This window comes from Pseudophryne corroboree, chromosome 4 (assembly GCF_028390025.1).
Source record: "Pseudophryne corroboree isolate aPseCor3 chromosome 4, aPseCor3.hap2, whole genome shotgun sequence".
NCBI classification, from domain to species: domain Eukaryota; kingdom Metazoa; phylum Chordata; class Amphibia; order Anura; family Myobatrachidae; genus Pseudophryne; species Pseudophryne corroboree.
In genome coordinates this window covers 847,178,257-847,466,614 of record NC_086447.1, presented here as the reverse complement: position 1 = coordinate 847,466,614, position 288,358 = coordinate 847,178,257, and the positions used below count along the sequence as shown (strand labels likewise).

Sequence of the window (288,358 nt, the reverse complement as noted above, 5' to 3'; positions counted from 1 at the left end):
GCACCCCATTCACCAGCACATTCCCTTTTGTCATACTACATCTACCCACAAACAAACCAACCATTCCACCACAACTTCACCATCTACTATTCTACTCCTTCACTTTTCTGTCCAGTTTACCGGGGCGTAGCCCCTTACGACGGTGTGCAGAGCGCCCGTAGGGCGCGATGAATCACCTAGTACAGAATAAACAGCGAGTCAGACTTTCTGACTCCCGCCGTTCTGGAAACATAAATTTTCAAAACCCGGACTACGTCCAGCAACTTGGAATCCTCCAAGTCCCTAGTAGCCGCAGGCACCACAATAGGCTGGTTCAAATGAAACGATGATACCACCCTAGGAAGAAATTGGGGACGAGTCCTCAATTCTGCCCTGTCCATATGGAAGATCAGATAAGGGTTTTTACATGACAAAACCGCCAATTCTGACACACGCCTAGCCGAAGCTAAGGCCAATAGCATGACCACTTTCCACGTGAGATATTTTAGCTCCACGGTCTTAAGTGGCTCAAACCAGTGGGATTTCTGGAAATCCAACACAACGTTAAGATCCCAAGGTGCCACCGGTGGCACAAAAGGAGGCTGAATATGCAGCACCACCGGAACAACGTCTGAACTTCAGGCAGTGAAGCCAGTTCTTTTTGAGAGAAAATGTATAGGGCCGAAATCTTGACCTTTTATGGATCCTAATTTTAGGCCCATAGTCACTCCTGACTGTAGGAAGTGCAGGAATCGACCCCGCTGGAATTCCTCTGTAGGGCCTTCCCGGCCTCACACCAAGCAACCTATTTTCGCCATATACAGTGAAAAAGTCTTGCTGTCACGTCTTTCCTAGCCTTTACCAGCGTAGGAATAACTGCATCCGGAATGCCCTTTCCCGCTAGGATCCGGCGTTCAACCGCCATGCCGTCAAATGCAGCCGCGGTAAGTCTTGGAACAGACAGGGCCCCTGTTGCAACATGTCCTGTCTGAGAGGCAGAAGCCATGGGTCCTCTGAGAGCATTTCTTGCAGCTCCGGGTACCGAGTCCTTCTTGGCCAATTCGGAGCAAAGAATATTGTTCTCACTCCTCCTTTTATTACAATTCTCAGCCCTTGGGTATGAGAGGAAGAGGAGGGAATACATAGACCGACTGGAACACCCACTGTGTTACTAGTGCGACCACAGCTATCACCTGAGGGTCCCTTGACCCGGCGTAAAACCTTTTTTAGCTTTTTATTGAGGTGGGACGCCATCTAGTCCACCTGAGGCAGTTCCCATCAATTTGCAAACTGCGTGAAGACTTCCTGATGAAGTCCCCACTTTCCCGAGTGGAGGTCGTGCCTGCTGAGGAAGTCTGCTTCCCATATGTCCACTCCCGGAATGAACACTGCTGACAGTGCGCTTATTTGATTCTCCGCCCAGCGAAGAATTCTGGTGGCTTCTACCCTCGCCACCCTGCTCCTTGTGCCGCCTTGGCGGTTTACATGAACCTCTGCAGTCTGACTGGATCAGAACCGGTTGGTCGCGAAGCAGGATCTCCGTTTGACTTAGGGCGTTGTATATGGCCCTTAGTTCCAGGATATTGATGTGAAGGCAAGTCTGTTGACTTGACCACAGACCTTGGAAATTTCTTCCCTGTGTAACTGCCCCCCACCCTCGGAGGCTTGCATCCGTGGTCACCAGGATCCAGTCTTGAATGCCGAATCTGCGGCCCTCGAGAAGGTGAGCACTCTGCAGCCACCACAGGAGAGACACCCTGGCCCTGGGGGATAGGGTGATTAACCGATGCATCTGAAGAGGTGATCCGGACCACTTGTCCAGTAAGTCCCATTGGAAGGTCCACGCATGGAACCTGCCTAATGGGATGGCCTCGTATGATGCCACCATCCTTCCCAGGACTCGAGTGCAGTGATGCACTGACACCTGTTTTGGTTTTAATAGATTCCTGACCAGTGTCATGAGCTCCTGAGCTCCCTCTATCGGGAGATAAACCCTTTTCTGGTCTGTGTCTAGGATCGTGCCTAGGAGAGGCAGATGAGCTGTAGGAACCAACTGCGACTTTGGAATATATAGAATCCAGCCGTGTTGCCGTTACACTTCCAGAGAAAGTGATACGCTGTTCAGCAACTGCTCTCTTGATCTCGCTTTTATGAGGAGATCGTCCAAGTACGTGATAATAGTGACACCTTGCTTCCGCAGGAGCACAATCATATCCGCCATTACCTTGGTGAATTTTCTCGGGGCTGTGGAGAGACCAAACGGCAACATCTGAAATTGGTAATGACAATCCCGTACCGCAATTCTGAGGTACGCCTAATGAGGTGGATAAATGGGGACATGAAGGTATGCATCCCTTATGTCCCGATTTACGATAAAGTCTCCCCCTTTTTAGGCTTGCACTGACCGCTCTTAGCGATTCCATCTTGAACTTGAACCTTCTCAGGTATATGTTCAGGGATTTTTAATTCAATATGGGTCTGACCGAACCGTCTGGTTTCGGGATTACAACATGGTCGAATAATAACACCCTCTTGTTGAAGGAGGGGACCCTTGACCACCACCTGTTAAAGATACAATTTGTGCATTGCAGTTAACACTGGCTCCCTCTCTTGGGGGGAAGCCCGCAGGGCCGTCGGTGAGGGGGCATCTTCTCACAGTCCAGCTTGTATCCCTGAGACACAATATCTATTGCCCAGGGATCTAACAGGGAGTGAACCCACTTGTGGCTGAACTTACGAAGGCGTGTCCCCACCGGGCCTAGCTCCGCCTGTGGAGCCCCAGCGACATTGGTGGATTTTTGTAGGGGCCGGGGAGGACTTCTGTTCCTGGGAACTAGCTGCCCGGCTCTGACAAGAAAGGACGCACCTCAGACTTTCTTGTTTCTTTATTCGAAAGGCTGCATTTAATTATGTCGTGCTTTCTTAGGCTGTGCAGGAATACAAGGCAAACTAGCAGAATTACCAGCTATAGCTGTGGAGACCAGGCCCGAGAACCCTTCTCCACACAATCCTCAGCCTTCCATATGCCTCTTAAGTCGGCATCATCTGTCCAATGCATATTCTACAGGACACGTCAAGCAGAGATCGACATAGCTTTGACTCTAGGACCCAGTATACTCATGTCTCTTTTGGCATGCTTTATAACTATGGCCCTCATTCCGAGTTGTTCGCTCGTTCTTTTTCATCGCATCGCAGTGAAAATCCGCTTAGTACGCATGCGCAAAGTTCGCACTGCGACTGCGCCAAGTAACTTTACTATGCAGAAAGTATTTTTACTCACGGCTTTTTCTTCGCTCCGGCGATCGTAATGTGATTGACAGGAAATGGGTGTTACTGGGCGGAAACACGGCGTTTCAGGGGCGTGTGGCTGAAAACGCTACCGTTTCCGGAAAAAACGCAGGAGTGGCCGGAGAAACGGTGGGAGTGCCTGGGCGAACGCTGGGTGTGTTTGTGACGTCAACCAGGAACGACAAGCACTGAACTGATCGCACAGGCAGAGTAAGTCTGGAGCTACTCTGAAACTGCTAAGTAGTTAGTAATCGCAATATTGCGAATACATCGGTCGCAATTTTAAGAAGCTAAGATTCACTCCCAGTAGGCGGCGGCTTAGCGTGTGTAACTCTGCTAAAATCGCCTTGCGACCGATCAACTCGGAATGAGGGCCTATATATCTATCACTTAAGACAGCATCTTTAATATATATTTATATCTATATGCATACTAGGGTCTCAATCTCTGCTGATAAGGTACCTGTCCACGCTGCCACAGCGCTATAAACCCATGCCGACACAATCACCGGTCTGGGTAGTATACTAGAATGTGCACGCTATCTGCCGGATCCCTGAGAATAGCAAGTGCTACCGTCTGTGCAAACAGGACACCCCAGGGGAAGATTCTCAACATATCCTGGCCCAAGTGGGGAATGGATACAGCCTGAGAATTCTCTTGTGGGAAGCTGCCGTCTCTTGTCTGGAGATTCCCGCTCTTATTCCTCATGAGAGGAGGGAAATTTACCTCAGCATTCTTCCCCTTAAACATGTGTACTCTCGTGTCAGGGACAGATGAGTCATCAGTGATATGCAAATCATCTATTATTTCAATAATCATATATTGAATACCTTCTAGCCATCTTGGCTGTAACTTTGCATTATCGTAGTCGACAGTGGAGTTAAACTCCATGTCGATACCAGTGTTTGTTATTTTGGATAGTGAGCATTGAGAGACTCTGAAAGTCTCTGTGACATAGGGACAGACATGGGTAGATTTCCTGTCTGTTCCCTAACCTTTTGTGCAATAAATTCACCTTAGCACTTACACATATCCAAATAGGTGTCGGCGTTGTCGACGGAGACACCCTCTCACACACATATCCGCTCTATCACCTCCTTAGAGGAGCCTTTTACCTCAGACATGTCGACACACGCGTACCGACACGCCACACACACAGGGGATGCTCTATTTGAGGATAGTTCCCCCACAAGGCCCTTTGGAGAGACAGAGAGAGAGTATGCCAGCACACACCCCAGCGCTATATAACCCAGGGATTACACTACAACTCAGTGTTTACCCCGTAGCTGCTGTATATACAAATTGTGCGCCTAAATTTATGTGCCCCCCCCTCTCTTTTCACCCTTTGTGTACCAGAATACTGCAGGGGAGAGCCTGGGGAGCTTCCTTCCAGCGGAGCTGTGAAGAGAAAATGGCGCTGGTGTGCTGAGGAAGAAGGCCCCGCCCCCTCAGCGGCGGGCTTCTGTCCTGTTTCTGACTAAAAATGGCGGGGGTTTTACACATATACAGTCACAGACTGTATTATGTGTATTTTTATGCCAAAGGTATTTTTATTGCTGCCCAGGGCGCCCCCCCCCCCCCCCAGCGCCCTGCACCCTACAGTGACCGGAGTGTGTGGTGTGCTGTGGGAGCAATGGCGCACAGCTGCGGTGCTGTGCGCTACCTTAATGAAGACAGGAGTCTTCTGCCGCCGATTTCATCGCTTCTCTTCTGTCTTCTGGCTCTGCAAGGGGGACGGCGGCGCGGCTCCGGGAACGGACGATCGAGGTCAGGCCCTGTGTTCGAACTTTCTGGAGCTAATGGTGTCCAGTAGCCTAAGAAGCACAAGCTAGCTGCAAGCAGGTAGGTTTGCTTCTCTCCCCTCAGTCCCACGTAGCAGTGAGTCTGTTGCCAGCAGATCTCACTGAAAATAAAAAACCTAACAAATACTTTCTTTCTAGCAAGCTCAGGAGAGCCCACTAGGAGCACCCAGCTCTGGCCGGGCACAGATTCTAACTTAGGTCTGGAGGAGGGGCATAGAGGGAGGAGCCAGTGCACACCAGATATTACCTAATCTTTCTTTTAGAGTGCCCAGTCTCCTGCGGAGCCCGTCTATTCCTCATGGTCCTTACGGAGTTCCCAGCATCCACTAGGACGTCAGAGAAAGATGTTTTGCATATCATTGATGATCCCTCTGTCCCTGACACGAGGGTGCGCATGTATAAGGAAAAGAGACCTGAGGTAACCTTTCCCCCATCTCATGAACTAAACAAAGTATTTGAAAAAGCTTGGGAAACTCCAGTCAAAAAACTGCAGATTCCCAAGAGGATTCTTATGGCGTATCCTTTCCCTGTACAGGACAGGGTACGGTGGGAATCCTCGCCCAGGGTGGACAAAGCTTTAACGCGTCTGTCCAAGAAGGTGACGCTACCGTCTCCAGACACGGCAGCCCTCAAGGATCCTGCTGATCGCAAACAGGAAACTACCTTAAAATCTATTTATACGCATACGGGTGCTTTTCTCAGGCTGGCGATAGCATCGGCTTTGGTTTGTAGCTCAGTTGCAGCGTGGACTGATACCTTATCAGTTGACTTTGATACCCTAGACAGGGATACCATTTTACTGACTTTAGGTCACATAAAAGATGCAGTCTTATATATGAGAGACGCTCAAAGAGACGTTGGGCTGCTTGGTTCCAGAGCCAACGCTATGGCTATTTCTGCGAGGCGAACTCTGTGGACCCGCCAATGGACGGGTGATGCAGACTCAAAGAAGCATATGGAAGTTTTACCTTACAAAGGTGAAGTTTTGTTTGGGGAGGGTCTCGCGGACCTGGTTTCCACAGCTACCGCGGATAAATCTACTTTTTTACCTTTTGTTCCCCAACAGCAAAAGAAAACTCCACAGTATCAGATGCAGTCCTTTCGGTCGCATAAGGCCAGAAGAGGTCGGGGCTCCTCTTTCCTCACCAGAGGTAAGGGTAGAGGAAAAAAACACCTGCTTCGGCTAGTTCCCAGGAGCAGAAGTCCTCCCCGGCTTCTGCTAAATCCACCGCATGACGCTGGGGCTCCACTGAGGTAGTCCGCGCCGGTGGGGGCACGTCTTCGACTCTTCAGCCAGGTCTGGGTTCTGTCAGACGTGGATCCTTGGGCGATGGAGATTGTATCCCAAGGCTACAAACTGGAATTCGAAGAGGTGACCCCTCGCCGATTTTTCAAGTCGGCCTTGCCAGCTTCTTCCCCGATGAGGGAAGTAGTATTGGCTGCAATTCAAAAGCTGTGTCAACAGCAAGTGATTATCAAGGTACCCCTGGTCCAACAGGGGAAAGGGTACTATTCAACCCTGTTCGTGGTCCCGAAGCCGGATGGTTCGGTCAGACCGATTTTAAATCTAAAATCCCTAAACCTGTACTTGAAAAAGTTCAAATTCAAGATGGAATCGCTCCGGGCAGTGATCTCCAGCCTGGAAGGGGGGGATTTTATGGTATCACTGGACGTGAAGGATGCCTACCTTCACGTCCCCATATATCCTCCTCATCAGGAATACCTGAGATTCGCTGTACAGGACTGTCATTACCAGTTTCAGACGCTGCCGTTTGGGATTTCCACGGCACCGAGGATTTTCACCAAGGTGATGGCGGAGATGATGGTGCTCCTGCGCAGGCAAGGGGTCACAATTATCCTGTACTTGGACGATCTCCTGATAAAAGCGAGATCGAGAGATCAATTGCTGAAGAGCATGTCGCTCTCCCTGAGAGTGCTACAACAGCACGGTTGTATTCTCAATCTGCCAAAGTCACAATTGGTTCCAACGACTCGACTATCATTCCTAGGCATGATTCTGGACACGGAACAGAAGAGGAATTTTCTCCCAATGGAAAAAGCCCGGGACCTCCAGAACATGGTCAGAGACCTGCTAAAACCAAAAAGAGTGTCTGTTCATCAATGCACTCGAGTTCTGGGGAAAATGGTGGCAGCCTACGAGGCCATCCCCTTCGGCAGGTTCCATGCGAGGACTTTTCAGTGGGACCTTCTGGACAAGTGGTCAGGGTCCCATCTACAAATACATCAGAAGATAAGCCTGTCCCCCAGGGCCAGGGTGTCTCTCCTGTGGTGGCTGCAGAGTGCTCACCTTCTAGAGGGTCGCAGGTTCAGCATTCAGGACTGGATTCTGTTAACCACGGACGCGAGCCTCCGAGGATGGGGAGCAGTCACACAAGGAAGAAATTTTCTGGGACTATGGTCAAGCCAGGAGGCTTGTCTACACATCAACGTGCTGGAATTGAAGGCCATATACAACGGCCTACGTCAGGCGGAGAATCTTCTTCGCGACCTACCAGTGCTGATTCAATCAGACAACGTCACAGTCGTGGCTCATGTAAACCGCCAAGGCGGGACAAGGAGCAGAGTGGCGATGGCGGAAGCCACCAGGATTCTTCGCTGGGCGGAAAATCACGTAAGCGTTCTGTCAGCGGCCTTCATACCGGGAGTGGACAACTGGGAAGCAGACTTCCTCAGCAGACACGATCTCCATCCAGGAGAGTGGGGACTTCATCAAGAAGTCTTTGCAAAGATAACAAGTCGTTGGGGACTTCCTCAAATAGACATGATGGCGTCACGCCTCAACAAAAAGCTTCGGAGGTATTGTGCCAGGTCAGGGGACCCTCAGGCAGTAGCGGTAGACGTCCTAGTGACACCATGGGTGTTTCAATCGGTCTATGTGTTCCCTCTGCCTCTCATATCAAAAATATTGAGAATTATAAGACGAAAAAGAGTACAGACAATACTCGTTGTTCCAGATTGGCCTCGAAGGGCCTGGTATTCAGATCTTCAGGAAATGATCACAGAAGATCCGTGGCCTCTTCCTCTCAGGGAGGACCTGTTGCAGCAGGGGCCCTGCGTATTCCAAGACTTACCGCGGCTACGTTTGACGGCATGGCGGTTGAACACCGAATCCTAGCTGGGAGAGGTATTCCGGAGGAAGTCATCCCTACTCTGATAAAGGCAAGGAAGGAGGTGACGGCGAAACATTATCACCGTATCTGGAGGAAGTATGTATCTTGGTGGGAAGCCAAGAATGCTCCTACGGAAGATTTCCATCTGGGCCGTTTTCTCCACTTTCTACAGACAGGAGTGGATATGGGCCTGAAGTTAGGCTCCATTAAGGTACAGATTTCGGCCCTATCTATATTCTTTCAGAAGGAATTGGCTTCTCTCCCAGAAGTCCAGACTTTTGTGAAGGGAGTGCTGCGCATCCAGCCTCCTTTTGGGCCCCCTGTGGCGCCTTGGGACCTTAACGTGGTGTTAAGTTTCCTAAAATCTCACTGGTTTGAGCCTCTTCAAACGGTGGAATTAAAATTTCTCACTTGGAAGGTGGTCATGTTATTGGCCTTGTCATCTGCAAGGCAGGTGTCGGAATTGGCGGCCTTGTCTCACAAGAGCCCCTATTTAATTTTCCATGTGGATAGAGCAGAGTTGAGAACTCGTCCTCAATTTTTGCCTAAGGTGGTTTCTTCATTTCATATGAACCAACCTATTATGGTGCCCGTGGCTACGGATGACTTGGAGGACTCCAAGTCCCTGGATGTAGTCAGGGCCTTAAAAATTTATGTAGCCAGGATGGCTAGGGTTAGGAAAACAGAGGCTCTGTTTGTCCTGTATGCAGCCAACAAGGTTGGCGCTCCTGCTTCTAAGCAGACCATTGCTCGCTGGATCTGTAACACGATTCAGCAGGCTCATTCTACGGCTGGATTGCCGTTACCAAATTCGGTGAAGGCCCATTCCACTAGGAAGATGGGCTCTTCTTGGGCGGCTGCCCGAGGCATTACAGCTTTGCCGAGCAGTTTCTCGGTCGGGTTCAAATACTTTTGCAAAATTCTACAAGTTTGATACCCTGGCTGATGAGGACCTCGTGTTTGCTCAATCGGTGCTGCAGAGTCATCCGCACTCTCCCGCCCGGTTTGGAGCTTTGGTATAAACCCCATGGTCCTTACGGAGTCCCCAGCATCCTCTAGGATGTAAGAGAAAATAAGATTTTAAACCTACCGGTAAATCTTTTTCTCCTAGTCCGTAGAGGATGCTGGGCGCCCGTCCCAGTGCGGACTAAATCTGCAAGACTTGTATATAGTTGTTGCTTACATAAGGGTTATGTTACAGTTGGGATCGGTCTTTGACTGATACTGTGTTTTGTTCATACTGTTAACTGGTTGCGTATATTCCAGGTTATACGGTGTGATTGGTGTGGGCTGGTATGAATCTTGCCCTTAGTTTAACAAAATCCTTTCCTCATATTGTCCATCTCCTCTGGGCACAGTTTCTCTAACTGAGGTCTGGAGGAGGGGCATAGAGGGAGGAGCCAGTGCACACCATACTAAAAGTTCTTTATAGTGCCCATGTCTCCTGCGGAGCCCGTCTATACCCCATGGTCCTTACGGAGTCCCCAGCATCCTCTACGGACTAGGAGAAAAAGATTTACCGGTAGGTTTAAAATCTTATTTTTACACATTACGGCAGACAGCGTCCCTTTTTTACACATTACGGCAGACAGCGTCCCCCTTTTTACACATTACGGCAGACAGCGTCCCCTTTTTACACATTACAGCAGACAGCGTCCCCTTTTTACACATTACAGCAGACAGCGTCCCCCTTTTTACACATTACGGCAGACAGCGTCCCCTTTTTTACACATTACGGCAGACAGCGTCCCCTTTTTTACACATTACGGCAGATAGAATAGATAAAGAGAGAGAGATACTTACCATCTCTCCCCGCTGGCAGTCAGGCTCCTCGTGCTGGCAGATCCCTCGGTGCAGGCAGGGGGGGAGGAGGAGAAGGGAGGGGGACTGGAGCCGCAGCAGCGCTATGTAATTGGTAGTAGCGCCGCTGCAGCAGCCCCCTCTCCTTTCGTATTGGCTGCCCGCCGCCGCTGTAAATGCTGGGATGAAAGATTGCTGCTGCGGCTCCAGTCCCCCTCCCTCCTCCTCCTTCTCCGCTTCCTTCTGCGCTGCTGCTCTCCTCCCCAGCGCGGCACACACAGCAGAGGCGGCATCTAATGAGTCAATTTGACTCTTTACAAGCCGCTGGCCGTTGCGCCCTCAGGGAAACTGCGCTGTGTGCCAGGCACACCTGCCACAAACGTAGTTACGGCATCGGATAACAGCCCATGTCCTCCCATTCTTTACAGTGTTTAGTTGCAAAATTGGTGGGGGTGGTGTGGTGGGTGTTTGGTAGGCTAAAGCACTGGGGCTCGTTACATATACTGGAGTCTATTTACTAAGCCTTGGAGAGAGATAAAGTGGACGGGGATAAGTACCAGCCAATCAGCTGCTAACTGTCATATTATAGGTGATGGCGCTGCCTCATCAGCTCCGTCTGGTCACTAAAGAAATAATTCTCCAAGTATCAAGTCACCTCTTTGAAGCAGGGGCCAACGCGTTGGGAGAACACTTAAATGAAACAACCACACAGGATATGTCTCACAAGTATTCTGAATTTATTTTGGTCTGTTAGCATTTTTATACACACATTTCACATTCAGCCATAGTTGGCCAGCCCACATCTCTTCCCCAAAAGGAGGGGTTACAGTCTAAACATTGCTTCAGCGTAAGCTACGTCCCTTCCATTTTGTAACATTCAATACATATTTTCCCGTAAATGTATAGCATAATAACGTCATACATTCCTAGCTCCACTACGCCCTGGCAACATCCTTTCACATCCGCCTATCTATTGTTCTCAATTTCCTCTGAGAACTACATTTAGATGCATTTCTGTTTCTCATGAGAGAACAGGACGCTAGCTACTTCCCTTTCAAACAATGGTGTGCGTGACTAACTTATAGTTCCAATATTCTATATATCAGTCTGAAAATATGTCCAAACCTTGCCTAAACACAGCTTTTCATATATTAAAGCATTTGATTATTATAACCCAATATAGTGGCTAATTATTAACGCTATCATTTTCCCTCCTTTTTTATAATAAACAAATATTACAACCTTATCTGGCATTTTCCTACCAAGTCTATGCAATAACAGTCTACTCTAATGATACAGTGGCTACCCATCTCCTATAGGTAGGAAGCTACACCCTATCTGCAACAGGATTGATGTCTTTTTCTTGGTCTTGGTTGGTAGACCGTTGACTCATATCCATTAGGGCAGACTGTTGTTGGACTTTTTTTGCCAGACTCTTCTGCAATGTCTTATATCTGGAAGACTCAAAGGCTTTCCTTATTCGTTTCTGACAGACTGAAAAACAACAAAGCAGTATCTTCAAACACATATATAATATAATTGCAATTCCAATAGCTTTTAGTAGGAACATTAGTATTCCTACAATCCATCCTTTAATTCCACTAAACCTTGAAACTGGATTTAGCCACGATAACCAACCCCATTCACCCTCTAGAGTGTCAGGGATGTTATGTTTGTTGGCATATGTCAGTTTTGCATCTTCTATCTCTTGTACATGTTTTTCCACTATTTCTTGAGCATTGTCTGTTTCATTGGTAATAAAAGTACAACACAACTTTCCTGTCTGTGTGTACAATGTCATGCAATAACCTCCTGTCTGAGCTGTTAAGTAATCCAACAAAAGCCTGTGTTGTAACTGTTCCTTCTTTATTTCTTGAATTTCTTTCCCTACATATCTGAAGGTACTATCATAGATTTCAGTAATATCATCTAAGAGTCCTGCAAGAGATTCAACTCTGTAATATGCATTTGACCCAAAGAGATCCAGAAATCCCATTCTCTCATGCCAGGGTGCATAGATTAGTTTCTTTGCATTTCTCCCTGCTTGCTTTACCTCTCTCCTACCTCTGTGCATAGGGCTATACTTTTTCACTTGACCTTTTTGCTTTCTAATCATTTCTTTTAGCTCCTCATGATCTATTGCTCTTGCTGATGGTACTATGCGTCCTAGGGTGCAATTTCCATAGTCACCATAGTTGAGCCACTTATAGGCATATTTTCCACATAGAAAATACAGATCTCTTGGAAGCCATGGGGGTACATAGTCCCACATTCTTTTTAGGTTCTCTAGTCCTACTCTGGCATCTCCATGTACCATTAACTGAGCAGGGGTGCTTCCTGTCTCATTCATCCAGTTAGGGAAATCTGGTCCTGGCCATACTCCAATGTTGATCATTGATCTCCCTTCAAGTGGTGTCCCTCTATAGGTTGTAAGGGTTATGGGGTATGGAGCTTCTCCTGGCTTTGTCTCCCCCTTTACACCACCTACTCTGAATGAGGCTATAGTACAAGGATAAAATGTCCCTAAGTAGATATTTGATGGATAATGTTGACCCTGTCTGTGGTCAACCGCACCTTCCCTTTCCCTTTTTTCAAATTCAATGCAAAAGAATACCTCTGGGGTGACTAGATGTGCCAGCAACTTAGGTGGTTTCTGGTTAAAATATCTATCTGATCTTGCTTTAAATAATACTTCATCAGTGTAGTCTTCTTGAAATTCCTCCCATTCCTCAAATGTGATGGGAAGGAATGTCCACTCTCCCCCTCCTGCTGAAGTGGGACCATGAGAGCAGACCCAACAATTTGTTGTATCAAGGGCATTCCCTACTAACTGATGCAACTGTAGCAACATGTTTTGGTCTGATCCACTAGGGGCCGTACACCATTCTGTACATGACTTCTCTGGTGGATGTCCACAGTGCTCACAAATACATTTTGGGGTGAGTGACAGATTTCTGCATTCATGCATAGGGTTCTCTACTTCCCTTTCCTGGCGTGTGACATTCACTTCACTGTCTCCTCCTTTCTTCAAAATGTCATGTAACTCTCTTTTGTGTCGCCCTATTTCATCACTTATGTTTTTCTTGCATGTGTGGTTTTGACATGTCAGTTTCTTATTACACATACAATCTTTTCCCCCAATTACGACATATATGGCAAGAATAGTGCCTACTGTTACTAGTGGGGCACCCAATATTATTCCCCAAAGTGCTTTATCTGGCTTGGGGCCTAGTAACCTGTACATTCTTGTTTCTTATCCAAACTTAACTTTCAAAAGTTTGCAATGTGATGCATGCACCCAAGCCTCTCTGTCTTTCAACTTCACAGACGTCGGGGTAGTCAGTAACACCTGGAATGGACCATCATATCTGGGCTCCAGGGACTTCCTCACGTGTCTTTTCAGGTACACCCAATCTCCTGGCTGGAGATGATGTGGATTCTGATCTGCTGTAGAGTCTGGAAGAGAAGTGTGTGCTACAACATGAAGATGGGTTAGTCTCTCAACCAGACCTTTTACATAAGCAGTTAGATCACCATGTTTATGCTGTAATTCTTGCGGATAATAACATCCTATCTTAGGTATACTACCAAACAAGATTTCATATGGTGAATATCCTGACTTTTTGTTAGGTGTAGTTCTAAGACTAAACAGTGCCAAAGGCAAACAGTCAACCCATCCCTTCCCAGTGTCTTGCATTGCCTTCATGATCTTTGCCTTGATGCTATAATTCGTTCTCTCCACTAGTCCACTAGCCTCTGGTCGGTAGGCGGTGTGGAAGGCCTGCTGTATGCCCAAGTCTTCCATGATATGGGTCATGACTGCTCCTGTGAAGTGACTTCCTCTATCTGATTCAATCACTTCTGGTACTCCGTACCTGCATACTATCTCAGCCAGTATTTTCTTTGCTGTATTCCTTGCTGTGGCTTTGGCTACTGGAAATGCTTCTACCCATTTGGAGAAGGTATCGACACAAACCAGTACATACTGAAAATGCCCATGAGTTGGCATCTGAATATAGTCTATCTGTAGTCTCTGAAATGGCATATTGGCTTTTGGAATGGCTCCTGCTGGAGTCTTGGTTCTACTTCCTGGATTTGAAATTCCACATATCCAACATGCTTGTGTATGCTTCTCTGCTGCCCCTTGGAATCCTGGGGCTATCCATCTTTGATTGACTTGTTTTGTCATTTGGTCTTTTCCTGCATGGGTGATTCCATGGCTTACTTGACACATAGCTGGATATAGTACTCTTGGCAAACATGTCTTATCTTCTGTCTTCCAGAGTCCTGTATCATGTTCTTGTATGGCTCCCTTCCTTTGCCATGTGGCTTTTTCTAAGGGACCTGCTTGATTCTGGAAGAGGATGAGTTGCTGTAGATCAGCCATGTGTGCTGGATCCTGGGCCTCACTCTCAGCCAGCATTACTTGTACTACTGATTTTTCAGGGCTCTTGGCTGCCCTCTTTGCTTCGGCATCTGCCAAATTATTTCCTCTTGTCTCTTTAGTTTGATTCTTAGTGTGTGCTTGGATCTTTATTATGGCTACTTCGATTGGCTTGTCCAGAGCTTCAAATAGTTTCTTTATCAGATCTGCATGTTGTATCTGTTTTCCTGTAACTGTTTTGAAGTCTCTGCTCTTCCAAATCTGACCATAATCTTGCGTAATTCCCCAGGCATATCTGGAGTCTGTGTATATGTTAGCTGTTGTGTTCTCTGCATACTCCAGAGCTTTGGTGAGAGCTATTAGCTCTGCAGCTTGTGCTGATAGCTGTGCTGGTAAACTTCCTGATTCAATGATATCAGTCTCTGTTGTAACAGCATACCCTGTATATGGGGTTCCATTATCATAGTATCTTGATCCATCCACATAGAGGTTGTGCTGGGCATCAGGAAGGGCTGTGTCTGTGACATGAGGTAGTGGTTGAGTCTCTTGTTCCATCAGAGCCATGCAGTCATGGGAAAAAATTTTATTGTGAATATTTTCATCACTTTCTGCATTCCTATAGTTCACGTGGTCCTCATCATCTTGGTTACTCTGGGTACCATTGCTAGAGATATATGTTCCTCTTCTCCCTCCTTTTGAATCTAGGGATTCACACTCTGCTCCTTCTTCCTGCAATAGGGCTGGTAGTAGAGTTGCTGGGTTGAGGGTGGTACATCTCTTGATGGTGACATTTGTAGCACTTAGTAGAGCTACTTCATACTTGGTGAGTCTTGCAGCTGATAAGTGCTTGGTTCTGGCTTGCTGTAGTATTTCAGTCACCGCATGTGGCACCTGAATGATCAGTTCATGATTAAGCACAATGTCTATGCATTTCTGTTTGAGGACTGCTGTTGCTGCAACTGCTCTGATGCAGGTGGGTGCTCCTTGGATAATGTTGTCCAGTTTGCTTGAAAGATAAGCCACTGGGCGCTGCTTGCTTCCATGCGTCTGTGTAATGACTCCAAGTGCATGACCTCTTTCCTCATGGCAATAAAGAGTAAATGGCTTGGTGTAGTCTGGCAGACCCAAAGCCGGTGGAGATGCTATGGCAGCCTTGAGTTTCATAACTGCTTCTTCAACTTGCTCTGTGGTGCAGATTGGTACATCTTTCTTCGTACCATCATACAGAACTTGCATGTAGATAGAAGCATGAGGTATCCACTCTCTGCAGTAGCCGACAAGACCTAAGAATGATCTGGTCTGTTTGATGGTCTTTGGTACTTTGGTTTGTAGAATGAGCCGTTTTCTTTCTTCAGTGAGGTGTCTGGTTCCTTGTGAGATACAGTGACCAAGGAAGATAACCCTCTGCTGGCACAGTTGAAGCTTTTCCTTAGAAGCTCTGCAATTTTGCTCTTCCAGAAATCTTAACAGTGATACAGTCTCTTGTTTACATTGGTCTTCTGTACTTGTAGCTAGCAGTAGATCATCCACATACTGTATGAGCTGGGTGTTTTCTGGAAACACTGGTCTCCACGCTTGTAAGATGAGTGACATTGCTTCAGTGTAGTCTGACGGACTAGTTGCTCCTCCTTGTGGAAGTCTGGTCCAACAGTACTGTCTTCCATCATGGGTGAAGGCTAGCATTGTCTGTGATTCTTCAGTGATCGGTATGGAAAAATAGGCGTTGGCCAAATCAATTACCGTGAACCAGGCCCCTGAAGGTGGGATCTGGTTCAGCAAGGTATGAGGATTTGGCACAATAGGAGAATTGATCACCAGTCTCTTGTTGACTTCTCTTAGATCATGAACAAGTCTATATTGTACTTCTTGTGCTTTATCTTGACCTTGACCTTGCCTTTGACCTTGACTTTGACCTTGACCTTGACTTTGACCACCTTTCTTTTTTACAGGAAACAATGGAGTATTCCATGGGGATCTACACTGGACAATGATCCCATTTTCTTGAAAGGCTTGGATTTGCTTTGTAATAGCTTCAGTTTGTGCAGTGGTAAGGGGGTACTGCCTGATTGAGACAGGTATGGTTCCGGGCTTGAGCTGCAGGTGGACAGGTTGAACTCGTAGTAGTCCAGTATCCATCTTTCCTTTTGACCATAGTCTGTCCGGGACTTGAGAAGTAACCCATTCTGGAAGGGTTAATTCTGAGCTGGGCTTGGCAGTTTCTTGTAGCAGAAAAACTTCAATTGCAGCTTCAATGTTGGGCTTCATAATAGCTGGAATGTTGCTGGTATACTTGATTCCTTGTGGGGTATACTGGATAGTAGCTTGCATGATGTTAAGGATATCAGCTCCCAGCAGATTCACTGGGCATGTGGGTGAAGTCAAAAATTCAATGGGTACAGGTGTAAGTTCATCATTTATACGGAGAGAAGTTGGCTTACTTCTCTGAAGAGGGAGGGGCTGTCCTCCCAGCCCTGTCCCTTCAACATAGTGGCTGGTTAAGAGTTCTTCTGGGACGTCAGTTTTCTTAAGTACAGTGACTGCTGCTCCAGTGTCCAAAAGGCATTCTAAGGTGTTTCCTGTAGGTAGAGTAAGCATAACAGTACCTTTAAGGGGGTCAGTGTAGGTGTCACTTGAGTAGGTGGACCCCGGAGCAGGATTCAGTCATTCCTGTTGTACCGTGAAGGCTGGGACAGAGTCCTTAGATTTCAGCCATGCCTGGTATTTTCTGCAATCTTTCTTCTGATGACCTGAAATCTTGCACCAAAAACATTTACCAGTCATGTCTTCACCCTGCACATTTCTTGTGGTGTAGGGTGAAGGGTTAGCTCTTCTGTCTTTGTAAATATTACTTTTTATATGATCAATTTCCTTATAATAAGTATAGTGTAAAAGTGAATATTTCTACCTCCCTAATGAAGGGTTAAAACATGCTATATGAACTGTTATGTGTTTGCATAGATACGTATTACCCTGTGCCAGGATACCTTTATCTCCTCATACAATACCAGGCTTGTATGTGTCTGTTTCTCAAGGACAGTTCTATACCAGATGAAACCTGTTACAGACTTTGTTAAATGTTTTGAGAAACTTGTAGAAAACCCATATATGAACATCCGCCTTTTTCTATTCTGCCTGGTGGCTGCTGGCGAGCCAATGGGAGTGTAACGACATGTCAGTTACACCCATATGCATTGTCTTATATACTTTTGTTAACCTCATAATAAACAGTGTGAATCTTTACTGCTTGTGTTGTGCATGTACCTTGTGGCTAAAAGTTCACACTCCAGACGTCTAAGAGGCCATCACATCGAGGGTTAAAGAATATAAGGGCAAATCCTTTCAGCTGGGGGCTATGTCCGGGATTCAGTGATCGTCCCTGAATGGTAAAGATAGAGAATTTATTGTCTGTCTTTGCCATACAGGATTGCGGTCATACACTGAAGCTGAATCCGTGTCAGTGTTCCGGGAACACGTGACAAGGTAATATTTAAGTCCGGGACTTAATATTACGAAGTTTTATGTAAAAGCATAAAACAGGTATCAGGGATACCATAGAATCTTTAATGTCTGGGACTTAAAGATACGTCTGAGAAAGGACCAGGGGTCCAAGCGCAATTCTCCAAAGACGTCAGTATCTGGGATACTTAAAAAATAGACCTGAGGTCTATACGTAACGTAGATTATACCTCGATTTGATCGTCTATACTTGTATGTTTGTAGTGAGATAAGTTCTTATATTTGGTCCAGACGGCTGGTAAGTTTTCGTCTGCCAGATATCTTTACTCAAACACTTTTCTTGCTTCCTGTTTAAAACGCTGTATTTTTCTGACATCTTGTACGAATGGTAAGTATCGTACTCGTCAAAAGATTTCATGTTCTCACTATACAGATAATATTGTGATATTGTCAATGACTAATTAACTGGTTAAGCTGATGCATGCATAGAAAGTTATTGTAAATTGCATTGTTATTGTAAAATTGCATAGAACGTTGGTGTAAATTGCATTTTTTACTATGGGAGGGGGTCAGAGTAAGACAGTCATTTACCCCCCACCTTTACCAGGGGAAACATGTAAGGAGTATGTTGCCCGTAACTCCACCTCAGAGTATTACTTAGTTAACCCATGGGTGGATAATTTAGCGGGATGGACAGAGAAAGCAGGACAGGACCCATTCCTACGGGAAGGCAGTAATTACCTTTTCTATATGGAGATTTAAGAAAAAATGTCAGTTTCCAACAGCACAGAAGCGACGCTGCAGAGAAACTATAAATCTTTGAAATCCCTCTCCCTCCCCCTTGCATTCCAATGTATCCTGCGCTCAGAGACACAAATCTCTTGGCAGCAGTAACCCTTTCACACTAGATGGGATCGCCTCCAACTTCACTGCTGGAGGGTGCGTCCACTAGCTCTATCCCTAACGCACCAATAACCCAGAGTTTAGATAATAGTAAAACACTGTCCCAAGCCCACTATTACCCTCGATGGCTGTATATCTTATTTGCGCCAAGCTTGCAAAGGACTGCTGGACAGATGACGCTGGCTTACCTTTGCTTAACTCAGAAAGCTTACTCATTTCCCCACCCACTCATAACTATCAGAACTCCAGACGCTTTGACAGACAGAACCAAACCCGCAGTCAGGGAAGATTCCAAAGACCCCGCGCACTGACGGGGCCCGGAGGAGGGTATCCCAGCCTTTATTCAACTCACCCGTCATAGTAAAGATTCACCTCTGCTGCCACTTATTATAAATGGAAGTAAAATTCCCTTTTTAGTGGACAGCGGTGCAACAACCAGTGTTTTGTGTTCTGACTTATGCAGTATCCCCTCTCACCAGAAAAGATAGAAGGTCTCCGCCCCATGATACAGCAATTCTTACAACAGGGTATTCTCAGACATATTGTATCACCATACTGTACTCCTGTGAACCCTGTTGCCAAAGCTGATGGCAGTATAAGATTTGTACAGAATCTCAGAGCGATCAATCAGCTAATTGTCCCAATTGCACCAATTGTTCCAGATGTAAACTCACTCATTTCTGCAATCCCTGCAGATGCTGCGTTCTTCTCTGTAATTGATTTGAAGAATGCCTTTTTTCAGCATACCTGTAGATTCACAGACACAATTACTTTTTGCCTTTTCTTTTGAGGGTAAACAACTTACCTGGTGCAGATTATTGACGCACCTGTTGTCTCCAGGCCACATTGAGGCCCTGGCAACCTCACCATGGTTCAGTCCTGCTACAGTATGCAGATGATCTGCTGCTCTGTAGTCAAACTGAGGAGGCCTGCCGAGAGGATGGTGTTTCATTACTAAACTGGCTTTGTGAATGTGGACACAAGGTGTCCAAAATAAAAATGCAATGGTGTAAAAAGCATGTTGATTACTTAGGTTTTGTGCTCACTCAGGGAGAGAGGAAAGTCAGTCCACAACGCATACAGTCTGTATTGGGCCTGGTCACCCCAACTACCCAGAGGGAACTACTGTCCTTCCTGGGTATGGTAAATTACTGCAGACAGTGGATTTCTGATTGCTCTTATTATGATAACATTTTGAGACAAGCCACACTGAAGGACAAACCTAAAACTGTACAATGGTCACAAGAAATGTTAACTGCATATGAAAGTTTAAAATGTATGTTGATGAAAAGTCCGGCACTTGGCCTCCCCAATTATGTACTACCTTTCCATCTATATGCAAGGGACAATTGTAAAACCATGGCGGGGGTGCTCACACAGTTTCATGGAGGGAAGTTGCGCCCCGTGGCATTTTTTTCCCAAAGTCATGCCAGTGTCTGTGCAAGGTATGCCTGCCTGCCTCAGGGCTTTGGCAGCCTGTGCAATGGTTGCAGAAATGGCCACTACCCTCACTTTAGGCCACATCACAGTACTCCACACCACACATGATGTCCTGGCAATACTTAAAAGCTTACACACACAGCACATGTCAGCACAACGCCTTAGTGGATATGAAGTACTCCTTTTGAGTAACCCTACCCTTACCATTAAGTACACTGCTAGTTCTTCTGGCCCTGCACCCATTCTCAATGCCCTTTTAGGCTTGAAAGGTCCCGAGGATGAACCACCCGACCTACATGACTGTGCTGCTTCCATTGAAGCTGAAACTTCTCCCAGACTTGACATGTCTCCCGTTCCCATATCAGGCGCAGACATAGTTTTTGTTGACGGCTCCTGTAGTGGGCCCAATGACAATACATACCAGGCTGGCTATGCCATTGTCACCCTCCCTGACACTGTGTTGGAAACCCTACCAATACCTTATCAGTCCGCGCAAGCTGCAGAACTCATTGCACTCACTAGAGCATGTCCCTCCCTTGACAACGTCCATCTGCTCACTCAACTTCAAGCTGCTGCGACTAATACTGATCTCTCCGACTGGACTTACCCAATTCTGCAGAAAAAATCCTAAATCAGGATTAATCTGCAAAGAGGGGAAACCCTGTATACCCCAGTCCAGTGCCCCTTTGCTCGTTGCCCAGTGCCGTGGTGTTGGTCACCGTGGTGAAGCCACAACACTCCTCCTACTAACCAATGATTTTTATGTTACCAATGCCAAATCACTTGTGGACCAGTATGTTAGCAGATGCATCACTTGCCTCAGGAACAACCCTAATAAAGCTAAACACCAGCATCTTGAATACCCCACAGAAAACTCTAGGATACTCACCCTTTGAAATACTAATGGGTAGACCCTTTTCCTACACCCTGGGCTAAGAAACCACTAGTAATACAGGAAGGAGATCTAGAACTCATCAGAGAAGAGTATGTCAGGTCCCTGATAACAAAACTGAATGAAATTGAACATGAGGTTGTTTGTAAAAACCCTTTTGAATCCACAGGAACCTACACACCCCTTTAAAGTCAGAGACAGAGTCGTGGTGAAGGTGCTCCCCAGGAACAAGAGCCCAGGAGACTTCACCTATGGTCCAGAGACAGAGGTCGTAGCAGTTACCCGAACAGCAGTCCTGACAGAGGAAAGTCCTACCTGGATCCATGCATCCCGAGTAAAAAAGGTTCCTAGACCAGACCTAGAGAGGGAAGCAAGTGATTCCAGTGAGGTACGAACCGGGGCAGACAGCCCTGACCTCCCACCTAGCGAAGAAAGAAGAACAGAAGAAGATGAGGAACCTGTCCCCTATCTTTATCCTGGGGACTACCTTGATAGCCCTACTGGCCCTCACTCACCACACAATATGTGAGGTTGATATTACACACACTAATGGGATCCCCACCTTGTGGTATAATTCCTCTAACACACACGTAGCCACATATATCCTTGACTATTTTATGTTATATACAACAAAGAAGGAAATCAGGAATGTCTGAGACAGTATATATTTGTGTTACTGACGAATGGTACTATGACATTAGATATTATGGATCTAATTGTAATTCCTGGGAAGCTGTGGGGTGGAATACAGGAACAGATTGGGGATATCGCCCATCAGCTGCCAGAAACAGATATGGTCAACATCTGAACTTACTTCAAAGATTGTCTATTAATTTTTGGTTGGAATGGATGAAGTATAGTGCTAACAAACACAATAAAAGCAACTGTTATGTCTGTGGCAAATCTAGGCCCCACCTAGGTACAGTGCCCCTTAATATACCCCTAGAACAGGAAAATTGTTTTTTTTCAGCCTTTTTAATGACACCAAAACAAATGACAGTCAGTGCGAAATGTGGAAAAGGGAATATCCCATATTGTCAAAAAATCCCAACCCAGGAAGCACCATAACCATATATCCTGGAAACTATACCTGTTATACATCTAACACCACCACAGGGAGAAATTTAAAAACCTTCCCACCAGGGTATTGTGCAAATAAGCATATTCATACTTGTAACTTTAATTCTTGTAGGCATTATAGTTTATTGTGTAATTCCCTGTGGAAAGAAACTTACCTCCAAAGGCATTGATAAGGCCCTGATGTACTATGATATAACCACCAGTCCTGTCACCTCCTCTGATAGTAAGGGACCCGACGATTATGTCCAATATCTCAAGAACTGGAGGAACAAGAAAGGAGCCTCACTCAAGAATCATGTCATATAATAATCATGATTCTAAGAGGGGATTGAAGGGTTAGCTCTTCTGTCTTTGTAAATATTACTTTTTATATGATCAATTTCCTTATAATAAGTATAGTGTAAAAGTGAATATTTCTACCTCCCTAATGAAGGGTTAAAACATGCTATATGAACTGTTATGTGTTTGCATAGATACGTATTACCCTGTGCCAGGATACCTTTATCTCCTCATACAATACCAGGCTTGTATGTGTCCGTTTCTCAAGGACAGTTCTATACCAGATGAAACCTGTTACAGACTTTGTTAAATGTTTTGAGAAACTTGTAGAAAACCCATATATGAACATCCGCCTTTTTCTATTCTGCCTGGTGGCTGCTGGCGAGCCAATGGGAGTGTAACGACATGTCAGTTACACCCATATGCATTGTCTTATATACTTTTGTTAACCTCATAATAAACAGTGTGAATCTTTACTGCTTGTGTTGTGCATGTACCTTGTGGCTAAAAGTTCACACTCCAGACGTCTAAGAGGCCATCACATCGAGGGTTAAAGAATATAAGGGCAAATCCTTTCATAGGGCCTGGAGTTATTAACACCTTTACCTTGATTTTGGACCTTAATTGTCTTGGTGTTAGACTGGGCAGCCTGCACTACATGTATAGTAACAGCTGGTGCTTTGGAAGTTCTCTTATCCCTTCTTTCCTTCTCATTATCTTGAATCCCTTCTAGGACTTCTACTAGTGAGGTAATGTTCATCAAATTTGCTTCTTATCGGACAGCATACAGCTGCTGCCTGTATTCAGGTCTAAGTCCATTAAGGAACCTGGTCTTGAACAGTCTGGCATTGTTAACCTCTGCAATGGGAAATCCTTAATTCTCTTGTTTAACTGACAACTTGTCATAGTATTCCCTTATGCTGAGGTTTCTTTGTACCAGATCAGGTTCAGCTGGGGCAGTGTCTCTGATCTGCGCACACCTGACTTGTACTCTATATAACAGTTGCAAGCCTGAAGCTAGAGTATAACGGTTAGCTTCAGGGGGAGCTGCCTTAATTTCCCCTCTATCACCATCTGCAGCTTGGGTGGTTATAGCTAAAACTTTATTATATTCACCTATTCCTATGGAGGTTTTAAGAACCTGTTCTAAGTCAACCCAACATGGTCTATACACAACAGTAGCTTGTTTAATTTTCTTTTCAAATTCAGCAGGACTTTTTCTGATATCTGGTAAGTCATTTATAGTACGCATAACCTCTGAAGGGAGCCAGGGTATGTATTGTTCCTGCTCCACATATTCTGCAATATATCCATCAGCCCCAGGTAACCTGTCAGTTGTATGTCTGGGATTAGGGTGGCTATGAACTCTGATAGGCAGTACGTGGTATCTATCACCAGGTACTGCTTTTGGACTTTTATCAGGACTATTATTGAAATCCCACAATCTCTTTAACATCCACGGAACTTGTGGTTTTACATTTCCCCCATCATTAACATTTTGTGATTCACATGGTCCTGAGTTTGGGTCTACCCAGTTACCACAAAATGGACATTTTTCACTGCCCTCCGGGACACATCTCTCACAAACAGGACACTTTCTTTCAGGGTACTGGTTTACATCTCTAAGGACCAGTGTACCTTCTGGGTTCTCTACCAAACTTAAAGCATTTAAATAACGTTTTTCAGGTGTATTTTGTTCTGCATGCATTGGTATTAGTGAGGGATATAAGGCTCCTGTAACAGCAGGTGTCTTTTGTTCTGCTTGTACTGGTGCTAGTGAGGGATATAAGGCTCCTGTAACAGCAGGTGTCTTTTGTTCTGCTTGTACTGGCACTACTGAGGGAGCTGACCCCCCTGCTACACCTTCAGTGGGTATACCACTGTTAATGGTATTATGTATTATTGGAGCATAGGGTGGTGGCATTACATCAGACAAATCATCTTCCCTTCTCTGTGTTTTTTCATCTTCAATTTCCTGTGAAACAGTTTGCCATATATTTACAGTGTCCAGATAACCCTTTCTCTGTAACCAGTGACCGTCTGTGACTTGAAATCTTTTCCAAGCCTGTGGATCCAATATTCCGTTTTTTGGAAAATTGGCCCTTTTAAGAATGGCATCAATGTGTTTGATGCTTTTCCTCCCTTCTTTCATCACAACAATCTCTATAGGTGAACGCGTTTCCATTCTACTCCCTGTCCCTCCCATTGGGGTAATTAAGCCCTTTGGGTGTGGCCGTATCCACTTGCGGCAACGAGGGATATGTCTAGTTGTGTGAGAAGTTAACTATGTATCACTGGCTTAGGTTTTGTCTGGACACACACTTTTATCTCCTTTTTCCTGTTTCTTCTGAAGATTAATTTACTTGTCTGACTGTAATATATCACATTTACAATACATGCAATCTAAACACCATATTCAGTCTTCTAACATTACTGAAAACTTGTTGGACACACTGCTGGTATTTTTTTTACAATGATCAGTAGGTTAATCAGCTAAGCATAAAGGATATGGTTCATTTCTATGCACTGATAACATTTGAGCATTTAAATGACATTCCAAAATAATCACAATTCTGTAAAAACACCTTTCTCATGCTGAGATGCTTATCTATATTGCAAAAAATTCACTGGTTAGTTTTGCATAAAGTTTCAACCAAGGTATTCCTTTGTTCCCTAACACAGCACTGGTTGCTCTGCGATCGCATGCGCTAATAAAGCATTTGACAAACAAATTTGAAACAAACTTTCAACCACAATATACTTATATAACATATAACACTGAGTAGATCAATTGTAAAGGCTAGGTTTGGTTTTTTTCTTTTCTTTTTTTTATTTTTTTATTTTTTTTATCTCATAAATCACCCAGGGGCTACCATTGACAGAAGACAGGACAAGCCTTTGATAGCAAATGCCAAGGGTCATCTTTGATGATCTTATGGACTAACCACCTTTATACACTTTACACACTTATTTTTTATACTTAAAACAGACAGTTTAACAGACAGATACGTGACACAGACAAGACAGTAAGCTGTTCATTGAGGCGGCAACCGTTGGCCGGCGATACCCCAAATTCCAGCTAAAACATACAGTTCCCGTAAAGGCCGAACCAACATTCATACACATATACAACACATAAACATATAAACAACAACAAGCAATATGCCTTATCTGTTTTTTAAGCTGCAACAAGCAATACGCCTTATCTGCTTTAAGCTGCAACAAGCAATACACCTTATCTGCTTTAAGCTGCAACAAGCAATACACCTTATCTGCTTTAAGCTGCAACAAGCAATACACCTTATCTGCTTTAAGCTGCAACAAGCAATACACCTTATCTGCTTTAAGCTGCAACAAGCAATACACCTTATCTGCTTTAAGCTGCAACAAGCAATACACCTTATCTGCTTTAAGCTGCAACAAGCAATACACCTTATCTGCTTTAAGAAATACAATATAATTCAGTTAGTCTAGGGGATGTGTGACAAGATAATCGGGTTCTATGATGACGGTCAAAAAGGACATAAATGATTTCTATAATGTACTTAGAACGACACTCAGAGAATCTGATTTTGAGTAACAATTATCACTCACCCCGGGTATTTATCAGAGTCTGTGAGAGCCGGTCAATTCCAAAACAGAAATTATTCATTAGATGTCTCTTCTTGAATCAGTCATCCCGGACGAGCCCCCATGTAATGATGGCGCTGCCTCATCAGCTCCGTCTGGTCACTAAAGAAATAATTCTCCAAGTATCAAGTCACCTCTTTGAAGCAGGGGCCAACGCGTTGGGAGAACACTTAAATGAAACAACCACACAGGATATGTCTCACAAGTATTCTGAATTTATTTTGGTCTGTTAGCATTTTTATACACACATTTCACATTCAGCCATAGTTGGCCAGCCCACATCTCTTCCCCAAAAGGAGGGGTTACAGTCTAAACATTGGTTCAGCGTAAGCTACGTCCCTTCCATTTTGTAACATTCAATACATATTTTCCCGTAAATGTATAGCATAATAACGTCATACATTCCTAGCTCCACTACGCCCTGGCAACATCCTTTCACATCCGCCTATCTACTGTTCTCAATTTCCTCTGAGAACTACATTTAGATGCATTTCTGTTTCTCATGAGAGAACAGGACGCTAGCTACTTCCCTTTCAAACAATGGTGTGCGTGACTAACTTATAGTTCCAATATTCTATATATCAGTCTGAAAATATGTCCAAACCTTGCCTAAACACAGCTTTTCATATATTAAAGCATTTGATTATTATAACCCAATATAGTGGCTAATTATTAACGCTATCATAGGCTGGGTTTGAAAAATGACAGGAGCTGATTGGCTGGTACTTTATCTCCATCGACTTTATCTCTCTCCAAGGCTTAGTACATAGACCCCATTGTATGCAGTGGATGTGGGGGTGATGAAATGGTTAAAAAATAGATACTTTTTTGCTGGTGAGCTACAGGGCCCAGATATCACACACTTACCAAGTTCCTGGCTGCCAGTTGGGAGGGGTATGGCGCAACCATGTGGGCAGTGCAGGGGCATGACAGCAGAATCGCATCATCAAGGCACAGTACTGTATATAAAGCCAAAATGACATCATTGTAAAGCGGGGGAAGGGGCCATGATGATGGGATTCAGCAGGAATAGCATCATCAGCTCGCCTGGACTGGTCACTTCACACGGGAAGTGGGCATCAGCATGTGGAACTGAGGCATTACTGAAGATATGCCTACACCTTGGTGCCTGCTATCCTGGAGTCTCCAAGACATTGCGGGAGAATAGGCAAGTACCATATGCTCTATCATGCGTTGGGATCGTGTAACCGGCGGTTGGGATCCCAGCGGGCAGCATCCTAAGCCGGGATCCTGGCTGCCAGATTGCCGGTGGAGGTACGAGTGCAACAGAGCCCCATGCGGGCTCGCCAAGGGCGTAGCTACCATAGGTGCAGGGAATGCAGCTGCTATGGGGCCCAGAGCTGAGAGGGCCACCTTACCTGTCACAGTTACATGTGTTATATACAGGGTGTAGCTACCATAGGTGCAGGGAGTGCAGATACTATGGGACCCAGAGCTGAGAGAGGTCACCTTCCCTGTCACAGTTACTCTACATGTGTTATATACAGGGTGTAGCTACCATAGGTGCAGGGTGTGCAACTGCTATGGGGCCCTGAGCTGAGAGGGGCCACCTTCCCTGTCACAGTTACATGTCTTATATACAAGGGTGTAGCTACCATAGGTGCGAGGAGTGCAGATGCTATGGGGCCCAGTGCTGAGAGGGGCCACTTTCCCTGTCACCGTTACATGTGTTATATACAAGGATGTAGCTACCATAAGTACAGGGAGTGCAGCTGCTATGCAGAGCTGAGAGGGGCAACCTTCCCTGTCACAATTACATGTGTTATATGCAGGGTGTAGCTACCATAGGTGCAGCTGCTTTGGGACCCACAGCTGAGAGGGGCCACCTTCCCTGTCACAGTTACATATTTATATACAAGGGCGTAGCTACCATAGGTGCTACCAGGGGCGATTGGCCCACCAGGGCACCATGTCAGATTTTCGATGGGCTTGTCCCATATCCCACTCAGCCAGGCCGATTCACACTCAGGCTGGGCTGGCTCACACTGCTTCCAGTACTTGTGGTTCATTGGAATACAATCTGGAAGTTAGGCTAGCGGGCACTTCCAGGTGCCGCTAGCCGTGAAAAGTGGTGATGCTGTTCTACCAATGGGGGACCTTGAGAAAGTTAACAAGTCCAGCAGCATCCTCTCACTGGCCTCGGCCAAAGGTCTCTTCAACGAGCCTGGCCCAGGAGCAGCAGCATAGCGATGGTCGAAGCCGGGTTCACTACACCTGCCCCCACCCCAACTCCCGCACTCTCACTGAACTGGCCAGAGCGGCGACTGAGCACCGAAGGGGACCCGGCACAGAGGTTATTTTTAATTACATTATTTGCATTATCATGTTAGTGTAAGGGTTAGGGCGTCCCCGGTCACAGTGTATGGTTTGGGGACTGCCACAGGGTATAAGTTCCAAGTCCCAGCACTGGCAAACTGTCAGTGCTTTGTTGGCTCTCAGCATGTAGTGAGCTCCTGCAACTCCAGTTGTATTAGTTCTTTATCCATCCAGCACCACCTGACTCCCTGGCTGATATTAAAGGGCCATACCGCTATTTCCATCACAGCATGTCCAGGTGCATTGGTGTGACTGTTCTGCATTTCATCCAGCACTCCAGAAAACCTGCATTGCTGACTCCATTTAGCATTCACAGAAAACCTGCTGTTCTGGTTCCGTCCAGCACTCCAGAAAACCTACATCGCTGACTCCATTCAGCATTCACATTAAACCTGCTGTGCTGGTTCCGTCTAGTACTCCAGAAAACCTGTATTGATGTCCTCATCCAGCATTCTAAGTAAATCTGCATTGCTGGTTCCGCCCAGCATCCCAACTACTAGTCTACATTAAGACTTTCCGTTCCCGGTGACATTCCAGCTACCCTTTGCACTGGTGGTCCACTACACCAGTGTATCAGAACCCGTATAGCTGGTCTCCTCCAGTCCTACGTTCCTCAGCCAACTGCCACGTCTGCATGAGGAGATCGTACTTAAACACTGCACAATTCTGTCCACAGCTCCCAAGCCCAGACCCAGTAATCCGATCTAGGGGGTAACTCAGATCTGATCGCTGCTGTGCATTTTCACACAGCAGGCGATCAGGTACTAAATGCGCATGCGTATGCACCACAATGCGCACGCGCATCGTACAACAACAAAGGGCATCGCTGGTCAGCGGTGGGATGGTGCAAAAAATCCATTTGCACGGGCGTTCGCAAGGTGATTGGCAGGAATAGGCCGTTCATGGGTGGTAACTGACCGTTTACTGGGAGTGTTTGGAAAAACGCAGTCGTTCCCAAGCGTTTTCATGGAGTGTGCGTCTGACGTCAGCTCCGGCCCGATCAGCCTGATTCTATCACACTGGAGAAGTAAGTCCTGGGCTGCGCAGAGACTGCACACACTGAATTTTAGCAGCTCGGCGTACACATAGCATCGCACACTTGTACGCTGAAAATACACTCCCCCTGTAGGTGGCGACTATCTGAACGCAGGACAACAAAAAACGCAGCCCAGTGATCAGATCTCAATTACCCCCCCTAGTCCGTTTTCACAAAACCCACAGCCGTGACAGGTACTTTTGAAAAAAGTAGGGAGAATATGAAAGTGAAACGCATGGCCAACCACTGATGGGGGGGGGGGGGGCTATCCTGCACCGCTGAAGTTGTGTGTCTAGCTCTGCTCATGACAGGGGTGTATTAACACCCAAGGGGGCTCATGTGTAGTGGGACCCTTCTTCTGAGCTGCGGGACCCTATCCCAGCTATACAGCTTACCTTGTGTGCAGACAAGCTGTCCCTCCTCCGCAGCACCACCTTTCCAGTGATGTTCGTGAAGATGGTGCATGTGTACAAGAGAACAAAGGCTCAGTGTTTGCTGGAAGTAATGCAATAATGGAGAAGAAAATGAAATGTGTACCATCCCCAGCTGAACGGCAGCCTGCAGCCAGGATCTCTGCTTTCCTGCTCCCCATGGCCATTGGGTACCTTAAGGTAAAATACATATAATGTAAGCTCTAGTGGCACTAACAGTTCCAGCAATGTCATAGGAAAACATAAGTATCAGCTGTGACACATGTACTGCCATACATGATGTATATACTCATGGCAGACCCTCCATGGTATTACTTTGCTTAACACCATTCACTTTAGGCACCATTGGAGTAATCCAGGTATGGGACTCCAGGTGGACACCGAATGGGTCGACACCACTTAGGTCAACACCAATTGGTCGACACGCCAAAGGTCGACACCTGAAATAGGTCGACATGGACAACAGGTTGACATGAACCAGGTCGACATGGAAAAAGGTCGACATTCGTTTTTTATGTTTTTTGGGTGTTTTTTTTGCGCTCGGCACTTGTAGTCCACATGGATCGCAAAGTATGGAAAAAGTTCAAAAAATGAAAAATAAAAGGTGAAAAACTCATGTCGACCTTTTTTCCACGTCGACCATTTGTCCATGTCGACCTATTGCAGGTGTCGACATAATGTGTGTCGACCTTTTTGGTGTCGACCTTGAGTCCGGATACCGAGTAATCCACCTCTTATTATACACTTAAGGGTTAGTGTACCACTTCCCCATTTCCCTTGGTTCATGAGATTATGTATATGTCGTCACTCAGTGCTCCTAGCGTCCCGTTTCTCTGTATTACCGACCCACAGACCAGTCACCAGTGTACGCCATTCTAAATGTAACCACAATTCATAGTACAAACTGTTAAATGACCTTGTGGATCAATAAAATAACAAGATGCTCATATGGCTATTGTAGCTGTAGGATGTTTATAGGACTATTTATCAGGATGGCCCTAAAGTGCAGAAGCCCTAAATTTGTGTTGCATTACTAAGCCTCGCCCCACACTGCATTATTCATGGCCATTACGCAGCAAGGGTGGGGCTTAGTGACACAAATCACATTAATACCCCCCCCAAATGTCACACTTAGATGTCTCCTCAGGGGGAGACATACAATGTGACAGGTTTTTTTAGGACATGCAAGATGGGCAAGATTATAATTCTGTTAAGCTTCAGTATGGCTGGAGGCAGTGGCGTGCGGTGAGGTCAGTGGCTGGTGAGGCACTACAGCCATAATGTCCGCCGAATCTGCCGATGACCCCTACCACCGCCGAGCCAATGCCCGCTACTGTCCCTGAGTCGATGCCCGCTGCCACCGGCTTACAAACTGGCCCACCATAAACTGACCCAGCCCTCCGCCACTAATTTGCATCTCACTCCGATGCCGCCAATGCCCACTGCCTGCCTGCTCATCATACTTGTTATATATTGTAAATTTTTATAGAAAAAAAAAACGAGTGTTTGGGACTGGGAAGGGAGTGGGAGGAGGACATGAATGCAATTCTGTTGTCCAGGGCTTCCATTAACTTAATGGAGAAGGGTCTGAATGGGTAAAAAAAAAAAATTGCGTGAGGTCCCCCCTCCTTAGTATAACCAGCCTCGGGCTCTTTGAGACGGTCCTGGTTGTTTAAATACTGGGGATACATTGGACAGGGGTTCCACGTATTTAGTAGGGATGAGCGGGTTCGGTTCCTCGGAATCCGAACCCGCCCGAACTTCATGTTTTTTTACACGGGGCCGAGCGACTCGGATCTTCCCGCCTTGCTCGGTTAACCCGAGCGCGCCCGAACGTCATCATCCCGCTGTCGGATTCTCGCGAGGCTCGGATTCTATCGCGAGACTCGGATTCTATATAAGGAGCCGCGCGTCGCCGCCATTTTCACACGTGCATTGAGATTCATAGGGAGAGGACGTGGCTGGCGTCCTCTCCGTTTATAGAGAAAAGAGTGAGACAGTAGAGAGAGACACAGTAGTAATTTTGGGGAGCATTAGGAGGAGTACTAGTAACTTGCTGAAGTGATAGATAGTGTGACTGTATATTGTCTGACTTGTGGGGGAGACACTGACAGTGGGGAGCAGTTAGAGTCTGAGAGCAGGACTCAGGAGTACATATAACGTACAGTGCACACTTTTGCTGCCAGAGTGCCACACTGCCATTGTGACCACACTGACCACCAGTATAATATATATTGTGATTGTCTGCTTAGGAGTACTACTTGAAAGTTGCTGATAGTGTGACCAGTGACCTGACCACCAGTCACCACCAGTTTAATATATATATATATATATATATATATATAATTGTATATAATATATATATATAATATTGTATACCACCTACCCGTGGTTTTTTTTTTTCTTTCTTCTTTATACATACTACTATAGTAGCTTACTGTAGCAGTCTGCGGTGCTGCTGAGCTGACTGTGTCCAGCAGGTCCGTCATCAGTTATTACATAATAAATATATATACCTGTCCGGCTGCAGTACTAGTGATATTATATATATATATATTGATTTCATCTCATTATCATCCAGTCTATATTAGCAGCAGACACAGTACGGTAGTCCACGGCTGTAGCTACCTCTGTGTCGGCAGTCGCTCGTCCATCCATAATTGTATACCACCTACCCGTGTTTTTTTTTTTCTTTCTTCTTTATACATACTACTATAGTAGCTTACTGTAGCAGTCTGCAGTGCTGCTGAGCTGACAGTGTCCAGCAGGTCCGTCATCAGTCATTACATAATAAATATATATACCTGTCCGGCTGCAGTACTAGTGATATTATATATATATATATATATATATATATATATTGATTTCATCTCCTTATCATCCAGTCTATATTAGCAGCAGACACAGTACGGTAGTCCACGGCTGTAGCTACCTCTGTGTCGGCAGTCGCTCGTCCATCCATAATTGTATACCACCTACCCGTGGTTTTTTTTTTTCTTTCTTCTTTATACATACTACTATAGTAGCTTACTGTAGCAGTCTGCGGTGCTGCTGAGCTGACAGTGTCCAGCAGGTCCGTCATCAGTCATTACATAATAAATATATATACCTGTCCGGCTGCAGTACTAGTGATATTATATATATATATATATATATATTGATTTCATCTCCTTATCATCCAGTCTATATTAGCAGCAGACACAGTACGGTAGTCCACGGCTGTAGCTACCTCTGTGTCGGCAGTCGCTCGTCCATCCATAATTGTATACCACCTACCCGTGGTTTTTTTTTTTTCTTTCTTCTTTATACATACTACTATAGTAGCTTACTGTAGCAGTCTGCGGTGCTGCTGAGCTGACAGTGTCCAGCAGGTCCGTCATCAGTCATTACATAATAAATATATATACCTGTCCGGCTGCAGTACTAGTGATATTATATATATATATATATTGATTTCATCTCCTTATCATCCAGTCTATATTAGCAGCAGACACAGTACGGTAGTCCACGGCTGTAGCTACCTCTGTGTCGGCAGTCGCTCGTCCATCCATAATTGTATACCACCTACCCGTGTTTTTTTTTTTTTCTTTCTTCTTTATACATACTACTATAGTAGCTTACTGTAGCAGTCTGCGGTGCTGCTGAGCTGACAGTGTCCAGCAGGTCCGTCATCAGTCATTACATAATAAATATATATACCTGTCCGGCTGCAGTACTAGTGATATTATATATATATATATATATATATATATTGATTTCATCTCCTTATCATCCAGTCTATATTAGCAGCAGACACAGTACGGTAGTCCACGGCTGTAGCTACCTCTGTGTCGGCAGTCGCTCGTCCATCCATAATTGTATACCACCTACCCGTGGTTTTTTTTCTTTTCTTTCTTCTTTATACATACTACTATAGTAGCTTACTGTAGCAGTCTGCGGTGCTGCTGAGCTGACAGTGTCCAGCAGGTCCGTCATCAGTCATTACATAATAAATATATCTACCTGTCCGGCTGCAGTACTAGTGATATTATATATATATATATATTGATTTCATCTCCTTATCATCCAGTCTATATTAGCAGCAGACACAGTACGGTAGTCCACGGCTGTAGCTACCTCTGTGTCGGCAGTCGCTCGTCCATCCATAATTGTATACCACCTACCCGTGGTTTTTTTTTTTTCCTTTCTTCTTTATACATACTACTATAGTAGCTTACTGTAGCAGTCTGCGGTGCTGCTGAGCTGACAGTGTCCAGCAGGTCCGTCATCAGTCATTACATAATAAATATATATACCTGTCCGGCTGCAGTACTAGTGATATTATATATATATATATTGATTTCATCTCATTATCATCCAGTCTATATTAGCAGCAGACACAGTACGGTAGTCGACGGCTGTAGCTACCTCTGTGTCGGCAGTCGCTCGTCCATCCATAAGTATACTAGTATCCATCCATCTACATTGTTTACCTGAGGTGCCTTTTAGTTGTGCCTATTAAAATATGGAGAACAAAAATGTTGAGGTTCCAAAATTAGGGAAAGATCAAGATCCACTTCCACCTCGTGCTGAAGCTGCTGCCACTAGTCATGGCCGAGACGATGAAATGCCAGCAACGTCGTCTGCCAAGGCCGATGCCCAATGTCATAGTACAGAGCATGTAAAATCCAAAACACCAAATATCAGTAAAAAAAGGACTCCAAAATCTAAAATAAAATTGTCGGAGGAGAAGCGTAAACTTGCCAATATGCCATTTACCACACGGAGTGGCAAGGAACGGCTGAGGCCCTGGCCTATGTTCATGGCTAGTGGTTCAGCTTCACATGAGGATGGAAGCACTCAGCCTCTCGCTAGAAAACTGAAAAGACTCAAGCTGGCAAAAGCACCGCAAAGAACTGTGCGTTCTTCGAAATCCCAAATCCACAAGGAGTGTCCAATTGTGTCGGTTGCGATGCCTGACCTTCCCAACACTGGACGTGAAGAGCATGTGCCTTCCACCATTTGCACGCCCCCTGCAAGTGCTGGAAGGAGCACCCGCAGTCCAGTTCCTGATAGTCAGATTGAAGATGTCAGTGTTGAAGTACACCAGGATGAGGAGGATATGGGTGTTGCTGGGGAGGAAATTGACAAGGAGGATTCTGATGGTGAGGTGGTTTGTTTAAGTCAGGCACCCGGGGAGACACCTGTTGTCCGTGGGAGGAATAGGGCCGTTGACATGCCTGGTGAAAATACCAAAAAAATCAGCTCTTCGGTGTGGAAGTATTTCACCAGAAATGCGGACAACATTTGTCAAGCCGTGTGTTGCCTTTGTCAAGCTGTAATAAGTAGGGGTAAGGACGTTAACCACCTCGGAACATCCTCCCTTATACGTCACCTGCAGCGCATTCATAATAAGTCAGTGACAAGTTCAAAAACTTTGGGCGACAGCGGAAGCAGTCCACTGACCAGTAAATCCCTTCCTCTTGTAACCAAGCTCACGCAAACCACCCCACCAACTCCCTCAGTGTCAATTTCCTCCTTCCCCAGGAATGCCAATAGTCCTGCATGCCATGTCACTGGCAATTCTGACGAGTCCTCTCCTGCCTGGCATTCCTCCGATGCATCCTTGCGTGTAACGCCTACTGCTGCTGGCGCTGCTGTTGTTGCTGCTGGGAGTCGATGGTCATCCCAGAGGGGAAGTCGTAAGCCCACTTTTACTACTTCCACCAAGCAATTGACTGTCCAACAGTCCTTTGCGAGGAAGATGAAATATCACAGCAGTCATCCTGTTGCAAAGCGGATAACTGAGGCCTTGACAACTATGTTGGTGTTAGACGTGCGTCCGGTATCCGCCGTTAGTTCACAGGGAACTAGACAATTTATTGAGGCAGTGTGCCCCCGTTACCAAATACCATCTAGGTTCCACTTCTCTAGGCAGGCGATACCGAGAATGTACACGGACGTCAGAAAAAGACTCACCAGTGTCCTAAAAAATGCAGTTGTACCCAATGTCCACTTAACCACGGACATGTGGACAAGTGGAGCAGGGCAGGGTCAGGACTATATGACTGTGACAGCCCACTGGGTAGATGTATGGACTCCCGCCGCAAGAACAGCAGCGGCGGCACCAGTAGCAGCATCTCGCAAACGCCAACTCTTTCCTAGGCAGGCTACGCTTTGTATCACCGGTTTCCAGAATACGCACACAGCTGAAAACCTCTTACGGCAACTGAGGAAGATCATCGCGGAATGGCTTACCCCAATTGGACTCTCCTGTGGATTTGTGGCATCGGACAACGCCAGCAATATTGTGTGTGCATTAAATATGGGCAAATTCCAGCACGTCCCATGTTTTGCACATACCTTGAATTTGGTGGTGCAGAATTATTTAAAAAACGACAGGGGCGTGCAAGAGATGCTGTCGGTGGCCAGAAGAATTGCGGGACACTTTCGGCGTACAGGCACCACGTACAGAAGACTGGAGCACCACCAAAAACGCCTGAACCTGCCCTGCCATCATCTGAAGCAAGAAGTGGTAACGAGGTGGAATTCAACCCTCTATATGCTTCAGAGGTTGGAGGAGCAGCAAAAGGCCATTCAAGCCTATACAATTGAGCACGATATAGGAGGTGGAATGTACCTGTCTCAAGCGCAGTGGAGAATGATTTCAACGTTGTGCAAGGTTCTGCAACCTTTTGAACTTGCCACACGTGAAGTCAGTTCAGACACTGCCAGCCTGAGTCAGGTCATTCCCCTCATCAGGCTTTTGCAGAAGAAGCTGGAGGCATTGAAGGAGGAGCTAAAAGGGAGCGATTCCGCTAGGCATGTGGGACTTGTGGATGGAGCCCTTAATTCGCTTAACAAGGATTCACGGGTGGTCAATCTGTTGAAATCAGAGCACTACATTTTGGCCACCGTGCTCGATCCTAGATTTAAAACCTACCTTGGATCTCTCTTTCCGGCAGACACAAGTCTGCTGGGGTTCAAAGACCTGCTGGTGACAAAATTGTCAAGTCAAGCGGAACGCGACCTGTCAACATCTCCTCCTTCACATTCTCCCGCAACTGGGGGTGCGAGGAAAAGGATCAGAATTCCGAGCCCACCCGCTGGCGGTGATGCAGGGCAGTCTGGAGCGACTGCTGATGCTGACATCTGGTCCGGACTGAAGGACCTGACAACGATTACGGACATGTCGTCTACTGTCACTGCATATGATTCTCTCACCATTGAAAGAATGGTGGAGGATTATATGAGTGACCGCATCCAAGTAGGCACGTCAGACAGTCCGTACTTATACTGGCAGGAAAAAGAGGCAATTTGGAGGCCCTTGCACAAACTGGCTTTATTCTACCTAAGTTGCCCTCCCACAAGTGTGTACTCCGAAAGAGTGTTTAGTGCCGCCGCTCACCTTGTCAGCAATCTGCGTACGAGGTTACTTCCAGAAAATGTGGAGAAGATGATGTTCATTAAAATGAATTATAATCAATTCCTCCGTGGAGACATTGACCAGCAGCAATTGCCTCCACAAAGTACACAGGGAGCTGAGATGGTGGATTCCAGTGGGGATGAATTGATAATCTGTGAGGAGCGGGATGTACACGGTGATATATCGGAGGATGATGATGAGGTGGACATCTTGCCTCTGTAGAGCCAGTTTGTGCAAGGAGAGATTAATTGCTTCTTTTTCGGTGGGGGTCCAAACCAACCCGTCATTTCAGTCATAGTCGTGTGGCAGACCCTGTCACTGAAATGATGGGTTGGTTAAAGTGTGCATGTCCTGTTTATACAACATAAGGGTGGGTGGGAGGGCCCAAGGACAATTCCATCTTGCACCTCTTTTTTCTTTCATTTTTATTTGCGTCATGTGCTGTTTGGGGAGTGTTTTTTGGAAGGGCCATCCTGCGTGACACTGCAGTGCCACTCCTAGATGGGCCAGGTGTTTGTGTCGGCCACTAGGGTCGCTTAGCTTACTCACACAGCTACCTCATTGCGCCTCTTTTTTTCTTCTTTGCGTCATGTGCTGTTTGGGGAGTGTTTTTTGGAAGGGCCATCCTGCGTGACACTGCAGTGCCACTCCTAGATGGGCCAGGTGTTTGTGTCGGCCACTAGGGTCGCTTAGCTTACTCACACAGCTACCTCATTGCGCCTCTTTTTTTCTTCTTTGCGTCATGTGCTGTTTGGGGAGTGTTTTTTGGAAGGGCCATCCTGCGTGACACTGCAGTGCCACTCCTAGATGGGCCAGGTGTTTGTGTCGGCCACTAGGGTCGCTTATCTTACTCACACAGCTACCTCATTGCGCCTCTTTTTTTCTTCTTTGCGTCATGTGCTGTTTGGGGAGTGTTTTTTGGAAGGGCCATCCTGCGTGACACTGCAGTGCCACTCCTAGATGGGCCAGGTGTTTGTGTCGGCCACTAGGGTCGCTTAGCTTACTCACACAGCTACCTCATTGCGCCTCTTTTTTTCTTCTTTGCGTCATGTGCTGTTTGGGGAGTGTTTTTTGGAAGGGCCATCCTGCCTGACACTGCAGTGCCACTCCTAGATGGGCCAGGTGTTTGTGTCGGCCACTAGGGTCGCTTAGCTTAGTCATCCAGCGACCTCGGTGCAAATTTTAGGACTAAAAATAATATTGTGAGGTGTGAGGTATTCAGTATAGACTGAAAATGAGTGGAAATTATGGTTTTTGAGGTTAATAATACTTTGGGATCAAAATGACCCCCAAATTCTATGATTTAAGCTGTTTTTTAGGGTTTTTTGAAAAAAACACCCGAATCCAAAACACACCCGAATCCGACAAAAAAAATTCGGTGAGGTTTTGCCAAAACGCGGTCGAACCCAAAACACGGCCGCGGAACCGAACCCAAAACCAAAACACAAAACCTGAAAAATTTCAAGTGCACATCCCTAGTATATAGACAACCAGCAATGAGCTCTTAGTCCGGTCCTGGTTCCAAAAATACGGGGGACAAAAGATGTAGGGGTCCCCCATATTTTTAAAACCAGCAACGGGCTCCACTAGCCAGGTACATAATGCCACAGTCGGGGTACACATTTACGTAGGTCCCTGCGGCCGTGGCATTACCCCCCAACTAGTCACCCCTGGCCGGGGTTCCCTGGAGGAGTGGGGACCCCTTAAATCAAGGGGTCCCCCCCCCTCCAGGCACCCAAGGGCCAGGGGTGAAGCCCGAGGCTGTTCCCAGCACGGTGGGTGCTGTTCCCTGGGCGGTGGGTGCCAGGCTGATAGTCATGAGTGTTAAAAAAAGAATATTGTTTTTTTGTTGTGGAACTACAAGGCCCAGAAAGCCTCCCCCGCTTGCTGGTACTTGGAGAACCTCAAGTACCAGCAAGCGGGGAAATAACGGGCTCACTGGTACTTGTAGTTCTACAACAACAGAATACCCAAATAAAAACACAACACACACACCGTGAAAGTAAAATTTTATTGTAACCCACTTACACACTCACACATACTTACCTACATCCCACGCCGAGAATCACGTCCACTTGTCCAGTAGTATCCAATAGGGGTACCTGTAAAAATGAGAGAGAGAAAACTTACCTACATCCCAAGCCGGTCACGTCTACTAGAATCCAATAGGGGCACCTGTAAAAGTGAATGAAAATAAGCAGTTACAGAGGATGGGGAGGGGGCGGGGGGGGGGGGGGGGGGGGGGGGGAGAGAGAGAGAGAGAGACGCTCACTTGTCGCTCTGGCCCGTTGCTTAGTAACGGGACGCCTGGCAACAACAAGCAGTCTGAGCGGAGGCTGTAGAGACGGGATCTGGAGGCGGACGGCTGCAGAGACGGATGGGATCTGGAGGCGGGCGGCCCAGTGTAGAGGTGAGCACTGCGGGTACATTTTAGACAAAACAAATAGAAAACTAACTCATCCCTCACTCCTGCTTCAGCCCCGACACTCCAACGCCGGTCACAGCCGCCGGGTCCCGCCGCATCTTCCGCCTCCAGCGTGGGTGATTGAACAGCGGATCCAGCACTGGATCCTCTGCCCAATCACAGTGCCTCGCTGATATGGGGGTGGTGTCCCTGTCAGCGAGGCACTTCTTTCCCTATCTATTTGAATGGGCTTATAAAGCCCAGTGCTTGGCCCCGCCCCCCGCTCTGCCCCCGTTCCCATTATCTATGGGAGGCACCGCCATCAGTGCCTCCCAAATGCATTTAAATTTATCAAATTATTACAATTAAATAAAGAAGATACTTAAGACACAGACTATGTGTCATAAGTATCTTCTTTGTATGATTGTAACAATTAATCACAGGGGAGGCCCTGACTGCACGTCCCTGGCTGGAGGGCACACGCATACAGTGGCTGATGGAAGGAGCTGGAATGAGTGAGGGTGGTCCCCGCAAAGTACAGAGCTGCTGGTAGTTTTATGGAGCATATCAAACAATGGGGGTAATTCAGATCTGATCGCTGAGCAGCGATTTTTGCAGCCCTGCAATCAGAGAGTCGCCGCCTACAGGGGAGGATATCTGAGCTGTGCAAGTGTGCGGACGCATGTGTAGCAGAGATGTACAAACAGATCTTGTGCAGTCTCTGCGCAGCCCAGGACTTACTCAGCCACTGCGATCACATCAGGCTGTTCGGGACCGGATTTGACGTCAGACACCCGCCCAGCAAACGCTTGGACACGCCTGCGTTTTTCCAGACACTCCCTGAAAACGGTCAGTTGACACCCACAAACGCCTTCTTCCTGTCAATCTCCTTGCGAACGCCCGTGCGAATGGATCCTTCGCACAATCCCATCACTGACCGGCTATCTCCTTTGCAGCCGTCCGTCGCGCCTGCGCATTGCAGTGCATACGCATGCGCAGTCCGGATCTGATTGCCCGATGTGCGAAAATGCACAGCAGTGATCAGATCTGAGTGACCCCCATTGTGGGGCTGGTTCTGTGAGCCATGCAAAGAAAGAGCAGGTAACTGGGCACCTTGGTAAATCCATGCTGAGCTGCAGGTGGGGCAGGTGTAACAAGTGCAGAGAGGTTTACACTGAAGAGGGGCGTGTCCAAACGGACATCTAAATTACAGAGTAACAATAATGCTAATCTAAAGCTATTGGTGCCCACACACAGGGGGTCATTCCGAGTTAATAGCTCGCTAGCAGTTTTTAGCAGCCGTGCAAACGCATAGTCGCCGCCCACGGGGGAGTGTATTTTCGCTTTGCAGGAGTGCGAACGCCTGTGCAGCAGAGAGCCTGCAAACACATTTTGTGCAAAACAAGACCAGCCCTGTAGTTACTTATCCTGTGCGATGATTGCGGCGACGAGTGACACGGTAATGACGTCAGATACTGGCCCAGCAAACGCCCGGCCACGCCAGCGTTTTTCCAAACACTCCCAGAAAACGGTCAGTTGACAACCAGAAACTCCCACTTCCTGTCAATCTCCTTGTGTTTGGCTGTGCGACTGGAATCGTCGCTAGAACCAGTGCAAAACCACAAAGGACTTCGTACCCGTACGACGCACGTGCGCATTGCGGTGCATACGCATGCGCAGATTAGCCGTTTTTTTCACTGATCGCTACGCAGCGAACAACGGCAGCTAGCGACCAACTGGGAATGACTCCCACAGAGTGATTCTCACATGTTATTTGATCTTTTTAGTTCAAATAGCATCGCATCTAGTTCAAATCGAATCGTGTGTATTGTCCCTTGCGATGCGCGCTCCCGTCTGGTCCATATCTCAAGGCAAAATAGTATATGCAGGTAGGTATTTTTGTACTACATCGCATACATTACATATTGTAGTATAGTTCAAATAGCACCATGTGTACACTCCAAATCGCATAGCACACATTGTATAAGCTCAAATCACACCCAGCATAAATAGCACCGTGTGTGCTTTATCCCTGGAAGCCCAACATCAATTAAAATCGATTTAAAATAGATCTAACATCGAACAAAAACCCCCAAAACAAACAAAATCGACCTTTAGTAAATATACCCCCTGGAGTTTATACAGAAAAGGAAGATATAACAGCACTTCCAAACTGGATATGAATACCAAATGTAATTTATTCCAAAAATTAAATAAACAATCTATAAAATAACACATAAAATTCTATTAAAAGAGGGCGAGCACAACATTATATTTGGTGTATTACCACTGCCACATAGGAAGCCTGGGCAAAGTCCACTGTATGGAATCCAAGGAAATAGTGCCACAGTTCTAGGTGCAGTTTTCAATGCAAGTAGATGTCAGTCCACATAAATGGTGAAGGCAAACCTTTAATTAGGCTTAATTCTGAACAGAAACATAGTCCTGTTTAAAGCTGGTTCTCTTCTACCTCTGTGGTCATCTGCCAAATCCCCATATAGCTTGTAAATGGATTTCTAGGCGTTTTTCCAAGATGGATATGTGGAATCTGTGGTGCCCGGCTCCTGTAAACCTGGTTTACAGGAGTCGGGCACCACAGATTCCACATATCCATTTATATTTTTGCTGGTGGGTGCTCGGCAGGAGGCGGCAGCGGGAATGAACGAGCAGCTGCTGCAGTGACTAATGCCCATTACACGTTATGCAACACACCGTAATGCCCATTACACAATATGCCATACACCGTAATGCCCATTACACAATATGCCACACACCGTAATGCCCATTACACATTATGCAACACACCGTAATGCCCATTACGCAATATGCCACACACCGTAATGTCTATTACACAATATGTCACACACCGTAATGTCTGTTACACAATATGCCACACACCGTAATGTCTATTACACAATATGCCACAAACCGTAATGTCTATTACACATTATGCTACACACCGTAATACCCATTACACAATATGCCATACACTGTAACGCCAATTACATATTATGATACACAGTTATGGCCCTGACACTATTTTATGCCCACACACAATAATGCCACTTACATTGCTAGGGGTCTCTTGTGCGTTGCCAGGGGTTTCATGCGTGTTGCTAGGGATCTCCTACACATTGCTAGGTATCTCCTGGCCGCTGCCCCAGTAAAGCTAGGGAGGGTGGGTGCCGGCATCAGTGGTTACTGCTAGCCCCCGCAGTAGATTGAGACGCACTGGGGGCTGTGGAAGCGCTTCTGTACCATAGCAGTGTAAAAGAACACCCTCTTAAAATGCCCGCCTCCTCGGCGACGGCCATTTTTGATTGTTTTTTTACATTGCTATGGTACAGAAGCGCTTCCGCAGCCCCCAGCACGTCTCAATCTACTGCGGGGCAGCGGCTGGTTCCGTGGATGCTCCTCGCGGTCTGTGGGTAGTCGGGCCCGGGAATACCCACGGAATCGGCGCCTATGGGTGTGAGGCCTGTAGCTCCTGCAGTCTGTGCAACAGCGGTAGCTCCGCAGGGATCAGATGACACTATGCCCCTTATTTCTGATAAAATAGTTAAGAAGTACACGTTTATTGTATTAATATGACTTTCTATACGATTATACATTATTTTCTATGGGATGGGCAGTTCCCACTCTGAAAGCCCATACTGTAGGCTACTACAGTGTAACGTCATCTGGAGGTGGCTTTATCCTATCAGGGCCCAGTTTCCGGAAACCTATGGGGCCTGTTGGAAATGGAGGAATCACAGCAGATTTGACGATACCTGCTGTGATCCCTCCATAGTACATTGGGGGGATACTAAATATTTGTGGGAAACCTGCAAATGTTTGATGATAAATAGCACCTAAGTCAGGCGATACACTGAGTGGCAAGACACAATTGTTACAACAAATACTAGCATTACATCTACTATGCAGGGCTACTTCTTATTCAAAGTATATAATGACCCCTGTATGTGTGGGTAACCGCTTCCCGTACTTCTGTTTGTTTTCATTGTAATAAAACTGCAAGTTTACAAAAAAGTTCCCCCCAAAAACTAAAAGTCATACAATAGTAACTGCACAATTAGAAATCTGATGTGATCAGGAGTTTCACGAAACGCCTTATATAAGTGCTGAATTTTTTAAAAGGGCAATGTAAGGACAGAAGTATATTGTGTGGCCCCTTTCTGATAAGTACATCGGGTACTTCCCTGTGTTACCTCTATGCCCTGTGATTGAACACTATGGGGGTAATTCCAAGTTGATCGCAGCAGGAATTTTTTTAGCAGTTGGGCAAAACCATGTGCACTGCAGGGCGGGCAGATATAACATGTGCAGAGAGAGTTAGATTTGGGTGTGGTGTGTTCAATCTGCAATCTAAGTTGCAGTGTAAAAATAAAGCAGCCAGTATTTACCCTGCACAGAAACAAAATAACCCACCCAAATCCAGTGCCGTAACTAGGCATTTTAGCGCTGTGTGCAAGAAACGACAGTGGCGCCCCCCCCCCCCATGTAAGATAGGGGCAGTGCGCGGCGTAGGCGCGCGAAAAATATATAGGGCGTGGCTTCATGGGGAAGGGGCGTGGCCACAGTAGCGCCACTACACCAGGTAGAGCCCCTTTTATACATTACAGCAGACAGTGTCCCCCTTTTTACTAGTGATGAGCGGGTTCGGTTCCTCGGAATCCGAACCCCCTCGAACTTCAGCCTTTTTACACGGATCCGAGGCAGACTCGGATCTTCCCGCCTTGCTCGGCTAACCCGAGCGCGCCCGAACGTCATCATCCCGCTGTCGGATTCTCGCGAGGCTCGGATTCTATCGCGAGACTCGGATTCTATATAAGGAGCCGCGCGTCGCCGCCATTTTCACACGTGCATTGAGATTCATAGGGAGAGGACGTGGCTGGCGTCCTCTCCATTTAGATTAGAAGAGAGAGAGTGAGAGTGAGACACTTGATTTACTGGAGCTTAGGAGTACTCAGAGAGTGCAGAGTTTACTAGTGACTGACCAGTGACCACCAGTGCAGTTTTATTATATTATTATTTAATATAATCCGTTCTCTGCCTGAAAAAAACCGATACACAGTGACACAGTAACAGTATACCATATCTGTGCTCAGCCTCAGTGTGCTGCATCATCTATGTATATCTGACTGTGCTGAGTGCTCAGTGCTCACACAGCTTAATTGTGGGGGAGCCTGGGGAGCAGTAGCAGGAGTACATATTATTTAACAGTGCACACTTTTGCTGCCAGAGTGCCACTGCCAGTGTGACTGACCAGTGACCACTGTCTGACCACCAGTATATTGTGATTGTCTGCCTGAAAAAGTTAAACACTCGTCGTGTGGTGTTTTTATTCTATAAACGCATTCTGCTGACAGTGTCCAGCAGGTCCGTCATTAATTATATAATATATACCTGTCCGGCTGCAGTAGTGATATATATATATATATTTTTTATATCATTATCATCCAGTCTATATTAGCAGCAGACGCAGTACGGTAGTCCACGGCTGTAGCTACCTCTGTGTCGGCAGTCGCTCGTCCATCCATAATTGTATACCACCTACCTGTGGTGTTTTTTTTTTTTTTCTATCTTCTTGATACTAGTAGCTTACTTTAGGAGTCTGCAGTGCTGACAGTGTCCAGCAGGTCCGTCATTATAATATATACCTGTCCGGCTGCAGTAGTGATATATATATATTTTTTATATCATTATCATCCAGTCTATATTAGCAGCAGACGCAGTACGGTAGTCCACGGCTGTAGCTACCTCTGTGTCGGCAGTCGCTCGTCCATCCATAATTGTATACCACCTACCTGTGGTGTTTTTTTTTCTTTCTATCTTCTTGATACTACTATTAGCTTACTTTAGGAGTCTGCAGTGCTGCTGACAGTGTCCAGCAGGTCCGTCATTATATAATATATACCTGTCCGGCTGCAGTAGTGATATATATATATTTTTTATATCATTATCATCCAGTCTATATTAGCAGCAGACGCAGTACGGTAGTCCACGGCTGTAGCTACCTCTGTGTCGGCAGTCGCTCGTCCATCCATAATTGTATACCACCTACCTGTGGTGTTTTTTTTTTTCTATCTTCTTGATACTACTAGTAGCTTACTTTAGGAGTCTGCAGTGCTGCTGACAGTGTCCAGCAGGTCCGTCATTATATAATATATACCTGTCCGGCTGCAGTAGTGATATATATATATATATTTTATATCATTATCATCCAGTCTATATTAGCAGCAGACGCAGTACGGTAGTCCACGGCTGTAGCTACCTCTGTGTCGGCAGTCGCTCGTCCATCCATAATTGTATACCACCTACCTGTGGTGTTTTTTTTTTTCTATCTTCTTGATACTACTAGTAGCTTACTTTAGGAGTCTGCAGTGCTGCTGACAGTGTCCAGCAGGTCCGTCATTATATAATATATACCTGTCCGGCTGCAGTAGTGATATATATATTTTTTTTAAATTATTGTCATCCAGTCTATATTAGCAGCAGACGCAGTACGGTAGTCCACGGCTGTAGCTACCTCTGTGTCGGCAGTCGCTCGTCCATCCATAATTGTATACCACCTACCTGTGGTGTTTTTTTTTTCTATCTTCTTGATACTACTAGTAGCTTACTTTAGGAGTCTGCAGTGCTGCTGACAGTGTCCAGCAGGTCCGTCATTATATAATATATACCTGTCCGGCTGCAGTAGTGATATATATATATTTTTTATATCATTATCATCCAGTCTATATTAGCAGCAGACGCAGTACGGTAGTCCACGGCTGTAGCTACCTCTGTGTCGGCAGTCGCTCGTCCATCTATAATTGTATACCACCTACCTGTGGTGTTTTTTTTTCTATCTTCTTGATACTACTAGTAGCTTACTTTAGGAGTCTGCAGTGCTGCTGACAGTGTCCAGCAGGTCCGTCATTATATAATATATACCTGTCTGGCTGCAGTAGTGATATATATATATTTTTTATATCATTATCATCCAGTCTATATTAGCAGCAGACGCAGTACGGTAGTCCACGGCTGTAGCTACCTCTGTGTCGGCAGTCGCTCGTCCATCCATAAGTATACTAGTATCCATCCATCTCCATTGTTTACCTGAGGTGCCTTTTAGTTGTGCCTATTAAAATATGGAGAACAAAAATGTTGAGGTTCCAAAAATAGGGAAAGATCAAGATCGACTTCCACCTCGTGCTGAAGCTGCTGCCACTAGTCATGGCCGAGACGATGACATGCCAGCAACGTCGTCTGCCAAGGCCGATGCCCAATGTCATAGTACAGAGCATGTAAAATCCAAAACACCAAATATCAGTAAAAAAAGGACTCAAAAATCTAAAATAAAATTGTCAGAGGAGAAGCGTAAACTTGCCAATATGCCATTTACCACACGGAGTGGCAAGGAACGGCTGAGGCCCTGGCCTATGTTCATGGCTAGTGGTTCAGCTTCACATGAGGATGGAAGCACTCAGCCTCTCGCTAGAAAAATGAAAAGACTCAAGCTGGCAAAAGCACAGCAAAGAACTGTGCGTTCTTCGAAATCACAAATCCACAAGGAGAGTCCAATTGTGTCGTTTGCGATGCCTGACCTTCCCAACACTGGACGTGAAGAGCATGCGCCTTCCACCATTTGCACGCCCCCTGCAAGTGCTGGAAGGAGCACCCGCAGTCCAGTTCCTGATAGTCAGATTGAAGATGTCAGTGTTGAAGTACACCAGGATGAGGAGGATATGGGTGTTGCTGGCGCTGGGGAGGAAATTGACCAGGAGGATTCTGATGGTGAGGTGGTTTGTTTAAGTCAGGCACCCGGGGAGACACCTGTTGTCCGTGGAGGAATAAGGCCATTGACATGCCTGGTGAAAATACCAAAAAAATCAGCTCTTCGGTGTGGAAGTATTTCACCAGAAATGCGGACAACATTTGTCAAGCCGTGTGTTGCCTTTGTCAAGCTGTAATAAGTAGGGGTAAGGACGTTAACCACCTCGGAACATCCTCCCTTATACGTCACCTGCAGCGCATTCATCATAAGTCAGTGACAAGTTCAAAAACTTTGGGCGACAGCGGAAGCAGTCCACTGACCAGTAAATCCCTTCCTCTTGTAACCAAGCTCACGCAAACCACCCCACCAACTCCCTCAGTGTCAATTTCCTCCTTCCCCAGGAATGCCAATAGTCCTGCAGGCCATGTCACTGGCAATTCTGACGAGTCCTCTCCTGCCTGGGATTCCTCCGATGCATCCTTGCGTGTAACGCCTACTGCTGCTGGCGCTGCTGTTGTTGCTGCTTGGAGTCGATGGTCATCCCAGAGGGGAAGTCGTACTCGTAAGACCACTTTTACTACTTCCACCAACCAATTGACTGTCCAACAGTCCTTTGCGAGGAAGATGAAATATCACAGCAGTCATCCTGCTGCAAAGCGGATAACTGAGGCATTGGCATCCTGGGCTGTGAGAAACGTGGTTCCGGTATCCATCATTACTGCAGAGCCAACTAGAGACTTGTTGGAGGTACTGTGTCCCCGGTACCAAATACCATCTAGGTTCCATTTCTCTAGGCAGGCGATACCGAAAATGTACACAGACCTCAGAAAAAGACTCACCAGTGTCCTAAAAAATGCAGTTGTACCCAATGTCCACTTAACCACGGACATGTGGACAAGTGGAGCAGGGCAGGCTCAGGACTATATGACTGTGACAGCCCACTGGGTAGATGTATGGACTCCCGCCGCAAGAACAGCAGCGGCGGCACCAGTAGCAGCATCTCGCAAACGCCAACTCTTTCCTAGGCAGGCTACGCTTTGTATCACCGCTTTCCAGAATACGCACACAGCTAAAAACCTCTTACGGCAACTGAGGAAGATCATCGCAGAATGGCTTACCCCAATTGGACTCTCCTGTGGATTTGTGGCATCGGACAACGCCAGCAATATTGTGTGTGCATTAAATCTGGGCAAATTCCAGCACGTCCCATGTTTTGCACATACCTTGAATTTGGTGGTGCAGAATTATTTAAAAAACGAGAGGGGCGTGCAAGAGATGCTGTCGGTGGCCAGAAGAATTGCGGGACACTTTCGGCGTACAGGCACCACATACAGAAGACTGGAGCACCACCAAAAACGCCTGAACCTGCCCTGCCATCATCTGAAGCAAGAAGTGGTAACGAGGTGGAATTCAACCTTCTATATGCTTCAGAGGTTGGAGGAGCAGCAAAAGGCCATTCAAGCCTATACAACTGAGCACGATATAGGAGGTGGAATGCACCTGTCTCAAGCGCAGTGGAGAATGATTTCAACGTTGTGCAAGGTTCTGCAACCTTTTGAACTTGCCACACGTGAAGTCAGTTCAGACACTGCCAGCCTGAGTCAGGTCATTCCCCTCATCAGGCTTTTGCAGAAGAAGCTGGAGACATTGAAGGAGGAGCTAACACAGAGCGATTCCGCTAGGCATGTGGGACTTGTGGATGGAGCCCTTAATTTGCTTAACAAGGATTCACGGGTGGTCAATCTGTTGAAATCAGAGCACTACATTTTGGCCACCGTGCTCGATCCTAGATTTAAAACCTACCTTGGATCTCTCTTTCCGGCAGACACAAGTCTGCTGGGGTTCAAAGAACTGCTGGTGACAAAATTGTCAAGTCAAGCGGAACGCGACCTGTTAACATCTCCTCCTTCACATTCTCCCGCAACTGGGGGTGCGAGGAAAAGGCTCAGAATTCCGAGCCCACCCGCTGGCGGTGATGCAGGGCAGTCTGGAGCGACTGCTGATGCTGACATCTGGTCCGGACTGAAGGACCTGACAACGATTACGGACATGTCGTCTACTGTCACTGCATATGATTCTCTCCCCATTGAAAGAATGGTGGAGGATTATATGAGTGACCGCATCCAAGTAGGCACGTCAGACAGTCCGTACTTATACTGGCAGGAAAAAGAGGCAATTTGGAGGCCCTTGCACAAACTGGCTTTATTCTACCTAAGTTGCCCTCCCACAAGTGTGTACTCCGAAAGAGTGTTTAGTGCCGCCGCTCACCTTGTCCGCAATCGGCGTACGAGGTTACATCCAGAAAATGTGGAGAAGATGATGTTCATTAAAATGAATTATAATCAATTCCTCCGTGGAGACATTGACCAGCAGCAATTGCCTCCACAAAGTACACAGGGAGCTGAGATGGTGGATTCCAGTGGGGACGAATTGATAATCTGTGAGGAGGGGGATGTACACGGTGATATATCGGAGGATGATGATGAGGTGGACATCTTGCCTCTGTAGAGCCAGTTTGTGCAAGGAGAGATTAATTGCTTCTTTTTTGGTGGGGGTCCAAACCAACCCGTCATTTCAGTCACAGTCGTGTGGCAGACCCTGTCACTGAAATGATGGGTTGGTTAAAGTGTGCATGTCCTGTTTATACAACATAAGGGTGGGTGGGAGGGCCCAAGGACAATTCCATCTTGCACCTCTTTTTTCTTTCATTTTTCTTTGCGTCATGTGCTGTTTGGGGGGTGTTTTTTGGAAGGGCCATCCTGCGTGACACTGCAGTGCCACTCCTAGATGGGCCAGGTGTTTGTGTCGGCCACTAGGGTCGCTTATCTTAGTCACACAGCTACCTCATTGCGCCTCTTTTTTTTCTTCTTTGCGTCATGTGCTGCTGTTTGGGGAGTGTTTTTTGGAAGGGCCATCCTGCGTGACACTGCAGTGCCACTCCTAGATGGGCCAGGTGTTTGTGTCGGCCACTAGGGTCGCTTAGCTTACTCACACAGCTACCTCATTGCGCCTCTTTTTTTCTTTGCGTCATGTGCTGTTTGGGGAGTGTTTTTTGGAAGGGCCATCCTGCGTGACACTGCAGTGCCACTCCTAGATGGGCCAGGTGTTTGTGTCGGCCACTAGGGTCGCTTAGCTTACTCACACAGCTACCTCATTGCGCCTCTTTTTTTCTTTGCGTCATGTGCTGTTTGGGGAGTGTTTTTTGGAAGGGCCATCCTGCGTGACACTGCAGTGCCACTCCTAGATGGGCCAGGTGTTTGTGTCGGCCACTAGGGTCGCTTAGCTTACTCACACAGCTACCTCATTGCGCCTCTTTTTTTCTTTGCATCATGTGCTGTTTGGGGAGTGTTTTTTGGAAGGGCCATCCTGCGTGACACTGCAGTGCCACTCCTAGATGGGCCAGGTGTTTGTGTCGGCCACTAGCGTCGCTTAGCTTACTCACACAGCTACCTCATTGCGCCTCTTTTTTTCTTTGCGTCATGTGCTGTTTGGGGAGTGTTTTTTGGAAGGGCCATCCTGCGTGACACTGCAGTGCCACTCCTAGATGGGCCAGGTGTTTGTGTCGGCCACTTGGGTCACTTAGCTAAGCCATCCAGCGACCTCTGTGCAAATTTTAGGACTAAAAATAATATTGTGAGGTGTGAGGTGTTCAGAATAGACTGAAAATGAGTGGAAATTATGGTTATTGAGGTTAATAACACTTTGGGATCAAAATGACCCCCAAATTCTATGATTTAAGCTGTTTTTTACGTTTTTTTGAAAAAAACACCCGAATCCAAAACACACCCAAATCCGACAAAAAAAATTCGGTGAGGTTTTGCCAAAACGCGTTCGAACCCAAAACACGGCCGCGGAACCGAACCCAAAACCCGAAAAATTTCCGGTGCTCATCACTACTTTTTACACATTACAGCAGACAGTCTCCCTTTTAACACATTGCGGCAGCCAGTCCCCCTTTTTACACATTGCGGCAGACAGACAGCGTCCCCTTTTTTACACATTACAGCAGACAGCGTCCCCTTTTTTAACACTACAGCAGACAGCGTCCCCTTTTTACACATTACAGCAGACAGCGTCCCAGTTTTTACACATTACGGCAGACGGTGTCCCCCTTTATACACATTGCGGCAGCCAGTCCCCCTTTTTACACATTACGGCAGCCAGTCCCCCTTTTTACACATTGCGGCAGCCAGTCCCCCTTTTTACACATTACGGCAGCCAGTCCCCCTTTTTACACATTGCGGCAGCCAGTCCCCCTTTTTACACATTACGGCAGCCAGTCCCCATTTTAACACATTGCGGCAGCCAGTCCACATTTTTACACATTGCGGCAGCCAGTCCCCCTTTTTACACATTGCGGCAGCCAGGCCCCCTTTTTACACATTGCGGCAGCCAGTCCCCCTTTTTACACATTGCGGCAGCCAGGCCCCCTTTTTACACATTACGGGAGCCAGTCCCCCTTTTTACACATTGCGGCAGACGGTGTCCCCCTTTTTACACATTGCGGCAGTCAGTCCCCCTTTTTACATATTGCGGCAGTCAGTCCCCCTTTTTACACATTGCGGCAGCCAGTCCCCATTTTAACACATTGCGGCAGCCAGTCCCCATTTTTACACAATGCGGCAGCCAGTCCCCATTTTTACACATTGCGGCAGCCAGTCCCCCTTTTTACACATTGCGGCAGCCAGGCCCCCTTTTTACACATTGCGGCAGCCAGTCCCCCTTTTTACACATTGCGGCAGCCAGGCCCCCTTTTTACACATTACGGGAGCCAGTCCCCCTTTTTACACATTGCGGCAGCCAGGCCCCCTTTTTACACATTATGGCAGCCAGGCCCCCTTTTTACACATTATGGCAGACGGTGTCCCCCTGAGAGAGAGAGAGAGAGAGAGAGAGAGAGAGAAATACATACTTACCATCTCCCCGCTGACAGGCTCCTCGTGCAGCTCCCTCGGTGCAGGCAGGTGAGAAGGAGGAGGAGGGAGGGGGACTGGAGCCGCAGCAGCGCTATTTCATTGGTAGTAAGCGCCGCTGCAGCATCCCCCTCTCCTTCCGTATTGGCTGCCCGGCGCTGCTGTGGATGCTGGGATGGAGTAACCGCATCCCAGCATCCACAGCAGCGCCGGGCAGCCAATACGTAAGGAGAGGGCATGCTGCAGCGGCGCTTACTACCAATGAAATAGCGCTGCTGCGGCTCCAGTCCCCCTCCCTCCTCCTCCTTCTCACCTGCCCGGCGCTGTAGCTCTCCTCCACAGCGCGGCGGCGGCGCACGGCGCAGACTTCAGAGGCGCATGTAATGAGTCAATTTGACTCATAACATGCCGCTGGCCTTGCGCCCTCAGGGCAACTGCGCTGTGTGCCAAGCCCACTTGGCACACACGTACTTACGGCCCTGCCCAAATCTAACTCTCTCTGCACATGTTATATCTGCCCCCCCCTGCAGTGCACATGGTTTTGCCCAACTGCTAACAAAGTTCCTGCTGCGATCAACTCAGAATTACCCCCATGGTTTTAGATTTTTCTGATTGTACCATTATGATATTATTGCAACAATAAAAAGTACAGGTTGAGTATCCCATATCCAAATATTCCGAAATACGGACTTTTTTGAGTGAGAGTGGGATAGTGAAACCTTTGTTTTCTGATGGCTCAATGTACACAAACTTTGTTTAATACACACAGTTATTAAAAATATTGTATTAAATGACCTTCAGACTGTGTATATAAGGTGTATATGAAACATAAATGAATTGTGTGAATGTACACACACTTTGTTTAATGCACAAAGTTATAAAAAATATTGGCTAAAATGACCTTCAGGCTGTGTATATAAGGTGTATATGTAACATAAATGCATTCTGTGCTTAGATTTAGGTCCCATCGCCATGATATCTCATTATGGTATGCAATTATTCCAAAATACGGAAAAATCCCATATCCAAAATACCTCTGGTCCCAAGCATTGTGGATAAGGGAGACTCAACCTGTATTTAATTTAGTGATAACTGATGATTTTATTTTTTGCATCTCTGACTTAAAGAGATATAAAGGGAAACGCTAAAGGCCAGTACTCATGGACCGATGCAGGAGAGATGTGTGCTGAGCGAACCGCTCAGCACACATCTCTCCTGACGCTCAGCACAGCGCAATCTGTGCTGAGCATGCGGGGGGGGGGCGCTCACTTCACTCAGCGGGTTAAGTGAGCGACCCGCTAGATTGGCCTGCATGCAGGCCAATCTAGCACCAGCGATAGCGATGCGCGGGCTGCGCATCGCTATCGCTGTTAGGGCTACACATGGAGCGATCTTGCTGAAAATCTAAGCAATCTAGTCAGATTGCTTAGATTATCGCTCCGTGTGTACTCCCCTTAACTGCCTAAGAGTTCTGCCTTACTGATATTCCAGTACGGTGTTGCATTATATGGTCTTGATTCAGATGTGGACACAGTGTTTACATTGTTGAGCATTTTTTTTGCAATGTGCACGCACAAAGATCCCTAAAAACTCGTACAGCGCATACGTTACACAGCGTGTACGAACAAAGATGCTGCTGCGATCGAGAAGTCACGTATCAGAAAAGTGGAAAAATTCAGGGCGTTCATGGGCGGTGACTTAACAGACGCACGTAGATGGCCAATGTTATTGGCGTGGGCGTGGCGTTCCTTTGTTTACATTGGAGCCTATACTCAGGGGGACATGTACTAAGCAGTGATAAAAGTGGAGAAGTGAGCCAGTGGGGAAGTGCCCATGGCAACCAATCAGCTGCTCTGTATACTCTTATAGTATGCAAATTATAAATGTTACGTCAATGCTGATTGGTTGCCATGGGCAACTTCTCCACTTTTATCACTGCTTAGTACATGTCCTCCTCAATCTGCACTTGTCACAGGGCTGGTAAAAGTTTTGATGGTGCAACCAATGATGCACCAGGCGATATTACTGCATCTGCAGACACTAACAGACTCATGTCACCTATTCCATAGTGAGCAGCTATCACATCACTTTTTGCATATATTACACTATCATATTGCTATTTTCGCTCCAGCACTGTGCTGAGGGACGACCCTATATTTTCTCAACATCATATTGACAGAGGTTCGGGACTGCACAGGAGAAAATAACTAAGAACGCTGCGTTTTCGGTGATTTTAAGGCATTTTTTGCCAATGCCTTTTCACAACAAAAAAGGTGAAAAGATATTGGCAAAAATGTCCCTAAAAAAATGGGTGAAAACGACCTCACCTGAATAGGCAGGGGGGCGAAATCAATAGCCCCGAGATTAAAAACCTGGCGAGATCATTTAGTGCTCAATTAATAACTCTAATCTTACCTAGTAAAGTCAGAGGATATTGAAATACTAGGTGATTAATTGCGCCCTACGGGCGCTCTTCACACCATCGTAAGGGGCTACGCCCCCTTAACCCTTGCACGACCTTGTGGCGCGCAATTTTTGTTTTTCCTCCAATCATAATTGTGTGAGTGGTTAAATATTGCACGAACAAAGGGCGTGCGATGGTTAAGGGGTCGTAGCCCCTTGCAATGGCGTGAACAGTGCACGTAGGGCCTGTTGAATCATCTAGAAGGTGCTGTGGTTGGGGGAGTGGCGGGTGTGGGGGAGACGTGGATGGGGGAGGGGCTCCGGGGGTGCTGCAGGTGAGGGAGGGGCTGGTGCGGTGGTGCCGCGGGTGTGGGAGGGGCAGGTGTGTGGGTGCGGCGGGTGGGGGTCCGGAGCCACCACGGGTGGGGGACGGGCGCTCTTCACACCGTCGTAAGGGGCTACGCCCCTTAACCCTTGCACAACCTTGTGGCATGCAATATTTTTATTATATGGAGTATTACCTCCAATCATAATTGTGAGTGGTTAAATATTGCATGGACAAAGGGCGTGCGATTGTTAAGGGGATATAGCCCCTTGCAACGGCGTGAACAGTGCACGCAAGGGCCTGATGAATCACCTAATAGGTGCTGTTGTTGGGGGAGTGGCGGGTGCTGGGGAGATGCGGATGGAGGAATGGGTCCAGGGGAGACGTGGATGGGGGAGGGGCAGTTGCGGGGGTGACGCGGGTAGGGAAGGGGTGGGTGCAGCGAGTGGGGGACGGGCGCTCTTCACACCGTCGTAAGGGGCTAAGCCCCCTTAACCCATGCACGCCCTTGTGGCGTGCAATATTTTTATTATATGGAGTATTACCTCCAATCACAATTGTGTGAGTGGTTAAATATTGCATGGACAAAGGGCGTGCGATGGTTAAGGGGTCGTAGCCCCTTGCAACGGCGTGAACAGCGCACGCAGGGCCTGATGAATCACCAAGTAGGTGCTCTGGTTGGGGGAGTGGCAGGTGCGGGGGAGACGTGGATGGGGGAAGGGGTCCAGGTGAGACGCGGGTGGGGGAGGGGCAGTTGCGAGGGTGATGCGGGTGGGGGATGGGCTGGTGCCGTGGTGCCGTGGGTGGGAGAGGGGGTCCAGAGCCACTGTGGGTGGGTGCGGTGGTGCTGCAGGTGGGGGTGGGGCGAGTGCGGTGGTGCCACGGGTGGGGAAGCGGTGGGGGTTTGGAGCCAGTATGGATGGTGGAGGGGGGTGTGGGGGTGCCACGGATGGGGGCACCCCCAGGTACTGCAAGTGGGGGAGGGGCGGGAAATGCTTCTCCTAAGCTGCTGTCTTCTCTTTGATAGTGGCTCTCCCGGAGACTAGCACAGCAGCCAAGCAGCTGGTCACTATTGTTAGCGCCTGTGTCCCAACGCGCCGCATTACACTCAATAAACTACAGCTCCCAGCAGGCCTTAGCGCCGGAATGCTTCAGCGCTAAGGGCTGCTGGGAGCTGTAGTTTATTTAGTGCGTATACTTCCCTGTAATGCGGTGCGTTGGGACACCGGCGATAACAATAGTGACTGGCTGGCAGAACTGACTGACTCACTGAATCAATGTAAAAGGTGAGAGTGCTGTGCAGTGTCAGCATCCATACATTACCCTCTGCAATATCACCCATTCTATCCGTTACATTAGCCATCTCGGGGCTTCCAGGCCGGCTGGCCAGGTGCTGTGTTGCGGAGCCAGGGCCTCAGGGGATCTGTGCGCGACTGTGGCAGGGAGGCACTTCTGTGACATCACACGCAGAGGAGGTTCCGGGGCTCAGAGAGTATGCGGCGCAGGGAGGGCTATGAAAGCCTTCCGCTGCTCCGCTTTCATACACATCTATGCCGGTGGCCGCAGCAGCTTTTGTTCCACCTCCGCCGCGGCTAGGGAGTGGGGATTGTTGATGGCGGAGGGGGCAGGCGGACTGGCAGCAGGACATAGGACGCTGCAGGAAAAGGATTTTTTTCCCCTATCTACAGTGCAGAGACTTGCTGCAGATGCAGTGGCATACCCTCCAACTGTACCTTTTTGGCAGGTACAGTACCTTTTTTTTATGGTCTGTACCGTTCTTTGGCTCTCCAAACTTCCATTGAAAGTTTAGGAAAAGGTGCGTAGCCAAGCCACTTGACCCGTGGCCACGCCCCCTTTTCGAATTTATCCTGATTTTTATTTGTAAATTGTTGGAGGGTATTTTGCTGCAGATGCAGTGGGCCTATTTTGGGGTGTGGACCTAGAGCTGCAGCTCCATCAGCCTCATTATTAATCCCGCTCAGGGAAAGCACAGCAGCCAAAGGGCAGAGCCTCCCATCGGTTGAACTTGTAACCTGTGTGGGAGGGCGTTTCTCGCCCAATCAGCTGTGGACTGGGTGTGATAGACCTGCTGCTAACCCAATGAGAGCTCCTGGCCACTCCCAGCGTTATACACACAGGCACAGAGTCACAGATCTGGGCTATTATATAGGAGATATGTCAGATGCTCTTATTCGCCCACTGTATTAGTGTTAAAACTGGACAAATGACAGTATTGTCACAGATGTACCATACAGTAGTTGCTTTTACTTCTCCCCAATGTTATCCCACATTGATATGCTGTTATTTTTTTTCACTTAAACGGTGACAGCACAGATATAACACATAAACCTGTATTTAAACATGGTATTAACGTTCCTTTACCAATACAGCCTACGACTTGACTGATCTCTCTTCAGTTAAGTATTTCTATACTTTATGGAGCAAAAAAACCAACAGCTACCAATCAGAAACAAACTATTATTGGTCTGACTGCATTAGACTGCTAGTTATACAGGTTGAGTATCCCTTATCCACAATGCTTGGGACCAGAAGTATTTTGGATATCGGATTTTTCCGTATTTTGGAATAATTGCATACCATAATGAGATATCATGGTGATGGGACCTAAATCTAAGCACAGAATGCATTTATGTTTCATATACACCTTATAGACACAGCCTGAAGGTCACTTTAGACAATATTTTTAATACCTTTGTGTATTAAACAAAGTTTGTGTACATTGAGCCATCAAAAAACAAAGGTTTCACTGTCTCACTCTCACTCCAAAAAATCTGTATTTCGGAATATTTGGATATGGGATACTCAACCTGTATTTGATGTCAGCCCAGTGTCTCCAGTCCCCCCTCTCTGTCGTGCTTCGCTCCCTTTCTCTGTACCACCGGTCCCCACTCAGTCCCCCAGCCCCCCCCCCTCCCTCGCCTCCCTGTAACACCTGCCCCCCTCCCCCCCCCACACTTACAACTTTCCTCCTGGCTTGTTCTTTCCCCCCCCCCCTGGTTCCTGCTAGGCTAAGGTCTGTGGGAGCCATCTGGGGCACGCGCATGTTGCAGATGGAACAGACTTTATATAGGTATTATGCATACTTACCTGCTCTCCCGGATTCTGCAGGAGACACCCGGTTTTCGGGTAGTCCCCAGCAGCCCCAGAAGAGTGGGCACCCCTCTCGTATTCTGCCCACTTCCTAGTGAAGTGTGACAAAACCTAATATATATCCTATATTAAACACGCTAAAAGGTTAAGAGACTCAGTACGCTATTGGCGTATAGAATACCGTAAGGGTACGCACGTAGCGTAACAAACGCTTAGCCGTGGACGAGACGCACGAGCGGCACGTTCGCTCACGGCTTAAAACGTAAAGGCAAGCACGCTATAGGCTGCCGACTAACGTAATGACGCTCGAGACCACGAGGAGATCACGAGCGGCGCTGACGCTTACAGAGTTAAACCTTTGTAACAATATCATAAACAATGTACTTATATTGTAAACCTTTGTGCAGTGATAAGGTGTAAATGCAACACAGTGTAACCTTGTTAGTTAAAAAGCTGTATGAGCGATTCTTACGCTCTGAGAACCATTTAGCAATACAATAAACACTCAAATACCGGTCTAAGGGTCTAACACCTTTTAAGGGAGAGAATGAACGTTCAATCGCAAAAGAATACACAATACAAGTTATACACTACCAAACTAACATAAAATACCTAACCGAGTTACTACACGTTAAAATACAACAAAGACACAATTACATTTAAGGGGGAAGGAGAGAGAGAATGGCTTACAACAAAATAGGAGATAAATATGGTTGCAGAGAACTTACGCACAAGGGGAACAATCGCAAGCGCCTTTCTGGATATCCAGCTCCCGATTATCAGTGATGAGAACCGTTGTGAAGAGTAGAGAGAGCTGGACCAGATCGGCTTGTCTTTTTATACACTACACACAATACAGTACAATGGTCCCTACATTCTTATTGTTCATTGGACACAGGAATTCGTCTCCGCATTATAACAAAAGGTCATAGGTTGGTTCATACAGGTGGGCTGTGACTATTCCAAACTGCTCAGGTGGGAGGGAAACTGGGTTTCCCGCCGCATGGGTAATAAAGTGCAAATATAGTAAATGTCCATAAACTTCTTATGTCCATAACTATACTGACGAGCGAGTAATCCGCTTCAAACCAACACCGGAATATTGCTAATTATATTCTCTTCCGATGGATACTAAACACCACTGTGTAACCCCTGTCTGACCCTTCGTATCAAACAAAGAGGAATCTCTTTGTCCCCGAACATGCTACATTAACTAAACTTTCAGATTCTATCAAAGGGACCATAATCTACAAAATACATTATATGACTAAAATATGTAACGATCGAGTCGCCCGCTAGACGCACACAAACTCTACCGTAAATGCGCATACTGTGCGCCTGCGAGTGCACGCGACCGCGAGTATACGCACGCACTGGAGGGCTCATGCACGTGCAGCGGGCACACGCATGAGGTGCATATATGGCAATGTGCAGCGTGATATTTTTCTGACTTTGACAGTCCACCCTTTGGCAGTCACCAATAACTGCCACTTCCTAAAACAGTTCAAAAGAGAAAAATATATGTCATGTATAATACATTTCTATGATTGGGTAGGGTAGAAGAGAAGAAGGTGGGAAAACGGTATGATCTAGTGAGATAGCAGAAGTATGTGTGTATGAATCCATGTTTGGGGGTCATGTATCATCGTGCCGTACGTGTTTTAAATCAAGCTTCGAGGTATTGCGAAGTATACATTTGAATTCCTTCTTATCCCGTATTACGGGCCTGTGGATGGGCTGTCAAACTTTACCGAGCTCTTTTCGGCTTTTGGTTGCAACAAAATGGGGGAGCACATTTTAGTTGATGATACATGACTGAAGGTTGTAGAGATGAAGATAAGAAGCAAGTATGGTAAATGCAGTCGTAAACTATGTGAGTTTAATGTACATTTGCCGATTGAGGTCTTGTCTGATGTCTTCTCTTGATGTACATGTTGACTGTAGTCTCTGTGGGCTTTTGCCAAAATGCAAGCAAAAGCTTTCTCAATGTCCATAGGCTTACAAAAGTGTTGGGCTATCGTAAAATTTTAAAATTGCTAGGGATATTGGGGGTCTATGGCATTGTCCATCAATTGTCTGTGTGAAAAGGTTGTCAAATTCTTCTTCCAAGCGGATGTCTTTGTACCTTGGAGAAAAACAAAGGAGAAACGGGTGAAAGAAACGGACCGTGGAATCACATTTTCATCACAACATTGTCTTAATGGTTGGGTCGTAAATCAAATCACTCGTTGTTATTACAGTATCTTCACTTCTTAAACTCATCACTCGGGCGCTACGTTTACACTTTGTTAAAACCCGAACGCATCTAAATATCAGACCGACCAATATGATGACACCCAGAATACACAAAAGAAATTTCCCTACATCCATGATAATACCTTGGGTCCATTCTCCTAAACCAGAGAACCAATTTCGTGGGTTCAACCATGACACCCAACCGGTCAGCTCATTACCCACAGCGGCAAGGGTGAGATTGTGTTTCCTTCGGAACTCCCATTTTAATTGCAAAATGTCATCCATCTTTTGGTCTATGACCTCGGCCGGGTCCTCGGTGCTGTTTGTAATATACGTGCAGCACTTTACGCCGTACTGCGTTGCCAGTGTGACACAATATCCACCTGTCACTGCCGTGAGATAATTAAGAACCATCCTATGCTGAACCAGTTCTGTTTTATAAGCTTGGAGCTCCCTTCCGGTATACCTGAATGTGTCATCATACATTTCAGTGATATTGTCTAATAAATTTGCAAGCGCAGATATATATTTATAATTTATCACTCCTCTGGCGGTACGAGTGATATCTAACGCGATTAGGATTTGAATCCCGGTGGATTCATGGATCAGGTCAGAGGCCGGATGCTCTGTTCTTTCTATCAGGTGCCGTTTAACGAGGTGCTCGTAATGAGTGTGAGTATAAGGAGCTTGGGCACTGCGGTGAATATCCTTCATTTTAGTGTGGGATACGGTCATTACCTCAGGCAGTACTTTTCCAATATAACATAACCCTTCTGAGTTTGGGGCAAGCCACTTATACGCCTTCCTCCCGCATATGAAATATGCATCATCGGGGAGAACATATGGGACGGAGTAGGACATAACCATATTACACATTTTCCATATGAAATCTCCTATCCCTAATTCTCCCATCTGTCTAGTACACGTATCCGGTTATATGATATGTGCACAGTATCCTGGTGATACTTCTCCAACTCTCATGGTCCTACTTCCTAGGGTATACCTATATCGGAAATATTTTCCACTATCGGCTATGTGGCGTATGAGCTCTGTATCTGTAGGCATTCTATCGGCTCTATGTGAAAAGGTCATGGTTTTGTTATTCCATGAAACTTCCCAATTTCCCGGCTTTCGGGGATTGGAAATGTTAAAACACACTAAGGATCTATCCACATGATATTGGTGGAGCTTCAAACTAGGAGGACTAGAGATATTAAACCTCTTGTCCACCGGCCTCCCACCACTTAACTCAAGTACCTCCCCTATCGTTAAAGGAAATGGTACTAGTCCTGGCTTGCTGTGACCTTGAGGTACTTGAGAGCATACCCAACAGTCTGTTTGGTTTACCACCTTACCCACTAATGAGTGATAGTCACCCAATGGATGTCGGTCCATGTTAATGTTAAAACTGGACTGACATTTCTTGATGCACCCATCCTCAACTAAGTTATCACAATGCCTACAGATGCAATTTTCTTCAGCTAACAATCCTTCACAATTCCTTCTATGGTCAATGCTACCAGATCGTTTTCTGATACTCGCCTTTGCTTGGTGATTATGTTGTTCTTGGAAATCTACGCCTCCATCTCTGTCATCAGAACCTTTCTGGATCCTTTCTCGACCTCACTGGTACTCTCACCGAAACAGACTGCTCTGGTCAACATCAGGGTCGACATGAAAACACGGATCACAGTCTCTTGAGGCGAGTCCATCTTACAGGAGGAGAAAGGAGAAATTTGTAATGGGGGTACAGGAAAACAGTTTGAGGGGGAGAGAAACTTGTTACGATAATTAGTTCTCTAGTCTTGTTGTTCTTCTTGTTCTGCTGTCATCTCAAAGGTGCTGTCTCTCAGTCTTCTAAACATTCTGGTGATACAATATTTCTTCTAGCTCAGCGCTCTTTCTGTAAGGAGAATAAATCTTGCATTACCATTCATCCAACTGATGTGTGACATACCATCTATAACGTTATGAGAACATGAGAAAGAAGAGAGAGAGAAAAAAAACAACAAGGGAGAGAGAACCGTTCATATATATATGCGTCACATAAATCAACAATAAACAACAACAGAAAAAAACATTTTTCAAACATTTTTCCAAGATAGAAAAAAAAAACATTGTCAGTTCTTCCGTTCATCATCAGGCTGTCACACCTGCATGTCCAATGGTATCTTTGCGCAGTCCCTCCCACCAGCATTTCCAAACTCCACCCTTTGTATCTGGCCAGGATACATTGATGCGGGTAGGTCATGCTGGGGTTTGGTAGACTTCTGCAAAGACCAAGTAGCTATGTAATGTTTGAGTCCTGCCGATGACCGTTAGAGATGGGGAGAAAAAAAACATTTTACAGATACTTTACAAATTTTACCCCGGTCATTCCTGTGTCTTTAGGGAATGACCTCCCAATTTATTAACCGTTACCTCAGGCTTATCATCAGTCCTAATGATCACCTTTCCTGACTACATATCATGGGTGTGGCCCAAAATTCTTCCTATGTGATCCCTGATTATAATTTGGTGTGTCATAACTTTGCTCATATTCATGTCTAGGGGGTCTGACTTTATGTGGGCTGTTACAGTTGCTGGCATAATGCCCTTCTCTTTTACAAAGATAACAAACCCTTGGCTTCCTCCATGTGCCAGTGGCCTGGGGTTTCGGTCGATTTGATGCCTCCTCTAATGCTTGGATGCTCATCACCATCAACCGCTCTCCCTGTGCTTCCCTGGTTCTTTGGATATTACGGTCATGCTCGATAGCGGACTCTCTTAATGCAGCCACCGAGATACCTCTCCAGTGAGGTAGAGAGGTTTGTACCCTGATTCTTAGTGTGTCTTTTAAGCCGTCCATTAATACGGACACAGCTACTTCTCTGTGGTGTACATTAGTTTTAATGTCATCTATACCAGTGTACCTAGCCATATCCTGCAGAGCCCGGTGAAAATACTCTGGTGTGGATTCACCTTCTTTTTGTTTTATTGTAAAGATTTTATTCCACTTTACCACTGCAGGGAAATATACTCCTAACTGTAAGTTGATTCTCTTTACATTATCCTGATTATACTCGTCTGTTAGTGGTATTTCTTCATCTAGTTTACAGTCAGCGATAAATTTCACTGAGTCGACATCGGGGGGTAAACATGCCCTCAAAACTGTCCTCCAATCTTTGTTATTTGGCTCTGCAGAATTTCCTAGCTCTCTAATATACTTTTGACATGCAACTAAGTCTTTCCTAGGGTCAGGAAATTCAGACAAAATTGTTCTTAATTCTGTTCGGGAAAAGGGGCAGTGCATGGCGATGTTCCTGACAGGAGTGACTCCTGAAGTGTCAGTTTTCCCATTTGGTACTGCAATTACCCTGACAGGATTAAGTCCAATAACATCATTCTGAGTTGGTTCTACAATATGAGGTACATTTGTTTGTGCGTGATGTATAACACCATACGTACCTGTGGACACGACCTCACCTGACCCTCCGTTAGGGGGTTTGATTACTGCCTTTACCGAATTGGTCGCGTCCACCTGGATGTCTTGTGTGATGGCTGCTGGAAAAGGTGCCGACATCGTGCTGGGCCTACTTTCTTGCTGGTGATCCTGAGGGAAGTTTAACATGGGGTGCAACTTGCATGGGTTAATAGTTGTACATTTAACAGTATTACGATTATTCTTGTTACATTTATTACAATTGTTACTTTCAGTCTTAATACAGTTACTAAGTGCATTTTTATCGTACACCATCGTGCCATTCTCTGCAGCCATAATCCTCTCCATTGCCATGTCTCTCCTCCCAAGATGAGAGTCAGATATGTAAGTTAAATTTCTTTGCATTTCACTTTCCTGTTGCAATAACTGTAAACAATCATAATGTCTAACTCGTTGTTTCCCGGACTTTATGAGACAGATCCTTCGCCTTAAATTATGCAATACCTCTGAGTCAAAACTACCTATCCCAGGAAATGGTGCTTTATCCCCCACAGTCATTCGTGTCCATTCGTCACAAAAGGTCTCAGTGTGGGGACCATACCTCCCCCACATTACTAACCGAGCAGACCCTCGGGGTCTGCAAGCCTCTTCAGTCTGAACCCTGACTGCTAAACGTCCCTGTGTTGTGCACTTGGCTGCCATTGTGGACCTTTTTAACACAGAAAAACTTCGTAAAATGCACCAAACACAGAAGTCTACGGTGGAAGTTTTCCAAGCTCTACCACCAGCTTCTTCTGCTCCGAGTACAACGAATCCGCCCCTTTTAGCAGACCCACGTAATCGTTGCAGGCCCTACCAGCGAAAATTCCTTATTTTTACACAAATCACACTTGCATGTGCTCCCTACAACACGCATGGGGGCAATTTAATATATGACCTCATATCACGTTGCGTTATTGGTCACACATACAACCGTGCGGTCCAATCGTACCACTTATAGACACTTGTTGCCTATAAATTGTAGGATCATTGGAGTCTCCCTACTGTGCTCCAAAACAGCCAGAGCGTAATACAACGAAAACTTTATCACACTCCGTCGCACGTTTTCACCTAGACCGTGCTCATCACGTATTCACCTTGACCGTGATTCACCAAGACTTACTTCACCAAGATTTACTTCACCAAGATTTCACCAAGACTTCACCAAGAGGAGTTCAATACACTCATACCGTTTTCAACCCACTATCATTCTATAGTTTTCTGATCAGAAAAATCATTTCCCGTAATCTGATAGCTCTCCCCAGAGGCATTACAGTAAAGTAAGGTATTTAAACTAAGTTTTGGAAACTGAAATCAATTTGTGCTATTATCACGTGGCTATACTATACCGCCCCCACTAAAACAATGCTATTGTGCGATTTGAGTTTCAGTGGGCGTACCCAGACACTCCGTTGCGTAATATACGCTCCGTGCGTCGACCCTTGCGTCGCGTACGCTAGTCTCACCCTTTTGTTAGAGACACGTGTGCGCTGGCCAGATATGTTCACAGAAATACAATTAGCACGTTTATCAATGTAGATGATCTTTAACTGTAATCATCTACCGAGCACCACACAGGTCTCTCCTTGTATTTTAGGCAAAGCTGTGTGTGTGTTTTACAAATTACCCCTTAATGTATTATTTTTACTCTTTAACTACCAATAGCAACAAATCTTTCTCAGCACGTTATCAATTATGAAATGGCAACCAGGAGAATGAGATATGGACAAATACTACTAAGCAAGAAATACAGGTGTGTGTGCTTATGCGTACGTACGCAAAACAGAAACTAAACAGGTTTTAAAAGACAATAACGTACTGTTCCTACCTTCCGGTTCCGGATTCCTTCAGCACTCCTTACTAAGCGAAGCAGACGCTTATCTGGTCAGCACTACGAGGAATATTACCTCCCGCCCTTTGCTGACCGATAATGTCTGCTGAAATTACCTAGTGCAGATATGTGAAGAGCGGGCGAGTCCCCAATTGACAAAACCTAATATATATCCTATATTAAACACGCTAAAAGGTTAAGAGACTCAGTACGCTATTGGCGTATGGAATACCGTAAGGGTACGCACGTAGCGTAACAAACGCTTAGCCGTGGACGAGACGCACGAGCGGCACGTTCGCTCACGGCTTAAAACGTAAAGGCAAGCACGCTATAGGCTGCCGACTAACGTAATGATACGCTATCAGCGTAGCGGACGCTCGAGACCACGAGGAGATCACGAGCGGCGCTGACGCTTACAGAGTTAAACCTTTGTAACAATATCATAAACAATGTACTTATATTGTAAACCTTTGTGCAGTGATAAGGTGTAAATGCAACACAGTGTAACCTTGTTAGTTAAAAAGCTGTATGAGCGATTCTTACGCTCTGAGAACCGTTTAGCAATACAATAAACACTCAAATACCGGTCTAAGGGTCTAACACCTTTTAAGGGAGAGAATGAACGTTCAATCGCAAAAGAATACACAATACAAGTTATACACTACCAAACTAACATAAAATACCTAACCGAGTTACCACACGTTAAAATACAACAAAGACACAATTACATTTAAGGGGGAAGGAGAGAGAGAATGGCTTACAACAAAATAGGAGATAAATATGGTTGCAGAGAACTTACGCACAAGGGGAACAATCGCAAGTGCCTTTCTGGATATCCAGCTCCCAATTATCAGTGATGAGAACCGTTGTGAAGAGTAGAGAGAGCTGGCCCAGATCGGCTTGTCTTTTTATACACTACACACAATACAGTACAATGGTCCCTACATTCTTATTGTTCATTGGACACAGGAATCCGTCTCCGCATTATAACAAAAGGTCATAGGTTGGTTCATACAGGTTGGCTGTGACTATTCCAAACTGCTCAGGTGGGAGGGAAACTGGGTTTCCCGCCGCATGGGTAATAAAGTGCAAATATAGTAAATGTCCATAAACTTCTTATGTCCATAACTATACGCACGAGCGAGTAATCCGCTTCAAACCAACACCGGAATATTGCTAATTATATTCTCTTACGATGGATACTAAACACCACTGTGTAACCCCTGTCTGACCCTTCGTATCAAACAAAGAGGAATCTCTTTGTCCCCGAACATGCTACATTAACTAAACTTTCAGATTCTATCAAAGGGACCATAATCTACAAAATACATTATATGACTAAAATATGTAACGATCGAGTCGCCCGCTAGACGCACACAAACTCTACCGTAAATGCGCATACTGTGCGCCTGCGAGTGCACGCGACCGCGAGTATACGCACGCACGGGAGGGCTCATGCACGTGCAGCGGGCACACGCATGAGGTGCATATATGGCAATGTGCAGCGTGATATTTTTCTGACTTTGACAAGTGGACAGAATAGGGAGAATAGCACTGCAAAATCACGGACCCGGCGGAGGGGCGGAGCCTAATGACGCTATTATATGCTAATCGCATAATTTTAGCCACACCCCTACGCAAATTTTGCCCAATCACAGACTTTTCCCGGTGGGTGGGGCCTACTGATGCAATCAGCTCGGCCCCTACCTCATCACTGCCCACCTGCTTCTGCTCTCCGGGCATCTCCCAGAGAGGAGATTTTAAATATCGGCAAGTATGGTATTATGTAGCATTGTTGGTGTGGCTTACTGCACACCATAGCTCTTTAGCTTACAATTCATCAAGCAATACAGCTGCAATTTGAGCTACCAGCTCGGTCATGGGATTTGCGATGACCTATTCAGATTATTTATTCTGTATTAACTCTGATGTGTTTTTATTTACACTGTTTCTTTTCTTATCTTGGGTACTTTTGGAGCTTATTATTATCATTATGTCCTGTATTAGATTCTAGGAGTCCAATCCGTCTAGCAGTATGTAGCTGAGGAACCTCTGCTGCTATATGTATTACATCCATACTTGCCTACTCTCCCGGAATGGCCGGGAGGCTCCCGAAAATCGTGTGACCCTCCCGGCCCCCCGGAAGAGCAGGCAAGTCTCCCGATTTGCGGGGTCCCCCCTGCCCGTCCGCCCACTTAGTGTGTAAAGTGGGCGGTTCGGGCAGTCGATGACGTGATTCTTGCTGAATCGCGTCATCATAGCCACGCCCCCTGCAGTGTAATGCCGGTGATCGCGGCATTACAGAGCGGGGGCGTGGCTTAAAGGAAGTGTCACTGTGACCCCACCCTTGCTCCGCCCCATCCCACACTTGCTCCGCCTCCGCCCCGCCTCCGGCCACCCCCTCCTTTACATCACAGCCTCCCCTGCCCGCCCGCTGAGCCGACCTGGCTGCTCTCTCCCGCAGAGAGCAGCCAGAATGTCGGTAAGTATGATTACATCACTCATTTAGAAAATGTTCTAGGATCAAAGCATGACAGTCACATAAAAAAATAAAATCCTAGGCGGGACAATCATACATTACATTGTTAATATTACACCCATCCCCCTGCGCTAATTCCCAGGACTCTACAACTATCCCCATTATTAATATTTAAAAACTTTGTAGCTGTCTATATAATAAAATAAGCAATGGTCTACTGACATAACAGACTGGCTAAACTGATGATCAGGGCTCCGGAACTGTCTCAGGTACCAAATCTATAGCTGTGGCATAGCACATAACATAGCATTTCTGAAACTGGTGCACTGGAATAAGGTGCTATTACTAATGTAGCCCATACACTTGTAGGATTTCAGGTAGAATCCTTCGATTTCGACCGCATCTGTGAGATAAATCGAAGGATTGTATGCACATTTTAGGTACTATGCGACGCGATGCGCGGGCACGCCGGTCTATATCTAAAGATATTATGTGCTGCACTTAATATTTATCGAATTGCGGTGCGATCGCATGTTTTTTTTACCACTTTCGATTGATCACATTGCGATGTGTGATCTGTGAAGATAGGAGCCGACTTCCTGGCCACTCCTCTTCCCCTCACTGCGCACATGACTAGAGAGGAAGCTGGAAGCACGCTGCTGAGCTCCCAAACAGCACACAAGATAGGCAGGCTATACCACTGGCCACCAATGATTATTATGATGTTTTACCACCACTGTCCACCATGCTGCTCTACCCTTGATTATAGTGGCCCCTTGCCCAAAATGCTGCATCACTGCAAGCCCAATTGCCAATATAGGGACAGTCTTTGTAAAAGAGAACAGCAAAGTGGAGGAGTCCTAGAGGTCAGGGGCCGGTGCAGACAAGGTGTGTGTGCTGCAGCTGTGGTACTACAAAGAACTAAACTTCCTCCTGGAGAAATGGTCAGCTAAGGAGTCCCTAGTGGTGATGGCAGAGTCCGAGGAGGGAAGTCCTGATGTGGAGGAGGCCGAAGGGGTAAGTTGCTTTTAAATTGTTTTTACCTAATATATTCCTCCTGTCATGCCACAGCTCCATCCCCATTGAAAAAGGCATTGTATTTTTCCCAGACCTCTTTTGCCCTTGCAGTGCCTCGTAAGGTTACTGCAGGTGGTCCCACCAGGGAAACCGGCACTTTCACCACTGGCTGGTTGGGGTCTTCCGGTCCTGCTGGGAACAAAGGCATTTGCTTTGTGGCCTTGAGTCGGAGCATGTTGTGCAGTATACAGCATGCTGTTACTACACAGTCAGTTTTGTCCAGCCTCATGTTGATGGGTCGGTGGAAGATCCTGAACCGGTTGCTGAGAATGCCAAATGCATTCTCAACAACCCGACGGCCCTAGAAAGGCGGTAGTTGAAAATGCACCTATCGTGGTTCAGGACTCTTTGCAGGTAGGGCTTCATTATGTGTTCGTACAGTGCGAAGGCCTCATCTGCCACGAACACAAATCCCAGGCCATTCTTTATTTGCTCAACAGGCGGCAGATGAATGGAGTTGGTGGTGAGCCTATCATAGAAGCGCATATTTTTCAAGGATCCACCATCTGACCAACGACCATTTTTCCCAACATCCAGGAAAATAAATTCATAGTTTGAATTGACCACCGCCATGAGAACAATGCTAAAGTAGCCTTTATAATTGAAGTAGTCCGTCCCGCTGTTGGTGGGTTTGGTGATGCGCACGTTTCCCATCTATCGCATCACCACAGTTTGGGAAATTCCAGCGCCTGTGAAAGTCCTCTGCAATAGCTTGACATTCTTCAATGCTTGTAGGGAACTGTAAAAGAAAAAAAAAGTTTGAATATTTACTAAATATGTTTTTTTTTTACCCTACAGACACCTGAAGACCTCAGCCGTACCCCTGACCTCAACAACACATCACCAGAGGAACCGAAATCTTCAAAGCTACAGGGTTCCAGGAGGAAGCCACGTAAAACAAAATTTGCGGTAGACCCGCTACTATTGGAAGCCCGTTCACAGCTGCTCCGGAAACTGATGAATTTGATGACTTATGACGTCATATGTTAGCAAAACCATGCGTTAAGTTTCCGAGCAGCAGCAAGTAGAGTGCCAGCGCCTGGTGTCACAGGTTTTGTACAAAACACTCACAGGACAACTGACACCAAAGTGGAACGTTCATGGGCCAGAACCTCAAGCACCTGCTCATCTCCCATTGACCTTCAGTTTACCACCCACCTACTCTTCCTTCAGAACCCATCCTCCTCCGCATCCCAGCTACCATTCCGGTTATCCGCAACCGCAGACCCCATCCACCTACCCTTCCTCGACTTTCCATCCTCCTCAAACCCCTCCTCCTCAAACCAGCCACCCTTCCCGTTATCGTCAACCCCCACCCCCATCCACCCACCTTTCCCCCACTATCCAATCTCCTCCTCAACCCAGCTACCTTCCCAAGCCAGCCACTTATCCACCGTTCCCTCCTCGCAATTTTGACCTCCTTGATGTCACAGGGGGAACAAGATGAGGTGGAGAAGACAAGTCTCTTTCAAATGTAGGGTGATTCTCATTTACTGCTGCCCTTGTTATACATACCAACAGATGTGGTGCATTCTGATACTACGGTGAGTGTGAACGCTTTCAGGCGGACAATGCACACATGCTGCAAGGGACAGGTTGATGGTACCGGGGACCCATCTTCCTTCCCCTAGCTGCATGTATGCATTGCGCCCCTGGCACCGGTGACACTCAACACTGTAGTATCAGAATGCACCACATCTGTTGGTATATATAAAATTCCTGCTGCCCTGGTATATATTGCAATAGATTTGGTGCACTATGATATACAGCGTTTTAGTGGCGCTGCTTTCAGGTGGACAATGCACACATGCAGCTTGGGTCAGGTTGCTGGGGAGCCTGAAGCTGGGCCTACCTGCATGTGTGCATTGTGCCCCTGAAAGCGCTGCCACTCAAAAAACACTGTATATCATACTGCACCAGATTTATATGCAAAATTAAGATTAGAAGAAACATTAATATAAAGTTCTAGTGTTTGAAAAAGTTCAGCCATGTTGGCCGCATATTACTAAAATACTTATGTTTATATATATACAATTATTTTTTTGGTTCACAAGTGTATTCATGCACTTATATATTGCAGCAGACGTGGTGCATTCTGATACTACGGCGTTGAGTAGCACCGCTACCAGGGGCACAATGCACACATGCAACTTGGTGCAGGTTAATGGAACCGGGGACCCATCTACCTACCCCAAGCTAAATGTGTGCATTGTGCCCCTGGCTGCGGTGCCACTCAACGCCGTAGTATCAGAATGCACCATGTCTGCTGTAAAATATGGCAATTTATTTTCATTTCATAAATGTAATGATTCACGTGTGCTGCATCATGAAAACCATGGTTAAGAGTAGCACCGCTTTCAGGCGCACAATACAAACAGGCTGCTGTTGGTGCCGGGGAACTTAAATTTTTCCAGACCCAGGCCACAGTGTCCGCTAAGAAGGTGGGCTTTGACTACTCCACCAGGCGGTTATAGGCGGTCTCTCTCTTCTGTCTGTTCAGTCACCAACAGGCACTCTTCCTCACGGTATAGTCTGAAATCATGTGCCACCAGGGCCGTAACTACGTGTGTGCCAAGTGGGCTTGGCACACAGCGCAGTTGCCCTGAGGGCGCACGGCCAGCGGCATGTAATGAGTCAAATTTACTCATTACATGCCGCCTCTGCTGTGTACGCCGCGCTGTGTGGAGGGAGAAGTCTGCAGCGCCGGGCAGCGGAGAAGGATGGAGGGGGAGCAGGTAGCCGCAGCAGCGCTATTTCATTGGTAGTAAGCGCCGCTGCAGCATCCCCCTCTCCTTCCGTATTGGCTGCCCGGCGCTGCTGTGGATGCAGTTCCTCCATCCCAGCATCCACAGCAGCGCCGGGCAGCCAATATGGATGGAGAGGGGGATGCTGCAGCGGCGCTTACTACCAATGACATATCGCTGCTGCGGCTCCCTGCTCCCCCTCCTTCTCACCTGCCTGCACCGAGGGAGCTGCACGAGGAGCCTGACTGCCAGCGGGGAGATGGTAAGTATATCTCTCTTTCTCTTTCTCTCTCTCTCAGGGGGACACCGTCTGCCGCAATGTGTAAAAAGGGGGACTGGCTGCCGCAATGTGTAAAAAGGGGGACTGGCTGCCGCAATGTGTAAAAAGGGGGACTGGCTGCCGCAATGTGTAAAAAGGGGGCCTGGCTGCCGCAATGTGTAAAAAGGGGGCCTGGCTGCCGCAATGTGTAAAAAGGGGGACTGGCTGCCGCAATGTGTAAAAAGGGGGACTGGCTGCCGCAATGTGTAAAAAAGGGGCCTGGCTGCCGCAATGTGTAAAAAGGGGGACTGGCTGCCGCAATGTGTAAACAGGGGGCCTGGCTGCCGCAATGTGTAAAAAGTGGGACTGGCTGCCGCAATGTGTAAAAAGGGGGACTGGCTGCCGCAATGTGTAAAAAGGGGGCCTGGCTGCCGCAATGTGTAAAAAGTGGGACTGGCTGCCGCAATGTGTAAAAAGGCGGACTGGCTGCCGCAATATGTAAAAAGTGGGACTGGCTGCCGCAATGTGTAAAAAGGGGGACTGGCTGCCGCAATGTGTAAAAAGGGGGACTGGCTGCCGCAATGTGTAAAAAGGGGGACTGGCTGCGCAATGTGTAAAAAGGGGGCCTGGCTGCCGCAATGTGTTAAAAGGGAAACTGTCTGCTGTAATGTGTAAAAAGGGGGACGCTGTCTGCTGTAATGTATAAAAGGGGCTCTACCTGGTGTAGTGGCGCTACTGTGCAGCGTAATTTGAATAATGTAGACTTCTGTGCACCGTACTATGAATTGCTATTATTTTGTGACCACGCCCCTTCCCCGTGAAGCCACACCACTATAAATTTTTCACGCGCCTACGGCGCGCACTGCCCCTATCTTACATGGGGGGGGAGGGCGCCACTGTCGTTTCTTGCACACAGCGCTAAAATGCCTAGTTACGGCACTGTGTGCCACTACCACCATATCTCATACTGCACCAGATGCAACTATAAAGATACTGTTTGAAAAAGTTCAGCCATGTTGGCTGCATATTTACAAAAATAGTTATATTTTGATATACTGTATATTTGGCATTTTTGTTTATGTTTCACAAATGTAATGCTGCCCTTGCTAAATATAGCAACAGATGTGGTGCATTCTGATACTACGGCAACTTGGTGCTGGTTGATGGTACCGGGGACCCATCTTCCTACCCCAAGTTGCATGTGTGCATTGTGCCCCTGGCTACGGTGCCAGTCAACTCCGTAGTTTCAGAATGCACCACATTTGTTGCTATATATAGCTTCTTTTTTCCCCCATTTCATTAATGTAATGATGCAGATGTGCTGCAGTATGAAAATGTATACTATTTGCTAAAGTTTAGCCACGTTGGCCACATATTTAATAAAATTATGTCTTGAAATAAAAAGCACATTTTTTCTGCCAAATTCAGTTTGCAAAATAAAACCTTTTGTTACACGACAAGCAATGTATGGTGTAATTTTCTTACCTTGCAGTACTTATACTGAAGCACTTTGATAATAGCCTTGCAGGTTTCAGGTATGATGTGTCCCAAAGCCTGCGCAGAGATACGGATCCCATACTTCAGGTCCTCAAACGACTGTCCAGTAGCAAGGAACCGCAGGGTAGCCACGAGCCCCTCCTCAGCAGTGATAGGAACCCGCCATTTGGTATCCCGCTTCTGTATGAGGGAGGTCACCAGACGCAGCAACTCCTGGAAGGTGTCATCATTCATGCGCAGGAAGTTGCGGTAGTCATCCGGTTTGTTCTCCCTGATCTTATCCAGGAGAGGCATGTAGGAACAAGTAGGTCGCTTAAGCAGCCACTCCTTGGTCCAGCAAGATCTCTCCCTCCGCCTTTGCTGGGCCCTCTCCCTGTGTCCCCTCATCTTCAGCAAAGAGTAGCTCATGAGAGCCTGATAGAAAGTAGAATCCATCTGTACACACACAGCAGTATAGAAACAGCGGGTATAAACCAAACTTCTCTAGTCAGAAGTGCACAGAGTTAAAATGGCTGCCTGTTTATATATCCCCCAGATAGCGGATAAATCTGGTGTGCTTTGGTCAGCATGCGATGCTCTCGCATTCGATCATACGATGTCACCCGATTTCCGGTCGTAAGGGGCATGCGATAAATCGCAGGATTGTATGCACATCAAATGCACAAAAAAATGCACTTTTGATGAGATTTATCTCAAGGTGAGCTTCAAGGCAAATCTGGCCTGATATCGCGTCGAATGCAATCGCACAAGTGTATGGGCACCATTATAATAGCCAATTCAATGTTTGCTTTCATTTTCTAAATCGAATCAGAAAAATGTCAGATCCTGATAGGTTGCTATGGGTCACAGCATCAGTGTTTATAAATATTATTGTTATCCTCTAAATGGGCACACCAAATCACTATTTATTTTACCTGCATAGTCACCTTACCTTAAACACAGACTTTACATTTTAACATTTGCAATAAAAAAGGCAAATACTTTTAAGAAAGACCTATAGGTACATGCACATACTAAAGATATTTTAATGTTGAAAAAAATAATGACAAATTGCTTCCAACGTTTTAATCTACAGTATTTTATTTGCAAATTGGTGCTAGTGCTCCCTCTGCTGTTCTGTACCAGGAATTACATAAACACGTGATCCATGATTTTTGCATCCTCATCCTTGGATGAAATCTCCACAACTCCATCTTGTGATATGACGATAGACATGATCTTCTCAGACATGGTCCTGTAGTTGTTATTGGAGCATTCCTCAGCAATTTCTACCCATCCTTCTGGTGTGCAGACCACATCATTAAGGATCACCTGCTCCAAAGCTGATATGGATCAAAATAAACATATTAGAAATGGAATCTTCATATAGAACAGTGATGCCTAAAGCACACGCGTGTTCTATATAGTATGAGAGTTTGATAGGGCCCTACAGCCTGACTGATATATAGGGGGAATTTAATTGTAGGTGAATTGATTTGGCTGGCTGAAGTCAGCGGGATCTTGCTCAAAAGTATTTACTACCCCATAGGGTAGCAAACACTTTTGAGTGAAAGGGGTGCAAGGGTGCAAATCAGGCTGACATTCCCAGCGTTTAAGTGCTGCGGCAATGACAATTTGCCTCCTTCGCCCACAATTGTATTCCCGTCATAGGGCCTAATTCAGACCTGATCGCAACAGAAAAATTGTTCTCTAATGGGCAAAACCATGTGCACTGCCAATTGCAGTGTAAAAATAAAGCAGCCAGTATTTACCCTGCACAGAAACAATATAACCCACCTAAAGCTCTCTGCACATGTTATATTTGCCCCACCTGCAGTGCACATGGGGGGTAATTCCAAGTTGATCGCAGCAGGAAATTTTTCAGCAGTTGGGCAAAACCATGTGCACTGCAGGGGGGGCAGATATAACATGTGCAGAGAGAGTTAGATTTGGGTGGGTTATATTGTTTCTATGCAGGGTAAATACTGGCTGCTTTATTTTTACACTGCAATTTTGATTGCAGATTGAACACACCACACCCAAATCTAACTCTCTCTGCACATGTTACATGTGCCCCCCCTGCAGTGCACATGGTTTTGCCCAACTGCTAACAAAGATCCTGCTGCGATCAACTCAGAATTACCCCCATGGTTTTGCCCATTAGAGAACAATTTTGCTGCTGCGATCAGGTCTGAATTAGGCCCTCAGTCCAAATGCAGTGGCATAAACACAGTGATCCTGATCCAGATCATGAAAGGAGATATCTAAATAAGACAAGTAAAGTTGCCCATAGCTTCTAGTTATCATTTATCTAGTACAGCCTATAAAATGATAGGTAGAAGGTGATTGGTTACTATGGGCAACTTAATCCACCTGCCCTCATTAGAAGGTTTGATACACCTCCCCCTAATTTAGAAATTAACAAACCTTCTTAAAAGGTCAGGTAGAGGTGTTGCCCACAGCAGCCAATTAGCTTGTCGTTATAGTTTTAAAGCATGTACGCATGTAAATGATAGCTGGAAGCTAGTTGGTTGATTTGGACAACTTCTCCACCTAACACGAAGCTCAGTGAGCCGCTGACATAACACAGCAGAGTATGAATGGCCGCTTTAAACAGCCGGTAAACCCGCATTTGTGTGTCTGAAGAACAGGAAATTAACGTTAATCTGGGGAGGCAGAGTAAAGTCAGCACAAATGATCTGAAGAGAGACTGAGTTGCGTGGGCAGTATCACTATAATGTAAATGTATATATGCTTAGGCGCACAGAATTCTAGTAATTAATAAATATATATCAAATGTGGACACAAAGCTGCTCTCTATGGGCGTTCCGGCCTCTTCAAATTTCCAAAGTACAAAATAAATGAAAAGAACGCTAGCTCTCTCATATCGACCGGTAAAAACATTCAAAAAGGAGAATTATGGTAGACTTACCACAGTTAAATCTCTTTCTGCGAGGTACACTGGATTCCACAGGGAATAACATCGGGGCGTAGAGTTGGATCTTGAGCCGAGGCACCAACAGGCTAAAGCTTTGACTGTTCCCAGGATGCATTGCACCGCCTCCTCTATAACCCCGCCTCCAGGCACTGGAGCTCAGTTTCATTAACCAGTCCAATGCAGTAGCAGGCAAAGAGACGGTAGATGTTAGTCACATAGAACCACATTCTCACGACAGGAGAAGGGACTAGCAGCTAATGCCATACATACCCAAAAAAGCTAAGTGCGTCAGGGTGGGCACCCTGTGGAATCCAGTATACCTCGCAGAAAGAGATTTAACTATGGTAAGTCTACCATAAATCTTCTTTTCTGCAGCGGGGCACACTAATATTCCACAGGGAATAACATTGGGGATGTCCTAAAGCAGTTCCTCATGGGAGGGGACGCACTGCAGTGGGTACAAGAACCCGGCGTCCAAAGGAAGCATCCTAGGAGGCGGAAGTATCAAAGGGCATAGAAACTGATGAACGTGTTCACTGAGGACCACGTAGCCGCCTTGCACAAGTGTTCAGCGGACGCGCCAAGAAGGTCCAACAGACCGAGTAGAATGGGCTTTGATAGCAGCAGGAGCTGGGAGACCAGCCTGCGCATAGGCTTGTGCAATCACCATTCTAATCCATCTGGCCAAGGTCTGCTTATTTGCAGGCCAGCCACGTGTGTGAAAAACAAAAAGTACAAAAAGGGTATCTGACCTCCTGAGGGAGGCAGTCCTCTCTACATAAATACGGAGAGCCCGTACCACATCCAAAGACCGCTCTCTGGAGAACAAACCAGAAGAGATAAAGGCTGCTCTTGGTTAAGATGAAAAGATAATACCACCTTAGGTAGATAACCAGGGCGAGTTCGAAGAACTGCCCGGTCATGGTGAAAAATCAGAAAGGGTGAACGACAGGACAAAGCGCCTAAGTCATACACCCTCCTAGCAGAGGCAATAGCCAGCAGAAACACGACCTTAAGCGTAAGATATTTAAGGTCCACAGACTCAAGAGGTTCAAATGGAGACTATTGTAGGTCATTCAAAACAACAGATAGATCCCATGGAGCCACTAAAGGGACATAGGGAGGCTGAATCAGTAAAACACCCTGAGTGAAAGTATGAACGTCAGGGAGAGATGCAATTTTCCTCTGAAACCACACCAACAAGGCAGAAATATGAACCTTGAGGGAGGCCAGACGAAGGCCTAAGTCCAGGCCCTGTTGCAGAAAAGCCAAAAGTCTGGAAATTTTAAAAGTATATGCATCATAAATCTTATCAGCACACCAGGTGAAGTAAGAATTCCAGACCCTATGATAAATCCATGCAGAGGCCGGTTTACGGGCTTTCAACATAGTTTGAATAACCGCCTCAGAGAATCCCTTGGCCCTCAGGAGTGAAGCTTCAAGAGCCACGACGTCAAAGCCAGTCTGGCCAGGTCCGGGTAGACACAAGGGCCCTGAACGAGGAGGTCTGGGCATTGAGGATGTAGAAGAGGACAATCTATCGAGAGACCCTGTAGGTCTCAGAACCAATGCCATCTGGGCCACACTGGAGCAACTTGAAGTAGTATTCCTCTTTTTTGCTTGAACTTCCGTAGTACCCTGGGCAGGAGTGAAACTGGAGGGAACACGTATGGCAGCCGAAAGCTCCATGGAATTGCCAGTGTGTCCACGAACGCTGCTTGAGGATCCCTTGTCTTTGATCCAAAGACCGGAACCTTGTGATTGTGTCGAGACGCAGGTCTACATCTGGTAGGTCCCACTTGTCCACCAGGAGTTGAAAGACTTCCGGATGAAGACTTCACTCTCCGGCGCGTGAACGTCCTGACGACTGAGGAAATCCGCTTCCCAGTTGAGGACTCCTGGAATGAACACTGACGATATTGCTGGGAGATGGCGTTCCGCCCAACGTAGGATCTTTGATACTTCCAACATTGCCATGCGGCTTCGAGTGCCGCCTTGATGATTTATGTACGCCCCTGTGGTGGCGTTGTTGGTTTGTACTTGAACAGGTCTCTTCTGTACTAGAGACAGGGCCAGTGTCAACGCACTGAACACTGCCCGCAATTCCAGAATGTTTATCAGGAGGAGAGACTCCTCCCTGGTCCACCGAACCTGGAGAGAGTGTTGCTCCAACACCGCGCCCCAACCCCGCAGACTGGCATCTGTTGTCAGGAGGACCCAGTTGGAGATCCAGAAGGGATGGCCCCTGCTCAACTGTTGGTCCTGTAGCCACCAGCTCAGTGACAGACGAACCTCCAGAGTCAAGGAAATAATTTGAGACCTGATCCAATGAGGCAGACCGTCCCACTTGGAAAGGACTAACCTCTGCAGAGGGCGGGAATGAAATTGAGCATACTCTACCATATCGAAAAGCCGACACCATGAGGCCTAGTGCTTGCATTGCTGAGTGTATCAACACTCTTGGGCGAGAGAGGAAATATCTGAACTTGTTTTGAAGTTTCAGGACTTTCTCTGGAGACAAAAACAAGCGTTAGTTGTGTGTGTCCAGTAGTGCCCCCAGGTGCACCATGCTCCGAGCAGGGACCAGCGAGGACTTTTTCCAGTTGATGAGCCACCCGTGGGCTTGTAGAAATTGGACTGCCAGTTCCAGATGACTGAGGAGAACCTATTGGGAGTTCGCAGGATCAGCAAGTCGTCCAGATACGGCAGGATCCTGATTCCCTGACGGCGGAGAAGAGCCATCATCATGGCCATGACCTTGGTGAAAATCCGAGGGGCCGTGGCCAATCCAAAAGGCAGTGCTTGGAATTGATAATGTAGGTTGCCAATAGCAAACCGCAGATATTGCTGATGTGACACGGCAATAGGTATGTGCAGGTAAGCATCCTGTATGTCCAGGGATACCATATAGTCTTCAGGTTCCATGGCCAGTACAATAGAGCGCAGAGTTTCCATATACGGAATTTGCACATTCACACAAATTTGAGTATAGTCTGGAAGGACCCATTCGGCTTTGGAACTAGAAACAGGGTCGAATAGAGGAGGCGGTGCAATGCATCCTGAGACAGAGGTACCGGCACTACCACTCCTGTATCCACGAGGGATTGTACAACCAAGTGGAAAGCTTGCGCTTTTAACGGATCCGCAGGGATAACATTTGTGCAAAACTGGCGAGGGGGACGTCTCTTGAAAGAGATCGCGTACCCATGAGAGACAACTTCCCGCACCCAGGCATCCAAAGTTGTCTCTAACCATGCGTGGGCGAACTGCAGAAGTCGGCCTCCCCCCCTGGGGTCCCCCAGGGGGAGGCCTGCCACGTCATGCAGCAGGCTTGTCTTGTTTGGAAGCAGGCTGACTGGCGGCCCAGGATTGTTTAGATTTAGGCCTGGTGGTTTTGGAAGCACGAGCCTGTCGCGGATACACCTGACCCTTTGCTTTTCCTGGAGGTCGAAAGGAACGAAAGGTGGTACTCTTAGCCTTCGGAACAGAAGGATTAGTATTTCGGAGACACGCAGTCTTAGCAGTAGCCAACTCCGTTACGATCTTGTTCAGATCCTCCCCAAATAGGATGTCTCCATTAAAAGGGAGCCCTTCCAAGGTCTTTTTCGAGTCCAGGTCCACCTTCCAGGACCTCAACCACATAATTTGACAAGCTAGGATGGACGTAGTAGATGCCTTGGCCGCCATTACATCTGCATCAGAGGCCGCCTCCTGAATATAATGGGAGGCTGTGGTAATATAAGACAGATATTGTCTGGCAGTGTCAGAAAAATCCTGAGGCAGCTCATCCTCAATTGCCTGAACCCATGCTTCAATACCTTTCGCAGCCCAGGAGGCTGCCATAGTGGGTCTATGTACAGCGCCAGTGAGGAAGTGAATAGATGTCAAGCATCCCTCCACACGTTTATCTGTCGGTTCCTTCAGTGAGGTGACAGTGGTGACAGGCAGAGTAGTTGACATCACAAGATGGGCGACATGAGAGTCGACCGGTGGTGGAGTTTCCCACTTGCTACTCAACTCCGCAGCGATAGGATAACGAGCTAGCATCTTTTTAGACAGGGAAAATTTATTTCCTGGCGACGACCAGGATTCCTGACGTATGTCAATTAAGTGGTCAGAATGTGGTAAGACTACTTTAGCAACCTTCTGATGTTTGAACTTGTCAGGTTTCTTAGACACAGTAGTAGGCTCAATGTCATCATCTATTTGAAGAATTAACTTAATAGCCTCCACCAGGTCAGGAACATCAACCTAGGTTGTAGATTCCTCATCAGAAGCAACTGTATCAGTGTCTGACGGATCAGTATATTCCCCATCGTCAACAGAAAAATTATCCAAAATATTAGTGGATTCTGAGGAAGAAATGGCCCTTTTAGATGACCCCTTGGCCCCAGAGGGGCGGGGGGTAGACTTTTGTCTAACCAAGGTCTGATTTAATTGTTGTAACTGGGTAGACAGAGTATATATATATATGGAACCCTGATGCACCTAGCCCCTCAGGGTACAGAATATAGTGATATCAATATGTGATATAGGAGAATGGAATACCACACAACAGCTACAGGCACACTCAGTCACAGGTGCAATGCAGAAGTTATTACATATAAACAATAATAAAACTGCACTGGACTAGTAAACTACATATAACTATGTATGAGTATAGATATAACAATGCACAGTAGATACTGAATGTATATCACAGAATACTTGTCCTAAATATTCAGATAGCAGTACACTTGTTCTTTACTAACACTGTCTAAAATGACATGTAGAATACTAAAGTGTCTGTAAAAGCACAGCGCTGATGAGACAGGCGGCTTTACAGAGGAGACTTATCCCAGCTGTCCCAGAGATCAGCCCAGCTAGTAGTGAAGATGGCGCCAAAATCTCTGTCAGGAAGTGAGGGAGAGAGAGAGATTCAGCTCCAGGGCGGGAACACCAGCAGTAGATGGCGCCCGCAGCTGGGGGAGGGGCTATAGGTCGGAGCCTTATCCCCTCTGTTGGACTTCACCACCGGGTACTATGAAGCCTATTGTAAACGGATTTTAGTAAATCTGACCTGTGCTCCCTGCCAGGGCCGTAACTACGTGTGTGCCAAGTGGGCCTGGCACACAGCGCAGTTGCCCTGAGGGCGCACGGCCAGCGGCATGTAATGAGTCAAATTGACTCATTACATGCCTCTGAAGTCTGCGCCGTCGCCGCGCTGTGGAGGAGAGCTACAGCGCCGGGCAGGTGAGAAGGAGGAGGAGGGAGGGGGACTGGAGCCGCAGCAGCGCTATTTCATTGGTAGTAAGCGCCGCTGCAGCAGCCCACTCTCCGTCCGTATTGGCTGCCCGGCGCTGCTGTGGATGCTGGGATGTGGTTCCTCCATCCCAGCATCCACAGCAGCGCCTGGCAGCCAATACGGAAGAAGAGGGGATGCTGCAGCGGCTCTTACTACCAATGAAATAGCGCTGCTGCGGCTCCAGTCCCCCTCCCTCCTCCTCCTTCTCACCTGCCTGCACCGAGGAAGCTGCACGAGGAGTCTGTCAGCGGGGAGATGGTATCTCTCTCTCTCTCTCTCTCTCTCTCAGGGGGACACCGTCTGCCATAATGTGTAAAAAGGGGGCCTGGCTGCCGCAATGTGTAAAAAGGGGGCCTGGTTGCCGCAATGTGTAAAAAGGGGGACTGGCTGCCGCAATGTGTAAAAAGGGGGCCTGGCTGCCGCAATGTGTAAAAAGGGGGACTGGCTGCCGCAATGTGTAAAAAGGGGGCCTGGCTGCCGCAATGTGTAAAAAGGGGGCCTGGCTGCCGCAATGTGTAAAAAGGGGGCCTGGCTGCCGCAATGTGTAAAAAGGGGGACTGGCTGCCGCAATGTGTAAAAAGGGGGACTGGCTGCCGCAATGTGTAAAAAGGGGGACTGGCTGCCGCAATGTGTAAAAAGGGGGACTGGCTGCCGCAATGTGTAAAAAGGGGGCCTGGCTGCCGCAATGTGTAAAAAGGGGGACTGGCTGCCGCAATGTGTAAAAAGGGGGCCTGGCTGCCGCAATGTGTAAAAAGGGGGACTGGCTGCCGCAATGTGTAAAAATGGGGACTGGCTGTCGCAATGTGTAAAAAGGGGGACTGGCTGCTGCAATGTGTATAAAGGGGACACCGTCTGCCGTAATGTGTAAAAACGGGGACGCTGTCTGCTGTAATGTGTAAAAAGGGGACGCTGTCTGCCGTAATGTTAAAAAAGGGGACGCTGTCTGCTGTAATGTGTAAAAAAGGGGACGCTGTCTGCCGCAATGTGTAAAAAGGGGGACTGGCTGCCGCAATGTGTTAAAAGGGAGACTGTCTGCTGTAATGTGTAAAAAGGGGGACGCTGTCTGCTGTAATGTATAAAAGGGGCTCTACCTGGTGTAGTGGCGCTACTGTGCAGCGTAATTTGAATAATGTAGACTACTGTGCACCGTAGTATGAATTGCTATTATATTGTGGCCACGCCCCTTCCCCATGAAGCCACGCCCCTATATATTTTTTGCACGTATGCCTAGTTACGGCACTGCTCCCTGCCCTGGTGGATATAGTGGGGTCCCTGTGCAGTATAGTGTCCACGCCAGCTGCGCGGTCCGTCTCCTGGGACCGCAACCGGATCACGATTTACCGGCGGGTCCCACCTGAGAGACACAGAGAGAAAGGGGGTAGGTTGAAAGGCACAGAGTGAAGAGGGGTGCAGGCTGAGAGGCACAAAGTGAAGGGGGGCAGGCTGAGAGACACAGTGTAAAGCATTGTCAAAATAAATCTGGCCAGTATCTGCAAGGTGTAGCTAGGCATCTTAATTAGCAAGGGAACTTCACAATAGATGGAGAGGCCATACAACTCTAGCCTTGGAATTGGGTTGGAATATTGGGGCTTTGGTTGCCACCTTCTGACTGGGACTCTCTGAGCATATCACGGATGAATTGGCATCTCGCAGCCTCCTGACAATCCGTTATAAGTTGATCAGCTGATGTAACAAGGAAGATCTTCATTTCAGGAAGCAGGAGAAGCGGAGAGTCACCAGTATGCTGTGATTATAATGTCTGGCTACTACTTTACAGGAGTCCACCTATGATTCTGCCAGTTGTAAGGGCTGTTCAGGTGTAGAGATAGGGGGACTGAATTGGGCAGATGGAGAACAACAAATGTATCAAAGCTTGGAGAGAGATAAAGTACCGACCAAACAGCTCTTAACTGCCATCTTACAGGCTATGGCCCAGATTTATAAAGCCTTGGAGAGTGATAAATATCACGGTGATTAAAATAAGATTTTACTTACCGATAAATCTATTTCTCGTAGTCCGTAGTGGATGCTGGGACTCCGTAAGGACCATGGGGATATAGCGGCTCCGCAGGAGACAGGGCACAATAATAAAAGCTTTAGGATCAGGTGGTGTGCACTGGCTCCTCCCCCTATGACCCTCCTCCAAGCCTCAGTTAGGATACTGTGCCCGGACGAGCGTGCATAATAAGGAAGGATATTGAATCCCGGGTAAGACTCATACCAGCCACACCAATCACACCGTACAACCTGTGATCTGAACCCAGTTAACAGTATGATAACAACGAAGGAGCCTCTGAAAAGACGGCTCACAACAAGAATAACCCGATTTTTGTAACAATAACTATGTACAAGTATTGCAGACAATCCGCACTTGGGATGGGCGCCCAGCATCCACTACGGACTACGAGAAATAGATTTATCGGTAAGTAAAATCTTATTTTCTCTGACGTCTTAGTGGATGCTGGGACTCCGTAAGGACCATGGGGATTATACCAAAGCTCCCAAACGGGCGGGAGAGTGCGGATGACCCTGCAGCACCGAATGAGAGAACTCCATGTCCTCCTCAGCCAGGGTATCAAATTTGTAGAATTTAGCAAACGTGTTTGCCCCTGACCAAGTAACTGCTCGGCAAAGTTGTAAAGCCGAGACCCCTCGGGCAGTCGCCCAAGATGAGCCCCCTTCCTTTTGGAATGGGCTTTTACAGATTTTGGCTGTGGCAGGCCTGCCACAGAATGTGTAAACTGAATTGTATTACAAATCCAGCGAGCAATCGTCTGCTTAGAAGCAGGAGCACCCATCTTGATGGGTGCATACAGGCTAAACAGCGAGTCAGATTTTCTGACTCCAGCCGTCCTGGAAACATATTTTTCAGGGCCCTGACAACGTCAAGTAACTTGGAGTCCTCCAAGTCCCTAGTACCCGCAGGTACCACAATAGGTTGGTTCATGTGAAAAACAGAAAACACCTTAAGGAGAAATTGAGGACGAGTCCTCAATTCTGCCCTGTCAGAATGAAAAATTAAGTAAGGGCTTTATATATGATAAAGCCGCCAATTCTGACACACGCCTGGCTGAAGCCAGGGCTAATAGCATCGTCACCTTCCATGTGAGATATTTTAAGTCCACAGTGGTGAGTGGTTCAAACCAATGTGACTTTAGGAAACTCAAAACAACATTGAGATCCCAAGGTGCCACTGGGCACAAAAGGAGGCTGTATATGCAGTACCCCTTTTACCAACATCTGAACGTCAGGCACTAAAGCCAGTTCTTTCTGGAAGAAATTCGACAGGGCCGAAATTTGAACCTTAATGGACCCTAATTTTAGGCCCATAGACAGTCCTGTTTTCAGGAAATGTAGGAAAACGACCCAGTTGGAATTCCTCTGTAGGGGCCTTCTTGGCCTCACACCACGCAACATATCTTCACCAAATGCGGTGAAAATGTTTTGCGGTTACATCCTTCCTGTCTTCGACCAGGGTAGGGATGACTTCATCTGGAATGCCCTTTCAGGATCCGGCGTTCAACCGCCATGCCGTCAAACGCGGCCGCGGTAAGTCTTGGAATAGACAAGGCCCCTGCTGGAGCAGGTCCTTTCTTAAAGGTAGAGGCCACGGGTCTTCCGTGAACATCTCTTGAAGTTTCGGGTACCAAGTCCTTCTTGGCCAATCCGGAACCACGAGTATCGTTCTTACTCATCTCCCTCTTATGATTCTCAGTACTTTTGGTATGAGAGGCATAGGAGGGAACACATACTCTGACTGGTACACCCACAGTGTTACCAGAGCGTCCACCGCTATTGCCTGAGGGTCCCTTGACCTGGCGCAATATCTGTCTAGTTTTTTGTTCAGGCGGGACGCCATCATGTCCACCTTTGGTTTTTCCCAACGGTTTACAATCATGTGGAAGACTTCCCGATGAAGTCCCCACTCTCCCGGGTGGAGGTCATGCCTGCTGAGGAAGTCTGCTTCCCAGTTTTCCACTCCCGGAATGAACACTGCTGAGAGTGTTATCACATGATTTTTCGCCCAGCGAAGAATCCTTGTAGTTTCTGCCATTTCCCTCCTGCTTCTTGTGCCGCCCTGTCTGTTTACGTGGGCGACTGCCGTGATGTTGTCCCACTGGATCAATACCGGCTGACCTTGAAGCAGAGGTCTTGCTAAGCTTAGAGCATTGTAAATTGCCCTTAGCTCCAGTATATTTATGTGGAGAGAAGTCTCCAGACTTGATCACACTCTCTGGAAATTTTTTCCTTGTGTGACTGCTCCCCAGCCACTCAGGCTGGCATCCGTGGTCACCAGGACCCAGTCCTGAATGCCGAATCTGCGGCCCTTTCATAGATGAGCACTCTGCAGCCACCGCAGAAGAAACACCCTTGTCCTTGGAGACAGGGTTATCCGCTGATGCATCTGAAGATGCGATCCGGACCATTTTTCCAGCAGATCCCACGGAAAGGTTCTTGCGTGAAATCTACCGAATGGGATCGCTTTGTAAGAAACCACCATTTTTCACAGGATCCTTGTGCAATGATGCACTGATACTTTTCCTGGTTTTAGGAGGTTCCTGACTAGCTCGGATAACTCCCTGGCTTTCTTCTCCGGGAGAAAACATCCTTTTCTGGACTGTGTCCAGAATCATCCCTAGGAACAGTAGACGTGTCGTCGGAAAAAACTGCGATTTTGGAATATTTAGAATCCACTCGTGCTGTCGTAGAACTACTTAAGATAGTGCTACTCCGACCTCCAACTGTTCTCTGGACCTTGCCCTTATCAGGAAAGCGTCCATATTTCTTTTAAGAAGAATCATCATTTCGGCCATTACCTTGGTAAAGACCCGGGGTGCCGTGGACAATCCAAACGGCAGCGTCTGAACTGATAGTGACAGTTCTGTACCACGAACCTGAGGTACCCTTGGTGAGAAGGCAAATTTGGACATGTAGGTAAGCGTCCCTGATATCCAGTGACACCATATCGTCCCCTTCTTCCTGGTTCGCTATCACTACTCTGAGTGACTCCATCTTGATTTGAACGCTTGTATGTAAGTGTTCAAATATTTCAGATCTCACCGAGCCGTCTGGCTTCAGTACCACAATATAGTGTGGAATAATACCCCTTCCCTTGTTGTAGAAGGGGTACTTTGATTATCACCTGCTGGGAATACAGCCTGTGAATTGTTCCCAATACTGCCTCCCTGTCGGAGGGAGACGTTGGTAAAGCAGACTTCAGGAACTTGTGAGGGGGAGACGTCTCGAATTTCCAATGTACACCTGGGATACTACGGATCCAGGAGTCCACTTGTGAGTGAGCCTCCTGCGTGCTGAAACTCTTGAGATGACCCCCTACCGCACCTGAGTCCGCTTGTACGGCCCCAGCGTCATGCTGCGGACTTGGCAGAAGCTGTGGAGGGCTTCTGTTCCTGGGAATGGGCTGCCTGCTGCAGTCTTCTTCCCTTTCCTCTACCCCTGGGCAGATATGACTGGCCCTTTTGCCCGCCTGCCCTTATGGGGACGAAAGGACTGAGACTGAAAAGACTGTGTCCTTTTCTGCTGAGATGTGACTTGGGGTAACAAAAGGTGGATTTTTCAGCTGTTGCCATGGCCACCAGGTCCGATGGACCGCCCCTTTATACGGCAATACTTCCATGTGCCGTCTGGAATCTGCATCACCTGACCACTGTCGTGTCTTCGTCTGGCAGATATGGACATCACATTTACTCTTGATGCCAGAATGCAAATATCCCTCTGCGCATCTCGCATATATAGAAATGCATCTATAGTCAATAAAATCTTGTCCCTGTCAAGGGTATCAATATTTTCAGTCAGGAAATCCGACCAAGCCCCCTCAGCGCTGCACATCCAGGCTGAGGCGATTGCTGGTCGTAGTATAACACCAGTATGTGTGTATATACTTTTAGGATATTTTTCAGCTTCCTATCAGCTGGCTCCTTGAGGGCTGCCGTATCTGGAGACGGTAACGCCCCTTGTTTTTATAAGCGTGTGAGCGCCTTATCCACCCTAAGGTGTGTTTCCCAACTCGCCCTAACTTCTGGCGGGAAAGGGTATACCGCCAATAATTTTCTATCGGAGGAAACCCACGTATCATCACACACTTCATTTAATTTATCTGATTCAGGAAAAACTACAAGTAGTTTATTCACACCCTACATAATACCCTTATTTGTGGTACTTGTAGTATCAGAAATATGTAACACCTCCTTCATTGCCCTTAACATGAAACGTGTGGCCCTAAAGGAAAATACGTTTGTTTCTTCACCGTCGACACTGGAGTCAGTGTCCGTGTCTGTGTCTGTGTCGACCGACTGAGGTAAATGGGCGTTTTTACAAGCCCCTGACGGTGTCTGAGACGCCTGGACAGGTACTAATTTGTTTGCCGGCCGTCTCATGTCGTCAACCGACCTTGCAGCGTGTTGACATTATCACGTAATTCCTAAATAAGCCATCCATTCCAGTGTCGACTCCCTAGAGAGTGACATCACCAATACAGGCAATTTGCTCCGCCTCCTCACCAACATCGTCCTCCTACATGTCGACACACACGTACCGACACACATCACACACACAGGGAATGCTCTGATAGAGGACAGGACCCCACTAGCCCTTTGGGGAGACAGAGGGAGAGTTTGCCAGCACACACCAAAAACGCTATAATTATACAGGGACAACCCCTTATACAAGTGTTTTCCCTTATAGCATTTTTATATATGTAATCATATCGCCAAATAAGTGCCCCCCCTCTCTGTTTTAACCCTGTTTCTGTAGTGCAGTGCAGGGGAGAGCCTGGGAGCCTTCCTCACAGCAGAGCTGAGCAGGAAAATGGCGCCGTGTGCTGAGGAGAATAGGCCCCACCCCCTTTTCGGCGGGCTCTTCTCCCGGAGTTTGTGAGATCTGGCAGGGGTTAAATACATCCATATAGCCTCAAGGGCTATATGTGATGTATTTTAGCCATAAAAAGGTATTATACATTGCTGCCCAGGGCGCCCCCCCCAGCGCCCTGCACCCTCAGTGACAGTTGGTGACTGTTGGTGAAGTGTGCTGACAACAATGGCGCACAGCTGCAGTGCTGTGCGCTACCTTATGAAGACTGAAAGTCTTCTGCCGCCTGTTTCTGGACCACTGGACCTCTTCAACTTCGGCATCTGCAAGGGGGGTCGGCGGCACGGCTCCGGGACCGGACTCCATGGCTGGGCCTGTGTTCGATCCCTCTGGAGCTAATGGTGTCCAGTAGCCTAAGAAGCAAATCCATCCTGCACGCAGGTGAGTTTACTTCTCTCCCCTAAGTCCCTCGTAGCAGTGAGCCTGTTGCCAGCAGGACTCACTGAAAATAAAAAACCTAACTTAAACTTTTATTCTAAGCAGCTCAGGAGAGCCACCTAGATTGCACCCTTCTCGTCGGGCACAAAAATCTAACTGAGGCTTGGAGGAGGGTCATAGGGGGAGGAGCCAGTGCACACCACCTGATCCTAAAGCTTTTATTATTGTGCCCTGTCTCCTGCGGAGCCGCTATATCCCCATGGTCCTTACGGAGTCCCAGCATCCACTAGGACGTCAGAGAAATACCAATCAATGAGCTCCTAACTGTCATTTTTCAAACACAGCCTGTAACTTGTCAGATAGGAGCTGATTGGTTGGTACTTTATCTCTCTCCACTTTATCTCTCCAAGATTTGATACATCTCCCCCTAAATCATGTTCTGACAGAGGTGGAATATTTTTATTATTATTAGTTTTGTTTATATAGAACCAACATATTATGCAGTGGTTTACAGAGACACACGGGTGTCGTACGGTATGCCGGCGCTCGGGCTCCCGACGCCCAGCATACCGGCGCCGGGAGCCCGACCGCCGGCATACCGACAGCGTGGAGAGCGCAAAGGAGACACTATTTTATTCTCCCTCCAGGGGGGTCGTGGACCCCCACGAGGGAGAATAGTTGTCGGTATGCCGGGTATCGGGATTCCGGCGCCGGTATACTGTGCGCCGGGATCCCGACATTCGGCATACAGAAGACCACCCAGACACACAAACACCCACTAGGTCCAACTTTGGGCCTGATTCATTTAAGTAAACAAAAAAAAAAAAAAGCAAGTAACGTTGTGTTTGGAACAAACCATGTTGCCATGCAAGAGGAGCAAATACATTTACATTTTTCTGTGCAGGGTAAATATCAGTAGCTTTTGCATGTAGCCTACAGATGTGAGACAGATTTATTTTTACACTGCAATTTAGATTTCAGTTTGAACCCACCCCACCCAAATCTACTGTAACTCTCTCTGCACGTGTTACATTTGCCCCACCTGCAGTGCAACATGGTTTTGCTCAGTTACTTGCTTTTTTGCTTTGCTTACAAACATGAACCAGGCCCATATTCAGAAGCCAATTAACCCACCAGTATGTTTTTGAACTGTGGGAAGAAACCCCCTGTGAAAGATTTCCATTGCCAAAAAGAAGGACAGGTCAAGCGGAATTGGACAAATAAGCCATATTCATATTATGTGTAGCTTCTAAGGGTTATATTATAATGTAGAAAATGAATAAGTTACACACCCCTGGAACATATAAACTGGTTTGTAACAATGAATATAAGAGAAATTAAATGACTTATGTTGATGGGATGTCCTGAAACCTTGTTGGTTATTTTCCATGTACTAAAATCTATCTACTGAGAGGAGATCGGAGTGCTAATTCATTTTCCTCCCTTATCAACTCATTTTCTTCCCATATTAATTCATTTTCCTCCCTTATTCTCAGAAACCCCAAATTACCAAACAAGAAAACGAATTGCAAAACCTTCATTACAGATCAATTGTTTCCACCCATTATCGTGTTCCCATAAATATACTCGATGTTGGGTCACGGGGATAGTAATGGTGACCATCAAATCAATCCTTGATGTGGAATTACTATATGACTTGGAAAAAATAAGAATTTACTTACCGATAATTCTATTTCTCATAGTCCGTAGTGGATGCTGGGACTCCGTCAGGACCATGGGGAATAGCGGGCTCCGCAGGAGACCGGGCACATCTAAAAAAGCTTTTAGGTCACATGGTGCGTACTGGCTCCTCCCCCTATGACCCTCCTCCAAGCCTCAGTTAGGTACTGTGCCCGGACGAGCGTACACAATAAGGAAGGATCTTGAATCCCGGGTAAGACTCATACCAGCCACACCAATCACACCGTACAACTTGTGATCTGAACCCAGTTAACAGTATGATAACACAAACGAAGTAGCCTCTGAACAGATGGCTCACAACAACAGTAATAACCCGATTTTTGTAACAATAACTATGTACAAGCATTGCAGACAATCCGCACTTGGGATGGGCGCCCAGCATCCACTACGGACTATGAGAAATAGAATTATCGGTAAGTAAATTCTTATTTTCTCTAACGTCCTAGTGGATGCTGGGACTCCGTCAGGACCATGGGGATTATACCAAAGCTCCCAAACGGGCGGGAGAGTGCGGATGACTCTGCAGCATCGAATGAGAGAACTCCAGGTCCTCTTTAGCCAGAGTATCAAATTTGTAAAATTTTACAAACGTGTTCTCCCCTGACCACGTAGCTGCTCGGCAAAGTTGTAATGCCGAGACTCCTCGGGCAGCCGCCCAGGATGAGCCCACTTTCCTTGTGGAATGGGCCTTTACAGATTTAGGCTGTGGCAGGCCTGCCACAGAATGTGCAAGTTGGATTGTACTACATATCCAACGTGCAATCGTCTGTTTAGACGCAGGAGCACCCAACTTGTTGGGTGCATACAATGTAAACAACGAGTCAGATTTTCTGACTCCAGCTGTCCTTGAAATATATATTTTTAATGCTCTGACAACGTCCAGTAACTTGGAGTCCTCCAAGTCGCTAGTAGCCGCAGGCACCACAATAGGCTGGTTCAAGTGAAATGCCGAAACCACCTTAGGGAGAAATTGAGGACGTGTCCTCAATTCTGCCCTGTCCGAATGGAATATCAGATATGGGCTTTTGTATGACAAAGCTGCCAACTCCGAAACTCTCCTGGCTGAAGCCAGGGCCAACAGCATGGTTACCTTCCATGTAAGGTATTTTAAATCTACCGATTTTAAAGGCTCAAACCAATGAGATTTGAGAAAATTTAGAACCACGTTCAAATCCCACGGTGCCACTGGAGGCACTATTGGGGGTTGTATATGTAGTACACCTTTGACAAAAGTTTGTACTTCAGGCACTGACGCCAATTCCTTCTGGAAGAAAATTGATAAGGCCGAAATTTGAACTTTAATGGACCCCAATTTGAGGCCCATAGACAATCCTGCTTGCAGGAAATGTAAGAATCGACCCAATTGAAATTCTTCCGTTGGAGCCTTCTTGGCCTCACACCACGCAACATATTTTCTCCAAATGCGGTGATAATGTTGTGCGGTCACTTCTTTCCTGGCTTTAATTAAAGTAGGAATAACTTCCTCAGGAATGCCCTTCTCTTTTAGAATCCGGCGTTCAACCGCCATGCCGTCAAACGCAACCGCGGTAAGTCTTGGAACATACAAGGTCCCTGCTGAAGCAGATCCCTTCTTAGAGGTAGAGGCCACGGATCCTCCGTGAGCATCTCTTGAAGTTCCGGATACCAAGTTCTTCTTGGCCAGTCCGGAGCTACCAGTATTGTTCTTACTCCTCTTTTCCGTATAATTCTCAGTACCTTTGGTATGAGAGGCAGAGGAGGGAACACATACACTGACTGGTACACCCACGGTGTTACCAGAGCGTCCACAGCTATTGCCTGAGGGTCTCTTGACCTGGCGCAATACCTGTCCAATTTTTTGTTGAGGCGAGACGCCATCATGTCCACCTTTGGTTTTTCCCAACGGTTCACAATCATGTGGAAAACTTCTGGATGAAGTCCCCACTCTCCCGGGTGAAGGTCGTGTCTGCTGAGGAAATCTGCTTCCCAGTTGTCCACTCCCGGGATGAACACTGCTGACAGTGCTACGACATGATTCTCCGCCCAGCGCAGAATCCTTGCAGCTTCTGCCATTGCACTCCTGCTTCTCGTGCCGCCTTGTCGGTTTACGTGGGCGACTGCCGTGATGTTGTCGGACTGGATCAACACCGGCTGACCCTGAAGCAGCGATTTTGCCAGGCTTAGAGCATTGTAGATCGCTCTTAGCTCCAGTATATTTATGTGAAGAGACGTCTCCAGGTTTGACCACACGCCCTGGAAGTTTCTTCCCTTTGTGACTGCTCCCCAACCTCGTAGGCTGGCATCCGTAGTCACCAGGACCCAGTCCTGTATGCCGAATCTGCGGCCCACTAACAGATGGGCAGTCTGCAACCACCACAGGAGAGACAACCTTGTTCTCGGTGACAGTGTTATCCGCTGATGCATGTGCAGATGCGATCCGGACCATTTGTCCAGCAGATCCCACTGAAATGTTCGTGCATGGAATCTGCCGAATGGAATCGCTTCGTACGAAGCCACCATCTTTCCCAGGACTCTTGTGCATTGATGTACTGACACAGTTCCTGGTTTTAGGAGGTTCTTGACAAGTTCGGATAACTCCCTTGCTTTCTCTTCCGGGAGAAATATCTTTTTCTGAACCGTGTCCAGAATCATGCCCAGGAACAGCAGATGTGTTGTCGGGGTCAATTGAGATTTTGGAAGATTTAGAATCCACCCGTGTTGCTGAAGCACTACTTGTGTTAGCGCTACACCGACTTCCAGCTGTTCTCTGGACTTTGCCCTTATCAGGAGATCGTCCAAGTAAGGGATAATTAATACGCCTTTTCTTCGTAGAAGAACCATCATTTCGGTCATTACCTTGGTAAAGACCCGAGGGGCCGTGGACAACCCAAACGGCAGCGTTTGAAACTGATAATGACAGTCTTGTATCACGAACCTGAGATACCCTTGGTGTGAGGGGTAAATCGGGACATGTAGATAAGCATCTTTTATGTCCAAGGACACCATGAAGTCTCCTTCTTCCAGATTCGCTATCACTGCTCTGAGTGACTCCATCTTGAACTTGAATTTCTTTATGTACAGGTTCAAGGATTTCAGATTTAGAATAGGCCTTACCGAACCGTCCGGTTTCGGTACCACAAATAGTGTGGAATAATACCCCTTTCCCTGTTGTAGGAGGGGTACCTTGACTATCACCTGCTGAGAATACAGCTTGTGAATGGCTTCCAAAACCGACGTCCTTTCTGAGGGAGACGTTGGTAAAGCAGACTTTAGGAACCGGCGAGGGGGAGACCTTTCGAACTCCAGCATGTAACCCTGAGATACTATCTGCAGGACCCACGGGTCCACTTGTGAGTGAACCCATTGATTGCTGAAAATCTTGAGTCGACCCCCCACCGTTCCTGAGTCCGCTTGTAAAGCCCCAGCGTCATGCTGATGGCTTTGTAGAAGCCGGGGCGGGCTTCTGTTCCTGGGCAGGGGCTGCTTGCTGCCCTTTCTTACCCTTTCCTCTGCCTCGCGGCAGATAAGACTGTCCTTTTGGTCGCTTTTTATAGGAGCGAAAGGACTGCGGCTGAAAAGACGGTGTCTTTTTCTGTTGGGAGGGGGTCTGAGGTAAAAAAGTGGATTTGCCGGCAGTTGCCGTGGCCACCAGGTCCGAAAGACCGACCCCAAACAATTCCTCTCCTTTATATGGCAATACTTCCATATGCCTCTTGGAATCCGCATCACCTGACCACTGTCGCGTCCATAAACTTCTTCTGCGCTTACTCTTGATGCTAGAGTACAAACATCCCTCTGAGCATCTCGCATATAAAGGAAAGCATCCTTTAATTGCTCTAGAGTCAATAAAATACTGTCCCTATCCAGGGTATCAATATTTTCAGTCAGAGAATCCAACCACACTACCCCAGCACTGCACATCCAGGCTGAGGCTATTGCCGGTCGCAGTATAACACCAGTATGTGTGTATATACTCTTCAGTGTAGTTTCCAGCCTCCTATCTGCTGGATCCTTGAGGGCGGCCGTATCAGGAGACGGCAACGCCACTTGCTTTGATAAACGTGTGAGCGCCTTATCCACCCTAGGGGGTGTTTCCCAGCGCGCCCTAACCTCTGGTGGGAAAGGGTATAATGCCAATAACTTCTTGGAAATTAGCAGTTTTCTATCGGGGTTAACCCACGCTTCATCACACACATCATTCAATTCCTCTGATTCTGGAAAAAATACAGGTAGTTTTTTCACCCCCCACATAATACCCCTTTTTGAGGTACCAGCAGTATCAGAGATCTGCAAAGCCTCCTTCATTGCCGTGATCATATAACGTGTGGCCCTATTGGAAAATACGTTTGTTTCTTCACCGTCGACACTAGATTCATCTGTGTCGGTACCCGTGTCGACTGACTGAGGTAAAGGACGTTTTACAGCCCCTGACGGTGTCTGAGACGCCTGAACCGGTACTAACTGGTTTGCCGGGCGTCTTATTTCGTCAACTGACTTTTGTAATGTGCTGACATTATCACGTAATTCCATAACTAAAGCCATCCATTCCGGTGTCGACTCCCTAGGGGGTGACATTACCATCATCGGCAATTGCTCTGCCTCCACACCAACATCGTCCTCATACATGTCGACACACACGTACCGACACACAGCAGCCACACAGGGAATGCTCTAATCGAAGACAGGACCCCCTAGCCCTTTGGGGAGACAGAGGGAGAGTTTGCCAGCACACACCAAAAGCGCTATAAATGTATATAAACAACCCTAGAAGGTGTTGTTTACTATATATGCGCTCTTAATATATAAATATCGCCAATTTATGCCCCCCTTCTCTTTGTTACCCTGTTTCTGTAGTGCAGTGCAGGGGAGAGACCTGGGAGCCTTCCTCACCAGCGGAGCTGAGCAGGAAAATGGCGCTGAGTGCTGAGGAGAATAAGCTCCGCCCCTTTTTCGGCGGGCTTTTCCCCAGTTTTTAAGAAACTGGCCTGGGTTAAAATACATACATATAGCCTTAATGGCTATATGTGATGTATTTATTTTGCCACTAAAGGTAATTATATTGCTGCCCAGGGCGCCCCCAGCAGCGCCCTGCACCCTCCGTGACTGAGTCAGTGAGCCGTGTGACAACAATGGCGCACAGCTGCCGTGCTGTGCGCTACCTTCAAGAAGACTGAGGAGTCTTCTGCCGCCTGCTTTCCGGACCTCCGTTCTGCCGTCTCTTCAGCGTCTGTAAGGGGGATCGGCGGCGCGGCTCCGGGACGAACCCCAGGCTGACCTGTGTTCCGACTCCCTCTGGAGCTAAGTGTCCAGTAGCCTAAGACTCCAATCCATTCTGCACGCAGGTGAGTTGGAAATCTCTCCCCTAAGTCCCTCGATGCAGTGATCCTGTTGCCAGCAGGAATCACTGAGATTGAAACCTAAAAAAAAACTTTTCTAAACAGCTCTTTAGGAGAGCCACCTAGATTGCACCCTCTCGGACGGGCACAAAAACCTAACTGAGGCTTGGAGGAGGGTCATAGGGGGAGGAGCCAGTACGCACCATGTGACCTAAAAGCTTTTTTAGATGTGCCCTGTCTCCTGCGGAGCCCGCTATTCCCCATGGTCCTGACGGAGTCCCAGCATCCACTAGGACGTTAGAGAAATAACAATATATAAATAACCTTATGTTTTGTTAGTAATTCGGACTTTCTGTAAAGTGTTTGCAGTATTATTGCTGCTTGTACCACAAGCTATGTACAGTGTACAACACTCCACATGACTGGGATTACTTCACTATATCAGTTATAGGAAAACCAATGGCTGGGCATGTCTTAGCAGCTTGTCAGAACTCTGTGGATGGGGGTGCAGCTCATGTCGCAAAGTTCTGATGTTCGGGACCCTGCGTATGCGCCAGACACATACTGCGCTTGTACAGAATGGGTCTTTGACGGCATATGTAGATTGTCAGCAGACTGTCAGTGACTCCTTACCCCCCAGGTTTAGGGCAGGACAGGGTGCTGAGCGGGGAGTGTCAGTGCGCTTGGAAAGGAGGCATGGCTGGCCGAGGAGATGGCGTGGCCCTGCCGGCATCACTACTGGGGGTGGTCTGGCCCCCTCAACGTCACTAATAGAGGCATGCTAAAGGGGCAGGGTGCATTTTGCCCTTTAAAAAATGAGCAGGGTACGGCGCTCTGTTAAAACAGCCTGGCGACCAGCTTGTACGACCCCATGGGTCATGCAGCCGGCTGATGTTATTGCAGATGGATCACTAATGCTTGCAAGAGGAATCGACTTATATCAGACGACTGTAAGAGGCAGTGATAGCAACTCCAACCACATCTGCATCAGACTATGTTCTGTGCAGGTATTATTTTAAATATACACACTGTATGAGGCTCAGAGACTGATTTAAAGTAGAATGTAAAATTATGTTTGCGTGTACAGAAAAATCAGCACACTTCATAGCGCATAAAATACTTTATTAACACTGCTTCAGTACCTGCAGACGTGTACCAGATAATTATATTCAAGCAACGGGCTGGATCTAATGCCATCCGAGTTGGCCGGAGGTGCGGGATACCGGCTGAACTCTTAGTTTGTTTGTTTTTAAAGCGCCAATCATTTACAAGGCATGGTTTTGCCTTGTAAATGAATGACGCTTTTAAAAAAAAAGTCTGAGTTCGGACGGCAACCCGCACCTCCGGCCAACTTGGACGACATTACATCCTGCCCAACGTCTCATTATCTGGTACACATCTTCAGGCACTAAAGGGCATTGGGGGTAATTCCAAGTTGATCGCAGCAGGAATTTGGGGGGTCATTCCGAGTTGTTCGCTCGCAAGCTGATTTTAGCAGATTTGCTCACGCTAAGCCGCCGCCTACTGGGAGTGAATCTTAGCATCTTAAATTTGCGAACGAAAGATTCTCAAAATTGCGATTACACACCTCGTAGCAGTTTCTGAGTAGCTCCAGACTTACTCGGCATCTGCGATCATTTCAGTGCTTGACGTTCCTGGTTTGACGTCACAAACACACCCAGCGTTCGCCCAGACACTCCCCCGTTTCTCCGGCCACTCCTGCGTTTTTTCCGGAAACGGTAGCGTTTTTTCCCACACGCCCATAAAACGGCCTGTTTCCGCCCAGTAACACCCATTTCCTGTCAATCACATTACGATCGCCAGAACGATGAAAAAGCCGTGAGTAAAATTCCTAACTGCATAGCAAATTTACTTGGCGCAGTCGCAGTGCGAACATTGCGCATGCGCACTAAGCGGAAAATCGCTGCGATGCGAAGATTTTTACCGAGCGAACAACTCGGAATGACCCCCTTGGTTAGCAGTTGGGCAAAACCATGTGCACTGCAGGGGAGGCAGATATAACATGTGCAGAGAGAGTTAGATTTGGGTGTGGTGTGTTCAATCTGCAATCTAAATTGCAGTGTAAAAATAAAGCAGCCAGTATTTACCCTGCACAGAAACAAAATAACCCAAATCTAACTCTCTCTGCACATGTTATATCTGCCTCCCCTGCAGTGCACATGGTTTTGCCCAACTGCTAAAAAATGTCCTGCTGCGATCAACTTGGAATTACCCTCATTGTTAGTAAAGTCTTTTTGCGCTACAGAGCACCTTCTTTTCTTATTTCTACAGATTTCTAGCCAGCACAGATCAAATAATATAAATGGGAGCTCAGCAGGTTTCAGTGCTTAATGGATGCATTACGGCGAATAGAATAATTGGTTCTTATTCAGGTTTGTTAGCAAACCAAAAAAAGCACAATAATGTGCAAAACCATGTGCAGTGCAGGTGGGGCAGATGTAACGTGCAGAGAGATTTGGTCATTTCATTTATTTTTATTGCAAATATATGTACAGATGTTCTATGAATAAGTGCTGTATCTTTGTGTTTTTTGCTTTATATCTTCAAATATGAACAATTTTAAATCTAGCATAGATAAGGCAAGTGCGAAAACAAGGCTCTAGTCATCATTATCAACTCGAAAATGTGTGCACAAGTATATGCTCCTTAAATGGTGAATCTTAAAGAGATATTAGTAAAAATCTGTTGTGTGGTTAAGGGGCGTGCTTGACTTACATCTCCATGTCGCAGTGTACTGGACTTACAGTATACGTGAATGCTCCTCACCCATCTCTCCAGACACACGTGGTGGCAAATATACGCTCAACTGAAAACATGTGCGTGAGTTGTGAGCATCCACAGTGCAACTAATATCACACACATCACACATATAAAGTAGAAGTATTCTGGACTTGTCATTAACCAGGTTGCTAGCTATTGTGCTGATGTTAATGCCTCTCTAATCTTTGTCCACCTTTCCCCCCTCCCCTTGTCTGTCTGTCTTGTTTCTATCACCCCTCCCCCATCTAACTAGATCTTTCATCTCTGCCCCCTCTGTCAGCTTCATTTCTGTCACACCCCTACCATATCTCTTTCATTTCTGCCCTCTCTCTGTCTCTCTTATCTCTGTCTCCCCCTCCTGAGTATCTCTCTGATCTGTCACCCCCAATCTCTCTCTCTCCTGCCCCCTCTCTGTCTGTCTCATCGCCCCTCCACTGTTTCTTTCTCTCATCTGACACCCCTCCGTATCTCTCATCTCTGCCACTCCTCCCCATCTCTCTCTGGGCGGGATGTATTAACATACATCGCAGTCCCTCGCCGGTTACCGCAGCGATGTTGATCGCGTATGTACTAACATATGCGATCAACATCACGATGCGGTGACAGAGGCCCCCCGCGATACCTGTTAGGTGGTCTGCGGGGGGTCTCCGTCACCTCCATGGGGTCCCCACACTGCATTGATGCCGGGTAGCAGCAGCAGGCTGCCCCCGGCGCCTCCTCCTCCCCCCTGCAGCCGGAAGGACGTCCGGCTGCGTTGCTAGGGGGAGGAGGAGATTACCTTCCGGGTCCGGGGCATCATGGAGGAAGGTAAGCTGGGGGGGAGGCGTCTGCGGCGGTGTCGACAGTGTCGGCGGGTTGCCGCGGTCGGCGAAAAGAAGCCCATAGGCTTCTATAGGGGATCGCCATCCAGAGATGGCGATACCCTGGATGCCGAAAACGCGGCGGTAGGGTGTTCGTAAATATTAAAATGCGGTAAAACCCCCGTTTTCGGGGGTTTTACCGCATTTTTGCTTTAGTACATCCCGCCCTCTATCTCTCTCATCTGTGACAGCCATCATCTCTCTCATTTTTGCCACACCTCCACCATAGGTCTTTCATTTCAGCCCGCTCTCTTATGTCTTTTCCCACTCCCCTCCTGAGTATCTCCCTGATTTGTCACCCCACAAACTCCTCTATCTCTCTTTCTCTCCTGTCCCTCTCTGTCTCTCTTACTGTATCTCTGTCCCCTTTCTATTTCTTTCTTTTTATCTGACACTGCTCCGTCTCTCTCATCTCTGTCACCCCTTCCCTGTCTCTATCTAATCTCTGCCTCCCTCCGTCTTTCTCATTTCTGCCACAACTCCATCTCTCTCTATCTTTCCTTTCCGTCCCCGTCCCCCCCTCGTCTCTCATCACTATCTCCCCTCCTGAGTATTGCTCTGATCTGTCACCCCCCATTTCTCTCATCTGTCACCCCTCCATCTCTCTCAGTTTTGCCACACCTCTACCATCTCTCACTTTCATTTCTGCAACCACCCCCCCATCTCTCTCATCTGTCCCCCCCTCTTTAATCTTATACTCAGATTAAAGTATCTCTTTAATCTGTTACCCCCATCTCTCTCTGTCTTTCCTGTCCTCTCTCTGTCTGTCTGTCTCATCTCTGTCCCCTTCCCTGTTTTATTCTCTCTCATCTGACACCCTCCCCTGTCTCTCATCTCTGTTCCCCTGTCTCTCATCTCTGCCCCCCCTCCCCAATCTGTCTCTCATCTCTGTACTCCCTTCCCCGCTTTATGTCATCTCTGTCCCTTCGCCCGCAGCTCTCTCTCATCTTAGTCCCCGTCCCCATCACATATTCCTGTCACCTCTCCCCAGACTCCCTTTCTTAGCTCTGCCCTCCTCCGTCTCTCTCTCTCTCTCTCTCTCTCATCTATCTCACACTCCCCTTGGGGATTTTCGCTGGTTGAGAAGTGTTCTGTGTTCTGCAAATAAAGAGGGTTTCATCTGTGCATGCGCAAATAAACGATATGGAGAGAAAAAAAATGAAAGATTGTTTTCCCTTTGTGATTATCGTTGTATTTCAATATACAAGTAACAATGTCATAACGATCCAAAGGATAGTTATTGATCCTCCAGTTGTCCATGCCTACTATAGCGTCTCTTGTGACATGATCAAAGTCTCATCTCATGTGGCTAAGTTGCATTGCCTGGGGCCAACGTCATTCCTACCAAAGAACAGGAATGTAGAATGACAATAATTCAAACACTGGCCTAGGACCAGAGCACTGTGCTATAAGCGAGGGGCAGGGCCCACCCAACATGCAATGTCACAGTGCCTTCTACGTGACAGCTCACACCTCCCCGTGTGGCACACGCAGCACTGCACACGCCGCTATCTCCAGTAGGACTAAAACAATGCTGAGGGGAATGAGTAACTCCTTTCCTGTGGTAAATTCTATGTATTTTACAATTTTAAGTGAGTTAGGGGGTCTATTCATGAAGCAGTGAAAAGTGTGGAGAAGTGAGCCTGTGGAGAAGTTGCAATCAGCTGCTCCGTAAAATTTTATAGAAGGCACTTTATAAATGTTACGTAAGCACTGATTGGTTGCCATGGGCAACTTCTCCACTGGCTCACTTCTCCACACTTTTCACTGCTTCATGAATAGACCCCTTAACATTTTATTGCGGACTCTTAAAAACAGTATATTTTCCCAATATGGCCTCACACTAAAAAAGGTTGTGTACCCCTTAGCTGCTAACCAATCTTCACACAATGCAGTAAGAACCACACACATAATTCCAGCATTCATAATGAGACTTGTACATGTACATTATAGGGAGCACTGTGACACTTACTCTCCCCACACTTGTATATGTTCTCCAGCATTTGGAATCCATACTCCTTATGATCAGTACAGAGCAGAGACAACATGGCCTGCCCAACAGACAGTGCCGCCGGCTTATCATTCCACTCTTTGGTCAGACCATTGATGAGCTCAGCAGTAGGACACTCCTTCAGCAAGAACAAGTAGTCATCTGTATAGAACATAGAAATGAATGAACATAAATCTCATAACTGTCTTATTAATACAACTAAGACGTAACAGAGATAAATTATATATACACCATGGATGATTTGTCCAATATTACCTATGATTAACACATACACAACCTCTGTATGAATATGTTGATCACTGAGCCTATACATTGATAGGACCAGCTTTGGTTATTACAGTGATATTACGGTGATTATTAGGCATTACAGTCTGATATTGGCCCAATTGCCTGATATGGGCTGTAGTATCGCAGTGGGGATAGTGAGCAAAATTAGTCATTTGTAATTACAAATCACAATAGAATTCTAATCTGGTCAATGATGAGCAACACAGGGGGAGATTCAAATGTTTGAAAAGTCAGCTGGGAGTCTGTTTTATCCTATCTAATAGACAGGAAAAAACAGACACCCAACCGACTTTTCAAACATTTGAATCTCCCCCTTAAAGAGCAGTTAGAACACTGGATAATAATGTATAAAATAAAATTGCTATGCTTATAATAGCAATTAGATGCCAGTTATAATGAGGGTATAACTGGCATCTATTCTATCACCGTTCTCTTTGTCAAGGTATCAAAGTGCCTAATTAAAATGTCACTCCTCCCGTCTTCTATTTGTGATGCACACGGAACAGACTGTTGTAGCATATGGCCAGGATTACTTAATGTTGCCTTATAGACATCTAAGTGCAAGTTTTCATACTGTGGGGGAGATGTATCAAACCTTTCAGCGAGATAAGGTGGAGAAGTTATCTAAATCAACCAATCAGGTTCTGTCATTTTATAAACTGTTCTAGATAAATGACAGAACGTGATTGGTTACTATGACCCGACAGGGTCCTGGCTTGGTGTAAAAGGGTCAACGTGGGTTGTGTTATTCGACCAGGCAGTGACCAGAGTAAAACCCGGCGCTGACCCAGTTGGCTTTCGTTGTGAACGGTGCGATCCTGGTTATCTGACCCGGGTCACTCTAAAATCAATAGTTCCACTCTTCCGAAACACAAGATTGGGACTGAGAGACAGTATCAGGGCTGCAGCAAAGACTAGGGAGTCCCACACGCACTCACCGGGGACCCAGTTCATTCAAGTTACAAATAACTAATTCCTGGACTTTATACATATACTGTATACTGTACACACATAGTGTTATTATTGCTCTTTTATATAAGAATGCTTGGATTATCATTATACCAGTTGATGTTTTAGGAGAGTATTCAATTAGTGTCGGATCCTCTCCAACAGTGAGGATTCGACACTTCAGTATTCATTATGTTTCCTCTGTCATTCCGACCATTCATTTTCTCCCTCTCTTATAGGCGAAAATAAATGGTCGAAAACGGACCCATTTTCGACCGCGGCGCGGTTGAAAACACATGGATGAGAAGAGATCTGCTCATTCATGTGTTTTTCGACATGTCAGAATTTTCGACAGGGCGGAAAAACGGCACTTATTTATTTTTATTATTTATTAACAGTTTCTTATATAGCGCAGCAAATTCCGTTGCACTTTACAATTGGAAATAACAATGATATAACAAAACAATGATATAACAAAACTGGGTAAAAACAAACAGTCATAGAGGTAGGAAGGCCCTGCTCGCAAGCTTACAATCTATAGGGAAATAGGCATGGATACACAAGTACGGATGGTGTAATGATTAGTCTACGGACTAGGAGAAAATCTTTTTCTCCTAGTCCGTAGAGGATGCTGGGGACTCCGGAAGGACCATGGGGTATAGACGGGCTCCGCAGGAGACATGGGCACTCTAAAGACTTTAGAATGGGTGTGCACTGGCTCCTCCCTCTATGCCCCTCCTCCAGACCTCAGTTAGAGAAACTGTGCCCAAAGGAGACGGACAGTACAAGGAAAGGATTTTTGTTAATCTAAGGGCAAGATTCATACCAGCCCACACCATCCACACTGTATAACCTGGAATATACGCAACCAGTTAACAGCATGAACAAAACAGCATCAGCCAAAGACTGATCTTCACTGTAACATAACCCTTATGTAAGCAATAACTATATACAAGTCTTGCAGAAATATGTCCGCACTGGGACGGGCGCTCAGCATCCTCTACGGACTAGGAGAAAAAGATTTACCGGTAGGTTTATAAATCTTATTTTCTCTTACGTCCTAGAGGATGCTGGGGACTCCGTAAGGACCATGGGGATTATATCAAAGCTCCAAACCGGGCGGGAGAGTGCGGATGACTCTGCAGCACCGACTGAGCAAACATGAGGTCCTCAGCAGCCAGGGTATCAAACGTGTAGAATTTTGCAAAGGTGTTTGAACCCGACCAAGTAGCTGCTCGGCAACGCTGTAAAGCAGAGACGCCACGGGCAGCCGCCCAAGAAGAGCCCACCTTCCTAGTGGAATGGGCCTTTACTGAATTTGGTAACGGCAATCCAGCCGACGAATGAGCCTGCTGAATCGTGTTACAGATCCAGCGAGCAATAGCCTGCTTAGAAGCAGGAGCGCCAACCTTGTTGGCTGCATACAGGACAAACAGTGCCTCTGTTTTCCTAACCCGAGCCGTCCTGGCTACGTAAATTTTTAAGGCCCTGACTACATCAAGGGACTTAGAATCCTCCAAGTCACCCGTAGCCACCGGCACCACCATAGGTTGGTTCATATGAAACGATGAAATCACCTTAGGCAAAAATTGAGGACGAGTCCTCAACTCTGCTCTACCCACATGGAAAATCAGATAGGGGCTTTTGTGAGACAAAGCCGCCAATTCGGACACCCGCCGTGCAGATGCCAAGGCCAATAACATGACCACCTTCCAAATGAGACATTTTAATTCAACTGTTTGAAGAGGCTCAAACCAGTGAGATTTTAGGAACTGTAACACCAAGTTAAGGTCCCAAGGTGCCACTGGGGGGCACAAAAGGAGGCTGGATGTGCAGCACTCCCTTTACAAAAGTCTGGACTTCTGGGAGAGAAGCCAATTCCTTCTGAAAGAATATAGATAGGGCGAAATCTGTACCTTAATGGAGCCTAACTTCAGGCCCATATCTACTCCTGTCTGTAGAGAGTGGAGAAAACGGCCCAAGTGGAAATCTTCCGTAGGAGCACGCTTGGCTACACACAAAGATACATACTTCCTCCAGATACGGTGATAATGTTTCGCCGTCACCTCCTTCCTAGCCTTTATCAGAGTAGGGATGACTTCCTCCGGAATACCTTTCCCAGCTAGGATTCGGCGTTCAACCGCCATGCCGTCAAATGTAACCGCGGTAAGTCTTGGAACACGCAGGGCCCCTGCTGCAACAGGTCCTCCCTGAGAGGAAGAGGCCATGGATCTTCTGTGAGCATCTCCTGAAGATCTGAATACCAGGCCCTTCGAGGCCAATCCGGAACAATGAGTATTGTCTGCACTCTTTTTCATCTTATGATTCTCAATATTTTTGAGATGAGAGGAAGAGGAGGGAACACATAGACCGACTGAAAACACCCATGGTGTCACCAGGGCGTCTACCGCTACTGCCTGAGGGTCCCTTGACCTGGCCTCATACCTCCGAAGCTTCTTGTTGAGGCGTGACGCCATCATGTCTATTTGAGGAGGTCCCCAAAGAATTGTTATCTCTGCAAAAACTTCTTGATGAAGTCCCCACTCTCCTGGATGTAGACCGTGTCTGCAGAGGAAGTCTGCTTCCCAGTTGTCCACTCCCGGAATGAAGACTGCTGACAGAGCGCTTACGTGATTTTCCGCCCAGGGAAGAATCCTGGTGGCTTCCGCCATTGCCACTCTGCTCCTTGTCCCCGCCTAGTTGGTTTACATGAGCCACGGCTGTGACGTTGTCTGATTGAATCAGAACCGGTAGGTTGCGAAGAAGATTCCCTGCTTGTCGTAGGCCGTTGTATATGTCCCTTAATTCTAGAATGTTGATGTGTAGACAATCCTCCTGGCTTGACCATAGTCCCTGGAAATTTCTTCCTTGTGCGACTGCTCCCCATCCTCGGAGGCTCGTGTCCGTGGTCACCAGAACCCAGTCTTGAATGCCAAACCTGCGACCCTCTAGAAGGTGAGCACTCTGCAGCCACCACAGGAGAGACACCCTGGCCCTGGGGGACAGGCTTATCTTCTGATGAATTTGAAGATGGGACCCGGACAACCTGTCCAGAAAGGCCCCACTGAAATGTCCTCGCATGAGACCTGCCGAAGGGGATGGCCTCGTAGGTCGCCACCATTTTTCCCAGTACTCGAGTGCATTGATGGACTGACACTCTTTTAGGCTTTAACAGGCCTTTGATCATGTTCTGGAGTTCCTGGGCTCTTTACTACCGGGAGAAAAACCCCTCTGTTTTTGCGTATCCAGAATCATGCCCAAAAAAAATACAACCGAGTTGTCGGAACCCACTGCGACTTTGGCAGATTTAGAATCCAGCTGTGCTGTTGTAGTACTCTCAGGGAGAGAGACACTGTTTTTAATAACTGCTCCCCTGAACTCGCTTTTATCAGGAGATCGTCCAAGTATGCAATACTTGTGACCCCTTATTTGCGCAGGAGAACCATTATTTCCGCCATTACCTTGGTGAAAGTCTCGGGCCGTAGAAAGCCCAAACGGCAACGTGTAAAACTGGTAATGACAATCCTGTAACGCGGACCTTAGATACGCCCGATGAGGAGGATATATGGGGACATGAAGGTATGCATCCTTTATGTCTAGTGACACCCTAAAATCTCCCCCTTTCCAGGCTGGATATCCTTGCCTTGAGAGATTCCATCTTGAATCTGAACCACTTTAAATGTAGGTTTAGGAATTTTAGATTCAGAATCGGTCTGACCGAGCCATCCGGCTCTGGGACCACAAATAGGGCTGAATAAAACCCTTTTCCCTGTTGCTCTAGGGGAACTCCGGGCAAGTAGCTGGCAAGGCCGATTTGAAAATCGGTGTGGAAGCACCTCTTTGATGGATGTGGTAGAGGCCGGGGAGGACACTTTTCCTGTGAACTGGCCGTAGCCGGTGATCTTTTCCCTCTACCTCTAGCGAGGAAATAAAGCCACGCCCCTTTCTGAACTTACGCGACCGCAAGGACTGCATCTGTTATTAGGGTGTTTCCTTTTGCTGCGGGGGAACATAAGGCAAAAAAGATGACTTACCCGCGGTAGCTGTCAAAACCAGGTCCGCGAGGCCCTCCCCAAATAAAACTTCACCCTTTCAAGGTGAAGCTTCCATATGACTCTCCGAGTCAGCATCACCTGTCCGTTGACGGGTCCGCAGGGACCTACTAGCAGAACCTGCTATGGCCTTAGCCCTTGAACCCAAACACCCAATATCTCTCGCAGCCTCTCTCATATATAGTGCTGCGTCCTTGATGTGACCTAAGGCCAACACCATACTATCTTTTCCTAGCGTGTCAATGTTAGACGACAAGTTATCAGCCCAAGCTGTAATTGCGCTACCTACCCATGCCGACGCTACTGCAGGTCTAAATAGGGCTCTGGCAGTCGCATAAAATTTACTTTAAGGTAGATTCCTGCCTACTATCTGCAGGATCCTATAGGGCCGCCGTATCAGGGGACGGTAATGCTACCTTCTTGGACCAGGGCGTTAAGGCCTTGTCCAGTGTGGGTGAGGATTCCCACCGTAACCTGTCCTTTGAGGGGAAAGGATACGCCATAATAATACTCTTGGGAACTTACAGTCTAATGTCAGGAGTCTCCCAAGCTTTTTTAAATAAAACGGTCAACTCATGAGATGAGTTAGGTTATTTTTCTTTAAATATGCAGACCCTCGTGTCAGGGACAATGGAGTCCTTTGAGATATACAAAACAACGTTTATTACAATACACTATATTGAATACTGTCGCGACTCATGGGTGCAACCTTGCATCATCCTAGTCGACACTGGAGTCGGAATCCGTGTTGGTATCAGTGTCTGCTAACTGGTAAAGGGACATTTATGGGACCCTGAAGGGTCTTGGGACACGGTAAAAGCCATGGGTTAATTCCCTGCTTGTCTTTGGACCCTGCTTTGTCCAATCTGTAATAAAGCCACATTATCATTCAAACATTCCACATGTCCACCGAATCAGGTGTCGGCTGTGCCGACGGAGACACCACCACCATCTGCTCTGCTACCTCCCAAGACGAGCCTTCCGCTTCAGACATGTCGACACACACGTACTGACACCCCCCACACACACTGGGATAAATAAATATGGGGACTGACCCACAATAAGGCACTTTGGAGAGACAGAGAGAGAGAATGCCTGCACATTCCCAGCGCCACAATATGCTGAAACCACGGTCCCAGCCTAAATAGCGCTTTATATATAAAATAAGATTTTACTCACCGGTAAATCTATTTCTCGTAGTCCGTAGTGGATGCTGGGAACTCCGTAAGGACCATGGGGGATAGCGGCTCCGCAGGAGACTGGGCACAACTAAAGAAAGCTTTAGGTCACCTGGTGTGCACTGGCTCCTCCCACTATGACCCTCCTCCAAGCCTCAGTTAGGACACTGTGCCCGGACGAGCTGACATAATAAGGAAGGATTTTGAATCCCGGGTAAGACTCATACCAGCCACACCAATCACACCGTATAACTCGTGATACTATACCCAGTTAACAGTATGAATATAACTGAGCCTCTCAACAGATGGCTCAACAATAACCCTTTAGTTAGGCAATAACTATATACAAGTATTGCAGACAATCCGCACTTGGGATGGGCGCCCAGCATCCACTACGGACTACGAGAAATAGATTTACCGGTGAGTAAAATCTTATTTTCTCTGACGTCCTAGTGGATGCTGGGAACTCCGTAAGGACCATGGGGATTATACCAAAGCTCCCAAACGGGCGGGAGAGTGCGGATGACTCTGCAGCACCGAATGAGAGAACTCCAGGTCCTCCTCAGCCAGGGTATCAATTTTGTAGAATTTAGCAAACGTGTTTGCCCCTGACCAAGTTGCAGGTCGGCAAAGTTGGAAAGCCGAGACCCCTCGGGCAGCTGCCCAAGATGAGCCCACCTTCCTTGTGGAATGGGCTTTTACAGATTTTGGCTGCCGTAGTCCAGCCGCAGAATGCGCCAGCTGAATTGTGCTACAAATCCAGCGAGCAATAGTCTGCTTAGAAGCAGGAGCACCCAGTTTGCTGGGTGCATACAGGATAAACAGCGAGTCAGTTCTCCTGACTCTAGCCGTCCTGGAAACATAATTTTTCAAGGCCCTGACTACGTCCAGTAACTTGGAATCCTCCAAGTCCCTAGTAGCCGCAGGCATTACAATAGTTGGTTCAAGTGAAAAGCTGATATCACCTTAGGGAGAAACTGGGGACGAGTCCTCAATTCTGCCCTATCCATATGGAAAATCAGATAAGGACTTTTATATGACAAAGCCGCCAATTCTGATACACGCCTGGCCGAAGCCAAGGCCAATAACATGACCACTTTCCGCATGAGATATTTTAGATCCACGGTTTTTAGTGGCTCACACCAATGTGATTTTAAGAAAACTCAACACCACGTTGAGAACCCAAGGTGCCACTGGAGGCACAACCGGGGGCTGAATATGCAGCACTCCTTTTACAATGTCTGAACTTCAGGTACTGAAGCTAGTTCTTTTTGGAAGAAAATCGACAGAGCCGAGATCTGTACCTTAATGGAGCCTAATTTTAGGCCCATAGACACTCCTGCTTGTAGGAAATGCAGAAATCGACCTAGTTGAAATTCCTCTGTTGGGGCCTTTTTGGCCTCACACCAAGCAACATATTTTCGCCATATGCGGTGATAATGTTTTGCAGTTACATCTTTCCTGGCTTGAATCAGCGTAGGAATGACTTCCTCCGGAATGCCCTTTTCCTTTAGGATCCGGCGTTCAACCGCCATGCCGTCAAACGCAGCCGCGGTAAGTCTTGGAACAGACAGGGCCCCTGCTGTAGCAGGTCCTGTCTGAGCGGCAGAGGCCATGGGTCCTCTGATATAATTTCTTGAAGTTCTGGGTACCAAGCTCTTCTTGGCCAATCCGGAACCACGAGTATCATTCTTACTCCTCGCCTTCCTATTATTCTCAGTACCTTTTGTATGAGAGGCAGAGGGAGGAACACATAAACCGACTGGTACACCCACGGTGTTACCAGAGCGTCCACAGCTATCGCCTGAGGGTCCTTTGACCTGGCGCAATATCTTTTATAGCTTTTTGTTGAGGCGGGACGCCATCATGTCCACCTGTGGCCTTTCCCAATGGTGTACAATCCTTTGGAAGACTTCTGGATGAAATCCCCACTCTCCCGGGTGGAGGTCGTGTCCGCTGAGAAGATCTGCTTCCCAGTCGTCCACTCCGGGAATGAACACTGCTGACAGTGTTAACACATGATTTTCCGCCCATCGGAGAATCCTTGTGGCTTCTGCCATCGCCATCCTGCTTCTTGTGCCGCCCCGTTGGTTTACATGGGCGACTGCCGTGATGTTGTCTGATTGGATCAGTACCGGCTGGTTTTGAAGCAGAGGCCTTGCCTGACTCAGGGCATTGTAAATGGCCCTCAGTTCCAGAATATTTATGTGTAGGGAAGTCACTTGACTTGACCAAAGTCCCTGGAAGTTTTTTCCCTGTGTGACTGCCCCCCAGCCTCAAAGGCTGGCATCCATGGTCACTAGGACCTAGTCCTGTATGCCGAACCTGCGGCCCTCTTGCATGGAACCTGCCGAATGGGATTGCTTCGTAGGAAGCTACCATTTTTTCCCAGGACTCGCGTGCAATGATGCACCGATACCTGTTTTTGCTTCAGGAGGTCTCTGACTAGAGATGACAGTTCCTTGGCTTTCTCCTCCGGGAGAAACACTTATTTCTGTTCTGTGTCCAGAACCATCCCCAGGAACAGTAGACGTGTCGTAGGAACCAGCTGTGACTTTGGACTGTTTAGAATCCAACCGTGCTGTTTTAGCACTTTCCAAAATAGTGCTACCCCGACTAGCAACTGCTCCTTGGACCTTGCCCTTATAAGGATATTGTCCAAGTACGGGATAATTAAAACTCCCTTTTTTCGAAGGAGTATCATCATTTTGGCCATTACCTTGGTAAACACCCTCGGTGCCATGTACAGTCCAAACGGCAGTGTCTGGACTTGGTAATGGTAATCCTGTACCACAAATCTGAGGTACTCCTGGCGAGGATGGTAAATGGGGACATGCAGGTAAGCATCCTTGATGTCCCGGGATCCCATGTAATCCCCCTCGTCCAGGCTTGCAATAACCGCCCTGAGCGATTCCATCTTGAACTTGAATTTTTTATGTATGTGTTCAAGGATTTTAAATATAAAATGGGTCACACCGAACCATGCGGTTTCGGTACTCCAAACCGTGTGGAATAGTAACCCCGTCCTTGTTGAAGTAGGGGCACCTTGAGTATTACCTGCTGGGAATACAGCTTATTAATTGCCTCTAGCGCAGCCTCCCTGCCTGAGGGAGTTGTCGGCAAGGCATATTTGAGGAAACGGCGGGGGGGAGACATCTCGAATTCCAGCTTGTACCCCTGAAATACTACTTGAATGAAACAGGGATCCACCTGTGAGCGAGCCCACTGATCGCTGAAATTTTTTTTGAGACGGCCCCCCACCGTACCTGGCTACACCTGTGGAGCCCCCGCGTCATGCTGTGGACTCAGAGGAAGCGAGAGAAGAATTTTGATTCTGGGAACAGGCTGACTGGTGCAGCTTTTTCCCTCTCCCCATGTCTCTGTACAGAAAGGAAGCGCCTTTGACCCGCTTGCTTTTCTGAAGCCGAAAGGACTGTACCTGATAATGCAGTGCTTTCTTAGTCTGTGAGGAAACCTGAGGTAATGGATACGAGGTCCCAGAGACCATCCCCAAATAATTCCTCACCCTTATAAGGCAGAGTCTCTATGCGCCTTTTAAAGTCAGCATCACCTGTCCAGTGACAGGTCTCTAATACCCTCCTGACAGAATGGTCATTACATTCATTTTGGATGCCAGCCGGCAAAATATCCCTCTGTGCATCCCTCATATATAAGACGACGTCTTTAATATGTTCTCATGTGTGACAGGGTCACCGACCACGCTGCAGCAGCACGATCTGCAGGTCTCAGTCTAGTACCTGAGTGTGTAAATACAGACTTCAGGATAGCCTCCTGCTTTTTATCAACAGGTACCTTCAAAGTGGCCGTTCCTAAAACAGCAGTGCCACCTTTTTTGACAACCGTGTGAGCGCCTTATCCACCCTAGGGGATATCTCCCAGCGTAACTTATCCTCTGGCGGGAAAGGGTACGCCATCAGTAACTTTTTAGAAATTACCAGTTTCTTATCGGGGGGAAACCACGCTTTTCACACACTTCATTCATTCATCTGATGGGGGAACAAAACACTGCCTGCTTTTTCTCCACAAACATAAAACCCTTTTTTAGTGGTACTTGGGTTAATGTCAGAAATGTGTAACACATTTTTTATTGCCGGGATCAAGTCACGGATGTTCCTAGTGGATTGTGTATATGTCTCAACCTTGTCGACACTGGAGTCAGACTCCGTGTCGACATCTGTGTCTGCCATCTGAGTGAGCGGGCGTTTTTTATTTTTTTTTGAGCCCCTGATGGCCTTTGAGACGCCTGGGCAGGCGCGGATTGAGAAGCCGGCTGTCCCACAGCTGTTACGTCATCCACCCTTTTATGTAAGGAGTTGACCCTGTCGGTTAATACCTTTCACCTAACCATCCACTCTGGTGTCGGCCCCACAGGGGGCGACATCACATTTATCGGCATCTGCTCCGTCGCCATATAAGCCTCCTCATTAAACATGTCGACAAAGCTGTACCGACACACCGCACACACACAGGGAATGCTCTGACTGAGGACAGGACCCCACAAAGCCCTTTGGGGAGACAGAGAGAGAGTATGCCAGCACACACCAGAGCGCTATATAATGTGGGGATTAACACTATAACTGAGTGAAATTTCCCCAATAGCTGCTTGTATATATAATATTGCGCCTAAATTTAGTGCCCCCCCTCTCTTTTTAACCCTTTGAGCCTGAAAACTACAGGGGAGAGCCTGGGGAGCTTTCTTCCAGCTGCACTGTGAAGAGAAAATGGCGCCAGTGTGTCTGAGGGAGATAGCTCCGCCCCTTTTTCGCGGACTTTTCTCCCGCTTTTTTCTGGATTCTGGCAGGGGTATTTACCACATATATAGCCTCTGGGGCTATATATTGTGGTATTTTTGCCAGCCAAGGTGTTAATATTGCTGCTCAGGGCGCCCCCCCCCCCCAGCGCCCTGCACCCTCAGTGACCGGAGTGTGAGGTGTACATGAGGAGCAATGGCGCACAGCTGCAGTGCTGTGCGCTACCTTGGTGAAGACTGATGTCTTCTGCCGCCGATTTTCCGGACCTCTTCTTGCTTCTGGCTCTGTAAGGGGGACGGCGGCGCGGCTCCGGGACCGAACACCAAGGACTGGGCCTGCGGTCGATCCCTCTGGAGCTAATGGTGTCCAGTAGCCTAAGAAGCCCAATCCGGCTGCAAGCAGGCGAGTTCGCTTCTTCTCCCCTTAGTCCCTCGCTGCAGTGAGCCTGTTGCCAGCAGGTCTCACTGAAAATAAAAAAACTAAATCTATACTTTCTTTCTAAGGGCTCAGGAGAGCCCCTAGTGTGCATCCAACCTCGGCCGGGCACAAAATCTAACTGAGGCTTGGAGGAGGGTCATAGTGGGAGGAGCCAGTGCACACCAGGTGACCTAAAGCTTTCTTTAGTTGTGCCCAGTCTCCTGCGGAGCCGCTATCCCCCATGGTCCTTACGGAGTTCCCAGCATCCACTAGGACGTCAGAGAAATATATGTACAAACTGCACCAAATAAACGTGCCCCCCCCCCTCGATTTTGTCCCCTGTTATTGTTCAGCAGAGGAGAGTCTGGGAGCACTTCTCTGCAGCATGCTGTGGAGAAAAATGGCGCTGGTTAGTGCTGGAGGATCAAGCCCCGCCCCCTCGACGGCGGGCTTCGGTCCCGCTCAATTTCTTTATACTGTTGGGGGTTTTATATTATATTGCCAGTGCTGTTTATGAGGTAAAAATTGCTGCCCAGGGCGCCCCCCCTGCGCCCTGCACCCGTACAGTGCCTTGTGTGTGTGTGTGTGTGTGTGTGTGTGTGTGTGTGTGTGTGTGTGTGTGTGTGTGTGTGTGTGTGTGTGTGTGTGTGTGTTGGGAGCAATGGCTGCGCGGTACCTCAGTGAAGATCTGAAGTATTCTGCCGCCTTTGAAGTCTTCTTTCTTTTCATACTCACCCGGCTTCTATCTTCTGGCTCTGTGAGGAGGACGGCGGCGGCGCGGCTCCGGGACGAACGACGAGGATGAGACCTGTGTTCCGACCCTCTGGAGCTAATGGTGTCCAGTAGCCTAAGAAGCAGAGCCTATCATTTAAGTAGGTCTGCTTCTCTCCCCTCAGTCCCACGATGCAGGGAGCCTGTTGCCAGCAGTGCTCCCTGAAAATAAAAAACCTAACAAAAAGTATTTTTCAGAGAAACTCAGGAGAGCTCCCCTGCAATGCACCCAGTCTCCTCTGGGCACAGGATCTAACTGAGGTCTGGAGGAGGGCCATAGAGGGAGGAGCCAGTGCACACCCATTATAAAGTCTTTAGAGTGCCCATGTCTCCTGCGGAGCCTGTCTATACCCCATGGTCCTTACGGAGTCCCCAGCATCCTCTAGGACGTAAGAGAAAGTATAGGTGCTATCTATTGCATAGTTGTCCACCAGATTGCAAAGGTTCTTGGTGGGCTATATGATATGGTCACACAGTAATGATGAACCGGGGTCGAGAGGAAGGATGAGAAGACATGTGAGGATATGTGTGGACTGTGCAGAGTGGATGCAATTGAATACTGAAGTGTTAAAAAGTGCCGATTATCGGCGGAAGGTGTTGTCTTTCCTGACACTAATTGAATTCTCCACTAAGGGGTATATTCAATAAGAGTCGGGTCCATTCCGACATGCAGTTGGACCCGACAACTCCTATTCAAAGAGCGGCCAAATCCGACTGTCGGATTTGGCCGTTCCCTGTGTCCTGTCCTGTCCTGACAGCAGCGGCGGGGGGAGCAGTGTGCGGTGGCCGGCGGGGGAGCAGTGTGCGGCGGCCGGCAGGGGAGCAGAGTGAGGTGGCCGGCGGGGGAGCTTCCAGCGGCGGCCGGAGCTGCCAGCGGGAGTGATCTGTGCGGCGGAGGAGGCACTGCAGGTACTATCGTCCCCGTAGCCCGCCTCACCGCTCCCCGTCTCCTCACCCAATCCGACTTGTTTTCAAGTCGGATTGAGTTTGTCGGAAAGGGGACCAAAACCTATCGGATTTGGCCCCGTTTCCGACAGCATTCCGACAAGTCGGGTTTCCCGACTTGTCGGAAAAAATAAGAATTTACTTACCGATAATTCTATTTCTCGGAGTCCGTAGTGGATGCTGGGGTTCCTGAAAGGACCATGGGGAATAGCGGCTCCGCAGGAGACAGGGCACAAAAAGTAAAGCTTTAGGATCAGGTGGTGTGCACTGGCTCCTCCCCCTATGACCCTCCTCCAAGCCTCAGTTAGGATACTGTGCCCGGACGAGCGTACACAATAAGGAAGGATTTTGAATCCCGGGTAAGACTCATACCAGCCACACCAATCACACTGTACAACCTGTGATCTGAACCCAGTTAACAGTATGATAACAGCGGAGCCTCTGAAAAGATGGCTCACAACAATAATAACCCGATTTTTGTAACTATGTACAAGTATTGCAGATAATCCGCACTAGGGATGGGCGCCCAGCATCCACTACGGACTCCGAGAAATAGAATTATCGGTAAGTAAATTCTTATTTTCTCTATCGTCCTAGTGGATGCTGGGGTTCCTGAAAGGACCATGGGGATAATACCAAAGCTCCCAAACGGGCGGGAGAGTGCGGATGACTCTGCAGCACCGAATGAGAGAACTCCAGGTCCTCCTTAGCCAGGGTATCAAATTTGTAGGATTTTACCAACGTGTTTGCCCCTGACTAAATAGCTGCTCGGCAAAGTTGTAAAGCCGAGACCCCTCGGGCAGCCGCCCAAGATAAGCCCACCTTCCTTGTGGAATGGGCATTTACATATTTTGGCTGTGGCAGGCCTGCCACAGAATGTGCAAGCTGAATTGTATTACACATCCAACTAGCAATAGTCTGCTTAGAAGCAAGAGCACCCAGTTTGTTGGGTGCATACAGGATAACAGCAAGTCAGTTTTCCTGACTCCAGCCGTCCTGGAACCTATATTTACAGGGCCCTGACAACATCTAGCAACCTGGAGTCCTCCAAGTCCCTAGTAGGCGCAAGGCACCAAAATAAGCTGGTTCAGGTGAAACACTGACACCACCTTAGGGAGAGAACTGGGGACGAGTCCGCACCTCTGCCCTGTCCAAATGGACAACCAGATATGGGCTTTTTTGAGAAAAAAACCACCAATTTGACACTCGCCTGGTCCAGGCCAGGGCCAAGAGCATGGTCACTTTTCATGTGAGATGCTTCAAATCCACAGATTTGACTGGTTTTAAACCAATGTGATTTGAGGAATCCCAGAACTACGTTGAGATCCCACAGTGCCACTGGAGGCACAAAAGGGGGTTGTATATGCAATACTCCCTTGACAAACTTCTGGACTTCAGGAACTGAAGCCACTTCTTTCTGGAAGAAAATCGACAGGGCCGAAATTTGAACCTTAATGGACCCCAATTTGAGGCCCATAGACACTCCTGTTTGCAGGAAATGCAGGAATCGACCGAGTTGAAATTTCTTTGTGGGGCCTTTCTGGCCTCACACCACGCAACATATTTTTGCCACATGTGGTGATAATGTTGTGCGGTCACCTCCTTTCTGGCTTTGACCAGGGTAGGAATGACCTCTTCCGGAATGCCTTTTTCCCTTAGGATCCGGCGTTCCACCGCCATGCCGTCAAACGCAGCTGCGGTAAGTCTTGGAACAGACATGGTACTTGCTGAAACAAGTCCCTTCTTAGCGGCAGAGGCCATAAGTCCTCTGTGAGCATCTCTTGAAGTTCCGGGTACCAAGTCCTTCTTGGCCAATCCGGAGCCATGAGTATAGTTCTTACTCCTCTACGTCTTATAAGTCTCAGTACCTTAGGTATGAGAAGCAGAGGATGGAACACATACACCGACTGGTACATCCATGGTGTTACCAGAACGTCCACAGCTATTGCCTGAGGGTCTCTTAACCTGGCGCAATACCTGTCCCGTTTTTTGTTCAGACAAGACGCCATCATGTCCACCTTTGGTATTTCCCAACGGTTTACAATCATGTGGAAAACTTCCCGATGAAGTTTCCATTCTGCCGGGTGGAGGTCGTGCCTGCTGAGGAAGTCTGCTTCCCAGTTTCCATTCCCGGAATGAAACACTGCTGACAGTGCTATCACATGATTTTCCGCCCAGCGAAAAGTCCTTGCAGTTTTTGCCATTGCCCTCCTGCTTCTTGTGCCGCCCTGTCTATTTACGTGGGCGACTGCCGTGATGTTTTTCCCACTGGATCAATACCGGCTGACCTTGAAGCAGAGGTCTTGCTAAGCTTAGAGTATTATAAATTTACCCTTAGCTCCAGTATATTTATGTGGAGAAAAGTCTCCAGACTTGATCACACTCCCTGGAAATTTTTTCCTTGTGTGACTGCTCCCCAGCCTCTCGGGCTGGCCTCCGTGGTCACCAGCATCCAATCCTGAATGCCGAATCTGCGGCCCTCTAGAAGATGAGCACTCTGTAACCACCACAGGAGAGACACCCTTGTCCTTGGATATAGGGTTATCCGCTGATGCATCTGAAGATGCGATCCGGACCATTTGTCCAGCAGATCCCACTGAAAAATTCTTGCGTGAAATCTGCCGAATGGAATTGCTTCGTAGGAAGTCACCATCTTTACCAGGACCCTTGTGCAATGATGCACTGATTTTAGGAGGTTCCTGACTTGCTCGGATAACTCCCTGGCTTTCTCTTCCGGGAGAAACACCTTTTTCTGGACTGTGTCCAGAATCATCCCTAGGCACAGCAGACTTGTCGTCGGGATCAGCTGCGATTTTGGAATATTTAGAATCCACCCGTGCTGTTGTAGCAGTATCCGAGATAGTGCTACTCCGACCTCCAACTGTTCCCTGGACTTTGCCCTTATCAGGAGATCGTCCAAGTAAGGGATAATTAAGACGCCTTTTCTTCGAAGAAGAATCATCATTTCGGCCATTACCTTGGTAAAGACCCGGGGTGCCGTGGACAATCCAAACGGCAGCGTCTGAAACTGATAGTGACAGTTCTGTACCACGAACCTGAGGTACCCTTAGTGAGAAGGGCAAATTTTGGACATGGAGGTAAGCATCCCTGATGTCTCGGGACACTATATAGTCCCCTTCTTCCTGGTTCGTTATCACTGCTCTGAGTGACTCCATCTTGATTTGAACCTTTGTAAGTGTTCAAATTTTTTAAGATTTAGAATAGGTCTCACCTAGCCTTCTGGCTTCAGTACCACAATATAATGTGGAATAATACCCCTTTTCTTGTTGTAGGAGGGGTAATTTGATTATCACCTGCTGGGAATACAGCTTGTGAATTGTTTCCCATACTGCCTCCTTGTCGGAGGGAGACCTTGGTAAACCAGACTTCAGGAGCCTGCGAAGGGGAAACGTCTCGACATTCCAATCTGTACCCCTGGGATACTACATGTAGGATCCAGGGGTCCTGTACGGTCCCAGCGTCATGCTGAGAGCTTGGCAGAAGCGGTGGAACGCTTCTGTTCCTGGAAATGGGCTGCCTGCTGCAGTCTTCTTCCCTTTCCTCTATCCCTGGGCAGATATGACTCTTATAGGGACGAAAGGACTGAGGCTGAAAAGACGGTGTCTTTTTCTGCAGAGATGTGACTTAGGGTAAAAACGGTGGATTTTCCAGCAGTTGCCGTGGCCACCAGGTCCGATGGACCGACCCCAAATAACTCCTCTTCCTTTATACGGCAATACACCTTTGTGCCGTTTGGAATCTGCATCACCTGACCACTGTCGTGTCCATAAACCTCTTCTGGCAGATATGGACATCGCACTTACTCTTGATGCCAGAGTGCAAATATCCCTCTGTGCATCTCGCATATATAGAAAATGCATCCTTTAAATGCTCTATAGTCAATAAAATACTGTCCCTGTCAAGGGTATCAATATTTTTAGTCAGGGAATCCGACCAAGCCACCCCAGCTCTGCACATCCAGGCTGAGGCGATCGCTGGTCGCAGTATTACACCAGTATGTGTGTATATACTTTTTATGATATTTTCCAGCCTCCTGTCAGCTGGCTCCTTGAGGACGGCCCTATCTATAGACGGTACCGCCACTTGTTTTGATAAGCGTGTGAGCGCCTTATCCACCCTAAGGGGTGTTTCCCAACGCGCCCTAACTTCTGGCGGGAAAGGGTATACCGCCCATAATTTTCTATCGGGGGGAACCCACGCATCATCACACACTTCATTTAATTTATCTGATTCAGGAAAAACTACGGTAGTTTTTTCACATCCCACATAATACCCTCTTTTGTGGTACTTGTAGTATCAGAAATATGTAACACCTCCTTCATTGCCCTTAACGTGTGGCCCTAATAAGGAATACGTTTGTTTATTCACCGTCGACACTGGATTCAGTGTCCGTGTCTGTGTCTGTGTCGACCGACTAAAGTAAACGGGCGTTTTAAAACCCCTGACGGTGTTTCTGAGACGTCTGGACCGGTACTAATTGTTTGTCGGCCGTCTCATGTCGTCAACCGACCTTGCAGCGTGTTGACATTATCACGTAATTCCCTAAATAAGCCATCCATTCCGGTGTCGACTCCCTAGAGAGTGACATCACCATTACAGGCAATTGCTCCGCCTCCTCACCAACATCGTCCTCATACACGTCGACACACACGTACCGACACACACAGCACACACACAGGGAATGCTCTGATAGAGGACAGGACCCACTAGCCCTTTGGAGAGACAGAGGGAGAGTTTGCCAGCACACACCAAAAACGCTATAATTATATAGGGACAACCTTATATAAGTGTTTTCCCTTATAGCATCTTTTATATATTTCTAACGCCAAATTAGTGCCCCCCCTCTCTGTTTTAACCCTGTTTCTGTAGTGCAGTGCAGGGGAGAGCCTGGGAGCCTTCCCTCCAGTCTTTCTGTGAGGGAAAATGGCGCTGTGTGCTGAGGAGATAGGCCCCGCCCCTTTTTCGGCGGGCTCGTCTCCCGCTCTTTAATGGATTCTGGCAGGGGTTAAATATCTCCATATAGCCCCCGGAGGCTATATGTGAGGTATTTTTAGCCAAAAAAGGTTTTCATTTGCCTCCCAGGGCGCCCCCCTCCCAGCGCCCTGCACCCTCAGTGACTGCCGTGTGAAGTGTGCTGAGAGGAAATGGCGCACAGCTGCAGTGCTGTGCGCTACCTTAAGAAGACTGAGGAGTCGTCTGCCGCCGATTCTGGACCTCTTCTCGTTTCAGCATCTGCAAGGGGGCCGGCGGCGAGGCTCCGGTGACCATCCAGGCTGTACCTGTGATCGTCCCTCTGGAGCTAATGTCCAGTAGCCAAAGAAGCCAATCCATCCTGCACGCAGGTGAGTTCACTTCTTCTCCCCTAAGTCCCTCGTTGCAGTGATCCTGTTGCCAGCAGGACTCACTGTAAAATAAAAAACCTAAGCTAAACTTTTCTAAGCAGCTCTTTAGGAGAGCCACCTAGATTGCACCCTTCTCGGCCGGGCACAAAAATCTAACTGAGGCTTGGAGGAGGGTCATAGGGGGAGGAGCCAGTGCACACCACCTGATCCTAAAGCTTTACTTTTTGTGCCCTGTCTCCTGCGGAGCCGCTATTCCCCATGGTCCTTTCAGGAACCCCAGCATCCACTAGGACGATAGAGAAAATGTGCCCCTATTGAATAGGTCGGACAAGACGGCAGTTTCCGACACTTATTGAATATAGCCCTTAGTGAGTACTATTTATATATATACACAGTAATATATCAGTGACTTTAAATAACAATGGGGGTCATTCCGAGTTGTTCGCTCGCAAGCTGCTTTTAGCAGCTTTGCACACGCTAAGCCGCCGCCTACTGGGAGTGAATCTTAGCTTATCAAAATTGCGAACGAAAGATTAGCAGAATTGCGAATAGACACTTCTTAGCAGTTTCTGAGTAGCTCCAGACTTACTCGGCATCTGCGATCAGTTCAGTCAGTTTCGTTCCTGGTTTGACGTCACAAACACACCCAGCGTTCGCCCAGACACTCCTCCGTTTCTCCAGCCACTCCCGCGTTTTTCCCAGAAACGGTAGCGTTTTTTCGCACACACCCATAAAACGGCCAGTTTCCGCCCAGAAACACCCACTTCCTGTCAATCACATTACGATCACCAGAACGAAGAAAAAACCTCGTAATGCCGTGAGTAAAATTCCTAACTGCATAGCAAATTTACTTGGCGCAGTCGCACTGCGGACATTGCGCATGCGCATTAGCGACTAATCGCTCCGTTGCGAGAAAAAAATAACGAGCGAACAACTCGGAATGACCCCCAATGTGTCTTACGTTTCAAAAGACATACAGCATCTCTAACTGTGACTGACAGATTACAGGGGTCAGTTATTCAGAAAACAATAATTTACCCAATAAAAAGCGTTTGCTCTGGTAAGTGTAGCCAATGGCCCCTTGGATTTGGCCTTGTAGGCACATACAGAGAGCAGCCTTCCTGAGGCTAGAACATTTCCTGTAGATCAGCTGGCCCAGGGCTAGGCATGTGGCCTTGTGGTGTGGCTCCTTCTCTCCGTAATCCCGAATGACATCCCCAAGAGCCTCGGAAAATGTTATTCTACAACAATAAGAACAAGGCCAGAGCGTGAAATGTCTGAACATGAGATAAAGATTTCAGAAGATTTAATGTAGAATTTAAAATACCTATCTTTGGGGAGGTTTATTAAAAAAAATAGGACTGACTGCTGTACTATTCTACCCTCGCCCATGATGTGATTTAACATAACTAAGACGGTCTCTGGTGTAACTGGCATAATTATCTCCCTTCTGCTATACCTCCCACTGCTCCACTGTACACTGATCTGGCTCTGGGCAGTTGGTGGATACAGGTACTGTGCTAGGTCCCGACTCTGGGCAGTTGGTGGATACAGGTACTGTGCTAGGTCCTGGCTCTGGGCAGTTGGTGGATACAGGTACTGTGCTAGGCCCTGGCTCTGGGCAGTTGGTTACAGGTACTATGCTAGGTCCTGGCTTTGGGCAGTTGGTGGATACAGGTACTGTGCTAGGTCCTGGCTCTGGGCAGTTGGTTACAGGTACTGTGCTAGGTCCTGGCTCTAGGCAGCTGGTGGATACAGGTACTGTGCTAGGTCCTGGCTTTGGGCAGTTGGTGGTTACAGGTACTGTGCTAGGCCCTGGCTCTGGGCAGTTGGTTACAGGTACTATGCTAGGTCCTGGCTTTGGGCAGTTGGTGGATACAGGTACTGTGCTAGGTCCTGGCTCTGGGAAGTTGGTTACAGGTACTGTGCTAGGTCCTGGCTCTAGGCAGCTGGTGGATACAGGTACTGTGCTAGGTCCTGGCTCTGGGCAGTTGGTTACAGGTACTGTGCTAGGTCCTGGCTCTAGGCAGCTGGTGGATACAGGTACTGTGCTAGGTCCTGGCTTTGGGCAGTTGGTGGTTACAGGTACTGTGCTAGGTCCTGGCTTTGGGCAGTTGGTGGATACAGGTACTGTGCTAGGTCCTGGCTCTGGGCAGTTGGTGGATACAGGTACTGTGCTAGGTCCTGGCTTTGGGCAGTTGGTGGATACAGGTACTGTGCTAGGTCCTGGCTCTGGGCAGTTGGTTACAGGTACTGTGCTAGGTCCTGGCTCTAGGCAGCTGGTGGACACAGGTACTGTGCTAGGTCCTGGCTTTGGGCAGTTGGTGGATACAGGTACTGTGCTAGGTCCTGACTCTGGGCAGTTGGTGGATACAGGTACTGTGCTAGGTCCTGGCTTTGGGCAGTTGGTGGATACAGGTACTGTACTAGGTCCTGGATTTGGGCAGTTGGTGGAAACAGGTACTGTTCTAATGGGGTATACACGCGGAGCAATTTTTGCCTATTTTCCAAGCAATCTGTCTAGAACGTTTAGAAAGTATGCATGGATCGCTCCATGTGTACACCCCATAGCGATGGTGATGCGCGGTCCCGTGCATTGCCATTACCCACTCAGATCTTTAGCACATGCAGGCAAGATCTAGTTAGTTCGCCTAGCATGAGCATAAAAAAATAAGAATTTACTTACCGATAATTCTATTTCTCGTAGTCCGTACTGGATGCTGGGAACTCCGTAAGGACCATGGGGAATAGTGGCTCCGCAGGAGACTGGGCACAAAAGTAAAAGCTTTAGGACTACCTGGTGTGCACTGGCTCCTCCCCCTATGACCCTCCTCCAAGCCTCAGTTAGGATACTGTGCCCGGACGAGCGTACACAATAAGGAAGGATTTTGAATCCCGGGTAAGACTCATACCAGCCACACCAATCACACCGTACAACCTGTGATCTGAACCCAGTTAACAGCATGATAACAGAGGAGCCTCTGAAAAGATGGCTCACAACAATAATAACCCGATTTTTGTAACAATAACTATGTACAAGTATTGCAGACAATCCGCACTTGGGATGGGCACCCAGCATCCACTACGGACTACGAGAAATAGAATTATCGGTAAGTAAATTCTTATTTTCTCTGACGTCCTAGTGGATGCTGGGAACTCCGTAAGGACCATGGGGATTATACCAAAGCTCCCAAACGGGCGGGAGAGTGCGGATGACTCTGCAGCACCGAATGAGAGAACTCAAGGTCCTCCTCAGCCAGGGTATCAAATTTGTAGAATTTAGCAAACGTGTTTGCCCCTGACCAAGTAGCTGCTCGGCAAAGTTGTAAAGCAGAGACCCCTCGGGCAGCCGCCCAAGATGAGCCCACCTTCCTTGTGGAATGGGCTTTTACAGATTTTGGCTGTGGCAGGCCTGCCACAGAATGTGCAAGCTGAATTGTACTACAAATCCAACGAGCAATAGTTTGCTCAGAAGCAGGAGCACCCAGCTTGTTGGGTGCATACAGGATAAACAGCGAGTCAGATTTCCTGACTCCAGCCGTCCTGGAAACATATATTTTCAGGGCTCTGACTACGTCCAGCAACTTGGAGTCCTCCAAGTCCCTAGTAGCCGCAGGTACCACAATAGGCTGGTTCAAGTGAAACGCTGAAACTACCTTAGGGAGAAATTGAGGACGAGTCCTCAATTCTGCCCTGTCCGTATGAAAAATTAGGTAAGGGCTTTTATAGGATAAAGCCGCCAATTCTGAGACACGCCTGGCTGAAGCCAGGGCTAACAGCATTACCACTTTCCAAGTGAGATATTTTAAGTCTACAGTGGAGAGTGGTTCAAACCAATGTGATTTTAGGAACCCCAAAACTACATTGAGATCCCAAGGTGCCACTGGAGGCACAAAAGGAGGCTGTATATGCAGTACCCCCTTGACAAACGTCTGAACTTCAGGAACTGAAGCCAGTTCTTTCTGGAAGAAAATCGACAGGGCCGAAATTTGAACCTTAATGGACCCTAATTTTAGGCCCATAGACAGTCCTGTTTGCAGGAAATGCAGGAAACGACCCAGTTGAAATTCCTCTGTAGGGGCCTTCCTGGCCTCGCACCACGCAACATATTTACGCCAAATACGGTGATAATGCTGTACGGTTACATCCTTCCTGGCTTTGATCAGGGTAGGGATGACTTCATCCGGAATGCCTTTTTCCTTTAGGATCCGGCGTTCAACCGCCATGCCGTCAAACGCAGCCGCGGTAAGTCTTGGAACAGACAGGGTCCCTGCTGGAGCAGGTCCTTTCTTAGAGGTAGAGGCCACGGGTCCTCTGTGAGCATCTCTTGAAGTTCCGGGTACCAAGTCCTTCTTGGCCAATCCGGAGCCACGAGTATAGTCCTTACTCCTCTCCTTCTTATGATTCTCAGTACCTTGGGTATGAGAGGCAGAGGAGGGAACACATACACTGACTGGTACACCCACGGTGTTACCAGAGCGTCCACAGCTATTGCCTGAGGGTCCCTTGACCTGGCGCAATACCTGTCTAGTTTTTTGTTGAGGCGGGACGCCATCATGTCCACCTTTGGTTTTTCCCAACGGTTCACAATCATGTGGAAGACTTCTGGGTGAAGTCCCCACTCCCCCGGGTGGAGGTCGTGTCTGCTGAGGAAGTCTGCTTCCCAGTTGTCCACTCCCGGAATGAACACTGCTGACAGTGCTATCACATGATTTTCCGCCCAGCGGAGAATCCTTGCAACTTCTGTCATTGCCCTCCTGCTTCTCGTGCCGCCCTGTCTGTTTACGTGGGCGACTGCCGTGATGTTGTCTGACTGGATCAGCACCGGCTGACCTTGAAGCAGAGGTCTTGCTAGGCTTAGAGCATTGTAGATGGCCCTTAGCTCCAGGATATTTATGTGAAGTAATGTCTCCAGGCTTGACCACAAGCCCTGGAAATTTCTTCCCTGTGTGACTGCTCCCCAGCCTCTCAGGCTGGCATCCGTGGTCACCAGGACCCAGTCCTGAATGCCGAATCTGCGGCCCTCTAGAAGATGAGCACTCTGCAACCACCACAGGAGAGACACCCTTGTCCTTGGTGACAAGATTATCCGCTGATGCATCTGAAGATGCGACCCGGACCATTTGTCTAGCAGATCCCACTGGAAGGTTCTTGCGTGGAATCTGCCAAATGGGATTGCTTCGTAAGAAGCCACCATCTTTCCCAGGACCCTTGTGCATTGATGCACTGAGACTTGGCCTGGTTTTAGGAGATTTCTGACTAGTTCGGATAACTCCCTGGCTTTCTCCTCCGGGAGAAACACCTTTTTCTGGACTGTGTCCAGGATCATCCCTAGGAATAGAAGTCGTGTCGTCGGGATCAGCTGCGATTTTGGAATATTGAGAATCCAACCGTGCTGGCGCAGCACTATCTGAGATAGTGCTACCCCGACTTCCAACTGTTCCCTGGATCTTGCCCTTATCAGGAGATCGTCCAAGTAAGGGATAACTAAAACTCCCTTCCTTCGAAGGAGTATCATCATTTCGGCCATTACCTTGGTAAAGACCCGGGGTGCCGTGGACAATCCAAACGGCAGCGTCTGAAACTGATAGTGACAGTTCTGTACCACAAACCTGAGGTACCCTTGGTGAGAAGGGTAAATTGGGACATGTAGGTAAGCATCTTTGATGTCCAGAGACACCATATAGTCCCCTTCTTCCAGGTTTGCAATCACTGCTCTGAGTGACTCCATCTTGAATTTGAACCTTTGTATGTAAGTGTTCAAGGATTTTAGGTTTAAAATTGGTCTCACCGAGCCGTCCGGCTTCGGTACCACAAATAGTGTGGAATAGTACCCCTTTCCCTGTTGTAGGAGGGGTACCTTGATTATAAACTGCTGGGAATACAGCTTGTGAATGGCTTCCAATACTGCCTCCCTGTCTGAGGGAGACGTCGGTAAAGCAGACTTTAGAAAACGGCGAGGGGGAGACGTCTCGAATTCCAATTTGTACCCCTGAGATACCACTTGAAGGATCCAGGGGTCCACTTGCGAGTGGGCCCACTGCGCACTGAACTTCTTGAGACGGGCCCCCACCGTGCCTGAGTCCGCTTGTTAAGCCCCAGCGTCATGCTGAGGACTTTGCGGAGGCGGGAGAGGGCTTTTGTTCCTGGGAACTGGCTGTTTGTTGCAGCCTTTTCCCTCTCCCTCTGCCACGGGGCAGAAATGAGGCGCCTTTTGCCCGCTTGCCCTTATGGGGCCGAAAGGACTGCGCCTGATAATACGGCGTCTTCTTAGGTTGAGAAGCTACCTGGGGTAAAAATGTGGATTTTCCAGCAGTTGCCGTGGCTACCAGGTCTGATAGACCTACCCCAAATAACTCCTCCCCCTTATAAGGCAATACTTCCATGTGCCTTTTAGAATCCGCATCGCCTGACCACTGCCGCGTCCATAAACCTCTTCTTGCAGAAATGGACAGCGCGCTAACTCTTGATGCCAGTCGGCAAATATCCCTCTGTGCATCACGCATATATAGAAATGCATCCTTCAAATGCTCTATAGTCAGTAATATACTGTCCCTATCTAGGGTATCAATATTTTCAGTCAGGGAATTTTTAGTGGTACTTGTATTATCAGAGATATGCAATACGTTTTTCATTGCTTCAATCATGTAACGTGTGGCCCTAGTGGAAGTCACGTATGTCTCCTCATCATCGACACTGGAGTCAGTATCCGTGTCTGTGTCTGCCATTTGAGGTAACGGGCGTTTTAAAGCCCCTGATGGCGTTTGAGACCCCTGGACAGGCACAAGCTGATTAGCCGGCTGTCTCATGTCGTCAACTGTCTGTCGTAAAGAGCTGACACTATCACGCAATTCCTTCCATAAGCTCATCCACTCAGGTGTCGACTCCCTAGGGGGTGACAACTGTATAATAGGCAATTGCTCCGCCTCCATCTAATTTTCCTCCTCAAACATGTCGACACAATCGTACCGACACACCGCACACACACAGGGAATGCTCTGAAAGAGGACAGGACCCCACTAGCCCGTTGGGGAGACAGAGGGAGAGTATGCCAGCACACACCAGAGCGCTATATATAGACAGGAATACCACTATAAAATAAGAATTTACTTACCGATAATTCTATTTCTCGTAGTCCGTAGTGGATGCTGGGGAATCCGTCAGGACCATGGGGAATAGCGGCTCCGCAGGAGACAGGGCACAAAAGTAAAAGCTTTAGGATCAGGTGGTGTGCACTGGCTCCTCCCCCTATGACCCTCCTCCAAGCCTCAGTTAGGTTACTGTGCCCGGACGAGCGTACACAATAAGGAAGGATTTTGAATCCCGGGTAAGACTCATACCAGCCACACCAATCACACTGTACAACCTGTGATCTGAACCCAGTTAACAGCATGATAACAGCGGAGCCTCTGAAAAGATGGCTCACAACAATAATAACCCGATTTTTGTAACAATAACTATGTACAAGTATTGCAGACAATCCGCACTTGGGATGGGCGCCCAGCATCCACTACGGACTACGAGAAATAGAATTATCGGTAAGTAAATTCTTATTTTCTCTGACGTCCTAAGTGGATGCTGGGGACTCCGTCAGGACCATGGGGATTATACCAAAGCTCCCAAACGGGCGGGAGAGTGCGGATGACTCTGCAGCACCGAGTGAGAGAACTCCAGGTCCTCCTCAGCCCGGGTGTGCCCCTGACCAAGTAGCAGCTCGGCAAAGTTGTAAAGCCGAGACCCCTCGGGCAGCCGCCCAAGATGAGCCCACCTTCCTTGTGGAATGGGCATTTACATATTTTGGCTGTGGCAGGCCTGCCACAGAATGTGCAAGCTGAATTGTACTACACATCCAACTAGCAATCGTCTGCTTAGAAGCAAGAGCACCCAGTTTGTTGGGTGCATACAGGATAACAGCAAGTCAGTTTTCCTGACTCCAGCCGTCCTGGAAACCTATATTTTCAGGGCCCTGACAACATCTAGCAACTTGGAGTCCTCCAAGTCCCTAGTATCCGCAGGTACCACAATAAGCTGGTTCAGGTGAAACGCTGACACCACCTTAGGGAGAAACTGGGGACTAGTCCGCAGCTCTGCCCTGTCCGAATGGACAATCAGATATGGGCTTTTGTGAGACAAAGCCGCCAATTCTGACACTCGCCTGGCCGAGGCCAGGGCCAACAGCATGGTCACTTTCCATGTGAGATATTTCAAATCCACAGATTTGAGCGGTTTAAACCAATGTGATTTGAGGAATCCCAGAACTACGTTGAGATCCCACAGTGCCACTGGAGGCACAAAAGGGGGTTGTATATGCAGTACTCCCTTGACAAACTTCTGGACTTCAGGAACTGAAGCCAATTCTTTCTGGAAGAAATTCGACAGGGACGAAATTTGAACCTTAATGGACCCCAATTTGAGGCACATAGACACTCCTGTTTGCAGGAAATGTAGGAATCGACCGAGTTGAAATTCCTCCGTGGGGGCCTTCCTGGCCTCACACCATGCAACATATTTTCGCCAAATGCGGTGATAATGTTGTGTGGTCACCTCCTTCCTGGCTCTGACCAGGGTAGGGATGACCTCTTCCGGAATGCCTTTTTCCCTTAGGATCCGGCGTTCAACCGCCATGCCGTCAAACGCAGCCGCGGTAAGTCTTGGAACAGACATGATCCTTGCTGAAGCAAGTCCCTTCTTAGTATCTCTTGAAGTTCCGGGTACCAAGTCCTTCTTGGCCAATCCGGAGCCACGAGTATAGTTCTTACTCCTCTCCTTCTTATAATTCTCAGTACCTTGGGTATGAGAGGCAGAGGAGGGAACACATACACCGACTGGTACACCCACGGTGTTACCAGAGCGTCCCAGCTATTGCCTGAGGGTCTCTTGACCTGGCGCAATACCTGTCCAGTTTTTTGTTCAGACGGGACGCCATCATGTCCACCTTTGGTCTTTCCCAATGGTTGACAATCATGTGGAAGACTTCCAGATGAAGTCTCCACTCTCCCGGGTGGAGGTCGTGCCTGCTGAGGAAGTCTGCTTCCCAGTTGTCCACTCCCGGAATGAACACCGCTAACAGTGTTATCACATGATTTTTCGCCCAGCGAAGAATCCTTGCTGCCATTGCCCTCCTGCTTCTTGTGCCGCCCTGTCTGTTTACGTGGGCGACTGCCGTGATGTTGTCCGACTGGATCAGCACCGGTTGACTTTGAAGCAGAGGTCTTCCTAGGCTCAGAGCATTGTAAATTGCCCTTAGCTCCAGTATATTTATGTGGAGAGAAGTCTCCAGACTTGACCACACTCCTTGGAAATTTCTTCCCTGTGTGACTGCTCCCCAGCCTCTCAGGCTGGCATCCGTGGTCACCAGGACCCAGTCCTGAATGCCAAATCTGCTGCCCTCTAGTAGATGAGCACTCTGCAGCCACCACAGAAGAGACACCCTTGTCCTTGGAGACAGGATTATCCGCTGATGCATCTGAAGATGCGATCCGGACCATTCGTCCAGCAGATCCCACTGAAAAATTCTTTCGTGAAATCTGCCGAATGGAATCGCTTCGTAAGAAGCCACCATTTTTCCCAGGACTCTTGTGCATTGATGCACTGACACTTGGCCTGGTTCTAGGAGGTTCCTAACTAGCTCGGATAACTCCCAGGCTTTCTCCTCCGGGAGAAACACCTTTTTCTGGACTGTGTCCAGAATCATCCCTAGTAACAGCAGACGTGTCGTCGGAATCAGCTGCGATTTTGGAATATTTAGAATCCACCCGTGCTGTCGTAGAACTACTTGAGATAGTGCTACTCCGACCTCCAACTGTTCTCTGGACCTTGCCCTTATCAGGAGATCGTCCAAGTAAGGGATAATTAAGACGCCTTTTCTTTGAAGAAGAATCATCATTTCGGCCATTACCTTGGTAAAGACCCGGGGTGCCGTGGACAATCCAAACGGCAGCGTCTGAAACTGATAGTGACAGTTCTGTACCACGAACCTGAGGTACCCTTGGTGAGAAGGGCAATTTGGGACATGGAGGTAAGCATCCTTGATGTCCAGGGACACCATATAGTCCCCTTCTTCCTGGTTCGCTATCACTGCTCTGAGTGACTCCATCTTGATTTGAACCTTTGTATGTAAGTGTTCAAAGATTTCAGATTTAGAATAGATCTCACCGAGCCGTCTGGCTTCAGTACCACAAATAGTGTGGAATAATACCCTTTTCCTTGTTGTAGGAGGGGTACTTTGATTATCACCTGCTGGGAATACAGCTTGTGAATTGTTTCCAATAATGCCTCCCTGTCGGAGGGAGACGTTGGTAAAGCAGATTTCAGGAACCTGCGAGGGGGAGACGTCTCGAATTTCCAATCTGTACCCCTGGGATACTACTTGTAGGATCCAGGGGTCCACTTGCGAGTGAGCCCACTGCGCGCTGAAACTCTTGAGACGACCCCCCCACCGCACCTGAGTCCGCTTGTACGGCCCCAGCGTCATGCTGAGGACTTGGCAGAAGCGGTGGAGGGCTTCTGTTCCTGGGAAGGGGCTGCCTGCTGCAGTCTTCTTCCGTTCCTCTACCCCTGGGCAGATATGACTGGACTTTTGCCCGCTTGCCCTTATGGGGACGAAAGGACTGAGGCTGAAAGACGGTGTCTTTTTCTGCTGAGATGTGACTTGGGGTAAAAAGGTGGATTTTCCAGCTGTTGCCGTGGCCACCAGGTCCGATGGACCGACCCCAAATAACTCCTCCCCTTTATACGGCAATACTTCCATGTGCCGTTTGGAATCTGCATCACCTGACCACTGTCGTGTCCATAAACATCTTCTGGCAGACATGGACATCGCACTTACTCATGATGCCAGAGTGCAAATATCCCTCTGTGCATCTCGTATATATAGAAATGCTCTATAGTCAATAAAATACTGTCCCTGTCAAGGGTATCAATATTTTCAGTCAGGGAATCCGACCAAGCCACCCCAGCGCTGCACATCCAGGCTGAGGCGATCGCTGGTCGCAGTATAACACCAGTATGTGTGTATATACATTTTAGGATATTTTCCAGCCTCCTATTAGCTGGCTCCTTGAGGGCGGCCGTATCTGGAGACGGTAACGCCACTTGTTTTGATAAGCGTGTGAGCGCCTTTAATTTTCTATTGGGGGAAACCCACGCATCATCACACACTTCAATTAATTTATCTGATTCAGGAAAAACTACAGGCAGTTTTTTCACACCCCACATAATACCCTTTTTTGTGGTACTTGTAGTATCAGAAATATGTAACACCTCCTTCATTGCCCTTAACATGTAACGTGTGGCCCTAATGGAAAATACGTTTGTTTCTTCACCGTCGACACTGGAGTCAGTGTCCGTGTCTGTGTCTGTGTCGACCGACTGAGGTAATGGGCGTTTTAAAGCCCCTGACGGTGTTTGAGACGCCTGGACAGGTACTAATTGGTTTGCCGGCCGTCTCATGTCGTCAACCGACCTTGCAGCTTGTTGACATTATCACGTAATTCCCTAAATAAGCCATCCATTCCGGTGTCGACTCCCTAGAGAGTGACATCACCATTACAGGCAATTTGCTCCGTCTCCTCACCAACATCGTCCTCATACATGTCGACACACACGTACCGACACACAGCACACACACAGGGAATGCTCTGATAGAGGACAGGACCCCACTAGCCCTTTGGGGAGACAGAGGGAGAGTTTGCCAGCACACACCAAAACGCTATAATTTTACAGGGACAACCTTATATAAGTGTTTTCCCTTATAGCATCTTAATATGTAATAATATCGCCACAAAAATGCCCCCCCTCTCTGTTTTAACCCTGTTTCTGTAGTGCAGTGCAGGGGAGAGCCTGGGAGCCTTCCCACCAGCAGTTCTGTGAGGGAAAATGGCGGTGTGCTGAGGAGAATAGGCCCCGCCCCCTTTTCGGCGGGCTTCTTCTCCCGTTTTTCTGACAACCTGGCAGGGGTAAAATACATCCATATAGCCCCAGGGGCTATATGTGATGTATTTTTAGCCAGAATAGGTACTTTCATTGCTGCCCAGGGCGCCCCCCCAAGCGCCCTGCACCCTCAGTGACCGTTGGTGTGAAGTGTGCTGAGAGCAATGGCGCACAGCTGCAGTGCTGTGCGCTACCTTAAGAAGACTGGGAAGTCTTCAGCCGCCGATTTCTGGACCTCTTCTCTCTTCAGCATCTGCAAGGGGGTCGGCGGCGCGGCTCCGGTGACCCATCCAGGCTGTACCTGTGATCGTCCCTCTGGAGCTAGTGTCCAGTAGCCTAAGAAGCCAATCCATCCTGCACGCAGGTGAGTTCACTCCTTCTCCCCTAAGTCCCTCGATGCAGTGAGCCTGTTGCCAGCAGGACTCACTGAAAATAAAAAACCTAACAAAACTTTTACTCTAAGCAGCTCTTTAGGAGAGCCACCTAGATTGCACCCTTCTCGGCCGGGCACAAAGATCTAACTGAGGCTTGGAGGAGGGTCATAGGGGGAGGAGCCAGTGCACACCACCTGATCCTAAAGCTTTTACTTTTGTGCCCTGTCTCCTGCGGAGCCGCTATTCCCCATGGTCCTGACGGAGTCCCCAGCATCCACTTAGGACGTCAGAGAAAATGTGCTTTTCCCTTTATAGCTGCTGTTAGTATCAAAACTGCGCCAAATTAGTGCCCCCCTCTCTTTTTTACCCTTTTCTGTAGTGCAGGACTGCAGGGGAGAGTCAGGGAGACGTCCTTCCAGCGGAGCTGTGATGGAAAATGGCGCCCGTGTGCTGAGGAGATAGGCTCCGCCCCCTTCTCGGCGGCCTTTTCTCCCGCTTTTTAGGTGAGTTCTGGCAGGGGTTAAAATACATCCATATAGCCCTGGGGGTTATATGTGGTGTATTTATGCCAGCCAAGGTGTTTTACATTGCTGCTCAGGGCGCCCCCCCCTAGCGCCCTGCACCCTCAGTGACCGGAGTGTGAAGTGTGCCTGAGTAACAATGGCGCACAGCTGCAGTGCTGTGCGCTACCTTGTTGAAGACTGATGTCTTCTGCCGCCGATTTTTCCGGACCTCTTCATGCTTCTGGCTCTGTAAGGGGGCCGGCGGCGCGGCTCTGGGACCGAGCTCCGAGGCTGGGCCTGTGTTCGGTCCCTCTGGAGCTAATGGTGTCCAGTAGCCTAAGAAGCCCAATCCACTCTGCACTTCAGGTGAGTTCGCTTCTTCTCCCCTTAGTCCCTCGATGCAGTGAGCCTATTGCCAGCAGGTCTCACAGAAAATAAAAAACCTAAACTTAAACTTTCACTAAGAAACTCAGGAGAGCCCCTAGTGTGCACCCTTCTCGGCCGGGCACAAAAATCTAACTGAGGCTTGGAGGAGGGTCATAGGGGGAGGAGCCAGTGCACACCAGGTAGTCCTAAAGCTTTTACTTTTGTGCCCAGTCTCCTGCGGAGCCGCTATTCCCCATGGTCCTTACGGAGTTCCCAGCATCCACTAGGACGTCAGAGAAACACTGGTTAGCACAGATCGCTCAGCACAAGTCGCTCCGTCTATATGATGCATAAGTCCTGACTCTGGGCAGTTGGTGGATACAGGTTCTGTTCTAAGTCCTGGGTCTGGACAGATACAGGATCTGTTCTAAGTCCTGGGACTGGGCAGCTGGTGGATACAGATACTGTTCTAAGGCGGTAATTCAAATCTGATCGCTGCTGTGCGTACACATGCGATCGCACACTTGCACAGCGAGTTTACACTCCCCCTGGAGGCGGCAACAATCTGATCGCAGGGCAGCAAAATTAGCAGCCCAGCGATCAGACTTGAATTGCCCCCTAAGAGGTGACTGAGCAGTTGGTGGATACAGGTTCTGTTCTAAGTCCTGACTCTGGGCAGTTGGTCATTTGAAGCAGTTGGTACTAGCATGTATACAGTAGCGGATCTTGCTACGGGCATGCAGGATTTTTGCCTGGGGCGCCACCTTCTGGAGGGCGCCGCCACTGTAGCATGATCCGCTACTGGTGCCCCCTGGTCCTCGGTAGATGCGGTGCAGTGCGGTGAAGTTATCGCACACTGTACGGCATTGTGGAATCGGCACATAAACACTAGAGGTCATGACTGACCTCTTGTGTCTATGCGGTGCTATAGGAGAGACGTCTCTCCCATAGATCAGAGGAGCAGCGCCGGCGGCCGGAGACGGAGGACAGCAGCGGTCGGGAATCAGGAGCGGGGATGGTATTAATTAATTTTTTTATTTTTGTAAGCGTCACAACTCTACTGGGGGCACAAACAGGGGCACAACTCTACTGGGGGCACAAACGGGGGCACAACTAATACGTCCCTTTATGAAGCCACGCCCATATTTCCGCCCGGGGCGCCACAAGGGCTAGAACCAGCCCTGCATGTACAGTACTTGTTCCCGGCTCTGGCCATTGGCAGTCAACCACTTGGTGATTACAGGCACAACATTAATTGTGTATCCGTGCAGTTAGTGATTACAGGCACAGCATTAGTTGTGTATCCGTGCAGTTAGTGATTACAGGCACAGCATTAGTTGTGTATCCGTGCAGTTAGTGATTACAGGCACAGCATTAGTTGTGTATCCGTGCAGTTAGTGATTACAGGCACAGCATTAGTTGTGTATCCGTGCAGTTAGTGATTACAGGCACAGCATTAGTTGTGTATCCATGCAGTTAGTGATTACAGCACAGCATTAGTTGTGTATCCGTGCAGTTGGTGATTACAGGCACAGCATTAGTTGTGTATCCATGCAGTTAGTGATTACAGGCACAGCATTAGTTGTGTATCCGTGCAGTCGGTGATTACAGGCACAGCATTAGTTGTGTATCCGTGCAGTTGGTGATTACAGGCACAGCATTAGTTGTGTATCCATGCAGTTAGTGATTACAGGCACAGCATTAGTTGTGTATCCGTGCAGTTAGTGATTACAGGCACAGCATTAGTTGTGTATCCATGCAGTTAGTGATTACAGGCACAGCATTAGTTGTGTATCCATGCAGTTGGTGATTACAGGCACAGCATTAGTTGTGTACCCATGCAGTTAGTGATTACAGGCACAGCATTAGTTGTGTATCCGTGCAGTTAGTGATTACAGGCACAGCATTAGTTGTGTATCCGTGCAGTTAGTGATTACAGGCACAGCATTAGTTGTGTATCTTTGCAGTTAGTGATTACAGGCACAGCATTAGTTGTGTATCCATGCAGTTAGTGATTACAGGCACAGCATTAGTTGTGTATCCGTGCAGTTAGTGATTACAGGCACAGCATTAGTTGTGTATCCGTGCAGTCAGTGATTACAGGCACAGCATTAGTTGTGTATCCGTGCAGTTAGTGATTACAGGCACAGCATTAGTTGTGTACCCGTGCAGTCAGTGATTACAGGCCCAGCATTAGTTGTGTATCTGTGCAGTTAGTGATTACAGGCACAGCATTAGTTGTGTATCCGTGCAGTTAGTGATTACAGGCACGGCATTAGATGTGTATCTGTGCAGTCAGTGATTACAGGCACAGCATTAGTTGTGTATCCGTGCAGTTAGTGATTACAGGCACAGCATTAGTTGTGTACCTGTGTAGTTAGTAATAACAGGCACAGCATTAGTTGTGTATCCGTGCAGCCGGTGATTACAGGCACAGCATTAGTTGTGTATCTGTGCAGTCGGTGATTACAGGCACAGCATTAGTTGTGTATCCGTGCAGCTAATGATTACAGGCACAGCATTAGTTGTGTATCCATGCAGTTGGTGATTACAGGCACAGCATTAGTTGTGTATCCATGCAGTTAGTGATTACAGGCACAGCATTAGTTGTGTATCCATGCAGTTGGTGATTACAGGCACAGCATTAGTTGTGTATCCGTGCAGTTGGTGATTACAGGCACAGCATTAGTTGTGTATCCGTGCAGTTAGTGATTACAGGCACAGCATTAGTTGTGTATCCGTGCAGTTAGTGATTACAGGCACAGCATTAGTTGTGTATCCGTGCAGTTAGTGATTACCGGCACAGCATTAGTTGTGTACCCGTGCAGTTAGTGATTACAGGCACAGCATTAGTTGTGTATCCGTGCAGTTGGTGATTACAAGCACAGCATTATTTGTGTATCCGTGCAGTTAGTGATTACAGGCACAGCATTAGTTGTGTACCTGTGTAGTTAGTAATAACAGGCACAGCATTAGTTGTGTATCCGTGCAGTCGGTGATTACAGGCACAGCATTAGTTGTGTATCTGTGCAGTCGGTGATTACAGGCACAGCATTAGTTGTGTATCCGTGCAGCTAGTGATTATAGGCACAGCATTAGTTGTGTATCTGTGCAGTCGGTGATTACAGGCACAGCATTAGTTGTGTATCCGTGCAGCTAGTGATTACAGGCACAGCATTAGTTGTGTACCCGTGCAGTTGGTGATTACAGGCACAGCATTAGTTGTGTATCCGTGCAGCTAGTGATTACAGGCACAGCATTAGTTGTGTATCCGTGCAGTTAGTGATTACAGGCACAGCATTAGTTGTGTATCCGTGCAATTAGGGATTACCGGCACAGCATTAGTTGTGTACCCGTGCAGTTAGTTATTACAGGCACAGCATTAGTTGTGTATCCGTGCAGTTGGTGATTACAGGCACAGCATTATTTGTGTATCCGTGCAGTTAGTGATTACAGGTACAGAATTTGCATAACATACAAGAATCCTAGGGAGAATGTTGATCTATAAAACTTATATTCTGCCTAACCAGGTAAATTACGGCTTATCCCAATTTCACACTGTATTGTTGTAAACTGGGATTGAAACTTCAGGGAACAGATACATTAGCGTCCTTTAAAACAAAAACAAAGAAGACGGCGTTGTCTGGCAATGGGAATATTTCTTACCTTTGCTGAGTTACCCAGTGAACAACAAGCTCTATGTGATCATAAGACAGAGCGCACTTAGCTCCTTCCAGTGTGAGCGCTGCATTCACAGGGTGTTTGGCAGCAGTACTGGTCTCCATAAGAGCCTCAAAGAACCACAGCAGAGGATGGATCTCATCGTTAGTGACTACAACAGCTGCAAAAAGACAGAAAATCTACTTACTGCCATCACATGGAGGGGCTCAGAGAATACACATATTTTTAGCAGTGGCGGCCAACAAAATGTATGTGAGAGGCATCACACCTGGCATGCCATGATAGTTGGTGTTAGGTGGATGTGTACACACATAGGGGCTGACGCAGAGTGGAATTCAAGTCAGTTCTGTGGACGGATCTTGCCTGTATACGCACTGCACATGCTTCAGAGCTGAGTGTACGTTAATATGAGTCATTCAGAGTATTAATAAACTCAGGGGGAGATGTATCAAGCAATTCAAAGAGTGAAGTTGAAAGAAGTTACCCAAAGTAACCAATCAGCTTTGAGGTAGCAATTATCAAGTGCATTTTATAAAATGATAGGTTGCTGATTGATTGCTCTGGGCAACATCTTTCCTTTTCCACTGTTTCCACTGCTTGATTCATCTCCCCCTAAGGTACAATGGGGGTCATTCCGAGTTGTTCGCTCGCTGCCGTTTTTAGCAGAATTGCGATCAGGCTTAAAGGGGCACAGCTATTGGGGGCAAAGCTACAGGGGGGCACAGCGACTGGGGGCACAACTACAGGGGTCACAACTACTCGGGGCACTGCTACTGGGGGAACAGCTACAGGGGTCACAACTATTCGGGGCACTGCTACAAGGGGCACAGCTAGGGGGCACAATTACAGGGGGCACAACGACTGGGGTCACAACTATTCGGGTTACTGCTACAAGGGGCACAGCTAGGGGGCACAATTACAGGGGTCACAACTACAGGGGTCACAACTTCTCGGGACACTGCTACTGGGGGCACAGCTACAGGGGGCACAGCGACTGGGGTCACAACTATTCGGGTTACTGCTACAAGGGGCACAGCTAGGGGGCACAATTACAGGGGTCACAACTACTGGGGGCACAGCTACTGGGGGCACAGCTACTCGGGGCACTGCTATGGGGCACAGCTATGGGGGGCCCCATAGCTGTGACTCGGGGCATGGACTTGGGGCACTGCTACAAGGGGCACAGCTAGGGGACACAGCTATTGGGGGCCCCATAGCTGTGACTCGAGGCATGGACTTGGGGCACTGCTACAAGGGGCACAGCTATTGGGGTCAAAGCTACAGGGGGCGCAGCAACTGGGGGCACAATTACAGGGGTCACAACTACTGGGGGCACAGCCACAAGGGGCACAGCCACAAGGGGGCACAACTACAGAGGTCACAACTATTCGGGGCACTGCTACTGGGGTCACAGCTACAGGGGGCACAGCGACTGGGGTCACAACTATTCGGGGCACTGCTACAAGTGGCACAGCTAGGGGGCACAATTACAGGGGTCACAACTACTGGGGGCACAGCCACAAGGGGCACAGCTACTGGGGGCAAAGCTACAGGGGGCACAGCGACTGGGGGCACAACTACAGGGGTCACAACTACTGGGGGCACAGCTACAGGGGGCACAACTACAAGGGGCACAGCTATGGGGCACAGCTATTGGGGGCCCCATAGCTGTGACTCGGGGCATGGACTTGGGGCACTGCTACAAGGGGCACAGCTAGGGGACACAGCTATTGGGGGCCCCATAGCTGTGACTCGAAGCATGGACTCGGGGCACTGCTACAAGGGGCACAGCTATTGGGGACAAAGCTACAGGTGGCACAACTACAGGGGGCGCAGCAACTGGGGGCACAATTACAGGGGTCACAACTACTGGGGGCACAGCCACAAGGGGCACTGCTACTGGGGGCAAAGCTACAGAGGTCACAGCGACTGGGGTCACAACTACTCGGGGCACTGCTACTGGGGGCAAAGCTACTGCGGTCACAACTACTGGGGTCACAACTACTGGGCTCACAACTATTGGGGGCGCCTGCTCCATCCTCCCAGCCAGCAGCAGCACTCTCCCCTGTCTGTGCTAACGTCTTCCCGCGTCAGCGAGTGCATAATATTCATTCATTTCTCTCTCTCTCTCTCTCTCTCTCTCTCCTCCTGTGGATTGAAGTTTATAAGTATAATTTTAATTTTTACAGGTACCCCTATTGGATTCTACATGGACAAGTGGACGTGATCGGTGTGGGATGTAGGTAAGTATGTGTGAGTGTGTAAGTGTGTTTTGTTTTTTTGTTTTTTCAATAATATTTATTGAGTTTTCAGAAATAAGTAACATTCAGATGCAATAACAGCATACAGACTTGCATAGTCAAATGTGTTAGTAGCAATGGCAATACAGGTTGAGTATCCCATATCCAAATATTCCGAAATACGGACTTTTTTGAGTGAGAGTGAGATAGTGAAACCTTTGTTTTCTGATGGCTAAATGTACACAAACTTTGTTTAATACACACAGTTATTAAAAATATTGTATTAAATGACCTTCAGGCTGTGTGTATAAGGTGTATATGAAACCTAAATGAATTGTGTGAATGTACACACTTTGTTTAATACCCAAAGTTATTAAAAATATTGGCTAAAATGACCTTCAGGCTGTGTGTATAAGGTGTATATGTGACATAAATGCATTCTGTGCTTAGATTTATGTCCCATCACCATGATATCTCATTGTGGTATGCAATTATTCCAAAATACGGAAAAATCCCATATCCAAAATACCTCTGGTCCCAAGCATTTTGGATAAGGGAGACTCAACCTGTATAGGCAACAGGGAACCAAGGAGATTAACAAACATGCCATATTGTGTCCAAGTATATGGATGGGGTGTCACAAGTCTATAAACCGTATATAAGTAACAATTTTTAACAATGTTTAACAGAGTTGGAAAGAGAGAAGAAATGGGAGATAGAGGGGAGTAGGGGAGGACGGGGGAAGGGTGATCTATGCCTAACTATACAAGCACCTGATATATATTGAACTGAAAGTTTTCAGAACCAACAGTCGATGGGGAATATTACCAAACATGGAGAACACACATTGATAAACCCAAATGGAGATGGTGGGAGTTTTGTACAATGGAATCTTGTAAAGTGGGGTGTAAGTTTAAGGCTTAGAAAGTTATTGGTGGGTTACGCTGCAAGTATCATTATCCTATGTAAGAACCAGTCCGTGGTATCAAATCGAGCAAAAATCTGGGTCTGAGATATCTGTGGGAGAGTGCTTATATAAGGGTTCCATTTTTTGTAGAATTTTGCTACACCACTTTCCGAATCTGCCATGGTAGAAAAGCGGTCTATATACATAGTCTTAAGAAGTGAGGCATGAACTGCTGATAGAGTTGGGGCCTGTTTAGATATCCATTTCTGGAGAAAGGTTTTCTTAGCTATAGTAACTATCAACGTCAGGGTAGAGGTGTGATTGAGTAATGCCCAAATTCCAAACCGAAAAGTCTGCTAATAGTAACGCTTGTGGGTGCAGTGACACTTTAACCCCAAGGCTATTAGTGATGTATTGTACTAATTTGTTCCAGAACCGTTTGATGGTTCCACACTCCCAAAAGTTATGGAAGAACGTTGCCGAAGAGTGGAAGCACTTCAAGCAGCATCCAGTCTCCTCAACCACAAAATGTTTCCTCTGTGCTTGTGATATATAGGCCCTATACACGGTCTTCACATGTACCTCCTGTAATGATAACGCTTTCAACGTCCGCAATGTTCTGTCATAGTGGTGGAATATGGAATCTGAGTTTGTAAGACTCGGAATGAATTTGTTCCATGATTGAACAACCCGATTATGAAGTCTATCACAGGAGACACCAAGCAAGTCATTGTACAAATACCTAGTTTTATATGGACGGGAGCAAGATAGATTCATTAACGAAAAAAGAGGGTCATTTAAATTGGAATCTGCCATCATCGGCCGCAATGAGTCTATGTAATGTCTGATTTGGAAATATGCATAGAGGTGGGAACGTATATAGTCAGAGATCATGGAGTTGGGTGTATGTAGAAGAGCACTAGGAGAGAAAGGGGTAAACAGAGCACAGTCTAGTTCATACCAGGTAAACCTGCTGCGTTCATAGAGCCAGTCTAGAACGTATCTGAATAGGACTGACTGGGAGAAATGTAATATATCAGGGAATCCTATACCCCCCTTATCTCTAGGCATCTTTATAGATCTACTAGAGATCCGTGGTTTAACACCTTTCCAAAGGAATTTACTGAATGTAATTTCAATCTTTTGAATGTCTGACTTTGACAGTCGTAAAGGGAGCATTTGTATCATGTAGGATAATTGGGGGAAAACCACCGACTTAATTAATGCATTTCTGCCCAATACAGACAGAGGCGAAGTCATCCAAGTGTCGAGTTTTTTAGTGATAGATTTAATAATTGGGGTAAAGTTTAGATTATAAACGTCTCGAAGAATCATCGGTATCTGAACCCCTAAATATTTTATAGCTGTAGTAACAACTCTAATATGGCTATACGCACCTTGTGTGTCCAAATAAACGGGTGGGCCGTTCACTGGTAACAATTCAGACTTGTGTACTTTTATAGAGTATCCAGAAAATGAGCCAAGGGCATTAATTAGGTCAAAGGCAGCTGGCAATGTTACATCAGGCCGTGACATAAGTAGCAGCATATCGTCAGCAAATAGTGAGAGACGGAGGTCAAGCTCACCTATACGAATGCCATGATACAAGGGGGATTCCCTAATTGATATGGCCAATGGTTCCAGAGCCACTGCAAACAGAAGTGGGGAGAGGGGACATCCCTGACGGGTGCCCCTTTGGATAATGATAGGTTGCGACAGGAAACCATTGCAGAGGATTCTCGAATCAGGATTGCTATACAATATTCTTATGTAATCCACAAAACGGGGGGGAAAGCCAAATCTAGACATTGTGTCAAAGAGATGATCCCAGAGCACCATATCAAATGCTTTCTCTGCATCCAAGGATAGTATAGCAGTAGGAATGGTAGACTTGGCACTCTGGGATGTAAGGTGTAAGTGTGTTTTAATACATTTTTACTTTCACGGTGTGTGTTGTGTTTTTATTTGGGTATTTTTTTGTTGTAGAACTACAGGTACCAGCGGGCCCCTTATTTCCCCCATGCTGGTACTTGAGGTTCTCCAAGTACCAGCAAGCAGGGGAGGCTTGCTGGGCCTTGTAGTTCCACAACAAAAAACAATATTTTTTTTTTTACACACTTATGGCTATCAGCCCGGCACCCACCGCCCAGGGGTGCTGGGGACAGCCTCAGGCTTCACCCCTGGCCCTTGGGTGCCTGGAGGGGGGGACCCCTTGATTTAAGGGGTCCCCTCTCCTCCAGGGAACCCCGGCCAAGGGTGACTAGTTGGGGGGGGGTAATGCCACGGCTGCAGGGACCTACATAAATGTGTCCCCCGGCTGTGGCATTATGTCCCTGGCTAGTGGAGCCCAGTGCTGGTTTGAAAAATACGGGGGACCCCTACAATATTTTGTCCCCCATATTTTCGGAACCAGGACCGGACTAAGAGCCCGGTGCTGGTTGTCTAAATCCGGAGAATACCTGTCCAATTTTTTCCCAGTATTTAAACAATCAGGACCGGCTCAAAGAGCCCGAGGCTGGTTATACTTAGGAGGGGGGACCTCACGCATTTTTTTTTATTTTACATTTTTTAACCCATTCAGATCCTTCTCCATTAAGTTAATGGAAGCCCTGGACAACAAAATTGCATTCATGTCCTCCTCCCACTCCCTTCCCAGTCCCATATACAAATTTTTATTTTTATTTTCTATAAAAATGTACAATATATCACAAGTATAATGAGCAGGCAGGCAGCGGGCATTGGCGGCATCGGATTGAGATGCAAATTAGTGGCGGAGGGCTGGGTCAGTTGATGGTGGGCAAGTTTGTAAGCCACTGGCGGTGGCATCGGTCATCGGCTCAGAGGCAGTAGCGTGCATTGGCTTGGCGACGGTAGGGGTCATCGTCAGGATCCGGTGGACATTATGGCTGTAGTGCCTCACCAGCCACTGACCTCACCGCACGCCACTGATATTGGGGTGTTTTATGAGTGGGACAAGCAGGGGCGTTTTAAGAGAGGAGGAGGCCCGTGTTCAGCCTCCTCCGTTCGGGCCCCCTCCTCTCTGCCCGGAGCGCTGTAGAGTCCGAGCACTAGAGGGCTCAGATTCTACTGCGCATGCGCAGATCTCCGTAAAAATGGTGCGGCGGCTATTTTCCCTGAGATTTCTCTACTGCGCATGCACAGAACTCTGCGCTGAGTCATGTTCTAACAGCTCTGCGGATGCTGGTGCTGGACTTTCGGAGGGGTGAGTATTTTAAAAATGGGTGCAGTGTGTGCGGTGGGGGCCCCCTTTGGACTCAGGGGCCCATGTGCACCGCACACACTGCACCCATTATAGAAACGCCAGTGGGGACAAGTGTTTTTAGGGTTGCAGATGGGAATAGTTGGGGTTCTGTTACCTTTTTTTTAAGAGTGCCTATAAATAATCCAAATATATACTTATACCCATTTCTATGTACCCCTAAGTTGATGAGAGCACTTATTTTGCTGAAAAAATTAGCTATCATTTTTTAACATTTACGAAAAATGCATATAACAGCCATTTCAGTCATTTGGCCCAATTTAAGTAAACCAAATACCGTATATACTCGAGTATAAGCCGACTTTTTCAGCACTTTTTTTTGTGCTGAAAAAGCCCCCTCGGCTTATACTCGAGTCAGTGGAAAGGAGGGACACGGAGGGCACAGCGCGCGCCTCTTCTGTATCCCTCCTGCGTCTCCGGCGGGTCTATTAAATTAAGTACCCGTTCGTGAGCTCTGATTGGCTCACGAACCGGCACTTCATTTAACAGACCCGCCGCGGTCGCCGGAGACGCAGGAGGGACACAGGAGAGGCACTGGGGGAGCATATTTGGCACTTGGGGGGGGGGGGGGGCATATGTGGCACTGAGGGGGCATATCTGACAGCATGAGGGCATATCTGGCACTGTGGGGGCATATCTAGCACTGTGAGGGCATATCTGGCACTGTGGGGGGGCATATCTGGCAGTGTGAGGGCATATCTGGCACTGTGGGGCATATCTGGCAGTATGAGGGCATATCTGGCACTGTGGGGGCATATATGGCACTATGAGGGCATATCTGGCACTGTCGGGGCATATCTGGCAGTGTGAGGGCATATCTGGCAGTATGAGGGCATATCTGGCACTGTGGGGGCATATCTGGCAGTATGAGGGCATATCTGGCACTATGAGGGCATATCTGGCAGTGTGAGGGCATATCTGGCACTATGAGGGCATATCTGGCATTGTGGGGGCATATCTGGCACTATGAGGGCATATCTGGCACTGTTGGGGAATATCTGGCAGTATGAGGGCATATCTGGCACTGTGGGGGCATATCTGGCACTATGAGTGCATATCTGGCACTGTGGGGGAATATCTGGCAGTATGAGTGCATATCTGGCACTGTGGGGGCATATCTGGCAGTGTGAGGGCATATCTGGCACTGTGGGGGCATATCTGGCAGTGTGAGGGCATATCTGGCAGTATGAGGGCATATCTGGCACTATGAGGGGGCATATCTGGCACTGAGGGGGCATATCTGGCACTATGAGGGCATATCTGGCACTGAGGGGGCATATCTGGCACTGAGGGGGCATATCTGGCACTGTGAGGGCATATCTGGCACTGTGGGGGCATATCTGGCAGTGTGAGGGCATATCTGGCACTGTGGGGGGCATATCTGGCAGTGTGAGGGCATATCTGGCACTGTGGGGGCATATCTGGCAGTGTGAGGGCTGTGTACGGCTAGAGCTGCATTTCCCACCCTAGGCTTATACTCGAGTCAATAAGTTTTCCCAGGTTTCCGTGGTAAAATTAGGTGCCTCGGCTTATATTCGGGTCGACTTATACTCGAGTATATAGGTAGTTTTGTTATGGCCACTAATAGACTTCTATAATGTTTTTCTATATTAGTTTAGCTTTTTTGGGTACAGGCAGATTTCTCCAATTTCTCCTACACTTATGTCTGGTTTTGCCGGCTAGAATTATTGTGCAAATCCTGTTTCTGCGATTTTGCAATAGGATAGGTGCGATAGCTGTTATAAGGGCCTAATTCAGACCTGGTCGCACGCAGGCTATTTTTTGCACTTCTGCGACCAGGTAATCGCCGCCTACAGGGGAGGGGGTAATCGCTGTGTAGGGGTGTGATCGGATGTGCAGAAAGCTGCACAAACAAAAGCCCTAGACTTACTCAGCTGCTGTGATGATCCGGACAGGTAGTGACGTCCGTAATCCTCCTCCAGAACGCCTGGGCATGCCTGCGTTATTCCGGACACTCCCAGAAAACGGTGAGTTGCCGCCCACGAACGCCTTCTGCCTGTCATCGCTTTCTTCGTTAGATTCGGCACTGCCCGGCGATCCCCGTTGCCGCCGGCTGACGCGTCTGCGCATTGCTGACCGCACGCATACGCCGTTCAGACCCGATCGCGCGGCTGCGAAAAAAGGTAGCGTGTGATCGGGTCTGAATGACCACCTAAGTTCAACCGGGGCGAATTACTGATTGGATATCGGTCTAAGCTTGCGCACTGATAATGATGATGGCACATGGATTGGGACAGTGGCATAAATGTGTACGACTCTGCATAGCTGCATTTATCTCCATGCACTAATAAATATGCCGACTTGTGTTCAGCGTTACATCGGCCCGATAGAGACACACATCCATACACAAACATTCATGAATTCATTCACACAGATTCATATGTACACCCACATGCTCATCACAAAGCCTTGCCTCTGTATGGGTGCTGGGCATGAGTGGAAGAAGAGGGCAGGCGATGTAATCCATACAAGGGGGGTTATTCAGTAAGGATTGCGGATTCTGCTTTTTAGCAGAATCTGCAATCCTTTCTATGGCAGGGCAAGGCCGCCCAGCATACTAAATGGCCTGCCCAGCAGCTGCGACCGCAATTTAATTGCAGTTGCAGTAACTGTGGACAACCCCATGCAGCCGCAGCTAGGCTGCATATGCAGGTGATCCGCCGGCATTTTCTTGTTCGGAGAGGCTGCGTGTGACGCAGCTGGCCCGCCCCCATTTTTGACACGCTTCTCCCACAACACTCCGTCACCGCCCCGCGAACGCCTCTGCCTGTCAATCAACAGCAGAGGTGAACGGGTTCTGCGCATGCACAGTTCCCCGATTATCGGATACTGCACTGAGATCGCAGGAACGATCTAAACTGGATAACCCCCATTGGGCCTAATTCTGAGTTGATCGCAGCAGAAAACTTGTTAGCAGTTGGGCAAAACCATGTGCACTGCAGGGGGGGCAGATATAACATGTACAGAGAGAGTTAGATTTGGGTGGGGAGTGTATAAACTGAAATCTAAATTGCAGTGTAAAAATAAAGCAGCCAGTATTTACCCTGCACAGAAACAAAATAACCCATCCACATTTAACTCTCTCTGCAAATGTTATATCTGGCCCCCTGCAGTGCACATGGTTTTGCCCAACTGCTAACAAATCTGCTGCTGCGATCAACTCTGAATTACCCCCATAGGTGGTCATTCCGAGTTGATCGCTCGCTAGCAGTTTTTAGCAGTCGTGCAAACGCTAAGCCGCCGCCCTCTGGGAGTGTATTTTAGCTTAGCAGAAGTGCGAACGAAAGGATCACAGAGCGGCTACAAAAAAAAATAGTGCAGTTTTAGAGTAGCTAAACCTCTTCAGACCATTCAGTTCCGGATTTGACGTCACAACGCCTTGCGTTCGGCCAGCCACGCCTGCGTTTTTCTAGGCACGCCTGCGTTTTTTCGAGCACTCCCTGAAAACGGTCAGTTGACACCCAGAAACACCCACTTCATGTCAATCACTCTGCGGCGACTATTGCGACTGAAAAGCTTCGCTAGACCATGTGTAAAAATACATCGGCCGTTGTGAAATTACATTGTGCATGCGCTCTGCGCCGCATACGCAGAAGTGCCGTTTTTTTACTTAATCGCAGCGCACATTTTCAGCTAGCGATCAACTCGGAATGACCCCCATAGTCTCTAGATCAGTGATAGGCTGCAGGATGTTAGGGCTGTTTACAGCCCTCTGTGTCGTTATCTGCAGCCCAATTTCCTTCCTGCTCTATTCTCAGATGTATTACAGGGGCGAAGGGGGCAGCAATGGCGCCGCAGCGGGATAAGGAGGAGGGGTGCCAGGCAGCCCGAAGGGGCGCACGCCGGGGGAGGGGGGGTGAATTACTAAAAGGTGCGGCCCAGAGGCAGGGGGGGGGGGGGAGGAGGGGGAGGCAGATGAAAGCAGCAGCCGGGGGGGAGGGAGTTAATAGCTCCATTTTCCTGGGACAGTCGTCAATTCCCTTTATTGCGGCGGCGCCCTGGCCACCGGCCTGACGTAAGATTTGTAACTGTTTGACTTCCACCCCCCTTTCCCCTTTATCTCTTCGGCTGAGTATCCCTGGCTGGCGGCGGATGTCGCCGCGCCGATCCTAAATGAGTGGGTTCCGAACTTCCTCGGGTTCCAGCCTAACTCCTCGATGCACTTTTTAAATATGGCTGTGAACTGGAACCTGGTAAGTGCCGCCTGATCCACATGAATGAGGAAATTCTCGCCCCCTTTTGGCCTGACCTCCAAAAAATTTTGTACCGCCTCGATTGGACAGACTGTTGTGTCCGGGTGCCTGTCCAACTGGACCCATCTTCCCTTACCTATCTGGTCTATTTTTGACTTGCGAATTTTGCACAAGACCGCGCCCTGCGAGGCCACTACGTTTTTTACCAACAGGCCTGTTCCGGCGGCCATTTTTGACTGCGCTACTAGCTCCCCGACCCTAAATGCTCCGCTAAACGCCATGATAAATGCTGCTTTAAACAGTTTTTCCTCGTACTCTCCGTTACATATTTTCGCCACTATGTGAATAATGCTCTTAAGCCTCTCTATGGTTACTGGCTCCCGGGAGTCCGGTCTCCGTATCTCCGCTCTGGCCCATCCCTTCATCACTGTGCGCACTACGAATGCCTTAGTTAGGTCCTCTTTCCCTAGCAACTTTGAAAAGAAAGATACCCCTGCCAGCCTGGTGTTTGCCACTGCCCTTGATGCTCCCTCCTCCTTACTCTTGCCTAAGAATTCCAACAATTGCTGCAGGGGCGTCTGGCCCTCTGAGCTTACATTCCCCTGGAACTGCTGCCATTTCTCCCATGCTGCCACGTACGCTTTCCAGGTCTTTGGCGCCAGGGACCTTTCCACCAGCTCGTTCAAACAGGCTCGGCTATCTGCCAAAGATGAGAAGGGCATGTTAAACCTTGGCCCTGCGCGAACGGCGCTGCTGCCCTAAACACCTCCCATTTCTGACGTGACAGCGCGTCCGCGATAACGTTCTCGACTCCTGGTACATGCTTTGCCCTGAATGTGATGTTGTGCCTCAAGCATGCCGCTACCAACCACCTCAGCAACCTAATCACTGGTGCGGACGAGGCAGATTGGCTGTTTATGGCCTGTACCACGCCCATATTGTCGCACCAAAACTGTATGAACTTCTCTAGCCTGCGGCCCCAAACCTCTACGGCTACCACTATAGGAAACAACTCCAAAGCTGCCAAGTTCTTAGTCAAACCGCTGTACCTGTTTCTGTCCGGCGGCTGCTGCACTTCCAGAGATCCAGGCATGGCATCCACGGTGACCGGAGGCAGGTCACCCTCACAGCAGGGAGCAAAGGTCGGGCAGCGCTCGGCTGAGTGGCCGGAGAGGAGAAGGGCGCTTCCAGCGCGATACAGGGGCCGGGAGGACAGCATTTCCGGCCAGCAGCTGCAGGGCATATCCGTCCGTCCCTCTCCAGAGAAGCAGTACAGGAGCAATGAAAATGGTGCTGGGGCGCCATCTGGTGGCCGGAGGCCACATAAGAAGAAGCAAACAGGAGAAAAAAGAAAAAAGGCAGGAAAGGCACCTGCTAGATCCGGAAGGCAGCAGCGATCAGCAGCCCTGCAAAAGGAGCAAGGGCAAGAGGGGGGTGAGTACCAGCCGGGGCAAGAAGGCATAGGAGCAAGGGGGAATGGGGCAGCTCTTTTAGGCCCAAGGGGGGAGGGGCAGATCGGCTATGGCCCTCTACAGTCCAGGGGAATCCCTATTAATGTTGCAGCACAGCGGTTGCAGAATACCCCAACACAAGCTAGGAGCGCAGGGGCAGCATGCCAGGAAGGGGGAGTTACTCTCGCCGACACAGCCAGCGGGCCAGGGTCACCCGAGGTGAGGGGGAGATGGGTTTTCCTGGAAGAGGCACAGCAATATAATAGCCCTGCTAGGCAGCCAGAGGGCATTCCTAGGCAAGGGGGTAACTGGGGACAGGGCGCAGGGAGCACGCAGGACAGGGGCATTACACAGGGGTTGCGAAACCAGCTTGCCTGCTCCCCTGCGTTTACATCCCCACCCAGGAGAATGTACCAGCAGACACCAACGACATTTACAGGACAGAGCAGGGGCCGCGAAATGCCGCAAGCAAGCAACCGGGATCAAGGAGCCACATAGCAAAATTTCACATCACAATCGCAAGATTTCACATCACAGTCGCAAGATTTCACATCACAACCACAAGCGAGAATCCAAGACAATTACAACAGTTACAGAGACAGTGCGGTCCTCGCCATGCCCAGTGGCCCGTCAGTGCAGCATCTTGCCGCAGCAAGAGCGGTGGAGAAGAATACAGAGGAGGCCGGTGCCGTGACCAGCCCGGCCAGAGAAGACGTCTCCACAGCATCACTCAGGAACGGTGAGATGAACCATGTGTTTAATATGCAGAATGTGAATGTTATGCCGTTGTATAATAGCAATACACAAAGTGTGAGGGGTGGTACTGAAAAGGGTCAGAACCAGGGGTTGCACCAAAACAGCGTGAGCAGCGCAAATGGCGGGGGCACCTTAAACGAGGTAGCGAACACACAATGGGAGGGTAACAGCGCCGCAGATAATCAGGCGGGCAAGCGGGGCAATAGCTGCGCGTCCGAGTCAGACGACGACGAGTCATGCAAGGTATTGAAAGAGCAACTGCGGTTGGCCAGGGCCAATCACAAGAAGAAAAAGTTGGCAGCCCTAGGGGCAGATACAGCGTGGAGTAAGCTAGGTCAGACCGGAGCAGCTAAGCCAGTTTTCTTACAGCAGGGAGGCGCATTGGATCACGAGCTAGGCGCATTGGCAGGGCATTTGCCTAAAGAAATTAGGAAGGAAATTGTGAAGGGGGATTTCATCGACATATGCTCCCTTACAGAGGAAGGTCTCAGGGACAAGGAGAGGGGCAGCGAGAAGGGAGTAGGGCGTGGGGAATCCTACAAGACAATTGACAATTGGATGACCGGGATGTTGGCATACTCTGGTTGCTACGTAGAAGCTTACCCAAATATGGCAATGAACATGATGAAATACATCAATCTTGTTTATTCAGTGTACAAGGATTATGGGGGAACTGCGTGGCGCAGATACGACGAGTCCTTCAGGTTAAGAGCGCAAGGGCAGCAACCCATCAAGTTTGGGACAAAGGATATCGAGCTGTGGCTCAAGGCGCAGGCAAGAGGGGCTAGCGATAAAGAAGCGACAGCGCAAAGGCAGGGGACAGGGAGGCCTAGCACGCATAGACAGGATATGCTCAAATGCTACGCCTTCAATGACACCCGGTGCACACGGGCTTTCTGCAAATTCAAGCACGCATGCACGCACTGCAGCGGAAGTCATCCGGCAAAAGACTGCTTTAGAAAAAAAGGCCGACAGGGAGAGAGAGGGGAAAAGGTATCCGGAACGCTTGTGCCTGTCAAAGGCAAGTAGCCCAGTGAGGCTGGAGGGTATGCAGGCATGGCTAGCCAGGTACCCCAAGCGTTTAGAAGCCCAGCGGTTGCAGGAGGGTTTTAGAGTAGGGTTCAAGATCCCAAAAAGACGGGACGTCCTTCCGGGCGACCGCAATAGGAACCTTCATTCCATCAGGGAGCAGCCGCAGGTGGCGCGACAGAAAATTGGAAAAGAATTAGAGATGGGCAGGATGGCCGGGCCATTCGCGGCCCCCCCAATAGAAAATTTGGTAGTGTCACCACTGGGGTTAGTTCCCAAGAAAGTTCTTTCCCGGAGGGGGCATCGGTTAATGATGCCCTGGACGTGGAACAGTGCTCGGTGCAATATCAGTCGTTTGACCATGCGATAAAAATGGTTAGGAGGCAAGGGAAAGGGGCCTTGTTGGCGAAGCTGGACATCGAGTCAGCGTTCAGGCTACTCCCCCTGCATCCGGACAGTTTTTACCATATGGGTTTCCAGTTTGAGGGCCAATATTTCGTAGACAAATGTTTGCCTATGGGATGCGCAATATCTTGCGCGTTATTCGAAATTTTCAGCTCCTTCTTGCACTGGTGCTTGGAAGCACGGACAGGCTGTAGGGCAGTAGCGCACTACCTGGACGATTTCTTGCTGGCAGGTCCAGCTCAGTCTGGGCAGTGCGCGCAGTTGCTGCAAGAGCTTACAAATATGCTGAACGAGTTCGGAGTCCCCATCGCGGGGGAGAAAACTGAGGGCCCAAAACAGGTCATCTCTTACCTAGGTATAGAGATCGACACAGAGAAGATGGAGTGCCGGTTGCCAACAGAAAAAAATCGAAAAGTTGGAGCGAGAGATCAGCGCATGCGCCCAAGCGAAGTCAGTTACCTTGGGCCAGTTGCAGTCATTGCTAGGGTCGCTGAATTTTGCTTGTCGCGTAATCCCTATGGGGTGGATTTTCAAGCGACGTATGGAAAGGGCAACAGCGGGAGTGAGGAAGAAACATCACTTCATCCGCATCAGCGGGGAATTGAAGAAAGATTTGTTAGTATGGCAGGATTTCTTGAAACAGTTTAACGGGGTGCGCATGTGGCCGAGCAAGATATCGCCAAACCATGCACTGCAGCTGTTCACAGACGCAGCAGGAGCCATAGGCTTCGGAGCGTACTTGCAGGGAGAGTGGTGCGCAGAAGAATGGCCGCAAAGGTGGAAGGACAGCGGTTTGACTAAGAACTTGGCAGCTTTGGAGTTGTTTCCTATAGTGGTAGCCGTAGAGGTTTGGGGCCGCAGGCTAGAGAAGTTCATACAGTTTTGGTGCGACAATATGGGTGTGGTACAGGCCATAAACAGCCAATCTGCCTCGTCCGCACCAGTGATTAGGTTGCTGAGGTGGTTGGTAGCGGCATGCTTGAGGCACAACATCACATTCAGGGCAAAGCATGTACCAGGAGTCGAGAACGTTATCGCGGACGCGCTGTCACGTCAGAAATGGGAGGTGTTTAGGGCGGCAGCGCCGTTCGCGCGGGGCCAAGGTTTAACATGCCCTTCTCATCTTTGGCAGATAGCCGAGCCTGTTTGAACGAGCTGGTGGAAAGGTCCCTGGCGCCAAAGACCTGGAAAGCGTACGTGGCAGCATGGGAGAAATGGCAGCAGTTCCAAGGGAATGTAAGCTCAGAGGGCCAGACGCCCCTGCAGCAATTGTTGGAATTCTTAGGCAAGAGTAAGGAGGAGGGAGCATCAAGGGCAGTGGCAAACACCAGGCTGGCAGGGGTATCTTTCTTTTCAAAGTTGCTAGGGAAAGAGGACCTAACTAAGGCATTCGTAGTGCGCACAGTGATGAAGGGATGGGCTAGAGCGGAGATACGGAGACCGGACTCCCGGGAGCCAGTAACCAAAGAGAGGCTTAAGAGCATTATTCACATAGTGGCGAAAGTATGTAACGGAGAGTACGAGGAAAAACTGTTTAAAGCAGCGTTTATCATGGCGTTTAGCGGAGCATTTAGGGTCGGGGAGCTAGTAGCGCAGTCAAAAATGGCCGCCGGAACAGGCCTGTTGGTAAAAAACGTAGTGGCCTCACAGGGCGCGGTCTTGTGCAAAATTCGCAAGTCAAAAACAGACCAGATAGGTAAGGGAAGATGGGTCAGGTTGGGCAGGCACCCGGCACAACAGTCTGTCCAATCGAGGCGGTACAAAATTTTTTGGAGGTCAGGCCAAAAGGGGGCAAGAATTTCCTCATTCATGTGGATCAGGCGGCACTTACCAGGTTCCAGTTCACAGCCATAGTTAAAATATGCATCAAGGAGTTAGGCTGGAACCCGAGGAAGTTCGGAACCCACTCAATTTTGCTATGTGGCTCCTTGATCCCGGTTGCTTGCTTGCGGCATTTCGCGGCCCCTGCTCTGTCCTGTAAATGTCGTTGGTGTCTGCTGGTACATTCTCCTGGGTGGGGATGTAAACGCAGGGGAGCAGGCAAGCTGGTTTCGCAACCCCTGTGTAATGCCCCTGTCCTGCGTGCTCCCTGCGCCCTGTCCCCAGTTACCCCCTTGCCTAGGAATGCCCTCTGGCTGCCTAGCAGGGCTATTATATTGCTGTGCCTCTTCCAGGAAAACCCATCTCCCCCTCACCTCGGGTGACCCTGGCCCGCTGGCTGTGTCGGCGAGAGTAACTCCCCCTTCCTGGCATGCTGCCCCTGCGCTCCTAGCTTGTGTTGGGGTATTCTGCAACCGCTGTGCTGCAACATTAATAGGGGTTCCCCTGGACTGTAGAGGGCCATAGCCGATCTGCCCCTCCCCCCTTGGGCCTAAAAGAGCTGCCCCATTCCCCCTTGCTCCTATGCCTTCTTGCCCCGGCTGGTACTCACCCCCCTCTTGCCCTTGCTCCTTTTGCAGGGCTGCTGATCGCTGCTGCCTTCCGGATCTAGCAGGTGCCTTTCCTGCCTTTTTTCTTTTTTCTCCTGTTTGCTTCTTCTTATGTGGCCTCCGGCCACCAGATGGCGCCCCAGCACCATTTTCATTGCTCCTGTACTGCTTCTCTGGAGAGGGACGGACGGATATGCCCTGCAGCTGCTGGCCGGAAATGCTGTCCTCCCGGCCCCTGTATCGCGCTGGAAGCGCCCTTCTCCTCTCCGGCCACTCAGCCGAGCGCTGCCCGACCTTTGCTCCCTGCTGTGAGGGTGACCTGCCTCCGGTCACCGTGGATGCCATGCCTGGATCTCTGGAAGTGCAGCAGCCGCCGGACAGAAACAGGTACAGCGGTTTGACTAAGAACTTGGCAGCTTTGGAGTTGTTTCCTATAGTGGTAGCCGTAGAGGTTTGGGGCCGCAGGCTAGAGAAGTTCATACAGTTTTGGTGCGACAATATGGGCGTGGTACAGGCCATAAACAGCCAATCTGCCTCGTCCGCACCAGTGATTAGGTTGCTGAGGTGGTTGGTAGCGGCATGCTTGAGGCACAACATCACATTCAGGGCAAAGCATGTACCAGGAGTCGAGAACGTTATCGCGGACGCGCTGTCACGTCAGAAATGGGAGGTGTTTAGGGCAGCAGCGCCGTTCGCGCAGGGCCAAGGTTTAACATGCCCTTCTCATCTTTGGCAGATAGCCGAGCCTGTTTGAACGAGCTGGTGGAAAGGTCCCTGGGGCCAAAGACCTGGAAAGCGTACGTGGCAGCATGGGAGAAATGGCAGCAGTTCCAGGGGAATGTAAGCTCAGAGGGCCAGACGCCCCTGCAGCAATTGTTGGAATTCTTAGGCAAGAGTAAGGAGGAGGGAGCATCAAGGGCAGTGGCAAACACCAGGCTGGCAGGGGTATCTTTCTTTTCAAAGTTGCTAGGGAAAGAGGACCTAACTAAGGCATTCGTAGTGCGCACAGTGATGAAGGGATGGGCCAGAGCGGAGATACGGAGACCGAACTCCCGGGAGCCAGTAACCATAGAGAGGCTTAAGAGCATTATTCACATAGTGGCGAAAATATGTAACGGAGAGTACGAGGAAAAACTGTTTAAAGCAGCATTTATCATGGCGTTTAGCGGAGCATTTAGGGTCGGGGAGCTAGTAGCGCAGTCAAAAATGGCCGCCGGAACAGGCCTGTTGGTAAAAAACGTAGTGGCCTCGCAGGGCGCGGTCTTGTGCAAAATTCGCAAGTCAAAAATAGACCAGATAGGTAAGGGAAGATGGGTCCAGTTGGACAGGCACCCGGACACAACAGTCTGTCCAATCGAGGCGGTACAAAATTTTTTGGAGGTCAGGCCAAAAGGGGGCGAGAATTTCCTCATTCATGTGGATCAGGCGGCACTTACCAGGTTCCAGTTCACAGCCATATTTAAAAAGTGCATCGAGGAGTTAGGCTGGAACCCGAGGAAGTTCGGAACCCACTCATTTAGGATCGGCGCGGCGACATCCGCCGCCAGCCAGGGATGCTCAGCCGAAGAGATAAAGGGGAAAGGGGGGTGGAAGTCAAACAGTTACAAATCTTACGTCAGGCCGGTGGCCAGGGCGCCGCCGCAATAAAGGGAATTGACGACTGTCCTAACACCCCCCCCCCCCCCCGCTTCCTCTATTCTTCGCAGGGATCGCCGGGAAGCGGTGTTGGATCTTCGGCCATTCATACATATTCTGGACAGCGGCACGGGCCGCAAAAAGACCATATGGGCGCCAGCTGGGGATGAGGCGAGAAGAGGCAGCAGTTTTTTGGCTGGGCAACAGGGGCATGGTATGGGAGCAGGCCAGGGGGGCCTGGCTCAAGGCCGAGCGGGCATTGGGAAAGCCCAACGTGTTGGTGTTGCACCTTGGGGGAAACGATATCGGGAAAACAAAGTCGCTAGACCTGATCAGGCAGGCCAGGGAGGACATCGCCTGGATAAAAGGGCGGTGGAGCAACGTGCGCATAGTCTGGTCAAAAATCATCATGGAGGGGGGCTAGGTCAGGGCACGGAATAGACAGAGCTAGGAAGAAAGTCAATGCGGCCATCGGTAAAGTGGTCACAGCCAACGGGGGAAGCGTTATACACCACAATGACCTTGCAGGGAGATGTGAGGGTTTTTACAGGCACGATGGGGTGCACCTGTCGGACATAGGCCTTGATATCTTCAACAATGCGTTGCAGGATGCGTTGGAGGGTTTGCGGTGGTAGCGCAGGGTGGGGCTTCGGTCCGCAGGTCGCTGGGACCTCGTGTGGCGGGGAAGGAGCGGTGCACAAGGCATGGTAAGGGGGGATTGTCAGAATGCCTCGCATAAGTCACCAATTAGTAGGCCGTACGCCTGGTTCCAGCTAAATGCGGCAGGGGCCATACGGGTTGCGCGCCGTGGTAGGGTGTTATGCGCATGGTAGCTGGTCCCCCAGCGCAGGGGGCGTGGTCCGTCGGCCCGCAAGGGCGGGCCGGGTACGCCTCAGGCGGGGAGGGGGCGTGGCCGTCGGCGGTAAGGCGGCATAAGGCACGCCCCAGTCGTTTCTCTAAACAGCGGGAGAGCCGTGCACCGCTTCCTCTCCTTTTTACCCTGCAATGGTGTGTTTTTTGGTATTAGGTGGAAATAAAGCTGTGACCATGTATTCTTTGCACAAAATTACCAGTCTCGTCTCCAGTTATTTGATTAGAGCAAGCCGGCGGGGCGCCGGAAGGTCACCCTCTCCCATCCTTATAGAATTGTGCCTGCTGATATGTTATTACAGATAGGTGCCTTTTTCTTTGATTAAATGTATTGTTTTAATTTATTACTGGGAGTGCAGTGAGCGGTCCATTTGAAGCTTAGACCCCTGAAGTTTATCAGCATGCCTATCACTCCCCTGGGTACATAGGGGGTCATTCCGAGTTGATCGCTCGCTAGCAACTTTTTGCAGCGCATTGTACGGATACAAAGAGGATCGGTGCTGGACAATGGATTTAACGAAGAATCCATTCGCAGAGAAAGGGCGTTTGTGGGTGTCAACTGACCATTTTCAGGGAGTGGTTGGAAAAACGCAGGCGTGTCCAGGTGTTTGCAGGGCGGGTGTCTGATGTCAATTCCGGGACCAAAAAGACTGAAGTGATCGCAGCGACTGTGTAAGTCCAGAGCTACTCAGAAACTACAAAAAAAAATTTTGTGACGTCGGCTGCAAAAGCGTTCGCACACTTGCAAAGCGAAAATACACTCCCCCATAGGCGGCGACTATCTGATCGCAGCGCAGCAAAAAGTTGATAGCGAGCGATCAACTCGGAATGACCCCCATAAACTGTACCACTACACAATACATAACGTTTTTCCTACACCATCTCCCTGTATCTCGCACAGTTACGGTATGAGGACCAGCATTTCTTTACCTTTAAACCTTTCCATGGTTTCCGTGTTTCTGAGGATCCCTCTGGGGCTGTGCGCTGCGGAGACTGCGGCCGCCTTATACTGACCACTTACAAACAGCTCATTAAATCTGTGAGAGGAGACAGCACAAAGTATGAATGTCCAGCAGCTTAGAGAGTAATACTGTGTTCAGTTGCATTTGTTGATTATCTGCCACAAGGGTATAACATTAATAATAGAGATGAGCGCCGGAAATTTTTCGGGTTTTGTGTTTTGGTTTTGGGTTCGGTTCCGCGGCCGTGTTTTGGGTTCGACCGCGTTTTGGCAAAACCTCACCGAATTTTTTTTGTCGGATTCGGGTGTGTTTTGGATTCGGGTGTTTTTTTCAAAAAACCCTAAAAAACAGCTTAAATCATAGAATTTGGGGGTCATTTTGATCCCAAAGTATTATTAACCTCAAAAACCATAATTTCCACTCATTTTCAGTCTATTCTGAATACCTCACACCTCACAATATTATTTTTAGTCCTAAAATTTGCACCGAGGTCGCTGTGTGAGTAAGATAAGCGACCCTAGTGGCCGACACAAACACCGGGCCCATCTAGGAGTGGCACTGCAGTGTCACGCAGGATGTCCCTTCCCAAAAACCCTCCCCAAACAGCACATGACGCAAAGAAAAAAGAGGCGCAATGAGGTAGCTGTGTGAGTAAGATAAGCGACCCTAGTGGCCGACACAAACACCGGGCCCATCTAGGAGTGGCACTGCAGTGTCACGCAGGATGTCCCTTCCAAAAAACCCTCCCCAAACAGCACATGACGCAAAGAAAAAAAGAGGCGCAATGAGGTAGCTGACTGTGTGAGTAAGATAAGCGACCCTAGTGGCCGACACAAACACCGGGCCCATCTAGGAGTGGCACTGCAGTGTCACGCAGGATGTCCCTTCCAAAAAACCCTCCCCAAACAGCACATGACGCAAAGAAAAAAAGAGGCGCAATGAGGTAGCTGACTGTGTGAGTAAGATAAGCGACCCTAGTGGCCGACACAAACACCGGGCCCATCTAGGAGTGGCACTGCAGTGTCACGCAGGATGGCCCTTCCAAAAAACCCTCCCCAAACAGCACATGACGCAAAGAAAAATAAAAGAAAAAAGAGGTGCAAGATGGAATTGTCCTTGGGCCCTCCCACCCACCCTTATGTTGTATAAACAAAACAGGACATGCACACTTTAACCAACCCATCATTTCAGTGACAGGGTCTGCCACACGACTGTGACTGATATGACGGGTTGGTTTGGACCCCCCCTCAAAAAAGAAGCAATTATTGTGTTTCTGGCTAGGAAGGTGGAGAAGAAATGGTCAACAATATGGGGTAGATGGATGGATTCTAAATATTACAAAGAGAGATATAGTTAAAACCAGGTTATTTTCAGTGTGTCAATATGGGAGGTTGTGTGAGAGGGGGGTCCTCGCGGCCGGTCTTGCCTTGCTATGATATCTGTAACATACTGTGACATTTCTGCTGGGTCTAAGAGTTTCAGGGAACTGTTATGCTCTAGATGTGTAGAGCTAAGATACCGTTGCTCTGTGACTATATGCTCTATAGGTAATAATGTTTAATTGATATACTATAGACTGCATACATGTAATGTTATCTCCACACATGTTGGGTGTGGTCTATGTTTGTGTGTTGTCTGTATGAAGTGTTAACGCAAAATGTAAAATCTCAATAAAAAAAATATTGAATTTAAAAAAAAAAAAGAAGCAATTAATCTCTCCTTGCACAAACTGGCTCTACAGAGGCAAGATGTCCACCTCATCATCATCCTCCGATATATCACCGTGTACATCCCCCTCCTCACAGATTATCAATTCGTCCCCACTGGAATCCACCATCTCAGCTCCCTGTGTACTTTGTGGAGGCAATTGCTGCTGGTCAATGTCTCCGCGGAGGAATTGATTATAATTCATTTTAATGAACATCATCTTCTCCACATTTTCTGGATGTAACCTCGTACGCCGATTGCTGACAAGGTGAGCGGCGGCACTAAACACTCTTTCGGAGTACACACTTGTGGGAGGGCAACTTAGGTAGAATAAAGCCAGTTTGTGCAAGGGCCTCCAAATTGCCTCTTTTTCCTGCCAGTATAAGTACGGACTGTGTGACGTGCCTACTTGGATGCGGTCACTCATATAATCCTCCACCATTCTTTCAATGTTGAGAGAATCATATGCAGTGACAGTAGACGACATGTCCGTAATCGTTGTCAGGTCCTTCAGTCCGGACCAGATGTCAGCATCAGCAGTCGCTCCAGACTGCCCTGCATCACCGCCAGCGGGTGGGCTCGGAATTCTGAGCCTTTTCCTCGCACCCCCAGTTGCGGGAGAATGTGAAGGAGGAGATGTTGACAGGTCGCGTTCCGCTTGACTTGACAATTTTCTCACCAGCAGGTCTTTCAACCCCAGCAGACTTGTGTCTGCCGGAAAGAGAGATCCAAGGTAGGTGTCACGAACCTCGGGCAGCGGCGACCGCGCTTGTCCCTGCGGGTGGCCTGGTCTGCCCGGCGCCTCTCTTCCCCTGTCAGTCTCCGGCTTCAGCGGCGGGTCGGCGCTGCTCTCCGGCGGCTTCCCGGAAGCAAGGGCGCCGCCATCACAAGCGAGGGCAAGGAGGCGGAGCAGGTCTGACGTCACCTGCCTGCTCCGCCAATCAGGCTAGGGCGGGGAATTTAAAATCAGATACCAGGCAGAGATCCGATGCCTGAGTATCTTCGTTTCTCCTGTGGAAGCTATGATCCAGAGCTCCCTCGTCCCTGCAAGCATCCTGTGCTTCCAAGCATCCTGTCCCTGCAAGCATCCTGTGCTTCCAAGCATCCTGCCCCTGCCAGTTACCTCCGTGTCTCCAAGCACCTCGTGCCTCCAAGCACCTCCGTGCCTCCAAGCACCTCCGTGCCTCCAAGCACCTCCGTGCCTCCAAGCACCTCGTGCCTCCAAGCACCTCCGCGCCTCAAAGCACCTCCGTGCCTCCAGTTACCTCCGTGTCTCCAAGCACCTCGTGCCTCCAAGCACCTCCGTGCCTCCAAGCACCTCCGTGCCGCCAAGCACCTCGTGCCTCCAAGCACCTCGTGCCTCCAAGCACCTCCGTGCCTCCAGTTACCTCCGTGTCTCCAAGCACCTCGTGCCTCCAAGCACCTCCGTGCCTCCAAGCACCTCCGTGCCTCCAAGCACCTCCGTGCCTCCAAGCACCTCGTGCCTCCAAGCACCTCGTGCCTCCAAGCACCTCCGCGCCTCAAAGCACCTCCGTGCCTCCAGTTACCTCCGTGTCTCCAAGCACCTCGTGCCTCCAAGCACCTCCGTGCCTCCAAGCACCTCCGTGTCTCCAAGCACCTCGTGCCTCCAAGCACCTCGTCCCTCCAAACACCTCGGTGTCTCCAAACACCTCCGTGCCTCCAAGCACCTCCGTGCCTCCAAACACCTCCGTGCCTCCAAGGGTCTCCCAGCACTCCCTGTACTCCCAGTACCTCAGTGCCTCCAATACCACAGTGTCTCCAATATCTCAGTACCCCAGCCTTCATTATTTCTACAAGTCTTGTCTTACAGGAGACCTACAAGAATTCCTCTGGGCCTCCCGCCTGCCGTCTTAGTTCTGCATGAGGAAGACCTACATCCGGCCATCTCTACTACGACCCAGTGGCGGTTCCTCTTCCCGGTCATCGGAAGAAGCCCCGAGTCCACAACACTCCCAAACCAGGTCAGTGATAGTATACTCAGGCCTCATGGACTCGGGGGATCGGAACACGGACTCTAGTGCCATCCAGAACCTGGCTTCTCGAGTGCAAAGTCAGGAAGCAGCACAAGGTCAGGTGATGCAGTACCTCCAGCAGTTGTCCGGGCGTCTGGATCAGATTCAGGCGTCTCTGGCCTCAGTAATTCCGGCTCCTGTTCCAGCAGTCGCACCAGTTGCCGTTGCCAGCAATGTTCAACCATCGGCCGGTGTCACTCCACGCCTTCAGTTGCCTACTCCGTCCCGCTATAATGGGAATCCCAAAAATTGTCGTGGTTTCTTGAACCAGTGCGAGGTACATTTCGAGCTACTTGCACACAACTTTCCTACAGACCGGTCCAAGGTAGCATATATTATTTCTCTGTTGGAAGGTTCTGCTTTGGATTGGGTGTCTCCATTATGGGAACGATCTGATCCCATGGTTTCCAACTACACCAACTTCATCTCGTCCTTTCGAAGGATTTTCGACGAGCCCGGCAGAATGACCACTGCTTCTTCCGATTTGCTCCGTGTTCGGCAGGGCGCCCGTTCCGTGGGCCAGTACGTGGTTCATTTCCAGACCATTGCTTCCGAACTACGCTGGAATAATGATGCCCTGAGAGCTGCCTTCTGGAACGGTCTTTCCGACCGGCTGAAAGATGAGCTGGTTACTAGAGATCTGCCGGATCCATTAGAAGATTTGATTTCCCTTTGCGTCAAGGTGGATCTTCGGATGCAGGAGCGTGGAAGAGAACGTAACCGTTCGGATCGTTCCAGGTTCCGGAATCCTACTCCTAGGCCGGTGGCCTCACCTAGCTCAGATGAGCCCATGCAAATTAACCGCTCCCGACTGTCTCCGGAAGAACGACAGCGTCGTCGTGAGGGTAAACTCTGCCTTTACTGTGGAGCCGCAGATCATTTTCTTAAATCTTGTAAAGTCCGTCCGGGAAACGGGCAGACCTAGCTTGTTCCGGAGGAGTCAAGCTGGGAGTTACGACAAAAGCTTCTCCAACTTCGGACTGCTTGCTTCCAGTAACTCTAGTCTCCAATTCAGTCTCCAGGTCTTGTGAAGCCCTATTGGATTCCGGAGCTGCAGGGAACTTCGTTTCTTCCTTCTGTGCCCAAAGTTTGGGTTTAAAGTTACGGCCTATCGAGCGGCCAATTTCACTGACGGCTATCAACGGGACTAGAATTTCCAAAGGTCTCATAATGTGGCGCACGGGGCCAGTTAAGCTGCGGGTCGGGGCTCTACATCAGGAAGATTTGGAACTCTTGGTAATCCCAGAAATGCCCCATGATCTGGTTCTTGGAATGCCTTGGCTGAAAAGTCATAACCCCCACATCGACTGGAAGTCGTCACAAATTCTGTCCTGGAGTTCCTTTTGTCACACTAATTGTCTTACTCCTGTTTGTCCGCTCCGTGTTACCTCCAAAACGGATGAAGAGCACATTCCGGAGGCATATCAAGGGTACAAGGACGTATTTTCGGAACAAGCTGCTGACCTGTTACCACCTCACAGGCCTTGGGACTGCCCTATTGACCTTGTCCCAGGGAAGACGCCACCTCGTGGTCGCACATATCCTCTGTCTCTTCCCGAGACTCAAGCCATGTCGGAGTATATTAAGTCCAATATGCTCAAGGGATTCATTCGCCCCTCTTCCTCCCCTGCTGGTGCAGGCTTCTTTTTCGTGAAGAAAAAGGACGGGGGGTTGAGACCATGCATCGACTACCGCGGCCTAAACGACATTACTATTAAGAATAAATACCCCTTGCCACTAATCACAGAGTTATTTGATAGGGTTCGTGGTGCCCGCATTTTTTCAAAACTCGACTTGAGAGGAGCTTATAATCTTATACGCATCCGAGAGGGGGATGAATGGAAGACTGCCTTTAATACCCGAGATGGGCATTACGAATACTTGGTGATGCCGTTTGGTCTTAGTAATGCTCCCGCGGTTTTCCAGGGATTCGTCAACGAAATCTTTCGTGATATGCTGTATCAGAGCGTTGTGGTATATCTGGACGACATACTGATTTTTTCCAAGAATCTTGTCGAACACAGGACTCAAGTCAAAGAGGTGCTACACCGTTTACAAGAGAATCATCTCTACGCCAAGCTTTCCAAATGTACCTTTGAAGTAACATCTATTCCGTTCCTCGGTTATGTCATCTCGGGGACGGAGCTTCGCATGGATCCGGAAAAGTTGTCGGCCATTCGTGATTGGACTCAGCCTCTTTCCCTGAAAGCAATACAAAGGTTCCTGGGCTTTGCGAACTACTACAGGAAATTCATTAAAGGTTTCTCCACCATTGTTGCACCCATTACTGCCCTGACGAGAAAGGGTTCTAATCCTAGTTTGTGGCCTCCGGAAGCCATTGTAGCTTTTTCTCGCTTAAAGTTAGCTTTCACGACGGCTCCAGTTCTCCAACAACCAAATTTCGAGGAACCCTTCTTCTTAGAAGTTGATGCATCTTCAGTCGGGGTGGGGGCTGTCCTCTCCCAGCATTCCTCTGATAAGAAATTACATCCGTGTGGCTTCCACTCTCGTAAATTCTCTCCAGCCGAACGAAATTACTCTATTGGAGACCAGGAACTCTTGGCAATCAAATCTGCCTTGGAAGAATGGAGATATCTTCTAGAAGGGGCTAAACATGTGTTTACCATCTACACGGATCACAAGAATTTACTGTACATCAAATCCGCACAATGTTTGAATCCTCGCCAGGCGAGATGGGCACTTTTCTTTTCCCGATTCTCGTTCATTATCAAGTACCGTGCCGGGACTCTCAATATTAAAGCAGATGCGCTTTCCCGTTCACAGGTTCCCACAGACGAGGATGAACCTCCGGAGCGGGGTTTAATTCTGAATCCAGTTTCTGTCTCTGCTGCTTTAACTACTCCAGCTCCTCCTCCTGGAAGAATGTCCGTACCAGCTAGATTCCGCCCAGGAATACTACTGTGGGTCCATAACTCCAAGTTTTCCGGTCATCCCGGCGCTCAGAAGATGTACAAGTTTCTGCAAAGGTCTTACTGGTGGAACACCATGAGGAAGGATGTACAAGATTGCGTTAATTCGTGTCCCCAATGTACACAACATAAATCTCCTCGTCTGCCTCCTGCAGGGTTACTTCGTCCTCTGCCTATCCCTGTGAGACCCTGGACTCACATTTCCATGGACTTCATCACTGACTTGCCCTGTTCCAAGGGTTGCAACACCGTTTGGGTTATCGTTGACCGTTTTTCGAAGATGGCACACTTTGTGCCCTTGACTGGTCTTCCGACAGCACCGAAACTGGCTCTATTGTTTATCCGAGAACATTTTCGTTTGCATGGGTTGCCACAAGAGATTGTTTCTGACCGTGGAGTACAGTTCACCGCCAGGTTTTGGAAAGCCCTTTGTTCAACTCTACACATTAAACTTAAGTTTTCGTCGGCTTATCATCCCCAAACAAATGGACAAACGGAACGAGTCAATCAAGATCTAGAGACTTTTCTTCGGTTGTATCTCTCTCCTTCACAGGACAACTGGGTGGAGTTGTTGCCTTGGGCGGAGTTTGCCCATAACCATTTGTTTCATTCTTCCACTGGGGAATCACCATTTTTCGTCAACTACGGGTTCCATCCCCGTGTTCCGGAATTTCCAAGCCTTCCGATAATAGAGGTTCCTGCTGTAGCGTCCACTCTACGACACTTTGGACAAATTTGGAGAAAGGTTCATGCTAATCTTAAGCAGGTTTCTGTTCGGTACAAGTTCTTTGCAGATAAGAAACGGCAAGCCGCACCTCAATATAAAGTTGGGGACAGGGTATGGCTGTCCACACGGAATCTCCGGTTGAAGGTGCCCACCATGAAATTCGCTCCAAGGTTCATCGGTCCTTACCCTGTGCTACAAGTCTTAAATCCTGTGGTCTGTAAACTGGGTTTGCCTGCCCATCTTCGCATACCTAACGCCTTCCATGTTTCTCTACTCCGTCCCCTCATACTGAATCGATTCCACTCAGCACTCCCAAGGCCAACGTCCGTAGTGGCAGAAGCTGGAGCGGAGTTTGAAATCAAAGCTATTCTGGACTTATCTTCATAAAAAATTACAGTACTTGGTGGACTGGAAGGGTTATGGACCTGAGGAGAGAAGTTGGATTGGGGCTACTGAAGTAACGGCTCCTCGTCTGATTCGGATCTTCCACTCCAGACATCCGACTAAGCCCGGGAAGTGTCCAGGGGCCACTCCTGGAGGAGGGGGTACTGTCACGAACCTCGGGCAGCGGCGACCGCGCTTGTCCCTGCGGGTGGCCTGGTCTGCCCGGCGCCTCTCTTCCCCTGTCAGTCTCCGGCTTCAGCGGCGGGTCGGCGCTGCTCTCCGGCGGCTTCCCGGAAGCAAGGGCGCCGCCATCACAAGCGAGGGCAAGGAGGCGGAGCAGGTCTGACGTCACCTGCCTGCTCCGCCAATCAGGCTAGGGCGGGGAATTTAAAATCAGATACCAGGCAGAGATCCGATGCCTGAGTATCTTCGTTTCTCCTGTGGAAGCTATGATCCAGAGCTCCCTCGTCCCTGCAAGCATCCTGTGCTTCCAAGCATCCTGTCCCTGCAAGCATCCTGTGCTTCCAAGCATCCTGCCCCTGCCAGTTACCTCCGTGTCTCCAAGCACCTCGTGCCTCCAAGCACCTCCGTGCCTCCAAGCACCTCCGTGCCTCCAAGCACCTCGTGCCTCCAAGCACCTCGTGCCTCCAAGCACCTCCGCGCCTCAAAGCACCTCCGTGCCTCCAGTTACCTCCGTGTCTCCAAGCACCTCGTGCCTCCAAGCACCTCCGTGCCTCCAAGCACCTCCGTGCCGCCAAGCACCTCGTGCCTCCAAGCACCTCGTGCCTCCAAGCACCTCCGTGCCTCCAGTTACCTCCGTGTCTCCAAGCACCTCGTGCCTCCAAGCACCTCCGTGCCTCCAAGCACCTCCGTGCCTCCAAGCACCTCCGTGCCTCCAAGCACCTCGTGCCTCCAAGCACCTCGTGCCTCCAAGCACCTCCGCGCCTCAAAGCACCTCCGTGCCTCCAGTTACCTCCGTGTCTCCAAGCACCTCGTGCCTCCAAGCACCTCCGTGCCTCCAAGCACCTCCGTGTCTCCAAGCACCTCGTGCCTCCAAGCACCTCGTCCCTCCAAACACCTCGGTGTCTCCAAACACCTCCGTGCCTCCAAGCACCTCCGTGCCTCCAAACACCTCCGTGCCTCCAAGGGTCTCCCAGCACTCCCTGTACTCCCAGTACCTCAGTGCCTCCAATACCACAGTGTCTCCAATATCTCAGTACCCCAGCCTTCATTATTTCTACAAGTCTTGTCTTACAGGAGACCTACAAGAATTCCTCTGGGCCTCCCGCCTGCCGTCTTAGTTCTGCATGAGGAAGACCTACATCCGGCCATCTCTACTACGACCCAGTGGCGGTTCCTCTTCCCGGTCATCGGAAGAAGCCCCGAGTCCACAACACTCCCAAACCAGGTCAGTGATAGTAGGCTTTAAATCTAGGATCGAGCATGGTGGCCAAAATGTAGTGCTCTGATTTCAACAGATTGACCACCCGTGAATCCTTGTTAAGCGAATTAAGGGCTCCATCCACAAGTCCCACATGCCTAGCGGAATCGCTCCGTGTTAGCTCCTCCTTCAATGTCTCCAGCTTCTTCTGCAAAAGCCTGATGAGGGGAATGACCTGACTCAGGCTGGCAGTGTCTGAACTGACTTCACGTGTGGCAAGTTCAAAGGGCATCAGAACCTTGCACAACGTTGAAATCATTCTCCACTGCGCTTGAGACAGGTGCATTCCACCTCCTATATCGTGCTCAATTGTATAGGCTTGAATGGCCTTTTGCTGCTCCTCCAACCTCTGAAGCATATAGAGGGTTGAATTCCACCTCGTTACCACTTCTTGCTTCAGATGATGGCAGGGCAGGTTCAGTAGTTTTTGGTGGTGCTCCAGTCTTCTGTACGTGGTGCCTGTACGCCGAAAGTGTCCCGCAATTCTTCTGGCCACCGACAGCATCTCTTGCACGCCCCTGTCGTTTTTAAAAAAATTCTGCACCACCAAATTCAAGGTATGTGCAAAACATGGGACGTGCTGGAATTTGCCCATATTTAATGCACACACAATATTGCTGGCGTTGTCCGATGCCACAAATCCACAGGAGAGTCCAATTGGGGTAAGCCATTCCGCGATGATCTTCCTCAGTTGCCGTAAGAGGTTTTCAGCTGTGTGCGTATTCTGGAAACCGGTGATACAAAGCGTAGCCTGCCTAGGAAAGAGTTGGCGTTTGCGAGATGCTGCTACTGGTGCCGCCGCTGCTGTTCTTGCGGCGGGAGTCCATACATCTACCCAGTGGGCTGTCACAGTCATATAGTCCTGACCCTGCCCTGCTCCACTTGTCCACATGTCCGTGGTTAAGTGGACATTGGGTACAACTGCATTTTTTAGGACACTGGTGAGTCTTTTTCTGACGTCCGTGTACATTCTCGGTATCGCCTGCCTAGAGAAGTGGAACCTAGATGGTATTTGGTAACGGGGGCACACTGCCTCAATAAATTGTCTAGTTCCCTGTGAACTAACGGCGGATACCGGACGCACGTCTAACACCAACATAGTTGTCAAGGACTCAGTTATCCGCTTTGCAGTAGGATGACTGCTGTGATATTTCATCTTCCTCGCAAAGGACTGTTGAACAGTCAATTGCTTACTGGAAGTAGTACAAGTGGGCTTACGACTTCCCCTCTGGGATGACCATCGACTCCCAGCAGCAACAACAGCAGCGCCAGCAGCAGTAGGCGTTACACGCAAGGATGCATCGGAGGAATCCCAGGCAGGAGAGGAATCATCAGAATTGCCAGTGACATGGCCTGCAGGACTATTGGCATTCCTGGGGAAGGAGGAAATTGACACTGAGGGAGTTGGTGGGGTGGTTTGCGTGAGCTTGGTTACAAGAGGAAGGGATTTACTGGTCAGTGGACTGCTTCCGCTGTCGGCCAAAGTTTTTGAACTTGTCACTGACTTATTATGAATGCGCTGCAGGTGACGTATAAGGGAGGATGTTCCGAGGTGGTTAACGTCCTTACCCCTACTTATTACAGCTTGACAAAGGGAACACACGGCTTGACAAATGTTGTCCGCATTTCTGGTGAAATACTTCCACACCGAAGAGCTGATTTTTTTGGTATTTTCACCAGGCATGTCAACGGCCATATTCCTCCCACGGACAACAGGTGTCTCCCCGGGTGCCTGACTTAAACAAACCACCTCACCATCAGAATCCTCCTGGTCAATTTCCTCCCCAGCGCCAGCAACACCCATATCCTCCTCATCCTGGTGTACTTCAACACTGACATCTTCAATCTGACTATCAGGAACTGGACTGCGGGTGCTCCTTCCAGCACTTGCAGGGGGCGTGCAAATGGTGGAAGGCGCATGCTCTTCACGTCCAGTGTTGGGAAGGTCAGGCATCGCAACCGACACAATTGGACTCTCCTTGTGGATTTGGGATTTCGAAGAACGCACAGTTCTTTGCTGTGCTTTTTCCAGCTTGAGTCTTTTCATTTTTCTAGCGAGAGGCTGAGTGCTTCCATCCTCATGTGAAGCTGAACCACTAGCCATGAACATAGGCCAGGGCCTCAGCCGTTCCTTGCCACTCCGTGTGGTAAATGGCATATTGGCAAGTTTACGCTTCTCCTCCGACAATTTTATTTTAGGTTTTGGAGTCCTTTTTTTACGGATATTTGGTGTTTTGGATTTGACATGCTCTGTACTATGACATTGGGCATCGGCCTTGGCAGACGACGTTGCTGGCATTTCATCGTCTCGGCCATGACTAGTGGCAGCAGCTTCAGCACGAGGTGGAAGTGGATCTTGATCTTTCCCTAATTTTGGAACCTCAACATTTTTGTTCTCCATATTTTAATAGGCACAACTAAAAGGCACCTCAGGTAAACAATGGAGATGGATGGATACTAGTATACAATTATGGATGGACTGCCGAGTGCCGACACAGAGGTAGCTACAGCCGTGGACTACCGTACTGTACTGTGTCTGCTGCTAATATAGACTGGTTGATAAAGAGATGTAGTATGTATGTATAAAGAAGAAAGAAAAAAAAACCACGGGTAGGTGGTATACAATTATGGACGGACTGCCGAGTGCCGACACAGAGGTAGCTACAGCCGTGGACTACCGTACTGTGTCTGCTGCTAATATAGACTGGTTGATAAAGAGATGTAGTATGTATGTATAAAGAAGAAAGAAAAAAAAACCACGGGTAGGTGGTATACAATTATGGACGGACTGCCGAGTGCCGACACAGAGGTAGCTACAGCCGTGGACTACCGTACTGTGTCTGCTGCTAATATAGACTGGTTGATAAAGAGATGTAGTATGTATGTATAAAGAAGAAAGAAAAAAAAACCACGGGTAGGTGGTATACAATTATGGACGGACTGCCGAGTGCCGACACAGAGGTAGCTACAGCCGTGGACTACCGTACTGTGTCTGCTGCTAATATAGACTGGTTGATAAAGAGATGTAGTATGTATGTATAAAGAAGAAAGAAAAAAAAACCACGGGTAGGTGGTATACAATTATGGACGGACTGCCGAGTGCCGACACAGAGGTAGCTACAGCCGTGGACTACCGTACTGTGTCTGCTGCTAATATAGACTGGTTGATAAAGAGATGTAGTATGTATGTATAAAGAAGAAAGAAAAAAAACCACGGGTAGGTGGTATACAATTATGGACGGACTGCCGAGTGCCGACACAGAGGTAGCTACAGCCGTGGACTACCGTACTGTGTCTGCTGCTAATATAGACTGGTTGATAAAGAGATGTAGTATGTATGTATAAAGAAGAAAGAAAAAAAAAACACGGGTAGGTGGTATACAATTATGGACGGACTGCCGAGTGCCGACACAGAGGTAGCTACAGCCGTGGACTACCGTACTGTACTGTGTCTGCTGCTAATATAGACTGGATGATAATGAGATGTAGTATGTATAAAGAAGAAAAAAAAAAAACCACGGGTAGGTGGTATACAATTATGGACGGACTGCCGAGTGCCGACACAGAGGTAGCTACAGCCGTGGACTACCGTACTGTACTGTGTCTGCTGCTAATATAGACTGGATGATAATGAGATGTAGTATGTATAAAGAAGAAAGAAAAAAAAAACACGGGTAGGTGGTATACAATTATGGATGGACTGCCGAGTGCCGACACAGAGGTAGCTACAGCCGTGGACTACCGTACTGTACTGTGTCTGCTGCTAATATAGACTGGATGATAATGAGATGTAGTATGTATAAAGAAGAAAAAAAAAACCACGGGTAGGTGGTATACAATTATGGATGGACTGCCGAGTGCCGACACAGAGGTAGCTACAGCCGTGGACTACCGTACTGTACTGTGTCTGCTGCTAATATAGACTGGATGATAATGAGATGTAGTATGTATAAAGAAGAAAGAAAAAAAAACCACGGGTAGGTGGTATACAATTATGGACGGACTGCCGAGTGCCGACACAGAGGTAGCTACAGCCGTGGACTACCGTACTGTACTGTGTCTGCTGTTAATATAGACTGGTTGATAATGAGATGTAGTATGTATAAAGAAGAAAGAAAAAAAAACCACGGGTAGGTGGTATACAATTATGGATGGACTGCCGAGTGCCGACACAGAGGTAGCTACAGCCGTGGACTACCGTACTGTACTGTGTCTGCTGCTAATATAGACTGGATGATAATGAGATGTAGTATGTATAAAGAAGAAAAAAAAAACCACGGGTAGGTGGTATACAATTATGGATGGACTGCCGAGTGCCGACACAGAGGTAGCTACAGCCGTGGACTACCGTACTGTACTGTGTCTGCTGCTAATATAGACTGGAAGATAATGAGATGTAGTATGTATAAAGAAGAAAGAAAAAAAAAAACACGGGTAGGTGGTAGAGATGAGCGGGTTCGGTTTCTCTGAAACCGAACCCGCACGAACTTCATGTTTTTTTCACGGGTCCGAGCAGACTCGGATCCTCCCGCCTTGCTCGGTTAACCCGAGCGCGCCCGAACGTCATCATGACGCTGTCGGATTCTCGCGAGACTCGGATTCTATATAAGGAGCCGCGCGTCGCCGCCATTTTCACACGTGCATTGAGATTGATAGGGAGAGGACGTGGCTGGCGTCCTCTCCATTAGAAATTAGATTAGAAGAGAGAGAGAGATTGTGCAGAGTCAGACAGAGTTTACCACAGTGACCAGTGCAGTTGTTGTTAGTTAACTTTTATTTATTTTAATATATATCCGTTCTCTGCTATATCCGTTCTCTGCCTGAAAAAAAACGATACACAGCAGCAGCCAGTCACACAGTGTGACTCAGTCTGTGTGCACTCAGCTCAGCCCAGTGTGCTGCACATCAATGTATAAAAGGCAAAGCTTATAATAATTGTGGGGGAGACTGGGGAGCACTGCAGGTTGTTATAGCAGGAGCCCCCAGGAGTACATAATATTATATTAATTTAAAATTAAACAGTGCACACTTTTGCTGCAGGAGTGCCACTGCCAGTGTGACTAGTGGTGACCAGTGCCTGACCACCAGTATAGTAGTATATTGTTGTATGTATTGTATACTATCTCTTTATCAACCAGTCTATATTAGCAGCAGACACAGTACAGTGCGGTAGTTCACGGCTGTGGCTACCTCTGTGTCGGCAGTCGGAACTCGGCAGGCAGTCCGTCCATCCATAATTGTATTACAATATATACCACCTAACCGTGGTATTTTTTTTTCTTTCTTTATACCGTCATAGTGTCATACTAGTTGTTACGAGTATACTACTATCTCTTTATCAACCAGTGTACAGTGCGGTAGTTCACGGCTGTGGCTACCTCTGTGTCGGCAGTCGGCAGGCAGTCCGTCCATCCATAATTGTATTATTATTATAATATATACCACCTAACCGTGGTTTTTTTTCCATTCTTTATACCGTCGTCATAGTGTCATACTAGTTGTTACGAGTATACTACTATCTCTTTATCAACCAGTGTACAGTGCGGTAGTTCACGGCTGTGGCTACCTCTGTGTCGGCAGTCGGCAGGCAGTCCGTCCATCCATAATTGTATTATTATTATAATATATACCACCTAACCGTGGTTTTTTTTTCATTCTTTATACCGTCATAGTGTCATACTAGTTGTTACGAGTATACTACTATCTCTTTATCAACCAGTGTACAGTGCGGTAGTTCACGGCTGTGGCTACCTCTGTGTCGGCAGTCGGCAGGCAGTCCGTCCATCCATAATTGTATTATTATTATAATATATACCACCTAACCGTGGTTTTTTTTTCATTCTTTATACCGTCGTCATAGTGTCATACTAGTTGTTACGAGTATACTACTATCTCTTTATCAACCAGTGTACAGTGCGGTAGTTCACGGCTGTGGCTACCTCTGTGTCGGCAGTCGGCAGGCAGTCCGTCCATCCATAATTGTATTATTATTATAATATATACCACCTAACCGTGGTTTTTTTTCCATTCTTTATACCGTCGTCATAGTGTCATACTAGTTGTTACGAGTATACTACTATCTCTTTATCAACCAGTGTACAGTGCGGTAGTTCACGGCTGTGGCTACCTCTGTGTCGGCAGTCGGCAGGCAGTCCGTCCATCCATAATTGTATTATTATTATAATATATACCACCTAACCGTGGTTTTTTTTTCATTCTTTATACCGTCGTCATAGTGTCATACTAGTTGTTACGAGTATACTACTATCTCTTTATCAACCAGTGTACAGTGCGGTAGTTCACGGCTGTGGCTACCTCTGTGTCGGCAGTCGGCAGGCAGTCCGTCCATCCATAATTGTATTATTATTATAATATATACCACCTAACCGTGGTTTTTTTTTCATTCTTTATACCGTCGTCATAGTGTCATACTAGTTGTTACGAGTATACTACTATCTCTTTATCAACCAGTGTACAGTGCGGTAGTTCACGGCTGTGGCTACCTCTGTGTCGGCAGTCGGCAGGCAGTCCGTCCATCCATAATTGTATTATTATTATAATATATACCACCTAACCGTGGTTTTTTTTTCATTCTTTATACCGTCGTCATAGTGTCATACTAGTTGTTACGAGTATACTACTATCTCTTTATCAACCAGTGTACAGTGCGGTAGTTCACGGCTGTGGCTACCTCTGTGTCGGCAGTCGGCAGGCAGTCCGTCCATCCATAATTGTATTATTATTATAATATATACCACCTAACCGTGGTTTTTTTTTCATTCTTTATACCGTCGTCATAGTGTCATACTAGTTGTTACGAGTATACTACTATCTCTTTATCAACCAGTGTACAGTGCGGTAGTTCACGGCTGTGGCTACCTCTGTGTCGGCAGTCGGCAGGCAGTCCGTCCATCCATAATTGTATTATTATTATAATATATACCACCTAACCGTGGTTTTTTTTCCATTCTTTATACCGTCGTCATAGTGTCATACTAGTTGTTACGAGTATACTACTATCTCTTTATCAACCAGTGTACAGTGCGGTAGTTCACGGCTGTGGCTACCTCTGTGTCGGCAGTCGGCAGGCAGTCCGTCCATCCATAATTGTATTATTATTATAATATATACCACCTAACCGTGGTTTTTTTTTCATTCTTTATACCGTCGTCATAGTGTCATACTAGTTGTTACGAGTATACTACTATCTCTTTATCAACCAGTGTACAGTGCGGTAGTTCACGGCTGTGGCTACCTCTGTGTCGGCAGTCGGCAGGCAGTCCGTCCATCCATAATTGTATTATTATTATAATATATACCACCTAACCGTGGTTTTTTTTTCATTCTTTATACCGTCGTCATAGTGTCATACTAGTTGTTACGAGTATACTACTATCTCTTTATCAACCAGTGTACAGTGCGGTAGTTCACGGCTGTGGCTACCTCTGTGTCGGCAGTCGGCAGGCAGTCCGTCCATCCATAATTGTATTATTATTATAATATATACCACCTAACCGTGGTTTTTTTTTCATTCTTTATACCGTCGTCATAGTGTCATACTAGTTGTTACGAGTATACTACTATCTCTTTATCAACCAGTGTACAGTGCGGTAGTTCACGGCTGTGGCTACCTCTGTGTCGGCAGTCGGCAGGCAGTCCGTCCATCCATAATTGTATTATTATTATAATATATACCACCTAACCGTGGTTTTTTTATACCACCTAACCGTGGCAGTCCGTCCATAATTGTATACTAGTAAACTATCCAATCCATCCATCTCCATTGTTTACCTGAGGTGCCTTTTAGTTCTGCCTATAAAATATGGAGAACAAAAAAGTTGAGGTTCCAAAATTAGGGAAAGATCAAGATCCACTTCCACCTCGTGCTGAAGCTGCTGCCACTAGTCATGGCCGAGACGATGAAATGCCAGCAACGTCGTCTGCCAAGGCCGATGCCCAATGTCATAGTACAGAGCATGTCAAATCCAAAACACCAAATATCAGAAAAAAAAGGACTCCAAAACCTAAAATAAAATTGTCGGAGGAGAAGCGTAAACTTGCCAATATGCCATTTACCACACGGAGTGGCAAGGAACGGCTGAGGCCCTGGCCTATGTTCATGGCTAGTGGTTCAGCTTCACATGAGGATGGAAGCACTCAGCCTCTCGCTAGAAAACTGAAAAGACTCAAGCTGGCAAAAGCACCGCAAAGAACTGTGCGTTCTTTGAAATCCCAAATCCACAAGGAGAGTCCAATTGTGTCGTTTGCGATGCCTGACCTTCCCAACACTGGACGTGAAGAGCATGCGCCTTCCACTATTTGCATGCCCCCTGCAAGTGCTGGAAGGAGCACCCGCAGTCCAGTTCCTGATAGTCAGATTGAAGATGTCAGTGTTGAAGTACACCAGGATGAGGAGGATATGGGTGTTGCTGGCGCTGGGGAGGAAATTGACCAGGAGGATTCTGATGGTGAGGTGGTTTGTTTAAGTCAGGCACCCGGGGAGACACCTGTTGTCCGTGGGAGGAATATGGCCGTTGACATGCCAGGTGAAAATACCAAAAAAATCAGCTCTTCGGTGTGGAGGTATTTCACCAGAAATGCGGACAACAGGTGTCAAGCCGTGTGTTCCTTTTGTCAAGCTGTAATAAGTAGGGGTAAGGACGTTAACCACCTCGGAACATCCTCCCTTATACGTCACCTGCAGCGCATTCATAATAAGTCAGTGACAAGTTCAAAAACTTTGGGTGACAGCGGAAGCAGTCCACTGACCAGTAAATCCCTTCCTCTTGTAACCAAGCTCACGCAAACCACCCCACCAACTCCCTCAGTGTCAATTTCCTCCTTCCCCAGGAATGCCAATAGTCCTGCAGGCCATGTCACTGGCAAGTCTGACGAGTCCTCTCCTGCCTGGGATTCCTCCGATGCATCCTTGCGTGTAACGCCTACTGCTGCTGGCGCTGCTGTTGTTGCCGCTGGGAGTCGATGGTCATCCCAGAGGGGAAGTCTTAAGCCCACTTGTACTACTTCCAGTAAGCAATTGACTGTTCAACAGTCCTTTGCGAGGAAGATGAAATATCACAGCAGTCATCCTACTGCAAAGCGGATAACTGAGTCCTTGACAACTATGTTGGTGTTAGACGTGCGTCCGGTATCCGCCGTTAGTTCACAGGGAACTAGACAATTTATTGAGGCAGTGTGCCCCCGTTACCAAATACCATCTAGGTTCCACTTCTCTAGGCAGGCGATACCGAGAATGTACACGGACGTCAGAAAAAGACTCACCAGTGTCCTAAAAAATGCAGTTGTACCCAATGTCCACTTAACCACGGACATGTGGACAAGTGGAGCAGGGCAGGGTCAGGACTATATGACTGTGACAGCCCACTGGGTAGATGTATGGACTCCCGCCGCAAGAACAGCAGCGGCGGCACCAGTAGCAGCATCTCGCAAACGCCAACTCTTTCCTAGGCAGGCTACGCTTTGTATCACCGCTTTCCAGAATACGCACACAGCTGAAAACCTCTTACGGCAACTGAGGAAGATCATCGCGGAATGGCTTACCCCAATTGGACTCTCCTGTGGATTTGTGGCATCGGACAACGCCAGCAATATTGTGTGTGCATTAAATATGGGCAAATTCCAGCACGTCCCATGTTTTGCACATACCTTGAATTTGGTGGTGCAGAATTTTTTAAAAAACGACAGGGGCGTGCAAGAGATGCTGTCGGTGGCCAGAAAAATTGCGGGACACTTTCGGCGTACAGGCACCACGTACAGAAGACTGGAGCACCACCAAAAACTACTGAACCTGCCCTGCCATCATCTGAAGCAAGAAGTGGTAACGAGGTGGAATTCAACCCTCTATATGCTTCAGAGGTTGGAGGAGCAGCAAAAGGCCATTCAAGCCTATACAATTGAGCACGATATAGGAGATGGAATGCACCTGTCTCAAGTGCAGTGGAGAATGATTTCAACGTTGTGCAAGGTTCTGATGCCCTTTGAACTTGCCACACGTGAAGTCAGTTCAGACACTGCCAGCCTGAGTCAGGTCATTCCCCTCATCAGGCTTTTGCAGAAGAAGCTGGAGGCATTGAAGAAGGAGCTAACACGGAGCGATTCCGCTAGGCATGTGGGACTTGTGGATGCAGCCCTTAATTCGCTTAACAAGGATTCACGGGTGGTCAATCTGTTGAAATCAGAGCACTACATTTTGGCCACCGTGCTCGATCCTAGATTTAAAGCCTACCTTGGATCTCTCTTTCCGGCAGACACAGGTCTGCTGGGGTTGAAAGACCTGCTGGTGACAAAATTGTCAAGTCAAGCGGAACGCGACCTGTCAACATCTCCTCCTTCACATTCTCCCGCAACTGGGGGTGCGAGGAAAAGGCTCAGAATTCCGAGCCCACCCGCTGGCGGTGATGCAGGGCAGTCTGGAGCGACTGCTGATGCTGACATCTGGTCCGGACTGAAGGACCTGACAACGATTACGGACATGTCGTCTACTGTCACTGCATATGATTCTCTCAACATTGATAGAATGGTGGAGGATTATATGAGTGACCGCATCCAAGTAGGCACGTCACACAGTCCGTACTTATACTGGCAGGAAAAAGAGGCAATTTGGAGGCCCTTGCACAAACTGGCTTTATTCTACCTAAGTTGCCCTCCCACAAGTGTGTACTCCGAAAGAGTGTTTAGTGCCGCCGCTCACCTTGTCAGCAATCGGCGTACGAGGTTACATCCAGAAAATGTGGAGAAGATGATGTTCATTAAAATGAATTATAATCAATTCCTCCGCGGAGACATTGACCAGCAGCAATTGCCTCCACAAAGTACACAGGGAGCTGAGATGGTGGATTCCAGTGGGGACGAATTGATAATCTGTGAGGAGGGGGATGTACACGGTGATATATCGGAGGGTGAAGATGAGGTGGACATCTTGCCTCTGTAGAGCCAGTTTGTGCAAGGAGAGATTAATTGCTTCTTTTTTGGGGGGGGTCCAAACCAACCCGTCATATCAGTCACAGTCGTGTGGCAGACCCTGTCACTGAAATGATGGGTTGGTTAAAGTGTGCATGTCCTGTTTTGTTTATACAACATAAGGGTGGGTGGGAGGGCCCAAGGATAATTCCATCTTGCACCTCTTTTTTCTTTTCTTTTTCTTTGCATCATGTGCTGATTGGGGAGGGTTTTTTGGAAGGGACATCCTGCGTGACACTGCAGTGCCACTCCTAGATGGGCCCGGTGTTTGTGTCGGCCACTAGGGTCGCTAATCTTACTCACACAGCTACCTCATTGCGCCTCTTTTTTTCTTTGCGTCATGTGCTGTTTGGGGAGGGTTTTTTGGAAGGGACATCCTGCGTGACACTGCAGTGCCACTCCTAGATGTGCCCGGTGTTTGTGTCGGCCACTAGGGTCGCTAATCTTACTCACACAGTCAGCTACCTCATTGCGCCTCTTTTTTTCTTTGCGTCATGTGCTGTTTGGGGAGGGTTTTTTGGAAGGGCCATCCTGCGTGACACTGCAGTGCCACTCCTAGATGGGCCCGGTGTTTGTGTCGGCCACTAGGGTCGCTAATCTTACTCACACAGCTACCTCATTGCGCCTCTTTTTTTCTTTGCGTCATGTGCTGTTTGGGGAGGGTTTTTTGGAAGGGACATCCTGCGTGACACTGCAGTGCCACTCCTAGATGGGCCCGGTGTTTGTGTCGGCCACTAGGGTCGCTTATCTTTCTCACACAGCTACCTCATTGCGCCTCTTTTTTTCTTTGCGTCATGTGCTGTTTGGGGAGGGTTTTTTGGAAGGGACATCCTGCGTGACACTGCAGTGCCACTCCTAGATGGGCCCGGTGTTTGTGTCGGCCACTAGGGTCGCTTATCTTTCTCACACAGTCAGCTACCTCATTGCGCCTCTTTTTTTCTTTGCGTCATGTGCTGTTTGGGGAGGGTTTTTTGGAAGGGACATCCTGCGTGACACTGCAGTGCCACTCATAGATGGGCCCGGTGTTTGTGTCGGCCACTAGGGTCGCTTATCTTACTCACACAGCGACCTCGGTGCAAATTTTAGGACTAAAAATAATATTGTGAGGTGTGATGTGTTCAGAATAGGCTGAAAATGAGTGTAAATTATGTTTTTTGAGGTTAATAATACTTTGGGATCAAAATTACCCCCAAATTCTATGATTTAAGCTGTTTTTTAGGGTTTTTTGAAAAAAACACCCGAATCCAAAACACACCCGAATCCGACAAAAATAATTCGGTGAGGTTTTGCCAAAACGCGTTCGAACCCAAAACACGGCCGCGGAACCGAACCCAAAACCAAAACACAAAACCCGAAAAATTTCAGGCGCTCATCTCTAGTAGGTGGTATACAATTATGGATGGACTGCCGAGTGCCGACACAGAGGTAGCTACAGCCGTGAACTACCGTACTGTGTCTGCTGCGACTGGATGATAAATAATGATATAAAAAAAATATATATATCACTACTGCAGCCGGACAGGTATATATTATATAATGACGGACCTGCTGGACACTGTCAGCAGAATGAGTTTTTTATAGAATAAAAAAACACCACACAAGTCACACGACGAGTGTTTAACTTTTTCAGGCAATCACAATATAGTATACTATACTGGTGGTCAGTGTGGTCAGGTCACTGGTCAGTCACACTGGCAGTGGCACTCCTGCAGCAAAAGTGTGCACTGTTTAATTTTAATAATATGTACTCCTGGCTCCTGCTATAACCTATAACTGCTCCCCAGTCTCCCCCACAATTAAGCTGTGTGAGCACAGTCAGATATTATACATAGATGATGCAGCACACTGGGCTGAGCACAGATATGGTATGTGACTGAGTCACTGTGTATCGTTTTTTTCAGGCAGAGAACGGATTATATTAAATAAAACTGCACTGGTGGTCACTGGTCAGTGGTCAGTCACTAGTAAACTCTGCACTCTCTAGTACTCCTAAGCTCCGGTAAATCAAGTGTCTCTGTCTCAATCTCACTCTCTCTCTTCTAATCTAAATGGAGAGGACGCCAGCCACGTCCTCTCCCTATCAATCTCAATGCACGTGTGAAAATGGCGGCGACGCGCGGCTCCTTATATAGAATCCGAGTCTCGCGATAGAATCCGAGCCTCGCGAGAATCCGACAGCGTCATGATGACGTTCGGGCGCGCTCGGGTTAACCGAGCAAGGCGGGAAGATCCGAGTCGCTCGGATCCGTGTAAAAAAAGCTGAAGTTCGGGCGGGTTCGGATTCCGAGGAACCGAACCCGCTCATCTCTAATTAATAAGGTTAATTCGTTTTATTCTATCACAGGCAGATTGTTCCTTCTCTAAAATAACTTGAAAATCTTTGACTGGTTTGAGATGTATTTAACAATATGTCTATCAGAGTGCCGTGTTTCCCTGAGTGTGTATAACTATCAAGCTCTAGGGGTATATATATTGGCCTATAGCAACCAATCAGATTCTACTTATCATTTATCTATAGGCTTACCATACCATCCCTTTAAACCGGGACACACATGAATTACACAGGTTCTGTGGCTGATTAAAGCAAGGGGAAATGCAGGCTTTAAGTCAGCCAGCCACAGAACCTGCGTTATTCATGATTGTCCCAGTTTAAAAGGATAGTGTGGTAAGCCTATTTATCTAGCACAGAGGTTTCAAAATGTGGTCATCAACGCACACTAATAGGCCAGGTTTTAAGTATATCCATGCTTGGCCACAGGTGACAATTAGTAACTCAGTCAATTTGATTTAACCATCCGTGATGAGCCATGAATATTCTTAAAACCTGGGCTGTTCAGGTGCCTTGAGGACCGTGTTTGGGGATCTCGGATCTAGCACCTTCTAGAAGATAATAACTGGAATCTGATTGGTTGATATGGCCAACATCTCCGCTTCTACAAACCTGCACTTCAGCAAATATACCCCCTATTCTAAAACACAGTTGAGGGAACATGTGAAGATATACAGAAATAAAGGGAGTAAATAGATCACATTGAACTGTACACATATTGCTTCTATTGCAATACACTGCAGGCTTGGCACGAGAAGGAGTCCTTAAGGGAACACAACATCTATGGTCGCTCTCAGTGCATAGCTATAGATTATAAGCTTGCGAGCAGGGCCTTCCTAACTCTATGTCTGTCTGTTTTTACCCAGTTTTGTTCTATTACTGTTGTTCTAATTGTAAAGCGCAACGGAATATGCTGCACTATATAAGAAAATGTTAATTAATAAATAAATGGCTAATTAAGAACATACCTGCATATGCTTACCATAATATTCATTTAAACCGGGACGCTCATGAATTACACAGATTCTCTAGCTGATTAAAACCAGGAGAAATGCAGGCTTGAAGTCAGCCAGCCACAGAACCTGTGTAATTCGTAAGTATCCCGGTTTAAAGAGATAGTATGGTAAGCCTATGGGCCTAATTCAGACTTGATCGTAGATGTGCTAAATTTAGCACATCTACGATCAGCATCCCTGACATGCGGACGGACACCCAGCATAGGGCTAGTCCGCCCCGCATGTCAGGCCCTACCCAGCCGCACAAGTACAAAAGCATTGCACAGCGGCGATGCTTTTGTACTTGAAGAGTAGCTCCCTACCAGCGCAGCTCCTGTGCGCTGGCAGGGAGCTACTCGTCGCTGTCCGCGTCGCAGCAGCTCTGTGTGATGCCACGCAGCTGCCACGGCCCGCCCCCCCCAACGGTCCGGGCACACCTGCGTTGCCTGTATCGCGCCCCTAAAAGGGCGGCCAAATGCCGCCGCCCACCCAGCAACCGCCTCGGCGATCGCAGGGCTGAGACGGCCATCGGCTGTCTGGCATGCGCCGACGCATGTGCAGTTCAGACCTGATCGGCTGCTGTGCGAAAATGCACAGCAGCAATCAGAGTGAATTAGGCCCTATATCCGCAGATCATTTGCCAGATGTTTGCCTTATTGCATGTAGTTTGGGAATCCTATACTAGGACTGACAGGCTAGTGGGACAAACAAAATTACCTTTCGACATATTCTAACAAAGATTCAGCTTCTAAGACCTTGCTTGGATCCAGATCATCAAATGCACTGGAGGAAGCTGTATCATCTATAGGGCAAAAAGTGAGTTGTTAACTATGTCCCATGAAAGCCCTGCTTACTACCCCACCTTTTCTGCGTCTTTTTCCGCAGTCACATCTGTGACTCTATCTGTCTCTATCCTAATGCTAGCAAAAGTCCTTCCCCTTGTGTACAAGTGTGCGTCAGAATTCACAAGGGCTAGGATGCCTACTTTATGGGTTTGCAGTGGTAACCGTAGGAAACACCACTGGGACTTGTATCAGCCTCATGCTAGGGGCAGAATCTACGTCAGAGTATGGCTGCCTCCACCGTAAGAGCCCGCGACCACCTCTGTGACTCGCCCACAATATTCCCGTAACACCCATCAGAAGTAGTATTTTCTTTCATCCATCTGGGGGACGCTGCGCACTTACTGATGGGTTAGAGTGTGTGGGATGGAAGTTTGGCACAGAACCTATAGAAACTAACTCCTCCCCCCTCTAACCCCTCCCATCTCCGGCCTGACTAGCAGATCACCTCAGTTTTAGTTTTGTGCCTCAGGAGTACAGGCACAGATTTTCTTCAGTATAGATTTTAGTTAGGTTTCTTCTGTTTATTTTGATTTTCCTTTTGTGTACTTAGTCCCTGTTTACGGGAGACAAGTATACTAGGAGTGGGGTTAGTTAGCTATGTGTCTCCTACTCTGCAGGGCCTCTAAGAAGTCACCATACTGTTAGTCACTGGGGCTTACTTGATTCAGGATGGATTTCCTAGGAGGCACTGTACTGGTAAGACAGCCACAACCTGCCTGGGCAGTGTTGGGCTGTTATTGCATGTATTGTAATTATAACGGTTTGTGCAGCGCTGGTGTACTTTTACTATTTAGTGCAGACCCTACCCCTTCTCAGAGCGGACAGAGCGGTTCAGTCCCGCTTCAGCTGCTCGTTTCATAGGAGCCGCTTTTTTTCAGACAGCCGCGGTAGTCACTTCGCTGAGGGGGCATGTACGGAGATCCATTTGCTGGAGGGGGGAGGCGGTGACCGCGGCGGGACACAAGAAGATGACGTGTTCGCGCCCAGTGCCGGTTCAAGGGCGCAGAGCGCCCCGGGCAGGAAAGGGGCGTGGCCTAATACAGGGGGCGTGGTGAGTCACGCCCCCTGTACATTGAAAGCGCCGCTTGAATGCTGAGCGGTGCGCGATGACGTCATCGCGCACCGCACAGCAAAAGGTCCTCTCCACGAAGAGAAACTAGACGCTATGCGTCTAGTTCCCTTCTTGGAGAGGACCTTTGCTGTGCGGTGCGCGATGACGTCATCGCGCACCGCTCAGCAGTTACTCTCCACGAAGGGAAACTAGACGCATAGCGTCTAGTTCCCTTCACAGGAGGCGCCGAGGACGGGGACGGCAGCGGGCAGCGGAGGCGGACGGGGGACACAGCGGGCAGCAGTGGCGGATCTTGCCACGGTGCGGCGCCCTCCGGATGGCGCCAGCGCCCTCCGGAAGGCGGCGCCCCGGGCAAAAGTCCTGCTTGCCCGTGGCAAGAACCGCCACTGTTCGCGCCCTCTTTTCCCGCCCAGCAGTGTCTTCCCGACGCCGTCCTCACTCGGTGGGGGCGGGACTGAACTACAGGTGCCATCTTCTATCACTGCCGGTGAGATCAGCGGGGGATGCTGCGCTGCACACAACACAGTGCACAAGGGAGCCCAGCGTCTCACCCTGTTAGTACAGGCGGGGAGCAGCAGAAACAGCTCTTTCATATGGTCTGAGTTAGTTTATTCTAACCTTGGGATTCTTTATTGCTCACACTGTACTTTCTATGGGGGGGTATACAGCAGTACGATACATATTAGAGGGAAATCTTGTATAAGTTTACCTCTCTATAGGACTACTGTATTTTTTCTTTGATATTCATTACTTGTTTATTGTTTACTTAATAGGCCACTGATAGGTTTAACAATGGCCAGTAAACCAGACAAATTTGCTAAAGGGAAAGCAGGCTCAGCTGTGTATTTTGCTTGTTCTCAGTGTGGCTCCAAGCTTTCACAGGGTAGCACGGATCCGGGTTCTCTCTGCACTGCGTGCTCCGTTACACCTGCTGTAGTGCAGCCTAGTGTGTCTACAGATCAGTCTGTCCCTCTATGGGCCAGGAACATGGCCGATGCTATTGCTGATTTATGCCAATCGCAGTCAAGTACTGATTCCGGTCAATCTAATGTGGATCCGCCATGGGCAATAAATATGGGCAAAAGTCTTTCATACTTAGCACAGTCTATTAACAAGTTTGTCGTTTTTTCAGGGTCAGCGGCTACTAAATCAGCATCAGCTTCCCAGGAGAGGAGATAGATTCAGTAGCCACCCCTCTGGAAGAAGGCGAATTGGACTCTGAGTCCGCTTGGGAAGAAGAGGAATTGTCTTACTGTTCAGGTGTCAGGTTATTGATAGAGGCCATCCGTCAGACTCTTAATCATCAGGATACGGTGGAGGCGGAGACTTCGTCGAGCTTCTTCAAACGCCAGAAAAGATATGTAATGGTCTTTCCTTCATATACACATTTTGCAGAAATTTTAAAAGAGCCTTGGCTTAAGCCAGACTCATGCTTTCAGGCTCCTAAAAAATAAGATTTTTATATCCTTTTGCAGAGGAGGACACAAAGTTCTGGGAAACTGCTCCGAAGGTGGATATTCCTATCTCTCATTTGGCGAAGGCTATGGTAATCCCTTCGGTACAATCTGTGACGTTGAAGGATTCAACTGATCGGAAGATTGAAGCGATTCTTAAGTCCATTTTTGCCTTGTCGGGTATTTCTCTGCGTCCAATCTCAGCTAGTGCCTGGGTCCTTAAGGGCGTTGATGACTGGCTAGCTCAAGTGGTTTCTGGTATGCAGTCAGATGATCCGTCAGAGGCTATTCAACTAGCTGATCAAATATCTGAGGCTCTCTCTTATGTTAGTGAGGCCTTGTTGGACTCGGCCTCGCTACAGTCACGTGTATCTGCTCTAGCGGTTACGGCGAGGCGTTCACTATGACTGTGTTTGGAACGCGGATTCTGATTCAAAACAGACTTTGACAGCCGTTCGATTTGGAGGTGAATTTCTTTTTGGTCCGGAACGGAAAAAGATTATATCCGACACTACGGGTGGCAAGAGCCCATTTCTTCCAGTTGCCCCTCAGAAATCAAAAGCAACAAAATTTAGGTCTTTTTGTATTCAAAGCAGGGGCGGTGTCCAGTCCTTTCGAGCCATTTCATGATTTCCATGCAGAGGTGCATATCATGGTATAGGCGCACAGGCACCTCGTAGACCGGCAGCCAAGCTTACCGACAAGCCTGCCGCATGATGCAAGGAGCACTCAGGAGGGATCCTTGGTGGTGCGTGCACGATTACTACAGTTCAAAGACAGGTGGCTCCTGTCACATCCGGATTGGTGGGTGACGGGGTCATAACCCGAGGTTACATTTTGGACCTCGAGGAACCTGTTCCACACCGATTTTTCGTCACTCCTCTCCCAAGCAATCACTCCAGACGACAAGCACTTATTCAGGCAACTTCCACGCTTTTACGGCAAGGAGTAATTTCTTCAGTTCCCAAACTTCAACAGGATTTTACTCAAGTCTTTTTCTGGTAAACAAACCGGATGGTTCATTTCGACCCATTTTAAACCTAAAATGCCTGAATCCGTATCTCTCCACCCACAAATTTAAGATGGAATCGATACATTCGATCATCGCGGCCATGGAACCGGAGGAGTATTTGGCATCTATCGACATAAAAGACGCGTACCTCCATATTCCAATTTGGTCGGGTCATCAACAACTGTTGAGGTTCGCACTAGGGCCTTGGCATTTCCAGTTTCAGGCTCCTCCTTTCAGTCTTTCCACGGCCCCTCGGGTATTTACAAAAATACTGGGTCACATCGTGGTTGAGCCTCAGATGTCAGGGGGGTCAACATTACTCCTTACCTGGACGATTTGTTGCTTTAGGGCTGTAACACACTGGCCGGTTTCTCCCGGATGGCAAAAAGCCGGACAAACTTTGTCCGGCTTTTTGCCATCCGGGAGAAACCGGCAGAGTCTCGCACACAGGACGGCTTTGAGCCGCGTGTAATGCTGTGTGCATGCGCAGCATCAGACACGGCTTCAGAAAAAACCGTTGTGTGTGAAAGCTCCCCTTCACACACACGGTTCACTGGCTTCAAAGACGGCCCGGTGGCCGCCCGGCCGCCGGACCTTCCAGTGGTGAGACCCGGCAGCCGGGCCGGGGCCGTGCAGTGTGAAGGGACCCTAGCCCTCACACTGTTAACTACAATGCCGGCACGGGGAAAAGCCATCCGGCTTTTTCCCGGCCGGCAAAAGCCGGGTAGTGTGTTTTAGCCCAAAGGCTTCGTCACCGGAACTTCTTCAACAACATTTACAACGCACCACAGACATTCTCCAATCTTTCGGATGGATTGTGAATTTCCAGAAATCTTCCTTGATTCCCTCTCAGGAGATTATTTTTCTAGGTTTCCTGTTCAACACAAGACATCAGAAGGTTTTTCTTCCTCAGGACAGACTTCAGGATCTGTAATCCAGAGTCCGCTCCCTGTTACAAATGCCGAGGGTCTCGGTCCTCCGATGTATGCAGGTGTTGGGCAAGATGGTGGCGACGTTCGAAGCAGTACCATATACCAGATTCCATGCTCGGGCCCTTCAGGCTCAGATTCTGGGCTCTTGGAATCAAACGAGTCCACATCTGGACTTGAAATTGTATCAGCTGTCGGTTCGGACTCGACAGTCTCTCCATTGGCGGCTTCACAGTCCCAATCTAACCAAGGGTGCACCGTTCGCTGTTTGGTCTTGGGTGGCGGTGTTTCAATCTCAACACTTTCAAGGACACTGCAACGGTCAAGAATCAAAGTTACCGATCAACATTCTCAAGTTGAGAGCAATTCGATATATATCTACTTCAGGTACAAACCGGAGTCCAAGGTCATCCAGTAAGCATTCAATCGGACAATGCCATAGCATTGGCTTACATAAACAAACAGGGCGGAACTCGCAGTTGGAGAGCCATGCAGGAGGCCGCCCATATCCTACAGTGGGCAGAGAGGTGGGTTCCGACCATCTCCGCAGTTCAAATTCCAGGAGTGGACAACTGGGAAGCGGATTTCTTAAGCCGTCACACGATACATCCGGGAGAATGGGAACTTCCTCAGGAGGTCTTTCTCGCCCTGGTGTCTCTGTGGGGAACACCCGACATTGACCTCATGGCATCCCGTCTAAACCGAAAGCTACCTCGTACGGATCATGAACTCAGGACTCTCAAGCAACACTAATCGATGCATTAACAGCTCCATGGCAATTTCGACTGGGATATGTGTTTCCACCAATTCCCTTGATACCGCGTCTACTTCAACGCATCCGGAGAGAAGGTCTTCTGGTCATTCTTGTAGCACCAAACTGGCCTCGTCGTCAGTGGTACATTCTTCTCCGCAGCATGGTGACCAAGGAACCGTTCCATCTGCCTCTGCGACCCAACCTCCTGTTACAAGGTCCTTATCACCACCACGATTTAAATAGTCTGGCTTTGATGGCTTGGTTCTTGAATCCAGCATTTTAAGAGCAAAGGGGTTTTCTCGACCAGTGGTGAAGACTATGCTTCAAGCTAGGAAACCTGTCACTTCTCGTATTTATCACAGAGTATGGCGTATCTACATTGCTTGGTGTGAAAGGCGTGGGTTGTCACCGCACCTCTTTCGTTTACCTCTCTGTTAGCTCTCATTCCGGAGGCTCAAACATTCCTTCAGGGTGTAATCAGGATTCGGCCTCCTTTTGTTCCTCCGGTTCCGCCGTGGGATTTAAATCTGGTTCTTCAGGCTCTCCAGAAGCCTCTATTTGAGCCACTGGACTCTGTTGAGCTCGCTATCTTACTCTAAAGGTGGTTTTTCTCTTGGCCATTGCTTCGGCCAGGCGTGTTTCCGAGTTAGCGGCGCTTTCTTGTAAACCACCTTTGTTGGGCTTTCATGAAAATCGAGTGGTCTTACGTACAAAGCCTTCCTTCTTGCCAAAGGTTGTGTCGGCTTTCCATATGAATCAGGACATAGTCTTTCCAGCGTTTGTCCTGGAGTCTTCTGGACAGGATTGTCATTTAGAGTTATTGGATGTTAGAGCCTTACGAATTTATTTGTCCCATACTAAGGATATTCATCGTACGGATACCTTGTTGGTTTTGATCGACGCACCCAAGCGTGGCTGACTGGCCTCTAAGAACACGGTGGCACGCTGGGTTACTTCTGCTATTCGGCAGGCTTATATTTCTTTGCAGTTGCCTGTTCCTGACTCATTGAGGGCTCATTTGACTAGGGCTGTTGGAGCTTCTTTGGCTGTTCGCGGTGGTATTTCTGTCGAGCAGCTGTGTAGGGCGGCGACCTGGTCATCCGTGCATACCTTCACTTAGTTTTACTTTTGGTTTGGAGACTGCCTCTGTTGGGCATCAAATTTTACAGACAGCTATGCCATCTGTGTCTCCCTCCTCTATTTAGCTTGCTTTGGGAAATCCCATCAGTAAGTGAGCAGCGTCCCCCAGATGGATGAAAGAGAAAACAGGATTTTTATACCTACCGGTAAATCCTTTTCTCCTAGTCCGTAGAGGATGCTGGGGTCCACTTTAGTACCATGGGGTATAGACGTTCCGCAGGAGTCATGGGCACTTTAAGACTTTTTCAGAGTGTGAACTGGCTCCTCCCTCTATGCCCCTCCTCCAGACCTCAGTATAGGAACAGTGCCCAGGGAGATGGACAATTCGAGAAAAGGATTTACTTTTAAGTTAATGGTGAGATTCACACCAGCTCACACTTCAACTATGCCGCACAACATGGCATACAACATAACACATGCCAACGAGCATGACCATTGCAGCAACGTGCTGAAAACAATTTTAACACAACACCTGTGTAAAACTATAACAAAATAACTACTGCAGGTAAAGTACGCACTGGGTTGGGTGCCCAGCATCCTCTACGGACTAGGAGAAAAGGATTTACCGGTAGGTATAAAAATCCTGTTTTCTCATATGTCCTAGAGGATACTGGGGTCCACTTTAGTACCATGGGGTTATACCAAAGCTCCAGTACGGGCGGGAGAGTGCGGATGTCCCTGCAGAACCGACTGACCAAACTTTAGGTCTTCAGCGGCCAAGGTGTCAAACTTGTAAAATTTAGCAAACGTGTTTGTCCCTGACCAAGTAGCTGCTCGGCAAAGCTGTAATGCCGAGACCCCCCGGGCAGCCGCCCAGGATGAGCCCACCTTCCTCGTAGAATGGGCATTCACCGAATTCGGTATCAGCAATCCTGCCGTGGAATGAGCGTGCTGAATCGTACCTCTGATCCAGCGCGCAATCGTCTGCTTAGAAGCAGGACACCCAATCATCTTGTTGGGAGCATACAGGACACACAAAGCCTCTGTTTTCTGTATCCAAGCCGTTCTTGTGACATAAATTCTCAAAGCTCTGACCACATCCAGAGACTTTGAAGCAGCAAAGGTGTCAGTAGCCACTGGCACCACAATAGGTTGGTTTACATGGAAAGAAGAAACCACGTCTGGAAGAAATTGCTGACGAGTCCTTAATTCAGCCCTATCTTCATGGAATATCAAGTAAGGGCTCTTGTGAGACAAGGCCCCTAACTCAGACACCCTGCTTGCACATGCCAAGGCCAACAGCATGACCACTTTCCAAGTGAGAAACTTTAACTCTACCTCCTGGAGAGGTTCAAACCAATCTGATTGAAGGAACTGCAATACCACGTTAAGATCCCACGGTGCCGTAGGAGGCACAAATGGAGGTTGGATGTGCAGAACCCCTTTCACGAATGTCTGAACTTCTGGAAGGGAGGCCAATTGTTTCTGAGAGAAAACGGACAAGGCCGAAATCTGGACCTTGATTGAACCCAATCTTAAGCGAGCATCCACCCCTGCCTGAAGAAAATGGAGAAAATGTCCTAACTGAAACTCTTCCGTTGGAGCCTTCTTGGTTTCACACCAAGATACATATTTTCTCCAAATGCGGTGGTAATGTCTAGACGTTACTCCTTTCCTAGCCTGAATAAGAGTGGGAATGACTTCTTTGGGAATACCCTTACGGGCTAGGATCCGGCGCTCAACAGCCATGCCGTCAAATGTAGCCGCGGTAAGTCTTGATACACGCACGGCCCCTGCTGCAGCAGGTCCTCGCGAAGAGGAAGAGGCCAAGGATCTTCTATGAGCAACTCCTGAAGATCTGGATACCAAGCCCTCCTTGGCCAGTCTGGGACAATGAGGATCGCTCGAACCCCTGTTCTTCTTATGATCTTGAGAACTTTTGGTGTTAGCGGAAGTGGAGGGAAGACATACACCGACCGATACACCCAGTGGGCCAGTAGTGCATCCACTGCTATTGCTTGTGGGTCTCTCGACCTGGAACAATATCTCTGAAGCTTCTTGTTGAGATGAGACGCCATCATGTCTACTTGAGGAACTCCCCAAAAACCTGTCACCTCTGCGAAGACTTCTTGGTGGAGACCCCATTTTCCTGGATGGAGATCGTGTCTGCTGAGGAAGTCTGCTTCCCAGTTGTCCACTCCCAGAATGAAAATTGCCGACAGAGCTCTTGCATGTCTTTCTGCCCAGAGGAGGATCCTTGTCACCTCTGCCATTGCCGCTCTGCTTTTTGTTCTGCCCTGACAGTTTATGTACGCCACTGCTGTTACATTGTCCGACTGGATCTGTATGGGTTGATCTTGAAGAAGATGCCCCGCTTGTAGAAGGCCGTTGTAAACAGCTCTCAACTCCAGAACGTTTATGTGAAGACAAGTTTCTTGACTTGACCATCTTCCTTGGAAGCTTTCCCCCTGTGTGACTGCTCCCCAGCCTCGGAGATTTGCATCCATGGTTACTAGGACCCAGTCCTGAATCCCGAACCTGCGTCCCTCTAGGAGGTGAGAACTGTGTAGCCACCACAGGGGCGAAATTCTGGCTTTGGATGACAGGATTATCCTCTGATGCATGTGTAGATGGGACCCGACCACTTGTCCAATAGGTCCCACTGGAATACTCTGTCATGGAATCGGCCAAACTGTATGGCCTCGTAAGCCGTTACCATCTTCCCCAACAACCGAATGTACTGATAAATCGACACTCTTGTTGGTTTCAGAAATTGTTTGACCATTCTCTGGATTTCCAGAGCCTTTTTCCCTGGAAGAAATACCCTCTGTACTTCTGTGTCCAGTATAATCCCCAGAAACGATAATTTTGTCGTCGGTTCCAACTGTGACTTTGGAAAATGTATGATCCAACCTTGTTGTTGAAGTACTGTCAGGGAGAGTGCAATGCTCTTCACCAACTTTTCCCTGGACCTCGCCTTTATCAGTAGATCGTCCAGGTAAGGAATTATATTGACTCCCCTGCTGCCGAAGGAGGACCATCATCTCCGCCATCACCTTGGTAAACACCCTCGGTGCCGTGGAGAGTACGAATGGCAACGTCTGAGATGTATAACAATATAACAATATGATAGGTCGTGCCTTCACAAATGGCACTATTATTAAGGAGGAGCGCGATTTCCTGCAAGTGACCAATCCAAAAATTCCAACATTTTACCTACTCCCTAAGGTCCACAAGAACCTACAGGAACCACCGGGACGCCCCATAGTGTCCGGAATAGGTGGACTCTCAGAGAGGGCAAGTATTTTTCTGGATACTCACCTCAGAACACATGTAACACAGCTAGCATCATACGTCAAAGATACACCAGACGTTTTGCGAAGACTCAATGATGTCCAACTAGAGGCCAAATATATTCTGGTCAGCATGGATGTAGAGTCTCTTTATACCTGCATATCCCACGATCTCGGGATGAAAGCAGTGGAATACTTCCTACATATGGAAGGGATGGGTGATTTTCAAATTTTCTTATTGAATTTATTGAAATTTGTACTATACAAAAATTACTTTGTCTTCGATGACCGCTACTACCTCCAGGTGAGAGGGACAGCTATGGGGGCGGCCTGTGCGCCCACATATGCCAACCTCTTCCTGGGGTGGTGGGAAAGAGAACATGTTTTTTCCGACAGGATTGACCGACACACACAGCACATTATCACCTGGCTGCGCTATATAGATGATGTGTTCATCATCTGGGATGGTTCTGAGAGTGAACTCTTAGAGTTCCTTACAGATCTAAACAATAACAATCTTAATCTGAGATTAACAATGAATTATAGCAGCCAGGAAATCTCTTTTCTTGATCTAAAAATCTATAGAGATGGGAGCAATATGTTGGCTACAGAATTATATCGAAAGGAGACTGCGACAAACAGCATTCTCCATAACTCTAGCTCACATTTCCCCCCCACTATAGCTAATATACCCAAAGGGGAGTTCCTAAGATTGAAAAGGAACTGTTCGGATGAGGCAACCTACCGACATAAAAGTGAGGAGGTGACAGTCCGTCTGAAAGAACGGGGCTATAGCAACAGGTCCATTAAAAGGGCACGCAACTCCTTATTGAAAACAGATAGGAACTCACTCATTTTCCAAGAAAAGAAAGTGAAGGATCAAGAAGAACTGAGATTTGTAGGAGACTTTTGTCAGGAGTGGAGACAACTCAAAGAAGGCATCCAGAAACACTGGCATGTCCTGTTATCTGACCCAGACTTAGCAATTAGTCTGGGTGACAAGGTCTCAATGAGCTGGAGAAGGTCACCAAATTTAAAAGATCACTGGGTATAAAGTCATTACCAACGACACCCTTCCATTTCTTCCTCAGTAAGAGGTACATACCCATGTGGGACCTGTAGGGCCTGTAAGTACATGAGGCCAATACAAGAGATTACAGATAAATTTGGTAATCAACACAGGATTCTGGACTATTTCAATTGTAAAACTACGAACGTGGTGTACTGTTTACAGTGCCTGTGTGGCAAAAGATAAGTGGGAATAACCACACGGATGTTTAAACAGCGGATATTGGAACATGCAGGAACGATTCGGAATGTGAATAGAGACATGCAGAATTTATGACAAATAACGACGGTGGCCAGACATTTTCATCTCCACCGTAATGACAACACTCATCGAATGCAAGTTTTTGGTTTGGAAAAGGTGAAACTTGGAATCAGAGGGGGTGATACAATGCAGGAATTACTCAAAAAGGAGAGTCAGTGGACCTATCTACTGGGAAGCCTAGCTCCATCAGGTCTCAATGAACACATAAACTATACTGTGTTCTTATGATCATATCCATGTCAAATGGAGACACTTCCCCTACACTTATAAAGACAGTTCAGCGAGTATCCATTCATAATACCTACAATACTATGACCTACCAAGTATAAGGGCGTAAGATCACCATTACATTATAACACTACTCACCCACCCCCTTTTTCCTTTTTCCTTTTTCTTTTTCTTCTTTTTTCATCAGGTTTACTCTTCTCCTTTTTTCTTTTCTTTTGTTGGTTTTTATTTCATTTTATAAAAATTTTTTCATTTTTTTCATTTTTTTATTCATTCATTTCAAAAAAAAATTTCTACTCTACCCTAAACTCAATATTTCAGCACATTATCAACACAATTATTTCTAGTTTATTCACATTTTTTTGATTTCTCCACGTATGCACCAGTTTTTGATGTGAGGCACCCCACCTATTCACCCATAAATATAATTTGTAATCACCCGGCTACACTTGTTAGGTCCCAATCGTGCTGTTTGGTTAGCATTCAGCAGATTTACACACATCACAATGTAGATATACCATTTAACACTCCTCTTACACATCCTAATCTAACATTTGGCATTCACGACACACCTATAATTTCCTAAATATATATTGTTTACACAAATGCCCCCATATCTTCTATACTTACACTCAATTTGACTTTATTTTTCACTTCACATTCAACCGTATGCACTAATGTGTATTTAATAGACATAGTACTAGGTAGGGACCTCCCTTTCGGGTTTTGCAAATGCAAGTGTTAGGCATCTCTCTCTCCTTTTAAATAAAGAGTTATTTTATCTGCGTTTATCATTCACAATAAAACTTCACATGGGTATACACCCACATCACTGCCTTTATTATTATCATTATCGCTAGTAAGAAGTTAGAATTATTACTCCTTTTATCTCCCAATTTCATATAACCCTCAACATTGTTTTTATTTATTACAGTGTCCAATTATCAATTGAATATTTAATCAATTGATATCCATAATGCTAATTTTATTACTTTAACTTCATCTGAATAATGGTCTATTATAATTTAATAATTTTATTTTTATTTTTATATTTATATTTATTTTCATTTATTTTTGGTTCTCTGATATAACAACAAAATTGTTTTGTTAATAGTGATTTAGTCTGGGCCTTTGCCCTGTGTTGTCGGACAATCAGGCCTGATTAAACTTTGCCTACTCATTTTATAACTCTGTAATGATCTAATAATGTACATGATCTATGTAGTGCTACTATAGATTATTGTGATATCGTCATAATCTATTTATGCTGTTCCGTATTAATTTTTAATTTTTTCTGTATACAATAGAAATCCTACATCCTTTTTTGCAATGATTACTTGTTAATTGACATGTCCTTATAGCTGTGTAGGACACGTATTACACAAGGGATAGAACAGCTGGATTCATTCACGCTATAATTGAGCCTCTAATATTCTAGAAACACAATTGGCTAATGATCCCTTTTTAAGGGAACCATTTGAACACCACTATAGGCTGCTAGGTGAGCAAGCCCAGGTGGTGAAACGTACGTCCTAATCACGGCCCTATGCACGGTCTCCTCACTGCAGGGGGAGCCGTGATCAGCGGCAGCAGCTTTCAGTAATCAAGCGGCTTGGATCAACTGACCGAGGCTGGCAGCGGGGAAACCGTGACCAGCAGCAGTAGCTCCTAACGATCAAACGGCTGGGATCCACGGACCGCCGCCAGCAGCGGTGAGGTACAGTGAATCACGCCTCAGAGACAACGATCCGGTACTCCCCATATTCCCTGTCTTCTCCCTCTGCTTTTTTCACGGACGGACATTTGGTATCCGGCGGCGCATCCGGACCCTGCAAGGCTAATTAGCATCAGGGCCCGCCTAACACCACATACGGGTTCTCAAGGTACCCTCCGTTTTTCTTCTTTTCATGGCACAGCCCACGATCCCACTCTCATCTGTCCTCCGCTCTATTTGATGAGGCCAGACAGCAGATGGGATTAGTGAACTGGAGTGCCTACTATCCTTTTTTTCAGCCAATATTGTCAGGTATTTCCTATGTATGGTTTTTCCTATAATAGGTACACACCTCTTTGAAAAATATGGCAATTAGCAAGGTGCAACCAAGGCGGTTATACTAATATCAGAGATACCAATCAGCCCGTGCTCACAAGGATAGATATTGATATCAGCCTTACTAATTTAGGAGCAATTTGGACATGAGGATTTGCAGTTCAAATCTAAAACCCTGCTTTAAAGAACAAAAAGAGATATATTGATCTTATCACTCATAATTTCTGTTGAGAGTACAATTGGTTAATTTATTTCCTCACTTATTTATTACTTTTCTTCTCTTTTCTTTTCTCTTCATTTCGGCCCCTGGCTCGGGCTCAAGTGGCGCATTTAGACCCTGCAAGGCTCGTTAGCATCAGGGCCTATCTAACACCACGACGGGGTCTTTAGCCAGTGTGCCTGTTTTCTTATTTCCACGGCACAGTCGACGGCCCCACTCTCATCTTTCCTCCGCTCTTGGATGAGGTCAGACAGCAGATGGGATCAGTTGACTAGAGTGTCTACCTTCTGTTTTGTTTGTTTTCTCTCTCTCTTTCTCTCTCTCTCTTTTTCTTCCCCCTCCCCTCCTTATTTGTTATACCATAACACAATTATTGTCTATGAAGCAATGTACTTCCAGATTATGGATCATTTTTTACAGGATTTGTAATGCACACCCCTTTCATCTTAAATGTTTTTGAATGTTTATTGATTCACATGATTTTGTTACACAGGGACTGGAATGTGGCCCCAATACAAGGTGGCTATTCATGTATCTAATATCTGCTCCATATAATTGTGATACAATATATATCAGGAAGTCAAAATGTTATCTTTTACTTTTTACTTTCTAAACACAACTATGGATAGCATTTCTGCTCTATGATAAAGGATCAGTCCTTTTGTGTACAAGCTTGATTGAGGTGTGGGGAGAAGCTGATCCAATGAATTCACTCAGAATTATTTATACCGCTTGATGAAACTCAGACGCATATAATTAGTCTGAACTAACTTGTGATATCTGAATGGTCATGAATCCTCTGACTATATGAGAGTATAAAATATCACTACTGCTGTTTACCTGAATGGTCTGATAGATTACTATCATTGTTAATTAATTCTTTCTATTTGAGCAATTACATTATTATATAATAAATTACTGTAATTGCTCTCATTTATATTTTACCACTGTTTATAAAGGGATTTATTAATTGATGTATATACTATACCCCTTTCAAATTTTAAGTCAATTAAGGAATAATAAAAGTTAAGTGTTAATAAATTCAATTTTTCATTCACATAGATTATTTAAAAGAGTGCTCCAAACAAAGGAATTTCTTCTCTTTTGGTGAGATGTGGGCTCTTCCACATCCACTAAATTAATGTGTATCAGGTACATAATTCCTAGGAGCACCTCCAACGTTAGAATAGCTGCCCATGGGGGCTTAATTGGTTCTTCTGCTCAGTTGGTTTTTTGTTTATTGAATCAACTAATTATATCTAGTCTGGTGCAGGATAAATCTTGTTTTGTCAACGTCTGAAATTGGTAATGACAATCCTGCACTGCAAATCTCAGATAAGCTTGATGCGGAGGATATATAGGAACATGCAAGTAGGCATCTTTTATGTCCACTGACACCATGAAGTCCCTTTCTTCCAGACTGGAAATCACTGCCCTCAGAGATTCCATCTTGAATTTGAACCTTTGCAGGAAGAGATTCAGTGTTTTCAGATTCAGAATTGGTCTGACCGAGCCGTCCGGCTTCGGAACTACGAAAAGGCTTGAATAAAAACCTTCTCCTTGTTGTGACAAGGGAACCAGGACAATCACTTGCTCCTGACACAATTTTTGTATTGCTGCTGATACCACTTCCCTGTCTGGGACAGAAGCTGGTAAGGCCGATTTGAAAAATCGGCATGGGGGAATGTCTTGAAACTCCAGCTTGTACCTGTGGGACACAATTTGTAAGACCCATGGGTCCAGGCCAGATTGAACCCAAATCTGACTGAAGAGTTTCAGACGTGCCCCCACCTGAGCGAACTCCCGCAAGTGAGCCCCAGCGTCATGCTGAAGATTTGGCAGAAGCAGAGGTTGATTTCTGCTCCTGTGATCCTGGAGACGCTGTGGACTTTTTTCCTTTTCCCCTTCCATTACCTGCAAAGAAAGGGGAACCTTTACCCTTTTTGTATTTATTGGGCCGTAAGGACTGTATGTGAGAGTGATGTATCTTTTTCGCCGGGGCAGGAGCATTAGGCAAAAATGTTGACTTACCTGCGGTAGCCGCAGAAACTAAGGCATCCAGACCATCTCCAAACAAGGCCTCGCCTTTATACGGGAGAGCCTCCATATTCCTTTTGGAATCTGCGTCAGCATTCCATTGGTGAATCCACAACGCCCTACGTGCTGAAATTGCCATGGTAGCGGCTCTTGGTCTCAAGAGACCAATATCTTTCATGGCTTCCAGCATATATGCAGCAGCGTCTTTGATATGACCTAACGTTAGGAGTATCTCGTCTCTATCTATTGTGTCTATGTCTGATGACAAGTTTTCTGACCACTTTTCAATAGCACTACTCACCCACGCACAGGCAATGGTAGGCCTGAGTAGAGTCCCATTGGTCACATAAATAGATTTTAACCTAGTCTCTAACTTGCGGTCTGCCAGCTCCTTTAGTGAAGCCGTCCCAGGCGCAGGGAGAATCACCTTTTTTGTTAAGCGTGACAGGGCACTGTCGGCACTGTCTAAAATGGGGGGTGACTCCCACCTTTTCCTGTCCTCTGCCAGGAAAGGGTAAGCTGCCTGAATTCTTTTGGGAATCTGCAATTTCTTTTCAGGGTTAGTCCAGACTCCCTCAAAGAGACTGTTCAGCTCATGAGATGGAGGGAAAGTTACATTAATTTTCTTCTCTTTATTAAAGTAAGCCTTCTCCTGTGGTAAAGGAGGGGGCTCCGTAACTTCTAACATCTCCTTTATAGCAACAATCATGTATTGAATGTTTTTCGCTAACTTTGGATCAATTCCCCTGGAATCACTAGTGTCGACACAGGAATCAGAGTCGGTATCAGTTTGTACTACTTGTGCAAATGACCTTTTTTGTGAACCAGAGGGGTCCCCTGTGGATGAAAAGGCAGAACTATTAAAAATCACATCTTCCACGGATTTTCTCCAGTTTTCTGCATGAGACTCAGACGTATCCAATCTCTTACTGATATGATTCACACTATCACGTAATTCTTTCACCCATTCAGGCTCGTGGTGCGACGGCAGCGCCACCACATTACAACTCTGTGTCCCTAAAATGGCTCCCTCAGGGGGAAGAGCTCCCTGCCTCAGACATGTCACACACGTGCACAATCACACCACAGACACTCCGGGGCTTCTGGGGACAGACCCACAGTAAAATCTGTCAGAGGGACACAGAAAGGAATTGCCAGCTCACAACTCAGCGCCCACAGAAAACATCCCTGTGTAACATATTTTGTACACAGAGACTTTCAAGCGCTTATATATTGCCAATAATAGGTTTAACACCTAAGTATTACACTCCCCCCCCCCCCTTTTTGCACCCTGATACTTGTTTCAGAAGTGGAGAGGAGGATCAGCGTTTCTTCCCCTGCAGCTGGTGGGAGAAAATGGCGCTGAGCAGTGTGCTGGCTGTCTGAGGAAGAAGCTCCGCCCCCTGCAATGGCGCATTTCTCCTCAGCTATTATCATAGAACTTTATACTGGCGGGGGTTGTAGGACTGTGTACCAACATCATATGCTACCCTTTTGCCAGAGAGAGTAGGATTCATGCTGCCCAGCCCCCCCCCCCCCCCGCACACCCTGCACCCTGCTGGGCTCTGTGTTATGGACTGCATGCTCGCGCAGCGTTCCCGCTCGCTGCGGGGTACCTTAAGCCGTCACGATGACTGGAGGTCCCTCTCAGCAGATCTCCAGTAACACTACTCACCAGTCTTCTGACTTCTGGCTCTGTTAGGGGGGTGACCGCGTGCTGTGGGAGTGAGCGCGTAGCCGCAGCTAGTGTTCAGTACCCTTCAGGAGCTAATGGTGTCCTGTCAGCAGAGGAAGTGGCATGAAATTATATAGGAAGCAGGGAGACTGTTGCCAGCAGTCCCCTGTAAAATAAAAAACCTAAATAAAGTATTTTTAGTAGAACTCAGTAGAGCTCCACTACAGTGCGACCAGTCTGCCTGGGCACATTTTCTAAACTGAGGTCTGGAGGAGGGGCGTAGAGGGAGGAGCCAGTTCACACTCTGAAAAAGTCTTAAAGTGCCCATGGCTCCTGCAGAACCGTCTATACCCCATGGTACTAAAGTGGACCCCAGAATCCTCTATGACGTATGAGAAAAGGGGATTTTTGTTACTTACCGTAAAATCTCTTTCTCTTCTATCTGGGGGACGCTGCGATCCTTCCCGTATTTTTGTCTGGATTATTGGTTATGTTCTGTTCTGTCTCTTCCGGCTTTGCTAAACGTAAACTGAGGTGATCTGCTAGTCAGGCTGGAGATGGGAGGTTTAGAGGGGGGAGGAGTTAGTTTATATAAGTTCTGTGCCAAATTCCCATCCCACACACTCTAACCCATCAGTAAGTGCGCAGCGTCCCCCAGATGGAATCAGAGAAAGAGATTTTACGGTAAGTAACAAAAATCCCTTTTTTCATGCACCTGCTTAGCCACCTCCCAGGACCGCCCAATACATTCTAGAGCCAGCGCTGCTCAATCGGACCTGCAACTCACACATGCACAGTTGCAAGAAAGTGCTAATTTCCGTGAACATCGGCACTGCCCCTAAATGTGCTTGGTTAAGCCTTGGGTTTTTTTTCAATCTTTTTTATTGATTTCACAAAAAACAAACGGACATGTAACAGACAGTATATAACCAGTTCGTAAAAGTAGTACAAAGCTAGGCAGAGAATGAGCAATTATGGTTCCAGATACGGGAAACCATGCAGACGTAAGTTGAAAAGTCATCTCTGCTCATATACAGCATGACAAGGTGAACAGAGTAAGAGTCAATTAACAGATTAATGAAGACAACAACATAGATATAGGACAAAACAAACAAAAGAAAAGAAACAAAGAGCAAATAATAATAATGAAAACAAAATAAGACACCATACCTTGGCTATAGATGAATAGCAGAGCTGCGTAATGCAGGACCCCCAGACACGTGACCCAAGGTCGCTCACCTAAACAGCATACAGAGGTAGTGGCGACCTCATAAATAAACCCTAACAAAAATGACATATCTGGTTCATACTTGCCTACTGTCCCGGAATGGCAGGGAGGCTCTCGAAAATCAGGTGGCACTCCTGGCAACCCGGAAAGGTGGGAAAGTCTCCCGCACCCCCATCCAGGCACTTGCACCCCATGCTAGCTGTTCGCACCCCCACCCCCACGTGGCCGCTTACTTACAGAGAACAAGTGGGTGGGCCGAGGGGGCCTGATGATGTGATTAGTGCTCAATTGTGTCATCCTAGCCCTGCCCCCTCTATGCAATGCCTATTTTCTTGGCACTGTATAGTGGGGGGGGGGGGGGGGCGGCAGAGTCACGATGAGGCAGAATTACATTTACGTATAATGGCGGCACCACAAGCTGCAATATTGGCAGCTCGATGTCGCAGTCGTGTGGACCTAAAACTAGCTTTTTGATCGCTAAATATCAGATCGATATCAGTCATATTATTCTGCATTTGGAACATGCCTGCTATAGATCTGTGTCTATTGGAATCTTCCATCTGCACCTACAGGCTCTAATGTGTTGCGGTGGAAATCTGGACACCGTCTGTGGGCCACGCATAGGGAGGCCAATCCCAGGATTGGGATTAGCGGGATCCCAGGATTTAGGCAAAAAAATTCCAGGATTCAATCCCGGAATTGGAAGCTCCAGTCCCGAGGATTGCAGAATTTACCTGCTCCATTGTTTTCTTTATGCCAGGCAGCGTTGAGCGTCCTCAGGAGTCTCAAACGTTGCCCGGCTCCCTTCTTCCGGCTCTTCCTGCCCCCAGCAGTGCGTACTGCACAGCATGACATGATGTCAGAGGTCACGCTGCGCAGTCTGACGCCAGCCAGCCGCACACCTCACCGCCCACAAGCCCTTCCACCCACTGTCAGTCTGACACCAGCCACCAGGCCCGCACGTCGCCGCCTGCAAGCCCTCCCGCCCACGATGGTGAGCATTTGTGTGAGCTGGGCTGGGGTGGGCGGGTCTGCAACCCAATCCAGAGAATCACGGGATTGACGTTTTCGATACCTCTCAATACCCGGGATGGTCCTATTGTTCAGTTCTGGGATATTCATTTGTGCAAGAAGAATGACAGATCCCACTATTACTATAGGAAAGGCTATCTAGCTTTACAGGGTTGCTTTTCTATTAAGAAATTAACAGATTTATATATAATGTAGTCGCATAAATACCTTTTATTTCATGTTCTTTTGCCATCATTTGACCTAACGTCTCATAGAGCGTAACACTTTTATCAGATCTTGACCAGGATAATATTGTATCCGCAATTACTCGTTTCTTCTTGTAGCTACAAGGAAATGAGATAAGCACAAATGTCTGAATAAGTAACATAACAAACTATATAAACAGAATGATCTTTATAGGATATCTGTCAATATAAAACAATATCAACTGGACAATTTAAAGCAATAATAATGTAAAAATGAGAGTTATACATATGGATGTTTTTTTACACAAACCTCTCCCTACTCTTCTGTCTCACTGAGCCATGGCAGGGGGCAACACAGGGGTGAGGGCACTAAATAGCTGCACAAACCTCCCTCTGCTCTTCTGTCTCACTGAGCCATGGCAGGGGGCAACACAGGGGTGAGGGCACTAAATAGCTGCACAAACCTCCCTCTGCTCTTCTGTCTCACTGAGCCATGGCAGGGGGCAACACAGGGGTGAGGGCACTAAATAGCTGCACAAACCTCCCTCTGCTCTTCTGTCTCACTGAGCCATGGCAGGGGGCAACACAGGGGTGAGTGCATTAAATATCTGCACAAACCTCCCTCTGCTCTTCTGTCTCACTGAGCCATGGCAGGGGGCAACACAGGGGTGAGTGCATTAAATATCTGCACAAACCTCCCTCTGCTCTTCTGTCTCACTGAGCCAAGGCAGTAGGCAACACAGGGATGAGTGCACTAAATAGCTGCACAAACCTTCCTCTGCTCTTCTGTCTCACTGAGCCATGGCAGGGGGCAACACAGGGGTGAGTGCACTAAATATCTGCACAAACCTCCCTCTGCTCTTCTGTCTCACTGAGCCAAGGCAGTAGGCAACACAGGGATGAGTGCACTAAATAGCTGCACAAACCTTCCTCTGCTCTTCTGTCTCACTGAGCCATGGCAGGGAGCAACACAGGGGTGAGGGCACTAAATAGCTGCACAAACCTCCCTCTGCTCTTCTGTCTCACTGAGCCAAGGCAGTAGGCAACACAGGGATGAGTGCACTAAATAGCTGCACAAACCTTCCTCTGCTCTTCTGTCTCACTGAGCTATGGCAGGGAGCAACACAGGGGTGAGTGCACTAAATAGCTGCACAAACCTTCCTCTGCTCTTCTGTCTCACTGAGCCATGGCAGGGGGCAACACAGGGGTGAGGGCACTAAATAGCTGCACAAACCTCCCTCTGCTCTTCTGTCTCACTGAGCCATGGCAGGGGGCAACACAGGGGTGAGTGCACTAAATAGCTGTTCAAACCTTCCTCTGCTCTTCTGTCTCACTGAGCCATGGCAGGGGGCAACACAGGGGTGAGTGCACTAAATAGCTGTTCAAACCTCCCTCTGCTCTTCTGTCTCACTGAGCCATGGCAGGGGGCAACACAGGGGTGAGTGCACTAAATAGCTGTTCAAACCTTCCTCTGCTCTTCTGTCTCACTGAGCCATGGCAGGGGGCAACACAGGGGTGAGTGCACTAAATAACTTCACAAACCTTCCTCTGCTCTTCTGTCTCACTGAGCCATGGCAGGGAGCAACACAGGGGTGAGTGCACTAAATAGCTGCACAAACCTTCCTCTGCTCTTCTGTCTCACTGAGCCATGGCAGGGGGCAACACAGGGGTGAGTGCACTAAATAGCTGTTCAAACCTTACTCTGCTCTTCTGTCTCACTGAGCCATGGCAGGGGGCAACACAGGGGTGAGTGCACTAAATAACTTCACAAACCTTCCTCTGCTCTTCTGTCTCACTGAGCCATGGCAGGGGGCAACACAGGGGTGAGGGCACTAAATAACTGCACAAACCTTCCTCTGCTCTTCTGTCTCACTGAGCCATGGCAGGGGGCAACACAGGGGTGAGGGCACTAAATAGCTGCACAAACCTCCCTGTGCTCTTCTGTCTCACTGAGCCATGGCAGGGGGCAACACAGGGGTGAGGGCACTAAATAGCTGCACAAACCTCCCTCTGCTCTTCTGTCTCACTGAGCTATGGCAGGGGGCAACACAGGGGTGAGTGCACTAAATAGCTGCAATAGTCACATGGCACCTGTAGGTCACATGACATTTGGCCCTGTCAATAGAGATGGTGGGGGCATATAAGAAACATTTGGCCCATCTAGTCTGCCCTATCACATGTACATGTACACACTTGGGTTAATTATTTGTGCGGCTCCAATTAACCTACCAGTATATTTTTGGAGTGTGGGAGGAAACCGGAGTATCTGGAGGAAGCCCACGCATGCACAAGGAGAATATACAAACTCAACATAGTTAGCGCTGTGGTGGGAGTTAAACCCAGGACCTCAACGCTGTGAGGCAGTAATGCTAACCAACACAACATCCATGTATACCAGTGTTTATTTTTCCAGTGATGTAACTGTAAACTGCACAAATATGCTAAAGGTAAAGGCACTTTAGCCATTGGAAATACCTGTCCATTAATGCCCTGTTGACTGATTCTGCCTCTTCCTTTTCCTGTACAGCGAGGCTGAGCTTTATATCCAGTTCTTGCTTTCTCTGGATCGGGACATATTTAGTTTTCATGTCAGCATTTAATGTCTGCCTCCTGTCTTCTAAGTGCTGCTGGTGTTTTATAAGAGCTTCAATGTTGAGAGAATCTTCCCTCGTCATACCTACAAGGTGGAACCACCAGTCATATTGTAACAGAGGGAAATGTTTCTTACTATCCTTATTGGCACTGTAAAAACATACACCCATCACTTAGGTAAAAAAATAGGATTTTAATTACCTATATTAAGTAAATCCTTTTCTCGTAGTCTATAAGGGATATTGGGGAGACTTAGGGGGTCAATTCGCCTGATCGCACGCTGCGCTTCTTCACAGCCGTGCGATCGGGTCGGAATTGCGCATGCGTGGCGGACCCATTGCGCAGGTGCGTTGTTGCCAGGCGACGCAAAGAAAATGGTTGCAGCGGCGATCGCAAGAAGATTGACAAGAGGAAGGCGGAACCGGGCGGCAACTCACCGTTTTCAGGGAGTGGTGAGTCAAACGCTGACGTGTCTAGGCGTTTGGAGGGCGGATCTCTGACGTCAATTCCGGAACCTGCATCGCTGGATCGATCGCACAGGGTAAGTAACTCTTACCCTGGTCTTCTTTTACAGGAAACTGTTTTTGCAAAGCAGGGCCCCATAGGCGGCGTCTAGTTGATCACACAGGCAGCAAAGAGTTGCTACGAGCGATCAACTCGGAATGACCCCCTTAGGGCCTAATTCAGAGTTGATCACAGCAGCAAATGTGTTAGCAGTTGGGCAAAATCATGCAGGTATGGCAGATATAACATGTGTAGAGAAAGTTAGATTTGGGTGGGTTATTTTGTTTCTGTGCAGGGTAAATACTGGCTGCTTGATTTTTACACTGCAATTTAGATTTCAGTTTGAAAACCCCACCTAAATCTAACTCTCTCTGCACATGTTATATCTGCCCCCCCTGCAGTGCACATGGGGGGTCATTACGAGTTGATCGCACGTAGCAACTTTTTGCTGCCCATGCGATCAACTAGACGCCGCCTATGGGGGAGTGTATTTCTGCATAGCAGGGCTGCGAACGCTTGTGCAGCCCCGCTATGCAAAAAAAGTTTCCTGTAAAAGAAGATCAGGGTAAGAGTTACTTACGCTGTATGATCGATCCATCGATGCAGGTCCCGGAAATTACGTCTGACATCCGCCCTCCAAACGCCTTGACACGCCTGCGTTGGACTCACCACTCCCAGAAAATGGTGAGTTGCCGCCCCGGAACGCCTTCCTGCTGTCAATCTTCTTGCGATCGTTCCAGCGATCGCTTTCTTCGGCAAAAGCCGTAGCTGGGCAACGACGCACGTGCGCATTGCGGCCGCCACGCAGACCCGACCCGTTCGCACCACTGCGACAAACAACAGCGTGCGAACGGGTCGGAATGAACCCCATGATTCTGCCCAACTGCTAACAAATGTGCTGCTGCGATCAACTCTGAATTAGGTCCCATGTGCACTGCAGGTGGGGCAGATGTAACATGTGCAGAGAGAGTTACATTTGGGTGGGGTGTGTTCAAACTGAAATCTAAATTGCAGTGTAAAAATAAAGCAGCCAGTATTTACCCTGCACATAAACAAAATAACCCACCCAAATCTAACTCTCTCTGAAAATGTTATATCTGCCACACCTGCAGTGCACATGGTTTTGCCCAACTGCTAACAAATTTGCTGCTGCGATCAACTCTGAATTACCCCCATAGTATGATGGGGTATAGACGGGGTCCAAAGGAGCCGGTGCACTTTAAATTTCTTCACTGGGTGTGCTGGCTTCTCCCCCCTATGCCTCCTCCTACAGGCAGTTATATGTAAAACAGTGCCTGAAGGAGAAAGGACATATATATGAGAAGGAACATAATAACAATGGTGGTCATTCCGAGTTGTTCGCTCGTTGACGATTTTCGCTATACTGCGATTATCCGCTAACTGCACATGCGCAATGTTCGCAGAGCGCATGCGCCTAGTTATTTTACACAAAAGTAAGGTATTTTACTCACGGCATAACAAAGCTTTTTCATCGCTCTGCTGATCGTAGTGTGATTGACAGGAAGTGGGTGTTTCGGGCGGAAACTGACCGTTTTATGGGAGTGTGCGGAAAAACGCAGGCGTTCGAGTTGCAAAATGCAGGAGTGGCTGGAGAAACGGGGGAGTGGTTGGACAAACGCTGGGTGTGTTTGTGACGTCAAACCAGGAACGAAAAGGACTGAGCTGGTCGCAATGGCTGAGTAAGTCTGGAGCTACTCAGAAACTGCTAAGAATTTTCTATTCGCAATTCTGCTAATGTTTCGTTCGCAATTCTGCTATGCTAAGATACACTCCCAGAGGGCGGCGGCTTAGTGTGTGCAATGCTGCTAAAATCAGCTAGCAAGCGAACAACTCAGAATCACCCCCAATGAGTGGTGAGATTTATATATCAGCACACCACTAACAAACAACAACCAGCAATGACTGGTAACAAAAACAGCAACAGCTGAAAAGGTAAACACATAAAAGAGAACCTGCAGAAAATAAGAATTTACTTACCGATAATTCTATTTCTCGTAGTCCGTAGTGGATGCTGGGGACTCCGTAAGGACCATGGGGAATAGCGGCTCCGCAGGAGTCTGGGCACAAAAGTAAAGCTTTAGGACTACCTGGTGTGCACTGGCTCCTCCCCCTATGACCCTCCTCCAAGCCTCAGTTAGGATACTGTGCCCGGACGAGCGTACACAATAAGGAAGGATTTTGAATCCCGGGTAAGACTCATACCAGCCACACCAATCACACCGTATAACTTGTGATCTAAACCCAGTTAATAGCATGATAACAGAGGAGCCTCTAAAAAAGATGGCTCACTACAGAAATAACCCGATTTTTGGTAACAATAACTATGTACCAGTATTGCAGACAATCCGCACTTGGGATGGGCGCCCAGCATCCACTGCGGACTACGAGAAATAGAATTATCGGTAAGTAAATTCTTATTTTCTCTGACGTCCTAGTGGATGCTGGGGACTCCGTAAGGACCATGGGGATTATACCAAAGCTCCCAAACGAGAGGGAGAGTGCGGATGACTCTGCAGCACCAAATGAGAGAACTCCAGGTCCTCCTCAGCCAGGGTATCAAATTTGTAGAATTTTACAAACGTATTTGCTCCTGACCAAGTAGCTGCTCGGCAAAGTTGTAAAGCCGAGACCCCTCGGGCAGCCGCCCAAGATGAGCCCACCTCCCTTGTGGAGTGGGCATTTACAGATTTTTGGCTGTGGCAGGCCTGCCACAGAATGTGCAAGCTGAATTGTACTACAAATCCAACGAGCAATAGTCTGCTTAGAAGCAGGAGCACCCAGCTTGTTGGGTGCATACAGGATAAAAAGCGAGTCAGATTTTCTGACTCCAGCCGTCCTGGAAACATATATTTTCAGGGCCCTGACAACGTCTAGCAACTTGGAGTCCTCCAAGTCCCTAGTAGCCGCAGGCACCACCATAGGTTGGTTCAGGTGAAACGCTGAAACCACCTTAGGGAGAAACTGAGGACGAGTCCTCAATTCCGCCCTGTCCGAATGGAAAATCAGATAAGGGCTTTTACAGGATAAAGCCGCCAATTCTGACACGCGCCTGGCCCAGGCTAGGGCCAACAGCATGACCACCTTCCATGTGAGAAATTTTAACTCCACATATTTAAGTGGTTCAACCCAATGTGACTTTTGGAACCCAAAAACTACATTGAGATCCCAAGGTGCCACTGGAGGCACAAAAGGAGGCTGTATATACAGTACCCCTTTTACAAACGTCTGAACTTCAGGGACTGAAGCTAGTTCTTTTTGGAAGAAAATTGACAGGGCCGAAATTTGAACCTTAATGGACCCCAATTTCAGGCCCATAGACACTCCTGTTTGCAGGAAATGTAGGAATCGACCCAGTTGAAATTCCTCCGTCGGGCCTTACTGGCCTCGCACCACGCAACATATTTTCGCCAAATGCGGTGATAATGTTTTGCGGTTACATCCTTCCTGGCTTTGATCAGGATAGGGATGACTTCATCCGGAATGCCTTTTTCCTTCAGGATCCGGCGTTCAACCGCCATGCCGTCAAACGCAGCCGCGGTAAGTCTTGGAACAGACAGGGTCCTTGCTGGAGCAGGTCCCTTCTTAGAGGTAGAGGCCACGGATCCTCTGTGAGCATCTCTTGAAGTTCCGGTTACCAAGTCCTTCTTGGCCAATCCGGAGCCATGAATATAGTGCTTACTCCTCTTCATCTTATAATTCTCAGTACCTTGTGTATGAGAGGCAGAGGATGGAACACATACACTGACCGGTACACCCACGGTGTTACCAGAGCGTCTGCTGAGGAAGTCTGCTTCCCAGTTGTCCATTCCCGGAATGAACACTGCTGACAGTGCTATCACATGATTTTCCGCCCAGCGAAGAATCCTTGCAGCTACTGCCATTGCCCTCCTGCTTCTTGTGCCACCCTGTCTGTTTACGTGGGTGACTGCCGTGATGTTGTCCGACTGGATCAACACCGGCTGACCTTGAAGCAGAGGTCTTGCTAAGCTTAGAGCATTGTAAATGGCCCTTAGCTTCAGGATATTTATGTGAAGTGATGTCTCCAGGCTTGACCATAAGCCCTGGAAATTCCTTCCCATTGTGACTGCTCCCCAGCCTCGCAGGCTGGCATCCGTGGTCACCAGGACCCAGTCCTGAATGCCGAATCTGCGGCCCTCTAGAAGATGAGCACTCTGCAACCACCACAGGAGGGACACCCTTGTCCTTGGTGACCGGGTTATCCGCTGATGCATCTGAAGATGCGACCCGGACCATTTGTCCAGCAGGTCCCACTGGAAAGTTCTTGCGTGGAATCTGCCGAATGGGATTGCTTCGTAGGAAGCCACCATTTTTCCCAGAACCCTTGTGCATTGATGCACTGAGACTTGGCTCGGTTTTAGGAGGTTCCTGACTAGCTCGGATAACTCCCTGGCTTTCTCCTCCGGGAGAAACACCTTTTTCTGGACTGTGTCCAGGATCATCCCTAGGAACAGAAGACGAGTCGTCGGAACCAGCTGCGATTTTGGAATATTGAGAATCCAACCGTGCTGCCGCAACACTACCTGAGATAGTGCTACACCGACCTCCAACTGTTCTCTGGATCTTACCCTTATCAGGAGATCGTCCAAGTAAGGGATAACTAAAACTCCCTTCCTTCGAAGGAGTATCATCATTTCGGCCGTTACCTTGGTAAAGACCCGGGGTGCCGTGGACCATCCAAACGGCAGCGTCTGAAACTGATAGTGACAGTTCTGTACCACAAACCTGAGGTACCCTTGGTGAGAAGGGTAAATTGGGACATGAAGGTAAGCATCCTTGATGTCCCGAGACATCATGTAGTCCCCTTCTTCCAGGTTCGCAATCACTGCTCTGAGTGACTCCATCTTGAATTTGAACCTCCGTATGTAAGTGTTCAAAGATTTTAGATTTAGAATCGGTCTCACCGAGCTGTCCAGCTTCGGTACCACAACAGTGTGGAATAATACCCCGTTCCCTGTTGCAGGAGGGGTACCTTGATTATCACCTGCTGGGAATACAGCTTGTGAATGGCTTCCAAAACTGCCTCCCTGTCAGAGGGAGACGTCGGTAAAGCCGACTTTAGGAAAACGGCGAGGGGGAGACGTCTCGAATTCCAATTTGTACCCCTGAGATATCACCTGAAGGATCCAGGGGTCTACTTGCAGGTGAGCCCACTGCGCGCTGAAATTCATTGAGACGGGCCCCCACCGTGCCTGAGTCTGCTTGTAAAGCCCCAGCGTCATGCTGAGGGCTTGGCAGAGGCGGGAGAGGGCTTCTGTTCCTGGGAACTGGCTGATTTCTGCAGCCTTTTTCCTCTCCCTCTGTCACGGGGCAGAAATGAGGAACCTTTTGCCCGCTTGCCCTTCTGGGAACGAAAGGACTGCGCCTGATAATACGGCGTCTTCTTATGTTGAGAGGCGACCTGGGGTAGAAACGTGGAATTCCCAGCTGTTGCCGTGGCCACCAGGTCTGAAAGACCGACCCCAAATAACTCCTCCCCTTTATAAGGCAATACTTCCAAATGCCGTTTGGAATCCGCATCACCTGACCACTGTCGTGTCCATAACCCTCTTCTGGCAGAAATGGACAACGCACTTACACTTGATGCCAGTCGGCAAATATTCCGCTGTGCATCACGCATATATAGAAATGCATCTTTTAAATGCTCTATAGGCAATAATATACTGTCCCTATTTAGGGTATCAATATTTTCAGTCAGGGAATCAGACCACGCCAACCCAGCACTGCACATCCAGGCTGAGGCGATTGCTGGTCGCAGTATAACACTAGTATGTGTGTAAATACATTTTAGGATACCCTCCTGCTTTCTATCAGCAGGATCCTTAAGGGCGGCCATCTCAGGAGAGGGTAGAGCCCTTGTTCTTACAAGCGTGTGAGCGCTTTACCCACCCTAGGGGGTGTTTCCCAAAGCACCCTAACCTCTGGCGGGAAAGGATATAATGCCAATAACATATTAGAAATTATCAGTTGTTATCGGGGGAAACCCACGCATCATCACACACCTCATTTAATTTCTCAGATTCAGGAAAACTACAGGTAGTTTTTCCTCACCGAACATAATACCCCTTTTTTGGTGGTACTCGTATTATCAGAAATGTGTAAAACATTTTTCATTGCCTCAATCATGTAACGTGTGGCCCTACTGGAAGTCACATTTGTCTCTTCACCGTCGACACTGGAGTCAGTATCCGTGTCGGCGTCTGTATCTGCCATCTGAGGTAACGGGCGCTTTAGAGCCCCTGACGGCCTATGAGACGTCTGGACAGGCACAAGCTGAGTAGCCGGCTGTCTCATGTCAACCACTGTCTTTTATACAGAGCTGACACTGTCACGTAATTCCTTCCAACAGTTCATCCACTCAGGTGTCGACCCCCTAGGGGGTGACATCACTATTACAGGCAATTTGCTCCGTCTCCACATAATTTTCCTCCTCATACATGTCGACACAAACGTACCGACACACAGCACACACACAGGGAATGCTCTGATAGAGGACAGGACCCCACTAGCCCTTTGGGGAGACAGAGGGAGAGTTTGCCAGCACACACCAGAGCGCTATATATATATATATACACAGGGATAACCTTATATAAGTGTTTTTCCCCTATAGCTGCTGTATTTTTAATACTGCGCCTAATTAGTGCCCCCCTCTCTTTTTTAACCCTTTCTGTAGTGTAGTGACTGCAGGGGAGAGCCAGGGAGCTTCCCTCCAACGGAGCTGTGAGGGAAAATGGCGCCAGTGTGCTGAGGAGATAGGCTCCGCCCCCTTCTCGGCGGCCTTATCTCCCGTTTTTCTGTGTATTCTGGCAGGGGTTAAATTCATCCATATAGCCCAGGAGCTATATGTGATGCATTTTTTGCCATCCAAGGTGTTTTTATTGCGTCTCAGGGCGCCCCCCCCCCCAGCGCCCTGCACCCTCAGTGACCGGAGTGTGAAGTGTGCTGAGAGCAATGGCGCACAGCTGCAGTGCTGTGCGCTACCTTGTTGAAGACAGGACGTCTTCTGCCGCCGATTTTCCGGACCACTTCTGGCTCTGTAAGGGGGCCGGCGGCGCGGCTCTGGGACCTATCCATGGCTGGGCCTGTGATCGGTCCCTCTGGAGCTAATGTCCAGTAGCCTAAGAAGCCCAATCCACTCTGCACGCAGGTGAGTTCGCTTCTTCTCCCCTTAGTCCCTCGATGCAGTGAGCCTGTTGCCAGCAGGTCTCACTGAAAATAAAAAACCTAAAACTAAACTTTTCACTAAGCAGCTCAGGAGAGCCACCTAGAGTGCACCCTTCTCGTTCGGGCACAAAAATCTAACTGAGGCTTGGAGGAGGGTCATAGGGGGAGGAGCCAGTGCACACCAGGTAGTCCTAAAGCTTTACTTTTGTGCCCAGACTCCTGCGGAGCCGCTATTCCCCATGGTCCTTACGGAGTCCCCAGCATCCACTAGGACGTCAGAGAAAAGTCAACGTACTGAGTTGGGCGTCCAATATCCCTTATGAGAAAAGGATTTACTGGTAGGTAATTAAAATCCTATTTTCGCTAGCATCCATAAGGGATAATGGGGAGACTTAGTACGATGGGGACGTCCCAAAGCTTCCAGAACGGGCGGGAATGTGCGGAGACTTCTGCAGCACCGCCTGCCCAAACTGGGTATCCTCTTTGGCCAGGGTATCAAACTTGTAGAACTTAACAAAAGTGTTCTTCCCCGACCAGGTAGCAGCTTGGCATAGTTGCAAGGCTGAGACTCAACAGGCAGCCGCCCAGGAAGACCCCACTGATCTTGTAGAGTGGGCCTTCAGAGATTTAAGAACAGGTAATGCTGCCGACACATAGGCCTATTGGATAGTAAACCTATGCCAACAAGCAATGGACTGCTTCGAAGCAGGACAACCCTTTTTCTGTGCATCATAGAGCACGAACAAGGAATCCGTCTTCCTGATCCGAGCCGTTAGCTTGACATAGATCTTCAAGGCTCGCATAGCATCCAATGCCTCTGGAGGAGCAGAAGTATTAGAACTTGACGGAACCACAATAGGTTGATTCAGGTGAAACGCAGAGACAACCTTCCGCAGGAACTGCTGCCTAGTCCTGAGCTCCGCTCTGTCCTCAAAAAAGACCAAGTATCGACTTTTACGCACTAAGGGGGTAATTCCAAGTTGATCGCAGCAGGATTTTTGATAGCAATTGGGCAAAACCATGTGCACTGCAGGGGAAACAGATATAACATGTGCAGAAAGAGTTAGATTTGGGTGGGTTATTTCATTTCTGTGCAGGGTAAATACTGGCTGCTTTATTTTTACACTGCAATTTAGATTGCAGATTGAACACACCACACCCAAATCTAACTCTCTCTGCACATGTTAAATCTGCCTCCCCTGCAGTGCACATGGTTTTGCCCAATTGCTAACAAAAATCCTGCTGCGATCAACTTGGAATTACCCCCTAAGGCCCCCAATTCTGAGACGCATCTAGCAGAAGTCAGGGCCAGTAGCATCACCGTCTTCCACGGGAGGTACTTGTCTTCTACCATCATCAGAGGTTCAAACCAGGAGGACTGTAGAAATTCCAACACCACATTCAAATCCCAGGGTGCCGTGGGCGGCACAAAAGGAGATTGTATGTGGAGTACCCCTTGCAAGAAGGTCTGAACTTCTGGCAAAAGCGCCAATTTCTTCTGGAAGAAAATGGAGAGAGCTGAAATCTGGACCTTAATGGAACCCAGACGTAAGCCCTTATCAACACCAGCCTGCAGGAAACGTAAGAAACGTCCCAAGTGGAACTCCGGAGGTGGATACGTGCGTTCCTCGCACCAAGAGACATATCTTCTCCAGATATGATAGTGTTTTGACGTCACAGGTTCCTGAACCATGGAAGCAATAACCTTTTTGGAAAGGCCCTTGTGAGCTAGGATGTCCCTCTCAATCTCCATGCCGTCAAACGAAGTTGGCGTTAGTCCGGGTAGACCAACAGTTCTTGTTGAAGATCTCTTCTTAGTGGTAGAGGCCAAGGGTCTTCGACGTACATGTCCAGAAGATCCGAGTACCACGCCCTCCGAGGCCAATCCGGGGCAATCAGAATTGTCTGGACTCCCTGATTCGCTTGAGCACCCTTTGGAGCAACGGAATCAGAGAAAACAGGTAGACCAGCCGGTAAGGCCAAGGCGACGTCAGTGCATCCACTGCCCTCGCCTGACGATCCCTGGTTCGTGAGCAATACTAGTGAAGCTTCTGTTTGAGTCAAGAAGCCATCATGTCTATTTGTTGGCAACCCCACCGGTCGATGATCTGCTGAAACACCTGATGGTGGAGCCCTCACTTTCCCGGGTGGAGATCGTGACAACTCAGAAAGTCCGCTTCCCAGTTGTCCACACCCGGAATGAAGATTGCTGACATTGCTCTTGCATTTGTTTCCGCCCAGAGGAGTATCCTTGACACCTCTCGCATGCAGGCTCTGCTTTTTGTCCCTCCTTGCAGATTGATGTACGCCACTGCTGTGGTGTTGTCTGACTGTACTTGGATCGCATGATCCCTGGGTAGAGGAGAGGCCTGAAGCAGGGCATTGAAGATCGCCTGAAGTTCCAGAATGTTGATTGGAAGGAGGGCTTCGTGGGCTGACCACCTGCCCTGGAACTGAGCCCCCTGGATAACAGCACCCCATCCTCACAGACTCGCATCCGTCCTGAGGAGTATCCAATCCTGGATCCCGAACTTCGGCCTTTTAGTAGGTTGGATGACCGCAGCCACCACAGGAGAGAAATCCTGGCCTGAGTATCCAGTGCATCTGAAGATGTGATCCAGATCACTTGCTCAGGAGATCCAATTGAAATGTCCTGGCATGGAACCTTCCATACTGGATCGCCTCATATGAGGCTACCATCTTTCCCAACAATCCTATGCAAGGATGGATGGATATTCGAGAAGGCCGGAGAACCATGTGGACCATCTCCTGAAGTGCTCTCACCGTGTCCCCTGGGAGGAACATCTTCCCGGTCACAGTATAAAGTAACATTCCCAGGAACAGGAGCCGCTGAGTTGGCTCCAGGTGGTCTGTAAATTGAGGATCCAACCATGGTGTGACAGAAGTTGGATAGTGCAGTCTAAATGGAGCAATAAAAGCTCCCTTTCTTCCAGGACTGCAAGCACTTGTCGCAAGTATTCCACCTGGAGCTTGAAAACCTTTAGGCAAGGGTTCAAGGATTTTAGATCCAAAATGGGCCTTACCGAACCGACCGGTGTCGGTATCACAAACAGGTTGGAGAAGTAACCCTTTCCCTGTTGTTGCAGTGGCACAGGAACAATGACTTGATACTGGACCAATTTTTGGACGGCCTGTTGCCGCATAACACACGTTTGGGGAGGAGCAGCGTCGAACTCCAGTTTGTAGCCCTGAGAGATGAGGTGCGTTACCCAGGTATCCTGGCAGCAGCTCTCCCAGACGCGGATGAAGGGACGCAGTCGAGCTCCCACCTCGAGAATCCCTCGGGGTGGGTGGGCACCGTCATGCCGAGGCCTCAGTGGAAGCAGAACCTGTGATCTCCTGAGAACCTGTGACAGCTGAGTTTCCTGTCTCCTCTCTGGTGCCTCTAGTCGCAGTGGAGGCACCTCTGGCCCTAGAACAAAATCTGTTAGACAAAAAGGACTGAGCAGACGGCCCCGGGTAGGAACGCCTAGCCGGCGGGGCTCCAGTGGGGAGAAACGTAGATTTCCCTGCAGTGACGTTGGAAATCCACGTATACAACTCAACCCCAAAGAGCCATTACCCAGAAAAGGGGAGGGACTCCACACTGCGCTTGGATTCTGCGTCCGCTATCCATTGATGCAACCACAAGGTCCTGCGTGCTAACACTGCCATGGCAGAAGTCCTAGCATTAATATTGCCCATCTCCTTGAGTGAGTCACACAGGACGTGTGCAGTGTCCTGAATGTGCTTCAGGAGAGTCACCATAGTGACCAGAGGCATATCCCTGGAGAGGCCCTCCTGAATTTGAGTAGCCCACGTATGAATGGCATGGGTCATCCAGCATCCCACTATGACCGGCCTTTGCGATACACCTGCTGCTGTGTAGATGGTCTTTAGTGTAGTCTCTATTTTTCTGTCCCCAGGGTCCTTTATGGTAAAGGAGCCTGGGGCAGGCAGCACCGCCTTTTTTGACAGTCGATAGACTGATACGTCAACCCACAGGGGTTCTTCCCAGAATTTCCTACCTTCAGGATCAAATGGGAAAGTGTGCAAAAATCTTTTTGACACTTGGTATTTTTTGTCTGGATTTTTCCAGGCTAACTTAAATAGGTCATCTACTGTAACTCTGAAGAATCAAGGAAGTGACATTAGGCTTGTTTTGTGTAAAGAAAAACTACTGCTGTGACGCAGTGTCCTCTAGAGGGAGTTTTAACACGTCCCGTATAGCCAGAATGAGGGGTTCAATACCCTGAGCAGTAGTGGAATCCCCACTAACGGGATCCAAGTCATCCCCATCCTCCTGTATTTCCTCATCTAAATCAGAGAGTAGAGCAGGTAAACCATGCTTTTGCGGTCCTGAGCTAGAGGGTGGGGGTGGGGGGGGGGGCTTTGTAACATCTGCCCTAGCAGCTAAGTCTGCAGCAGCCTGTTGTAGTAGCTGAGTTTTCTGAACATTAGCAGTGAGTTGTGATGACATATCAGACATTATGGGTGACATGGAAATAGGCTGCGGTTTTTAGTAAGATTCCGAAATCACCCCTATCGCATCTTTTGAAACCGTTAATTTTTTGTCAAAATCACAAATGTAGTAGGATGCAAATTCGGGAGTGAAACATGCGATGTCATGCCATTTGTCGTGATATTATGACCCGGTAATGTGCGCTTTTCTGACCAACCTATTGGCCGAGCTAGGTCCCCTGGAATCTGCACCCTATATAAAGGTCTCCGGCGCCATTTTGCCCTTTGTTAGGCTGGGAGAAGTGTAAGATGGAGAGGAGAGTGACCAAGAGAGTCAAAGAGAGCAGCATGGAGAGAGGCAGCATGGTGGCAAGGAGGGCAGTGGTTGGGAGGAGTCAAGAGGAGCAGGCTCAGCAGGAGGAGGCTGGTGCTGGAAGCAGGCAAACTGACACAGAGGAGCAGGATTTTGAGAGGGAGCAGGAGGAAGAGCTGGAGGAGCCTCTCCTTAGTGATGTTGACTGGCAGGAGGAGGAGGAGGCCGCAGAGGAGGGTGAGAAAGGCCCTATGCCAGGGCGTACTCACAGCGGTCGCAATGTGCGTTTCTCCTATGAGGAAAATAATAGGATTTTGGTTACCTACCGGTAAATCCTTTTCTTGTAGTCCGTAGAGGATGGATGCTGGGATCCACATTAGTACCATGGGGTATAGACGGGTCCACCAGGAGCCATTGGCACTTTAAGAGTTTGAGAGTGTGGGCTGGCTTCTCCCTCTATGCCCCTCCTACCAGACACAGTCTAGAAACTGTGCCCGAGGATACGGACATCTTCGAGAGAAGGATTTAACAAAGATAGTGGCGAGATTCACACCAGCTACCACATACAAGGCACATCAAGCTAACGTAGCTTGAAAACTCAGCAACTGCTGAAACATTACTTACCAAGTAACAACTGAACAATGAATCATTATACATGAAATGACACATGAGATTAGTGACAACGGGACACGTGTCTTAATTCAAGAACACAAACGAGTTCATATATTAAACCGTGATTAATGGTATATTTGTGTCCAAATAAGCACCAGAGATAAATATGTACCTTTAGCCGCTATTCGTGGAATGTACATGCTCACATTAATTATCGGATCAGCCGATCCATGCAACCGCTTACAGCAACATGCCCACATATGGATTAGTCACTATTTATGTATGGAGTTAGATGTATGTGAAGAAATTCTACACGTAATAGGAGGGATATTGTTTAGTATATATGTCAAAGATTAATGCATACAAATTATTGTTAATTATAACGAATAGGAGCTGTGACTAATTGGTGATGCGCACACCATTAATATGAGGCTCTTGTCATTAATTAAGCTCAGGCATAGTAACAGATCTGGGACCATACCCCAATCGATACAAAGTATAATAATTCACACCACATCATCTCCTAAAAAGTAACAGTGTTACATTAGTTGTAATACACTTTTTCAGCAACTAGAAATATATCCCAATAAGGGAAAATAATAAACCAAGCATATATTTATCCAGTGGTTTAGCTTTTTAATATCACTCTAATTTAATTTATTCACATTATTATTATAATTTCTTTCACTTTCACATATTTCGCTGGCTATTAACGTTTATTCAATAAAAGTTATATTTTAACATGAGTGGTCATTTTCCCAAGGATTAATGACTTACAGTAAATTTAAGATGTACTAGTCTTAGTGTGCCCTATCAAAGGAATACTTTTCTTTTCTTTTTGACTAATATCAAGTGCCAAATCTTTATTCCAGGAGCAACCTCCAATAGATATATTGTTGTTTTATTTCTTTTTCAGATAAATTGCTTTCTAAATGGGGAAAAGACGATAATACACAATAGAACTAATTGATTATATTACAGGTCTGTGCGATCCTTTACATCTCAATTACCAAGTAACAATGCAGTACTCAACTAAAAAGAAGTTGTACTGAACCAAATAACGATAGCAGGAATACGAAGCGCTGGGCGGGCGCCCAGCATCCTCTACGGACTACGAGAAAAGGATTTACCGGTAGGTAACCAAATTCCTATTTTCTCTTACATCCTAGAGGATGCTGGGGTCCACATTAGTACCATGGGGATGTACCAAAGCTCCCAGAACGGGAGGGAGAGAGCGGAGGTTCCTGCAGAACTGATTGACTGAACTTCAGATCATCAGAGGCCAAAGTATCGAACTTGTAGAACTTTGCAAACGTGTTCGACCCCGACCAAGTTGCAGCTCGGCAAAATTGTAAAGCCGAGACGTAGCCGCGGTAAGTCTTGATAGGCGAACGGCCCCTGCTGCAGCATGTCCTCCCGAAGAGGAAGATGCCTCGGCTCTTCTTGCAGTAGATCCAGAAGATCCGCGTACCAAGCCCTTCTTGGCCAGTCTGGAGCAATGAGGATCGCTTGAACCCTTGTTCTCCTTATGAGCTTTAGAACTCTTGGGATGAGTGGATGTGGAGGAAACACGTACACCGACTGGAAAACTCACTAGAGCATCCACCGCCACTGCTTGCGGGTCCCTCGACCTGGAACAATACCGCCAAAGCTTCTTGTTGAGACGAGAGGCCATCATGTCAATCCGGGATACGCCCCAGAGATCTGTTACCTCCTTGAACACCCCCTGGATGGAGATCGTGTCTGCTGAGGAAGTCCGCTTCCCAGTTGTCTACTCCCGGAATGAAGATTGCTGACAGCACCAGCACATGTTTTGCTGCCCAGAGGATAATTCTTGTTACCTCTGACATTGCAGCTCTGCTCTTTGTTCCGCCCTGTCGGTTTATGTAAGCCACTGTTGTCACATTGTCCGACTGCACTTGAACGGCCCGATTTCTCAGAAGATGGGCTGCTTGAAGAAGACCGTTGTAGACGGCTCTTAGTTCCAGAATGTTTATCGGCAGGCCGGCTTCCAGACTTGACCACCTTCCTTGAAAGGTTTCCCCTGGAGTGACTGCGCCCCAGCCCCGGAGACTTGCATCCGTGGTTAGAAGAATCCAGTCCTGAATCCCGAACCTGCGGCCCTCCAGAAGGTGAGGCAGTTGCAGCCACCAGAGGAGTGAAATCCTGGCCTTTGGTGACAAACGTATTCTCTGGTGCATGTGTACATGGGATCCCGACCACTTGTCCAGGAGATCCAGTTGGAAGGACCGAGCGTGAAACCTCCCGTACTGCAGGGCCTCGTTAGAGGCCACCATCTTTCACAGAAGGCGAATGCACTGATGAACCGACACCCAGGTTGGCTTCAGGACAGAGTAGGCAGTTGCCGCTAACCGGGTATATGTCTCCGGTGTGAGATCCAACCATTTATTGAGAGAGATCTCCTTGAGCTTATAGTTACCCGAATAACCATATGACCAATATTTCACTTTTTGTTCTACAATTATCTATCGTTTCTGTAGACACGTGGTTATGTTTTAAAGAAATTTCTAATAGAGACTCTATTTGTACAATATAGTGAACATTAACCACGTATATACCATACGTATATGTATACAGTGATCTTGAATCACTGCAGGTCAATTCTGATCAACCTGTGTTGTTTATGTCTTATTTTGACCACATTATTTTAATATTCTTAATAAATGTTAAGTTTTAATTCTTGAATAATCACGAATTCGATAACAAAAAAGAGTGCGCCGCAAAGTAAGCCTTCTTTGGAGGGTGACCGTCTTATGGTCATTCTCCTCTTTCCCCTTTTTTCTGGCTTCAGGACATCCTGGACCATTGTTTGTATCACCAATGCTTTTTCCTCTGGAAGAAACACCCTCTACACTTCCGTGTCGAGGATCATTCCCAGAAAGGACAACCTCTGGGTTGGTTCCAAATGTGATTTTGGAAGATTCAGGATCCAGCCATGTTCCCTGAGAAGCTGGGTCATGAGAGCTATGGGCCTTAACAGCTTCTCCTTGGACAATGCTTTTATCAGCAGATCCTCCAGATATGGAATTATGTTCACCCCCTGTCTGCGGAGTAGAATCATCATTTCCGCCATCACCTTGGTGAATAACCTCGGTGCTGTGAAGAGGCCGAATGGCAGGGCCTGGAACGGAAAATGACAGTCCAACAGTGCGAACCGAAGATAAGCTTGATGCGGCAGCCAATCGGAATGTGGAGGTACACATCCTTGATATCCAGGGATACTAGGAATTCCCCCTCCTCAAGACCTGATATCACTGCCCTTTGAGACTCTGTTTTGAACTTGAACTCCCTCAGAAAGGAGTTTAGTGATTTTAAGTTCAGAATGGGCCTGACCGAACCATCTGGTTTCGGTACCACAAAAAGGTTTGAATAATAACCTTTGTTTTGCATATGAGGTGGTACTGGCACAATGACCTTTGCCTCCACCAACTTCTGGACGGCTTCTTGCAGGACAGTCCTGTCCGCCAGCAGAGCTGGCAAGCCAGATTTGAAAAATCGGTGAGGAGGGAGATTTTGAAATTCCAGCCTGTACCCCTGAGACACAATATCTTGCACCCAGGGGTCCAGGCCAGATGACACCCAGGCGTGACTGAAATGACTGAGTCTCGCTTCCACCGGCCCCACCTCCGGGGCGTGCAGTCCGCAGTCATGCGCGGGACTTTGGTGTACCTGAAGCAGGTTTCTGTTCCTGGGAACCTGCAGCCGCAGGTTTCTTGGACTTGGGCCAACCTCCCCAAAAGAAGGTGTTGGACGGCTTGGCCTTTCTGGGCTTGTTAGACCGAAAGGGCTGTGATGTAGATGAAGACAAGGGTTTCTTTGGAGCAGGTTTAGCCGAAGGAAGAAAAGGTGACTTACCAGCCGTAGCCGTGGAGATCCATGCATCTAACGCTTCCCCAAAGAGAGCCTGACCTGTGTAGGGTAGGGTCTCCACACTTCTCCTGGATTCCGCGTCGGCAGACCACTGGCGCAACCACAGTCCTCGACGAGCTGATACAGACATGGAAGAAATTCCCACAGCCATGGAACCCAGGTCTTTCATGGATTCTACCAGAAATCCTGCTGAATCCTGAATGTTACGTAAAAACAATTCAACATCACATTTCTCCATAGTATCCAAGTCTTCAAGTAACGTGCCTGACCACTTTACTATAGCTTTGGCAATCCAAGCACTGGCAATAGTGGGACATATTATTGCCCCAGAAGCCGTGTACATGGATTTCAGCATATTATCAATTTTACGATCAGCCGGCTCTTTCAAGGCGGTAGATCCTGGAACAGGTAAAACCACTTTTTTTGAGAGTCTGGATACTGACGCGTCAACAATTGGCGGGTTTTTCTCATTTTTTCCTATCCTCTACCGGGAAAGGAAATGCCACCAGAACCCTTTTCGTTATATCGGGAATTTTTATCCGGGTTTTCCCAAGCCTTTTCAAAAATAGTATTTAATTCCTTTGATGCAGGAAAGGTTAGCGAGGCTTTCTTATTTTCAGTGAAGTAAACCTCCTCAACCTGCTCGGGTGTTGTGTCAGTAACATTCAACACGTCTCTAATAGCCTCTATCATCAACTGCACCCATTTAGCAAGAGATGCTGCCCCCCGCAACACATCCCCGTCACCGTCTGCAGTGTCAGAATCGGTATCCCATCCTGCATAATCTGCGCAAGAGCACTTTTATGTGAATATACAGCGGGGAGCCCTGAGGTACCAGAACTGGGCCAGACTGCCATAGAGTTCTGTAAAGCCTGAGTTGCAGATTCATTTTGTGCAACCCTATTTGAAATCTGAGAAATCATAGATTTGATAAAGGATAACCACTCAGGATCCCTTGCTGGTATCTGTGCTAAACCAGTGAAATCCTGATTACATGGAATGGGATCATCCTGAGAGGACATATCCTCTGCAGCATATGACACAGAGTCCCTGGACATTGCTTAACGGAGACCACAGACACTCCACACACACAGGGGAGGACAGACAGAGTTTCACCCCCAAGGATGGCAAGAGAGACACAGAGATTAGAGCCAACCCACACACAGCAATTTAATGTAAAGGGAGACCCCTACCAGCGCTGACTGTGCACCTTAATACGATACACAGTCTTAATGCAGCCTCCCCAAACCCCCCCCCCCCCCCCCCCCTTCTACAATGCCCTGGTACCATGAGAGATAGCTGGAGTTGCTGTGGAGGGACTTGCTCTTCCTGGACAGCGCTGTGCAGGCAGGAAAATAGCGCTGAACGCTGCTGGGTCCGCTCTAATAAGCTCCGCCCCCAAAATGGTTCTGTCTTCCCGTTCTTCACAAGGATTATACTGGCCTGAGGTAAAATGCTGGCTGAGATCCACGGACCCCAACAGGCTTGCTGACCAGTGCAGGGTTCAGGAGCTGGCTCAGGGGGGTGTTGTATTGAAAGTCGACAGTAACTAGGTCGACAATGTCTAGGTCGACCACTATTGGTCGACAGTAACTAGGTCGACAGGGTGTCTAGGTCGACAGGGTCTTTAGGTCGACATGTTCTAGGTCGACAGGTCAAAAGGTCGACATGAGTTTTTAATGTTATTTTGGTGTCGTTTTCTTCGTAGAGTGACCGGGAACCCCAATTAGTGCACCGCGTCCCCTCGCATGGTGCCTTCGCTCCGCTACCGCTTCGCTCGGCACAGATTACCGTTCCAATCGTAGTCCACGTGGATCATTAAGTATGAAAAGGTTCAAAAAAAGAAAAAAATTGTGAAAAACTCATGTCGACCTTTTGACCTGTCGACCTAGCACATGTCGACCTAAAGACCCTGTCGACCTAGACACCCTGTCGACCTAGTTACTGTCGACCAATAGTGGTCGACCTAGACATTGTCGACCTAGTTACTGTCGACTTTCAGTCCGGATCCCGGCTCAGGGTGCCCCTCACAGCGCCGTACTAAGGGGGTCATTCCGAGTTGTTCGCTCATTGCCGATTTTCGTATGCTGCGATTTGTTGCTAACTGCGCATGCGCATGGTACGCAGAGTGCATGCACTAAGTTATTTATCTCAAAACTTAGTAGATTTGCTGGTGTTCATGCGGCGCTTTTCATTCGCACTGCTGATCGGTGAATGATTGACAGGAAAGGAGCGTTTCTGGGTGGTAACTGAGCGTTTTCCGGGAGTGTGCTAAAAAACGCAGGCGTGTCAGGGAAAAACGCGGGAATGTCTGGAGAAACGGGGGAGTGGCTGGCCGAACGCAGGGCATGTTTGTGACGTCAAACCAAGAACTAAACGGACCGAGCTGATCGCAATCTAGGAGTAGGTCTGGAGCTACTCAGAAACTGCAAGAAAATATTTAGTAGCAGTTCTGCTACTCTTTCGTTCGCTATTCTGCTAAGCTAAGATACACTCCCAGAGTGCGGCGACCTAGCGTTTGCACTGCTGCTAAAAGCAGCTAGTGAGCGAACAACTCAGAATGACCACCTAAGTACCGCTGAGCCTCCGGTGCGCAGTTAGTACTGTGCTCCTACCCTGTTGCCGCCATCTTCACACTGACTCCCCGCTTGCTAGAGGGGTCCGTGACTCACTCCCCACTGATCTTCAGCTCTGTAAGGGGCTGGCGGCATGCTGCTGGGGTGAGTGATCCCATGTGGCGGGGAACGATCTATCCCCTCTGGAGCTCAGCGTCCTGTCAGCGGAGATAGTGGCTCAGACCCCGCAGGGCGGACACTACTCCCCCCTTTAGTCCATGAAGCAGGGAGGCTGTTGCCAGCAGCCTCCCTGTAAAATAATAAACTCTAAAAATAAACTTTACTAGAGGAACTCTGGAGAGCTCCCCTAGCTGTGACCGGCTCCTCCGGGCACATTTTCTAAACTGAGTCTGGTAGGAGGGGCATAGAGGGAGGAGCCAGCCCACACTCTCAAACTCTTAAAGTGCCAATGGCTCCTGGTGGACCCGTCTATACCCCATGGTACTAATGTGGACCCCAGCATCCTCTAGGACGTAAGAGAAATATATGTTAATGGACATTGATTGTAAGGAATATGGGGTTTTTGTTTTTAAAAACAAGCAAGGAAATTCAAGCAAATTACCTGAGAAATACAGCCATATAATCTCATTCCGAATCACATCCCCCCTCCGCATATTCCTATTTGCCCTAACTCGTGTAGGTTCAGCTTCCTCCACGACTGCTGCAATGCCTTCCTCTGCATAATTGTCTTGGCCCAGGGCAATGTTGTGCAGTATGCAGCAAGTCTGAACGATCATCACTACTTTGGGTGGTTGATAAAGTAGTGTACCTGATGACCAGTCCAAACACCTAAAATGACTTTTCAGCACTCCAAAAGTGCGTTCCACAACACTGCGGGTGGCAATGTGTGCATCGTAATATTGGTGCTGTGAAGGGCCTTGTGGATTATGCAGAGGTGTCATGAGCCACGGTAGACACCCATTCCCTGAATCCCCTGCAAAACATAAGTTGTGGTTGTGAATGAATAATTACATTTGTTTTCAGGTATTTGTTATTATTATTATTACATTTTATTTATAAGGCGCCACATGTGTTTCGCAGCGCCGTACAAAGGACAGTACAGGGAGACAAAACAAAGCATTACAGTAAATAAATAACAGAAATAGAGTGCAGGTAACAGAGCACCACACGTTCTCAAGACATGTACAGCTAAGATGTAAGTATTGATGGAGTGATCATCGTACTACTAGAGGCTGGTGGCCATAGATGGAGAGGAGCCTTTACTAGCAGGATAAAGATGGTCGTTGAGTAGGGGAGAGCTGCGAGTGACAATCCCCACTAACAATCTAGTGGGGAGGGGCGACAGACAGATGACAAGAGGTGCAGGCAAGCGGGAGGTAGCGTGATGGCAGTATGCAAGCAAAGCTGAGATGTTCACGGCATGAGGCAGGGGGGTGGAGGCGCGGCTTCAGCACTGGGTTATGCATCGGGAGGGTATGCTTTGATGAATAGGTGGGTTTTTAGTGCCCTTTTGAAGCTTAACTATACACACTAAGGTATAGTTAATTACCAGACCCTAACAGTCAGTTATTACTACACATAAGCACAATCATTAGAGGAATGTAAGTCGACTTCGTGGCACAAATAAGTGTGTTACTGACCAAATAAGCACACCATTATGGGTCAGGGCCGTGCTGCATTGTTAGGCAGTAAAACAGTACTTTTAAAAGGACATATTAGGAAACACATTAAAAGATAACTTGAACATACCTACCAAGTAGCCATCCCTCAGGCATGATGTGCTGCTGGAAGTGTTCCCAAAGGGATGAGTGATACCGGATATAGGCATCATGGCAAGACCCTGGGTAACCTGCAACCACACTGAGAATTCTAAGGTCAGCGTCACACACCACCTGCACATTGAGGGAATGATGCACATGTTGAATGACAAAGACATACCCCCTCACGTGTGGTGCCCGAATCCCAATGTGGGTGCAGTCTATGGCCCCCAGGACATTAGGGAATGCTGAGAGCTGATAGAATGCCACCGTCAGGTTCTGCCACTCGAACTTGGGAATGTGATATATGTGCGCCACAGCTTTTTTATGGCATATAACACTTGAGTTAACTGCCTTGAAAAAGTGGCTTGTGTAACCCCCAGCGACCAAGAGCCCACAGACTGACTGGTGCCTGTGACAAAAAAGTGCAGGGCACACATTAATTTTTGCAGGCCAGACACTGCATAGTTGGCAGAGCCATATGGCTCCAAATCATGTCTCACCTTCTCACATAAGCTCAAGAGGTTTGTGCGGTTCAGCTGAAACATCTCCACCACCTCTTGATCTGAGAGGGAGTCTCCAGGTACACCCTTGCACGGTACCTACATGAAGCACAAAGTGGTCTGAGGACCTGGATCTGGCAGCCTGCGCAGCTACTCCAAACGTGCAATATCACATACACACAGCTCAACTCCTGACTGCAAAAACTCCATTGCTCAATCCCTCACAGGTGCCCTGGATGATGTAGGGGTATTTGTAGGGGTGTTTCTGATGAAAGTATGGCTCACCTGTGCAAAATGTAACCCTTTGTTTTTTTTGGATGGTTTAGGTACTCCAAATCACCTGGTTTGTTTTGTGTGCGGTTTTTAGTCAATTTTTAAGTGCAATTTTCAAAATCGCATCCTATTACATTTGCGAGTTGTATACTTTTGAATGGGAAAACATCTGGATGCGATTTAAAGTGCGAAATGAAATCGACAGGTGAAAATATGCGATTTTCTCAGGGAAAAATACGAAATAGAGTGCAATTTGCATCCCATTACATTTGCGAATTACTCAAAACAGACGATTTCGGCTGTTTTTTGACTAAAAAGTCTAAAAATCTCATCCTATTACATGTCACCCCATATTCTTAAGAGCCCCTAGCCAGGAGGGCACTGGACCCTCTCCCCCAGCACCTTCACTGAGTTGTGAAGATTGGCTGCATTGTTCTGGTGTGGCATACACTGCACAGTTTGTGTTTACCCATGTTTACAGTAATCACAATGACATACACACAGACAGTAATACTGATCAAGCCTGCCCTTACTGTATGTGAGAGGAGACACAGAGAGAGAGAGACACCAGCACACCCCTAGCTGTACAGCCCCAGTGAGGCTGTCAGCTCACTATATCACAGTGAAAATAGGATTTTTATACCTACCGGTAAATCCTTTTCTACTAGTCCGTAGAGGATGCTGGGGACTCCAAAAGGACCATGGGGTATAGACGAGATCCGCAGGAGACATGGGCACACTATAAGACTTTGAATGGGTGTGAACTGTCTCCTCCCTCTATGCCCCTCCTCCAGACCTCAGTTATAGGAACTGTGCTCAGGGAGAGGGACATTTCGAGGAAAAGGATTTTTATTAACCAAGGGTGAGAACACACCAGCTCACACCACAAAACACCGTGTAACATGGTTTACAAGCAAGATCAGTTAATAGTATGAACTAAAAACAGCAACAAGCTGAATATAATCGATACACAACCTTCTGTCAAAGTCAGAAAAATGTCTCTATGCACGTTGCCATATTTGCACCGCACACTGGTCCGCGCTGCGCATGCGTACGCTCTCCCGTGAAGGCGCATACCCGCAATAGCGTGCACTCGCAGGCGCGGTATGCGTATTTACGGTAGAGTTTATGTAGTCGTAGCGTGCGACTCATTCGTTACAAATGTTCACAATTAATGTAGTTTGTAGATCATGGTCCCCTTGATAGATTCTGAAAGTTTGGTTAATATAGAATGTCCCTGAGCTGAGGAATCCCTCTTTGCATCGTACGAAGGGTCTAACAGGAATCATACAGCAGTGTTTGGTACCCATCGGAAGAGTATTTAATTAGCAATATTCCGGTGTTGGTTTGGAGCGTATTAATCGCTCGTGCGAATAGTTATGGACATAAGAAGTTTATGTCCATTTCTATTATTTACACATACTCAGGTATGCGGCGGGAAACCCAGTTTCCCACCCACCTGAGCTGTTGGAAATCGTCACAGCCCACCTGTATGAATCACCCTATGACCTTTTGTTATGATGCAGGGCCGAATTCCTTCGGCCAATGGACAATGGGATTGTAGGACCAGGAGATTGCATTGTGTGTGGGGCATAAATAGGCAGGCCGACCACATCCAGCTCTCACTCTCTCATCAACGGTTATCTGCTGATAGCCGGGAGCTGGATATCGAGGCGCAGGCGATCATACCCTTTGTGCGTAAGTTTCTCTCCGTAATCATTGTCTTTCTGTGAGCCAATTTCTCTCATCTCTCTCTCTCTCTCTCTCTCCCTGTTCTGTTCTCTCATATCTCCCCTAGACTAGGCTAGTATTGTATTGTATTAGATAGTATTGTATTGTATTGCATTTAGGTCAGTGTAGTATTGTCCTTTTGTATTTATTGTTTAGTTCTGTGGTTAGGAAGTCTCTGTTATATTGTAGTGTATCATTTGTACTGTTATCCCCTTTTACAAATATATTAGATATAATACAGTTAATAGGCTTTGGAACCTAAACCAGTATCTGTGTATTTTCTATAGTGTTAAGTGTTCACTTGAGCGTCGGTGACGCTCAAGCAGCTTTGTAGTTAGTCAGGTTACACAAGGTTGCACTTACACCCTGTATTCACATTAAGTTATTCTGTGTATTTCATTGGTATAAGGTTTAAACATTAAGGTATAGCGTTGTGAGCGTCTGCGCCGCTGGTGACCTCCTCGTGGTCTCGAGCGTATGCTACGCCATAGCGAATCATTACTCTAGTCATAACCAATAACGTGTCCTGTGATCACTGGGCCGTGAGCGAACGTGACGCTTGAGCGTCTCGCCTACGGCTGAGCGATCGTTACGCAACCAGCGTACCCGTACGGTACTTCTTAAGTAAACAGCGTACAGTGTTCTTAGACTTCATAAAGGGTTGTTTATACGACAAAGGAATTTAGCATTGTCAATTGGGGACTCGTCCTATCCTTCTCATATCTGCACTAGGTAGATCAGCAGACATTATCCCCCAGCAAAGGGTGGGAGGTTGTCTCCCAGTGCTGACGGGATAAGCGTCTGCTTCGCTTAGATAAAGAGTGCTGAAGGAATCCGGGAACCGGAAGTAAGAACAAAACGCTTGTGTCTTTTAAAACTGTTTATTTCTCTTCTGTCTTGCGTATACACGCACGCATACATTTATCTGCATTTCTTTTTCAATTTCGTATATCACTATTCCTGTTTGCCAATTTTTATAGTTGATAGAAAGTGCTAAAAAGAGATTTGCTGTTATTTCATAGTAAAGGTAATAGTTAAAGTATAGAACAACACACGATTTGTCTAGGAGACAAGGCAGTCAGTGTGGATTGTGGTAGATGATCAGGGATCATTTACATTGATAAAAGTATATATTGTGTTACGGTGGATCTTTGCATTGCGTACACGTGTCGCTAACAAAGACTAGCGTACGCAATCCAAAAGGCAGACGCACGCAGCGTACATTACGCAACGTAGCGTCTGGTTACGCCCACGTAGCTCGTCACGAAAAGTTGAATTAGCGCAAAGCGATAATTAGCGCAAAGCGATAAGTAACGCACAGCGGTAGATAACGCGAAGCGGTAAATAACGCAAATCTATTTTTGGAAAAATCTGAAATTTAGTTTAACAGATCCTGCTCCTAATTGGTAACACTGTTGGACTGAAGACAATTTCTGCGCAGAAATAGATATAGAAACAAAGTGTACATGTGTTGAGTGAGTGTGTTTTTTTATACATAAGTTTATACAACTTTAAGGTGGAACCAAAAGGAAAGTCGGGTACTCGTCAAGGGACATACGTGTAAGTGACATATACGGTGGCTAGGGAGGCATCCCTGGTTAAATAATATTTGAGCATTAGAGTATAGCGGACCATAAGGTAACAAGACCAGGAGGTCATAAGGTAACAAGACCAGGAGGTCATAAGGTAACAAGACCAGGAGGTCGTAAGGTAAAAGGTCCGCTATAAAAGTCCAGTGGCACAACGCCTGGGGTGTTGGTGCAGAACCCATATAGGCCATACAAGCTCTTGCTGAAGGAATCGCGGCCGGAAACATCGATTCCATTGATCTTTCAGTACATAACAAGTAGTGCTTGTGTACTGAACGATTGGACCACACGTAATTGTGTGCAGTAGTTAGTAATCTGACCTAATACCATTAGAGTAAAGTGGTCACAAACGCTATTTGTACATTCTGACGTGATTTGTGTAATTTTTTATTTTTGGAAGGGAAGTTCGCTGGTCACTCAGGAACTATCTAACAACCCCAACTTTACTGGAAAGAGTAAGTGTCCTGCGGGTAACCCTCATATGTTCCAGTAAACTGAAGGTTCCATAGGGGCCCTGTATCGAGTACGCCAGCACCACGTCGGTGTGATCAGGTCGTATTGGTCGAGGTGGGCGAGTGAGTGGGGTACTCGGTAAACCGCCACCGCCGGCCTACTGTGGAGTAATTTGGTTGTCTGTAAAGGCTTGCTGAAAACCTTGACACAGAAATCCAAGGAGGACTAAGCAACACCTGCAGACTATGGGGGCCAGTTGCTCAGGTAGGGGGCGATCAACCCTGGTTCAGGTTGATTCTGTGAACCGACCAGTTGGGTCGGCACGATATGTAATGTGTGAAAAATATGGAAGTCACACCGAATCTTTATGTGATGAATGGGAGAGAATGACTGTACAAGACAGGGACAAATTCCCAAGAATAGGTAGCTTTAGTCCAGAAGTGTTACAAAATTTAAGGAGGAGGATATGTCTCGTAAAATCAGCAAAGAGACGAATTCAACATCATGATTATTTACAGTTATGGCACCAGGAAGGTGAGATACAGAGAGGTTTGGCTCTGGCGGCAGGATCTGGGGCAGTCAGGAAGCTGATAGCCACAGCTCCTCCTCCACCATACATTGCAGGAGAGAAGTTGATTACGGAGAGAAACGCACTGGGTTATAAAACAAAAACTCTTAGTAACCTTGTAAATGTTAATGATGTTAACCAAATAACTCATGCAAGTATTAACCCGTGCAAGATGTACCCTGTTTTGAACCTTCCTCAGGAGTGTGATCAAGAAGACGATTCAGCAACAATTTCAGCTCTCTCTCTTGCAGCCACCATAGCAGAGACCACAGTAGGCACAGCGACACCCACGAGATTAGTGAAAGCCCCTAGCGGAGGGATAGGTGAGGTCGTGTCAACGGGTAAGTACGGCACCATGCACTACACTGAAACAATTGTACCACAACAAGCTGTAGAATCTACACAGGAAGAGGCTGTTAGAATTGCTCCTGTAAGGGTAATAGCAGTTCCCAATGGAAAAACAGATGTGTCTGGAGCCACTCCCATAAGGAACATTGCCATGTACACTCCATTTTCCAGAATGGAATTGAGAACAATAGTGTCCGAATTTCCTGACCCCAGGAAGGATTTAGTTGCTAGCCAAAAATACATCAGGGATCTAGGTAACACTGTAGAACCCAACAACAAGGATTGGCAGATACTGCTAAGAGCTTGTTTACCTTCCAATGTTGACGCAACTCAATTTTTAGCTGACTGTGCATTGGATAAAGATGTACCGCTTACAGACGTGTACAACAAGGATAATGTAAAAAGGATAAATTTACAGCTAAAGGAGTATTTCCCAGCCGTTGTTAAATGGAACAAGATATTTTCCATCAAGCAAAAGGAGTCCGAAACGGCAACAGAATATTTTCACCGGGCACTATTAGAAATGGCAAAGTACACTGGTATAGAAGACATTAAGACCAACCCAAACCATCGAGAAGTAGCAGTATCTGTACTGATGGATGGTTTGAAAGAAACATTAAAAGCTAGGGTACAGACCACGCAACCATGCTGGCGAGGTCTGTCAGTGTCCACATTGAGAGAGGCTGCTATTGATCACGACAGAAATATCACTAGGCACAGGGAGTCGCAAAGTGATAAGTTGATGTCAGTAAGTATACAGGCGCTGACCACAAAGCAGCCTGCGTATGTACCACCGAATCCTGTGGGTAAGGCAAGTGTAATAACATGTTTTTCTTGTAACAGACCGGGACACTTTGCACGAGAATGTAGAACAAAGAATGTACAAAGATCTTTTCAACCCCCTAGACAACAACACAACACACGACAATGGGAGCAGGGTCCACAGAGGCGGAGTTTTGAGCCACATACAGGGGAAACAAAAAGATACCCCCATGTAGAAATTTGAAATATGTACTTGTCTGTATAGATGTTTTCTCGAATTGGGTCGAAGCATTTCCAGCAGCTACAAATACCGCTATGTTTACAGCTAAGAAAATTGTGCAGGAATTTGTATGTAGATATGGTATCCCTAGAATCATTGAAAGTGATAGGGGTACCCATTTTACAGGTGATGTCTTTCAAGGAATGTGTAAATTAATGGGTATTGATAGCAAGCTGCACACTCCGTACCGTCCACAGGCGAGCGCGAAGGTCGAAAGAGTGAACAGCACTATTAAAAATAAATTGAGTAAAGTAATGACAGAGACAGGATTGACGTGGCCAGAAGCTTTACCCATTGTTTTGTATAGCATCAGAACCACTCCCAGGTCCCCCCTTAATCTGTCTCCTTTTGAAATCTTGTTTGGTCGACAACCGCATGTCATGATTAACCCTCAGGATGATTTGAAATGTAACAATGAAGTAACTGTAAAGTACTTGATTAACATGAGTAAGCAGTTGAGGAGTCAAAATGATAATCTGAAGTTGGTGATTCCTGATTTACCAGATAGTAATTGTCATGACATTGAACCTGGGAATTATGTAATGATACGAAATTTTCTACGCTCAGGTTGTCTTATTGATAGATGGGAAGGACCATACCAGGTCTTATTGACTAGCACCACAGCATTGAAGGTTGCTGAGAGAGAGACTTGGGTCCATTCATCCCACTGCAAAAAGGTTGCTGATCCAGAGAAGTCCCGTGATAAGGAACAGACGGTAGAGGTTGTATCACTAGAGTGTCTGTTCCAGGAGGACTGAGGCGGCACCTGAGCCTTGAAGACCGGAAGCAGTTGTCGACTCCCCTCTCCCTTTTATTGTTTTTCTCCACTTCCCAGCCCCTCTCCCTTAAAAATTTCTTTTTCCCCCTTCTCATTCTTCTCTATTTCTTCCTCAAAGATGGACTTGCCCCAAGAGACTGTAATCCGGATTTTGATGTTAACCATGATGTTGACCAGAGCAGTCTGTTCCGGCGAGAGTACCATAGAGGTCGAGAGAGGTTCTGGAATGGGTTCCGATTATGATGATGGAGGCGTAGTTTTCCAAGATCAACCAAACCAACAAGCAAAGGCGAGTATCAGAAAACGATCCGATAGAAGAAATTGTGATGGATTGTTAGCTGAAGAAAATTGTATCTGTAGGCTCTGTGATAATCTGGTTGAAGATGGGTGCATAAAGAAATGCCAATCCAGTTTTAATATCCATATGGACCGGCATCCATTGAGTGACTATCACTCCTTAGTGGGTAACGTGTTAAACCAAACAGATTGTTGGGTATGCTCTCAAGTACCTCAGGGTCACAGCAAATCAGGGCTAGTACCATTTCCTTTAACGTTAGGGGAGGTACTTGAGCTAAGTGGTGGGAGACCGGTGGATCGGAGGTTTAACATCTCCAGCCCTCCTAGTTTGAAGCTCCACCAATACCATGTGGATAGGTCCCTCTTATGTTTCAACATCTCCAATCCCAGAAAACCGGGAAATTGGGAAGTGTCGTGGAGCAACCTTACCATGACCTTTTCACACAGAGCAGATAGAATGCCTACAGATACAGAGCTCGTACGCCACATAGCCAGTAGAGGAAAATCTTTCCGGTATCGATATACCTTAGGAAATAGGATTACTAGAGTTGGAGAGGTATCACCAGGATACTGTGCACATATCGTACAAACTGATACGTGCATTAAGCAGTTGGAAGAATTAGGGTCAGGAGATTTCACCTGGAAGGTTTGTAACATGGTCATGTCCTTCTCCGTCCCTTATGTTCTCCCCGATGATGCATATTTCATATGCGGGAGAAAGGCGTACAAGTGGCTTGCCCCAAACTCTGAAGGATTGTGTTATATTGGAAAAGTATTGCCTGAAGTGATGACTGTTACACATGACAAAATGAAGGACATACACCGTGGTGCCCAAGCTCCTTATACTCACACTCATTACGAGCACCGAGTTAAAAGACAACTGTCAGAAAGGTTAGAGCATCCGGCCTCTGATCTTATCCATGAATCCACCGGGATTCAGGTTCTGGTAGCGTTAGATTTCACTCGCACCGCTCGAGGTGTGATGAATTATAGATACATTTCCGCACTCGCCAATTTGTTAGATAATATCACTGAAATGTATGATGACACGTTTAGATACACTGGAAGAGAACTTCAAGCTTACAAAACAGAACTAGTTCAGCATAGGATGGTTCTTAATTATCTTACAGCAGTAACAGGCGGATATTGTGTTACATTGGCAACACAGTACGGCATAAAGTGTTGCACGTATATCACAAATAGCACCGAGGATCCGGTAGAGGTCATAGACCAAAAGATGGACGATATTCTCCAATTGAAGTGGGAATTTCGTCGAAAACACAATCTCACCCTTGCTGCTGTAGGTAATGAGCTGACTGGTTGGGTGTCATGGTTGAACCCGCGAAATTGGTTCTCCGGTTTGGGAGACTGGGCTCAAGGAGTCATAATGGATGTTGGAAAGTTTCTACTATGTATCTTGGGTGTCGTTATATCGATTGGATTGATATTTAGATGCGGGCAGGCTTTAATGAGGTGCAAACAAAGTACAAGAGTGATGAGCTTGAGGAGCGAGGAAACTGTAATTAACCTGGATTTGATTTATGACCCAATGATAGAAACCAGAATGTGATGAAAATGCGATTATACGGTCCGTTTCTTTCACCTGTTTTTCTGCTTTTCTCCAAGATACAAAGACCCCCTTGGACGAGGAAGTTGACGAGACGCTATACAGACAACAGACAAGCACCAAAGAAGAAGATTTGACAACTTTAAATATGGACACTTGATGAACTTTGCCATGGATCCCCAGTTTCCCTAGTATTTTTTAAACTCACGCTAGCCCAACATTTTTGTAAATCTGATGGCACTGACAAAGCTTGTTGCTCATGCCTAAGGAGCAAAACAGCGCAAAGAAGACGACTCTCAACAGATACCGAACACAACTTCAACAACAGATGTACATTTCCCTGACATAGAATACCATTGCATTTTTCGTAAGTGTTCTTTATCTTCATCCCTACAACCCTCAGGTAACGACACACATAGACGATAGGGAATACAGGCACAGATATCAGCAACCACATACCTCCCCCATTCATGTATCATCAACTAAAATGTGCATCCCCATTTTGTTACAACCACAGCCGAAATGAGCTCGGTAGAGTTTGACAGCCCATCCACAGACCTGTACCACAGGATAAGAAGGAATTCAAATGTATACTTCGCAATACCTCGAAGCTTGATTTACCACACGTACGGCACGATGATACATGACCCTCCAAACATGGACTCATACACACATGCTTCTGCTTTCTCACTAGGTCATACCCTCTTCACACCTACTCCACTCTTCTCCCCTACCCAACCATGGAAATCAATTAACCCCTGACTTACATTTTTCTCCTTAAATATTTTAGAAGGTGGCAGTTATTATTGACTGCCAAAGGGTGGACTGTCAAAGTCAGAAAAATGTCTCTATGCACGTTGCCATATTTGCACCGCACACTGGTCCGCGCTGCGCATGCGTACGCTCTCCCGTGAAGGCGCATACCCGCAATAGCGTGCACTCGCAGGCGCGGTATGCGTATTTACGGTAGAGTTTATGTAGTCGTAGCGTGCGACTCATTCGTTACAAATGTTCACAATTAATGTAGTTTGTAGATCATGGTCCCCTTGATAGATTCTGAAAGTTTGGTTAATATAGAATGTCCCTGAGCTGAGGAATCCCTCTTTGCATCGTACGAAGGGTCTAACAGGAATCATACAGCAGTGTTTGGTACCCATCGGAAGAGTATTTAATTAGCAATATTCCGGTGTTGGTTTGGAGCGTATTAATCGCTCGTGCGAATAGTTATGGACATAAGAAGTTTATGTCCATTTCTATTATTTACACATACTCAGGTATGCGGCGGGAAACCCAGTTTCCCACCCACCTGAGCTGTTGGAAATCGTCACAGCCCACCTGTATGAATCACCCTATGACCTTTTGTTATGATGCAGGGCCGAATTCCTTCGGCCAATGGACAATGGGATTGTAGGACCAGGAGATTGCATTGTGTGTGGGGCATAAATAGGCAGGCCGACCACATCCAGCTCTCACTCTCTCATCAACGGTTATCTGCTGATAGCCGGGAGCTGGATATCGAGGCGCAGGCGATCATACCCTTTGTGCGTAAGTTTCTCTCCGTAATCATTGTCTTTCTGTGAGCCAATTTCTCTCATCTCTCTCTCTCTCTCTCTCTCTCCCTGTTCTGTTCTCTCATATCTCCCCTAGACTAGGCTAGTATTGTATTGTATTAGATAGTATTGTATTGTATTGCATTTAGGTCAGTGTAGTATTGTCCTTTTGTATTTATTGTTTAGTTCTGTGGTTAGGAAGTCTCTGTTATATTGTAGTGTATCATTTGTACTGTTATCCCCTTTTACAAATATATTAGATATAATACAGTTAATAGGCTTTGGAACCTAAACCAGTATCTGTGTATTTTCTATAGTGTTAAGTGTTCACTTGAGCGTCGGTGACGCTCAAGCAGCTTTGTAGTTAGTCAGGTTACACAAGGTTGCACTTACACCCTGTATTCACATTAAGTTATTCTGTGTATTTCATTGGTATAAGGTTTAAACATTAAGGTATAGCGTTGTGAGCGTCTGCGCCGCTGGTGACCTCCTCGTGGTCTCGAGCGTATGCTACGCCATAGCGAATCATTACTCTAGTCATAACCAATAACGTGTCCTGTGATCACTGGGCCGTGAGCGAACGTGACGCTTGAGCGTCTCGCCTACGGCTGAGCGATCGTTACGCAACCAGCGTACCCGTACGGTACTTCTTAAGTAAACAGCGTACAGTGTTCTTAGACTTCATAAAGGGTTGTTTATACGACAAAGGAATTTAGCATTGTCACTTCGTGTAACCGAAAACAACAACTAACAATACAACTGCAAGTAACAGTCCGCACTGGGGCGGGCGCCCAGCATCCTCTACGGACTAGGAGAAAAGGATTTACCAGTAGGTATTAAAATCCTATTTTTTCTTACGTCCTAGAGGATGCTGGGGACTCCAAAAGGACCATGGGGTCTATACCAAAGCTACAGACCGGGCGGGAAAGTGCAGACTACTCTGCAGCACCGATTGAGCAAACATGAGGTCCTCATCAACCATGGTATCAAACTTGTAGAACTTAGCAAAAAGTGTTTGAACCCGACCACATAGCCGTTCAGTTCATGAGAGGGGGGAAACGTCACCTCAGGTTTCTTTCCCTTATACAAACAAACCCTTGTATCTGGAACAGCAGGCACTTCAGAAATATGTAAAACATCTTTAATTGCCACAATCATGTACTGAATACTCTTCACCAATTTTGGATGTATACTGGCCTCACTATAGTCGACACTGGAATCAGAGTCCGTGTCGGTATCCATATCCGCCATCTGGGTAAATGAACGCTTTTGTGACCCTGAGGGAGCCTGTACCTGCGACAAAGCGTCCTCCATGGATTTTCTCCACGTTTGTGTCTGAGAATCGGATTTATCCAGTCTTTTAGTCAACAATGCCAGATTTGCATTCAATGTACTGAACACATTCACCCAATCAGCAGTTGGCGGCGCCAACAGAGTCACTCCCAACTCCTTATCTGCGCCCCCAGCAACTTCCTCCGGGGAGGAGCACTCAGCCTCAGACATGTCGACACACACGTACCGATGTAAGAGACCTGGCGGGCCTAGGGTGCGACGCTGTTGGTGCTCGCGAGTACAGTACTCACCCCGCGCCCGCCGCTGACTCTTACCTTCGGGTCAGTGATGATCCCGGATCCCTCGCTCCCCGTCGGCGGTCCTTCCATCTGAAAGAGAAAGGCAACTGCGCTAAGGCTCTGGAAGGGCACTGGGGGGGGGGGGAGACAATCGGGCAGACGCTCGCTGAACTAGAAGATGGTCATCATTGGCACTTGTGGCCTTAGACTGGTTACAGCCGCGTGCGAGGCACGATGGGTGCGACCCGGACGGAAACGCCCTACGAAACCAGGGGGGGTGGAGTGAAGGGGTCACGTACGATACACAAAACAGACTCGAACAAGCTATCCTCACCGGGAATATGTTGGTCCCCTTGATGGTCCGATGTCTTGGTCTCGGCACCTGGTACAAACTTCAAAACACAACAACAACAACCACAACAACAACAACCACAACAACAACAAACGGCACCTTCCCTTCCCTAGGGACCTACCGGTGGAGGGCCCGTGGACAGTCACGGGTATTACACCTCGCCATGTAAATAGTATATGATGGCGCTCGATGCTAGCGCGTAAGCAAGACGGTGCGGTCAGTGTATGGAGAGGTGAACAGTGTACAATGATAACAAACACGGTGGTACAATGGTAAACAGTGTGCTACAACTGGTGCGACACACCCCAGGATAACAATGGTGGGCCTAGCGCCCGCTGCTGCTCAGGCCGTGGCCTGCCTGACTGTGGGGGCAATGTGGGGGGCCTAGCGCCCGCTGCTGCTCAGGCCGTGGCCTGCCTGACTGTGGGGGACAATGGGGGGCCTAGCGCCCGCTGCTGCTCAGGCCGTGGCCTGCCTGACTGTGGGGGCAATGTGGGGGGCCTAGCGCCCGCTGCTGCTCAGGCCGTGGCCTGCCTGACTGTGGGGGACAATGGGGGGCCTAGCGCCCGCTGCTGCTCAGGCCGTGGCCTGCCTGACTGTGGGGGTAATGTGGGGGGCCTAGCGCCCGCTGCTGCTCAGGCCGTGGCCTGCCTGACTGTGGGGGCAATGTGGGGGGCCTAGCGCCCGCTGCTGCTCAGGCCGTAGCCTGCCTGACTGTGGGGGACAATGGGGGGGGGGGCCTAGCGCCCGCTGCTGCTCAGGCCGTGGCCTGCCTGACTGTGGGGGCAATGTGGGCCTTGGCCTAACGCCGGCGTTGGTGGTGGGGTGGGAGCAGACCCGGCAATGGTACATGTGGGAGAAAAGGGCCTCACTGAGGGCTTACCTGCTCCACCGACGTCCGGACATCCGATCCCGAATCCTCCGCAGGGCCGCCTCCGCTGACCACGCCGACGTCCTCCGTCCGCTCGCCGTCCGAACACACCTCCTCTTCCCGCCGCGTGCGGGCGTTTAAAAACCCTGCCGCGCGGCTCTCTGGGATGGGTGACGCGGCAGGTCCTCATTGGCCCACCGCGTCGCCCAGTGATGACGCGCCACAACACGTGGGCGCGCCTTCTGCTGCGGCGGGCGGCCGCGGGGGGGAAAGGCCCCGGACCGGCAGTGGAGGGTGGAGTGGGTCGCGCCAGCACTCCCACACTGACACGCACAAACACACTGGCTATAGGGGACAGACCCACAGGGAAGCCTGTTAGCTGTGAGGGCTAATATTTATACTGGCGGGGGTTATAATTTAGTGCCTAGGCACTTATAATATATATGCTTTTGCCAGTTAACCTCCAGTAACATGCGCCCAGGGCGCCCCCCCTGCGCCCTGCACCCTGCAAGTGCCGTTGGAAGAGTGTGTGGGAGCATGGCGCGCTGCGCGGTACCTCGTTACTGAAGTCTTCTGCCGTCACTGAAGTCTTCTGTACTTCTCTATACTCACCCGGCTTCTTTCTTCTGGCTTCTATGAGGGGGTTGACGGCGCGGCTCCGGGAACAAGCAGCTAGGCGCACCAAGTGATCGAACCCTCTGGAGCTAATGGTGTCACCTTAGAAGCAGAGCCCTTAACTCAGAAGAAGTAGGTCTGACTTCTCTCCCCTCAGTCCCACGATGCAGGGAGCCTGTAGCCAGCAGGTCTCCCTGAAAATAAAAAACCTAACATAAAGTCTTTTCAGAGAAACTCAGGAGAGCTCCCCTAGTGTGTGTCCAGTTTCTTTGGGCACAGAATCTAACTGAGGTCTGGAGGAGGGGCATAGAGGGAGGAGCCAGTTCACACACATTCAAAGTCTTATAGTGTGCCCATGTCTCCTGCGGATCCCGTCTATACCCCATGGTCCTTTTGGAGTCCCCAGCATCCTCTAGGACGTAAGAGAAACACTAGTAATTTCTGTCCTGTAGAGGACACAGATTGTGTACAATAGCTGCTCTCCCCCTTTGCTACACCCTGTACCAATTTTCCAGCGTGTCTTGGGAGTCAGGTAGAGCTGTGTGTGCTGATTGCTGCTGCACTAAGCAGAGGAAGGCGCCAAAATGCCTCAGGTTCCGCTCTGAGGTAGCTCCGCCCCCTTCTACAGTGCCAGAGCTACAGTGATTTTTATACCAGCAATGTCTCCAATCATGCTTAAAAACTTCGCACCAGTGCTAGTTTAAGCCATCTTGAGCCAGTTTACACAGGAGGCTCTAGCCAGTCACCTACAGGAGGGTCCCGTATGCCGCACCCACGTTCAGCCGCACTTTGAACCGGGGGACCTCCCTAGTGGGGCCCCCGGTTTGTACTCACCACAGACGTCCCTTTCAGGCATATGTGAGGGGTGTGCGGCGTGCTGCGATTGCGACAGCTAAGGCGCAGTGCCCCGCTGAACAAACAACCTCTCAGTACAGTGGTCCTGCAGCGGGGAAGCGGCTCTGACACCTCGCAAGGCCAGTGACCGCCCCCCCTAACTCCCACGGTGCAGGAATGCTGTTGCCCAAACAGCATACCGCAAATAATAAAAGTTTAAAAGAAATTGAAGAAAACTCTCTGGAGCTCAGAGATGTGCATCCTCTCCTGAGGGCACTTTTTTCTAAACTGCCTGTGGGAGGGGGCATAGAGGGGAGGAGCCAGCACACCCAGTGAAGAAATTTAAAGTGTACCTGCTCCTTTGGACCCCGTCTATACCCCATCGTACTAAGGGGTCATTCCGAGTTGATCGCTAGCTGCCGTTGTTCGCAGCGCAGCAATGAGTGAAAAAAATGGCTAATCTGCGCATGCGTGTGCACCGCACAGGTTCTAGCGAAGCTTTCAGTCGCACGGCCGAACGCAGGATGATTGACATGAAGTGGGCGTTTCTGAGTGTCAACCGACCGTTTTCAGGGAATGCTTAGAAAAACGCAGGCGTGTCAGGAAAAATGCAGGCGTGGCTGGGCGAACGCTGGGCGGGTGTGTGATGTCAAAAGCCGTCCCTCCGTCGTTAGAATCAACGCATACGAAGAGTAACTACAGGGCTGGTCTTGATTTGCCCAAAATGATTTTGCAGGCGCTCTGCTGCACAAGCGTTCGCACTTCTGCAAAGCGAAAATACACTCCCTGGTGGGCGGTGACTATGCGTTTGCACGGCTGCTAAAAGTAGCTAGCGAGCGATCAACTCGGATTGACCCCCTAAGTCTCCCCTATATTCCTTATGGATGCTAGAGAAATTTATATTGTTATCATATATAAGGCCTGACATTAAGTCATATGGCTCAGCGCCTCACAGATGTAAATTTTCGTATGTCCGTCCTATTCTCAATTGGACAGAACATGACCGGGTCTGTCCCTCCGTGAAATAAGGCGTTTTGGGTGAGACCTGATCTCCACCAGTTCTACTGGTACAAAGAATGTATCTAAAATAAGCCCTCTCTAGCCCAGTATCTCATTGTAATAACCTCACTCCCAATATAGAATCCCAAAATGCACTGCTCCTCTAAACCCGTCTGTACACAATACACCATCGCTTCACCCAACACCTCCCATTGGATAGCTGAAGAGATATCTTTATCCATTGAGCTGTCATGGCTACCCTTCAGAATCAGATCTGATGTAATGACTCATTGAATAGAGCTGAAAACATACCTGGGATCAATGCTGATGGGTTTATAGGTTTTAGTGGGGGTCCTGTCTCTTCTACTGGAGGGGTCTTTGCTCTCTCTTCATCCAGTAATTTCTGCAACTGACTTTCAATCCTGATAGAATCCTTATTAATGATGTCAATTCTAGAATACAATATACAGGCATATCAGGAGAGATTCAGGGCGGGATCTGCTGAAGCACGAGTTCGGTCGACGTGCGGGATGCCGGCCGAACTCGGACGTTTTTTTTAAAGGGACAATCATGTACGAGGCATGGTTTAGCCTTGTAAATAATCCCCCTTTAAAAAAAAAGTCAGAGTTTGGCTGTCATCCCGCACTTCATTACACCGCGGCTTCAGTGTAATATATTTCTGTTGAAGCAGAAGTATAACACTACGTCTACATCACGTTTGTAGCTAGAGCTCTTACACAGGTCAGTAAATCGATGTTAAACCTGACCTGAGATGATTAAATATGGAAGTTGATTTTGGGACAATGACAAAGGGGCTAATTCAGACCTGATTGCTGCTGTGCGTGTTGGCACAACAGCGATCAGGTCTGAACTGTGCATGTACCGGCGCCGCAGTGTGCCGGCGCATGCCAGACAGCCGGGCTGTCTTAGCCCTGCAATTGCCTCTGCCTGACTGACAGGCAGAGGCGGTTGCTGGGCGGGCCGGCGGCATTTGGCCGCTGTTTAGGAGGAGCGGAGGGGGGGGGGGGCACGGCGGCTGCGTGATGTCACACGCAGCCGCTGTGACCCGAGCAGCGACGATTGGCTCCCTGCCGGCGCGCAGGAGCTGCGCTGGTGGGGAGCGATGCTTTTGTACTTGTGCAACGAGGCAGGGCCTGACATGCGGGGCGGGCTAGCCCTGTGCTGGGCGTCCCCCCGAATGCAAGGGAATCTGATCGTAGCTGTGCTAAATTTAGCACCTCTACGATCAGGCCTGAATCACCCCCAAAGTCTGTGGCCACGAAAACCACTCTGATGCCTGATAACAATTTAGTATAAATCAATAGGATCATTATTAGACATGTTGGTAACACTGATGGGAAGGTGACCATTACTGGTCTGTGCATGGTCATAGTCCACCGTGGTGTCTGAGAAACTCCTGTGGGCTAAGTAACCGTATCTCATCCATTTATGCACAGTCAAACAGGATACTAATCCGGTCACTTGGCCCACGTGAATATCAATAACTGTCTCAAGACTCCAGCTGCTGCATGCCACCAACCAACGACAGAGACAACACTTTTTCTGTCACTGACAGATATTGCTATCACCTGTCTGCCAGCTCCGCTGCTCTTTTCCTGTGGTACACGAGTGTAGTGGGCTCAGAGGCCAATGTCTTTAGCTTGGCACGAAGATGGGTGGCATCTGTTTCTCCCTGTTTGATGGCATCAATAAACGTATCATATTCTTTCTTGATTGAAGTAAGTAGACCTTTATAGTCAGTGCAATACTCAATCACCTGGAAAAGAAACGTGTTAATGGACATTTAAATTCAAATGAACGGATTGTCAAACCAATATCTGCTGTTTTCCTGCTGCAAACAGGCAATCCAACAACTAGGAGCTGTTTTTATTTTATTATTCCTGCAAACTGGCACAGAGTGAATTTGTGATTTCTTGGGGTCGTCCAGGAGTGGGAACCTATTCACTACATGATGAGGACAGGTTAAGCCTATAAATATTTCATAAGATTTACTAACTGTTCCCTCCACAATGGAAAGATTTAGGCTTATTATTAGCAGTTGTGACATTGGGCCTAATTCAGACCTGGTCGCTGGAGCAGCAGTGATCGTAGGCTGAAGCCCTATGCCATGTGCGCACACGAAAGCATCTCACTTGTGCTATCGCCTCTGCCTGTCAATCGCGGGGCGGTCGAGGGTGTATTGGCAGGGTTGGAACGGCATTGCGTTGCTGCGTTGGGGGAAGGGGGGGCGCGGTCCGGTCAATGAAGGCATGCCGGACCGTTTGTGGGGTGGGCCACGGCAGCTGCGTGATGTCACACGCAGTTGCTGCGTTCAAAAACATGGCGGGTAGCTAGGCTGCGTAGGCAAAGAGCTACTTGGCAGGTGCGAAAGTATCGCTGCTGTGCGATGCTTTTGCACGTCTGCGGGGGGGAAGTGGGGGGGAAGCCTGGTATGCAGGGCGGACATGCTCGGCGTCCCCCCCTCGCATGCCTAAGATTTTGATCGTAAATGTGCGTTTTTTCGTACATCTACGATCAGGTCTGACTTAGGCCCATTGTCTCATTGACTGAGAAGGAGCGACTAAGAAACTGTAACCAGTAACCCAATATACCACAAGGGTGCTGCATTCCTGAGTATATGGGGTCTAGAAGGAAACCACAAACTGGCATTTATTAAAAAATATGATGCAAGAGCGATGATGTTCTGTAACCCATAGCAACCAATCACATAGCAGAGTTTAGCAGTCCAGTGTAATTAGACTTGTGAAAGCTAGCATCTGATTGGTTTCCACAGTTTACCGCACATATGTTCATTATTTTATATAGTAATCAGCTTGTCGATGTATTTTTTGGGTTAATGTAATAGCCAGTGACTTGCAGCCATTAGTGAGATCCCTGCTAGTCTGGCTGATGATTTAAAATAGAAGTCATTTACGAGGCAAAACCAAGTTGCTATTGCTTTGTAAATGATTGCTACTTTAAAGCATTGGCCAGTCTCATCAGGAAGTCGCTGATACCAGCAAGTGGAATATTACATACTGTATTACATTTACCACGTTATGTTTTAAGGTAAAACACTTTCAATATAAACATAAATAGCTTGTGCTAAATATAATGTTCACCTTATCGAACACTTGTCCATAGATAACACACTGCTGCTCTGCATCAAACTGTCCCGCATCCGACAGTTTCTCCACCTCCGTGTCTATGAACTCCTCAATGCTGATCAGAAACCTCTTGTCGCTGGCGCTAGCGATGGGTGGGAGTACAGGAGTTCTTGCTTTTCCACGGAAAGACTTCATAATTACAGAGGATCTATCCGATATGTCTTCACACCTGGCAGCAAGAACATAGTCATTGACAATGCCTGGAACCCATAACTCATGGGGCCAGGTACTTTAAAAGGACATTTCTAACTGCTGTGTACAGTAAGCAATTGTTCCTCACCTAAAATAACCTGCACAGGTCCCTGAAGCATTATAGCTGGATATCTGCTAATTTGGGGAAAACATGGCATTAACTATGGGGGTAATTCATACTGCATCGCTGCATCGGCAGCGATCGCAGTCTGAATTTTTTTGGCACCCCAGGAGCCCAGTGAGATGCTAAATTGATTCACAGGCAGAGGCAGTCGCAGGCATGCCCGGACTGTTGGGGGGGTGGGCCGCGGTGGCTGCGTGACGTCACACGCAGCCGCTGCGACCAGGGACGCAATGCTTTTCCACCAATACGGGAAGGAGGGCCAGACATGCAGGGCTGACCAGACCTGTGCTGGCTTTCCCCCGCATGTCTGAGAAAATGAGCGTAGATGTGCTAAATTCAGCAATCTACGATCAGATCTGAATCAGACCCTATATACACTGGACACCGATTCTAGAAATAAGCGCTAGTTTTGCCAACTCATCATTAAATTAATAATTTATTCTAATTGAATGTAGTTAATATACCAGCTGTCGGGATTCCGGCATCTAGGTAAAATGGCGGCAGTCAGAATACCGGCCGCTCCCCTGTATTCCCACTCAAGTCTTGTGTCCACGCCAGCACCCAGGGAAGAGTAGAATCCATGGCGAGCAAAGCTTGCCAATGGGCCCGAAACATGGCGATCGCAGCAAGCATGCGAGGGGACTCACTGCCAGTACTCTGGCTGGCAGGATGCCGCTGTCGCAATTTTAACATCCGGCATCCCGTCAGCCGGGATGTCATACTGAATCCATTCTAATGCCCAGCTTTATCAAGCCTTGGAGAGTGATAAATAGCACGGTGATAAAGTACCAGCCAATCAGGTCCCGTCATTTTTCAAACATAGCCTGTGACATGACAGTTAGGAGCTGATTGGCTGGTACGTTATCACCGTGCTATTTATCACTCTCCAATTCATGATAAATCTGGGCCTAAGTATTTTCTTTGTCAGCAGAGAAAGGAGACTATGGGGGTCATTCCGACCCGTTCGCACGCTGCTGTTTTTCGGGTCAGTTCTGCGCATGCGCAACGGCCGCAATGCGCAGGCGCGTCATTGCCCAGCGACAGCCGTCGCTGGCAACGACAAGAACGAAGAAAGCGATCGCTACCGCGATCGCAAGAAGATTGACAGGAGGAAGGCGTTCCAGGGCGTCAACTGACCATTTTCTGGGAGTGGTGCGGCGAACGCAGGCGTCTCCAGGCGTTTGCAGGGCGGGTGTCTGACGTCAATTCCGGGACCGGACACACTGAAGACATCGCAGCGGGTAAGTAACTCCAGAGCTACTCAGAAACTGCACAAAATGTTTTTGCATAGCAGGGCTGCACAAGCAATCGCAGCCTTGCTATGCCAAAAATCCCTCCCCCATAGGCGGCGTCTAGTTGATCGCACGGGCAGCAAAAAGTTGGTACGTGCGATCAACTCGGAATGACCCCCTATATACTTTATATTTCTCTTCTACTGAACTGAATGAAGGGGAGAAAGATTTATATATCGCCCGTATGAACAAACTCTAAATGCCTTTAGTGCTCCACCATGGAGGGCTGAATTGCGACTCTTCTGTTCGGTGTAACTCCACGCAGCGGAGTTCTCCCTAATATGTTCTGTTTTTAACCCTTCTTGTTTAAATTAAACAATAATCACATCAGTTCATCCATGCATAAAATGAGTGCACTTTTACATTGACTAAACATGCACTGGGGCAAGCCTAGCAGCTGAACCCACAGACGACATTCAGTGTCCGCCCACTTACGCCCTAATCACCATTAACAGACCCATTGCACAATTTGGACTAATATTCCTTTTATTTTACACTTCAGCAGTGACGGGCTCCTATAACTGTTGTGGATCTGCAAGTTACACTGTGCACGGACAGCCTCTGCGGGGTATGACACTAGTGACATGTATTTTGCTTCCCCACAACTGCGGCGATTATTACAATAATCAATGAGCAAGTGCACCTATAGATACCTTGCGGTGCAGACCACACTATGGTGGTCATTCCGAGTTGATCGCTCGTTATTTTTTTTCGCAACGGAGCGATTAGTCGCTAATGCGCATGCGCAATTTCCGCAGTGCGACTGCGCCAAGTAAATTTGCTATTAAGTTAGGTATTTTACTCACGGCATTACGAGGTTTTTTTCTTTGTTCTGGTGATCGTAGTGTGATTGACAGGAAGTGGGTGTTTCTGGGCGGAAACTGGCCAGTTTATGGGTGTGTGTGAAAAAACGCTGCCGTTTCTGGGAAAAACGCGGGAGTGTCTGAAGAAACGGGGGAGTGTCTGGGCGAACGCTGGGTGTGTTTGTGACGTCAAACCAGGAACGAAACTGACTGAACTGATCGCAGTGGCAGAGTAAGTGTCGAGCTACTCAGAAACTGCTAAGAACTGTCTATTCGCAATTCTGCTAATCTTTCGTTCGCAAATCTACTATGCTAAGATTCACTCCCAGTAGGCGGCGGCTTAGCGTGTACAAAGCTGCTAAAAGCAGCTTGCGAGCGAACAACTCGGAATGAGGGCCAATAGTCCCTCGTGGATTTTTTTTATTGAAATGACATAGTAAAACATATCTTAGCCTAGATGAGAATTGTATCTAGTACACATACTAATGCTGAGTTATACATTATACAATTATCTGGTCGATACGACTGATATTGGTGGGCCGCTAGATAATTGTACTGTGTATTTGTGTGACTGGTCCCAAAATACTGATTGGTCGGACATGCCAAATTGTCCATCATGTCCGTCTCATGCTATATTTTTTTAGCCGACAACTGACGGACATTTTTCCCTGCTCCTTCACAGCAGAGGAATAGGGAAATGTCCCCTCCCCAGGGGAGGAACCCAGACATTGTGTGGCCATACACAGGAGATATCTCCCAGTGTATGCCCATAATATCTGATGGGTATATCAAGCTGTCAGATAAAATAATGGTTAGCATTACTGCCTCAAATCACTGTGGTCATGAGTTTGATACCCACCACGGCCCTGTGTGGAGTTTGTATATACTCCATGTGCTTACGTGGGTTCCTCCCACACTCCAAAAATATACTGGTAGGTTAACTTGCTTCTAACAAAAATGAACCCTAATGTATGTATGTACATGGGCAGACTAGATGGGCCAAGTGGTTCAGCTTCTTATCTGCCGTCACATTCTATGTTTCTGTGTTTGATGGTCTGACATTTTACCTGAGCGTGTATGCCCAGCATTAGGAATCGCTCTTTGCCGCAGCTCAGTGCTGATAAATAGGGACATGTCACTACCCCATCTAGAGGTCCGTGGTCTCCTGGCAAAATAAAAGACTTGACTAACGACTCCAACTCAGCTGCGTTGCACCATCATTACGTCGCAATGCCACACTTCTGGGCCACGGCATCTCGGAGGCAATGGAGCAATTTGTGGCAAGCTTGCCTATGGGTGGGGCGGTTGCAGGGACATGCGGTGGGGTAAATTGCTGAGGGGGCACTGGCTAGTACCAGAGCCAGATTTACACACAGTATATGAGCCCAAGGGTATATGTGGGCATTATACACGGGTGCAGTAGTATATAGTGCTGGAAATTTGGTGAGCTTTGATCAGAGCAGTGCGGACAAGGTAATCAGGGGGCATTGCCTCACCTGCTATAGACTTTTTACTCCTGAGTTTTGAATATAAAAGTGATTATAATAATATGAAGAAGATATTTATAATATATTCTTTCTATTTTTCATATATTTTATACAGTCAAAACTCTGGAGTACACGTTAGTATGACAGGAACGGCTCTGCCTCACCTCACGTCACTGGGCCGTTGTGGGGTTACAATCTGTCAGTGGCTGAGGTGGGCAGTGCCACAAACTTCAACCAGCGAGTGCCATTCCAGCCAACCGGTAGTTAAATCTCTGAGCAGGGACATGTCCATGGAGTATGATAAGGAGGCAGACATGTTACACACCTGGGAGTGCCACCTTGCTCGCTGTGCCATCCTGATGTGCCCTGTCACCCGGCCATAGTACCTGTCACACGCCTCAGGACTCTGGCACAGGGATCTGGGTACACAAATCCGTTGCTAAGGGGGTTGCCAGGGGGCGTTGCCCCCTGAGAACAGGCGGGGTCACAGGGGCATGGTGGGAAATGTAGTTTCCTAGCAGCAGCGTTATTCAGTCTCCTGCCGCTGTCACCTATACACCTCAGGCCGGACACACGCCATGCACTAACCCAACATCGGCGTAATAACCGGATACCCTTCCTATACTCGGGGAGTTGCTATAAGGCCGTAAAGGTTACCACGGTATCACCTAGAAACTACAAGTCCCAGCAGCCACCGCGCAGCCGAGGCCCCCGGCAGAGACGGGCAGCCGCAGCTCGCCCGGTGGTGGATACAGGGAGCGGGCGGCATGTGGCGGGCCCCGGGGGACACGTATGTGTGTGTGCGTGTAGCATGTACCGTGCCATGTTACATATGACGGGCAGCGTTTAGTCAGGCGCCGCCCCGGACACCTCGTCCCGCCCACTCCCCTGCCCAGCAGCCTGGGAAACCCCGCAGCCGCCGGAAGAGGCCCTCTCTCTCGGATCCGCCATTAGAAGGAGGTGAGTGTGGGGGACCCGCTCCCGGGTATCGGGACGTAAAGCCGGACTGCTCGCGTTACCCGTGTGTCTGACCCTCCTCTCTCCCACAGGGGATCCGCCGCCGCCATGCAGATCTTCGTGAAGACTCTGACGGGGAAGACCATCACCCTCGAGGTTCGTGTGCCGGGGCCCGCTCCACGTGTGGCCGAGTGTGTGCCGGCCGCCGGGGACTCGCTCGTGTGTAGCGCTGCAGAGGGCGCGGGTGGTGGGCTCATACACGCGTGGGCCCCACTGCCTGCTGGGGTTGTACTTTATCTCTTATGGTAGTGCAGCTGCTAAGGACACGTCTCAGTCTGATGCAGCCATCTGTGCTGCAACAGGGATTTCCTTGAAACCTGGTCTGGACTGTGCTGTACTGATGGCATGTGCCCTACATACTGCAGTCTTGCATGTGGTGTACTGATGGCATGTGCCCTACATACTGCAGTCATGCATGTGGTGTGCTGATGGCATGCGCCCTACATACTGCAGTCATGCATGTGCTGGAGTATGTAGGGCTCATGTCATCAATACACCACATGCATTTGCTAGCACTTTTACACTATAAATTTGCAATTGCTCATCTACAGTTGTGCTCAAAAGTTTACATACCCTAGCAGAATTTGTGATTTTCTGTCCATTTGTCAGAGAATATGAATGATGACTCTCAAACTTTTCTTTCACCCATGGTTAGTGGTTGGGTGAAGGCATTTATTGTCAAACTGTTTACTCTTTTTAAATCATAATGACAACAGAAACTACCCAAATGACCCTGATCAAAAGTTTATATACCCTGTAGATTTTGGCCTGATAACATGCACACAAGTTGACACAAACTGGTTTGATTAGCTACTAAAGGTAACCATCCTCGCATGTGATCTGTTTGCCTGTTAACAGTGTGTGTGTGTGTGTGTATAAAAGTCAGTGAGTTTCTGGACTCCTGAAAGACCCTTGCATCTTTCATCCAGTGCTGCACTGACGTGTCTGGATTCTGAGTCATGGGGAAAGCAAAATAATTGTCAAAGGATCTGTGGGAAAAGGTAATTGAACTGTATAAAACAGGAAAGGGATATAAAAAGATATCTAAGCAATTGAGAATGCCAATCAGCAGTGTTCAAACTCTAATAAGTGCAAAATGAGGGATTCTGTGGAAACCAAATCACGGTCAGGTAGACCAACAAAAATTTCAGCCACAACTGCCAGGAAAATTGTTTGGTATGCAAAGAAAAATCCACAAATAACTTCAGCTGAAATACAGGACTCTCTGAAAAAAAGTGGTGTGGTTGTTTCAAGATGCACAATAAGGAGGCATTTGAAGAAAAATGGGCTGCATGGTCGAGTCGCCAGAAGAAAGCCATTACTACGCAAATGCCACAAAGCATCCCGCTTACAATACTCCAAACAGCACAGAGACAAGCCTCAATACTTCTGGAACAAAGTCATTTGGAGTGAGACCAAAATTGAACTTTTTGGCCACAACCATAAACATTACATTTTGAGAGGAGTCAACAAGGCCTATGATGAAAAGTACACCATTCCTACTGTGAAACACGGAGGTGGATCGCTGATGATTTGGGGATGTGTGAGCTATACTGGGTGGGTTTTTCTTGGAGTCTGCACTGGACCAGATTGTACATTGCTTGATGGAAAAATTTGATAACAATGAAATTTCAAATTAAATTTAGACCAACATGAGGCTGCCAATTCCGCCTAAAAAAAAAAGCAAAAAAAGGGACTGTTTGATATGTCTCTCTGGGGCACACTTGATTAGAATTAATTAGATGACAAAGTTATGAAACCATGGAATATATACGAAGCATTAAAACGTAACTTTTAATTTGTTCTACAGACGATAAGAATATACTCAAATATTTTAAGGAAAAAATTATGAAAAAATTAATTGATTAATTAATTAACCATATGAGAAAAAAGTAAGTAATGCTGTATAAGACAGCAAAAAGGGTTAAAACAAGTATTAAATAGTATACAAATATGACGATATGATGATATGTCACTCGCCTATTGGAGGTGGGTGACAGTTTGTCTGTAAACCCACTGGATTTTAGACGAGTACTACTGTAAGACATTTGTCCAAAGCGAAAATAAAGAAATTCTTGTTATCTCTATGAATGTATGATTACATATACACATGTGTTTTTCATATAAGAGATACAAGAAAAACGGCTTTTTTTATTGCCGGACTCCTTTTTAGGTGGTCAGCTATACTGCGTATTCTGCAGTGTTGGCTTGCAAATAAGTTTTGCTAGTCAATGAAAGGTATGTACCTTAATTGGACTACAGTACCCAGTATTCCCGGAAGGTCGCCCTTTCTGGTACTGACCGGTCCCAATGCTGCTTGGCTTCCAAGATCAGACGAGATCGGGCAGATCCAGCATGGTATGACTGTAGAAGATATGGTAAATACCTCTCATGTGTGAGCTACAAAGGCACTGGAAACTTGGTCAAAATTGATGGCAATATGAATGCAGCATGTTATCAGAAAATACTGGAGGATAATTTGCACTCATCAGCCCGGAAGCTGCGCATGGGACGTACTTGGATGTTCCAACATGACTGATCCAAAACACAAGGCCAAGTCGACCTGTCATTAGCTAAAGCAGAATAAAGTGAAGGTTCTGGAGTGGCCATCTCAGTCTCCTGACCTCAATATCATTGAGCCACTCTGGGCATTTCTCAAACGTGCAGCTCATGCAAGACAGCCCAAGAATTTACAGGAACTGGAGGCTTTTTGCCAAGAAGAATGGGCAGCTTTACCATCTGAGAAAATAAAGAGCCTCATCCACAACTACCACAAAAGACTTCTAGCTGTCATTGATGTTAAAGGGGGCAATACACAATATTAAGAACTGGGGTATGTAAACTTTTGATCAGGGTCATTTGGGTAGTTTCTGTTGTCATTATGATTTAAAAAGAGTAAACACAGTTGTTTGACAATAAATGGCTTCACCCAACCACTAACCATGAGTGAAAGAAAAGTTTGAGTTATCATTCATATTCTCTGACAAATGGCCAGTAAATCACAAATTCTGCTAGGGTATGTAAATTTATGAGCACAACTGTATAGTTAGGCTTGCTATATAATCCCCTTAGACTGGGAAACTCGGGGATTATACAAATTCTGTGGCTGATTAAAACCATCTGAAATGCAGCAGCGTAAGAACCTGTGTATTTCATGAGTGTCCTGGTCTAAAAGGATAGTGTGTATGTATAGGTTGAGTATCCCTTATCCAAAATGCTTGGTCTCAGATGTATTTTGATATAAAAAAATTCTCCAATTTTGGAATAATTGCATACCATAATGAGATCATGGCAATGGGACCAAAGTCTAAGCACAGAAGGCATTTGTTTCATAAACACCTTATATACACAGCATAAAGGTAAGTTTAGCCAGTATTTTTTATAACTTAGCATTAAAAAAAAAATATATACACACACACACACACACACACACACACACACGTTGAGTATCCCTTATCCAAAATGCTTGGGACCAGAGCTATTTTGGATATGGGATTTTTCCGTATTTTGGAATAATTGCGTACCATAATAAGATATGGTGATGGGACCTAAATCTAAGCACAGAATGCATTTATGTTGCATATACACCTTATACACACAGCCTGAAAGTAATTTTAGCCAATATTTTTTATAACTTTGCATTAAACAAAGTGTCTACATTCACACAATTCATTTATGTTTCATATACACCTTATACACACACAGCCTGAAGGTCATTTAATACAATATTTTTAATAACTTTGTGTATTAAACAAAGTTTGTGTACATTGAGCCATCAAAAAACAAAGGTTTCACTATCTCACTCAAAAAAGTGTGTATTTCGTAATATTCCGTATTTCGGAATATTTGGATATGGGATACTCAATCTGTGTATGTATATGTGTGTGTATATATATATATATATATATATATATATATATATATATATATATATATATATATATATATATATATATATATATATATATATATATATATAATTTTTTTTTTTTTTTTTTTTTTTTTTCCAGTCAGTAAATGGTTGCTGAAATTATAAAATTAAGTTGCATGTAACTAAACTAGTTATGTGACTGTACAACGTGTTTTCTTTTCTAGGTTGAGCCGTCTGATACTATCGAAAATGTCAAGGCGAAGATTCAGGATAAGGAAGGTGGGTTTAAGTAATGCTGCATTTTGCTGGCGTGCATTTACCTGCTGTAGAATGAACAGCTAATGTAATGATTCACATGATTGAACATAAGGCAATCAGTGGGTCTGTAGTGACATTATAATGTTCTCCTGCAGGTATTCCTCCTGACCAGCAGAGGTTGATCTTTGCCGGTAAGCAGTTGGAAGATGGCCGCACACTCTCTGATTACAACATCCAAAAGGTAAGTCTTTCCCAAGACACCCAATACTTTTCTACTGCTTGTGTCTTTGAATTAGTTTATATGGCAGATTTCTGGAGTTACTTTATGATGCCTCTCTGTAATGGCGCAACAGTGTTTAGTGGAATAAGTAGATTTTGTGAATATATATGGTAAACCAAGTTGTGAAATATTGCCTGCCTTATAAACTTATTGGCTGGTTCATTTTAGCCTCTCTCCCCAAGTTCATGTTTTCAAGCTCTTGCAGAATTGAATACCCCTTAAACTGCCATTAAAGTTACCACCTAAAATGAAATTCACTCAAAGTATTTCCCTTCAACCTTGATTTGCGTTTTATTGTGGGGTTTGGTATGTGTGACCAGATGGGATTCTGGCGGTGACCGTTCCAACGCTGGCATCCCAATCTTTAAAATCACAACAGGGGAGATGTAAGTATGTTATTACCTTTGCCCTAACCCTCCCTGCCCGCAGCCTAACGCTAACATCCCCCCTCCGGTGGTGCCTAACCCGCCAGCTGTATTTACGGTCGGGATGCTGTCTGGATTCTAGCATCTGTTTCCTGACCCTGTCTGGATTCTGACGGGCACCAGGATTTCAACTGACAGGATCCAAACAGCCGGTATCTTAACCACATCCCCTATTGTGGTTTGATTAACCTTACGACATCCTGCAGAGGTGGAAACGTGATTATTGAGCTAAAATGCCATAGGCGTAATTCGCCATGCAAAGGCCACACTTCAGATTTGTGAAAGAGCTTGTGGCTTTGACCCTTTAAAAGTTGACTTATGTGGAGGTGAATTAAAGGTCTAATTATTTAAATAGGTGACCTGGCTTAATTTTGGTTTGTTTGGTTGAAGGAGTCCACCCTTCACTTGGTGCTGAGGCTCCGTGGTGGTGCTAAGAAGAGGAAGAAGAAGTCTTACACCACACCCAAGAAGAACAAGCATAAGAGAAAGAAGGTCAAGCTCGCTGTGCTTAAGTACTACAAGGTAAAGAAATCTGACTTGTGCTGTGATATTGGTAAATGTAGTAATTCAGTACTTTGAGGCTACTTCCTTTTGGATTGTTATGCATCGTACATGCAGTGCTGACTTCTCTTAACCATTTATTGCAGCACTTAACAGAGAATATTTAACCATTCATAGCCCCTTCACTGAGTCTTAGTATGTATCCCTTCAGACACTTAGGGGGAGGTACATTGGATTTTGACAAGTTAACCTAACTGTATAGGGGAGTCTGGTTTTTGGGGTGCTCTAAGTAGTGTGAATGCGCTGGAGCTATTCAATTGTTGCTCCAATTTAGGTGTGCGTGCCGCAGGTGTCAATTTCTGCTTTTACCCTCCAGAGGTACTGAGCAGAAAGTCATTTTCTTTATTGGTCATCTAAACTGCTGTTTTGGCAGAGCACTCGGTAGATTAGAGAACCACTTTACGCAGGCAGATCTGGTGCTTCTGGGTGTGGTAAGTAATGAGCACCTGCACCAGTCGTTCCTGATCAGAGGGACAATTGAATAGCTCATGTCGAGTGCACAAAGAACATTGGAATTTCCCTCTCTTCAGATTTGTGGGAGGAAACCCAGATAGTGCCCTGGTTATAATAGCACATAACCCGTGTGCAGTGAGGCTGGAATTCTAACCACTGTAGTACTCCAAATGCTAATGAGATTTTTTAAACCTTGAACATGGTGCTGGCACTCAAATGTATTGTGCTGGAGGCAAGTTCAAAGGATTTATGTGGGACAATCTGGTCTATTTACTAAAGGCCCATACACGCTAGTCGATTTTGAGCTGAAAGCAGCTCACTTTTGCTGTTTTCAGCTCAAAGCTGCCTAGTGTGTATGGCCAAACAATGAGCGGTGAGTGCTGATGCGCACTCCCGCTTCATTGCCAGCGGACACTGTTCATCTACTGGTATTACCAGTAGATGAATGGCGGGATGAGCGGCTTTCCATAGCGTCCTGCTATGGAAAGCCGCTCACCCCTGCTGACATCGCTGGGCAGCGGGGAAAAGCGATCAGTGTGTATGCACTGAGCGCTTTTCAGCCCAGCGATGTCAGCGATCATAGCTGTGCATACATGCTGGGCCAAAACGCCCACTGTGTATGCACCTTAAGACTTGGATGGAGATAAAGTATAAGCCAACCAGCTGCTGTCATTTTTGAAGCCCAGCCTGTGACATGGTAGGTAGGAGTTGATTGGCTGGTACTTTATCTCCGTCCACTTTATCCTCCATTCAGTGCTTAGTAAATAGACCCCAATGTTCCTTTTCCGTACGACGTTCATGTCTTTTATCCTCTGTACTGGTAAATATAGTAATCTGGAGACTGAGGCAGACCACCTGTTCTGTGGCCTAGAGAGCTAATCTATTCCTTGGTAACCTGTGATGCTCCCTCTCCTGTACTACAACTTTGTCAGTAATGGGATGTGTACTGGTAACGGAGACTCTGGCAGAACACTGAACACATTTACTTGGTCATAGTTGTATAATCTGCAATGTACAAACCTGTAGAATGCTTTCCTTTGTAATGACTGACATCTCTTGTAGGTTGATGAGAATGGTAAAATTCACCGCCTAAGGCGCGAGTGCCCATCAGATGAGTGCGGCGCTGGAGTCTTCATGGCCAGTCACTTTGACAGGCATTACTGTGGAAAGTGCTGTCTGACATACTGCTTCAACAAGCCTGAGGACAAGTAAATGTACATGTGTTAATAAAAAGTCCACCCAGACTCTGTATTTTTTTATTTTATTTGTATATGTAAACACTCAGTTTCATAATTTCAGTACTCTCAGCTGCGACTTAATTGGTTTATGATCTCGCGATGCTGTAACTGGCCATATAACCTCTTGGCTGTAGCATGAGGTTTGCAGCAGTTACTTTTCCAAGAAGCAAAGTTTTTATTTGAAGCTAATAGCTGTACAGATGCTTCTGGCAATAACAAGTAATGGTACTGCTGGAATATGCAGGGAATGACCTTTAAAAACAAATTCAGTCAAGGTCATAGCTAACAGGTCTTTAAAAAGAGCTCATGTGCTTTCCTAATGCCAAGCTTTTATAACAATGACCCAGGCGTACTATCAAATCAAAACGTAACATCAATGGTTCCGAGTAATACCAAGCATTTACTGAAGACTACAGTGACCAGTGTAACGGGAGATGAGACCCGCAATGTAGAGTTGGTTTGCCAGTAAACATGCGTTTTTGACATAACCTCAACTCTTAAGATTTAGACTGGCTGTTGTTATTACTTGATTTTTATGGCGCTACAAGTGGTCTGCATTGCCTTACCATCCCCAAACAAGACAGCACAGGGTGTACGGTAACAAGAACATAACCGTAAATAAGTAACACCATTCCCAGTAAACAAGGCTGGGAAGCAAGGGAATGTGTATCCAATAGCAAGAGTGCAACTAACAGGTTTAGAGCAGATGAAAGATGTTCTGGCTATAGGGAGAGTAGTTCAGTGATATAGGGCCACTGATGTAGGTTGTAGGCATGCAAGAGTAGAAAAGTTGCGAGAACACAAAGGATGACCCTACCCTAGGAGCTTACAATCTAAGACACAGGTTCTCAAACATGGTCTTCAGGACTCCACGCAGTGCATGGTTTCCTGGTCTCACAGAATCACAAGTGAAATAATTAGCTCCTTCTGTAGCTCTTTTAATATCGGTCAGTGACTAATGAATGCACCTGCTAGGTGACCTAGAAAGCAAGAACTGTTTGGGGTCCTGAGGGCAGAGTAAGAATCACTTATGTAAGTGAAAGGTGGAGACAAATGGATGGGGACCTGAGCACAGGGATGGCTGAAACAAGCTATGTGGTGTCATGTGAATGGGTATGCTTTGAACAGGTGCATTTTCCTGTTTGAAGCTATGCAGGATGGGAGAGAGTCTGAAAGAAGGTGGGAGATTGTTTCAGTGTAGGGGGCAGCATGGGAGAAATCCTGGAATGCAAAACAAAGTTGCTCCAGGTGAGGCTTGAACTACAAACTTGTCTTTCCTCAACAGATACTGTCCTATAAGTACAGCATGATGACTGACTGGCACTGAAGCACTTTGTCTCATGCAGCCCCACTCTGCACCCCCTGGTTAGCATGTAGGTGTAATGTGGGGTTGTATGAGAGACAGTATACTGTCCATATAGAAGACAGAAATCCCTTGCTACTGCAGCACCACCTCCATGACTGGCTCATCAAAGGACACTGCAGCCTTTCCATTTACTTTCTCCATGCAAGATGAGGGTTTGGTTGCTGTCTGTACTCTTTCTTGGGCTTTTCCTGCGTGCCCAGCAACACATCTAGCTTGTGATTGTACAGCAGGTGATTTGTGAAATAGAGGAATCTGCCATGAGTGGACCTTACTTAGTCCTTACAGCATTTAACAATCAGCTTACACCAGCTGCTGGACATAAAACTAGTGTAGAACAGTGTTTCCCAAACATGGTTCTTATGACCCATACACAGTCCAGGTACTAAGGATATCCATGTATGAGCACAGGGCCCTTAATTATTACCTCTGTTAAAGTTTACTCAGCTGTGTTAAAGCATGGGTATACCTAATGTCTGGATTGGGTTTGGGAAACTAGTGTAGAGTAATAATGACCCATGAGGCAGGACCAGGTGGTCTTCAGTATGCCGGGATCCCGGTATACCGACAGCTATTCTCCCTCGTGGGGGTCCACGACCCCCCTGGAGGGAGAATGTGCGCCACCGTGCCCGCAGCGTGGCGAGCGCAGCAAGCCTGCAAGGGGCTTCGTTGCGCTCGCCACACTGTTGGTATGCCTGCGGTCAGCCTCCCGGCGCCGGTATGCTGGTCGCCGGGAGCCCGGCCGCTGGCATACCATACTACACCCGGCAGGACCAGCTGCATAAGAAATGTGCTTCTACATGTCATCTGGTAATGGTATAGCTGATAAAGGAAGTAGATTCTGGGGCCTAGCTCTGCTGTTAATGACGGCTAGTCATTTTGCTCCAGGCTGTATGGTGGCACGGTGGTTATGAGTTTGATGCCTACCCCTGTCCCCCTCTCTTTATGGAGTTTATATGTTATCCCATTAGTTGTGTGCGTTTTCTCCTGCACAGCAAGAACATACTCCATGGTTTATTGCATGAGTCTTCAACTTGTGGCCCTCCAGCTGCTGTGGAATTACACATCCCAGCATGCCCTGCCACAGTTTTGCTATTAAGCCATGCTAAAACTCCGGCAATGCATGCTGGGATGTGTAGTTCCAGAGCAGCAGGATGGCCGCAGGTTGAAAACCCATGGTTTATTGGCTGCTGCCTAAAATACATAAACAGTGCATCTGGAAAGTATTCACAGCGCTTTACTTTTTCCACATTTCTCTAACGTCCTAGTGGATGCTGGGGACTCCGTAAAGACCATGGGGAATAGACGGGCTCCGCAGGAGACATGGGCACTTTAAGAAAGAATTTAGATTCTGGTGTGCTCTGGCTCCTCCCTCTATGTCCCTCCTCCAGACCTCAGTTTGAGACTGCCCGGACGAGCTGGGTGCTGTTTAGTGAGCTCTCCTGAGCTTGCTGTGAGGAAGTATTTTGTTAGGTTTTTTATTTTCAGGGAGCTCTGCTGGCAACAGACTCCCATCATTGTGGGATAGAGGGGAGAGAAGCAGCCCTACTCTCTGAAGCTAGGTCCTGCTTCTTAGGCTACTGGACACCATTAGCTCCAGAGGGATCGTACACAGGATCTCGCCGTCCGATCCCAGAGCTGCGCCGCCGTCCCCCTCGCAGAGCCGGAAGACAGAAGCCGGGTGAGTATGAGAAGCAAGAAGACTTCGAAATCGGCGGCAGAAGACTCTGTTCTTCACTGAGGTAACGCACAGCACTGCAGCTGTGCGCCATTGCTCCCACACACCTCACATACTCCGGTCACTGTAAGGGTGCAGGGCGCAGGGGGGGGGGCGCCCTGGGCAGCATATGGACCTCGTTTGGCAAAAGTACACATATATACAGTTGGACACTGTATATATGTTTGAGCCCCTGCCAAGAAAATGTATATTTAAGCGGGACAGAAGCCTGCCGTCGAGTGGGCGGGGCTTCTTCCTCAGCACTCATCTGCGCCATTTTTTCTCCACAGCTCCGCTGAGAGGAAGCTCCCCAGGCTCTCCCCTGCAGATACACGGTAGAAGAGGGTAAAAAGAGAGGGGGGGGCACATAATTAGGCGCAAAAATCTATATAAACAGCAACTACTGGGTTATCATTAAGTTACTGTGTTATTCCTGGGTTTATAGCGCTGGGGTGTGTGCTGGCATACTCTCTCTCTGTCTCTCCAAAGGGCCTTGTGGGGGAATTGTCTTCAGATGAGCATTCCCTGAGTGTGTGGTGTCTGTACGTGTGTGTCGACATGTCTGAGGTAAAAGGCTCCCCTAAGGAGGAGATGGAGCAAATGTGTGTGTGAGTGGTGTCTCCGTCGACAACGCCGACACCTGTTTGGATATGTGAAATTAAGTGCTAAGGTAAATTTATTGCACAAAAGATTAGAGAACAGACAGGGAATCTACCCATGTCTGTCCCTATGTCGCAGAGACCTTCAGAGTCTCTCAATGCTCACTATCCAAAATAATAAAAACTGATATCGACACGGAGTCTGACTGCAGTGTCGACTACGATAATGCAAAGTTACAGCCAAAATGGCAGGAAAGAATTCAATATATGATTATTGTAATAAAAAATGTTTTTGCATATCACTGATGACTCATCTGTCCCTGTCACAAGGGTACACATGTTTAAGGGGAAGAAAGCTGAGGTAAATCTCCCTCCTCTCATGAAGAAAAAGAGCGGGAATCTCCAGACAAGAGACTGCAGTTTCCCACAGAGTTCTCAGGGAGTATCCTTTCCCTACTAGGGCCAGGATACGATGGGAATCTTCCCCTAGGGTGTCACGTTTGCCCAACAGGTAGCGCTGACTTAACAGCTATCCTCAGGGATCCTGCAGATAGCATGCAGTAAAAGTACTTTGAAGTCCATTTACACACATTCTGGTACACTACTCAGACCGGCGATTGTGTCGGCATGGGTTTATAGCGCTGTAGCAGCGTGGACAGATAACTTATCAGCAGAGATTGAGACCCTAGTGTGTGTATGTGTATATATATATATATATGTATATATATGTATGTATGTATATATATATATGTATATATATGTATGTATGTGTATGTATGTATATATATGTATGTATATATATATATATGTATGTATGTATGTATGTATATGTGTGTGTGTATATATATATATATATATATATATATATGTATGTGTGTGTGTGTGTGTGTGTGTGTGTGTGTATATATATATATATATAATGTATATATAGTATGCTCCGAGGTCTGGCACTCCCTTTAGGTCAATACAATAGTCGCTGGTGCCCTCGCAAAAGTAGATGCATGTAGAAGCTCGGCGGCGCGGCACTCAGCAGTATCAGAAAGAAAAAAAAAAAGAAAAAAAAACACGGAAAGCTTCTTGCTTATCAACGTTTCAATGTATTTCTCTATCGTCCTAGTGGATGCTGGGGTTCCTGAAAGGACCATGGGGAATAGCGGCTCCGCAGGAGACAGGGCACAAAAAGTAAAGCTTTAGGATCAGGTGGTGTGCACTGGCTCCTCCCCCTATGACCCTCCTCCAAGCCTCAGTTAGATTTTTGTGCCCGGCCGAGAAGGGTGCAATCTAGGTGGCTCTCCTAAAGAGCTGCTTAGAAAAGTTTAGCTTAGGTTTTTTATTTTACAGTGAGTCCTGCTGGCAACAGGATCACTGCAACGAGGGACTTAGGGGAGAAGAAGTGAACTCACCTGCGTGCAGGATGGATTGGCTTCTTGGCTACTGGACATTAGCTCCAGAGGGACGATCACAGGTACAGCCTGGATGGTCACCGGAGCCTCGCCGCCGGCCCCCTTGCAGATGCTGAAACGAGAAGAGGTCCAGAATCGGCGGCAGAAGACTCCTCAGTCTTCTAAAGGTAGCGCACAGCACTGCAGCTGTGCGCCATTTTCCTCTCAGCACACTTCACACGGCAGTCACTGAGGGTGCAGGGCGCTGGGAGGGGGGCGCCCTGGGAGGCAAATGAAAACCTAATTTGGCTAAAAATACCTCACATATAGCCTCCGGGGGCTATATGGAGATATTTAACCCCTGCCAGAATCCGTTAAGAGCGGGAGACGAGGCCGCCGAAAAAGGGGCGGGGCCTATCTCCTCAGCACACAGCGCCATTTTCCCTCACAGAAAGGCTGGAGGGAAGGCTCCCAGGCTCTCCCCTGCACTGCACTACAGAAACAGGGTTAAAACAGAGAGGGGGGGCACTAATTTGGCGTTAGAAATATATAAAAAAGATGCTATAAGGGAAAACACTTATATAAGGTTGTCCCTATATAATTATAGCGTTTTTGGTGTGTGCTGGCAAACTCTCCCTCTCCAAAGGGCTAGTAGGTCCTGTCCTCTATCAGAGCATTCCCTGTGTGTGTGCTGTGTGTCGGTACGTGTGTGTCGACATGTATGAGGACGATGTTGGTGAGGAGGCGGAGCAATTGCCTGTAATGGTGATGTCACTCTCTAGGGAGTCGACACCGGAATGGATGGCTTATTTAGGGAATTACGTGATAATGTCAACACGCGGCAAGGTCGGTTGACGACATGAGACGGCCGACAAACAATTAGTACCGGTCCAGACGTCTCAAAAACACCGTCAGGGGTTTTAAAACGCCCGTTTACTTTAGTCGGTCGACACAGACAGGGACACTGAATCCAGTGTCGACGGTGAATAAACAAACGTATTCCTTATTAGGGCCACACGTTAAGGGCAATGAAGGAGGTGTTACATATTTCTGATACTACAAGTACCACAAAAGAGGGTATTATGTGGGATGTGAAAAAACTACCGTAGTTTTTCCTGAATCAGATAAATTAAATGAAGTGTGTGATGATGCGTGGGTTCCCCCCGATAGAAAATATGGGCGGTATACCCTTTCCCGCCAGAAGTTAGGGCACGTTGGGAAACACCCCTTAGGGTGGATAAGGCGCTCACACGCTTATCAGAACAAGTGGCGGTACCGTCTATAGATAGGGCCGTCCTCAAGGAACCAGCTGACAGGAGGCTGGAAAATATCATAAAAAGTATATACACACATACTGGTGTTATACTGCGACCAGCGATCGCCTCAGCCTGGATGTGCAGAGCTGGGGTGGCTTGGTCGGATTCCCTGACTAAAAATATTGATACCCTTGACAGGGACAGTATTTTATTGACTATAGAGCATTTAAAGGATGCATTTCTATATATGCGAGATGCACAGAGGGATATTTGCACTCTGGCATCAAGAGTAAGTGCGATGTCCATATCTGCCAGAAGATGTTTATGGACACGACAGTGGTCAGGTGATGCAGATTCCAAACGGCACAAAGGTGTATTGCCGTATAAAGGAAGAGGAGTTATTTGGGGTTGGTCCATCGGACCTGGTGGCCACGGCAACTGCTGGAAAATCCACCGTTTTTTACCCTAAGTCACATCTCTGCAGAAAAAGACACCGTCTTTTCAACTTCAGTCCTTTCGTCCCTATAAGAGTCATATCTGCCCAGGGATAGAGGAAAGGGAAGAAGACTGCAGCAGGCAGCCCATTCCCAGGAACAGAAGCGTTCCACCGCTTCTGACAAGCTCTCAGCATGACGCTGAGACCGTACAGGACCCCTGGATCCTACAAGTAGTATCCCAGGGGTACAGATTGGAATGTCGAGACGTTTCCCCTGCGCAGGCTCCTGAAGTCTGCTTTACCAAGGTCTCCCTCCGACAAGGAGGCAGTATGGGAAAAAATTCACGAGCTGTATTCCCAGCAGGTGATAATTAAATTACCCCTCCTACAACAAGAAAAGGGGTATTATTCCACACTATATTGTGGTACTGAAGCCAGAAGGCTAGGTGAGACCTATTCTAAATCTAAAAAAATTTGAACACTTACAAAGGTTCAAATCAAGATGGAGTCACTCAGAGCAGTGATAACGAACCGGGAAGAAGGGGACTATATGGTGTCCCGAGACATCAGGGATGCTTACCTCCATGTCCCAAATTTGCCCTTATCACTAAGGGTACCTCAGGTTCGTGGTACAGAACTGTCACTATCAGTTTCAGACGCTGCCGTTTGGATTGTCCACGGCACCCCGGGTCTTTACCAAGGTAATGGCCGAAATGATGGTTCTTCTTCGAAGAAAAGGCGTCTTAATTATCCCTTACTTGGACGATCTCCTGATAAGGGCAAAGTCCAGGGAACAGTTGGAGGTCGGAGTAGCACTATCTCGGATACTGTTACAACAGCAGGGGTGGATTCTAAATATTCCAAAATCGCAGCTGATCCCGACAACAAGTCTCCTGTGCTTAGGGATGATTCTGGACACAGTCCAGAAAAAGGTGTTTCTCCCGGAAGAGAAAGCCAGGGAGTTATCCGAGCTAGTCAGGAACCTCCTAAAATCAGTGCATCATTGCACAAGGGCCATGGTAAAAAAAATGGTGACTTCCTTCGAAGCAATTCCAGTCGGCAGATTTCATGCAAGAACTTTTCAGTGGGATCTGCTGGACAAATGGTCCGGATCGCATCTTCAGATGCATCAGCGGATAACCCTATATCCAAGGACAAGGGTGTCTCTCCTGTGGTGGTTACAGAGTGCTCATCTTCTAGAGGGCCGCAGATTCGACATTCAGTTTTGGATGTTGGTGACCACGGAGGCCAGCCCGAGAGGCTGGGGAGCAGTCACACAAGGAAAAAATTTCCAGGGAGTGTGATCAAGTCTGGAGACTTTTCTCCACATAAATATAGCTAAGGGTAAATTTATAATGCTCTAAGCTTAGCAAGACCTCTGCTTCAAGGTCAGCCGGTATTGATCCAGTGGGATAAAACATCACGGCAGTCGCCCACGTAAATAGACAGGGCGGCACAAGAAGCAGGAGGGCAGTGGCAAAAACTGCAAGGACTTTTCGCTGGGCGGAAAATCATGTGATAGCACTGTCAGCAGTGTTTCATTCCGGGAATGGAAACTGGGAAGCAGACTTCCTCAGTAGGCACGACCTCCACCCGGCAGAGTGGGAACTTCATGGGGAAGTTTTCCACATGATTGTAAACCGTTGGGAATTACCAAAGGTGGACATGATGGCGTCCCGTCTGAACAAAAAACGGGACAGGTATTGCGCCAGGTTAAGAGACCCTCAGGCAATAGCTGTGGACGTTCTGGTAACACCGTGGGTGTACCAGTCGGTGTATGTGTTCCATCCTCTGCTTTTCATACCTAAGGTACTGAGAATTATAAGACGTAGAGGAGTAAGAACTATACTCATGGCTCCGGATTGGCCAAGAAGGACTTGGTACCCGAAACTTCAAGAGATGCTCACAGAGGACTTATGGCCTCTGCCGCTAAGAAGGGACTTGTTTCAGCAAGTACCATGTCTGTTCCAAGACTTACCGCAGCTGCGTTTGACGGCATGGCGGTGGAACGCCGGATCCTAAGGGAAAAGGCATTCAGGAAGAGGTCATTCCTACCCTGGTCAAAGCCAGAAAGGAGGTGACCGCACAACATTATCACCACATGTGGCGAAAATATGTTGCGTGGTGTGAGGCCAGGAAGGCCCCACGAAGAAATTTCAACTCGGTCGATTCCTGCATTTCCTGCAAACAGGAGTGTCTATGGGCCTCAAATTTCGGCCCTGTCGATTTTTCTTCCAGAAAGAATTGGCTTCAGTTCCTGAAGTCCAGAAGTTTGTCAAGGGAGTATTGCATATACAACCCCCTTTTGTGCCTCCAGTGGCACTGTGGGATCTCAACGTAGTTCTGGGATTCCTCAAAACACATTGGTTTAAAACCAGTCAAATCTGTGGATTTGAAGCATCTCACATGAAAAGTGAACATGCTCTTGGACCTGGCCTGGACCAGGCGAGTGTCAAATTGGTGGGTTTTTTCTCAAAAAAGCCCATATCTGTTTGTCCATTCGGACAGGGCAGAGCTGCGGACTCGTCCCCAGTTCTCTCCCTAAGGTGGTGTCAGTGTTTCACCTGAACCAGCTTATTGTGGTGTCTTGCGCCTACTAGGGACTTGGAGGACTCCAAGTTGCTAGATGTGGTCAGGGCCCTGAAAATATAGGTTCCAGGACGGCTGGAGTCAGGAAAACTGACTTGCTGTTATCCTGTATGCACCCAACAAACTGGGTGCTCTTGCTTCTAAGCAGACTTTTGCTAGTTGGATGTGTAATACAATTCAGCTTGCACATTCTGTGGCAGGCCTGCCACAGCCAAAATATGTAAATGCCCATTCCACAAGGAAGGTGGGCTCATCTTGGGCGGCTGCCCGAGGGGTCTCGGCTTTACAACTTTGCCGAGCGGCTATTTAGTCAGGGGCAAACACGTTTGTAAAATCCTACAAATTTGATAACCTGGCTAAGGAGGACCTGGAGTTCTCTCATTCGGTGCTGCAGAGTCATCCGCACTCTCCCGCCCGTTTGGGAGCTTTGGTATAATCCCCATGGTCCTTTCAGGAACCCCAGCATCCACTAGGACGATAGAGAAAATAAGAATTTACTTACCGATAATTCTATTTCTCGGAGTCCGTAGTGGATGCTGGGCGCCCATCCCAAGTGCGGATTATCTGCAATACTTGTACATAGTTACAAAAATCGGGTTATTATTGTTGTGAGCCATCTTTCAGAGGCTCCGCTGTTATCATACTGTTAACTGGGTTCAGATCACAGGTTGTACAGTGTGATTGGTGTGGCTGGTATGAGTCTTACCCGGGATTCATAAATCCTTCCTTATTGTGTACGCTCGTCCGGGCACAGTATCCTAACTGAGGCTTGGAGGAGGGTCATAGGGGGAGGAGCCAGTGCACACCACCTGATCCTAAAGCTTTACTTTTTGTGCCCTGTCTCCTGCGGAGCCGCTATTCCCCATGGTCCTTTCAGGAACCCCAGCATCCACTACGGACTCCGAGAAATAGAATTATCGGTAAGTAAATTCTTATTTTTTCACATTTTCGTCAGGACGAAAATGTGAAAAATACATTGAAACGTTGATAAGCAAGAAGCTTTCCGTGTTTTTTATTTTTTTCTTTTTCTTTTTTCTTTCTGATACTGCTGAGTGCCGCGCCGCCGAGCTTCTATATGTATATATATATGTGTATATATATGTATGTGTATATATATGTATGTGTATGTATATGTATGTATATGTGTATATATATGTGTATGTATGTATATGTATGTATATGTGTATATATATGTGTATGTATGTGTATGTATGTATGTATATGTATGTATGTATGTATATGTATGTATATATGTATGTATGTATATATGTATGTATATATGTATGTATGTGTATGTATATGTATGTATATGTATGTATGTATATGTATATGTATGTATATATGTATGTATATATATGTATATATATATATATGTGTATATATGTATATATATGTATGTATATATATGTATGTATATATATGTATGTATATGTATGTATGTGTATATGTATGTATGTGTATGTATGTGTGTATGTATATGTATGTATGTATATGTATGTATGTATATGTATATATATGTATATGTATGTATATATGTATGTATATATATGTGTATATGTATGTATGTGTATATGTATGTATATATGTATGTATATATATATGTGTATGTATGTATGTATATATGTATGTATGTATATGTATGTATGTGTGTATGTATGTGTATATATGTGTATATATATAACATGCCCAAAGAGACATTAGTCTACTGGGTTCTAGAGTCAACGCTATGTCGATTTTTCTGCTTGACGTGTCCTGTGGAACATGCAATGGACAGGTGATGCCGACTTAAGAGGCATATGGAAAGTTTACCTTACAAGGCTGAGGATTGTGTGGAGAAGGGATCTCGGACCTGGTCTCCACAGCTATAGCTGGTAATTCTGATCTTTTGCCTTATATTCCAGCACAGCCTAGGAAAGCATGACATTATCAAATGCAGTCCTTTTGATCACAAAGAAACAAGTCCTTTCTTGCCAGAGGCAGGGGAAAAAAGCTGCACAACACAGTTAGTTCCCAGGAACAGAAGTCCTCCCCGGCCTCTACAAAATCCACCGCATGTCACTGGGGCTCCACAGGCGGAGCTAGGCCCGGTGGGGGCACGTCTTCGAAATTTCAGCCACAAGTGGGTTCACTCCCTGTTGGATCCCTGGGCAATAGATATTGTGTCTCAGGGATACAAGCTGGACTTCGAGGAGATGCCCCCTCACCGACGGCCCTGCCGGCTTCCCCCCACGAGAGGGAAATAGTGTTAACTGCAATTCACAAATTGTATCTTCAACAGGTGGTGGTCAAGGTTCCCCTCCTACAAGGAGGGGGGTTATTATTCGACCATGTTGTAGTCCCGAAACCGGACGGTTCGGTCAGACCCATATTGAATTTAAAATCCCTAAACATATACTTGAAAGGGTTCAAGTTCAAGATGGAATCGCTGAGAGCGGTCGTCGCAAACCTGGAAGGGGGGGATTTTATGGTGTCTCTGGACATAGAGGATGCATACCTTCATGTCCCCATTTATCCACCTCATCAGGCGTACCTCAGATTTGTGGTACAGGATTGTCATTACCAATTTCAGACGTTGCCGTTTGGTCTCTCCACGGCACCGAGAATATTTACCAAGGTAATGGCGGAAATGATGGTACTCCTGCGGAAGCAAGGGGTCGCAATTATCCCATACTTGGACGATCTCCTCATAAAAGCGGGATCCAGAGAGCAGTTGCTGATCAGCGTAGCACTTTCTCTGGAAGTGTAACGGCAACACGGCTGGATTCTAAATATTCCAAAGTCGCAGTTGGTTCCTACGGCTCGTCTGCCTTTCCTAGGCATGATTCTAGACACAGACCAGAAAAGGGTTTATCTCCTGATAGAGAGAGCTCAGGAGCTCATGACACTGGTCAGGAACCTATTAAAACCAAAACAGGTGTCAGTGCATCACTGCACTCGAGTCCTGGGAAGGATGGTGGCATGATACGAGGCCATTCCCTTCGGCAGGTTCCATGCGAGGACCTTTCAATGGGACTTACTGGACAAGTGGTCCGGATCACATCTTCAGATGCATCGGTTAATCACCCTATCCCCCAGGGCCGGGGTGTCTCTCCTGTGGTGGCTGCAGAGTGCTCACCTTCTCGAGGGCCGCAGATTCGGCATTCAGGACTGGGTCCTGGTGACCACGGATGCAAGCCTTCGAGGGTGGGAAGCAGTCACACAGGGAAGAAATTTCCAAGGTCTGTGGTCAAGTCAGGAGACTTGCCTTCACATCAACATCCTGGAACTAAGGGCCGTATACAACGCCCTACGTCAAGCGGAGACCCTGCTTCGCGACGAACCGGTTCTGATTCAGCCAGACACCATCACCGCAGTGGCTCATGTAAACCGACAAGGCGGCACAAGGAGCAGGGTAGCGATGGCGGAAGCCACCAGAATTCTTCGCTGGGCGGAAAATCACGTAAGCGCACTGTCAGCAGTGTTCATCCCGGGAGTGGACAACTGGGAAGCAGACTTCCTCAGCAGACACGACCTCCACCCGGGAGAGTGGGGACTTCATCAGGAAGTCTTCGCACAGACTGCAAGTTGGTGGGTACTGCCACAGGTGGACATGATGGCGTCCCGCCTCAACAAAAAACTACAGAGGTATTGTGCCAGGTCAAGAGACCCTCAGGCGATAGCTGTAGACGCCCTGGTGACACCGTGGGTGTTCCAGTCGGTCTATGTATTTCTCTGACGTCCTAGTGGATGCTGGGACTCTGTCAGGACCATGGGGAATAGCGGCTCCGCAGGAGACAGGGCACAAAATGTAAAAGTTTGACCACTAGGTGGTGTGTACTGGCTCCTCCCCCTATGACCCTCCTCCAAGCCTCAGTTAGGTTTTTGTGCCCGTCCGAGCAGGGTGCAATCTAGGTGGCTCTCCTAAAGAGCTGCTTAGAAAAAGTTTGTTAGGTTTTTTATTTTCAGTGAGTCCTGCTGGCAACAGGCTCACTGCAACGAGGGACTTAGGGGAGAAGAAGTGAACTCACCTGCGTGCAGGATGGATTTGCTTCTTAGGCTACTGGACACTAGCTCCAGAGGGACGATCACAGGTACAGCCTGGATGGGTCACCGGAGCCGCGCCGCCGACCCCCTTGCAGATGCCGAATAGAGAAGAGGTCCAGAAACCGGCGGCAGAAGACGTCTCAGTCTTCATGAGGTAGCGCACAGCACTGCAGCTGTGCGCCATTGCTCTCCGCACACTTCACACCAGCGGTCACTGAGGGTGCAGGGCGCTGGGGGGGGCGCCCTGGGCAGCAATGTAATATACCTATTCTGGCTAAAATATATCACATATAGCCCCTGGGGCTATATGGATGTATTTAACCCCTGCCAGGTTCCAAAAAAAACGGGAGAAGAAGCCCGCCGAAAAGGGGGCGGGGCCTATTCTCCTCAGCACACAGCGCCATTTTCCTGCCCAGCTCCGCTGCGAGGAAGGCTCCCAGGACTCTCCCCTGCACTGTGTTAGGCGCCGAGGGTCCGCCCGTCAGTGCGGCCCGGCGCCTAGCAACTAGGGACGCCGCATGCGGACAGCCGCCGGCTCCCTAGCAACGCTAGACGCCGGGCGCACGGAGCCGCTCAGACCCTAGCAACGGGGACGCCACTGTCGGACCGCGTTCCCCGTTGCTGGGTCTAGATTAATCACCTCATTGGTATCCTGGCCGTGCAGCATGCAGCTGCACGGCATGATTGTTAATTACCCTGTCTGGCTCCTGATTGGAGAGCTCCCAGTTAAAAGCACTCTCTGGACTTCTCACAGACGCCGGTAATAGCTTCCTGTTTGCTGTGTCTGTTGCAGAGAGTTTTCCAGTCCTGTCTATCCGGTCGTTCCTGTCCTCAGTGGTCCAATACTCGGAAGTTGTCATCTTTTCCTGGAGTCCTGACCGAGCACCTTTAACATCCTGTGGTGTTCGTGAGTCGCGGCGTAGCCGTGTGTTGCGGCTTGACCGCTTACTATTTATTATTTGGTTATATTGTGTTTCGGAGCTTTTGCGGAGGATTCCGCTCCCACAAATCCACTCTGGTATCCAGCGGTGCTGGATAGGAGTAACGGATTCGTGGATTTTTGGTTGTCCTTTTCCCTGGCGGTTTGTCCGCACATACTTCTGGTTTAAGTTAGTTAGCTTGTAGCCCCTGGCCTGGTTGCTTAGTCAGAGGGCCCCTTGTTATCACCCTGTCTCGGATTTCCCTTTGTCTCCCATTAAGACCTGAGGGGGCATCGGAGTTGGGCAGACATAATCCGCCCTTCAAACGCGGCTGCCATGGGCTCAAGCAACCATAGTCTCGCAGGGGATTTCTGATAACACGGGCGAGACAACTGAGTTAGGGCGCCAGGGGTTACTAGGCTTTCCTGCTCCCGTAACCAGCATTCCATTCCAGTACTCTGACCTCCGTCATAAGATCACCTCTGGTCAGACGTACTGGTATCATAACACACTGCACTACAGAAACAGGGTAAAAACGGAGAGGGGGGGCACTTATTGGCGATATTTATAATATTTGAGCTGCTATAAAGGGAACACACTTATTAAGGTTGTCCCTATATATATTTATAGCGCTTGGGTGTGTGCTGGCAAACTCTCCCTCTGTCTCCTCAAAGGGCTAGTGGGGTCCTGTCTTCTATCAGAGCATTCCCTGTGTGTCTGCTGTGTCGGTACGTGTGTGTCGACATGTATGAGGACGATGTTGGCGTGGAGGCGGAGCAATTGCCTGTAATGGTGATGTCACCCCCTAGGGAGTCGACACCAGAATGGATGGCTTTGTTTATGGAATTACGGGTTAGTGTCAGCACGCTACAAAAGTCGGTTGACGACATGAGACAGCCGGCAAACCAGTTAGTACCTGTCCAGGCGTCTCAGACACCGTCAGGGGCTGTAAAACGCCCTTTACCTCAGTCGGTCGACCCAGACACTGACACTGAATCCAGTGTCGACGGTGAAGAAACAAACGTATTTTCCAGTAGGGCCACACGTTATATGATCACGGCAATGAAGGAGGCTTTGCATATCTCTGATACTGCAAGTACCACAAAAAGGGGTATTATGTGGGGTGTGAAAAAACTACCGATAGTTTTTCCTGAATCAGAGGAACTGAATGAAGTGTGTGATGAAGCGTGGGTTACCCCAGATAGAAAACTGCTAATTTCAAAGAAGTTATTGGCATTATACCCTTTCCCGCCAGAGGTTAGGGCGCGCTGGGAAACACCTCCTAGGGTGGATAAGGCGCTCACACGCTTATCAAAGCAAGTGGCGTTACCGTCTCCTGATACGGCCGCCCTCAAGGATCCAGCTGATAGGAGGCTGGAGAATACATTAAAAAGTATATACACACATACGGGTGTTATACTGAGACCAGCAATCGCCTCAGCCTGGATGTGCTGGCGTGGCTTGGTCGGAGTCACTGTCTGAAAATATTGATACCCTGGATAGGGACAGTATTTTACTGACTATAGAGCAGTTAAAGGATGCATTTCTTTATATGCGAGATGCACAGAGAGATATTTGCACTCTGGCATCAAGAGTAAGTGCGATGTCCATATCTGCCAGAAGAAGTTTATGGACGCGCCAGTGGTCAGGTGATGCGGATTCCAAACGACATATGGAAGTATTGCCGTATAAGGGGGAGGAATTATTTGGGGTCGGTCTATCGGATCTGGTGGCCACGGCAACGGCCGGAAAATCCACCTTTTTACCCCAGGTCACCTCCCAGCAGAAAAAGCCGCAGGCTTTTCAGCCGCAGTCCTTTCGTTCCTATAAGAACAAACGAGCAAAAGGACATTCCTATTTGCCCCGAGGCAAAGGAAAGGGTAAGAGACTGCAACAAGCAGCTCCTTCCCAGGAGCAGAAGCCCTCCCCGGCTTCTACAAAGGCGTCAGCATGACGCTGGGACCTTACAAGCAGACTCAGGGGCGGTGGGGGGTCGCCTCAAACATTTCAGCGCACAGTGGGCTCACTCGCAGGTGGACCCCTGGATCCTGCAGGTAGTATCTCAGGGTTACAGGTTGGAATTCGAGAAGTCCCCTCCTCGCCGTTTCCTAAAGTCTGCTTTGCCAACGTCTCCCTCCGACAGGGCGACGGTATTGGAGGCCATTCACAAGCTGTATTCTCAGCAGGTGATAGTCAAGGTACCCCTCCTACAACAGGGACAGGGGTATTACTCCACGCTATTTGTGGTACCGAAGCCGGACGGCTCGGTAAGACCGATTCTAAATCTAAAATCTCTGAACCTGTACATACAAAAATTCAAGTTCAAGATGGAGTCACTCAGAGCAGTGATAGCGAACCTGGAAGAAGGGGATTTTATGGTGTCCTTGGACATCAAGGATGCTTACCTTCATGTTCCAATTTGTCCTTCACACCAAGGGTACCTCAGGTTCGTGGTCCAAAACTGTCATTATCAGTTTCAGACGCTGCCGTTTGGATTGTCCACGGCACCCCGGGTCTTTACCAAGGTAATGGCCGAAATGATGATCCTTCTTCGAAGAGAAGGCGTCTTAATTATCCCTTAATTGGACGATCTCCTGATAAGGGCAAGATCCAGAGAACAGCTGGAGGTCGGAGTAGCACTAACCCAAGTAGTGCTCCAACAACACGGGTGGATTCTGAATTTTCCAAAATCCCAACTGATCCCGACGACACGTCTGTTGTTCCTAGGGATGATTCTGGACACTGTTCAGAAAAAGGTATTTCTTCCGGAGGAGAAAGCCAGGGAGTTATCCGATCTAGTCAGGAACCTCCTAAAACCAGGAAAAGTATCTGTGCATCAATGCACAAGAGTCCTGGGAAAAATGGTAGCTTCTTACGAAGCGATTCCATTCGGCAGATTCCATGCACGAACTTTTCAGTGGGATCTGCTGGACAAATGGTCCGGATCGCATCTGCAGATGCATCAGCGGATAAAATTGTCCACAAGGACAAGAGTGTCTCTGCTATGGTGGTTGCAGAGTGCTCATCTGTTAGAGGGCCGCAGATTCGGCATACAGAACTGGGTCCTAGTGACCACGGAGGCCAGCCTGAGAGGCTGGGGAGCGGTCACACAGGGAAGAATCTTCCAGGGCGTGTGGTCAAGCCTGGAGACGTCTCTTCACATAAATATACTGGAGCTAAGAGCAATCTACAATGCTCTAAGCCTGGCAAAACCTCTGCTTCAGGGTCAGCCGATGTTGATTTAGTCGGACAACATCACGGCAGTCGCCCACGTAAACAGACAGGGCGGCACAAGAAGCAGGAGGGCAATGGCAGAAGCTGCAAGGATTCTCCGCTGGGCAGAAAATCATGTGTTAGCACTGTCAGCTGTGTTCATCCCGGGAGTGGACAACTGGGAAGCAGACTTCCTCAGCAGACACGATCTGCACCCGGGAGAGTGGGGACTTCATCCAGAAGTCTTCCACATGATTGTGGTCCATTGGGAAAGACCAATGGTGGACATGATGGCGTCCCGCCTCAACAAAAAACTGGACAGGTATTGCGCCAGGTCAAGAGACCCTCAGGCAATAGCTGTAGACGCTCTGGTAACACCATGGGTGTACCAGTCAGTGTATGTGTTTCCTCCTCTGCCTCTCATACCAAAAGTACTGAGAATTATACGGCAAAGGGGAGTAAGAACGATACTCGTGGCTCCGGATTGGCCAAGAAGAACTTGGTACCCGGAACTTCAGGAGATGCTCACGGAAGATCCGTGGCCTCTACCTCTAAGACGGGACCTGCTTCAGCAGGGACCGTGTCTATTCCAAGACTTACCGCGGCTGCGTTTGACGGCATGGCGGTTGAACGCCGAATCCTAAGGGAAAAAGGCATTCCGGAAGAGGTCATCCCTACCCTGGTAAAAGCCAGGAAGGAGGTGACTGCACAACATTATCACCGCATTTGGAGAAAATATTTTGCGTGGTGTGAGGCCAGGAAGGCCCCGACGGAGGAATTTCAACTGGGTCGATTCCTACATTTCCTGCAAACAGGATTGTCTATGGGCCTCAAATTAGGGTCCATTAAGGTTCAAATTTCGGTCCTGTCGATTTTCTTCCAGAAAGAATTGGCTTCAGTTCCTGAAGTCCAGACTTTTGTAAAAGGAGTACTACATATACAGCCCCCGGTTGTGCCCCCAGTGGCACCGTGGGATCTTAATGTAGTTTTGGATTTTCTCAAATCCCATTGGTTTGAGCCACTCAAATCGGTGGATTTGAAATATCTTACATGGAAAGTAACCATGCTACTGGCCCTGGCTTCAGCCAGGAGAGTGTCAGAATTGGCGGCTTTATCGTATAAAAGCCCATATCTGATTTTCCATTCGGACAGGGCAGAACTGCGGACGCGTCCTCACTTTCTGCCTAAGGTGGTTTCAGCGTTTCACCTGAACCAGCCTATTGTGGTGCCTGCGGCTACTAGCGATTTGGAGGATTCCAAGTTGCTGGACGTTGTCAGAGCATTGAAAATATATATTTCAAGGACGGCTGGAGTCAGAAAATCTGACTCGCTGTTTATACTGTATGCACCCAACAAGCTGGGTGCTCCTGCTTCTAAGCAGACGATTGCTCGTTGGATTTGTAGCACAATTCAACTTGCACATTCTGTGGCAGGCCTGCCACAGCCTAAATCTGTCAAGGCCCATTCCACAAGGAAGGTGGGCTCATCTTGGGCGGCTGCCCGAGGGGTCTCGGCATTACAACTCTGCCGAGCAGCTACGTGGTCAGGGGAGAACACGTTTGTAAAATTCTACAAATTTGATACCCTGGCTAAGGAGGACCTGGAGTTCTCTCATTCGGTGCTGCAGAGTCATCCGCACTCTCCCGCCCGTTTGGGAGCTTTGGTATAATCCCCATGGTCCTGACGGAGTCCCAGCATCCACTAGGACGTCAGAGAAAATAAGATTTTACTTACCGATAAATCTATTTCTCGTAGTCCGTAGTGGATGCTGGGCGCCCATCCCAAGTGCGGATTCTCTGCAATACTTGTACATAGTTATTGTTACAAAAAAATCGGGTTGTTATTGTTGTGAGCCGTCTGTTCAGAGGCTCCTACGTTTGTCATACTGTTAACTGGGTTCAGATCACAAGTTGTACGGTGTGGCTGGTATGAGTCTTACCCGGGATTCAAAATCCTTCCTTATTGTGTACGCTCGTCCGGGCACAGTATCCTAACTGAGGCTTGGAGGAGGGTCATAGGGGGAGGAGCCAGTACACACCACCTAGTGGTCAAACTTTTAAATTTTGTGCCCTGTCTCCTGCGGAGCCGCTATTCCCCATGGTCCTGACGGAGTCCCAGCATCCACTACGGACTACGAGAAATAGATTTATCGGTAAGTAAAATCTTATTTTCCTCCTCTTCCTCTCATACCCAAGGTGCTGAGAATAATAAGAAAAAGAGGAGTGAGAACGATACTCATTGTTCCAGATTGGCCACGAAGGACTTGGTATCCAGATCTGCAAGAAATGCTCACAGAGGACCCGTGGCCTCTTCCTCTAAGACAGGACTTGTTGCAACAGGGGCCCTGTTTGTTCCAAGACTTACCGCGGCTGCATTTGACGGCATGGCGGTTGAACGCCGGATCTTAGCGGAGAAAGGCATTGCGGAGGAGGTCATTCCTACGCTGATAAAGGCTAGGAAGGACGTGACAGCTCTACATTATCACCTTATATGGCGAAAATATGTTGCTTGGTGTGAGGCCAGGAATGCCCCTACGGAGGAATTCCAGCTGGGCCGTTTCCTTCACTTCCTACAGTCAGGAGTGAATTTGGGCCTAAAATTGGGGTCCATTAAGGTCCAGATTTTTGCCCTATCCATTTTCTTTCAAAAGGAGTTGACTTCTCTACCTGAAGTTCAGACATTTGTAAAGGGAGTGCTGCATATTCAGCCCCCTTTTGTGCCTCCAGTGGCACCTTGGGATCTTAACGTGGTGTTGAGTTTTTCCTGAAATCCCACTGGTTTGAACCACTCAAAACGGTGGAGTTGAAATATCTCACGTGGAAGGTGGTCATGCTATTAGCCTTTGCTTCGGCTAGGCGGGTGTCAGAGTTGGCGGCTTTGTCACATAAAAGCCCCTATCTGGTTTTCCATGCGGATAGAGCAGAATTGCGGACCCGTCCACAATTTCTGCAGAAAGTGGTTTCATCCTTTCATATAAACCAACCTATTGTGGTGCCTGTGGCTACTACGGACTTGGAGGATTCCGAGTTGCTTGATGTAGTCAGGGCTTTGAAGGTTTATGTAGCCAGAACGGCTAGGGTCAGGAAAACAGAGTCTTTGTTTATCCTGTATGCTTCCAACAAGCTTGGTGCTCCTGCTTCAAAGCAGACTATTGCTCGCTGGATCTGTAACACGATTCAGCAGGCTCATTCGGCGGCTGGATTGCCGCTGCCAAAATCAGTTAAGGCCCATTTCACTAGGAAGGTGGGCTCTTCTTGGGCGGCTGCCTGAGGGGTCTCGGGATTACAACTTTGCCGAGCGGCTACTTGGTCAGGTTCAAACACTTTTGCAAAGTTCTACAAGTTTGATACCCTGGCCGAGGAGGACCTTGTGTTTGCTCAATCGGTGCTGCAGAGTCATCTGCATTCTCTCGCCCGTTTGGGAGCTTTGGTATAATCCCCATGGTCCTTACGGAGTCCCCAGCATCCACTAGGACGTTAGAGAAAATAAGATTTTACTTACCGGTAAATCTATTTCTCGTAGTCCGTAGTGGATGCAGGGTGCCCTTCTGCAATGCTTTTATATAGTTATTGCTTAAATAAGGGTTATGTTATGGTTGCATCAGGGTTGACCTGTTGCTCTGTTGTTGTTCATACTGTTGACTGGGTATGTTTATCTCAAGTTATACGGTGTGATTGGTGTGGCTGGTATGAGTCTTGCCCTGGATTACCAAAATCCTTTCCTTGTACTGTCAGCTCTTCTGGGCACAGTTTCTCTAACTGAGGTTTGGAGGAGGGGCATAGAGGGAGGAGCCAGAGCACACCAGAATCTAAATTCTTTCTTAAAGTGCCCATGTCTCCTGCGGAGCCCGTCTATTCCCCATGGTCCTTACGGAGTCCCCAGCATCCACTACGGACTACGAGAAATAGATTTACCGGTAAGTAAAATCTTATTTTTGTGAAGTTACAGCCTTATTCCAAAATGGAACAAATTTTTCCCCACAAAATTCTACACACAATACCCTGTAATGACAATGTGAAAAAAGTTTGAGATTTTTGCTAATTTATTAAAAATTAAAAAACTAAGAAATCACGTGTACATAAGTATTCACAACCTTTGCTCAATACTTTGTTGATGCACCTTTGGCAGCAATTACAGCCTCAAGTCATTTTGAATATGATGCCACAAGCTTGGCACACCTATCTGTGGGCAGTTTTGCCCATTCCTCTTTGCAGCACCTCTCAAGCTCCATGAGGTTGGATGGGAAGTGTCGGTGCACAACCATTTTCAGATCTCTCCAGAGATGTTCAATCGGATTCAAACCTGGGCTCTGGCTGGGCCACTCAATGACATTCGTAGAGTTGTCCTGTAGCCACTACTTTGATATCTTGGCTGTGTGCTAAGGGTCGTTGTCCTGCTGAAAGATGAACTGTCGCCCCAGTCTGAGGTCAAGAGCAGGTTTTTCATCCAGGATGTCTCTACGTTGCTGCATTAATTTTCCCTCTATCCTGACTAGTCTCCCAGTTCCTGCCGCTGAAAAAAAACACCACAGCATGATGCCACCACCATGCTTCACTGTAGGTATGGTATTGACCTAGTGATGAGCAGTGCCTGGTTTCCGCCAAACATGAAGCCTGGCATTGACACCAAAGAGTTCAATCTTTGTCTCATCAGACCAGAGAATTTTGTTTCTCATGGTCTGAGAGTCCTTCAGGTGCATTTTGGCAAACTCCAGGCTGGCTGCCATGTGCTTTTTACTAAGGAGTGGTTTCCGTTTGGCCACTCTACCATACAGGTCTGATTGGTGAATTGCTGCAGAGATGGTTGTCCTTCAGAGAAGGTTCTCTCTCCACAGAGAAATGCTGTAGCTCTGACAAAGTGACCATCGGGTTTTTGGTCACCTCCTTGACTAGGGCCCTTCTCCCCCGATCGCTCAGTTTAGACGGACGGCCAACTCGAGTCCTGGTGGTCCCGAACTTCTTCCATTTATGAATGATGGAGGCCACTGTGCTCATTGGGACCTTCAAAGCAGCAGATATTTTTCTATACACTTCCCCAGATTTGTGCCTCAAGACAATCATGTCTCGGAGGTCTACAGACAATTCCTTTGACTTCATGCTTGGTTTGTGCTCCGACATGCACTGTCAAGTGTGGGACTTTATATAGACAGGTGTTTGCTTTTCCAAATCATGTCCAATTCAACTGAATTTCCACAGGTGGACTCCCAATTAAGCTGTAGGAACATCTCAAGGATGATCAGTGGAAACAGGATGCACCTGAGCTCAGTTTTGAGCTTCATGGCAAAGGCTGTGAATACTTATGTACATGTGATTTCTAATAGGTCCTACACATTTAAAGATCCGCCGCCGAGCTGCCTGACGGTGGTGGGGGGTGGGGGTGGGGCAGTGATGGGGGAGTGAAATTACTTCACTCCTCCCGTCACACGGCTCCATGGAACTGCAGGCAAATATGAATGAGATCGTCCATATTGGCCTGCATGCACAGCTGACAGGGCACCAGCGATGACCGAGCGCGGGGCCGCGCATCGTTCATCGCTGATGCCTCACTGCACGATATGAACGAGATTGTTCATATCTTGCAGTCAAATTCGCCCAGTGTGTAGGGCCTATTAGTGTGTGTGTGTGTGTGTGTGTGTGTATATATATATATATATCAAAACGCAAGTATACCTAATTACTGCGCTGGTGTGGCAGCCCTCTAATTCGATCCTCCTGTTAGTGAGGACCATACAAAACAACACCTCCAGCAAATTGAATCAGAGGGCGCTCTCAATCACTTAAACTGGTTACCAACTAAAAATTGACCAAATGATTATGGCTTTACACAATTTATTAAAAGCAAAGTATTGCCCAATCTAGACAGAGGTAACCCTTTTTCACAATTACAGATCACAATATATGTCAAATGTACAATAGTGTAGGGTTTCTTTTCTCTCTGTCTTCAACCCTATATATATATATATATAACCAGTTCTATGCTCCGGCACTGGGCAGTGCCCCGGCAATGGGGCTGACTTGCTCCGGTGCCCTCCTCCAGGTATAGCTACCAGATGGATACCAACAAGGACAAATGAGGCGGCACTCAGAGTCTTCAAACAAATTTAGAAATTGTAATGGTGCATCAACGTTTCGGGGTCTCCCCCTTCATCAGGATTAGTGCAGTACAGAACAAAATGTGCTTAAATAGAACTTGCCCCCCTTCAGGAACATCCCCTCCAGCGTGCGTCCGTGGCCGCGCCATCCCGGCGACGGGCTGGACGCCGGGATGGCGCGGCCACGGACGCACGCTGGAGGGGATGTTCCTGAAGGGGGGGTAAGTTCTATTTAAGCACATTTTGTTCTGTACTGCACTAATCCTGATGAAGGGGGAGACCCCGAAACGTTGATGCACCATTACAATTTCTAAATTTGTTTGAAGACTCTGAGTGCCGCCTCATTTGTCCTTGTTGGTATATATATATATATATATATATATATATATATATATAAACTCCTGTATTACAGTTATAAAACTGGGATTGTCTCCTTGCAGCTAAACCAGCTATCTTGCCTAAAATAGTGCATATAGGCCCTCATTCCGAGTTGTTCGCTCGCTAGCTGCTTTTAGCAGCATTGCACACGCTAGGCCGCCGCCTTCTGGGAGTGTATCTTAGCTTAGCAGAAGTGCGAACGAAAGATTAGCAGAACTGCTACTAAATAATTCTTTGCAGTTTCTGAGTAGCTCCGGACCTACTCACAGATTGCGATCAGCTCAGTCCGTTTAGTTCCTGTTTTGACGTCACAAACACGCCCTGCGTTCGGCCAGCCACTCCTCCATTTCTCCAGACACTCCCGCGTTTTTCCCTGACACGCCTGCGTTTTTTTGCAAACACCGGGAAAACGCTGAGTTACCACCCAGAAACGCACCTTTCCTGTCAATGATTCACCAATCAGCAGTGCGACTGAAAAGCGCCGCAGAATCCACAGCAAATCTGCTAAGTTTTTAGTTAAATAACTAAGCGCATGCGCCCTGCGTGCCTTGCACATGCGCAGTTTGCAACAAATCGCAGCATAGCGAAAATCGGCAACGAGCGATCAACTCTGAATGACCCCCATAGTGTTCTCTGTACCAAGCACTGGAGAGAGATAAAGTACCAACCAGCCAGCTCCTGACATTTTTCAAACAGCCTGTAACATGGCCACTAGAAGCTGATTGGTTGGTACATTGTCTTTGTCCAAGACCCCCATAGAAACTAGTAATACCTGCTGTTGTAGTTAGCAACAGAACCAGTTTACATTAATATATTCATGGTAAAAACGTCAGACTCCTAGTGGCTCTCCAATGGTAATTTTCATGCTGTAAAATGTGTAGACCTGCATGGCTTCTTGTCCCCGCAAAATCAGCCTATGCCTGGTGTGGGTACAGGGGAAAAAGTGATGTGTCCAGCCCTTTCACACTTTGGAACCAACTCCTACACTCATTGACGGGATCGGTATGAAATACCTACAATCAAAATACCGACATTTAAAATGTCGACAGGTCAAAATGCCGATGTGAGTTTTTCATTGTTTTTTTGGTGTGTATGTTGACATAGGTCAACATAGACACCATATAAATGTACCGTGTCCCTGGCACCGTGCCTCGCTGCGCTCACCATGCTTCGGGCACAGTGCCTCGCTGCGCTCGGCACACTATTATATTCCCCCTCCAGGTCCACTGGGATGGTAAAGTATGAACAAGTCGGTTTCCATTAAAAAATCATGAAAAACTCATGTCAGCATTTTGACCTGTCGGCATTTTACATGTCTGTATTTTGACCTTGTCAGGATTTTGACCGTCGATCAATTGCTGTCGGGATTTTCATTGTCGGTAAATTGACTGCATCCCCTCATTGACACATCCTGTTCAGTTTGGCTTCATGTTTGGCTTACCTGAATCATGAGAGTGGGGACTTAAGGTGCATACACACGGTGAGATTCGGGCTAACCCCGGTTCTCACTATGCGACGGGCTAGGTCGGCATCGCAAGCACATAATGACTGTGCTTGCGATACTGGCTATGGGGGTCATTCCAAGTTCGCTCGCTAGCTGCTTTTAGCAGCAGTGCAAACGCTAGGCCGCCGCCCTCTGGGAGTGTATCTTAGCTTAGCAGAATAGAGAACGAAAGGTTAGCAGAACTGCTACTAAATAATTACTTGCAGTTTCTGAGTAGCTCCAGACCTCTTAGATTGCGATCACCTCGGTCTGTTTAGTTCCTGGTTTGACGTCACAAACACGCCCTGCGTTCGGCCAGCCACTCCTGCATTTTTTCCTGGCACGCCTGCGTTTTTTAGCACACTCCCTGAAAACACCAAGTTGCCGCCCAGAAACACCCACTTCCTGTCAATCACACTACGATCACTCGAGCGTTGTAAAAACGTTGCTCGAGCTTGTGTAAATCTCCAAAGTCTTGTGTTAAATTACTAAGCGCATGCGCACTTTCAACCTAATGGCTGCGTTACGAAAAACGGCAACGAGCGAACAACTCTGAATGTGCGATTTTGGCTAAGTGTCAATTTTGACTATCTTTTCTACGAGATAGTCAAAATTGACTTGCCTGCACAGTCTATCTAGGCTTGCGATGCCGACCGCGCCTGCACAGTCTATCTAGGCTTGCGATGCCGACCGCGCGGGACTTTGCATTGGTATCACATCGGCATCACAAGGTGACTTTCACCTTGCAATCTGCACTAACTTTTCTTATGATTTTGACTATATAGTCAAAATCGTAAGAAAATATCTCACCGTGTGTACACACCATTAGAGCCAGATCTACTGTCTGTTTTTTTGCTGATGGACTTGAAGCTGCAGCAGAAATGTTAAATCAGGCTTGTTCAGCATTCATTACTAAAGCTGGCCACGCACCTTAACATTTTCTAACCAAGCAATCAATTTGCTGGCTGGAATGAAAATTAGGTAATGGATGGGAGCAAATGACAATCAACCGTTTGTGGAAACACTGGAATGGACAAAAAAGGTCGTTCAGACAAATTGGTTAAATCCATTTGATTTTCATTCCAACCATCAAGTTGATTGGAGAGAAAATCTTAAAGTGCCTGGCTAGCTTATACCGCATTCAGATCGCAAATGCCGGATCCCACCCGGTAAAAGAAATGTGTCCTTACCGGGTGGGATCCGGCATTTGCACCCCTCTGCTGGCTTTCCGACCCGGCAATATACCGGGTCGGTTGCCATAGCAGCGGGGGGGGGGGGCGCAGCAGGGGCGGGGGTGGAGGCGGCGCTGGGAGATGAGCTCATCTCCTGCCTCATGCCTGCACTCACCTCTGTCGAAAACTACATTTCCTTTCCTACCCCGCCTATGAGGCAGGGGTGACATGGAGATAGTGGGTGACTGGGGAGGCAGGGGTGATATGGAGATAGTGGGTGACTGGGGAGGCAGGGGTGATATGGAGATAGTGGGTGACTAGAGAGGCAGGGGTGACATGGAGATAGTGGGTGACACGGGAGGCAGGGGTGACATGGAGATAGTGGGTGACTGGGGAGGCAGGGGTGACATGGAAATAGTGGTTAACTGGGAAGGCAGGGGTGATATGGTGACTGGAGAGGCAGGGTGACATGGAGATAGTGGGTGACTGGGGAGGCAGGGGTGATATTGAGATAGTGGGAGGCAGGGGTGACATGGAGTTAGTAGTTGACTGGGGAAGCAGGGGTGACATGGAGATAGTGGGTGATGGGGGAGGCAGGGGTGACATGGAGATGGGTTACTGGGGAGGAAGGAGTGACATGAAGTTAGTGGGTGACTGGGGAGGCAGGGGTGATATGGAGATAGTGGGTGACGGGAGGCAGGGGTGACATGGAGATAGTGGGTGACTGGGGAGGCAGGGGTGACTCTGAGACGGGGGGGGGGAGACTCACTGAATCTGCATGGGAACACATGAGCATACACAGCTAAGAAAGCATTGCTTCCCCATCACCACAAGGCCAGCTGATACACCAGCCAGCAAGGCAGTGGGCTGTGACAGCTATGGACAATGGACAGGCTGTTACAGGTAGGGAACAGAGCTTGGGCTGGGACAGAGGGCAGGCTGTCACAGGTAGGCAATAGAGTGTGGGCTGTGACAGCTAGAGGACAGATGGCGGTCTGTGACAGGAGACAGAGCGTGGGCTGTGACAGCTAGGGGACAGATGGCGGGTTGTGGCAGGTAGGGGACGGGGCTGCGACGGGATGGAGCGTGGGCTGTGATGGGACAATAGGCAGGAATTAGACCGTGGGCTGTGACAGCTAGGGGACAGGACGGGCGGTGACAGGAAGGGGATAGAGCGCAGGTGGTTGCAGGTAGGGGGCTGAGGGTGGACTGTGACAAGTAGGGGATAGAGCGCACGCTGTAATAGGTAGAGTGCAAGCTGCTCTCAGTGCCTGGCCAACAGTATAGCAGGCTGTGTGGTTGGAGGGGAGGCAAGGGTGGAGGAGCACGGATGGGAGGGGGATTGGGGGCGCAAGGTGGGGGACATTTGGGAACAAGAGGAGAGAGAGAGGGGTATGGAAGACTGATCATCAAATTAAAGGAGCTTGGCCTAGGAAAAACTATTTGTACTTGGGCCACTACTGTTCAACATATTTTTCTCATACGTCCTAGAGGATGCTGGGGACTCCGTAAGGACCATGGGGTATAGACGGGCTCCGCAGGAGACATGGGCACTCTAAAGACTTTAGACTGGGTGTGCACTGGCTCCTCCCTCTATGCCCCTCCTCCAGACCTCAGTTAGATCCTGTGCCCAGAGGAGACTGGGTGCACTGCAGGGGAGCTCTACTGAGTTTCTCTGAAAAATACTTTTTGTTAGGTATTTTAGTTTCAGGGAGCACTGCTGGCAACAGGCTCCCTGCATCGTGGGGCTGAGGGGAGAGAAGCAGACCTACTTCAATGATAGGCTCTGCTTCTTAGGCTACTGGACACCATTAGCTCCAGAGGGTCGGAACGCAGGTCTCAGCCTCGCCGTTCGTCCCGGAGCCGCGCTGCCGTCCTCCTCACAGAGCCAGAAGATTGAAGCTGGGTGAGTATTGAGAAGAAAAGAAGACTTCAAAGGCGGCAGAAGACATCATATCATCACTGAGGTAACGCGCAGCGGTAACGCTGCGCGCCATTGCTCCCACACATACACACACAGAGGGCACTGTAAGGGTGCAGGGCGCAGGGGGGGGCGCCCTGGGCAGTAATATAAACCTCAAGGGACACTGGCATTTGGATTATATACTGCAGAGGCGATATATGAAAAAAAAACGCCAGTATAAATAATTTGAGCTGAGGGGGCGGGGCTTGATCCTCCAGCACTAACCAGCGCCATTTTCTCCACAACACACGGCAGAGAAGCTGGCTCCCCGGACTCTCCCCTGCTGAACACGGTTACAGAGGGAAAAACGGGGGGGGGGGGGGGGGGGGGCACATTAATTGGCGCAGTGAGTGTTATTGTATATATAGTTCTATAAAAGCGCTGTACTAGCTGGGATTTTATTCCAGTGTCCGGTGGAGCTGGGTGTGTGCTGGCGTACTCTCTCTCTGTCTCTCCAAAGGGCCTTATTGGGGGACTGTCTCCATATAGATATATCCCTGAGTGTGTGGGGGTGTCGGTACGCGCGTGTCGGCATGTCTGAAGCGGAAGGCTCATCTAGGGAGGAGGTGGAGCAGATGATTGTGGTGTCTCCGTCGGCAACGCCGACACCTGATTGGAGGATATGTGGAATGTTTTAAATGCAAATGTGTCTTTATTACATAAGAGATTGGACAAAGCAGAGTCCAGGGATAAAACAGGGAGTCAATCCATGGCTTTGACTGTGTCACAGGGCCCTTCTGGGTCTCAGAAACGTCCACTGTCCCAAGTAGCAGAAACTGATACCGACACGGATTCTGACTCCAGTGTCGACTACGATGATGCGAGGTTACACCCAAGGGTGGCCAAAGGGATTCATTATATGATTATTGCAATAAAAGATGTTTTGCATATCACAGATGACCCCTCTGTCCCTTACACAAGGGTATGCATGTTTAAGGAAAAGAAACCTGAGGTAACTTTTCCCCCATCTCATGAGCTGAATGAGTTATTTGAATAAGCTTGGGAAACTCCAGACAAGAAACTGCAGATTCCCAAGAGAATTCTTATGGCGTATCCTTTCCCGGCACAGGACAGGTTACGGTGGGAATCCTCACCCAAGGTGGACAAGGCTTTAACGCACTTGTCCAAAAAGGTGGCGCTACCATCCCCAGACACGGCAGCCCTCAAGGATCCTGCGGATCGCAGGCAGGAGACTACCTTAAAATCAATTTATACACATACGGGTGCCTTGCTCAGACCGGCAATAGCGTCGGCTTGGGTTTGTAGCACCGTAGCGGCTCAGCTGACATTGATACCCTAGATAGGGATACCATTTTATTGACCTTAGCTCACATTAGAGACGCAGTCTTATATATGAGAGACGCTCAGAGAGACGTTGGGCTGCTGGGTTCGAGAGCCAACGCCATGGCGAATTCTGCTAGGTGAGCCCTGTGGACCCGCCAATGGACAGGTGATGCCGATTCTAAGAGGCATATGGAAGTTTTGCCTTACAAGGGTGAGGTTTTATTTGGGGAAGGTCTCGCGGACCTGGTTTCCACAGCTACCGCGGGTAAATTGACTTTTTTACCTTATGTTCCCCCGCAGCAAAAGAAAACACCACAATATCAGATGCAGTCCTTTCGGTCGCATAAGTCTAGAAGAGGTTGGGGCTCTTCCTTCCTCGCCAGAGGTAAGGGTAAAGGGAAAAGAAGGCCTGCTACGGCTAGTTCCCAGGAGCAGAAGTCCTCCCCGGCTTCTACTAAATCCACCGCATGACGCTGGGGCTCCTCTGAGGGAGTCCGCGCTGGTGGGGGCACATCTTTGACTCTTCAGCCACGTCTGGGTTCAGTCAGACATGGATCTTGGGGCAATGGAAATTGTATCCCAAGGCTACAAGCTGGAATTCGAAGACGTGCCTCCTCGCCGGTTTTTCAAATCGCCTTTACCAGCTTCTTCACCAGAAAGGGAGATAGTTTTAGCTGCAATCCAAAAACTGTGTCAACAACAAGTGGTTGTCGAGGTTCCCCTAGTTCAACAGAGTAAGGGGTACTATTCAACCCTATTTGTGGTCCCGAAACCGGATGGCTCGGTCAGACCCATTCTAAATTTAAAATCCCTAAACCTGTACTTGAAAAAGTTCAAATTCAAGATGGAATCGCTCAGGGCAGTTATCTCCAGCCTGGAAGGGGGGATTTTATGGTGTCACTAGACATAAAGGATGCATAGCTTCATGTCCCCATATATCCCCCTCATCAGGCGTACCTGAGATTCGCTGTACAGGACCATCATTACCAGTTTCAGACGTTGCCGTTTGGGCTTTCCACGGCCCCGAGGATTTTCACCAAGGTAATGGCGGAAATGATGGTGCTCCTGCGCAGGCAGGGAGTCACAATTATCCCATACTTGGACGATCTCCTGATAAAAGTGAGATCGAGAGATCAGTTGCTGAAAAGCGTGTCGCTCTCCCTGAGAGTGCTGCAGCACCATGGCTGTATTCTAAATCTACCAAAGTCGCAGTTGGTTCCAACGACTCGGCTATCTTTCTTAGGCATGATTCTGAATACGGAATAAAAGATGGTTTTTCTCCCGATGGAAAAAGCCCAGGAACTCCAGAACGTGGTCAGAGACCTGTTAAAACCGAAAAGAGTGTCAGTCCATCAATGCACTAGAGTACTGTGAAAAATGGTGGCAACCTACGAGGCCATCCCCTTCGGCAGGTTTCATGCGAGGACATTTCAGTGGGACCTTCTGGACAAGTGGTCCGGGTCCCATCCTCAAATTCATCAGAAAATAAACCTGTCCCCCAGGGCCAGGGTGTCTCTTCTGTGGTGGCTGCAGAGTGCTCATCTTCTAGAGGGTCGCAGGTTCGGCATTCAAGACTGGGTTCTGGTGACCACGGACGCAAGCCTCCGAGGATGGGGAGCAGTCACACAAGGAATACATTTTCAGGGAACATGGTCAAGCCAGGAGGCTTGTCTGCACATCAACATACTGGAATTAAGGGCCATATACAACGGCCTACGACAAGCGGAGAATCTTCTTCGCGAACTACCGGTTCTGATTCAATCGGACGTCACAGCCGTGGCTCATATAAACCGCCAAGGCGGGACAAAGAGCAGAGTGGCAATGGCGGAAGCCACACAGATTCTGCGCT

General features: G+C 47.8%; 2 protein-coding genes and 1 pseudogene across 5 annotated transcripts; 1 reads left to right on the top strand and 2 right to left on the bottom strand.

Annotated features, from left to right (window-relative positions):
- Positions 1 to 74,824: 74,824 nt before the first annotated feature.
- On the bottom strand, positions 74,825 to 249,338 carry CLHC1 (clathrin heavy chain linker domain containing 1). 4 transcript variants are annotated; one of them, XM_063918632.1, is made up of 13 exons: positions 248,702 to 249,338; positions 244,595 to 244,808; positions 243,062 to 243,249; positions 241,785 to 241,924; positions 224,376 to 224,747; positions 204,098 to 204,299; positions 201,645 to 201,760; positions 181,916 to 182,000; positions 157,641 to 157,747; positions 137,480 to 137,654; positions 121,678 to 121,880; positions 101,867 to 102,046; positions 74,825 to 75,092 (listed from the first exon to the last, which is right to left on the bottom strand). In XM_063918632.1, the coding sequence occupies exons 2-13, from the start codon at positions 244,772 to 244,774 to the stop codon at positions 74,899 to 74,901; spliced, it is 2,142 nt and encodes a 713-aa protein (XP_063774702.1). In that variant the 5' UTR covers positions 244,775 to 244,808; positions 248,702 to 249,338; the 3' UTR covers positions 74,825 to 74,898. The 4 variants fall into 4 exon arrangements, with proteins under 4 accessions (XP_063774702.1, XP_063774701.1, XP_063774704.1 ...); XM_063918631.1 differs by having other exon boundaries at positions 248,863 to 249,338; XM_063918634.1 differs by lacking the exon at positions 224,376 to 224,747 and having other exon boundaries at positions 248,863 to 249,338.
- Positions 249,339 to 249,432: 94 nt separating this feature from the next.
- RPS27A (ribosomal protein S27a) lies at positions 249,433 to 256,646 on the top strand. Its single transcript, XM_063918635.1, has 6 exons — positions 249,433 to 249,497; positions 249,587 to 249,650; positions 253,650 to 253,704; positions 253,839 to 253,924; positions 254,779 to 254,910; positions 256,465 to 256,646. The coding sequence occupies exons 2-6, from the start codon at positions 249,603 to 249,605 to the stop codon at positions 256,612 to 256,614; spliced, it is 471 nt and encodes a 156-aa protein (XP_063774705.1). The 5' UTR covers positions 249,433 to 249,497; positions 249,587 to 249,602; the 3' UTR covers positions 256,615 to 256,646.
- LOC134912182 (5S ribosomal RNA) lies at positions 251,808 to 251,926 on the bottom strand (annotated as a pseudogene).
- Positions 256,647 to 288,358: the final 31,712 nt, after the last annotated feature.

Excerpts from the sequence above, each read along its gene's own strand:
- CLHC1 (XM_063918632.1), bottom strand. The coding sequence starts at position 244,774 with ATGAAGTCTTTCCGTGGAAAAGCAAGAACTCCTGTACTCCCACCCATC. Across the intron at positions 241,925-243,061 it reads GCAGCGGAGCTGGCAGACAG|AATTGACATCATTAATAAGG; the intron begins GTGATAGCAATA and ends ATTGTATTCTAG. Across the intron at positions 182,001-201,644 it reads AAAAGAACATGAAATAAAAG|ATGATACAGCTTCCTCCAGT; the intron begins GTATTTATGCGA and ends TTTGCCCTATAG.
- RPS27A (XM_063918635.1), top strand. The coding sequence starts at position 249,603 with ATGCAGATCTTCGTGAAGACTCTGACGGGGAAGACCATCACCCTCGAG. Across the intron at positions 253,705-253,838 it reads GAAGATTCAGGATAAGGAAG|GTATTCCTCCTGACCAGCAG; the intron begins GTGGGTTTAAGT and ends GTTCTCCTGCAG. Across the intron at positions 253,925-254,778 it reads CTGATTACAACATCCAAAAG|GAGTCCACCCTTCACTTGGT; the intron begins GTAAGTCTTTCC and ends GTTTGGTTGAAG.